The sequence below is a fragment of the Narcine bancroftii genome, chromosome 4, assembly GCF_036971445.1.
Source record: "Narcine bancroftii isolate sNarBan1 chromosome 4, sNarBan1.hap1, whole genome shotgun sequence".
NCBI lineage: Eukaryota > Metazoa > Chordata > Chondrichthyes > Torpediniformes > Narcinidae > Narcine > Narcine bancroftii.
The window spans coordinates 288019626-288307983 of NC_091472.1; the positions used below are offsets into that span (position 1 = coordinate 288019626).

General features: G+C 40.3%; 1 protein-coding gene across 7 annotated transcripts; it reads right to left on the reverse strand.

Annotated features, from left to right (window-relative positions):
* Nucleotides 1-85863: 85863 nt before the first annotated feature.
* xirp2b (xin actin binding repeat containing 2b) lies at nt 85864-216717 on the reverse strand. 7 transcript variants are annotated; one of them, XM_069935320.1, is made up of 10 exons: nt 216037-216712; nt 172279-172396; nt 141056-141192; nt 134087-134215; nt 118613-118723; nt 118099-118162; nt 110286-110401; nt 100079-109628; nt 86355-86488; nt 85864-85951 (listed from the first exon to the last, which is right to left on the reverse strand). In XM_069935320.1, exons 1-9 carry the CDS (start codon nt 216247-216249, stop codon nt 86394-86396), a joined length of 10533 nt encoding a protein of 3510 aa, XP_069791421.1. In that variant the 5' UTR covers nt 216250-216712; the 3' UTR covers nt 85864-85951; nt 86355-86393. The 7 variants fall into 7 exon arrangements, with proteins under 7 accessions (XP_069791421.1, XP_069791426.1, XP_069791424.1 ...); XM_069935325.1 differs by lacking the exon at nt 216037-216712 and adding an exon at nt 213762-214155; XM_069935323.1 differs by lacking the exon at nt 216037-216712 and adding an exon at nt 173058-173168.
* Between the last annotated feature and the right edge of the window lie 71641 nt (nt 216718-288358).

Consider the following 288358-nt stretch of genomic DNA (forward strand, 5'->3'; position numbering starts at 1 on the left):
AAGAAATTGTTTTTTTTATTATAGTGGAAAAATGTCTTCAAGGATATTTTTAACATATTTTGCTGAAAATGTTAAACTTTATGTTTGCAATCTACTGATAACTTTTGAAGTAGCTTTCCCAGCTAATTCTTCAGGATAGAGTGCTGTCCATTTGCAATGCCTAAAAACTCATGCAACACTGTTCTCTGAAGGAAATTACTGGGAATCCTTATGATTCAACACAGGAGATTATCTTTTCAGTATATTCTCTCACCCACAGGAAATGTTTTAGCATCACAAAGCAAGTTATTCATCAGCATGACATTTTAAACATTTGGCAATGGTTCCTGGTAAGAGTTTATACTGATAGCATGGAATGATTGTAAACAATGACAATATTTGAAGTGAATATTTCATTTTTAATGATTCTTGTTATATGGTGTTAGTTGAAAATCTGCTCGTTATTGTTCAGTCCTGAGGTGATGATTAGGAGTCAACCATCTTGATATGGCTTGGATATCTTTACATTCCTAACCAACCAAGTATAACATATTTTCTTCCCAAAAAAAGCATCTATGGAACAATACTTGAGAATATAGTGATTTTTATTATATATTCATCTGCAAGCTCTTTCTAAAGGTGCAGGCTTAAATTGTGGGAGATTAGAGTGTAGATCACAAACAAACAAACACTTCACAAAACAGATCTCATTTAAAATGCAAGAGCCTTGCTGAAAGTGAGACATTGAGGCACCGAGAGCCTTTGAAAAGACAATAAAATCTAATTTGGAAATGCTTTGCTGAGGAACTTCAAAAGCAGGTGTAAATGGATTATTGTTTTGAAAGCAACAAATGAACAGGCTCAGAGATTGGGTCCGGTGCTGCAATCCGTCTGGTTGCAGTTTGCTGTTCTAAGAAGGTCATGTGGTTTTGCAAGCAGAGAGAGGAAAAAAAAGACCAAACAGGCTTTCTCTGAGAGAGAGAGAGAGAGAGAGAGAGAGAGAGAGAGAGAGAGAGAGAGAGAGAGAGAGAGAGAGAGCAAGAGAGAGAGAGGGAGAGAGAGAGAGAGTGTGTGTGTGTGTGTGAGAGTGAGAGAGTTCTGCAGTAGCTTTTGGAAGCTGGCAGCTTGTTGAAACCCCATTTTGAAGATGGGTTGTGAGTTCTGAGTTCAGCCTGTTGAAAACGCTTGTGATCCATACACCTGAAATAAGGGAAACAACAGGAACTTGGTGGTGACCTGGAAGAAGAGGTTACCATTTGGAAAACTCTGATGTTCAATGAGCAAAAAATCTCTCTCTGAAACTGACAAGAACCTTCCTGAGTGATAACCTTTCAAGCACCAAAGCCTGATGAACTTTATAAATGTTAAATTCTGTGCACAGTATAAGAATTGCCTGCAACCAGTGAACTTGGAGGAATAAGAAGTGAGATTGGATTGTGAATCAAATAACTTTTCTGAACTTACACACACATTACATACACGTGCACTTAGAATTAGAAGTGGGTTAAGTTAGGTTAATAGTAATAAGTTGAAGTTTGATCCTGTTTTTATGTTTAAAGAAAATTAAAAGTAACTTTTGTATAAGTAATCATTTGTCTTGGTGAATTTTTATTGCTGCTGGGTTTTGGAGTCTTCTGGGCCCTTAACACTTTCCAAAGGATATGTGAAAAGAACTTGGTTTGCAGGAAAATGTGGAAAGAGTGGGATTGAAAAGTTGGGTCTGCAATGAGTTGGAATGGGCTCTATTGGGCCAAATTATTTACACTTTATAATATGAGGATCTCATTATTCAATAATATGGAGTTGCCCTTCCAGGCCAAAGGATTGTTTGGCTAGCCATCATTTTTAAAGCAATCATAATATATTTTTTTCAAATTGCACAACACTAATGATAAATAATTTTGAAAGGCATCCACATTAAGGTACATGGCAAGAGTTGGGTATATTTTCATGTTTCACATCCACATAGGAGATGTTTCATCTCAACAAATCTAAGCTTCAGTATTCTTTGGCTGTCCAATCATACACATTGTCCCTTCACTCTCCACTGGTTGAACTTGAGAATGCATACAGTATTCTGGAGCACCATTACTCTTCTGGGCCCAGCAAACTACAATGACCTGCAGAGATATATTTGTAACCTGAAATGGCATAATTGGACATTGGACATTGTTGCTAAAATGGATCAATTACTCCCTTCATTATTATTAACAGAGAGTACATTGAAATTCAATAGAAAATCTGTTGTTAATTTTCACAAATAAATATCCTGTCGCAGCAGCAGGTGGTTGCTATTTTGCTTTTATCTTCATACTTTTGTACTGAGAAGAGTGTGAAGTAGAGGAAAGATTTGCAAGCTGCCCAACTGTCTGTCAGATGAACACACATAATCAATTTTACATTGGATAAAAATGTCTGGGTTACTAGAGTAATATTTTAATGGTCCCTATAATGCAGGTAATGGGTAAAGGGACACCAACATTCTGCTGATGGTCAAAATAAAATTCAGAATCAGAGCTGAAGTCTTCACTTGGCAGGATTAACAGATTCATTTCCAACACAAAATCAAACTAAGGTGCAAGCCAGAACATCAGACCCCCCCCCAAAGCACTTACTTTCATATGTTGAAAACAAATATAAAAATGCCCACAATTAATTCATTAAAATAAAAAATGCAAAACTAATAGAAAGGTCAGAAAACTAATGGAATAGGTTGGTGATAATAGAGGCACCTAGAGCCAAATAAGACTACACTTTTATTTAAATTTAATTATTTGGTCACAATTAAGATTTGTTCAAAATTATTTTTCAGGTAAAAAGCAAATTATTCCATGGGTAGAAACTTTTCTTCTACTGTTGGCTCTGACGGTGATTAATACGTTGAGGCGAGAGGAGATACATTCTCACACTTTAAGCCAAAGAACTCGTTTAATTTACAGAAGGGTGACAAGGGTGAAGGAAGTGGATCCAGTTGGCATCAGTATTCTGAGCAGCTTGAAGCCTGTAGAGAACAGATGCATGCTTGGCTTTGTGTTGGAAACGTTCAGATTTGCCAGGCTCTGATTTCCATCTAAAATACATACCGTAAGATATCTCGTATTTCCGAAAAAGACTGAAAATGTAGATACACTTCAAAACCGGTTTTCCTTTTGGGCTTGTAATAGATGGCAACTTTTTTCCCCCCACAGGGTATTTAAAAAAAAGGCACCTGCCAGCACTGGTAGCATTAATCATATTGTCAGTGTACACTTTAATGAAATATGTGCTATAACGTAGTCAGAGCGTGAAAAGGTCTTTAAACTGACACAGCAAATAAAACCACAATGGACATGAATTTCTTGCCAACTGGAGGATTTCTGAAGAGTAACACTTTTTTGATCACAAGAAGAGCATCTCAGCTTCAAGTCGAAGTAGTTGCTTGTGGATTGAGTAAACACGAATGCAGCTATAACCAGCTCAAATATTCGAAGATGTGAGCAACAATTCTACTATCAATGAAAGCTACATGGTGCAACAGCCAAGAAAGTTTGAATGATTGCACTTCCCACCCAACAAAAAAGTTGGATGAGTCTGGTTTTCTAGCATTTGATGGCAAGGGTAAATGGAACATCAGGTACATGCATATGTCTGGAAATAATGCAACTTTTATTGAGAGCAACATGTACCAACTTCAATGAAAAAAAAAACAAATGCAATTTAAAAACATCAAAGACTTTTGCAAAATGTACAAGATTTATTTAATGCTCTCTGTGTTCTTCATGTGTCGGAACGCAGAGGACAGAGAACATGTACAGTCACATCAGACTAGGTACAAGGTGTGCTCAGACCACTGTTCCCTCTAAGCTGTGCGCAGATGTGCGTGCACTCACAATTTACAACCAGTGCCCAAAGGAAATTAATAGGCACACAAAAGGTTAGTTACCTAAAATAATTTAGTTATTGATTATAGTTATTGAAAATAATCTTTTAGCTAACTGTTACTTTGTAGAATGCAATCATACTAGTAGTATGTTGAAACATGTCAAAAGTTTTATTTGCCATGAGAGATAGGCTGTGCCAAAATGATCTTGAAACAATTTCAAGTTTATATTTGCACAAGCATTCAGTGTGCACATACTTGTGTCACAAGAAAACAAATTTGCACAACATAAGATATTTGCACATACTGACTACTAAAATTTTAAGGGAACATTGCTGGAGACTACAGCAAAGCTCTGATAATCTGGTGTCTAATGGTTTAGAGATCATGATGGTTTGGCATCGCCTCACACATCAGACCAAAACGTGAATGGTAGGTCCAGAGGCTTGGTAGGGTGTGCAGCCACCTGAAATAAGTCCTGAGTGCAGCCAGAGCCAGGATCAGGACTGGTGGCCAGATGTGCAGCTGGAGCCAGGGTTGGGGTTCCCAATCATAGGGGTCTGGGTGTGCTTGTGACTGGAAACAGGATCTACAATGCTTGTACATTCTATCTCACCTCAATGAGCTCAATTTAAAATGTATCGCATTACTGTGTTAACATGTTAAAAAAATGTAATTTAAGAGCCCGAGGAACAGAGCAAAAATAGGCCATTCAGCTCAGAAAATCCATGCTCACATGTTTGCCCATCTATACTAATCACTTTTGCTCATTTTCATGGTTTGGTATTGACAGGAATAACATCTAATAAAGCTTGCACAATTCCTGCTACAATCTTTGCATCGAGATTTTGAATTTTTTAAAATCAGTCCCCTTTAAGCAATGCAAGGTATATCCTATACCTGGCACAAGCCAGAGCATTGGTTATGTATCTTTATCTTTGCTAATATAAAAGTACACTGTTTGACCTGCTGAGTTTTTACTTCAACCACAGTGTCTGGAGACTTTTGTTTTTCAATTCACTGCTTTGGGTCTCCTAAGTATTCTACAGTCCTTCTCTGCTGGCCTGCACCAATCATTTTCCTAACCTATCCACATATCAACCACAACACTCCACTACACTGGATCTTGTACCCTAGCATAACTAAATCAGTCCCAGACCTGATCCTGTAGCTCGCAGATCTCTAATCCTCACCTCAGTTTCTCCAAACTTCAATCTCACACCCCAATCCTCTCATACATCTGGCTTTCTCACTTGAGATGCCCTGAACCCATTAGCAATGTTAATTGGCTTCCTTTTGGACTCTTTATAAGCAGAAAGTCTAAAGGAAAATCCTTCTGTCTTATTCTGCCGAATTTTCCAACGAATCATCACTCTGCAGCAAAAAACCGATAAAATACACTCAAAAACATTCCTAACACTGGACATTAATTCCTTCCCATTATTTATTACCAAAAAATTGTGTCAGCCTCTGTAGCCGTGGAGCAGAGCTTATGACTCACAGTAAAAGCATCAATTATACATTCAACAAAGTCAGTTTACTCATTAAATCATCTATTTAAAGAACGGAGAAACAAACCAGCAATTCCCTCCAGTGAAAGCAAGGTCACTTCTCGAAGTAAAATGCAAATGCACAGAATGGTTAAATACATATTATATGCATTCAATAAATTTCAGTCACATACAGCAGTGTGAGGACCAGCCTGACAAGTAATTGCGATCATCACCACTCTAAATGGCTAAGGCAGTCACTGAATGCAAGACTATTTTTCCAATTCAAATGGAACTGCTGGAGCATTATTACATGCTCAACAAGAGAGCATGAAGTGAATCAAACCCTTCAATTCTCCTCTCCCCATCCCCAACCCAAGTACATTTTTTTTAGGAAGGTCGGCCCATTTGTGTCATTCACTGTTCAATATGGTTAAAACCAAGGACCAAACATTACTATCAGGCTCCTCCTTATCCGCTCTCCTTTCCCCATAGAAATGTCAGAATAAGAAATCAAACACAAGAACAAGAATCATACAGATCAAATGATCCCCAGAATTTTTCAATATGTCCCAGATGAATATCTCATCATTACCCCAATGTATTCCAAATCTTTCTGCAGTCACGCTGCATCTAATATCCAACAATCCTCCTGCAGGAGTGAACTTAATCTTTGGTACTAATTTGAACAGTTTAACCTAGGGTGACTATATTCCAGAACCAAAACCTTTGCACTCAAGTTGCAGTTGGCATACGTTTGGAGCCTAAGCTTGAAATCATGCTTCAACTTTTGCATAGGAAAAGAGTTGCCATGAGCATTGCCTGGTGTCCCTAACAATAGTAGAAAGAGAAGCAAAAGAGAGTCTTTCAGAGTAAATACATGACTGTGGTTTCACCTCCAGCACTCCCACAAATGTGGCATTTAAAAATAAACTTCCAAATTCACTGGCAGAGAAAGTATTTGTTTCCTCTCCATGTCAAAAGTACAGAACTCTCATTTGATCACAGTTGACCAGAATGGGCAGACCACATTGTTTCCACATCCAACATCCGATTCCTGAAGCAGATACTTTATTCCAAACGCTAGAGTCATTCAAGCAGACAAAGAAAAATATTCAAGGATATGCTCAAAGCCTCCTTAAAGAACTGCCACATTTCCATGGATTCCCGAGAATCCCTGGATCACGATCATTGAAAGTGGAGAAACAGCATTTGGAATGATATTGGGAACCTAGAGTTGAGGTGAACACCAAGGACTCATGCAAGTGTTACTCTTTTATCTACCTCCAAACCAAACTTTGGAAGAATCTTCAATTTTCATATCAGCTACTTCAGATCAACAGTAGAAGCAAGTCATCCTTCATCTTGAGGATTGGGCAAAAATGAATGCACATCCCTATGATCTTGTTTGTTCAACATTAGATTACCTGAGGAAAGATGTTTATAATAACCACCATGCAACTACTGTTTACTCAAATTATCAGGAAGGTCACCTACCTCTGAAACCACAAGCTGGATTTTCTTCATTGCAGTCCTTGGGAACGGTTTCGAGAACTGCGGGGGAGGTAAAAGTGGCAGTTGCTCAGTACATCAGGTCTGCAGCAAATGTCAGCAAATCTAGTCTGAAGTCTCTAGTCTCTAGTCTGTTAGTGGGACCTGGAAATAGAAGTTGGTGTACTTTCATATCAGATAATTTACATTATTCAGCTTCTGTACCATTAGTTTCAAATCAGAATTTCAAGCGAATTAATCATAATTAGTCATTAATATGTCACAGTATACAGTCTTATTCAACAAATGTGTTTCAAACATGGAAGTTTACAATGAACTTTTCTGTAAGCAAGAGGAATAAATGTATTAAACAGAGATCCTCTCAAAGTGCTAATATCACAAAATTCAATTTTTATTCAGTAATATACAATTTATTTTAAAAAATGCCTGTGCAGGCAACCTACTTAAAAGAATGATGCACAACCACTGATTTCTTCATAATTGGAAAAAGGAATTGTATGTATGGGTATTAAACAGCATTAACTAGCTTTTTTTCTTCTTCTTTGGCTTGGCTTCGCGGACGAAGATTTATGGAGGGGGTAAATGTCCACGTCAGCTGCAGGCTCGTTTGTGGCTGACAAGTCCGATGCGGGACAGGCAGACACGGTTGCAGCGGTTGCAGGGGAAAATTGGTGGGTTGGGGTTGGGTGTTGGGTTTTTCCTCCTTTGTCTTTTGTCAGTGAGGTGGGCTCTGTGGTCTTCTTCAAAGGAGGTTGCTGCCCGCCGAAATGTGAGGCACCAAGATGCACGGTTTGAGGCGAGTTCAGCCCACTGGCGGTGGTCAATGTGGCAGGCACCAAGAGATTTCTTTAGGCAGTCCATGTACCTCTTCTTTGGTGCACCTCTGACACGATGGCCAGTGGAGAGCTCGCCATATAACACGATCTTGGGAAGGCGATGGTCCTCCATTCTGGAGACGTGACCCACCCAGCGCAGTTGGATCTTCAACACCGTGGATTCGATGCTGTCGGCCTCTGCCATCTCGAGTACTTCGACGTTAGGGATGAAGTCGCTCCAATGAATGTTGAGGATGGAGCGGAGACAACGCTGGTGGAAGCGTTCTAGGAGCCGTAGGTGATGCCGGTAGATGACCCATGATTCGGAGCCAAACAGGAGTGTGGGTATGACAACGGCTCTGTATACGCTTATCTTTGTGAGGTTTTTCAGTTGGTTGTTTTTCCAGACTCTTTTGTGTAGTCTTCCAAAGGCACTATTTGCCTTGGCGAGTCTGTTGTCTATCTCGTTGTCGATCCTTGCATCTGATGAAATGGTGCAGCCGAGATAGGTAAACTGGTTGACCGTTTTGAGTTTTGTGTGCCCGATGGAGATGTGGGGGGGCTGGTAGTCATGGTGGGGAGCTGGCTGATGGAGGACCTCAGTTTTCTTCAGGCTGACTTCCAGGCCAAACATTTTGGCAGTTTCCGCAAAGCAGGACGTCAAGCGCTGAAGAGCTGGCTCTGAATGGGCAACTAAAGCGGCATCGTCTGCAAAGAGTAGTTCACGGACAAGTTGCTCTTGTGTCTTGGTGTGAGCTTGCAGGCGCCTCAGATTGAAGAGACTGCCCCTGAAGAACTACATCATCCAACGGGTAAACATCAAGACCAGTCAGGTTTAATACTGAATGATGTGCATGTTAATGGAAGACCTGCAGACAAATCAATCTGTATTCCTCCTAGATTTTTAATTTAGATATGCAGCACAGTAACAAGCCCTTTTGGCCCAAGAATTCGTGCCACCCAATTACACCCAAATGACTTACAACCCCAATACATTTTGAACAGTGGGAGGAAACCAGAGCACGCAAAGGAAACCCACGCATACACGGGGAAAATGTACTAATTCCTTACATACAGACAGCACGGGTTTCGAACCCTGGACTCAATCGCTAGCGCTGTAACAGCGGTGCGCTAACCGCTAGTTTTCTTGAGCAATGTCTGAATAGTGAAAGGCTATCTCTAAAAGGAATGAACTCAAATCTGTGCACCACCAGCTTGATCAATCATCAATAAAAGGATAAAATTTTGGGGTATTTAGCAGGTCAGTCAGCATAAGTAACAAGAGAAACAGAGTTAACATGTTAATGTTGCTTCTTTCGATCTGGAAAAGCAAGAAAAGAAAGGTGTTTTAAACTGTCGCAGGCAGGAGGGGGGATGCTGGAGAGAACAAATGGGACATCCATGATAGGGTAGAGACCAAGTTTGTCCAGATTATACAATTCATTTCAGTGGCATTTTAGAGAGGAACAAAATATTGCAATTGTGAGATACAGAGATATGATGTTTACAGGAAATGAAAAGTGACACACCTCTTGTCTCTGGATCATGTTTGATAATCAGCATCACCGCTTCTCTCCCCCCCAGGTGAAGCTGCCTCACATTCACTCACACTTGAGTTATGATTTGTTGGTCTCCATTTTTTTGGTGCCTGCATCTTCCCTTTCTCTGGTGGAGTGTCTTAGCACTGGGTCTCCTGGTCCACTTGTGAGGGAGGAGAGGCAGGCTGCTTCTCCAACTCTACGGTGGAGGGGGATGCACTTTTTTTTGAATATTTTATTTAAAATGTAAGCAACCATGATTACACCAATAATAGATATGTCCTTAAATTTAAACATGGTTTATATATATATATATAAACAAAACCCTAACCCTTACAATAATACATCCATCTCCTCCCATCTCTACCCCACATATCCCAACTAACCCCTAATAAGAAAAAAGAAAAAGAAGAGAAAACCAAAACAAAAATTAATACATTGTGGAATGAGGAAACCCCACTACATCCAGATCAAAATCTTCAAATTTTCCAAATCTTCTAAAAATATAATATTTATCCCTCAAATTATACCATCATCTTTTTCAATGGAATACAGGACCTTAAGTCTGAATGCCATCTCTGTAAACTAAATTCTATCTGATCTTTCCACAAACTTGCCATACATTTCCTCGCCACTGCTAATGCCAGTCTCAGAAAAGCTGTTTGAAATATATCCAATTTATATACCAAACAAAGTCCATTTATGTCACCAATTAAGAAAATGTCTGAGTCTAAAGAAATTTTTATTTTTAAAATATTCTATAAACAAACCTAAATCTGAGACCAAAAAGGTTTACCAAAAATGTACCTTTCTGACCATTACTGAAAACACAGATCAGAAAAAAAAATCAAATTATATCTTTTTAAATGCACCAGAGTTAAATATAATTGATGCATAAAATTATGTTATAAGTCTATACCGGAAATTTATATTTTTTGTCGCACTATCATTACAAATAGTCTTCCAATCATCTTTATCCAAATCAACTCCCAAGTCCTTCTCCCATTTGAGTCTTGATTTATGCAAATCAATTTTAGACATTTTCTGTTGCAATAATTTATACATTTCAGAAATAAATCCTTTCTTCCCTCCATTATAAACCATCATTTCAAATTTTGACTCCTTTGGAAGAACAAAATTTTTCCCAAAGGAATCATACAACATCGATTTAATTTGATAATAAAAAAATGTCTGAATTGGTATTTTATATCTTTCTTTCATTCTTTCAAATGAAAGAAATTGGCCTAATTCATAGCAATCATTTACCATTTTGATCCCTTTCTGATCCCAAATCTTAAAGTGGTAATTATTAATCATTAAAGGAAAAGGTTTACACTGATACAAAGGTGTATATCAATATATTTTACTTTGAGTACCAATTTCTTTATTTATCATTAAATAAATGAAACCATCCCAAATAAGCATCAAATGAGATAAAAATTGGAGACTTACAACAACTTAACAATTCAACATTCCATTTATAAACAAATTCATCCCTTTTATCCTCACTAATTCTGTTTAATTCTATATCCGCCAAAGTCAAAGGACTTTCAAGGTCAAACATTGTATTAATAAATTTTAACTGAACTGCCTTATATTAATTTTAAAAGTTTGGAAGTTGTAATCCCCCTAATTCATATTTCCATGTTAAATTATGAATAGAAACTCTTGCCAATTTGCCCTTCCATAAAAAATTCTTAATGACTATATTCAAATCTTTTAAAAAATTTATTTGGGAATATTACAAGGAATAGTTTGAAAAAAATACTGAAGTCTAGGAAATATATTCATTTTTATACAATTCACTCTACAAACTAAAGTTATTGGTAAGTCTTTCCATTTAATTAAATCCTCTTTAATTACAGAAAATAAGGGCAAATAATTTAAAGCATATAAATTATTTAAATATCTACCTATTTTAATGCCTAAATATTTAATTTGATCAGTCCATTTAAAACATTCTACTCCTTTACAAACAGAATAATCGGCTTCAGACAATGGTATAAGTTCACTTTTATTCCAATTCACTTTAATAATTCTCCATATTGTATTAACTTTTCATGTAAATCTTTCAACAACTCTTGTGGTTCCATTAAATAAATGAACACATCACATGCAAACAAACTAATCTTAAATTCAACCAATCCTGTTTTAATACCTTTTATATCCCTTTCTTGTCTTATTAATTGTGCTAAAGGTTCAATCACCAATGCAAATAATGCTGGTGACAGAGGGCAACCCTGTCTAGAAGATCTCTCTAAATTAAAAGATTCAGTTAAAAGCCCATTTGTCATAACTCTAGATTTTGGTTGTTTATATACTGCCTTAATCCAACTTATAAACATTGATCCAAACTGAAACTTTTCCAACACTTTAAATAAAGAAAAAAAACATCATTCCACCCAAACAAATGCCTTTTCAGCATCTAATGATAAGACCATTGGGAAGTTGGATTTCTCCTGTGAAATATTAATTAAACTAATTAATTTAATTACATTATCAGCAGAATATCTACTCTTAATAAAAACCCACTTGATCAATGTGAATCAACTTTGGTAAAAATTGTGCTAACCTATTAGCCAAAATCTTAGTCAAATGCTTATAATCAACATTTGATAATGAAATTGGCCTACAAGACCCAAGATTCAAAGGATCCTTATTTTTTTTAAGAATTATTGTGATTCTGGTAAAGTTTGTGTATCTCTAGTTTGCTTTAAAACTTCAATAAACAATGGAGGCAATAATTTTTGAAATTTCTCATAAAATTCCACAGTAAAACCATCCTCTCCTAGAGATTTATCATTTAGCAATGAATTAAGAACTAACATAATCTCTTAGAATCTATTGGCTTCTCCAATTGTTCCCTAATCTAATCATTCAATATAGGTAAATGTACCTTGCTGCACTTCTGAATTATATATTTTTTTAAAAATACAATTCCTTAAACTACTCATTAATATCTTGGGGTTTATAAGAATTTTTTTCCAACTGCCTTTATTGTTCTAGATACTTGCTCCAATTTCCATTGCCATGCCAAAACTTTATGTGCCTTTTCCCCAAACTCATATTTTTGTTTAGATCTTTGCAATAAATGTTATCTCTATAAGTTTGTAATGTATTATATTTCAATTTCTTAGAATCTAATTGTACTTTTTTCTCTTTATCAAATGGATTCCTCTGTAATTCTTTTCCCAAAACATTTATATCTTTCTCTAACATATCAACCTCAACTAAATATTGCTTTTTGTTTAACTGTAAAACTAATAATATGACTTCTTAAATATGCTTTTAAAGCATCCTATAATACAAATTTATTATTCACCGAATTTCTATTTATATCTAAAAACTGTTCATTAATATATTTACAAAATTATTCATTTTTTAATAATAAAGAATTAAACTTTCAACAGGATTAGAAACCATTTTTTTCTGTTACTGTTTATGTCAATAATACAAGTGAATGATCCGACAAAATTCTAGACTTATATTCCTTAAATTGTATTCAGTCAATACTACATTATCCAATAACTGTGTCAATAATTTAAAAAATCAATTTACATTCCTTCATCAAAAATAATCGTTTTTTTTAGCCATTTATTCACTAAAGGATCCAAACAACAATTAAAATCTCCCCTATCATAATTTGATCATGAGAATATGATAAATTAAGTAAAAAATCCTGAAAAAACTTCTCATCATCCACATTTGGTGCATAAATATTCACCAAAGTCCAAGATTCAGAAAAATGTTACAATTTACTAACAAATTTCTCCCTATTGACTCATATAGTGATTTCAAAATAAATGGCAAAATCTTATGGACTAAAATTGCCACTCCTCCAGCTTTAGAATTAAAAGAAGAATAGAAAACTTGACCCACCCAGTCTCTTTTTTAACTTTTGATGTTCAATTTCAGTTAAATGAGTTTCTTGCGAAAGTGCAATATCAACTTTTAATTTCTTAATACAAGTTAACACTCTCTTATGTTTAATCTGGTTATTGAGCCCATTCACATTAAATGTAGCAAATTTTAAATTAGCCATCTAATTTCATAAAGACACCAGTCGGTGCAGCAGGGTCTCCATCCATATACAATTATAAAATTATCCAAATCTCCTCAAAAGAATAAAAGAAGAAGAAAAAAAAATCAAAAACATACCCAAAACAATATATTTAAAAACCCTCCCTCCCCCCTCCCCCACTTCAGTACTGAAGTACTAATCCCCTTTACAACATGGGTAGCGGCCTAAGCCACAAAGTGATCGATGGTGTCAGTTGAGCTACAATGAGATGTTGCATTTTTCCCCGAACAGAAATAACAAGAATATTATAAACAAAAAGTTCAGGTATGATCAGCTTCTTCCAAGTCTCTGTTCACTCGTCCGTATCAATCAAGATCTCTTCAGAATCACAAGATTCCTTTTTTTTGCATATCTTCCAATTGATCTTTCTGTGTTTTCTTCTTTTTCTCCTTCTGAACACCATTACCATTCTTCTGAACAACTCCATTTGGTTTTTGCCCTTGAGAGGACAAAGACCAACCTTTTGTAAGAATTAGCAAAAATCAAAGCATCACCACCATCTTTAAAAAACTGAAATTCATATTCCCCATAAAAAAACTTTTAAAACAGCAAGGAATCTAAAAAAAAATTTGTACCCCTTCTGCCATAGGACTGTTTTCATCGAATTAAATTACTTATGTCTTTTAATAATATGTTGGCTAAGATCTGCATTAAAAAAAACTCTTCTGTTCTGAACCATCAATGGGCCTCCATGTTGCAATGCGTTTTGAACTACCAATCTTAAAATCAGTTCCCTATCCTGATAACGTAGACACCTGATCAAAACAGATTGAGCTAGTTGAGCAGGCAGTGGATTCCTTCTGAGTGCTCTATGGGGTCTATCCAATTCCAATCCATTCGGAAACAAATCTGAACCTAAGACACCAGGTATCCATTTTTGAAAGAATTTTACTGGTTCAGAGCCTTCAAAATCTTCTGGCAAACCCACTATCTTCACATTATTCCTCTGGCTCTGATTCTCCAATGAGTCAATTTTCTTCAGTAAATCACTTTTCTCTATCCTCCATCCAGGAAAAGAATCCTCAAAAGTATTCAACTTTTGTTGACACTGATCAATATCACAAACACAATCCTCCATCTTATCTTCCATCTTCATAACCTTCTCTTGTACTTTGTCCACAACCTTTGCATATTTTGCAACATCAGCTTTAACAGTTGCAATGTCATCCATCACATTTGAAAGTTTATTATTAACAGATGTAAAACCCAAAGAAACCTGCTGATACATTGTTTGGAATTGTTGCTCAAAATAGTCTTTACATTTAGGTAAATGCCTACACTGAACTGCACTAGGTTTTTCTTTTTCTTCTTGTTCATTAAATTGCAAATTTTTTTTCTGAAATTGGCTCTTCAAGTTCTTCCATTGCTCCTGCTCCCAGTTCTTCTGCTTCCACTACCATAACTTTTTACTCCCCTGCCCCCCTCCCCCCCACCTGCCCTCAGGTCTTAGACCGATCCTTTACCAATCCAGACTCGCTGGACAGGTGAGCACCACCACCCCTCCCTCCCGGAAGAAAAATACTAGGAATAGTGTGCATGCACGAAGACTCTTCAGCTTCTGTGAAAGAACTTCGCTTCACCGCCATCTTGCCTGGGATTCCGTGGGACAGGCACCTGCGTTATCCTTGGAGTAGCCATGTGTCATCACTGGAAGCCAGGAGGACTATTACCTGAGTGCCTGGATCCAGCTCTAAGGTAGGCCTTACCTCTTCCAAGCTCAACGATTGCTTTAAAATCTGTTTTTTTCATTGTTTGAGCCCTAGTTTTTTTTTTCCATAGTTAATTCAGGTTGTTCCAATAATAATGTTAAAATTCATATATTTAAAAGGGCCCTTAAAAATGGGTTTTTCACAAATCCGTTAGGAGAGATGACTACCCACATCTATCTCCTACGCCATCACGCCACACCCCCGGGGGATGCATTTTCCCCCTGAAATAGATCTCCTGAGGCCCTAAATGGGGGTGGTGAGAATGAGCTCCATGGCTCACAGGGCACCTGAGGCAACGGACCCTCTATTCCAGCAGGTGCCAGATCCCTGATGGAGACGGTGTCCTCTTTGCCATCCGGGTACTATACGTACGTGGGATTGGCATTGAGCAGTTTCGTCTTTTCCACCAGGGGGAGTTGGTCTTGCTTCTCCTCATATGCTTCCTGAAAAGGACTGGACCAGGAGTGATCAACCAGGTTGGAAGTGTAGTTCCTGATGCTGACCTTCTTTCAAAATTGAATTGGAACTCATGAGTAGCATTGATCGCAGTACATAGTAGCGACCGGATGGAATGGAGTGCCATAGGGAGGACATCCTGCTAGTGGGTCTGGAAGGCCTTTTGATTTCAGGGCCAGTTTGACAGCGTTTCAGACAGTGGTGTTCTTCTTTACAACCTGTCCATTCCCCTGGGGGTTGTAGCTCATAGTCCTGTTGGATGCGATGCCCCTCGCCAATAGGTATTAACATAGCTCGACACTCAAAGGATGAGCCCCGGTCACTGTGAATATAGTTGGGATGCCCGAACAGGGCAAAAATGGAATCTAGGCCCTTTATGACTGATGAAGTTGATGTGTCTGGACACAGAATGGCGAAAGGGAAACGGGAATACTCGTCAATGATAGAGAGGAAGAAACTGTTCCCATTCGTGGAGGGGAGAGGTCCCTTAAAATCGACACTGAGCTGTCGAAGAGCCTGGATGACTTGAGCAGGTGCACCTTTACGGGGCGGTAGAAGTGCGGCTTGAACTCCGCACAGACATGGTAATTTCCCTCATGTCTTTCATGGAGTAGGGCAGATTGCGTGCCTTGACAAAATGAGTCATGCGGGCAACCTATGGAATGCAGAGCTCATTAAGCAGAGACTGCAGTTGGCCAGTGGGTGCAGAGGCACAACTTCCTCTAGATAAGGCTTCTGGAGGGTCATTAAGGGCTCCTGGCCAACAGGCAATGTGATCCCTGATTTTTCCCCTCTTGACATTATTAAACATGAATGCGACCGAGAGCTGGTCAGTGAGAAGCGTAAATTTCCTTCCAGCCAGGTCGTGTCTCCAGTATTTGAGCCTTCTTTTCCATTGGTGGGTTCCAGAGCTCATGGCCTTGTAAGGTCCACAAAAAAATGCAACCAGCCTGCCTGCCTGATTGATGGTAACGGCAAGGGCTACACCTGAAGTGTCGCTTTCCACTTGGAAAGGTACATTCTCATCCATCGCATGCATGGCGGTGTTCGCAATGCGATTTTGGAGGTAGTTAAAAGCCATTTGGGCTTCAGCCGAGAGAGGGAAAGTAGTGTCTTTCAAGAGATGACGAACCTTGTCAGCATATTGAAGGATCCACTGGGTGTAATATGAGAAAAATCCCAGGCATCTTCTCAAATCCTTTGTGGTCCTGGGAATGGGGAGCTCTAACAGGGGGAACATCCTTTTGGGGTTGGGACCAATGATGCCATTCTCCACTACGTAGCCCAGGATAGCCAGATGTTTAGTCCTGAACATGCACTTGTTTGAGTTATAAGTGAGGTTCAGGACTTTTGCCATGTGGAGAAAGCTATGGAGGTTGGCGTCATGGTCTTCCAAGGTATGGCCACAGATGGAGACATTATCGAGAGAGGGGAATGTAGCCTTTAACCCATACTCGTCCACCACGAGTATTAGCCTCAAATGCCATATATGGACGGTCGTCAGAATGGATTGACAGCTGGAGATAAGCAGCTTTCAGGTCAATGATCAAATAGACCCAATACTGCGCAATATCATTCACCATGTCCAAAATTCGAGGGAAGCGGCATGTGTCCAGGAGTGTGTACTGATTAATAGTTTGGCTATAGTCAGTTACTAGCCTGGATTTGTTTTCCCCTTTTACCACTACCACTTGCGCTCTCCACGGCTGGTGCTAGGTTCGATTATACCGTCATTGAGCAGATGTTGTGTCTCAGATTTTATGAAATCTCTGCTTGCTGCATTGTACCTCCTGCTCTTGGTAGCAATAGATTTACAGTCTGGGGACAGATTCAGGAAGAGAGGTGGGAGGTCAATATTCAGTGTGGAGAGGCTACATCTGGGTTCTGATTTTAGAGGCCCTGCATTCTGAACCATTACAGGGGGGAGGGGACCAGAATACTCCAACTTCACGCTTTTAAGGTGACACAGGAAGTCCAGACCCAACAACACTGAAGCACACAATTCATCAAATATACACAGGCAAAATTTACAGAACTCCCCCCTTCAAATGACAAATGTACTATGCAATGTTTTTGAATACGTGTAAAATGCGAATGGGACGCAAGGAATATGCGATAATTAGAAGGATACATCTTTAGGTTGTACTCTTGCACAGTCTGTGAGTCTGAAGCTTTCAGTAGAGCCTGTGTCGATTAGGCATTTAGTGGAATATCCGTTTACCTTTACAATCATTATGGAGTTGCTGAGCTGGTGAGGTCTGCCTGATCTAGAACCAATGAGGCTAGGACCCTGGATATTCTATACTCCTCACTCAAGTGGCCCCCATCATCCTGGGTTGCCCGTGGGTAAGATGGCGTCAACCTCATGGCATGGCAAGATGGCCGCCCTCCTTCCCCTTCTGATGATGATGACACTGAGTTTGAATATGAGTCATGGCAATATGGCCGCTGAGCCTTTTCATGCTGTTTCCTAACTGCCACACTCCATCGGTGTATAGCAGAGCAAGTGGATTCGGGTGAATTCAGGACAGATGGCTTGGGGTTGGAGTTGGATCTGGGATCAGTGCAGGCTGCAGACTTCCCCTTGCGCAGCAAGCCCTCACTCAATGTCCTTTCTTGCCACAACTAGTACACACTGAGTCTTTAGCCAGGCAATGCGATCGGGGATACTGGCTCTTGCCACAGAAAAAGGACTCACTGGTGCAGGAGCACTTACTAACACGGGAAGCATCGACTGTTAGGGCTGGGGTTGTGGGGGCAGCCGGTCCTTGGAAGGGGTCACTTTGGTCAGCAAGCTCACCAGCTTCGAGCTTGTCGTTCTCGAGCTTGGCCTGTTCCAATGATTCGGCCAGTTCAACGTGGCTCGCCAGGTCCTTCTTACCTGACTCGAGCAATCGCTGCGTCATGTACCTCGAGCAGACCCTCGCGACTAGTGACCTGGATCTGTTCTTCACGAACGCAGTCCGTAGCTGCTTCATACCTGCACTTCTTGACAAGTGTCCACAGATCCACCAGGTAGTCATCAATGATCTCTCCTGGCCGTTGATGGTGTAGAGTGAGTCGGTGCCTCGCCAGGACCTTGTTTTGCGACTTTAGGTACCTAACCTTCAATGCCTCAATGGCAGCATCATATGTAGTGCAGTCCCTGATGACTACATACCCTTTCGTTCCTACCCTTGACATGAGCACAAACTTCCTGAGTCCATCGGTGTGGAAGATGTCTCTTGTCACGTTCAGGTAGGCTTGGAAGCAGTCTAGCCAGCATGTGAACTCCTCAGCCACGTCGGGATACAGGGTCTATCAGCAGCGTACCAGGCTTTAGTAGCACTTCCATCATTTAGGGAATAAGCTAATAAAATTGTAGCATGAGAATAAAAGCTCTCATGAATAGAGGGAGAACAAACACTTTTATTAGCTTATAATTGAGGGTAAGGTCTTACAGTCGTCTTCAGAAGGGTTCTGGGTTGAGGCAAGAAACCAGAGAGGTAATCACCCCAAATAAGCAGGGTTTTATGTAAGCAGATGGGAGTGGAGCTGGGACAATAGACAATAGGAGCTGGAGTAGGCCCTTCGGCCCGTCAAGCCAGCACCGCCATTTTACAGATCATGGCTGATCACTACCATCAGTACCCCTTTCCTGCCTTATCCCCATAACCCTTAACTCCTTTGCCCACTAGAGTCTTATCTAACTCTCTTTTGAACATACCAGCACCAGTGAATCCCAGTTCATTGCATCCATTTAGTCAGTTCAAGAACATGCACCTGAACTTTGGCAAAAGGTTCCAACAAAATGGAGCATGATAAGGGCAGCATGGTTGGTGTACCGTTTAGCATGCCTATACAGTGCCAGCACTCAGGATTGGGGCTCTAACCCCATGATGACGGTAAGGGGTTTGTACCTTTGTCTGCGTGGGTTTTTATTGGGGCTACAGTTTCCTCCCACCGTTTGAAACGTACAGGAGGTGTAGGTTAATTGCGTGTAAATTGAGCGGCACAGACTCGTGAGCCGAAATGACCTGTCACTGTGTTGTACGTCTAAATTTAAGATTTTAGCACGGCCGTTGACAGATCCATTATTAGAACCTCGTTGGAAAATTTGATCCAAATTAGCTTAGTAATATGAAGCAAAGAACAATGCTGGAGGGTTTTTTTTAATGACTGGAAGGCTATTTCATGTGATGGATTGTCAGAATTGACAGTGGGACCATTACTGTTTATTAATGTATTTAACAGCTTGGTTATGAAGTGGGAAGTGTAATTAGCAAGTTTGTACATAACACAATAATTGATGATCAGCATTGAAAGTCAGGAGTATAGACATTGGCTGCAATATTGACTTGTCTTTAAGGTGCGCAGAGTAATGACAGTTAGAATTTAATCCTAGTTCTTCCAAAGTGATGAATTTTGGAGGATATTCTCAATGATCGACCTTGTCGCACAAATCCAAGGATCCCTGAAGGCAAGTAATTAAAATGGCCAAGGTTGCTTGCAGGATATTGGTCTTCATTAATCAGTCAATACAAGACCAGAGTGGGAATAATTAGAGATAGTCAGCAAGGTCTCCAAGGTTTGAACAAGGAGTCAGTGAAGGAGGAGTTGGAGTTTGGCGGGATTCACAGGAGGAGGTGGGAAGAGCGTGTGATGGAGTTAATTGGTCAAGGGCCAATAAAAAGAGGGTAAGGTAAAGAAGTGGCCAGTGAGCGTGTGGCACAGTGAAGGAGTGAGGCTTTGGCAAGCAGAGGTTGAGGAGAGCAACTACTGTCACCAAGGTAAGGGGAAAAGGTAAATTTAGTGAAGGGTATTATTCTACAAGCTAATGAAATCAGCTAGGGCTGTGGGTTGTTCCAGCTGTGGGATGTGGGAGATCTGGGACGGTATTCTTGTCCCAGACAATCACACCTGCAGGAAGTGGATTCAGCTCCGGCTCCTTACTGACCGAGTTCGGCAATTGGAACTGGAACTGGGTGAACTGCGGGTTATTTGGGATGCCGAGGCAGTCATAGAGAGGAATTACAGAGAGGTAGTCACCCCAAATAGGCAGGATACAGATACATGGGTGACTGTCAGGGGAAGTAAAAAGATGGGACCAGTAATGCAGAGTACCCCTGTAGAGATTCACCTGACAACATATATGCTGTTTTGGATACTGCTGGAGGGGACAATCTACCAGGGATGAGTCGAGGTGGTCAAGTCTCTGGCACAGAGATTGACTCTTCGGCTCAGAAGGGAAGCCCTGAGAAGAGGAGAGCATTAGTAATAGGGGACTCGTTGGTTAGGAGGGCAGACAGGAAGTTTGCTGGAATGCATAGAGACTCCCAGATGGTATGTTATCTCCCAGGTGCCAGGTTCAGGGATGTCTCAAATCTTCTCATCAGCATTCTGGAAGGGGAAGGAGAGCAGCTGGATGTTGTGGTCCACGTGGGGACCAATGGCATAGATAGAGGTAGAGAAGAGGTCCTCAAGAGGGAATATCAGGAGTTTGGTAGAAAGTTAAAAGACAAGACTTCGAGGGTGGTAATCTCTGGATTGGTGCCTGTGCCAAGCGCTAGACAGGTAACAAATAGGAGCTTATGGCAGATGAGTGCGTGGCTAAAGAGTTGGTGCAGGGGGCAGGGCTTCAGATTCCTAGATCATTGGGATCGCTTCTGGGGAAGGTCAGACCTCTATAAAAAGGATGGGCTGCACCTGAACTGGAAAGGGACCAATATCCTGGCAGGAGGGTTTGCTAGAGCTGTTGGGGAGGGTTTAAACTAGTTGGGTGGGGGGGGGGGATCAAAATGAGAGCAAAGAGAATAGGATAGCAGTGAGACAGGGAGTTACAACAGAGGTAGAAAGTGGTGGTCAATAACGACATAAAAGAAAGGCAGGTGACCTGACAAGAAAAAGAGCAGTTCAACAGGAATACAGCACGAACGGCATCGAAAACAGGCTTAAGGGCACTGCACTTAAATGCACATGCATTAAAAACAAAGTAGATGAGCTGGTTGCTCAGATTCAACTAAAAAGGTATGACATTGTGGCCATTACTGAAACATGGCTGAATGAGACGTGCGATTGGAAGTTCAAATCCGAGGATACACAGTCTATAGGAAAGACAGACAGGAGGGTAGGGGTGGAGGGGTAGCACTGATGTTCAGTAATGACATTAAATCAATAGAAAAAGGGACAGGGTCTAAAGTGGTAGAATCAGAAATAGCAAGGGTAAAAAGATCATATTAGCAGTTATATACAGGCCCCCAAACAGCAGCAGGGAAGTGGACTATGAGATACAGACAGAAATACAAAGGGCATATCACAGAGATAATATCAAAATAATTATGGGAGATTTTAACATGGCAGGAGATTGGGAAGGACAGGAAATTACTGGATCACAGGAGAATGAATTTGCAGAAAACTTAAGAGATGGATTTTTTTGAACCGCCCAGCAGGGGATCCACAGTTCTCGACTGGGTCATGTGCAACGAGCCTGAGGTCGTTAGGGAGTTAAAGGTCTTAGAATCCCTAGGAAGCAGTGACCATTATGTGGTCGAATTCTATTTCAAATTTGAAAAGGCAAAAATGTTATTGGATGTATCAATTTTTCAGTGGAATAAAGAAATTTATGGTGGTTTAAGAAAGGAATTGGCTCAAATCGTTTAGAAAAGCAAACTAGTCAGAGGAAAAGATCAGGATTGGAAGATATTTTTGCAAATAACAAAAGGCATGAAGGATAGCTATATTCCAAGGAAAAGGAAATTAGTCAAAGGAAAGATGGTACCAATGTGACTAACAAAAGAAGTGAAGGCCAAGATAAAAGCAAAGGGGAGGGCATACAAAGAAGCTAAAACTAATGGGATTCCTTTGGAAATCTACAGAAGGAAATAAAGCACGTCATAAGGAAAGAAGAGTTATGAAAGGTTGGCAAACAATATTAAAAAATACTAAGAGTTTTTATAAATATATAAAGAATAAAAGAGAGACACGTGTTGACAAAGGACCGATAAAAAAAGATGCTGGGGAAATTATAATGGGTTATAAAGAAATGGCAGAAGAATTAAATCAAATTTTACATCAGTATTCACTGTCTAAGACATTAATAATATCCCTGACAGACAGAGGCTTCAGGGAGTAGGGTTGGATACAGTAAAGATTATTGGAGAAATTGTGCTAGGTAAATTGAATAGATTAAAGATAGATAAATCTCCCGGACTGGACGAGGAACACCCATGGGTTTTGAAAGAGGTAGCTTTGGAGATTGTGAATCCACTTGTGACAATCCTCCAGAAATTGATAGTCTCTGGAATGGTTCCAGGGGATTAGAAGGTTGCAAATGTGGTTCCATTGTACAAGAAAGGTGGGAAACAGAATAAAGGAAACTATGGACCTATAAGTCTGACATTGGTGGGTTGGAAGGTATTAGTATTAACCCTTAAGGATGATGTTATGAAATACCTGGAAATGCATGACAGGATAGGTCCTAGTCAGCATGGTTTTTTAAAGTGTAAATCCTGCCTGATCAACCTATTAGAGCTTTTTGAAATCTCATGTAGGATAGATAAGGGGGAGGCTGTGGGTGTTATATATTTGGATTTTCAAAAGGCTTTCAATAAAGTTCTGCACGTTAGACTGGATATAAAATTGGCTGATGGGCAGAAAGCAAAGGGTTGAAATTAAGAAATCCCATTCAGGATGGATGCCTGTAACAAGTGGTGTTCCGCAGGGGTCGGTCTTGGGCCCACTGCTGTTTATAATTTATATTAATGATTTGGATTGTGGAATGAATGGTTTTGTGACCAAATTCCTGGATGACACTAAGATAGGTCCTTGTACCTTTTCTTTGGTGCACCTCTGTCACGGTGGCCAGTGGTGAGCTCGCCATATAATACGATCTTGGGAAGGCGATGGTCCTCCATTCTGGAGACATGACCCATCCAGCGCAGCTGGATCTTCATAAGCGTGGACTCGATGCTGCCACATTGACCACCGCCAGTGGGCTGATAACGCCTCAAACCGTGCATCTTGGCGCCTCACAGTTTGGCGGGCAGCAACCTCCTTTGAAGAAGACCGCAGAGCCCACCTCACTGACAAAAGGCAAAGGAGGAAAAACCCAACACCCAACCCCAACCAACCAATTTTCCCTTGCAACCGCTGCAATCGTGTCTGCCTGTCCCGCATCGGACTTGTCAGCCACAAACGAGCCTGCAGCTGACGTGGACTTTTTACCCCCTCCATAAATCTTCGTCCGCGAAGCCAAGCCAAAGAGACTAAGATAGGTGGCAGAGCAGGAAGTGTTGAAGAAACCATAAAATTGCAGAGGGATATTAGACAGATTGGGAGACTGGGCAAAAATGTGGCAGATGAAGTACAATGTTGAGAAGTGTTTGGTTCTACATGTTGGCAGTGGAAATAAAACAGGCAGAGGACTATCTGGATGGAGAAAAAATTCAATCCTCAGAGGTGCAAAGAGATCTAGGCATCCTCGTGCAAGGAAATCTGAAAGTTAACGGCCAGGGTGGGATTCGTAGTGAAGAAGGCAAACGCTATGCTAGCATTTATTTCCAGAGGTATAGATGAGACTCTATGGGGAAATGGTGAGACCCCATTTGGAGTATTGCATGAAGTTTCGAACCCCCATCTTAGAAAGGGTGAATCGAGGACAAGGGATCATAGTCTTGAAAAATAGAAGTTATCCAATTAAAACAGAGAGGAGGAAGAACTTCTTTAGTCAGAGGCTCATGGATCTGTGGAACTCACTGTCGCACAAAGCAGTGGAGACCAGATCATTGGGAGTATTTAAACAGGAAATGGATTAAGTATTTTATTAGTAAGAGTATCAAGGGATATGGGGAAATTGGAACTAAGTGTGAGCATAGTTTAGCTTACCGTAGAGTAATAAGCAGGGTTTTATGTAAGCAGATGGGAGCGGAGCTGGGAGGCCAGCACCAGTGAATCCCAGTTCATTGCATCCATTTAGTCAGTTCAAAAACAGACACCTGAACTTTGGCAAAAGGTTCCAACAAAATGGAGCATGATAAGGGCAGCATGGTTGGTGTACCAGTTAGCATGCCTTTACAGTGCCAGCACTCAGGATTGGGGCTCTAATCCCATGCTGACGGTAAGGGGTTTGTACCCTTGGGCCTTGTGGCCTACTTCTGTTCCTTTATCTTGTGATCTTGTGATGATGAGTTCATCTGCAGATGACATCAACATCAGTGATGGTGTTAGAAGGATATCTGAGAAGATCGAGATCAGTTGCAAAGCTGGGCCAGGAAGAACCAAATGAAATTTAACTCTGACAACTGTAACGTGTTACAGTTGGGAGTGTTTGTGAACAGAAAGACCCTGAAAGTGGCAGCTCAGACAGTCAGGGTGGTGCAGGTGTTTGGCATGCTTGCCTTCATTGGGCGCAGTGTTAAGTATGAAAGTTGGACCTCATGATTCAGCTGTGCAAGGTGTTGCTGAGACCACATGTGGCGTCCTGTGTGTCATTCTTGCCACTCAACTATAGTTAGGGTATCAATAAGCATAATTTTTTTAAAAAATTTAAACATACAGCAAGATAACAGGTCATTTCAGCCCACAAGTTCATGCTACCCAATTTACATCCAATTAACCTACACCCCCAGTATGTTTCAAACAGTGGGAGGAAACTGGAGCCCCAGGGGAAAACCCATGCAGGCACAGGGAGAACGTACAAACTCCTTACAGACAGCACGAGATTTGAACCCCGGTCCCAATTGCTGGTGCTGTAAACACACTGCGCGAACTGCTATACCAAGAATGGGTGTAAAGGAGACCCACCAGGATGTTGGTAAAACTAGAGAGCTTAACTTATAGGGAGAGGTTAGAGGCACTGGGACTTTACTTCTTTGACCAGAGGAGGTTTATAAAATCATGAGGGGCAAAGAAAACATAAATGCTCAGTCTTTTTCCTGGGGTAAACAATTCTAGAGCAAGAGGGCATAGGTCTAAAGTGGTAAAGGAGAGATTTAAGAGGAAGGCATGGTGCAACATTTTCACTCAGAGAGTAGTCTGCATCTGGAACAAACTGCCAGAGGAAATCACAGAAGCAGGTATGATTTTGATGTTCAAGACATTTGGAGAGATACATGGATAGAAAGGGCTAAGAAGGATGTGGACCAAGTGGAGGTAAATGGAACAAGGCCAGAGCACCACCTTGGTCAGCATGAACAAATTCTGTACAACTCTAAGACTGCCTATGGTTCAACTTTGAGAAACATTGGTTAAAATATAGATGGATACTATGTGGTTTTATAGTCACCGCACACTAGGAAAGACAAGATTGCTTGGAGAAGCTGTAGAGAAGGTTCATCAAGATGCTGCTAAGGAGCCATCATTTTATTTCAGTGGAGACAATGAAGAAGTGAGTCCAATTTCCAAGGAGCAGGCAATCTAATGTTGGATTAGAAAATGATGAGGGGCATAAATAGTATTACGAGCTCCTGTTTCATTGAGCATGAGTATTACTTTAAGGGCTAGTACAGGTTACAACCATTCGCAGCTTTGGAGAAACTGGGTGGCGAATTCGCTATTGGGTGTTTTTTCAGGGACACAGGTGGTAAGAGAGTCATATGTGTGGAACACTGAAGGAAACAGCACTTTATTGACCAGTGGCCATCTCATCGAACACGAAACGGGAATGACTCTGTGTAGTGATGGACAATTTGGCTGATTCTCCCTATCAGGGGAATTATTGAATTTCTACCATGCTCAAAGGAAAGGTCACTTTGATTGACCCATACCTGGGTTTTGTAAGCATCATGGAAGTCATGTTTCTCTCACAAAAGGATATTTTCTCTGGAAGAAACTCAACAAAGATTTCAGAGTTTTCGGCAGTCCGGTCAGTCAATCACTCCCATCTTCTTTATGATGACTTCTGCGCATCAGTTTAAAAGTCTGCATTTCAACAATGGATTTTTAAGACTGAACTTTGGAATGATTTTCCAGAATTGTGCACAAGCTGTAATGGTTTGGGTATCATGCACACACACACACACACACACACACACACACACAGACACACACACACACACACACACACACACACACACACATACACACACACATATAGTTGGGCTTGATTTGACTAATGTGCTATATTATTAGTAGTTATTAATAAATATAGTGTTTTAAGTCTCTTCAATCTGAGGCGCCTGCAAGCTCACACCAAGACACAAGAGCAACTTGTCCGTGAACTACTCTTTGCAGACGATGCCGCTTTAGTTGCCCATTCAGAGCCAGCTCTTCAGCGCTTGACGTCCTGCTTTGCGGAAACTGCCAAAATGTTTGGCCTGGAAGTCAGCCTGAAGAAAACTGAGGTCCTCCATCAGCCAGCTCCCCACCATGACTACCAGCCCCCCCCCACATCTCCATCGGGCACACAAAACTCAAAACGGTCAACCAGTTTACCTATCTCGGCTGCACCATTTCATCAGATGCAAGGATCGACAATGAGATAGACAACAGACTCGCCAAGGCAAATAGCGCCTTTGGAAGACTACACAAAAGAGTCTGGAAAAACAACCAACTGAAAAACCTCACAAAGGTAAGTGTATACAGAGCTGTTGTCATACCCACACTCCTGTTCGGCTCCGAATCATGGGTCCTCTACCGGCACCACCTACGGCTCCTAGAACACTTCCACCAGCGTTGTCTCCGCTCCATCCTCAACATCCATTGGAGCGCTTTCATCCCTAACGTCGAAGTACTCGAGATGGCAGAGGTCGACAGCATCGAGTCCACGCTGCTGAAGATCCAGCTGCGCTGGATGGGTCATGTCTCCAGAATGGAGGACCATCGCCTTCCCAAGATCGTGTTATATGGCGAGCTCTCCACTGGCCACCGTGACAGAGATGCACCAAAGAAAAGGTACAAGGACTGCCTAAAGAAATCTCTTGGTGCCTGCCACATTGACCACCGCCAGTGGGCTGATAACGCCTCAAACCGTGCATCTTGGCGCCTCACAGTTCGGCGGGCAGCAACCTCCTTTGAAGAAGACCGCAGAGCCCATCTCACTGACAAAAGGCAAAGGAGGAAAAACCCAACACCCAACCCCAACCCACCAATTTTCCCCTGCAACCGCTGCAACCGTGTCTGCCTGTCCCGCATCGGACTTGTCAGCCACAAACGAGCCTGCAGCTGACGTGGACTTTTTACCCCCTCCATAAATCTTCGTCCGCGAAGCCAAGCCAAAGAAGTGTTTTAAGAGAAAAATAATAACTCTGCCTTGGTGAATTTCCATTGCTGCTGGTCTGGCAGTAGAAAATATTTCCCCAGGACATTGCTATCCAAAACTGTCGACCATAGGTTTAGAATAAAAGGTTAACAATTGGTGGAACAATTTTATCAAATTGTAGTTTGAATCTAATGTATGCTTTGTTAAGAGCCCAGAGGACCCCAAAACCCAGTAGCAATAGATATTCACCAAGACAAATGGTCACTTAAACAAAAGTTGCTTTTAATTATCTTTAAACATGAAAATAGAATCAAACTTTATCTTATCACTATTGACTTAACCCCATTCTAATTCTAAGCGCACATGTATGTAATGGGTGTGTAAGTTCAGAAAAGTTCTTTGGATCACAGTCCAATCTCACTTCTCATTCCTCCAAGTTCACTGGTTGCAAGCAATTCTTATATTGGGCACAGAATGTAACATTTATAAGGATGACCAGGCTTTGGTGCTTGAAAGGTAAATGGTTACCACTCAGGAAGGTTCTTGATGGTTTTCCGAGAGAAATTTGTTGTTCCAGGACATCGACAACTGATTTAATTCCATCAGCCACTTCAGTATCTTGCTGATGAAACTTGCCCCTTTCAGGGTTCTCCAGATGCTAACCTCTTTCTTTCAGGTCATCACAGGGTTCCTTTTTGGTTTCTCTTATTCCAAGTGAAATATTAGACAGCCAGTCCACTCCTCTTGCATGAAGCACAAGGTCTTTGACTAGGCTGTTTTCCAAATGGGGCTTTCCACAAGCTTGCCAGCTTGTCCTGTTCCAGTCCCAGTTGCTCTTGCTGGCTGTAACACTGTAGAAGTGATCTCTGTCTGTCTCTCTCTCTGTCTCTCTCTGTCTCACACACACACACACACACACACACACACACACAAAATCTGTTTGACTCTCTCTGCTTGAAAAACCACATGACCCTCTGACAACAGCTCCAGACAGAAGCAGCTCCAACAAGATCTTTCATCTGTTGCCTTTTTGTAAACAACAATCCATTAGTGAAGTCTCTTGGGCACTCTCCATAGCTCTTGCAAATGCTGCGGAACTGATATGTATAGTATTAGCAGAGCTCCAGTATTTAAAATAAGATCTGTTTTAAAGTGTTTGTATGTAACCTACTATAACAAACCTTTCCCAATTTATGTCCCAAAAACATATCTATATACTCTGTCACAGCTTCCTTAAGTGGTGAAGACAGATACAATCATAATATTATTTTTAAAAAAACATATGGATGAATAATTGAACTGCCAGCACATAGGAGGCCCTGGACAAAGTGCAGGTTAGTGGCATTTGTATAGATACATGACAGTCACATCGACATGGAGAGCCATGTTTCGAAGCTCTGTGACACAAGATGTTGTTAAAAGGAATAAAGTGCTCTGGTGTGAGAAGTTAAAGTCACTTTAGTTGGGAAAGACAGTTAGAGGGACTTCTCAATGAAATGTTAACCAGAGAGAAATACTAAGCAGAGAGAAGTTGATGAGCTACATAGCAGAGAAGTTAAAGGGATTTGTTCAAGAATTTCCACACAAAATGATGTTTGCTGACATTAAGAAAATCTTCAAGGATATCATAATTATTAGAGTCCATGACTCATGAGGTACTTGGAACCTTGACATATTCTAACAATTGAATGTGGGAATTAGTGGTAACTGGCTTTGCCATCAATGGGGGAATGGAGCCAGTGCAAAGAGGTTCAGCATCAGCCCATGATTAGCCTTACTGTGGATCATAATTACAAGATAAAGAGCGTGCAAGGTGAGATCAGAGGATGCATGCAATAGATAAGGCAGTATATTCCAATGCAGGCATAGCCCTTCAAAGTAGCTATGACGTGCCTTGGAGATAGCACAAGAGCCTGCAGCTGACGTGGACTTTTTACCCCCTCCATAAATCTTCATCCGCGAAGCCAAGCCAAAGAAGAGAAGAAGACAGTGAAGCCTGAATGGAAATGAGAAAACTCAACAGAAAGATGAGAAAATCTGAAAGAAGTCAAAACAACTTATGAAAAGAAATCTGAAAGCAGGCAAAACCAATCTAAAATCAAGGTGGACTGAACGGAGACTGGGCTATAAAGAGTTCTGTCAACTCAGGATCACAAGGAGTGGAAACTATAAAGCCACGGTTTAAAATAAAGTGATTCAAAAGCTGATGCACGCAAAAGACTGAATATGAGAAAACAAAGAAGGTTGGTATGTTCTTTCATGTTACCTGCCACATACAATTCTGACCTGTTTCGCTTTGGATGAGAGCATTTAATATAGAAAATAGACACCGAGTGAAATTAAGACCAGTTTCATTCCGGAGTTGGGCAATGGAAATCATGTACACACAGCAACCAATGAGTCGAGAGTCGTCTCCATGCGCGGGTACTCCAACATAACAGGACTGTAGATGTCTGCTGGATACAGACACTAGAATGCACAGCTAAAATCTGGATCAAAGTCTCATTTGGAGTTTTGAAAGATTTTTTTTTAAAAAAAGGTTGCTAACACCATTAACAATTTGTCTTAACATAATCCATGACACATTTCCAGATTTTAAAAATAAATTAGGGAACCAGGAGCTGCTAACTTCAGGTTCTGTCTTGCACAGGTGGTATTGATCTCCAGTGTTCATTACAGAGAAGTATAATTAGAAACACATCAATATGAAAATATTTAAGAATTTAATTTTCAAACATAGTTACACAAGGGACTACAGATGCTGAAATCCAGAGCAAAACAACAAACTGCTGGAAGAATTCAATGGGTCAGACACTATCTGTCGAGGACAATGGACGGGTGATGCTTTAAGCTGAGACCCATCATCTGGACATGTAGTTTGAGAAAAGCCAGAGGTATCCATGCATTGCTTCACCTTTGGAAATTTTGCATAAACTGTGCACATGTGAATTAAACCATAATTTAATCAAATGAAGATGGTGTTCGCTGTTGCTGAAGCAGTCAGAAGTCAAAGGTTGCAGGCACACAGGAAGTGGCGAATCAGAGCAGGGTACCAGAGAAGAACACCCCACCCCAAGGAGAAGCTTTGAAGAGTCGGAGCGCGTACAGCTTAAAGGTGACTACTGCAGCAAGTTTCAGCTTGGGCTCAGTAGCACAAGCCTTCTTGTCTGGCAGCAGGCTGTTGGTCTCTGGAACCAGACATCAGATTCAGGACTCACAAAGGTGCGATGGTGAACAGACTGCCTGAAAGGCCCCAAGTGCCAGCGGCTTCCCACTGCTTTGGGGATGTGAACCAGGCGTCGAGGTGGTGTGATTCGGACACCTCAAGTTCGGGATCACCACTGAATAACAGGCCGCGCACTATGGAGGTTGGAGGGGTGCCGGAGGTGGCAACATCGGAGGAGGCTCAGTCCATGGCCCTTTGCCATTTCTTTATTGTTTTAAGCAATGGTTACTGGATTCGTTGGTGACTCTTTACCTTTGCAGAGCAAACAAAGGAACCTTTGTGGATTTTATGGTCAGGATAATAAAATGAAGCTTGAATTAAAACTAGTCAGCTCATTCAGAAGTACACCATTTAAATGTTATTTTGAACTTTCATTTCAAGTGCGACTTCACAATTAAATTTAAATGCTATTTTTGTGTGTTTATCTGCATATTCATCTTGATTCATCTTTGTAATTTCTCTGGTAAACAAAGAGAAGTTAGAATCAAAAGCTGAACAAACAAAGAATAAGTGTGTAAGTAGGCTTGGGATCAACACCCTGCCCTCGCAACAGAGCTGCAAAAAAAAAGTGCCATGAATACCTGGTTTTTATTTTACCTGCACTCGTGGGGGGGGCGGTGTGTAGAGATAATTTCCAGATTAAACTCAGACATGCACAAATTTAAATGGTCATTTTCGAGGTAATTTTTAAAAATCCTTTATCTCGGTACCATTCCCTTTGAATTCCATGTCCCTCGAGTCCCTTTAAAAAATGTCTTGTATATGCCAAGCAACTGAGCCTACATCACAAATTGATTGGAGAATTCCATAGATCTATTACCCAGTTTAGTGCACATGATACGGTGGCGCTGCGAAAAGAAAGGAACACGTCTGTACCAAGCTGAGTTAACCAGTAACTGTTTATTCAAACAGCAATACTGCAAAACCCCCACCCGGGAGTGATGTCAGCGCACAGTCTCAGCAGCGGCCCTCGCTCCCGCTTTCCGCTCTTTAAACCTGGCACTTCTCCTCAATGAGGAGGCAGTCTCTGCACCGTAGTATGTAGGCTGTGTGCTGTGGCATTTCGGCCACTTGTGTAGGGGGCCGGACTAGACCATTACACAATGCATCTTTAAATCTTAGGCATAAGGGCAGCATGGTAGAGCACCAGTGACCTGGGTTTGAATCTGGTGCTGTCTGTAAGGAGTTTGTACAGTCTCCCTGTGTTTGCATGTGTTTTCCCTGAGTGCTCTTGTTTCCTCCCACCATCCAAAACATACAGGGTTGGAGGTTAATTTGGATCTAATTGGGCAGCACAAGTTTAAATAGGTGGAATTAGCTGGTATTGTGATGAAAATTTTAAAAAGGTTTTAGAAATACCCTAAACAAGATGTGATACCAGTTTTTGACCTGAAAGTATCAACTCTTTTTCCTTCCTCAGATGATGCCTGACTCACTGAGTTCCTCTAGCAGGTCATTTTCACTCAAGATTCAAACATCTGCTGACTCCTCTCTCCCTAAGTACAATCTTTCCCTCCATTAATTTGCAAACCAAGATTTCCAGGAATACTTCCTGAGATTGGAGCAGGCCTTGTACCTGCAGTAAGTGTCTGCCCGATCAAACTATAGAAAAGACACGTGTAGCATGTTGGCCTCTTCCAATCCTGCACTTGGCTGTTCTGACACACACTTGTTATTTGCATTTTTTCCTCTCTTGGGGAATAGATTTTGTCCCCATCATTCCAATCACAAGAGTAAATTATATTCTGTCACTTATATTCTGTCACTTGTATTATTGCCTCCTTCATTTTAGACAAACTCAAACATTAGGCACTTCTACACAGCCACTGGACAGCAGAAAATTTAGCTCCGGTGGCCGTGTAAAAATGTCAGGACGGAATGTTTTATGCAAATTCCATCCCGTAATTTTTCCACTCATACCCCTACACATTTTTACACAGTGGTTGCAGTGTAAATTGATTGCAGCCACTCCAAAACAAACAGACCTAATGAATACAACGTTTCTCCTCCGACAAACTTCGCAACTCAGGAAGGCTGTGTAATAGTGCCCTTGTGTAGTCGACCACATCAGGACACACCATAGGTAAGTGTGCTATTTTTTTTCTGAATAATTCCAGGTTTCTGTTTAAAAATACCCATTGGTTATAGGTGCAAGGCTGCAACAGATTGTCAAGATGGACAGTAGAGTAGTTCACAACAGGGAGTTGGCAGGAGATTATAGTTGAGGCAGTCCTTGTACCTCTTCTTTGGTGCAAAGAGGTACAAGGACTGCTTAAAGAAATCTCTTGATGCCTGCCACATTGGCCACCACCAGTGGGCTGATATCGCCTCCAACCGTGCATCTTGGCGCCTCACAGTTCGGCGGGCAGCAACCTCCTTTGAAGAAGACTGCAGAGCCCACCTCACTGACAAAAGACAAAGGAGGAAAAACCCAACCCCAACCCCAACCAACCAATTTTCGCTTGCAACCACTGCAACCGTCAGTCACCAACGAGCCTGCAGCAGACATGGACATACCCCTCCATAAATCTTCGTCTGCGAAGCCAAGCCAAAGAAAAGAAATAGTTGAGGCCATGATGAGATCAGCCACTGTGATAATTAATTGCAAAATAGCCTTAAGACATCATATGGTCAACTCCAGCTTCTGTTTGACAAAGACTATAAAAAGTTAATGACAACAAGAAAACATTCTTCTATAGTTTTAGTCAAAAAGAAAATGTTCAGAAACATTCATCTTTGGATCAAACTGTACTCAAAATTAGCTCCTGAATTTGAAGCAATGAGGTAAGAATGCACACAGAACAGCAGTAGCATTATTGAATCTGGACAAAATAATTTAGCAATTGAAACAAGTATATTGCTGCCAAATTTGGACTATTTGTACAGACCATTTTTGCTTCAACTTTGCTCGTGAAACTAACCCGATATTGGTCTTAGTAAACAAACAAAAATGTACCGATTTGGTATAGAACAATGATTCCCAACCTTCTTTGGGCTGCCGTCCCTTGGATCCCAGGCTACATCCCTAGTGCCCCCATCCATCACTCATACAATGAACACACACCTGTTTCTTGGTATTAGATCTACTGCAAATTTAAAACAACTAATCTAATACTATAAATAAGCCTATGCAATTCACAAATAAAACATATAATAAATCAATTTATTTAGCAATATGGAAGGTTTAATTTACATCTCACCTGTAACTACACTGTCTTCACAGTTTTCACATTATATCGCCTACATTTCTTTTTTTGTTTGCTACGCTGCGGCCATATTTTATTCTGCAACAAAAACCTGTCCCAGGCATCGGCGGTCATTCGCTGTCCTGGGGGTAGGGATCAGTCACAGTCACGGGGGGTGGGGGAGGGTCCCATCCCAGCCTGTCACCATTCTGGGCAGTTACCCTCACCCCCTCCTCACTGATGGATAGCACACCATATAACTAACCATATAACTGTTTACGGCGTGGAAACAGGCCATGTCGGCCCTTCAAGTCCACGCCGGTTCACTTGAACAATGCAATAGATTCACTTCTTCCACGATTAGCACTGCGGGCTGAATTTGCCAGAAAGTTTCGGACAGCCCCCTTTTTCCTCACTGCTCCCTTGGATCTTTCCACTGCTCATTTTGAGAATGACTGGTCTGTGAGAATGAAGAATACAGGCTCTATTATCCTATAAAGGGAGTAGGTGCTCTTTTAGCATTAATTGCCACATGATCACAAACTTTCAGAACCTAGGCATACAAAATGAAATATGATGGAAACATGTAATGTGTACAATTTTGCATCCACTTTACCTATGTCAAAATTGGCTGACTTGAAACAAGAACAGAGGCTGAGAAACTTACTGATGCAAATAGGCACAAGGGAAAACCTTAACTGGACTTACTGACAAAATTATTTATTGACACAAATAATTGTTTACTCTGTTCTATATCCAGGAACTGGGTTTGAGTTAAAATAAGAATGCAAAATGTCTTTATATTGGTTGCACGCGTCCTGTATGAAAAGAAATGGGTTGATCTCGAGCTGTTGCCCAGAGGCTCACTTATATTCACTTCATTGACTAAAACTTGCAAATTCCTTCTGATCAAAGACCATGCAGTGAAAATGTTGCAGAACAATGGATTTATTCACAATCTAAAAAAAACTTCACTTTGCAGTGAGAGGTCAAGAAATTAGAACATGGCCGTAGGTGCAACATTAACATCACATGGACCTTGACGAAGGGGAAACGCTACCCAAACAGAAATATAGACACTGGAAATTTGAAATACAAACAGGAAAGCTGGAGATATACCTTAGGTTATGCTATATCTGCAGAGTGAGAAACACAAGAACTTTATTAGCAATGTGTAACTGCTTTACACCAGGACCGTACCATTAAACTCTCTTTTTTCAGATGCACAAAATATTACTTGGTCAGATTCAAAAGAATCCAGTGGGATTTTATTTATAATGAATACATGTCATTTGCAATAACTAGCTTAGATCCCGGGTCATCATCGAATTTCGAAGCCGGTCTGCATGCAGGAGGAACCTAAGTGCCTAAACTAAACACAATTTTTCTGACTTGCAGCAATAATCTTTCTGGTCAATCTCTTCCAATGTCTTTCCTTGCATTCTTCTTGAATGCATTCAAGCAGATCCACAACATCAACAAGAAATTCACACCCACCTACAAAATCTAAAATGAATGAAAACATTTACACAACTACTGATGACCAGATTAAGCCAAAGATCTTTGGAAAAATACTGAAACTTTTAAATTCTATATTATCGGCACGGTTACCTCAATGCTATAACAGTGCCAGCAACCTGGGTTTGAATCCAGCCCTGCCCGTAAGGAGTTTGTATGTTCTCCCCACGTCTGCATGGGTTTCCTGCAGGTGCTCCACTGTCCGCCCACCATTCAAAATGTACGGGGGTTAACAATTATTTGGGGTATTTGGGTGGCATGGGATTGTGGGCCAGAAGGGCCTGCTGCTGTGCTGTATGTCTAAATTTTTAAAACTAAATATAAAAATTTAAAAGTATGCATGCCTACAGTCTTATTAGGAGAAAAAAAAACAGAAGAATTGAGGTGTGGAAAAAGAGTGGGAGGTGGAAATTACAGGAAAAGAAACTGAACTGAATCTTGCCGATTACAACAGGGTGACAGTGAACGGAAGGAAAAGAAGAATCAATACTCTGAATCATCTTATAGCTTTTCAGAATGAATAAATTACTTTTTTTGGAGTTATTTTGTACACAGCATATCCCCAGTTGAAAAGCAATAAATGACCAAAAATCTGTGGTGCAAATTAATGGAGGAATATTTATCCCCTGCTTTTTCAAAATAACACTATTTTTAATATCATCTCAAAGCAGTAGATAGACCTTAGTTTGATATCTAATCTGAAGAATAATGTCCCTGATGATACAAAGTTCTGTCAATCCTGGAATAAAGTTTCTGTCTGAATTACATACCAATTTGTAGTACAAAACAAATCTCTCAAAACATGTCATTGCTTATGAGGATCCTTGTTACTCTGCCCTGCGATCAGGACGCCACCTGCACACTGTTGCAATATTCATCTGAGTCCTCTTACATTCAAGTTCCTGGAGGTAAACAATAAACATTGAGTGAGACGTCATCATCTCTTTTCTCTTTCCCTTTTACTGCAGGAGCACCTCGGACCGCAAGACTCCGCAGAGGATAGTGAAGCCAGTGGAAAAGATAATTGGAGGCTCTCTTCCTACCACGAAGGACTCGATTGCAGTTACTGCAGCACTTGGGCCCTGACAACCAGATTGGGTAACAGTTTTATCCCCACAAGCCATCAGGCTCCTTAATTCCCGGATCATATGTAGATAATGTACCATGGACTTTTACTGTATTCATCTCAATGTGTTTCACTTTTATTCTAACTTATAATTATGTAAATTTGCTCTGTAATCCTGGAGAAATGCATTCTCGTCTTTACTGTGCGAGCATGGTATGAACGATAAATAAAAATGACTTGACTTGATATGGAGGCAGTACTGAATATGCAGTGTTATAAAATACTATTCAAGTCCAAAGATAGAGATTCTGCATGTCTATGTTTGATTAATACAACTGCAGACGATAGCTCTAATGTAAATCACCCTGCGAGTTAGATGCATTGAGATTTGTGTGTTAGAAACAACGGCAATGACGACAATCAATCAGATTGTTCATATGGGCATTCTAGGAACGAGAAAGATCTAACATTTTTTTCAGTCTAGTGAAATAGAAGATCCCATTAGAGATAAATTTTGTATCACTTGTGACATTTCTTGGCAGAGAAACTGGCAATATTGTCCTTGGGACCCTCACAGTTGGAAGTTTGAGTTCATAAAAGTTCCACGGATAGTCTTATCACTGGAAGAGGTAGTGTAATGTAGTGAAGGAGACACTAGAAACATACACTAAAAATATCACCAGATTCTTATAGATGACCCATCTAGTCTATGTCAAACTATTTGTCTATCTAGTCCCATCAGTTTGCACCCAGTCTGTAGCCCTCCATACACCCATGTACCTACCAAATTTCTCTTAGATGCTGAAATCGAACCTGCTTCCACCACTTTCAACTTTCACCACCCTTTGAGTGAAGAAGTTCCCCATAATGTTCCCCTTAAACATTTCACCATTCATCCATGTCTGCTAGTTATTGGGTCACCCAACCTCACTGGTAAATGCCTGCTTGCATTTAACCTATCAAAAGTCCTCTTAATTTTGTAGACCTCTATCAAATCTCCCCTCATTCTTCGATACTCCAGGGAATAAAGCCCTCACTTATTCAACCTTTCCCTGTAACTCAGCTTCTCAAGTCCCGAGACCATGCTTGTACATTTTCACTGCATTCTTTGAATCTTACTGATATCTTTCCTGTAGGTAGTTGACCAAAACTGTACACAGTACTTCAAATTTGGCCTCACCACTCTTGTACAACTTCAATATATCATCCCAACTCATGTACTCAATACTATGATTTCTGAAGGCCAATATGCCAAAAGCTCTTTACGACCACTTCCAAAAAAATTATATTCCTGTATTCCCAGATCCCTCTATTGCACTGCCTTCTGCAGTGCCTGATCCTTTACGGCAGCGTGCCTCTTCACCTCCTACCCTTCAAAGCCAGAGACCTGACCTCTGACACCTTTTCCTGGTAGGCCATCCCCCTCAACAGTATCCAAAAGAACCACAAGGGTACCCTACACTGACTGCCTATTCTCTTTCCCTGTACTGACTGTAACCCAGCCAGTCACCTCCTAGGGACAGCCGCCACCCCATATCTCCTGTCTATTACCCCCTCTGCCTTTCAAATGATCAGGAGTTCATCCAGTTCCCTGATGCAGCTTGTAAGGATCGGCAGTTCTTGCAAGTAAAGTCATCAGGGACAGTGGTGACTTCCTTGATTTGCTAAATCCTATGTGGAATGGCCTGAACTGTCTTTCCCACGGCTTACTCTGTGAAATGAGAAAAAAAGTCAAACCTGACCTCACCTGCTCTGCCCCTTTAAACTGAAGCATTTTCTTTTACAGGGCCATTATCACTGCCTGCAATTCCTCTCAAGCCTTTATGTCCTTCACTTACTCACAACCAATGATTTTCAACTGCCCCCCTAAACTCACATTCCACCTTAAGTAATCCCTAAGCCATAAGTCTTCTGTGATTGGTAAGGGATTGCTTAAGGTGGTATATGAGTGGGAAGGGAAGGTTGAGGGTCACTGCTCTCGACCCAATTGTTACTGAAATATTTTGCTTGAGAAAAATTGTTATTGGCCCATTTGCTTTGGAGTTATGAAACAGTGCACATAATGAGTCAATTAGGTACGATTAAAACAGTGGTTTTCAAACCTTTTTTCCCCCACTCACATACCACCTTAAGCAATCCCTTACTAATTACAGAGCACTTATGGCACAGGGATTCCTTAAGGTAGAATGCGAGTTTAGAGGGGAAGTTTAAAAACCACTGCTCTAGACCTTCCTACTCCACTTAAGCTTCCCTTCATTTTATAATTAAAGTTAATTAGCAAATTATAAATGCCTTTCACCAGCACTTTTTAAAAGTTTCCCTCCACATCTCATTCTTGCCCAGCACTCACATTTTTAAAGAGTTCCCCTCTTGCTCGCTCTTCTCTAGGAGGACAGATTACATGGGGCTCAGGGTGAACGAGACAACTGAATACACTACTGGCTTGATGGTGGGGAATATCATTATTCATTTTAGAGGCTTATGACCAGAGGTGTGCTACAGCAATCAGTGCTGGCTTCAGTGTTGCTTGCCATCTATATTAACAAGTTGGATGACAATTTGTCAGATAACAGCAAAAATCAGTTGTTTTGTGGACAATGAAGAGAGTTTTCCAAAATTACAGTGGGGTTGAGATGATTTGGGAAAGTGGGCCAAGAAAGAGCAGATGGAATTTAACTCTGACAAGTGAGAGGTATTGCACTTTGGTGTGTTAAACCAGTGCAAGACCTCCATAGTGAATAATGTAGCCCACCAGAGCATTGTAGTACAAGAGTCTGAGGGGTATAAGCACATAGTCCCATGAGAGTACGACAGAAGTAGATAGTATTGAAAAAGGCATTTGACATGCTTACCTTCAACAGTCAGGGCACTGGGTACAGGAGCAGGGATGTCATATTACAACCCTCCAGGACATTGGTGAGACCACTTTTGGAGTATTCTGTGCAGTTTGTTCACCCAACATTACAGACGAGACGACCTATGGAACGGTGACCATGGCGGCAGACCAGTGAGGGGATCTGCGGCTGAAGAACACACAGGTGGTAGGCTGTTGGTGACTCGAGGTGAGGAACCCCTGCAGGCTGCAGGCGTCAGTGGTCAAAGAACTCACACCAGGCTTGAATGCAACTGAGCCCTGGTCTGTGAGGAACGCAGATCTTCTACCAGCCAGGTAGTGTCTCCATTGCCTTTCGGCTTCTACAATGCTTGAGCCTCCTTTTCCACTGGTGGGTTCCGGAGCTCGTGGCCTTGAAATGTCCATGAAAAAAGTGCAACTGGCCTGCCCACCTGGTTGAGAGTAGCAGCCAGGACTATGTCCGAAGCGTTGCTTTCCACTTGGAAAGGTACATTCTCGTCCACCGCGTGCATTGAGGCAGTTAAAAGTCATTTGGGCTTCAGCCAAGAGGGGGGAAATAGTGGCTTTTAAGAGAGGGTGAACATTATCAGCGTATTGAGGGATCCACTGGGCCTAATATGAGAAAAACCCCAGGCATCTTCTCGAAGCCTTTAGAGTCCTGGAGATGGGGAACTACAACAGGGGGAACATCCTATTGGGATCTGGGCCAATGATATCATTCTCCACCACACAGCCAAGGATAGCCAGATGTTTAGTCCTGAACACGCACTTGTCAGAGTTATAAGTGTGGATCAGGGCTTTCACCGCATGAAGAAAACTCTGGAGGTTGGCGTCATGGCCTTCCAAGGTGTGACCACAGATGGTGACATTATCGAGATAGGGGAAGGTAACTTTCAACCCATACTCATCCACCATTCTATCTATTTGCCTCTAGAAGATATAAACCCCTTTAGTAATAATGAAAGGGACCCTCTGGAATTGATAGAGATGACCAATAGCCTCAAATGCCATATATGGATGGTCCTTGGAATGGATTGGCAAGTTGGTGATAGGCAGCTTTCAGGTCGATGGTCGAATAGACCTGTTACTGCACAATATCATTCACCATGTCTGAAATTCGAGCAAGGGGTATGTGTGGCAAGACACCACTAGCCTACTACAGGTGGCGATCTCTGTACCTGCAGGAAGATCACTGGAGGACAGACCACATCTGGCTGGCTGTCAATCAGCCAACCTGAATAGACCTAACTCCACCCAGCTGGCTGTCAATCAACCACCTGGGATATAATCCTGAGCCAGCTCCTCTCGAACCAGTCACTCGAGATCCACCAGTACAGCTACCACTGTAGCAGAGCCTTTTAACTGAATAAAGCCTGTTGTACAGTCTTTCTCAAGTTTTGTGACTGCTGACAGCTGCAGCAGCGCATCACAGTATGTGTCCAGGCGTGTGTACCAATTAATAGTTTGGCTATAGGACTTGTCAGCCACAAACGAGCCTGCAGCTGACGTGGACTTTTTACCCCCTCCATAAATCTTCGTCCGCGAAGCCAAGCCAAAGAAGATAGTTAATTACTAGCCTGAATTGTTTTCCCCTTTTACCACTACCACTTGCGCTCTCTACAGGTTGGTGCTAGATTCGATGATACCATGAATGAGCAGACATTTTGTCTCAGACTTTATAAAAACTCAGTTTGCTGTACTGTACCTCCTGCTCTTAGTAGCAATGGGTTTGCAGTCTGAGGACGGACTCGGGAAGGGGTGGGGGGTGGCGTCGATATTCAGTGTGGAGAGGCTGCATGTGGGTTCTAATTTTAGAGGCCCTCCATTCCGAACTATTACAAGGGGGAGGGGACCAGAATACTCCAAGGTCATCCTTTTAAGGTGACATAGGAAGTCCAGACCTAACAGCACTGGACACACAATTCATTAAGAATATACAAGAGACATTTACAGAACTCTCTCCCACCCCACTTCAAACCACAGATGTACTATACAATGTTGTTGAATATGTGTAGAATGTGAATAAGATGCGAGGAATATGCGATAATTGGAAGGATACATCCTTAGGTTGTATTTTTGCACAGTCCGTGAGTCTATGAAACTTTCAGTAGAGCCCTTATTGATTAGGCATTTAGTGGAATGTCCTTTTACCTTCAAAGTCACTATAGAGTTGCTGAGTAGGTGAGGTCTGTCCTGATCTAGGACCATTGATGCTAGTCCTGAACACGCACTTGTCAGAGTTATAAGTGTGGATCAGGGCTTTCGCCGCATGAAGAAAACTCTGGAGGTTGGCGTCATGGCCTTCCAAGGTGTGACCACAGATGGTAACATTATCGAGATAGGGGAAGGTAACCTTCAACCCATACTCATCCACCATTCTATCTATTTGCCTCTAGAAGATATAAACCCCTTTAGTAATAATGAAAGGGTCCCTCTGGAATTGATAGAGATGACCAATAGCCTCAAATGCCATTTATGGATGGTCCTTGGAATGGATTGGCAAGTTGGTGATAGGCAGCTTTCAGGTCGATGGTCGAATAGACCTGATACTGCACAATATCATTCACCATGTCTGAAATTCGAGCGAGGGGTATGTGTGGCAATACACCACTAGCCTCGCACTGACCCTTTTCACACCATTTCCTCACTGCCACCATCTGTCAGCATGTAGCAAAGCAAGTGGGTTCGGGTGAATTCAGGGCAGATAGCTTGGGGCTGGAATCATATCTGGGAGCAGTGTAGGCTGCAGACTTCCCCAGGGTTCCCCTCATGCGACAAACCCTCGCCCAATGCCCTTTCATGCCACAGCTGGAACACACAGTCTTTTGCCAGGCAATACGATCAGGGATACTGGATCTTGCCGCAGGCAAAGCACTCCATAGCACGGGAATCGTCTGCTGTTAGGGCAGGGGTAGCAGGAGCCACCTGTCCTTGGAAGAGGTCATCTAGGTGAGCGAGCTCACTAACTTCAAGGTTGTCATTCTCGAGCTTGGCCTGTTCCAGCAATGTGGCCAGTTCGATGTGTCAAGCAAGGTCCTTCCTTCCTGACTCGAGCAGTCACTGCCTCATGTACCTCGAGCTGACCCTCGTGACTAGAGGGTTCTGGATCTGCTCTTCCTCACAAACGTGGCCTGTAGCCACCTTGTACCTGCACTTCTTAGCAAGCGTCCACAGATCCAACAGGTAGTCATCAATGGCCTCTCTTGGCCACTGATGATGAGGAGCGAGTCGGTGCCTCACCAGGACCTCATTTTGCCACTTCAGGTACCTAGCCTTCAACGTCTCGATGGCAGCATCGTACATAGTGCAGTCCCTGGTGACTGCATACCCTTTCGTTCCTACCTTCGTAACGAATGCAGACATTCTGAGTTCATTGGTGTGGAAGTCGTCTCTGTTCGCGTTCAAGTAGGACTGGAAGCAGTCTAGCGAGTAATGTGAACTCCTCAGCCACGTCGGGGGGGGGGACAGAGAGTCTATCAGTAGCATCCCTGGCTTGAGTAGTTCTTACATCATTAGGAAATAAGCTAATAAAATTGTAGCATGAATAAAAGCTCTCACAGCTGGAGGGAGAACAAATGCTTTTGTTATTTTATAACTATGAGTAGGGTCTCACAGTAGTCTGGGTTTAGGTGGGAAACCAAGGTTATATGTGAGCAGATGGGGCGGAGCCAGGAGGCAGGGCCAGCCATTAGCACAACATACTACCAGTGAATCCCAGTTCACTGCAGACATTATTTATTAATGACTATTAACAATATAGAGTGAAAGTTTAATCCTTTTGAATTGCATCTTCTGTTGTTGCTGGTTTGAGACCTAACACCTGTTTAATCTTTCCCTGTAACTCAACACCTGAAGGCCTGACAAAATCCTAGTCAATCTTCTCTGCATTCTTTTAATCTTATTGATATCCTTCCTGTAAGTAGGGGCCCAGAGCTGCATACAATATTCCAAATTTAACCTCTCCAATATCTTAAACAACTTCAACATAACATCCCATCTCCCATACTCAATACTTTGATTTATAAAGGCTAAGATGCTAAAGGCTTTCTTTAACCATATAACCGTTTACAGCACGGAAACAGGCCATGTCGGCCCTTCAAGTCCGTACTGGTTCACTTGAACAACTCCACTAGCTCCTCCGCAAACTCCTGAGGAAGTAGAGGCTTTCTTCATGATGACATTGGTGCGTTGCCTGGCATTAATCACAACCCTGTCCACATGCAACGTCACCTTCAGGGAATAATGTCAAGTCACCTTCATTTATTGTTCATACTATGCTCATATGGTAAAGACAAGACCACATTTCTCCAGGACCACGGAGCCTATTTACGTAACTCTAAGTTAGAACAGGTCAAACACATTGAAATATTAAAATATTATGAATATAGTAAATGTCTATGGTACATTATCAACAAATATTCTGGGAATTCAGTAGTCTGATGGTTTGGCGGGAAAAACTGTTGCCCAATCTGGACTTGAGGGCCCAAGTGCCATGGTACCTCCTACCAGATGGCAGAAGGGAGAACAGTTTACATGCAGGGTGTGTGGAGTCCTTCATGATGTTTATTGCCTTTCGCCTGCATTGAATGTTGTAGATGTCCTTCATGGTAGGAAGAGAGCCCCCAATGATCTTTTCTCCTGACTTTACTTTGCTCTGCAGGGTCTTACAGTCCGAGGTGGAACAGCTTCCAAACCAGTTGGTGATGCATTTGCACAGGATGCTCTCAATAAATCCTCAGTAGAATGGAGTAATGGAAGATGGTGATAATGTATCTGTATTCCCAGTTCTCTGTGCTCCTCCGCACTCCTCGGTGCCCTATCATTTACTGTCTATGTCCTACCTTGGTTTGCCCTTCCAAAATGCATCACCTCCCACTTGTCTGCCATTTTTTGGCCCTTTCTCAAAGTTGGTCCAGATCTCTCTGCAAGCTTTGAACTCCTTGCTGTGCACACTTCCTATCTTTGTGTCATCAGCAAACTTGCTGATCCAATTTACAACATTATTATCCAGCTCAGTGATATAGACAACAAACAACAATGGTCCCAACATAGATTCCTGAAGCACACCACTAGTCACTGACCTCCAGTCTGAGAAGCAACCATCCACCACCACTCTGTTTTCTCCCACACAAACAATTACAAATCAAGTTTACAACCTTTTCATGGATACCTAGTGTCATAACCTTTTGAACTAACCTCCCATGTGGCACCTTCCCATGTGGCACTTTACTGAAGTCCATGTAGACAACATCCACAGCCTTTCTATCTTCTTGGTTACTTCCTTGAAAAACTCTATAAGGTTCATTAAACACGACCTACCACGCACAAAGCCATGCTGACTGCCTCAATCATCCCATGACTGTCCAAATATCTATATATCCTGTCTCTCAGAACTCCTTCCAATAATTTACCCACTATTAACATCTGGCTCACTGGCTTATGATGACCTGGTTTATTTTTGGAGCCTTTTTTAAACAATAGGACAACATGAGATACATTCCAATCCTCTGGCACCTCACACATGGCCAAGGACATTTTTAATACATCACCCAGGGCCCCTGCAATTTCTACACTAGTCTCCCTCAAGGTCTGAGTGATATCCAGCCCGGGTGATTTATCTAATTTTATTCGCTGAAAGGCAGCAAACACCTCTTCCTCCTTAATCTCCATATGTTCCATAACCCTTCTGTTTGTTTCCTTTCCTTATCCACTATATTTAGGAAGTTAAAATCTCCTTCCATCAGTGTTCTGCTTCTTACATCAGTCTGCTATCTCTCTACAGATTTGCTCTGAAAGGATTAAAAAGCACACGAAAAATCATCCTATCACAAAAACATGTTGATTGAAAGCAGTGATGTTTCACCAAAGCAAACTATTGTGACCAGAAACAATTTTATTCACATGATTATAGTGGCATTTGGAAATTTACTCCATTAGAAAATTGAAAGCATTAACAATTTGATTGAAGGTTTTTAAAAAAATCAGAAAATGTGCAGTCTCTTCATACATATTTTTCTCATTCCATTTGTTTCTATCTTGATAAGCTGTCTACAATACTCCTCAGATCTATGCACCTTCTTGCAATTTTGCAGGTTTATACCAGCATGAAAATACACTTTCTAACTCCCTCCCATGCAGGGACAGAATATCTTTTATTCAACAACAAAGAGCTTTCAAACACTGAAACAGCTTGGCAAGATGAAAAACTTCCTTTCAAGATTTACTTTGGTCGTGTAGCTTCTAGTACATCATTATTTCACAACTGGAATAAATTGTTTAAAGACTTGCTTCTGTAATGACAAGGACCTCAGGTTAAGGCAGAGATCTATGACCAATGTGACTCTTCAGGTTATGACAGCTGTAAGTGCTTCAGTTTTCCCTTTTACATTCAGTTGTTTGATTGGCTAATTATTGAAGATATAAATATGACCAAACCATCATCATTCACTACTGGATGTGGCCGTTTCTGTATTTTATCTGGTCACTTGTCTGCTGAGATCATCAGGCTTGGTCTGCTACTATACACATGCATGAAGGTACAGCAGTTTTGCGTTCATGGACTGTTGACATCTCCTTATTATTTTCATTCTTCGAATGATTAGCAAGGGATAAAGTTTTGTCTTTGAAATGTTGATAATCTTCCTGTTCAAAATAGGGTATATAATAAAAGAGAGAAAGGTAAACAAACTACGCAATACTGAAAGAAAATAAATATTCAGAAATAAATAATGTGCAAAGTAAGAGAACTTAAATGAGTCTCTAAGTGTGTTGTTTAAGAGTACAATGGTGGAAAGGTAACAATTATTCCTCAATCTGGTGGTACAAGTCTTGTGGCACCTATACCTCTTTCTTTCTTTTTTATTTTTTATTTTTTATTTTTCACACCATAAATCACATTAGCCATGATATAGACTTTTTCTTTTTCACACATATACAGTGACTTTTCCCCCCCCCCCTCCTCCCAAGCCACCCCCCCACCCCCCCCCTCCTCCCAAGCCACCCCCCCACCCCCCCCCATCCATTTTAGGTATACAATCTAGGTGGAAGGAGAAGGAAAGAAAAGAATGGACTCAGTAGAATTTCTGGTGTATTTTTGTTGAATGACAACATTGTCTGACTGGTTTAATGCAACCTATACCTCTTTCTTGATGGCAGCAGCGAGAACAGAACACGTCCTGGGTGGTGTGGATCCACGATGATTGTTGCTGCTCTCCAAGGCAACATTCCATGTAGATTTCCTTGATGGTGGGGAGAGTTTTCCCTGTGATGCACTGTGCTGTGCCCACTACCTTTTTCAGGGCTTTCCACTCAGAGATATTAGTGCCCTCATACATGGCTGTGATGCACCCAATCAGCATCCTTTCCACTATACACCTGTAGAAGTTTGTCAAGCTATTGAAATAGTTTCTGAACCAAGTCCAAAACACTCACTTTCTGACCAAAAGGAGAAAGCTAACTACTGAGTCATAGGTGGCACAAGACTGCATTGTAAAATACCACAGACGAGCTGGACCAATTAATATCCGTACAAGGCAGTCAAAGTTTCAGGCCTGAGTTCTTCAATGAATTTCTCCAGCACTTGTATGTATTGCCCTCAATCCCAGCATCTGCAGGTTGTCTTGTTTAACAACATTGTAAAATGATACAATGACCACATTTCTAAAGTGTTTAATTTGTGGTCCTGAAAAGGTATGTCTTTTCTCATCCTTTATTTTCCCTGGTGCTGCTGTCAAGGAGACTGACAAATGCGTCTCCTTCTGCAGAAGCATCCAAAAAGGAAAATGCAAGCAATCAATTCATAAAAGCAATTTCACTTGTGGAAATGAAGAACCACTGTTCAGCAAAATGTTCTGCTTAAAATGCTTTCTATTCGTTTTCTCAAGTACATTATACAAAATGTGCTAAATGGAATTTACACAATTATAATGTGCAAACAAAGGGCAATATTTGCAGATCTATTACTTTCTAAATGGAATAATTCACAACATATTAGCATTCACATCTCCACTATTTCATGGCACCGATTCTCACTGCATCTGGTTGATTGTATCTGCCTGACAGAGAGGAGGTTCACAGGCTCATCTAATGGTGCAAGAACAACCAGGGTTGCAACAGTGAAAAGTCAAAGGTGATGATTGTAGACTTCAGGAGGATGAAGGTTAACTCCTCTCCACTAAACATCAATGGGGACAGTGGAGAGCACAAAGATTCTTGATGTATATATAAATGATGACCTACAGCACCTTCTCATTGTGGTCAGTAAGGAGATGGAGGATGGCAGGGCTACCAGCTGCCATCTTGACATCATTTTCTAGCAGCATGATGAGATTGCATTGTTAGTACTGAAAAGCATCAGACCAGAAGTCAATCCACAGGATCATTAAAATGCCCAAGATCTACCTTTTCTCTATTGATGGCTTTCATTGGGAGTGGTGCTAAAATAAGGCTCAAAGAATTATTGAGCTTCTCTATCATCCATCACCCAGATTCTCTGATCTACTACCATCAAGAAAGAGATACAGGAACATGAAAATGCCAGGGCTGTCAGGCTGGGAAACACTTCTTCTACAGGCTGAGAGATTGATGAACTGTATCCTGTAACCTTCGGTGTTTTATAAATTAAACTAAGTAAACTATTCCAGAATATTTAAATCTATTTTTATGTATATATATGATTACCATGTGTTGTGTGAGAAATGTATGTATGAGCATGCACTGTGTATCACCCGGTTGTTCATGTACAGTCAGATGACCATAAGCCCCTAAGTGCACAAGTAGCACAATCAAATATTCTATATTTTAATCAGAAATGAACATGGATAATGCAAACTATAAATAAGAAATGTGCAGCTTGGAATCCAATTCTGAAGCTTTTAGAAAACACCCATTTTAATTAAACAATGACAAGATTGTCATTTAATCACGAACCAGCATTCAAAACGTCTCATAGGGAATTGGTCAGTTTCCACAAACCAATCTGATATCTGCTCAAGACAGTTACAATGACTGAAAGGTTTTGATAAATTGGAAAAACTTCCACTGCAATTTAATTGATTTACATCATGGTAAAGAAGAGGGTGTGGGCACACCGCCATTCGGGGCCCCAAACATTCCTTCCAAGTGAAGCAACACTACTTGTGTATCTGCTGGAGTCACCTACTGCATCTAGTGCTCCTGTTGTGGCCTTCTCTACATCACAGAGACTGGATACAGAGTGGGAGATTGCTTCACTAAGCACCTTTGCTCTGTCCATATCAGTGACAGGGACCTTCCAGTAGCTAACCTTTTCAATTCTGTGCCCATATATCTGCCCATGGATTTATGCACAGCCAAACAAAAACCACCGTAAATAGGAGCAGCAACCCTTAATATTCCATCTGGGCACTCTCTAATCAGATGATATTAACATAACGTCCATTTTCTGCTGAACCACTGCCCATTCTACGTCTCTTCCCTATCCCTCTGTCTCCTTTCCTCCAGCTCTCCTCCCCCTTCACAGAGCCATCCACCCCCCCCCCCCCATCACCCACACTTTGTTTGCTTATGTGCTCTCCCTCCCTTATGCACCTACCACCTCCTGCCTGGGATCCTGTGCTCCTCGCCCCACCATTTTATTCAGGCCCCCGCCTATATTTTCCTAATATCTTATTGAAGGGCTCAAGCCTGAAACACTGGTCATGTAGCTTTGCTCTATAAAGTACACTGTTTGATCCGCTGAGTTTCTCCAGCATTGTGTTTTTACTTCAATCACTGCATCCGAAAACATCAATGTTTTTCTCCCTTTTAAAGAGGAAAGACAAGAAATGTTGCCTGAGTAAATGCAAACCCTTAGAGGAAAAAAGACTTTTGTTCAAACATTTCTACGACTGATTCCACCTGCATTGAATTCGCCCATCGTTATTGAATGAAGAGCTACCGGGACCAATGGCTGAAGAGGGCGCACAAAATCAGTGAACCGGTGCGGACTTGAAAGGCCAACATGGCCTGTTTCCGCTCCGTAAATGGTTATATGGTTATGGTTAACATTTCTGCCTATGGACGCTGCCTGACCTGTTCAGTTCTTCCAGCAGCTTATTGCTTGCTCAAGATTCCAGCACCTGTAGTCTTTGTGTTTTACTGCAAAATGGAGTTCCATTTACTTTCATAGGACACAGAGAAGAAAATTCCTAAAATACTCATTGGGCTTGAATGGAAGTCTTGAATAATTTTGCAGATGTTCATTATTAGTTCTGTGATTTGAGAGTTCTTACACAATGGCTCTTCGTGTATGAAGGCATAGAGGCATTAAGGATACAAGGCAATGCCGATGTACCAGTTGAAGTCATTTGCATATACAAATAGGTATCCACTATGGATTTCAGTCAATGAAGAATCACAGTGGATTTACAAAAAAGAAATTGGTAAAATATCTATCGTACTTTGGATCGCGCCCGGAATCTTTCAGAGCCTACAGAGGATGTGTACATGGAGGTGAGGGGGGGCGGGGTTGGAGGGTTATTGGCAGAGAGTGGGAGGTTTGAGCTAGTGGAATTGTTCTATTGAACCGGTGCGGACTTGAAAGGCTGACATGGCCTGATTCCGCTCCGTGAATGGTTATATGGTTATCTTCTTTGGCTTGGCTTCGCCGACGAAGATTTATGGAGGGGTAATGGTTATATGATTGGGTAAAAGTACCATAAAATCCCCAGTATCGAGAATTCAAACAACCTGCAACCAAACAAACTGGCAAAACAAAAGGGAATAAATACATTTGGAAAATTATAATTAAGAATAAATAACAATTTAAACAAAATTGTAGAAGTTAATGTCCTCCAAAGCAACACACAACCTCTTGGTGAAGATATGAACAAAAATTCAGCCCCGGTCATTCCCCACCCACAACATAAAGTTTCAATAAAATGGCTTGTATGAAATGGTGACACCCGGGATGAAGAGCCGGCCGATGCTGCTCACTGGTGGGGCAACTCTCCCAAAGTGTCTCTCTGTCTATGCTAGTAAGAGTCTTTATTAGCATTGAGTATATTAGTCAGGCTTTATCTGTAAACTTGGGTGGGGATTTTGGGGTGGGGGTGTTAATTATACAGCACTGGCAACTAGGGTTTGAATTTCAATTTTGTTAAGTTACGGAAATTACCTCATAAAAGTTAACATTACGTAATTAAGGTCTAATTTTTCAAATTATTTTATATTTTGCACTGTCTTTTGGCTTTTAAGCTGTATATATTAATGCATGTGCATTAGTTACACAGTGCAAGAGTGCGTCTCAGTCAACCGGAAAATTGGCACATCCAGCATCGACAATCCCCAAAGGTGCCGGAAACCAGGGATTTTGTTACGGGATCATGCATGAGGTCATAAAAGGAGTTACATTTGTACTGAGGGTTCAGTTAGATGCCATCTAGATCAGAGTAAAGAGCGCTTGCTGTTACTCTCGTGTGACGCAATTCTTTAAGAGAAATACACGACAAAATTGGCAACAAGGATATAAATTGTTTTAAAATCTACACACCGGACGACGGAATCTCAGATTTATTGTCCAAGTACATACATGACATCACATACCATCCTGAGATTCTTTTATCCTGCAGGCCAGGCAGAATTACCACTAAATGGTGGTATAAAAAATAAACTGTACACAGTGTAAACATATAAACAAATAAAAGAACTGTAACAGATAATGAATGTAAACAAATTGAATGTGCAATAGAGAAAACAAAAGAAAAATCAATAAAGTGCACAATTAAGATTCTTTAAATGAGTCCCTGATTGAGTTTGTTATTGAGGAGTCTAAGGGTAGAGGGGTACCAGCTGTTCCTGAACCTAGTAGTGAGTCTTGTGGTACCTATACCTCTTTTTTGATGGCAGCAGTGAGAACAGTGCATATGCTGAGTGGTGTGGGTCTTTAATGATTGCTGCTGTCCTCTGATGTCAGCATTCCCTGTAGATGAACTCAATAGGAGGTTTTGCCTGTGATGTCCTAGACTGTGTCCACTACTCTTTGGAGGGCTTTCTGCTCAGGGGTATCAGTGTTCCCATACCAGACTCTGATGCAGATGGTCCACACTTATGTAGAAATTTTGTAGGGCTTTGGTGTTATACCTGACCATCGCAAACTCCTGAGGAAGTAGACGGGCTGATGTGCTTTCTTCATGATGCCATTGCTGTGTTGGGTCCAGGAAAGATTCTCTGAGATAGTGACTCCCAAGAACCTAAATTTGCTCACCCTCTCCATCTCTGTTCCCCCAATGTTGCTTTCCTGAAGTCAACAATTAGTTCCTTAATTTTGGTGACATTGAGTGCGAGGTTGTTGTTGGTGCACCATTCACCCAAGTTTTCAATCTCCATCCTGTAGGCTGACTCATCCACTTTTTTTATACAACCCACCACCAGAGCATCATCGGCAAATTTGAGGACGGTGTTATTGTTGTACTGAGCTACGAAATCGACAGGATTTTGAGTAAAGAGGACGTTGGAGGTGAGATTTAGGAGGGGAAAATGACATTGAACTGCAGAGGGATAAAAGCATGTGTTGATCAGTAGTGAAAAAAGGAAGAAACTCGGGAAGAAGATGAGAAGAGTGAGAATAAACAGCACTGGCATATCAGATTTACTTTATTGCTAAATACTAAGTAGAGAAAATGGCAGAAGGACACTTTGGAGAATATAGATAAACTGAAGACTGGAATGATTATGTAGATAGTTTCAATATGTACTGCATTGCCTATAACGCGAGGGGTACTGAAACCTGCAATAAAAAAAGCAGGCGCTATTTTTAAGTGAGGTGGGGAGCAGAACATACTGTCTGATAAAGACTCTATTAGCTCTGGTAAAACCTAATACCAAGTCTTATAAAGAGATATGTGACCTTGTTGGAGATCATCTGTCCTCAAAACCAATATGAATCACTGAAAGATGCACGTTCTAAACCAGAAAGCAAAAGGCTGGCCAAGTTAGCCAATATTTGGCCAAATTGTGCAAGTTGTGCAAGACATGTAGTTTTGGTAACTTATTGGACGAGGCTTTGAGAGACAGATTGGTGATCGATTTGGCAGACCACCATGCCCAACAAAGATTGTGGAGTTCAAAAAATTTGGACATGAAGTCCTCCTATGAGATAGCATTGAATCTCGAAATGGCCGATCGTAACACTGATATTATACAGGGGGAAGCACATGGTGAAGAGAATGGACAGACAAGAATGCTTCCGCTGTGGAAGAAATAACCACAGCCCTGATAACTGTTTTACTAAGTGTTATTTATGTGACATTTTGGGACACAACAAGACAAAGTGTCCAAGACCATATAACCATATACGGAGCGGAAACAGGCCATGTCGGCCTTTCGAGTCCGCACCGGTTCACTAGAACAACTCCACTAGTTCAAACCTCCCGCTCTCCACCAATAACCCTCCAACCCCCTAATCTCCACGTACAGATCCAACCTTTTCTTAAATGACAGAATGGACCCTGCCGCAAATATCTCATTTGGAAGATCATTCCATTCTGCCACCCCTCACTGAGTGAAAAAGCCACCTCAAATATTTCTCCTAAAGTGTTGCCCCCTTACCCTTAACTCATGGCCTCTTGTTTCAGCCTCCCCTTGCCTCAGGGGAAAGAGTCTATTTATGTCTAGTCTATCTATTCCTTTCATAATTTTAAATACCAAAAGAAAAGAGAGAGAGTCAGAGAAGGAAGAAACACCAGAAATTAAAGTATTTTAAAAAATCTTGCAAAGTTAATAACCTCATGGAAAATGATGAAAGTTCTAGCAGTGAGCTAGAGTACCAAAGTGACTGAGGATGACAGGGCATTGGCATTAATGTACATCCATAGTGTATTTGATCGCAGGTCAGAAATTCCTGTTCATATTAAAATCAACAATGAACCCATCCATACAGAACTCGACACAGGCGCTGCTGTGTCATTCATACCAAAAGAAAAACTACTGCCCGAACTTAAAATGAAACAGTCTGACATTGTGTTAAAGGTAGTTTCAGGAGAAAAAGTGCTAGGCAAATGTAAAGTGGACAAAGGGTATAAGGGACAGACAAAGAAAGGATTACCTCTCTACGCTGTAGAAACAAAAGGACCCACCTTGTTTGGAAGGGATTGGTTGGTGCACATCCAACTTGATTGGAAGACAATTGGTGCAATTGAAGTATGTACAAACTGATGATTTTTTTAAAAACTCAAAGGTGCAACAGGTGCATCAGAAGTTCCAGACAGTGCTTGGGAAGAACCTATGGAAAATTCAGGGAGTCCAAATCAAATTGCAAGTGAAACTGGAAGCCAAACCTAAGTTCTTTAAGCCAAGGGCAGTATCTTTTGCTATCAAAAAGGGGAATTGAGACTGAATTCAACAGAACTGAAAGTGAAGGAATAATCGAGAAATTTCAGTACAGTGACTGGGCAGCTCCTATTGTACTGGTCAGAAAATTTGTGAATTAACCAAGCCTTGCAAGTCTCCCAACATTCAATTCCGAGACCGGAGGAATTATTTCAAGCTCTGAATGGTGGGAAAAATTTCACAAAATTAGACTTATCGCAAGCACATCAACAAGTTGAACTGGATCCTGAATCGAGGAAATATGATTCACTTATACCAGGATACCGTATGGAATATCATCGGCTCCAGCGATGTTTCAAGCTGTTATGGACAAACAATTGCAAGGACTAAATGATGGATGTTATCTAAATGACACAGAGCATCTAACAAACATGGAAAAGGTCCTAGCTAGGTTAGAACAAGCTATGTCTAACTGTATCAAGACAAGTGTGTATTTATGGTAGCCTCAGTAACGTATTTGGGATTTATGATTGACCGTGAAGGAGTCAAGATGGATATAGCTGGCACTGAAGCCGCTTGCAGTGCATCTTGCTCATCAAAGCGAGACGAGTTGCAATTGTTCTGAGGTTTGGTTAACCATGATCAAAAGCACATCCCCAACACACCAACTCTTTGCAACCTGCTCAACCAATTATTGAACAAATACCAGAAATGGTGTTAGAATGCTGAAATCAACAAAGCCTTTAAATGCTTAAAGAAACTGCTGACACCAAGGGATAATGTTTTCGTTCATTATGACCCAGACAAGGAAGTGAGCCCGGCTATTGATGATTCACCTGCTGCTTTATGTAGCACAAGTAAGCACAAAAGATTTTTTATTGAGGGGGGGGGAAAGCGTTATGGGAATGCTCATGTGCGCGTGGCATCATAAAAGGAGTTACATTTGCATTGCGAGTTCAATTAGACGCCATCTTGATCAGAATAAAGAGCGCTTACTGTTTTTCTCATGTGAGGTGATTCTTTAAGAGAAATACTTGACAGATTTTACTGTATATCTTGTTGGTATATCAAAATGTACAGTACCAGAGTTACAAGTCCAACTAATTCTTCTTCTTCCTACACAGTGAAAACCTATGATGTAAAATATTATAGAAACACAGCCAAACAAGCAATGGTCTAATAAATCAAGACACCCAAAGGAAGAAAGTGAGAAATTCACAAATAATAGATGCAAGGTCCATTGTTATAGAAAATGGTACATGCACACAAACACAATGGTTGAAAGACAATTACATTATTGTTTACTGTAACAACAACTTCTAAAAATAACTAAAAGTGGAAACATAAAAAAAACATTTTTTCCATCAACAAGTGGAATTTGTTCAGCTTGGAGGTGGGATGGGCAAGCGGTTGAATGGGTTGAGGTGAGCCTACATGATAGCAGAAAAGAATGCAAACATGACATTTCCTGGAGGGCTTTCATGTAATTGCTTGATTGCCTGCCTACCAATCGTAACATTTTCTCACCTGCTGGTCATCTGCAGGGCAGAATATACCCGGGGTACCTATACAACAGTGGAAAGTACTTCCAGGCCATTTAAAAATGTACACTCAACTTTGTGCTGATAGGAGGATAGGGTGCCAAAGATGATAGAAATAGTAAAGTTAAAATATAAAGCCAATGTTTAATGATATGGATTGGCAGAATGTCATTACCTATTTTTAAGCACATAGGGAAGTGGCATTCCAAAATTGTTAAATTTTAAATTATGTTTTTTTGGAAAATTAAAAAGGAACTTGAGATTATTACTCTTTCTTATTAAAATCCTTTTATTGCTTAGAAAGAGAATGAGTTAAAAGTTGCTGAGCCAGTGCTAAATTCCAGTGTACATCATTCAGACATCTCTCCACAATATTAAAATCGTTGAAAAAGATTGCTTTATTAATAATGCAAGAACAAATTAGAAAGGAACCATGTGAAGGACAGAGTTTTCAAAAAGATATGAATGGGGTAAATAAGTGGACTTATAAATGGCAGATGTGTGATAGTCGCACTCCTGTCAAGGTACAAAAAGTACAGCCAAGCCACACAGTACAATTCAAACAGACTTTATTCTAATAACGCTAGTGGGAATGAGCAGTCTGTAGTGTTGGGTAGACAAGGTCACCTCATTAAGACTGTTTGGTCTCATTCAAAGAACACAGTCACAGGGTACAATATTTAAGAAAATACAATTAGCATCCAACCAGAAGTTTTTTAAAAAGTACTTATATACAAATAACTAAGTGCAAATAAAAAATAAGCTCAGCAAGCAAACAATTATAAAAGTACTGGCAGTGCAATGTGAGTGCTCTACTACTCAGCACCGTGATTTAAGGTCACGTCCTTGGGGTGGGGGGGGAGTGGGGGAGGGTGGTGGAACTTCTTTTGAGTTTGATTTAAACCAATATTAATCTAAATACTATTACTGTATTAAAAGGCAATGATGTCCTCAGAGGATTTATTATCATAGTACTTACACTGCAGCATTTAGTGACTCATTACAAAAAATATTACGTGTCCAAAATGGGACTGAAAAAGGTCTGTGCCATTTCATTCACACTGCATCTGATTTTACATTTCAAAACCTGACCTTCAATAATTTCAGAGTAATTTGCCACATTTGTTAAACAGAAATAGGAAACACAATTAATATACATGGTCAAGGCTGGATTTTGGCTTCCTGGGCATGTTGGGAGTGGTGGGGAATGTGAATGCACATGCCGAAAGCACTGGACCAAAAATATGGAGTAGAACGTTGTTTAAATGGCTTTAAACACAGCCACATGATTAAATCAGGACATTCCCAGGCTTCCTGAACAAAAGGATGAGAAGGGAGGAGTCACGTGATGGAGTAGTGGCCGGTAGGAGAATACCAGTCCTCTCCAGAAAAGCAGAAATAAAGAGAAGAAAATGCAAAGCTCAAGAAACACAAAACACAACAAATAAAAGATAAAGGTGTGGAGAAAAGAAAGACAATGGCACCCAAGAAGGAAAAACCAAAAACAACGGGAAAAAAAGAAGGAAAGACGCCGGAAGAGAAAGGAGAAGGCCTTACCTGCATGAAGAGGCAGGGACCTGCCGTGGACAGAGGAGCCCACTCCCCGACGTTAGTGGAGACCCTGCAAGGTCGCAACCTCCCAACCGAGGGACTGCAAAAATGGCTCACTGAGCCAAACAGAAATGCGCACACCAAGGAAAAGGAAAACACTGATGGGAGGGGGGCCCAGCTGTGGAGTGAACTTACACAGCATGGCCAGCTGAGAGATGCCCGACAGCAGGGCTCTCAGCTGGAAGAAGAGGAAAGCAATGGGAAAGGGAGTGATAAGAAAGAAAACCAGCAACAGGAAGCCCAACAGATAACTAGCCCAGAAGAAGAGGACCAAGAACAAGAACCTATGCAAAAAAACACCCAACAAACTGAGACAAGCAGCTCAACAAGAAAGTCAGAAGAGACACAGATACAAGGAAGAGAAGTAGAAGACACAAACCCAAGAGCAGACACAGAAGAAGAAGAAGACCAAGTTCTGCACAGAGGAATAGAAGGTGAAATAGATGGACAGTATATAGATTTTAAAAATTTCAAGAACAAATGAAAGCATTAAAAGATTGGTTGACATTAGAATTTAGTGAAATGGAAAGAAAAATGAAAAGTACAGAAGAAAAAGTGAGTAGAATAGAGCTGGTCATGACAGAAAATAGGGAAAAGATTAGAAAATGTGGAAGAATGAGAAATGGCTGTAGAAATGGAAGTGAATGACTTCAGAAGAAAATTGGAAGACAGTGACAAAAAAGTTAAAGAGTCACAAGAGTTGTTAGCTCAGAAGATTGATATCATGGAAAACTATAGTAGGCAAAACAACATAAAGATAGTGGGCCTAAAGGAAGATGAAGAAGACAAATATATGAAAGAATTTATAAAAGAATGGATCCCAAAAGTCCTGGGAATGCCAGAAATACAGGAAGGAATGGAAATAGAAAGGGCACACAGAACACTAGCCCCGAAACCACAGTCACAACAAAAGACAATATCCGTTGTAGTAGAATTTATGAGATATACGTCAAGAGAAAATATATTGGAGAGGGCAAGGAATAAAATTAGAGAAGACAAAAAACCATTGGAATACAAGGGTCAAAAAATATTTTTTTACCCAGACATAAGTTTTGAACACTTAAAGAAGAGGAAGGAGTTTAATGCAGCAAAATCGATCCTATGGAAAAAAGGCTATAAGTTTATGTTAAGATATCCAGCTGTGCTTAAAATAATTATACCAGGGGAGCAAAACAGACTGTTCTCGGATCTGGAGAAAGCACAAGCATTTGCAGAATGTCTGCAGGACAGAAAGAGAGATGAAGAGATGTAACAAGAATGAAGAATGATGACAAACTACATATAAAGATGTAAAAATAATGTGTAAGTAAGAACTAAAGAAGGGTAAGAAAAGGGAAGTAAGGGAGAGGGGGGAAAAGGAGGGGGAGAAAAAGAGAAGAGGGGAAGCTTTGTTTAAATGTGAAGATAAAAGTCTTTTCTGGAATGGGTTGGATGGGAGAGAATAACAGTCACTGCAAAATCAGTTGACGCTTGCGAGCGGGTTCGCAATCCGATTGGAGAGGGGAGATGTAGTTGCCCGGCAAGGGACAAGGGGTGACTCAGAGAGGGGGGGACACTTGGGGTTAAAGGAATTTTAGATGTGGGAGTTGTTGAAGTATTTTATGTTTTAGAAGTGTTGTCATACATTGAGTTCAAAAAGGGAAAACTGAGAGATGAAAATGGGGAAAAGGGGAAAGGTGGTGGTGAGGAAGCGGAAATGAGATGTAAACAGAGTATGAGATGGCCATGTTGAACTATATGACTATAAATATTAATGGAATACATAACCAAATCAAAAGGAAGAGGCTATTAAATTTACTGAAGAAAAAAAAAATAGATATAGCATTCGTGCAGGAAACGCATCTAACTGAAGTCGAACATAATAAATTAAGGAGAGACTGGGTAGGGCACGTAACGGCAGCATCATATAATTCAAAAGCCAGAGATGTAGCTATATTAATCAATAAAAAATGTACCAATCAAAATAGAGGAGGAAATAATAGATCCAGCTGGGAGGTATGTAATGATAAAGTGTCAGATATATTCAGAATTCTGGAATTTGGTCAATATATATGCAACTATTGAAGAGGATCAAAAGTTTATGCAAGATATTTTTTTTGAAGATTGTAGATATGCAGGAGAATATATTGATAGGAGGGGATTTTAACCTTAATTTGGACCCAAAGGTGGATAAAACTGGACAAAAGACTAGCAAAAAGAACAAAGTAGCCAAATTTATGGTTAAATCAATGCAGAAAATGCAACTTTTGGATATATGGAGGAGGCAACACTCAAAGGAGAAAGAATATTCATATTATTTGAGTAGAAATAAAACATATTCAAGGATTGACATGCTCCTGTTGTCAGCCCATATCCAAGGGAGAGTTAGGAAAACTGAATATAAAGCTAGATTGTGATTGAATCATTCACCCCTGTTATTAGCAATAGAACTTGGCTTGATTTGATATTGTATAAATAAGTCTGACAATGTATGCATAAGAAGGTCACTTAAAGTAATGATATAAACAATTTGATTGAGTTTTTAGAAAAGGTGACACGAGCCAGTTAATCTCAATTCCAAGGTCAACAGTTTAACATCACTTCACAAAAATCATGTTGGGTCCAATTTATTCTTAAGAACTTTCCCTAAAAAAACTTTTGAAGTTGTGTCCAATAGATGGAGATGAAACTCCATGTTACTTAAAAGACAGAAATTTAGAGAATTTATTGAACGCCAAATTAAAATGTACTTTGAAATAAATATGGAATCAGTGAAAGACAAATTTATATTATGGGATGCAATTATTAGAGGGTAGATAATAAATTATGTAACTAAGATGAAAAAGGACTACTATCGTGAAATAGAACAGTTGGAAATAGTAAGTACAGAAAAAGAACTAGCAACAAGGGAAGATACAACAAAAAGAGAATTGGCGAACAAAAAAATAAAATATGAAACACTACAAACGTATAAGGTGGAGAAGAACATAATGAAAATAAAGTCTTACGAGCTCGGAGAAAAAACGCACAAAATACTAGCCTGGCAACTTAAAACAGAACAAGCTAAAAGAACTGTACTGGCATCAAGGAAAAAGGACAAACGAATTACATATAACCCAACAGAGATTAATGAAAACTTTAAGGAATTTTATGAACAATTATACCGAACTGAGAACAAAGGGAAAGAAGACAAAATAGATGAGTTTTTAGCTAAAATTGAACTACCGAAATTGCAAAAAGAGAAGCAAAATAAATTGATAAACCATTTGAAATCGAGGAAATACAGGATATATTAAAAAAGCTACCGAACAATAAAACACCTGGAGAGGATGGACTCCCAATGGAATTCTATAAAACATTTAAAGAGTTAATAATTCCTCCTCTCCTGGAAGTAATGAACCAGATAGAAGAAACACAAAACTTGCCAGATACATGTAAGACAGCAATATTTACACTAATACCAAAGATGGGGTAAAATCCACCAACACCAGCATCATATAGACCAATATCTCTACTTAATTCAGATTATAAGATAATAATAGCAAAACTATTAGCAAACAGATTGGCCAACTGTGTACCAAAAATAGTAAAACAAGATCAAACTGGATTTATTAAGAAAAGACGAACAACGGACAATATCTGTAAGTTCATTAACTTAATCCATGCAGTACAAGGAAATAAGATACCAACAGTGGCTGTTGCTTAGACACAGAGAAAGCCTTTGACAGGGTAGAATGGAATAACCATCAATTGGCACAATAATCACTAATTATTCTCCCCACCATTGAGAAGATGAAACTCTGCCATCGGAGAGCAGAAGGATCCACATCACCCAGAACACGCTCTGTTCTCGGTGCTGCCACCAGGAAAGAGGTGTAGATGCCACAAGTCCCGTACCACCAGATTCAGGAAGAGTTGCCACCCCCTCCACCATCAGACTCCTAAAACAACAACACTCAATGAGAGACTCATTTAAGGACTCTTACTTCGCACATTTATTACTGAATATTTATTATTTTCCTGCATTGCAGTCGGTTGTTTACATTTCTTCCTTCATTTACTTTTCTCTCTTTTGCATGCATACCTTTTATTCTACCGTTTTTTTTTTGCCCTACCGATGAGTAGAATTTTGCCTAGGATAAAGAATCTCGGAGTTGTATGCAATCTCATGTATGTAAAGACAATAAGTCTGAACACTGAACTTTAAAAAAAAGTCACTGGAAGCAGAACATTTTAATGTCATGAGGATGCAAGCAAAGACCCTTTCACTTTCTTTGCAGCATTACCGTAAACTAGCGGCAAGCTGTATAGGACAGCCCAGAAACTATGGATTTGATCCTAACACCACTACATCCTGAAGTGGAAGGACTCTTTTCTTTCTTTGGCTTGGCTTCGCGGACGAAGATTTATGGAGGGGTAAATGTCCACGTCAGCTGCAGGCTCATTTGTGGCTGACAAGTCCGATGCGGGACAGGCAGACACGGTTGCAGCGGTTGCAGGGGAAAATTGGTTGGTTGGGGTTGGGTGTTGGGTTTTTCCTCCTTTGTCTTTTGTCAGTGAGGTGGGCTCTGCGGTCTTCTTCAAAGGAGGTTGCTGCCCGCCGAACTGTGAGGTGCCAAGATGCACGGTTTGAGGCGATATCAGCCCACTGGCGGCAGTCAATGTGGCAGGCACCAAGAGATTTCTTTAGGCAGTCCTTGTACCTCTTCTTTGGTGCACCTCTGACACGGTGGCCAGTGGAGAGCTCGCCATATAACACGATCTTGGGAAGGCGAAGGTCCTCCATTCTGGAGACGTGACCCATCCAGCGCAGCTGGATCTTCAGCAGCGTGGACTCGATGCTGTCGACCTCTGCCATCTCGAGTACTTCGACGTTAGGGATGAAAGCGCTCCAATGGATGTTGAGGATGGAGCGGAGACAACGCTGGTGGAAGCGTTCTAGGAGCCGTAGGTGATGCCGGTAGAGGACCCATGATTCGGAGCCGAACAGGAGTGTGGGTATGACAACGGCTCTGTATACGCTTATCTTTGTGAGGTTTTTCAGTTGGTTGTTTTTCCAGACTCTTTTGTGTAGTCTTCCAAAGGCGCTATTTGCCTTGGCGAGTCTGTTGTCTATCTCGTTGTCGATCCTTGCATCTGATGAAATGGTGCAGCCGAGATAGGTAAACTGGTTGACCGTTTTGAGTTTTGTGTGCCCGATGGAGATGTGGGGGGGCTGGTAGTCATGGTGGGGAGCTGGCTGATGGAGGACCTCAGTTTTCTTCAGGCTGACTTCCAGGCCAAACTAAGACATTGAAATTACAAGACTCAGGAGAGCAAATAAATAAAATGGAATATTATGTAGATTTTCATCTTTATGCCTGGTAACAAAAGTTTCATCATCAAGATTGCATCCTAGTAACAATTTGAACTATTTTCTTCCATTCAATATGGGAGGGGGAAAGAATTGGCAAGTTACATAATTACCTTGGTGCCTGGTCCACCCAATTATCAACTCCATGCTACACCCATTGCAGAAAACCATCAAATACCAGCTTAAGCACATTTTCAGCTTAAGCAGAAAACCATCAAATACCAGCTTAAGCACATATAATTTTGGACCATGCGAGATAAACTGAGTTAGTTACCTAGAATTGCAGGCATTAAATGTATTACACATTTACACTCTTAACACCATTATTCACAGGAAGATCACCAAGCCAAATTTACTGCATAACTTCATTTTACCCTGCTGATCTGAACCAAATTAGTCCATATCCCATTTACCAAGAACTGCATAAATAAGTGAAATAAAACAAAATAGTTTCAAACAGTCAACCCAGAGCAATTAAACTATTCAAACTATTCTTACACAGATCCCTGCTTCCGATGGAATGCAAAGCAATCTTAAAATTCTTTTCTACATTGTCATGCTCTCCAAATTCAGGTGACCTTCCCTAAAGTAAATCTGCCATTCAACCTGTGACTGTTTCTAACATTAAAGGATATTCTCTTGCGTATTACCTCACAAATTTTGACGACTTCTCCGACCATGAGCAAAACCATACTTGGTTCATTAATACACCAGTGAATGCCAAAGACCATATTAGGATGGTCAAGCCTTCAGGATTTTGTGAATATAATAATCAAGGAGAAATGAAAATTTACCATATTCTATTGTCTCCTAAGTTTCTTCTTGCAATTTTAGTCAAACACCCCTTTCCCATCTGCTTAAGGCAGGCCACTATCGGCACAAAGAAGTAGCTGTTTACTTTGAACTGCCTTGACAGGTAATCAGAATTTGGTAGGTTGATCATGCAAGACTGTAAACTTTATCGAGATCTTTGAATAAGTTGAAGGAGAAGTTGAGTGCAGTAAGAAAAATATGAGAGGGAATGAGTAGATTAAAGCATCACAGTTGAGAGATTATAGATAGGATTCAGTGGGAAGCAAGAACAAGTTTCAGGGGTATCACTGAAAAATGCAAGATGGAATTAATATATTGGAGATCCTTGCACTGTGTTTCATTTCAAAGATCCATACCTCTTGACTTTATTTTTTTTTTGCACAAGACACAAGAAAAATGAGCACAACAGCTAAAGAAACAGTAAAGTTTCCTTCCGCTCTGTCTGAATATTGTCTTTTTCAAAAATCCAGCAGAATTCTGTCCTTTCATTCTGTCTCCTATAAACATAATTCGAGTTGACAGATCTATTTCTCTAAGCTCTTGTACTTTAAGCTCCTTAGACACAAGTTTCCGTCTTCTCTTGAAAGGGCGTCTCACAAACACACTTTCCAGGCAAAGCAATGATTCACTTGTACTTTCAATTTGACGTACCGACATTCAGTCCTCTCAATAGGTCTTCCTTCAAATTTAAAAAGCAGAACATAGATTAAGGCACCTCTTTGTTTAAAAACAACCTCAAGTCCATAAGGGTGATGCTGTCTGACTTCGCGCAGAGAATTGCATGGGCTGATCTTTTTCCTGGAAAAGGTTTTGAAGTTTCTAGGGTCAGTATAAGTGGATAAGTCTCCTAGTCCTGATAGGATTTTCCCCAGGACATTAAGGGAGGTCAGGGAGCAAATAGTGGAGGATCACTGGAGGAGGGGGTGGTGCCATGGGATTGGAGGGTCGCTAATGTAGTTCTGTTGTTTAAAAAGGCACAAGGTGTCGGCCAACTAATTATAGGCCTGTAAGCTTGACTTCGGTGGAAGGGAAAGTTATGGAGGGTATTCTTAGAGATGGTGTGTATAAATATCTGGATAAGCAGGGATTGATCAGGAGCACCCAGCGTGGGTTTGTGAAGGGGAAGTCATGTTTGACAAACCTTGTTGAGTTTTTCAAAGAAGTGACAAGGAAGGTGGATGAAGGTAGGGCAGTTGATGTCGTCTATCTGGATTTTAGCAAAGCTTTTATTAAGGTTCCACATGAAAGTAAGGAAGGTTCAGTCACTAGGGATTAATAGAGAAATAGTAAGATGGGTTCAAAGGAGGCTGGAGGAGAGACAGCAGAGGGTCATGGTGAACAACTGTCTGTCAGGATGGAAGCCTGTGACGAGCAGCGTGCCTCAAGGATCAGTGCTAGGTCCCCTGCTGTTCATAAGTTATGTGATGGGGTGGTTAACTGGGTAAGTAAATAAACAGATGATACAAAAATAGGGGGAGTGGTAGATAGTGAGGAAGGTTTTCAGGGATTACAGAGGGATTTGCTTTGTCTGGAAAATTGGGATGAAAGATGGCAAATGTGGAGAAGTGTGAGGTGCTTCATTTTGGAAAAAATAATCAAAATAGGACATATGTAGAAAAGGGGAGGACATTGGGGAATGCACAAGAACAAAGCGATCTTGGAGTTATGTGCAGTGTTCCTTGAAGGTGGATTCCCATGTTGACAGGGTGGTTAAGGCATTTGGTATGCTAGCCTTCATAAATCATAGCATAGAGTATGGGAGCTGGGAAGTGATGCTGCGACTGTTTAAGGTGTTGGTGAGGCAAGGTTTAGAGTACTGTGTTCAGTTCTGGTCTCCAAATTATAGGAAGGATATAGATAAGGTGGAGAGGGTGCAGAAAAGATTTACAAGGATGTTGCCTGGCTTAAAATGCCTAGAGTGCAGAGAAAGATTGAAGAGGTTAGGACTTTATTCCTTGGAACGTAGACGGTTGAGAGGAGATTTGATAGAGGTGTTTAAAATTATGAAGGGAATAGATAGACTAGATGCAAGTCAACTCTTTCCCCTGAGAGCAGGGGAGGTTGAAACAAGAGGACACAAGTTGAGGGTAAGGGAGCAAAATTTTAGGAGAAATATTAGAGGATGCTTCTTCACTCAGAGAGTGGTGGCTGAATGGAATAATCTTCCAGAGGAAATAGTTGAGGCAGAGTCAATTCTTTCATTTAAGAGGAGGCTGGACACGTACATGGGTAGGAGGGGGTTGGAGGGTGATGGACGGAGAATAGGCAGGGGAATCGAGCTGAGTTGTTTGAGTGAACCGGCGTGGACTTGAAGGGCCGAGATGGCCTGTTTCCATGCCATAAACCCTTATATGTTAATTCTCCTCCACTATTCCAATCTGATATTCTGCCTTCGGCCTTGTACAGCTCCAAAAACCAATGCAAGTTTGAGGAGCTGCGCCTCCTACTCTAGCTTGGAATGTTACAAGCCCAAGGACTAAACACTAAAATCAGCTACTTCAGACAAACATCCCTGTGATAGTACAGATCTATCACCAATGTATATAGTTTATATAGTTACAGTATCTAGACTGTGCTTACAGCGATTGGCTGAGAGCTAAGCCACTGTCTGGGCCTTAAAGGGTTGTGTCCCTAGCCAGGTCGGATCATTCCGGACTGGTCAGCCACCTGTGAAGAGCTCCTGTCTTTTGCTAATAAAAGGCTTGGTTTGGATCAACAAGTCTTTGGTTCTTTCGACGAGCTCTACATTCCCTTTCCAATTTGTAACCGAATTAGGTGGTTTCGTTGCAAGGTCATCATCGTAAAAAAAAAATAACTCCTGTTTATTACTCTCTATTGATGCTGCTTGATCTGGTGGGTTTACCCACAATTCTCCTTTATTCAACTGCAATGTTTTATTGCATGTCACCCAGCATTGTTTTCATCTGCCTCTCATTCATGTTCTTCTGTTTGCATCTCCTCCAGACACATCCTTTCAATTAACATGCCCATCCTCCCTCAGCTGGCACCACTATTCTTGCTCAGTCTCTACCATGAAGAGAAACATACCAATTTTCCACGCCCGAAAACACCACCCTCCTCCTACACACACCCCACCCTTCTCTGCAATTTAAGATACATTTGTTTTCTAATTGTGCCTGGTTGAGATGATGAATCTTTGGCCTGAAATATCAACTCTGCTTCTCTTCTCCACATATACTGCCTGCTCAGCTGCATAGTTCCAGTGTTTCGTTTTTAATCTTGTGCCGTCTAGTAACACTTTTTCTTTAAACATCATTATAATCCATGGGTACTCAAATTTCAGAGCTCAGTGGGCCAAAGTGAGATCAGAGCAGAAGAGCCACGGTCCAAACTTGTGACCAGAATTTATTTACACACGATATACTAGCACATAGAAGTCACTCAGAATGCACAGTGATGCCAATTTCAAGCTTACATTTATTATGTGACTGATACATGTACAGTTGAAACTATTTAGCTTTCAGGTGAGGCTCACAGATCAACATTTTTAAAGCAATTGTTGAAATGAGCATCAGTCTATGCCTTTGCAAACCATGTCAATAACTTGCTGTTAAACAAGTGAACAAAATACTAAAATGTATTCACATGTCAACACCAAAGATGCAGAGATAGTTCATATTCAACACAAAAACTGAAAATGCTGGAAGCCCTCAACAGGTTAAGCAGAAACAGCGTCAACGTTTAAAGTCAAGGGCCCTTCATAATTTCTGAAATTCTGATTCTGTTTCATTCCCCATGGGTGCTGCTTGACCTGCTGAGGGCATCCAATCTTTTCTGTTTTCGTGTTTGATTTCCAGAAGCTGCAGTCTTTTTTCTTTTAGCCTTACATTTTATAATTAGTTCGTTAAATGCATTCCATAATTTCATATCTGAGAGCGGCACGGTTAGTGCAGCAGTTAACGCAAGGCTAATACAGTGCCAGCGACCCTGGGTTCAACTCCGTCACTCTCTGCAAGAGTTTGTACATTCTCCCCTTCTCTGCGTGAGTGACCTCCGGGTGCTCCGGTTTCCTCCCACCTTCAAGGTGGCATGGTTAACATAGCAGTTAATGCAATGCTGTTACAGTGCCAGCAAACAGGACCAGGGTTCAAATCCCATGCTGTCTGAAAGGAATTGGTATGTCTTCCATGTCTGCGTCTGTTTCCTCCGGGATCGTTTGGTGTGATTGGGTGGCATGGGCTCATGGGATGAAATGCTCTGTTACTGTGCTGCATGTCTAAATTTAAAAAAAAAGTAATTTAAAAATGAACAGGGTTAATTTGGGTGTAATTGGGCAGCGCGGGTTTAAGTGGCTGGAATCAGCATCTACTGCACTGTAAATAAAATTTTTAAAAATAATTTTAATTTAAAATCTCCATGTGAATCTATAACATTGCACGCACTATTCAGTTCTTCAAATCAAAGTTTAAATAATTTAAGTAAAATTGGTTGTGTAATGGAATATCTGCCCAAGAAATCATAAACAAATGCCCCCTTTTAGGTGACAGCCAGTTTCCTTTGTCTCGTCACAAGTTTGATAGCTCTATACATTTAATTAGATGAAATTCCTAGTTTAAACAACAGCACAGTATTCAGATGTAACTGTAAATTGAGATTAATCGGAGTAATGATTAAACTAGGTTTTGGCATACAATTCAATTTTATATTAACTCCTGACTGTTAGATTTGTGTATTTATCTTCTAAGCCTTCTAGCTTTCTTTTAATTTCATCATTAAATCAATCATCAATTTCCTTGTTAATTTTTTTTCTTCTAATATCCTGTTCGTTTAGTTATTTGCCTAACTCATTCTGAAATACATGAGCGGTCTCCCCGACTTCCACAGACCTTCTTGGCTTTGCAATGCGGTTCTGAATCCTACTTCCATCTGTTTGGCAGAAACAGTCGTGAACACTGAACATTAATTCCTCGTACACCCCATGTAGCTTTCTTTTAATTTCAGTGTAATATTACTGACAAGTACAAATTGTTTTAAACTCTTTTGCTAGTTGCTTATTCTCCTTTAAGGTTTCCCTGAGTGTCCTCATCTTTTATCTTAATTGCATTCCAATGACTTTGTGTGAAATGATCTAAAATATATTGTAAAATCCATCCACTTGGGAATTCACACCCTTGCAGACTGAATCTTTCCCATTTGAACCACATTGGTAACTAAATTGTTACCACAGATAATCTTTAATATATGTAATAAAAAACATTCCCCAAGTATTAATATATAATAGGTGCATAGATTCCCATGTGTGATTCATCATCTTTAATTTTATTCACATCTATGGCATTATGTTGGCTTGTTTTTAATCTGTTAGTACCTTTAACTGGGCAGACAGATGATTATCAGCCTCATAAATTTCCTCCTTTGAGATTTAATGCCATAATGTCTTATATTACAACTTAGACCACCATATTAATTCATTTAATTCAGCATGGTTAACTGTTTGCCAGTCATGGAACATTCAAAATTCTAGATATAGTCCTTAGACAAAGATGTAGATTAATGTCACGCTGCTTTGAAGCTATAAATTCTCACAATTAAAAAAAAACCTGCTGAGGTTATATATTAAGCAATTGGAATTTAAGATCAAGATGTACTTTTTCTACATAACATGTGGTCATAATCTGGAACTTTTCACTCTAAATGGCTCGATGCAGGACAACTGATGCTTTCACGACGAAATTGTATTTTAACTGTGAGAAGGAGCAAAGATGCCGAAGATGACACACTAGGCTCCAGGAGCTGAACACTATAACTTACTCATAATTAAACATGCTTTGCAGCAGATAGGTGAATCCACAGGACCATAAAAGTCCCTCTCTTTTCCCACCCCTCCCCCCCCCCCCAAATGAGACAAAGGGGAAGAGGGCTACTCTGTGAATTCAGTGCTGGAAAAATTCAGGGATAGGGAAAGAGAGAGACAGGGCTAGAGGAAAGGAGGGGAAGTAGAGAGACAAAGATGTTGGGGGTTAACGGAAACTGGAGAAGGTGATGTTGATACCATCTGGTTGGTGGTGATCCAGATGGAATATGAGGGGTTGTTCCTCCAATTTGTGGGTGGCCTCACTCTCAAATTCCCCGAGAGGTACAAAAAGTTATTCTGAACTAGTCCTAATACTTTGAGAAGAGTGTGGTGATCCTAGGGTGGATTCGGATATGGTTTACTTGAATGATTATGGAGGAAGATTTTAGCTGTTTTGTTAGACTGGAGATGCAAGGTTATTTTCCTTAGAGTAAAATCATTTGATAGGAGAGTTGATAGAAATATATTGATCTTATTATGTTTTAGTTGGATAAATTAACAGATAGTTCCAAAACCCAAGGACTTGGGCTGAAAAACAATGGGTAAATGACACTGGTCAGGAATGCAAGGGAATACTCTCAAATTTGTCTGGATGCTTGTGCTTCCAACACTGCTCTATTAAGACAAAGTAGCTTGCTTGAATGTGCCACATCCACCACTCTAAATATTCATTTCATTCACTGTCAGTGCACGGTGACTACTGTGTGTATCATTTCACCCCCACCCCCCAAAAAAATGCTGCAGTTACAATATTTGCAAACACTCTTCTGACAGCAAAAGACAAACTAGTGGAAAAAAACATTCTGGACTGAACAGCACCTGTCGAAGGAAAAGTGCATAGATTCCCATGTGTGATTCATCATCTTTAATTTTATTCACATCTATGGCATTATGTTGGCTTGTTTTTAATCTGTTAGTACGAGGCATCTACATGCGAGATGAGACATGGGCTATCTCTTTGCCTCCACAGATGCTGTTTGACCCACTCAGTTCCTCCACCAGTTTGTCTTTTATTCCACATTAAAGAATCCCCATATTTCTGACAACGTTTCCTAAACCACTAATGGGGAGATAAAAAGTAGCAAAGGACATTGGTACACTACCATTAAGTTTCCCTCAGTGCGCACCATGGTGACTTAGAGATACATCACTGCTCCTGTTTCATCACTACATCTAAACACTGGTACTTGCTATCCAACAAACAAAATGTTGGAGAAACTGAGCAAAGCAGGCAATAGACAATCAACATTTCAGGCCAGAACTCTTTATCAGGATTGGGAAAAAAAACAAAAGCTAGAATTGTTTCATTATCTGCAGTTCTTGTTGTTTGACTCTCTGTCCAACCATATCTCTGAATACAAACTACAACCCTTAAACTACAGATGTGCTACAGCAGTTCAAGGCACTTTGCCACCACCATCTTTTTGAGGGTATTCACAGCGAGGCTTTAATATGAACATAATTGTGATGGTTTTAAAATAGTTATGGAAAAGGAAAGGACTGACTAATACTTTAGGTCTCAAATTGGACCAAGGTTAACTTTGATGGTATTATACAGGAATTCACAGAGGTTGATTGGGAGAAGCAGTTTACAGGTAAAGGACACCTGACAAGTGGGGGGACTTTTAAAAGGATAGGCAGAGTTCTGGGACAGTTTGTTACAGTAGGATGAAGGGCAAGTTTGGCAAGATTAGAGAACCTTGGTTGACGAGTCTCTGGTTGGGAAAGATTTAAAAGGGGCCTGAGGGGCATATGGAGTGAGGTTCCAGAGGAAGTGGTAGAAGCTGGGATAAGTACAACATTTAAAAGACACTGAGATTGGTAGAATGATAAGAAAGGTTCAGTTATATGGGCCAAATGAGACTCACTCAGGGAGACTACTTGGTAAGCATGGATAAGTTGGGCCAATAGACCCACTTCCAAGCTGACTATTTCTACATCTTGTATGACATAGAAACATAGAAGATAGGAGCAGGAGTAGGTCATTCAACCCTTCGAGCCTGCTCCGCCATTCAACGAGATCATGGCGGATCTTAAAGTTCAGTACCCCGTCACCACCTTCTCTCTGTAACCTTTAATACCCTTATACTGAAGAAATAGATCTAATTCCCTCTTAAATAGATTTAATGAACCTGCCTCTACTGCCCTCTGTGGCAATGAATTCCACAGATTCACCACCCTCTGGATCAAGAAATTCCTCCTCATCTCGGTCCTAAATGGTTTGCCATTTATCCTCAAACCATGGCCTCGGGTTCTGGATTTTCCCATCATTGGAAACATCCCATCTGCATCCACTCTGTCCAGTCCTGCCAGAATTTTATATGTCTCTATGAGATCCCCTCTCAATCTTCTAAACTCCAGCGAGTACAATCCCAATTTGCACAATCTTTCCTCATAAGTTATTCCTGCCATTCCAGGTATCAGCCTGGTGAATCGCCTCTGCACTCCCTCCATTGCAAGAACATCCTTCCTTAGATAAGGTGACCAAAACTGCACACAATACTCCAGGTGGGGTCTCACCAAGGCCCTGTACAGCTGCAGTAAGGTATCCTTGTTCCTATACTCAAACCCTCTTGATATGAAGGCCAACATACCATTTGCCTTTTTAACCGCCTGCTGTACCTGCATGCTCGCCTTCAGAGACTGATGTACTGGGCCTAAGAATGTGGAACAAGCTAACAGAGGAAATAGTAGAGGTGAGTACAATTATGGCATTTGAGAGTCATCTCAAAAGTTGTATGGATAGGAAAGGTTTTGAGGGATACGAGGCAAAGGCAGGTTAATGGAACTGGCTCAGGTAGTCCACCTGGCCGGCCCAGACGAGTTGAACCAAAGGCCTGCTTCCATGCTGTACAACCATCTCTAGAAATGTTGCCTTGTTAATGGTTCCAACTTCCTGTAAATTTCCAAAAGCATCCAGTAAATTTGGACTTACATCTGGGGTCATTTTTTTGGTAAATTTAAAATTTATGGAAAAAAAAACTTGGTAAACGACAATAATTGCATTAATGTTGTGCACAATCCTAATGCCAGTAGCTCCATACAGGCTTTAAATGGCCTGTTAAAGAAGCCGATGGAGTTTTTAAATTAAAAACCTGAAACCGTAAGGTCTATCCTCAGGATGACTGTCCCCATGCTCAGCAGTGGCCATGAAGGGTTGCAGACTCCAGGGGAACAGCGGGCCGGTGCAGGATACCAGAAATGGGAAGAACACACCCCATTGAGAAGAAGAGGAAACAACCCTACAGGACGGTGACCAAAGAAGCAGACGAGTGAGACACTCAGCAGCTGAAGGACCCTATAGGACAGTGAAGGGGGCAGAAGACCAGTGAGGGGCTCAGTGACTTGCGGTCAAGGAACTCACGCAGGCTGCGGGCTGCTGACAACTGGAGGTCGAAGGACACACACAGGCTGTGGGCTGCTGGAGAATGAGTCATGAGAGCCCGGTATCAGTTTTGGAACCAGGATTTGTGAGGGTGCTGAGGGCAAGAAGGCCTCCCAAATGGCCATGGGTGCAGAAGGCTTCATGATTGTGTCAGATCTTTGGATCTAGAGCTCGGGTTGTCAAAGGATCGAACAGCAGTCTGTGTGGTTGCAGAGGCTGCATGAACACTGGAGGTGAAACCACGGACACAGTGCCTCCAAAGGCACTCTTTTGCTACTCCCTCTCTCTCTCTTATTGTAAGGGGCACAGGGCAGGCAAAAGGAAATTTCATGTAATATATTTTCTGCATTATGACATGACAATAAAGGAATCCTGATCAAGATATATTCTTTCCACCAAATAGTGAAAGATCTGATCTGCAACAGGAAATCATTGCATTCATTTAAAGAGGAAAAGAACAAAAGAGGAGGGATGTGATGTTGAAGCTTTATAAGACTCACTTGGATTATTAAGCTGTTTTGGACTCTTCATTTAAGAAAAGGTTTTGGACTCTTCATTTAAGAAAAGGTACATTGGAAAGGGTTAAGAGGAAGTTCACAAGGATGACTGCAGGAACGAAAGGGTTAAGGGTTATCACGAGTAATGTTTTGGAATTTAGGAGAATTTGGGGGGAAATCTCATCAAAGCATTTTGAATGTTAAAAGGCATGGGCACAGTAGATGAAGAAAGGTTGTTTCGAGGGTGGGAGAGGGTAGGACAGCAATTCTCAATGGGGGTCCTAGGGTCCACAAGACATTTTACCTCACGTGACAATTGAATAAAAAAAATTATATAGTGGGTAGGAGAGAAATAAAAGAAACCTGAAACGTCACCGCTTCTCCTGGAATGGAGCCCATAAACTTTGAGCAGAGTCCTAGTTGGGGGGCCATAGCCAAAGAAAGAAAGGTTGAGTATGGCTGGCCGAGGTCAAGAAGGCACAACTTCAGGCTGAGAACAGAGAAATTTGTTTAGCCAGAGAGTGGGAAATCTGTCGAATGTGTTGCCACAGGCCAAGACATTGGGTGAATTAAAGGCAGAGATTGAGGGGTTCTTCATTATCCAGGGGTGCAAGGTTATGGGGAGAAGACAGGGGCATTCTGTGTTTTCTGCTGGACTCATTGCTGCTCTCTGTCTTGGAGTCTTCAAACAGTTCCCGAGACTTCTTCCATCCGAGTTTCAAGCCTTGCATCCAAAGGGCACATGAATCCAATCTTAATTTCCTTTTGCCAGCAGAAGACGGCAACTTCTCACAGGGGAAGAATCTCCCGAGCCTTCCGTCAAACAGACGTGCGGGCAAGGGGGGGGGGGGGGGGGGGGGTCCCGCATCGAACTGTTTCTCCCGAGAGCTGACAATGTATGGAAACTTTCTCGTGGACACTTGATTCGCCGCCGCTTGCTGCAGGAGACACCTCTTCACTCTTCTGCCGCCCGATGGTTGCTCCTTCCAGCCCGTGTCCTCTTCCACGGTGCGGGAATGGGAACGCGGGGGGCGTCGTCATCTCTCAGCATCGGCAGCTTCGCGGGGCGCGTCGTGGAGGAAGGGTGAAGCGACCGGCGGCGGAAGGCATGCAACTCGCCCGCGGGACCAGGCGACGGGACGCCCGCCGCGACAATTCCACGCCGCCTCGGCTCCTTCAAGCGGGAGGCGGCGACAACCTTGCGCGAGTGACTTTCCGCGCTTCGATCAGTCACTGAATTGGTGCAATAAAAGGGAGAGGGATCTAACCCCACGAACTTTAAACTGACATTGCAGAAATGTTGCATCGAGACGCTTGAAGGAGCTAAAGGGTAAATGACTGTCGCGAGTCGCTTCCTTAGATAGTTCTAATGAGATTAAATACCAGCTAAAACATACCGCATCGTTGACAGCGCCGTCCGCATTTTGTAAACAGGGAGACAAAGCAGCCGACGGGTGACAAGCGACCGAAACGCCTTCCATACGAGGTAAAGGATTGCAGTGTCAGATGCTTTTTTTTTACATCCCACGCAGCAAACAAAATGTCTGCACGATGAGAATGCAATTCAAGGTCCGGATTTACCTGCTGTCTTGTCGCAGCGCCCACCCCCCACCAAAGAAAAAGCTTCCACAGGCTGGCCCGCCTGCTTTCCCGCCCGCCCCGAGCCCAGCTGCCAGCGCGCGAGGTGGGGGGGGGGGCGGCAAATGACCGCTGCCAACCCCGCGAACAGAGCCCCGGCTCCTTCAAAGCGCATGCCCTGGCGAGCCGGAGAAAAGTGAACGGCCGGCCCGTGCCTTGGGTGGCCGAGCCAAGAAGCCGCTGCCGTGATCGTCTCGCGACGCGCGTGCACTTGGCTGCGAGAGATTGAACCCGCCCCAAATTCGCGTTCTGGAAAGACTCGGCGGGTCGGGCAGCATCGGCGGCGAACGACGTTGGGAGGCTCTTCCAGTCCAAACCACACGGTTGCATTGTGTTGATCGATTTATTGGTCCCCAGGTTGTGGCCACCTCGTTTTTAAGGGAAGGGAGGTGCCAGTTGTTTAGTTTCTCCCTCTAACCTGACTGAGGGATTTCATTGCCTTAAACATCATGCCTCTCCTCCTCCAGAAGGAGATAATTCACCTTGTCTTGAATATTCCCTTTGTTGATCTAGCAGAAGAATAAGGTGCCATTGATCCAGCTTGTCAAGTGGCACAATTGAGCTGCATCTCCCACACGAGAAGGCGTTGAGGGCAAGGAAGGGGGGCACCTGAATGACCTCCTGATCGTGTTGGAGGTTTGGATCCGGAGCTCCGGTCGCCGGTGAACCGAACGGGACTCTTTGCGGCTGCGCAGGCTGAGGGAGAGCTGGAGGCAAATCCATGGACATTCCGTGTCTCCGAAGGAACTCTCTTTTGCTTCTCTTACCGTCAGGGGGCACTGGGTGACACGAATGGCGAGGCAGAGGGCAATTACCTGCTCTGTGCTATTTCATGACAACAAAGAATATGAGAGGGGGGTGGCTGTTGGGTGGCCACTGAGTGCAGAAATAGGCTGCTCGACCCAACTTTTCCATGCCAAACAAGTTGCCCAACTGAGCTTGTTCCATTTGCTGCACGTGTGGCTTGTGTCCCGCGAATTGTATCCCATCCTAATACATTTTAAATATCTTAATTGTACCCACCTCCACCACTTCCTCTGGCAGCTCATTCCACATACTAACTACTCTCTATGTTGAAAAACCTGCCTCTCAGATCTCTTTAAATCTTTCCCTTCACTTTAAAAATATGCCCTCTGGTTTTTTGACTCTCCTCCTCTGGGAGAAAGTCTATGACAATTCACCTTGTCAGTGCTCATAATGAATTTGGGTGAAAACACAATGCTGGAGAAACTCAGCAGGTCGAAAATATATAAGCGACGTTTCGGGTATGGCAGAATGTTGGCAGGCATCTGAACAAAAGTGTGGGGCGGTCACAGAGGCAGGAAGTCATAGGTGGAGAAGGGAGGGAGGGCACAGCAACGATCAAGGGGGAGGGATGGCTGGGAGGAGAACTGGAAAGGGGAATGGAAGAGGGGAGAAGAGAGCAGATCAGCAGAAACCAGAAAAGTCGATGTTAGTGCCATCTGGCTGGAGAATGCCCAGACGGAAAGTCAAGTGTTATTTCCCCAATTTGCGGCTGGTCTTGGTGGGATAGTACATAAGGCTATGGTCAGGCATGTGAGAATAGGAGTGTGACACTGAACTGAAATGATTGGCTACTGGGAGGTCTCTGACACTGGTGCAGATGGAGTAAAGGTGATCCGTGAAACGATCTCCCAATCTGCACCAAGACTCTCAGATGTAGAGAAGGCTACAAAGGGAGTACCAGATGCAGTAAATCAGTCGCGCAGATACACATCAGAAGTGTTGCTTCACTTGAAAGGCGAGTTTGGGTCCCTGGACTGTGGTGAGGGAGGAGATGTGGGTGCAAGTGTGGCATCTCCTCTGGAAGGTGCCGAGGGGTAATTGCTGGGGAGGGATGAGTGCATGAGGGAGTCACAAAGGGACCAATCCCTACTGAAGGCAAAGATATGTCTGGTAGTGGGATCCTGTTGTAAGTGCCGGAAATTCCAAAGGATAATGTGTTGAATGCAGATGCTGGTGGGGTGGTAGGTGAGGATGAGGGGGAATTCTATGCTTGTTGTGTCTGTGTGGGGGATGGAAGTATAAAGGGATTGGACATCCACAGTGAAGATGAGGCAATCCAGTTCAGGGAAAGTGAAGTGATTGAAGAGATGGAGGGCATGTGCAGTATCGTGGATGTAGATGGGGAGGGATTGGACCAGGAGAGAAAAGGTAAGATGAAGCAAGTTCTGTGGGACAAAATCAGGCAGAAACAATGTGTCTATCTCAATGGTTGGCTTTGTGTATTTTGGGTATAAGGTAGAAATGAACAGTGCAGGGATGGGAGACAGTGAGGTTGGCAGCCATGGAAGGGAGGTGACCAGACGTGATGAGGTTGGAGATGGTGTTGGTGACAGTGGCGTGATGTGCCATGGTGGGATCCTGTGGGAGGGGTAGACTGGAGAATGTGTCTGAGAGCTGTCATCTGGTCTCAGCAAGGTAGAGGTCAGTGTGCCACACAACAACAGCACCACCCTTATCTGCGGGTTTGATGGTGAGGTTGGGATTGTTGCAGAGAGTGGAGTAAGATTAGAATATGAGAGGGGGGTGGTGATATTGAGACAGTTGATGAGATCATCTGTTTATATGCTTGTAAAAGGTCATCCCTCACCCTCCTATGATCCAGGAAAAATATGTAGTCCTCTTCTATCCACCTGTCATAATTCAAACCCTCCAGTAACATCCCTATGAACCTTTGCCATTTTAATGACATTGTTCATTTAGCAAGCTGACCAAATTGCCCACAGTATTCTATACATGTCCTTACCAATATCTAGTGCAGCTTAATAGATGTTATTAATCTGATTTTCTTCATTAAGTGTTTCTATTGAAACAATTCTTTCTTTATACTATAGTACTAGAATCCTCGACAACAGCTCAAGAAATATATTGATTCTTTTTGTGGGCATACAAAATAAAACGGAAGGGAAAAGGTGACCATATATCATTCAAAGTTTCCAGTCCATTTGTGAATCATTTAGATTTGTACACACATTTCCACTAAAGGCAGGAAGCACCCAGGCTAAACACTCTAACATATTAAAGTAACGGAGGAAGGATATCATTTTATCCTATTATTTGGTGACATTTGCAAGTGCAGGATTTTGTATAGCATCATATAATGAGCATCAAGGAAAGGACTGATGAGATGGAGTTCTTTTTCTCTGCAAAAGAAGTAATCCTATTATGATCTTATTTTCATTTTGATGTAGTTCAAAAGGTGGATGGAGACTTGAATACAAGAAACTAAGTATAGTCTCTCTCTCTCTCACTTTCTCAGTCTCTTTCTCCTTCTCTCTTCCTTCCCCGCTCTTTCTCTCCCTGCCCATCTCTGTACTGATAGGGGTCAAAGGCCCATTACCACTTTGTTGAATGACGATCCCAATGTGTCATGTTTTCAATGATATGGGTGTATAGATTACATATTGGGAAGAAGAACAACCAGCATTCCAAAAAAACATTGATCATGAGCATTTTAAAATTGCAGATGCTTGAAATCTGAAATTCAGCAGAAAATGCTGGAAACACACAGCAGTTCAAGCAACATCTGCAGAAAGAGAATCTGTTAATATTTCTGATCTATAGCCCTTTATTGCAATTGGGAAACAGAAAAGGTTGTTTTTCAATAGCAGAGAACGTGAGGGAAGGATAGCTAGACAAAAGGAAATATCTCTATTAGGCTGAAGCCAAATTAATTAATGGTGTTGTGGTGGTACACCACCGGCCTACTGCAGGGGGAAACCTCTGTACCTGCAGGAGTGTAAGGGGACAGGACAACACCTGGCCGGCTGTCAGTCAGTCGGCCTGAAGGGATCAAGCCCCACCCGGTCGGGTGTCAATCACCCTCCGGGATATTAACCCTGCGCCGGCCTCCTGAAGCTCACTCAGAGTTACTGCAGCTACAGCCAGCCTGGCTCTGTGGAAGTCTTTGTGGATTAAAGCCTGTTGTACAGTCTTTACCTTGCGTGTGTCTGATTCTGGCTAACAGCGCACCACAGGTGTGGAAGGTTAAAGTAGCAGTTTTAAATGCGTTATGTTTTTTTTTTAATTTGTGCAATGTCAAGTCTATGCAAGTAGAAAAGATAAAACAGACAAAAATGAAAGGTAGAAATGGCCCATTCTATTTCAGATTGTTTTATCTAAAGCAGGGGTGTCAAACTCAAATTCACGGAGGGCCAAAATTAAAAACTTGGACCAAGTCGAGGGCCGAACTAAATATTTATTGAAAATTTTCAACAACATCTGCATGTTTTCTCTTCTTTCAACATATTAATGTTAAACTTTAGGATATAACTTTAAGAGGATAATGTTACAGGTCAGGAGTAGGTAGCTCAAGTTCACCCTTTGCTTGACCTGAGGGAAATATATTTGGTCCCTGTGGAGATGTAGTCAGCATTCACAGGCTGTGTCCATTTTGGCCTGCATCAGGACTCAGCATTTCCTGCTCACTCCTCAGGCTCTAGGCCTCTATTCACCCTCGACCCACCATCCCTCTACCTGACCAGTCCTTTACCCAACCTCTACTCACCCCTCACTCCACTCGCTCTGCCTCTACCCACCCCATCCTATACACGCCCCTCTACTGCCTCTCCCCTCAACCTGTTCCTCCCTCTACCCGTCTCTCACCCTCTAATTACCCCTCCCCTACTCACCCTGCCCCTCTCCTTTTACCCCTCCCCTTTTACCCCTCCCCTTTTACCTCTTCCCTATCCACCCCTTCTTCTACTCATCCCTCCCTCTAACTGCCCCTCGTACCACCATAACTTCCCCTGCCCATTACTCCTCACCTACACCCTTACCCACCCACTCAGGCCCAGCGCGCTGCCGATCAGCCTTTGCAGACAGCCACCATCTCTCTCTTCACGTGCAGGGCCGAACCAGCCGTCCCTGGGGTTCGCGTGGGTGCAAGCGCTGAGGCCGTGGCAACCGGGAGAAGTGCGCTCGCGCTGTGGAAGGGCCGTCCGGTGCCAGTCGCGCGGGGCTCACGCTGCCTGGGGGCCGTGCGCAGCCTGCCATGCCCGTCGCGCCGACAGGAAATCACAGGCGCTCGCCCATCCGCCGCACCGCTCGACAGGTGGGAGAAGTGACTGGTTGTGCGGGGAGCCTTCCAACTGGCTTGCCGGCTGATGACATCGACAGACTTCTCGTGTTACAATTTCTCGTGTTACAATGGGGAAGGATGTGCAATGAAGGGGGAGGATGGTGGGGGTGACATTACCAAAAAACAGCATCGGCTCTCACTGCAGGGCGGGCCACCTCTAATACATTTTTGAAATGATCTTGCAGGCCAAATATAATTATATCGTGGGCCAAATTTGGCCCGCAGGCCAGAGTTTGACATGTGTGATCTAAAGCTTTAGAAATTGCTTTAATCTGGAAAGCTGCAATGAGCTCAGAGTTGGTATTTTGTTCCAAAAGTTTGCATTGGCCTCATTGTAACAATGGAGGAGAACACGTACATGAATAAAATGTGGTAGCCAACTGGAAGCTCATGATTACTTGAGATGATTGAACATATACTCCACAAAGCAACCACCCAGTCTGTGTTTAGTTTCTCAAATTTAGAGGTGACCACACTGTGAACACCGACTGCATTAAATTTGAGGAAGCGCTGCATCTAGAAAGATCCAGATGTTTGGATCCCTTGATAGTGGAAAGAAAGAAGTAAAAGAGAGGTGAAATTGATTGAGTGACATAATGGCAGAACTGGTAGAGACACTGCCTCAGAGTGCCAATGGCCAGGGTTCAATCCTGACCTCCGGTACTGTCTGTGTGGTGCATGAACCTGGAGAATTTAAGAATAATAATGATGAAATCTAAATCCTAAAAAAAAAGACTATTATTAACACATTACCATTCCAGTGAGATTATATACCTATTATCTCTTTATAACTGGCAATACACCAGGGCACAATGACAATATAACTATTAATTTTATTTCACTGATACAAATTTTTTTTTATTGTTTTCCTGTCAGTACTGCACAACTTAGATAGTTGGCTAATGGTTTGTGCAGAGAAACCCAAATATCAATAACTTATAAATGCTTATTAAGCCATGAACACCAAAAGTGAACCTTTTTTAACATCAAATGTGTGAATTGTAAAACTATGTTTAAGATCTGATAATTAAATTCAGAAAGTCTAAACATTTATTGTAATGGAGGTTAGATATACACTCATTATTCCTACAATAACAAGAACGTCAGAAGGAATGTGAACTTCACAGTAACAGAAAATAAATGTTGCAATTTATGAGATCAATTGTAGATAGGTGCTATTTATTTTTAAACTCTTGCTGAGAATCAACATCTGATGTCATAAAGTTTGTCAAGAGTGACATACTGTTCACATCTTGTGTTTCTCAAATTTCATAACAAAGTCAAGATTTGTTCAAAGGTCCATGATGAACAATGACTCATTAAAAGTGATTTTTTTTTCCAAGTTTGAGAACTGTTCTGAGGAAGGGTTCGAGACCTGAAATATGGACCATTTCTCTTCCACCGATATAACCTGATCTGATGAGTGTTTCCTGTTTTAAGTGAACATTTGGGCCGCTTCTGTCCTGGATATCTTCAAGTGTGTTCTGACAAGGGTTTCCCAAGCAGAGCATGGATGGAGATTATTCCCAATGACCATGGCAGTAAACCCTTCACTTCGAATGGTGGTTTCTCAGTGATTTCCAGCATTTGGTTGGGAAGAAAGCAAGAAGTAGTTACAAGGGCTTGCTCATTTAAATACTGTACATGGATCTTTCCTCCAACCATTCTTTGATGGACCAACTGCTTATTTTGACTCGTTCCAGCTTTAATTCCTTTCTATTGGAATTTCAACACACTCTATGAGGATGGCATGCCCAAATACCAAAAATATTCCTGAAAAGCCCAATGTTGTTGAGCTTGGGAGGCTAAATATAAAACTAAAACCTGAAGAGAGGAAAACCATGGAGTTTTTAGTCCAATTAGGCAACTGAGGAATCAAGAGTAAAGTGATTGGAATCCAGAGAGAAGACTGGCATACCTTGGTCTTAATAAGGAACTTTGTTTAAAAAAAAAATGCTCATATTTCTAACAGGACAAAGCTAAATCAGATCAAAATTAAGTAAATGAGAAGTACATCAAAAAGAAAGAATGGATCTAAAGAAAGTCCTTGTTATTTCAGTCTAAAGAGCAGAAGGACTACTCAATTGTGTTCCTTAATGTTTTCCAGTCGGAGGCCGTGGCATTGGCTTTCCAGCTGGTCATACCAAGACTACCCGTAATTGGAGGAACACCACTTGATTTTTTGACTGGGCACTCTCCAGCTGGATGGCATTAACATGGACTTTTTCATTTTCTGCTAACCTGCTCTCCCCTTACGCTTACTTCCCTTCCCACTCTCTTCTTTCCCTCAGCTCTCTTCCTCCTTCCCTCTCTATTCACCCAGCCATCCCTCCTCCCCTTGTTTACTTCTGTGCCCTCCCTCCCTTCTCCACATATTACCTCTTGCCTTTGCTATCATGTTCCTCCCCTTACCTTTTTATTCAGACACCTGCTGACATTTTTTTATGCCTTGATGAAGAGGTCAAGCCCGAAACTTCTGTTATGTATTTTTATCTTTGCTATATAAAGTACACTGGCCTTTATATAGCAAAGTTCTGTTCTATGTTTCCAGATGCTGTTCTTCTGACCGTTTATTATTTAGGATATGTGTGCTACTAGCAAGGTCACCTTGCATTAGCCATCTATATCTGCATTTGATGAGGGAATGGTGAATTACCTCCTTGAACCACTGCAGTCTTTCTGTTGAGCATCTGCGTGCAGGGAATTGCAGGATGTAAAGGCAACAAAGGGATATTTCCATTTCAAGATTGTGTGCAATTTGGAGGGTTGCTGTGGCCACTTGTGCCCTCTTATGCCTTGTGCTTCTTGGAAGGTTAAGTTGCTGGTTTGCAGATAGCCTAATATAGTAGCTTCAGTGTACAATTGCTGGGGGGATTAATGTGAGAGTGTTTAATGAGGAACTTATCAATTGACTCAGATGGTATTCCATTTCTTGAGAGTAGATAGACCTGCACTCAACCAGGCAAGTACTTTTTTTTCCATTTCACTCCTGACTTGTGCCTTGTAGGTGAAGGAAATATGTTGGGGTATTTTCTGGAGGTGAGTCATTCACCATAGAATATCTCGCCTCTGACCTGCCCTTGCAGACACAGTATTTTTGTTGTTGGACCAGATGATGTTTCAAGTTCAAGGTTATTGTCACATGCAACAAGGTTCAGTGAGAAAGTTTGTTTTGAAACCAGACCACCTAGTCAGCCCATTCATAGTACAGCTGTTTAGGGGAAAAAAAGCATATATACAGAGAGGGGTTAGTTAGAACAGAGCAAAGGGAACATTATTTCACTTGTGTGAGGTTCATTCAGGAGGCTGAAAACAGCCGGCAAGATCCAAAACTGATAGTAGGTGATCTCACAATTCTCTCACAACTTTGCTACTTCAGTTTCAGTGAAGATTGCCATAGATACAATGGATTTTCTTCCTTTCAAAGTTCTGAAAGCTTCACTGGCTCATTGCAGATAATGTCTAGAAATTGCAAAGTGCCTGAAAATGCCTGTTAAAATGAGGCTCCACCAGCTTTGCCTGAGGTCCAAGGCAATAATATTGTATTGTACACAAGGCATAAGGTGTTGTGTGCATTATAATAGCCCCGGCATAAGAAAACATACACCCTACATTCCTCTGCCAATGTACAAACTGGGAAATAGAGAGGAAATTAAGCTTAGGAGCAGACCCAGAAGGCGATAATTTAGAACAATGTAGAAGTTGTTCACATGGAACAGAGGGGAGAGGATTGGGAAAAGAGAGCCCAATGTGGGTAAAGTAGAAGAAGGTTAGGAGAGGAGAGAGAAAATCAAAAGATGAGATCAGCAGGAGGGGTACAAGACATCTGGTGAAAGGATGGTTAGAACAGTTTAGAGAGGAAAGCAAGGGGAAAGGAGATGAATGGGCAAGGAGGGTACACACCATCCTCTGTCCATGTATGTGCCAGGAACCTCCACGTGTACAGGTGCACGTGATCTGCCTCTAATTTTCTGAAGAGCCCTTCTATTACACAAAGGCGCAAAGCATCCACTCGCACAGAACAATAACCTTTTTTACAAAATAATTGTATCGTGCTGCACTCAAGACTTGGTGTAATGTGGCGGAATTTCTAGACGTGAACTCTTAGATGCCGCTTCTTTTCAACATTCAGCTACAGTATTTTGTTTTGTCGCCGGCTGACCTGGAAACCTGTGGTAAGGCAGTGTTATGTGTATTTGGCCGTTATTTCTATGGCTGGTACCCAACACTAGTTTTTTTTTTAAACTGCCAGCCAGGAAATTTTATCTAAAAATTTTTACATTGAAGTAAATCTTGGGCTATTTCAAATAGCAATGGAAACGGAGGATGTGTTATGAATATAGCCTTTATTGTGCATAAAAAAACCCCACAAAAGCAATGGTTACAATTTACTAAAGAACTAAAAATGTGTACAAGAAATGAGCAACCTATAAATTTCAGAATGAAAGTTTATGATCTAGACCAGATAAATGATTTGTGGGGTCTGTGCATTGAACATTATAGATGTATCTGTTGGTATTAAAAAGAAATTAATAAAATTGAAGTAATTGTGAGCAACAGCTCCACCAATAAAATTACCATAATGTTGTAAAAGTAGAAGATTCCTGCAAAGCACACCAGGTGCTTTATCAACATTTATAGTGGTTTATGCAGCAGGAGAGAGAAGCCCATCAACAAATCTTAAAGTCAGCATATAAAATTTAGCATTATCCCATTGGTGTATTACAATGTAACATGATGTGCTACTCCATGAATTTGTATACTGAAAATTATGATAAAGCAAATTCTTTCTTCTTTTCTTTGGCTTGGCTTCGCGGACGAAGATTTATGGAGGGGTAATGTCCACGTCAGCTGCAGGCTCGTTTGTGGCTGACAAGTCCAATGCGGGACAGGCAGACACGGTGGCAAATTACTATGAAGGATTTGCCTATATTTAAAATTGTTATGACTGAGAGAAACAAGCAAAATCAAAGTTGATGACTCAAGTAAAAATATCTTCAAAATTTATCAATTGTGCTCTTGAAAGCCTTCAATTTCTTTTCATTCCTCATCATAGCATCTGTTTCTCTTGATTTGCTCTTCAACTGATAGAGGCCCTCTGTTTGTAAGGCTAGTACTGGATTGTTGATCTGCTTTGTGTGCTGAATGAAGGATACTGTGAGGCAGGTTATTACTCTCTGATACATCTGGTTCAATTTCAGTATTCAAAACGTTGTTAATAGACCCCATCGCTGTAGTTTCTGTCAGATTGGAGTCAAGGAAATGGTCCTCTCCTGAACCATGATCAGCAGATGAGAAATGACATTTGGCATTATTTGGCTTATTCTGTATTCCATGAACAATTTCGTCAGAGAAATTTGTACTTCTCTCTTCAGTTAGTTTTACTGGAGTTAAGAAGCTTTCACCGAATGAGTCATTGCATAAATTGGCAGTATTAGCATCTTGTTCGGAACCAGTCATTAAATGATTCGCATCAAAGTCTGAAAAAGACATATCAAACGGTCTGACCGGATCTTGTGAGGTGTTCCCATCTAATTCTTCAGTGAAGAGTTTGTTATGTGTTTGTGTCGTATCCTTTACCAGATGTCGATCTGGGAGGAAATTGACAGAAGAATCTTCAATTGTGTCATCAATTTGCAAAAAATCAACTTGTTTCAAGTCACCATTATTATTGTTATTGGAATTAAAACCCTCAAGATTATTTTCACTTTCCTTCCCACTGACAGCTATTGTCTCTTCAGCTTCAAGCAGTTTCCCTTCATGGTCTTTAACATCCTCACCCCCAACTTCATAAAGCGCATCTCTTGTTCCATTTACACATACTTCACATTCTTCATCATTGTCCAATTCCACTTCCACATTCTCTTTACCGTTCACTTCACTGTGTGCCTCATTAGCTTCCTTCCCAGGGTTTTCAGAGTTAGATTGATCATCCTGCAAGACACTTTCTGCTGGTTCCATGGTTTGGTTTTGTGGTTGCAGAGTGTTGATAGAAGGTTTCTCGCATGTACTTACTGCAGAATTCAAAGTATGTTGACTGGAACCTTCTGGAGGCCACTTTGGTTTTGTCACCTTTACTTCCTCTTCAATATTGAACATTTTCTTACTTGCATCGGTGGAAGGAGGCCAGCTGATATTTAATTTATTTCTTTCGGCGGCTGATTTTATCTGATCAGGGAAACTTCTTATTTCTTCCTCCATGTTTCTGCTCAGCTGTTCATTATTTCCTTCAACTTTGCTGCTAATGGTTTTCAGATTTCTTTGCTTCTCCATTGTGGTTGAATCACTGATTGTTTTATTGCCTGAATTTTTATTAGCAGAAAAGTTGCTTTGACTGTTACTTATCCGGCCTCCTTTGTAAGGTGTGTGTCCAAAACCTTCATCATAGTTTCCTTTGGATTTGAAAAGCTGCTTAAAATGAGGTTTGCAGTACATCAGTCCATGGAGAGATGCATAATTTCCAAGACTGGTGTGAGAAAAGAAAACAGTTTAACAATTTTATTTGCAATTTTACGGTTCCATCATTCCCTCATCTGATCACATGCGCGATACAAGACTTGTGTATTTGCTTCATGCACGAGGTTCAAGATTCAAGAATTGTGCTTCTTTACATTTACTCAAGTTTCAGTTGATTAATGCAAACTAAGCCTTTTATTTATGAAAATGAAAGAAGTTATCGGACTATTTTCATGCATTTTGGCCTTTTAAACAATAAATTGTTAAATATTAATCTGATTCTATCAACAAATATTATACAATGTATATTTTGAATGATCTAATGAAGAAATTTTATGTTTAACTTGTGCAAGTCAAAAATATGAATCAATAAATGTTTAAAAAATTCTGGAAACTCTCGATAAGAATCCTACCTTAATTTATTGTTACAGTGATGGCAGCGGAAACAGGACTTATGAAAGATTTGCTTGTCTGCAGTCAGACATTCCATGGGATATACTATCTTGCGGCAAACTGTGCAGGTCTCCTTGGCAAGAACCTGTATTTTCTAAGGCAAAAATAATGTTAGAATACTGCTTACTTTTAGTTTTAATACTGTATTAAATTTTAGGCAGATTAGGTTAGAACCCCAATAAAATCAAATTCATAACATATTTTTCCAGTGAAAAGATGAAAATAGTGAAATATGGATTTTCCTTAATTGTCTGAAATACTTGATATTAAGTGATATTAATAGTGAAATACTTGATATTAAATATTATCATTATATTAAAATTATATCAAATTGCATTGGCACAGAATATGAACTTGAACATTAACATGCTTACCAATGTGAAATTATCTGTTACTTTGAAATCACTGAGTAACTTCTCTGAGTTTTAAATAAAATGTATACTTTCAGTATCGAGACAATTAAATCTGAACAGAATTTGTTGTTTAGCATCTCTGTATCAAAGCATAATCATGACTGAGAATTGTAGCATTGCAATTAAAAGTAAGACTTGTGAATATAAAAGTTTGTTTCTAAGCCCACGTGCAGAGAATAAAGAAGTGTTGAGCTCTTGAAGTGGATTTTGGCCGTCGTCATAAGACATCATATCTGCTAGCCATGAGGACTTGTGTAAGCCTCTTAAACCTGTCACTCCTTGGTGCAAATCCTCAAACTGAATGTGCAAACTAGGTTCCTTGTGCAAACACACAACATTTGGAGGAGTAACAAGCCAAGCCGTAATTTAAACCACGGAAATCTAAATATGCTTCTGCATGCATCGAGGTAGGGTGCAGCTCAGTTGAATTTCACTGCGGATGTGACAGTGGAAGCTTTGGAATGTTGGTACTGGTATTTTCCCATCATCCATTCATTTGTTCTAGTTCTGAATAGATAGTCAGACTTTTGGATTTTGTAAATGCCATCAACAAAACAAATTTCCATAGTAAATGAATTTAAAGCAGAAAAAGGTTATATCTAGTGCTAAAGATGTCAGCTATTTTAAATCTAGCATCGAGGGATATCCAAAGCACTTTAAAGCCAATTAAGTAATTTGAAAGTGTATTGGGATAAGATGTGACAGCCAATACATGTTGAATGTTGGAATCCTTATGCATGGACGGAAAATATTTAACCCATTGACTCCACATTGGCTCTTTATAGATGAATCTATTTAGTACAATTCTTTTTCTTTCCTCATATTCCTGTAAACCTACAAATTATTTCCCCTCAAATCCTTGCAGTTTTCTTTCAAGCAAACCAGGATTGATTTTGTTTCCCCACCTCTAAGGCGGAAGCGTTCTTTGAGATCATTACCATTTCTCCCCATGCCTCTCATATGGTTTTTTCCGAGCAAGGTGATGCACACCTCATGTGAAGCTTTGCATAATGCAAGATCAGAATGGGATTTCAAGCATATATTTGATTTTCCATCTAACACATTTTCAAAGTTATCACTGATACCTCCACTGAGTAAAATAAATTTCTTCTAATTTGTTCTCATTTTGGGCTGTTAATTTTATATTAATGCCCCTGGCACTAATAATTCAGTTGAATAACTTTCCCAGTATTTTGTTGCTCATTTTTATCAATATTTTATTATATCCTCTCTTAACTATGTATAAAATGACCTTGCTCTTTTCTTTCAGGTCTAACTCATTGCATTCTCATTCACTTTTATTGGTCATTTTTTGTCTTTTTTATAACATCTCCCCAATAGGGAAAGCAACAACCTTCGACTGCAGCATTGAGTTAACAACAATATTTTGTTGTCATTCAAAATAAGGTATTAATGTCCAATGTTTAACATCTGCGGCCCTATTGTTTGTCAGAATAAGTAAGCGGACTACACATGTATGCCAATAAAGAGACTACTCAAATACTGCTATCTTTAATGAAACAAGCCTCCACACATAAAATATGTCAAACGTACAGACACGACCAATTTTGTAGCATGTGGGCAGGGACATCATTATCTGATGAGCTACACAATAAATGAACACTGGCACTTTAAAATTTGAATTGATGAAACCATTGGAAGATAATTAAGTCTAGAAGATGGCCTTGACAAAGTCTTACTACAAAGTCTGGTGACTTAGATATTTAGCATCCAGTAGAACAACTATCTCACATCAACCATGCCAAGACCATCTCACATTGAAGCAACTAAGAAATTTTCGTATGTTCAAATCCATACTTTGCAAACACAACGCATCAGAAGCTTTCAACATAAGACCATATACTTTTAGACATATAGTTGGGCTGATGCACGAATCTTAATTCCCATGCTGATCTCCGGGTTTCCTTTTGTACTTTTCCTCTCTTAAACTGGATGAAATGTGGAAGGTTTCAGCCTAGCCCATTTTAACAGTTTGACTGCAGAACTATGGAACATTAAAGTATCCTTTCTAATCTGCCTAATTCCACCAGTGAAGATCATCTGAGCCTTTGAGGGAAAAACGCGACCAAGAGTGAAAATCCAACTAAGCGAACTACCCCTAAAACAAAGGAAGGTTCTTGTTCTACTGTATGCAAAATATCCTTGCTTCAGCACTTGGTAGCAGAGTCAAGGACAAGGGCACAACATCACGATTGAGGGGCTCCCATTTAAAACAGAGATGCAGAGGAATTTCACTAGCCAGGGAATGGTGAAACTCTGGAATTTGCTGACCCGGGTGGCTGTGGAGCCCAAGTCACTGGATGTATTTAAAGCAGAGATTGATAATTATCTGAATAGTCAGAATATTAAAGGTCACAGGGAGAAGGCAGAGGAGTGGGGCTGAGTGGGAGAATAGATCAGCTCATGATAGAATGGCACAGCGAACTCAATGTGCCAATTGGCCTACCTCTGGTCCTATATCTTATGGACTTTGCAGGAAGATCCCTCAGAGCAATCTCCCAGACACAAATATCTTCAACAGTTTCATCAGTAGGATTCCCCATCATGTTTTAAAATGCCCATGTTCATAAATGATCATAGAATTCAATTCTACCCAAGCTTCTCAGATAATGAAGTCCTTGCTCACATCCTACAAATTGAGACCAGAAATCAGGCCAGCAAAAGCAAGTTAAAATTTGTGCCACACGAACACTGTTCAAGAAGAACTACTTTACGTGGGTTTAACACTTAACTGACTTTATTTTTCTTGAGTTGCTTCAACCGACTTCTAGCCACAACACCTGCGATTCCCATCATATACCACTTCTGGTTTCACCCCAACTGCATGCTGGGAAATGTAGTTCTTATTTACACATATAATAACACATCTTTCCCCTTTACGAAACACAAACACAATACTAACAGAAGTATCTAAACTCCATTGCCTATCTCTTTTCACTCCACAGGTTTCAATCAGTCTCTGAGGTGGTTTAATAGTCCTTTTTGGTCTGCTATATGTTTCCGCCAGTGAAATGCCTGCTGCTTGGTCTATAGATAAGGCATATTCTGCATGAAGTTGTGGTCTGGCTTATGTCTTAGTTCATTCTTGGCCAGGACATCACCTCTCAAGCTCTATGTTTACATTTTTCCTCACCAAGATGTCCTTCGTGTATCTTCTGGAGCATTTCCTTGCGTAGCAACATTGGAATCACAAACCTGTTCCTTTTGAAGACGATACATTTCACAACCGACCATCCATCTCTGCATGCTCAGTAATCCCGAATACCCATTGGACAGTCATTCTTAGCTGCTGGCCATCCTTTCTCTATTGCATCTTTGAGCTCTTCCATTGTTTCATCTGTCTCTGTTGCTTTCCTGACCTGCTCTGTTGTATCCTGGGATACTGGAAGTGAGGTGATAATCATGTCAACAGAGGCCTGTATCTCTGCATCAACCTCTTGGTTGCTCTTTTCTTTCTTGTCAACTGGTTGAGACAGTGCATCAGCTGCAAATGTGTATTTTCCTGGTTTGTAGATCATTTTCACATTGTATTACTGCATCCTTATCAACATGCACTGTACCCTCATGAGACAGTCATTCAGTGCTTTAGACATAATTGAGATCAGTGGTTTATGGTCTGTCTCCACTACAAGAACTTGTCCATAAAAGTATTGATGGAACCTTTCGCATGCATAAGTGCTGGCAAGAAGCTCTTTCTCTATCTGTGCATAGTTGGCATCTGCACTTGTTAAAGCCCTTGATACATAGGCCACAGGTAGTACTACTCCAAGGCCATGTTGGGATGCATCAGCCAAAATACTGGTGCGTCTATTCACATCATAAAATTTTAGTACAGACTCTTCTGTTAGGACTTTTTTGAGGACTTGGAAGCACTCCTTTTTCTCATGCGACCAGATCCACTCATTTTTCTGCTCAAGGAGGGATCTAAATGGTGCTGATACAGTCGACAGACGATGGATGAAGGTAACCAGCTAAGTCACCATCTCCAAGAAATGTCTTACCTCCTCTTTGTTTTTCGGCCTCGCAAATTCTCAATGGCTGATGTCTTTCTTGGATCAGGCTTCACTCCCTGTTCAGAAATGACATCTCCTATGAAGGTCAGTGTCTTTATGCCAAACTCATATTTATCTTGATTTAATTTCAAATTGACATTCCCTGTCATGTCAAGCACTAGCCTGAGTCGTGCATCACGTTCATCCTTGGTGGACCCCCATACAATGATGTCATTCATCGTGGTCTCAACTCCAGGTATACTTTCAAAGATCGTGTGGATGGTTTTATGGTAGACTTCTGATGTGGACAAGATCCCATATGGCAGCCAGAGAAACCGGTATCTCTCTTGTGGAGTATTGAAAGTGCATAGTCTCGAACTTGCCTCATCAAACTTCATCTGCCAAAACCCCGATGATGTGTCGAGCTCGCTAAACCACTTAGCACCTGAAAACTGGGACATGATTTCCTTTCATGTCACCAATTTAAAATGCTCCCTCTTGATGGCTTTATTGAGGTCCCTTGTGTCTAGACATGTACACAATGCTCCATTTTTCTTTTGCATGATAACCCAATCTGTAGATTCTTCAATTTTCTGGATGACTTTAATCCATTCCATATATGCTGGTCTCTAAGTGGAAATGGAACTTTCCTGAATGCATGGACAACAGGAGCCACTGTCTCATTTATGTGGATCTTGTGTATACCTGGTAAATATCCAAGCCCCTCAAAGACATCTGCGTACTCTACCATGAGTGTTGTATGCTTATCTTCGGACTGTGAAGCCACTATGAGAACTCTTTTCACTAGTTTGAGCTCTTCACATGAACTCAGACCTAATATTGGCTGTAACCTCCTTTCGACAATCAGTAGCTGCGTTGCCTGTCACTTTTAATTTCACAGAGTAAATCTTGCTCTTCACGTTAAGGGTCCATAGGTAACAGGTTCACCTGGGCTCCTGAGTCAATCTTAAATGGAATTACTGTCTCAGTCACAGTCACTGAAATGATCCATTCTGTTTTGTCAGTGAATCCACGAAAAATTCCTCCACTTCTTTGTCCACTGTGTATACCTTTCTCTTGCTATCCCCTGCTTTGCAACACTTTGCAAAATTTATATTTTTATAGCAGGACTTTCCATAGGCAGGACGCATCTCAACTCAAGAAACTCAAGAAAAATAATGTCAGTCTACCTCCACACCTGCTGCATTACCTCTTTGTTGTTGCTTTGGGAAATTCCTCATGCTCTCTTACCTGTTTTCATTGCATGCACTGCTGTGTCTATCCTGTGCAGCTTTTTAACTGTTGTGTCCATCTTGTGCAGCTCCTTAGCTCGTGTGGTCTCTGCTGACCTAAAAATATTCACAGCCTTTTCAAGTGTCAAATCTTTTTCACACAACAGTCTTTCTCTAAGTCCATTATCTGGAATTCCGCAAACTATTCTGTCTTTAATGAGTGAATTTTTCAAATCTCCAAATTCACAGGACTTAGTGTGTGAAGCTTAGCTAAGTATTGGTCAAAGCTTATACCTTGTTTCTGGTCACAGGAGAAGGACTTGAATTTCTCAAACATGACCTTTTTACTTGGAACAAAATACTCCTCAAATTTTGTCATCAGAGTGTTCAATGTGAAAGCTATCTCATCGATTTGAAAACTGTTATGGATGTCCAAGGCATCTTCGCCCATCTCGTGCAGAAACATAGACACTTTCCGTTTTCCATCAGTCTCTCCCATTCCGTCAGCTTCTAAATAAATGTTGAGTCGTTGTTTGAAGCTACAGTAGATTGACGGTAAACTGTATCGGTGTGGGACACCATATTATGCTTGTTTCTCAAGAAGAACGACTTTACATGGGTTTAACACTTGATCGACTTTATTTTCCTTGAGCTGGTTCAACTGACTTCCAGCAACAACGCCTGTGACTCCCATCATATAGCTCTTCCGATTTCGGCTCAACCGCACGTATTGCATGCTGACCCTAACCCTAACCCTAACCCTAACCCTAAAATTTTTTTACGAAGTGGATAGATTTTCCTTTATTAAAAAACATACAGCGTGCCCATCGAAGAAAGAGGCAAATCCAGCAGCAAGAACAGATGAGCAACCTTCTATTTGTTCACCCTGCAATGAAGTTCTTATTTACAAGCATAATAACACAAATGCAAGGAATATTCTCAACAATATGAAAACAAGAAGCATCTCCTCTAATGTCCAGTAGGTTTCCATTCTTTAAATGCCTCCACCTCTAATTATTCTCAAATTTACTATTCATCAAAAATGTAATGATAGGAATCACACCCATACTGTGTAATGATGAGAAAAGATCAAAAACCCTCATATTATGTGACACTTCCTAACTCGCAAAACCTTTGCCATCAGAAACAGGACAGAGACTAGAAATGCCCATTCTGGATGAATGCTGCGACCACAACATTCACAATATTCAATAAATCCAAAACAGTTGTTTTATTGGAAGGCCAGGAAACATTATGCAGTTTCGATCACTCTACCAATGAGAAAACCATAGTTGCTTTGTGCAGTAGTTCAACAATGTTTCTCTGAAACCTAATTTCAAACTTGTGACCCATTTTCTAGAAGGTGCATGGAAATGTATCATCCCTGAGTTGCTCTCCAAGTCACAGACTTGATCATCACCTTCTTAAAGGTAATTACACGGGATAATGAAAATTTTGCTTCTTAATGACTTCTGGGTGTATTTTATAAATTTTGGGCCGCTGATCATGAAAATCGCCTTAAAGTTTTCCTATCACATATTGTTTTTTAGATGTGACCTATTTTTGTGATTTCCTGCCATATTATAAGACCGCAGAGCCCACCTTACTGTCAAAAGACAAAGAAGGAAAAACCCAACACCCAACCCCAACCAACCAATTTTCCCTTGCAACCGCTGCAACCGTGTCTGCCTGTCCCGCATCGGACTTGTCAGGCACAAACGAGCCTGCAGCTGACGTGGACATTACCCCTTCATAAATCTTCGTCCGCGAAGCCAAGCCAAAGAAAGATAAGCCTACTTCAAGCAGTCAAAACCATGAAGTGCAAACATGTCATTGAAAATTCATTTTCTCCATTTGCTCTTGGACATCTTCCCTGCTGATCTTGGTGCCGTTAGTGACGGACATGGTGTGAAGTTTCACCAGGACATTGTGACCATGGAAAAGTGGAATCAGGGCAACTGGAATCCATCAATACTGGACGACTATTGTTGGACACTGACACAAGGAGCATCAGGTACTTGAGTACAAACATAAATCACCAGCAAAGCATTTTTAGGTCAGTCGAATGAACGTGTCAGCGTCATTATGTGATTAAATATATTAAATTTAATAAAAATTGACTTAATGTTTCTCCCACTTCTCATGTGATACAGAAAATCTGGAATTATCTTTGTGTTCAGCTTGAAGTTATCTCTCATAATTCCCTTTTTTTTTCAGGAAGTAAACCTTTTGAAAAAAAAATTGTTGACCGGTGTCCTAGATGTACATGAAATTCTAATGTTGGTAACGATGCTCCATTGGGCAGTAAATAAATAAAATTTGAAGAAACATTGTTCATTAATCTCAGCCAGCCGTTGTGGCTTTCATTTCTAATACGATTGACTTATATCATTTACCTGTCTTTGTTTCTTGCACTTTATGTTGTTAACTAATATAGAATACAGCATTCTTAATCTTGTCAAGGTCCATGCATTTACATAACATTTTGGGGATGGATCACAGATTCCCACATGGAAAAAGAGGCTCTCCCTAATTTCAGACGTAGTGCTAATATATTAAGATTATCTTGATAGAGGGAGGGTATAGTTTTAGGTTTGGGATGGGGGGTTGGGTTTTTTTTTGGTAGATTTTTTAGTTTTTTTCTGTGACCATAATTAAAATTTGAAATATTGTTATATTTCAATTTCTGTTATCATGGTTGTTCCTTTTCTTTCATCAATAAAATATTCCAAAAAAAAGGATTATGTTATCCTATTCTGGATTTTCTACCAGTGTGTTTTTTTTTTACCTATGCAGATCACTTTAAATTTTAAACACCCTAAGCTTTCTAAATTCAGGTCAACACAAGCTATATATTCATATGAATATATTCTGATGAATATTATACTGGTATCCAAAAATATCCTGAGGTGTATGTAGTATTCAACATGACCAGATAACCAAGATTTGTGGATTTCTGCCAAAACTCAGATGTACAATATTTTCTGAGGAAAAAAAAAGATTGCTTCCCAATTTGATCTTCTGTTGGGTTTGTAAACTGTTTTGTCAAAAAAAAAATGTAATATCAGTTTTGGATAGAAAGAAGTTGCCTTTTGCTGTGCTGAACACGTTTGTATTAAATATTTAATGTTCCCAGCAAAAATTTGTGACATGAGGCAAACATCCTGCGAATGAAATAGTGTGGCATTTTCAATGCATTAAAATGGGACCTGTCTAGGGCTGCATGCAGAGCTTGTCGATACCAACTTCTGATAAGTATGATAATTCATGCAGTAAACTTTTCAAACACAAATGTGACAAAAATGTCTGACATGAAATTGAGGAGTGGATGCATTGTATTTTGTCCTGAGGATGTACCATGCAATTATCTGGCTGACTGAGTCCTGAACGTTGCATAGCCCCCCTTATCAATGTAAAATGTGGTGAATCAAGGGCCCAGTGATGCAGTATGGATCCCAGAGATGAAGGGAGTACCACCGAATCATCTTTACAATATTCTAACCATTGGACTCTGAGGTTGGGAATTGCCAAGTGCACAACATTGACAAAAATGCTGCTAATTCTTTAATTGTCATACTATTTCCAACTTTGCATGATGTGCTGCTAATTTTTATGGTCCTTAGAAGCTTTAGCAAATGTGCCACACCGTCCATTACATCATAGATGGTCAGTGCAGCTGTATTATCTGCAGAAGTGCTGAGGAAAATTTCTGAATGTGCATTATTTCACCATTGTAATCTATTCTGGGTCAATGTGTGTTACATGGAAATGGTGTCAATTTCTAGGCTGGCCTATCTGTGATTTTAAATGATACTCAGCCAGGAGGTACAGTGTACTCTGACTAGAATCCCAAAATTACAAATGAACATTTTGGCAAACTAATAGCTAATATCACTTAACGTGGAAAGAATGATGTTACATAACCTGAATGTAACAATGCATAAGGGAATACAATCTAAATAGGAAGCACTAAGGAGAAAATGATGAGCATACAAATTTAATTCTGCCAGTATAAATATCATTAAAAGGCAATCCTTGGTAGCTGAGAATGATCAACAAAAGATAATGGAAAGGTAGGGTTCAGCAAAAGAGAATTAGAGTATATCCAGAGGGGCAATAAGCACCTCATTACTGGGAGCGCTTAAAGGATTAGTGGAAATAACCGAAGCTCCCAACAATCCATACACTCACTTCATCCTGCACCCCTCATGGGGCAGAGTCCACCGATCCCACCTCTAAACTCAAAAAAGGCAAGGTAAAGGATATACTTGCTCTTATTAAAGGATACATGGAGTCATTTAAAGAATGGCAAACACAGGAATTTAAGGATTTAAGAAAAAGAATAAACAACACAGAAGAGAAAATAAATAAAATGGAGATGACCTTAACAGAAATGGGAAAGAAAATGGACAAGATGGAAGAGCGGGCAGTAGCAGCAGAAATGGAGGTAGAAGACTTAAAAAAGAAATTGGAGAAATCTAATAAAAAAACTAAAGAGACACAAGAACTACTAGCTCAAAAAATAGATACAATGGAAAACCATAACAGAAGAAATAACATAAAGATAGTGGGCCTTAAGGAAGATGAAGAAGGCAAGAATATGAGGGAGTTTATAAAAGAGTGGATCCCTAAGACCCTAGGATGTCCAGAACTACAGCAAGAAATGGAAATAGAAAGGGCACATAGAGTATTGGCCTCTAAACCACAACCACAACAAAAACCAAGATCTATTGTAGTAAAATTCCTAAGATATACTACAAGAGAAAAGGTACTGGAGAAGACAATGGAAAAAGTAAGAGAGGGCAACAAACCACTGGAGTATAAAGGGCAAAAAATCTTCATTTATCCAGATATAAGTTTTGAACTCCTAAAGAAGAGAAAAGAGTTCAATACAGCAAAGGCGATTTTAAGGAAGAAAGGGTATAAATTTATACTAAAGCATCCAGCGGTATTGAAAATATTTATTCCAGGACAACAAAACAGACTATTCTCGGATCCAGAAGAAGCACGAAAATTTGCAGAACAATTACAAAAATAGACTGAGGGAGGAAGACGGGTAATGAGAGTTAAAATGATCACAATTGATATGTATGCGGGTAAAGAGGTATAAGAGTGAATAGAGACAATGAGCATACATGAATGTATCTGTACTTAGAGGAAAATATAGATAGTATAGACAAGAATTAATAAGGGAAGGTAATGGAATAGAGAGAATAAGGAGGGAATTAAAAGAGTGACCTTTGTGACATATGAAAAGTGAAATCTTTTCTGGGGGAGGCGGGGTGGGGGGAAATAGCGGTCACTGCAAAATCAGTTGACGCTTGCGAGTGGATTCGCAAATCCAAATGGAGAGGGGAGATGTGGTTGTCCGACAAGGGATAAAGGACAACTCAGGAGGTGAAGGGGAGATTGGGGATAAATAAGATAGAAATAGGAGAATAAGGAAAATGTTGGATGTTGTAGGAATGTTGTCTTATAAAGAGTTGAAAATAAGAAAACAGAAATGGAAAAGGAGGAAAGGTAATGATGGAAAAATGGAAAGAGAAGATAAACAAAATATAAAAGGGCTACGCTGAACTATATGTCTTTAAATATTAATGGAATACATAACCAAATTAAAAGGAAGAAACTACTAAATTTAAATGAATAAATGTATTCCATTAGAAAAAATAACATATAGGTTAAGAAATAATATTGAAATATTCGAACAAGTATAGGAGCCTTACATTAAATACAATAGCGAAAACCTACCGGGGACAAACATTACCTAAGTTGATGGAAGGAGAAGGAAAGAAAAGAATGGACTCAGTAGAATTTCTGGTGTAACTTTGTTGAATGACAACATTGTCTGACTGGCTTAATGCAACCTAGATTGTATACCTAAAATGGATGAGAGGGGGGGGTGGGGGGGTGGCTTGGGAGGAGTGGGGGGGGGGGAGAAAAAGTCACTGTATATGTGTGAAAAAGAAATAGTGTATATCATGGCTAATGTGATTTATGGTGTGAAAAATAAAAAATTTTAAAAAAAAAAAATCACCTCTAAACTCACAAAACTGCATTCTCGATGTTAAAAAGAAGCAAGGATTGGTTGCCGCTGACAGTCTCGATGAAACATTAAGGGGAGGTAAAGGATCTATCAGGTTTCTTTCAAAATGCAAAATTTGGGCCAGTTTTATTAGTTGGATTGCTCGAAGGTACCTCATCCTTTCTTTGGTTCACTGTACTTGAGGCTGGAGATGCCACTGTATTCCATCCACATACATAGAACATTACAGCTCAGTACAGGCCCTACCAGAATATAGTAAACCCTTTGTACGTTATAACCCTCGATTTTTCTTTCATCCATGTGCCTGTCTAAGAGCCTCTTAAATTTCCCTAATGTTTTGGCCTCCACCACCACACTTGGCAAGGCATTCAAGCCATACACAACTGTGTAAAAAAAAAATTACTCCTGATGTCTCCCCTGAACTTCCCTCCCTTAACTTTGTACTTGTATCCTCTGGTGTTTGCTATTCCTGCCCTGGGAAACAGATGCTGGCTGTCCACCCTATCTATGCCTCTCATAATCTTGTAGCCCTCTATCAAGTCTCTTCTCATCCTTCTACACTCCAAAGAGAAAAGTCCCAGCTCTTCTAACTTTGCCTCATAAGACTTGTTTCCCAATCTGGGCAACATCCTGGTAACTCTCCATAGCTTCCACATCCTTCCTATAATGAGCTGACCAGAACTGAACACAATATTCTAAGTGTGGTCTTACCAGAGATTTGTAGTTACCACGTGGCCTCTTGACTCTGAAGGTGTGAAATATTAGACCACAGCCGCCAAAGACACAACCAATGGAGGTGGGTGCAGCAAAGAAGGCAAGTGAGCAGTTGTCTGACCTATTCTCAGTCAAAAGCTGGAGGGTGTCCTTCAGCCATCGACTGCAGAGAGGTGATTCATTTCAGCTGCTGATTTCCAACATACAGACACAGATTTCCAGAGCAAAACTTTATCCTGATGTCCTGCTTGAATTAGGCGATATTGTATTTGCAACTATGCTTTACATATTTGCTTTATATCAAGTGAGTCATGAAAAACAGGTATCACAGAATCTTGGAAGTTCCCTCACTTATCCAGTTTCCTCTTCAATCATTGATCATAAAGGAAATGGATGAACTACAAATTCTAACAATAGTGATATCCTCTTTAGAAGTGTTTGATGTTAATCCTGGATATCAGAAATGGAAAATTTTCATTCTAGGCATTAAGATCCCTCAAAGCTAAGGAGAGATTTTTTTAAATCCTTGAAATGTACACTCAATATTTGAGCTGGTTTAGCTAAAATCAAACCCAACAAAATATTCTTGCAAATAACTGCACAAATATGCTCCTAATGACCACAATGTGAACGTTATTTCAAAGGGACTCTTCGTTTATTCAGGAAGAAACAGTGAGGATACTTCTGCAATGGTTAAGGGGCATGCTTTTAAGATTCTCTTTCTTATCATCTGAGTCTGTATGGCCTCCTTGCTTTCTGCCATTCTGGTTTCCTCCAAGAATTATGTGTTATACCACTCTTCTAGCACTGACCTTCTTTCTGATCATAATCAATAGCTACACTCTCAGCTACTTTACATCCCTGTAACTGTTCCCCTTTAACCTCCATGCTGCTTTCAAAAATTGTCCTGAAATATCTTCTCCAATTATACTTCAGGTCCTCATTATTTTCTTCCTTGTTCAGCCTGAACTTATTTTACACTACGCTGAAAGCATTTGTTCTGAGATGGTTACATAAATGTAAGTTCACTGAAATTGCCACTCAGATATCTAACCTGTTGCATTCTTACCTAAATGTCAATACCAAGAAAATGTTATTTGTTTTAGTTCAGAGTTAATATCTATGTTCTCATTAAAAATGTGATGAGTGTAAAACAGCACAGCAAATAATTGATTTTAATTCTATTAAAACTGTAATCTATATTATTTTGCTGAATTAGTTTTGTTGCTTTTTAAATCTTAACTCCACACTGTTCATGCAGATTACCAGTCACAGCCACATGTTCCTGAAGTACATCTTCTCGCCACACGGTTTCATTGGTGTCTGAGATGTAACCAAGACTCCTGAATACACGTTCACTTTCCTGCCAAGTCTTTTGAAAATTCTTCAGCAGTTCTTCTGGTGTTTCACCCTTCGATATATCTAATAACTGTCCAGAAATGACATCGTCATAGGTTGGTGGTGCATGCCTGGAATCAACTCCGGAAAAGCCTTTGGAGTGTTGAATGTTGCTTCGAGACCCAATTGCTTTAGTTTCAAAGTTATCCACACGTGTAAACTGCTTATTAATTACTTCAGGATATGACATAGATTGCGTTGACTTCTTAATTTCATCTCTGGCTTTATGAGACTGTTGAGACTTTTTCACAGGTTTACTGTCCCACAAAGAATGTTCATGTTTTATAGGAATAGATGTTTCTCCAGAACTTCCAAATACAGGCTTAACAGATTTTATATCAAATTTTGGGATTTCGTCCAACTCATTCATTTTTATAAAAGAGTCGTCTTTACTCTCACTTCCAAATTTATCAGTGAGTGTGACCTGCTCCTTTTGAAAATAATTTGTTTGATCTGACATTTCAAATTTATGAACAAGTTCTGAAAGGTCCACTTGCGGTATCTGAGCTGGCAGCTTGCTAACAGCAAATTCAGACTCCTCTGTGTCAGAGCCTAAACGTTCTGGAATGTCTATGGGATCCTTACGTACATATACTTTGTTTTCTTCTGATCTTCTAGCTTCTTCAAACATTTCTGTTATGTCCTTAACTGTTACAGACGTTACAGGAGATTCAGATTTTGATAACATATCTGAAACTGAAATTGGTGTGTCAATCTTGAGCTGACGTCGAAGAGTTGCTGGTGATGGAATAATTTCTGACCTCTTTTCTGCCATCTGAACATATATAGGCTGTGCAGATTGCAAAATTCCCTGTGACAGTTTTGCAGTGGTGTCTTTCAATTTGACAAGCTGATCATGACGTCTGCCCCTTGTCGGAGAGGATGAGGCTGAAGACGTGTGGATTCTGGATGTTGGCATTTCTATATTGAGCATTGGTAATGGTGGTGCATATAAAGCTTCTAATTGGACTGGGGATGGCGTACCATATGCTTTCTGAGAAAGTGGAGGAGAAGGAACAGTTCTAAGAGGTGATTCAGTGCGCCTAGCTGTTGACTCAATTGTGATAAAAGAAGGAGATGGTGATGCCATTCTCTTTGCTGGAGATTGGGCTCTCTGCTCTGCTAGTCTGCTTTCATTCACTTGTTCCCTTTTAATTTCGCATGCTTGGTCCTCTACATCGTCTTTCCCCTGCTTATCTAATTTGCAGGAGCCAATACTTATCTTGGATATTTTCTGTGAAGGCGAAGTAGAACGCAACATTTCAGTTTCCAGTTTTAAGCCAGAAATAGATATCAATGCTTTCTGTATTGATTCATCAAAATATGAAAGCTTAAGTAATGCTTTTTTCTTAAGCTGTGTTAGTTCTTTTTTCATATTTTGCAGATTATTTCCTTTGGAAGCTTTGATCAAGAGTTCATGACCATCAGTTAGCCAATTTGGAATTTTTTCCAAAAAGACTTTCATAGCATTTGAATCTATATTGGTATTCTCTCTCTCAAATTGAATCAACCTGATTAAAATATTTTGCAGTTCCTCACGCTTTTTATAACTATCACTAATTTCTACATAATCTTTTGAAGCTCCATTGTCAAATTCATTTTCACGCACAGCCATTTCTCTGCCTTCTTGGTTTTCCTGTCCTCGATCCTCAACGTGAACAGGGACTAGCCCGTGCTTACCACCTGTATTTATTGCGTAAGAACCTTGCTTCCCCGTTGTCTCTAAGGTTCTGCATTTAACGTCCGCTTGGTTTTCACCAATAGCCCTTTGCTTCAAATCAAGATCTATCGGCATGCCCAATGGGATTTGATTAACTGCATCACCTCTCTGTTGATCTTGTTCCCTTTGGATTTTTGGAATTGCCTTTCCCTGAGTCTTAACATGATGGACTTTTTCATGTGTCGCTTTTTTATATATGGTCTCATTGAGTTTCTTTTGTCGGATTTTCTCTTTGAAATTTTCTCTGCAGGACTGCTGACTATGCTGTAGCTCGCTCTTACTTTTCACATGTTCTCGCACCCTATTTCCTGCAAATGTTTGTGAAATTGTCATGCTTTCAATATTACAATCTCTATCTTCAGTCGCTGAATGACTAGACTCATTCTGAGCATTGTCTTGGCACTGCTCTTGCTTAACGACATCCACAAAGCCTTTCTGCTTTTGTTGAAACTGATGTTTAGCAGCAACTTTCTCTTGACTTTCCTTTTCTTCGGCTTTCGAAATACATTGTTCCATTTTGTATGACAATGTATTTTCCTTCTTTCCCTGCATTTTTTGAACACCTTTGGGGGTTGGAATAGTTTTAACTGTACATTTTGGCACTGCAATTGACCGAGGTTTTAGATGATCCGATTGTATTTGTGTCTTTTTGTGCTCCTTGTTCTGTTTAACATGTTCCCAACCAATATCTTTGGCTGAAGCTTTAAAAGCATTAAACATTGCTTCCTTATGAACCATTAAATCTGCAGAATTGTGTAAGATGTGATGCAGCTCCTCTGATGCAGATACCACTGAAGACTGGGAGGAAGAAGTAGATGTCACTGTTGATACTGGATGAACGGCATGTTCCACAGTGTTGGGACGACCTGGTTTTAGATGAACAGAATATCCCTCAAGAGAGGAACTTCCTGGTTTTAAATGAATGGGATATCCCTCTTCAGAGGAACTTCTTGGTTTAGGACGAATAGGATATCCCTCAATAGAGGGACCTCCTGGTTTTCGATAGATAGGATGTCCCTCAGCAGTGCGTCCTCCAAGTTTTGGATAAGGGGGATGTCCCTCAGCAGTGGCTCCCCCTAGTTTGAGAGGACCAGGTCTCACACCAGTAGGCATACTTACTGTTTCCATTACCTGAACACCAGGGGAATTTGGTTGACGATCAACAGCTAATGCCTCATTTGACAAAAGTGAAGACTTCACTGCAAGACTATTTTCAGATGCTCCTCCTGCAGAGAGCTTTGATTCTTCTGTTACCATCTTTCCTGCATTTACAGGCCAAGCCATTTTAGCAGCTTTATTTTTTTCCATTTCTTCTCTCTCTTTTCTGTACTTTTCTTCAGCTATCATTAAATGAGTTTTAAATCTCCGAGCAAAAGGTTTAGATTGTGGCTTTCCATGTTCTGCTGTAGGTGAAAGATCTGGTGGCACAAAAACTCTTTTTATAGTGGAAGGAGAGTTTTCCTCCTTTGGCTGATATGGTTTTTGTGCAGACTTTACCACTGTTTGCGGGAACGGAGATTGTACAGTCCGTGGACTGGAAGAATCCAGAACAATGGTTTCTTGTGTGGATTCTTGGCTCTGCTGTTCAGCATCCAGCTTTGATGATAGATAGTCCTCTGTTATAATTGCACCTGATTTTGAAATGGCTGGTGCTTTCTTCTTGAATTGCTCTTGTGATCTGACATATGCAAGATGTGGCATTTTCAACGTGGACACTGACTTTGAGGCCTTGTTTATGAGCTTTCTTCTTTGGAAGGGGGATTGTGGATAAGAAGGCAGCGGTGATAGTATATTGAATTCGGATGATGGAGGAAGATTTCCTGGAACAAAGTTTTCCTCGACAACAGTAACAGCAGGATGAGCAGGGAGAGGAGGCGGAGGAGGAAGAGGAGAAGAAGGAAGTTCTGTTTCATACATTTCTGGTTTTAGATGGACTACTGGTGGTGGTGGTGGTGGGAGAGGAAACATTTGACCATCATCTTCTATCGGAGGAGGAGGTGGAGGGGGAGGAAGAGAGGGTTCAGCACAATAGAATGGAGTTGAAGACTCACCCTCTGGAAATGTTCTTTTTCTCTTTTTGACCTGACTTAATCCTTCCTTTCTACCTTTTCCACTTTTAGTATCTATGTCATTCGTAGCCATACTTGACTTTTCTAATGAAGTTGTGTCAGATTTGATTGTTGGCACAGATCCTTTATTTACTTGCTGTCTAAGGTTGTCAGTTTTATGCAATTTTTGGACATTTTTAACTTTTACATCATTTTCTGTGAGAGGCTGAGATGCTGCCGATGTCTGAATTTTTTGACTGGACGCCTGGGCAATTTGCTGAATTACGTTGGTGCTTTGATTGGTCTGGGAGCTCATCACTTGTCCAGTAACAGCATTAGATCTTGCACAAATTTCAGTCTTTGATTTTTCAATTACTTTGGAAATTCTTGGTGACTGGAAGGAGCTCTGACCACCTGTTGAAACTGAAGCTAACTGCTGAGGTGTTTGCCTTTCGACTGAACCAAATAACTCTTTATTATCAACTGTGGATTTGATTCTGACCACTTGTACATTTTGAGCACCAATGTGCTGTGAAGTATTCGTGGTTCTATGAACATCTGAGATTGTCTTGCTGTCTTTCTTAACAACTTCATATTGATGTTGCTTATCAGATGGTGAAACAGTTTGAATTCTCTTTGTTGCATAACTTTGGACTGAATTATCCACTCTCTTTTTAATATTCTCAGTATTCCCAGGTTGTTTCACAATCTGTTTTCCCTGTATCCCTCTGTTAATTTGCTTTGTCATATTCATCTTATTGATATCTTGAGCTGCTAAATGTGACTTTATGCAAGCCTGCAGATCTTCTTGATGCTTGATACCATTTGATTCATATTTCTGTTTCTGGCCTTCAATGGTATTGTGACTGACGGCAGCTGAACTGGCATGAAGCCGAACCTGTTGCTGTGGTGTATCAGGTAGTTTTGAGCTTGAAACTTTAACATTTCCTTTAGTGCTCTCCTGGTGTGGGACTCGATTTTTCTCAGAAGCTGCTTCCCATGCATTTGTCATTGTGTTATGAAAGTTCCCTTCCAACATAATTCCTTTTTCAATGTGCTTCACTTTGCTTTCAGTCTCTTCCAAACATTTTGAAGCATTTTGGAAGTCATTGGATGCAACATCTTCCTCATTCTCTTTACTAATTAATGACTTTTCTATTGAATCTGTTGTGCCTTTCATCTCCCCTGGAATAAGTTCAAACTGTTTAATATACTTTTTCTGACCTTTTGCGTCTTCAAGAGATTTGAGAGTTGCAGATAAATTACCTCGTACAACTGGTTCCTTTTCAACAAGTATTGGTTGATTTATGGCCTGCTTGAGTGAATCCAAGGTTGCCTTTAAATTTCCAGGTATAATTTCTTCTTTCTCTACATTGGCTGATATATTTTGTCTTTCTGCCATGAAAGACAGCATTGCATTTTGGATATCGCCAGGTAAAATTTCAGATTCTGCAACTGTACGTTCAATTTGTGTTGGCTGCACATTAAGCATGTGTTTGGCAGCCTCGACATCACCAGGAATTATTTCCTTTGGCTCCTGATGAACTCCAGCAGTTTCATCAGTCTGTTGCTGAAGAAGTTTTAGATAGTCTAAGGCCCCTGATTCAATACATGTTGTGTAAAACTGAACATTTCCCTTTTCGGTGTCATTTATTTTAACTTTATGTGAAAATCCACTGCTCTGAGATGTGGTGGTAAGCTTATCAATTGCCCCTTGTACATCCCCTTTTATGACTTCATCTTGTTGAACCTTGGTAAGATCTGTTCTGTTGAGAAGAGAATAAATTGTCATTCTAATGTCCCCCTTTTCACTCTCTTGAATTAGAATTCCCTTTTTTGCAGAGGAGTCGTGATTTAAAAGATTGTTGATTACTTGCTGAATATTACAACCAATTATTTCCTCTTTACTTACATTAACTTCTGTTCTCTTCAAAAGCTGTGCTGTTGTCAAATGGATGCTGCCCTTTTCATCATGGTCAACAGTGATTCCTTTCTTCAGAGGCTCTTTCTTGGATAGTAATTGCATCATGATGTTTTGCAGATCTCCTCTGACGATCTGTTCTTTTTGTATCTCTGGGGACATTTGATTCAAAAGTTGATATTTAGCCATTTTGACATTGCCAACCTCATTGGCTTCAATGAGGATTCCTTGGGATTGAAGAATTTTGCAATCATACAGTGACTTCAGGGTTTCCTCAATACTTTTCCCCATTATTTCTGGCCTTTCTACTGGACTTTCATTGAATTGGTGCAAAGGTGTCGTTTCAAAAAGCCAAGTTGTGGTTTTAACATCTACTTGTGGAATATCTTCTCGAAATATTTTGGTAGTTGTTTCATTTATTTCCTGTATGCTTTCCAATGGCTGCTTTTCAAAAAGCCAAATGGCCCGATTTACGTCTCCTTTTATTACATCTTCTCGTCCAACTGTCTCAATTTTCTTAAATTCTGAATCTTCACCTTTTAGCTCATCAATGGTGTGAGTTTCAAAAAGCCAGGTGGCTGTCCTAACGTTATCACATTGAATTTCACTGACACTCACTGTTCTAACATACTTTTGATGAGCTTCGGATTCAAACAGCTGGGTGCTTGATCTCACATCACCACCTTGCACATCACATATTGTTTTAGGGATTACTTTCTCGTGATCTGTGATCTTATCCAGTGCCTGTGTTTCAAATCTCCAACGTGCAGAAGTAACATCTCCTTTTTCAATATCCTCCTGAGTCACAGCTTTAATGACATAGACTTCATCATTTTCATTAATTAAGTCAAGCGGCTTAGTTTCAAACAACCACCTGGTTCCTCGCACATCCCCGCTGATCACTTCCTCTTTCCGAACAGTTGTAACTTCATGATAACCTCCTTCCTTATCTTTGATAGCATATAGCGGCTGAGATTCAAACAACATAGTGTAGTTTTTGACATCTCCCTTTTCTATTTCATCCATACTAACTTTTCTAAAGTCTGTCGTCTCTGACGATTCTTCTTTAATCTGATCCAGTGAAAAGGTCTCAAAAATGAAACGTCCTTTACCAACGTCCCCACCCTGAACATCCATGATTGTGTGGAGATTTTCTTTACCTTCAGATTTTTCTCTTATTGTATCTATGGGATGATTTTCAAAAAGCCAAGTACAGTTAATGACATTACCCTTCTGAATACCTTCTGCTGTTGTGGATCTAATTTTCTTTAAAGTCTCTCCTGAACTGGAGTTGATCAAATCAAGGGACTCATTTTCAAAGATCCATTTCTTACGAGATACATCCCCTGAATGAATATCTATTTCAGTTATTTGTTTGAACTCTTCCTTCTTTTCCGCTTGTATATTTCCCAGCGGTTCAGTCTCAAACAGAAACCTGGCTAATTGAACATCACTTCCCCGTACCTCTTCCTGTTGAATGGTTTGCATTGTGACAATTGACTCTGAATGATCTTTTATTGCATCTAAAGGTTGTGTTTCAAATAACCATGTATATGTTTTTACATCGCCTTTCTCAATCTCATTCACTTCATTTTTAACATCTACTTTTTCATAGAGAGCATCCATTGGCTGTGTCTCGAACAGCCACCGGCAGGTTTGTACATCGCCTTTAATGACATCAAGCTCTTTAGTAACAATTTCTTCACCTTCTACATTGCTTAAGTATTTGATTGCATCAAGTGGTTGTGTTTCAAAGAGCCATTTAGCTGTTTTTACATCACCAGATTGAACTTCTTCCTTAGATATCCCCTTGATAATTTGAAACTTTTGAATACTTTCATCAAATTGATCAATAGGAGTCGTTTCAAACATCCATCTGCATGTTCGAACAGCGCCCCTCACAATTTCTTCTCTCCTCACTGTTTTAACTTCATGATAGTATCCAGCATTATCTTGCATAGCGAACAGAGGGGTTGTTTCAAAAAAAGTTCTGTTGGACTGCACAGCACCATGGGTTACTCCATCCACATGAATCTTTTTAGATTCATCAACATGGCTTAAATTCATTGTTTCAAACACCTGCCTATAATTGGTTACATCGCCTTTTTGAATTTCCTCAAGGTGAATTGATTTTATACCCTTCTCTTTCTCTTCCCCAATCATTTCAAGAGGTTGGGTCTCAAAAATCCAGGTATGATGTCTTACATTCCCTCTCTCTTCTTCAGAAGCAATTGTACTTTTAAGCTTCCCTACATCTGAGGTGTCCATGAGAACAGTCTCAAACAAATGCTTTGCTGAACGTACATTACCTCCAATTATTTCTTCTGTTTCTATAGGTCTTGCATTATCATTATCTTTTAGTGAATCAAATGGCTGGGTTTCAAACATCCAGCATTGTTTGCTAACATCAGCACCCAGAATTTCTTCTTTACATTTGATAGAAGAATCTGTTTCTATCTGTTCTTTGATGCTGTCCAAAGGATGCATTTCAAAGAGCCATTTAGCCCTGTTCACTCCTCCTTGATTAACTTCCTCTCTGGAGATCCCACATACAACCTTTATATTTGAAGCATCCTTATTAATCATGTCCAAAGGTTTTGTTTCAAACTGCCATCGAGCAGTCTTTACATCTCCTCTCTCAATTTCCTCTCTTTTGACAGTTTTGATTTCCAGCACATGTCCAGACTGGTCCCTAATAACATAGAGGGGCTGAGTTTCAAATAACTTTGATGTTTTCTTCACATTTCCTTTGATTTCTTCCATTTCAGATTTTAACTGCAGGAAGTTTGTTTCATCCACTGAATCCAAGTGCCCAAGTGTATCGAGGGACTGGGTTTCAAATAAATACCTTGTGGTTTTGACATCACCAGCTGTAATATCTTTAGTGGCAGATATTTCTGTGGTCTGGTCACTTTCTTGGTACATCTTATTCATGGAATCCAATGGCTGTGTTTCAAACAACCACGTGGCTGTGCGGACATCTCCTCTCGCTAATTCAGGAATCTTGCCAGTGGTTTCCATGGAATCAGCAAGACTTATACTAAGTGTGTCCATGGGTTGTGTCTCAAACATCCATGTTGTGTACCTCACATCACCTCCTGGTATCATTTCTTGCTGTGAAATGCATTTTCCATTGCTTTCATCAGGAGATTCATCCTTGATAGAATCTAATGGTTGAGTCTCGAACATCCAGCGCATGGACTGAACCTCTCCTTTTAGGATCTCATCCCATTCTAAGTACTCCCTTTCTGGGCTCGCACACTTCTGAGGGCTGAGACCAGTGTGTTCAAAAACATATCGAGCCTGCTGCACATCTCCCACTGCCTGGTTACCTTCAGTTTCATTTGTCACAATCTCACTGATCTCTTGAATGAATTCCTTTTCCAGGTTCCTTCTCATCTCTGGATTAAGATGTTTATATAAACGTTTCAGCTCATACAGATTTCTTTGCTTTGTATATAGGTCCTTTGGAATTACTTCTTTTCTTGAAAGAGGAGATTGTTCAGGAGATTGTGACAAACTGAATTCAGGTGGTGTATTCAATAAATCTGGTGGAGGAGGGGGGAACTCTTCCATACCTCCATGGTGACTGGAGCTGAATGAAAATGGAGCATCTGCACTGTCAATCTCTCTTAATGATGCAATTTCAGTAATCTTGCCCACTGCTGTAGAAATGTTGGCAGCGGAAACAATATGAGGCCACTCCATCTCTTGGAAGTTATGTTCTGCCTTGATGGAAAAGTCAATAAGCATGTTGAACTATACAGAGTATTCTGTTGCTTTTCTTCAACATGCTGTTTAGAAATCTGCCTCAAACAAATCTCCATGCAAATCAATGCAAAAAAATCACTTATCATCAATCCATTTCACCAAATATTCTATTTCAGTTTCACAAAGAAATTTTGAACAAAAAAGGACTTTTTGCAATAAATGTGTTATTTCTTCAAACTTTTTCTCTGCTGTGGATTTTAATATGAGGGTGCCTTATTTCCTGGCATTTGAAATGAATGAGGACAGGATTTCTTACCTTGGTGTTTCCTTCCAAATATCTTTAAATTCTCCTCAACCGTTTCTTTGCATACCTAATTGCATGACTTAATGGAACAAAAAATACTTTATGTTGGGGAAAATAATGAAGGGACAGTGTTCGATGTTTACAAGATGACAGGAAGTGGACAAAAAGATGAGGTGCAGCAGAGAAAAGAAATGTTAAAGAATTAGGAAAGCAAGCACGACAATGTTTGAAGAAAGTACTCCTTCTCACAGGTGAAATCACTGCAATTAAAGTGTACAATTATTTTGTATTAATATTTGTTATCAGTAGGCAATCAGTATCGATAGTAATTTTGTCAACATGCTTACGTTCAAGTGCACGTTAAATTGTACCTTAATCTGTTTGGTGGTGTTCGTCGCCATTTGGGTGGGTTGGGCTGATTTTTCAAACTGCTGCTTCAACACCTGAGTGGAGATCTTAGGCATCTCATCTTCAGTCATACCGTCCACTGTTCAAATATAAATAAAAAGCATTCTTGCAATAGGAGAATGTAAATTGTAAACCTTCCCAAATTCAAAGGATGAAGAGGTGACTTGACAATTTGGGAGGCCTAGCTAGGGAGGACAGCCAGCACCTTTTACCCTGGGGTGGCGTTAACAAATACTAGAGGGTATCTGCTTAAGGTGGGTGGAGGAAAGTTTAGGAGAGATATCAGAGGTGAGTTTTTTTTTACTGCAAGAGTGGTGGGTACCCTGAATGCATTGCCAGCGATAATGTTGGAAGCTGGTACAATAGGGACACTTAAAAGACTCTTAGAGAGGCACATGGATTCAAGAAAAATAGTGGGTGAATAGTGTGAGGTAGGGAAAAATTAGATTGTAGTGGAGTAGGTTTACATAGGTCGGCGCATCAGGGGCCAAAGGACCTTTAGTCTGCTGTAATTATGGGTAGAGTAATACAGTGCCAGTGACCTGGGTTTGAATCTGGCACTGTCTGTAAGGAGTTTGTACGTTCTCCCCTGTCTGCATGGGTTTTCCCTGGGTGTCTTTTAAAAGGTTGGACCAGGTGCTGGTCAGTGGGACTAGGAGGGTGGGGATTTGTTCCAGCATGGACTAGTAGGGCCAAACTGGCCTGTTCTGTGCTCTATATGGTATATGGTTATGGTTATGCTCTATATGGTATATGGTTATGGTTCTGGTTTCCTCCCATCCTTCAAGGTCAATTTGGGTGTAATTGGGTTGCACACGTTTAAATGGCTAGAATCGTCTTCTGCCAGTCTGTAAATAAAATGAAGAAAATTTAAACTTTTATGTGTCCAATTGTCACCTATACTTTACAACAACAACCCTTCCAAAACATTTTTGTTTCTCATTACCCCTTACAAGCTAACCAGCCAGATACCATGCTTAAATGGTGTTAGAAAAAGAATTACCTTTAAAGAAATTGCTCGAGACAAAAATTGAGAACAAAGAACATTTATTATACAACAATGCAAAGTTGGGTGCTTCCCCTTACCCTGGGAATACACACATACACTGGGGCTCACCCAACTTTTATACAGTTTATCTCAGTATAGGAATAACCCCCCCCCTTACATTCTTCTGCCTCCTGCTGGAGAGGTTTGGCATTAGGCAATCCTGCCTGCCTACATGCTGTTTCTGTGCACTTGGAGGACCAGGGGGTATCCTGTCGGTGTCTTCTCATGTCATTATCCTCATTGTCCTTATTCACAACCTTGCCCTTGTCCCCATTCACACCTCTCAGAGCTACAGTCTCTTCATATGCAGAGTTCGCTAATCCTGTCTAGGGTTTACTAGTTTAATATACATAACTTGATAAATCTGTATAAGGCTTACTAATTATATATGTTCTTCTTTGGCTTGGCTTCGTGGACGAAGATTTATGGAGGGGGTAAATGTCCACGTCAGCTGCAGGCTCGTTTGTGGCTGACAAGTCCGATGCGGGACAGGCAGACACGGTTGCAGCGGTTGCAGGGGAAAATTGGTTGGTTGGGGTTGGGTGTTGGGTTTTTCCTCCTTTGCCTTTTTTCAGTGAGGTGGGCTCTGCGGTCTTCTTCAAAGGAGGTTGCTGCCCGCCAAACTGTGAGGCGCCAAGATGCACGGTTTGAGGCGATATCAGCCCACTGGCGGTGGTCAATGTGGCAGGCACCAAGAGATTTCTTTAGGCAGTCCTTGTACCTTTTCTTTGGTGCACCTCTGTCACGGTGGCCAGTGGAGAGCTCGCCATATAACACGATCTTGGGAAGGCGATGGTCCTCCATTCTGGAGACGTGACCCACCCAGCGCAGCTGGATCTTCAGCAGCGTGGACTCGATGCTGTCGACCTCTGCCATCTCGAGGCTAATACTGTCTAAGGTTTTCTAATTATTTATGCAAGCCTTGCTAATTCTATCTGGGGCTTGGAGACCCTTATCTCGTTCAGACTAACTCTACTTCTATCATCAATTGTCTGTCCTTACCTCCTTCATTCAGTGAACTTGCTGATTCTGTCTGAAGGGCTAGGAGATTCTTATCTTACTCAGACAGTGTCAGCTTCCTGCCTTCTAATATCCATGTCTCATGTTGTTTGTACTGGCTTCATTCATTTACTTATGTATCAATTTTATTTTCTTCATGTTCATATTGCAATATCAGTTTTTCTCATCTCTCACAATGGAAAATGGGAATTCAATTCAATTTAAAAACATTTTACCAAAAAGCAGCCAGAATCCCAATTTCTTGATGATGTCTCTGCTTAAGTCAATATTGTCAAACTTCTGATATTTTGACGTTATTAACAAGTCTTTCTGCCACTTACCTGCAGACATCAGTCTTAATTGAAAATAAACTTTAACAAAGAAAATTTTGCCCCACTCCCTAAATCCCATGACTCATTTACTTCCTGGCATTCCACAAGAATACACTCCAGGATTTTTATTTTAAGATCAGAGACACAGATTAAAAGTTTAAACGTTTGAAGCTTTTATCATGGGATGTTCTTGATATATCAATTTCCTACAGGCTGTCGGCCTTTATGTAAATGTGAACACCTATAGCAGGATCACATTTGATTGTGTTGGTTGCATTAAGTCAAATATTGTGTCCAGGATTAAAATAGGAAATATGACTTTGATGAGCTACACAAAAGCTAATAGATACTTCCAAATCCTATGTTGCAAATTAAATCTCATAATTTAAGAAATAAGGCAGAGAGAGAGAGAGAGGGGGGGGGGGGGTGGGGGGGGAGAGAGAGAGAGAGAGAGAGAAAACAATGAACTCCAGACCAGTCAGCTTGACATCAGTAGAAGAGGAACTGTTATAACCTATTGTTAAGGTAGTGGCCACAGAGTGAGACAGAAGAGATGGAGGAACTCGGCAGGTCATGCTGCATCTATGGAAAGCAATAGGTAGTCGGCGTTTCGGGCCTCAGCCCTTCATCAGGAATGCCAAGATGTGAGCATTTGCCCAGGAGAAGCTGAGTGGATGGGGGTAGGGGGGAGGAGAACATGCATGCAGATAAAAGGCATAGATACAAGTGGGAGGCAGAAGGAGCTGAGAAGTGATCGGGAAAATAAACTCTCTGTTCGTCACCCACCCAGCACTCCGCTCTTTCCCTTCTTTTCTTTGCTCAGACAGCATCTTACTTTGCCCTCTTCCCCATTACCTCGGCACCTTTCTCTTCCTCCCCCTTCCCCCTATATCTGCTGATCCTATCACCTGCAAGCCTCTGCTTCTCTCCTTCCTTTTCCCTCCCAACCCCCCCTCCCCTGCCCCCAGGCGAATGTTAAAATCTTGGCATTCCTGATGGGGCTCAGGCTCGAAATGTCGACTGCCTATTGCTTTTCATGGATGCATATAAGAACCTGAGTTCTTCCAGCACTTCTATATATTATTCTAGTTCTCCAGTATCTGCACACTCGTTGTTTACTTTGAAAATTGAGGTATGATTGAGTATCATCAACTTAGATGTGCAGCAAATAAATTGGGTTACACACATTTGAGAGATTTTTGAGGAATTAACTTGAAGCGCACTTTTTAAAAGGTTGGAAATTGAAGGTGTTCAGAGGGACCTGGGTACACTTATGACTAACAATTAACATGTGGGTATAGAAAGCCATTAGAAATTCAAACAATGTATTGGTCTTCATTGTAAAAGGATCAGGGTATGTTCAGATGTTTTACTGAAATTAACTAAGGCACTACTGAGACCACACATGCAATGATGCAAACAGGTCTGTGCTCCCTACCCAAGGAAGGGTGTCCTTGTGATGGATGCACTCCCTAGCTTGAGGCAATTGCTCTTTGAGCAAAGATTAAACAGAATGAACCTCTCTGGTGTTTAGAAGTCTGGGAAAAAAGAGATTGAGAAGAATTTGAGAAAGCAAATCTTCACTCCCAGATGAACTCAATGCCTACTATGCCCGATTTGACCACCAGAACAAGGAAGAACCACTGCGCACCCCCTTGTCCCCTGATGATCCCCTTCTGTCAGTATCCAAAGATGACGTGCAGGTGGCCTTCAGGTGAGTGAATCCAAGGAAAGCATCCAGTCTGGATGAAGTATCTAGCGGAGTACTGAAAACCTGTGCTGACCAACTGGCCAATATATTCACAGATATTTTCAAAATCTCAATCTAACATGGTGTGGTACTCACTTGTTTCCAACAGGCTTCAATCATACCTGTGCCCAATCGCAACCTGCCTAAATGACTATCATCCAGTGACACTCACATCCACAGTGACTGGTATTGAAGTATTTCAGTTCCTGTTTGAGCAGCGACATGAATCCGTTCAAATTTGCCTACCACAGTAAAGGGTCTATGACAAATGCCATCTCACTGGCTCAACACAAAACCCTGGAACACCTGAACAGCAAAGACCAATACATCAGGATGCTCTTTATTGACTACAGTTCAGCATTTAATACCATCATCCCCTCAAGACTGATCAGGAAACTTCAAGACCTGGACTTCAATAACCAACTGAGTAATTGGATCCTAGATTTCCTCACCTCCAGACCACAATCAGTGTGGATTGTCAAGAACATCTCCTCCACACATTTCATCAACACTGGAGAACCTCAGGGCTGCGCACTTAGCCCCCTGTTCTATTTTCTTTACACCTACGACTGTGCGTTTGGTTTGACAATGATAACATTGACAAATTTGCTGATTATACCACAGTAAAGGGCTGTACAAAAAGGGGCGATGAGTCAGGAGGGAGATTAAAAACTTGGCTGAATGATGTACTAACAAAAAACTCACACTCAATGTCACTAAACCACGGTTTTGAGAATGCTGTTTCATCAGTTGTATGTGTACAATCAGATTACAATAAACTTGACTCTGACAAAACCACGGAACTGATTGTAGACTTTAGGAAGGGAAATCAGATGTGTACAATCCAGTGATCATTGGGGGGATCAGTGGTGGAGAGGGTGAGCAAATTTAAAATCCTGGGAATCCCTATCTTGGAGGGGCCTAAATTACTAACGTCATCATGAAGAAAGCATGTCAGCACCTCTACTTCCTCAGGAGTTTACGGACGTTTGGTATAATATCAGAAACCTTGGGAAACTTCTGCAGATGTGTAGTGGAAAGTGTTCTGACTGGCTGCATCACAGCCTGGTATGGGAACACAATACCTCTCAGCAGAAAGCTCTGGAAAAATTAGCGGTCACAGCCCAGTACATGACAGGCAAGACTTTCACCACCATCGAGAAAATCTACATGGAATCCTGTGTCAGAGAGCAGCAGCAATTATCAAGGATCCACATACATGATATGCTCTGTTCTTACTGCCACCATCAGAAATCAGGTATGGGTGCCAAACACTCATACCATTAAGTTCAGGAACAATTGCTACCCCTCCACCATCAGATTCATAAACAACAGACCTAATCAGGGATTCATTTAAAGATTCTTACTTTTGCACATTATTTATGACTGAATACTTACCATATATATTCATGTAAAAGTCGATCATGTGTAATAGTTGACCCCCCTTTTTTGGTCCAATCTGAGCTCCTGACACCCCTGAACACGGACTTACCTCCCAGTCCTGGCCGTCCGAGCTTCCACTGCCTTACTTACAATGAGTACTTACTGTGATGTACCATAGTACTTGTCCTATGTAAACGTCCACTCCCCATATTTGACCCAAAATTTGGTCCAAAAAACTTGACTGTTACACATGTATACGCAGTATTTCTTTCTGTGCAGTTTGTTTACATTGCATTATTTGTTAATGTTTTCTCCCTTTTGTATAAATAACTTTCTTCTTGAGTACTGTTACCAATAAGTAAAAATTCAGCCTGGCCCATAGGTAAAAGAATCTCATGGTGGGATTTGATAGAAGTATTTAAGATTATGAAAGGGATAGACAGAGTGGATGTGGATAGACTATTTCCATTAAGAGGAGGAATGATTAAAACAAGAGGACATGAGTTAAGAATTAAGGGGCAGAGGTTTAGAGGTAACATGAGGGGGAACTTCTTTACTCAGAGAGTGGTAGCCGTGTGGAATGAGCTTCCGGGAGAAATAGTGGCGGCGGAGTCAATTGTATTATTTACGAAAAGGTTGGACAGGTATATGGATGAGAAGAAGATGGAGGGTTATGGGCATTGTGCAGGGAGGTGGGACTAGAAAGGGGTGTTTGGTTCGGTGCGGACTAGAAGGGCCTAATGGCCTGTTTCCGTGCTGTAATTGTTACGTTATGTTATATCTGATGTCACGTATGCACTTGGACAATAAATTTGAACCTTGATCTCTTTGAAGCATACAAAATTTGTATGGGGTTTGCAGGGATGTTGTTCACCAAGTTGAGATGTTTTGGACCAATAGTCATGGTCACAAAGTAAGGTGTTAACCTTTCAGGACTGAGATGGGAAGAAATTCCTTCAAGCAGATAGCAATAAACTTTTGAACTTCTTTAATCAAGGTGAATATGCAGGTACTGGATATATTCCAGACACAGATTGATAGATATTTGCATATTAAGGTACATGAGGTTGGTATAGAAAAGTGGTGCTGAGCTGAAAAGTCAGCCATAAATAAGTCAGGGTCGAACTAATAAGCCAAAGGGACAAAATCGTCTGCTTCTGACTGATTTCTTACTTTGACCCAACGATATACTTTCAAGTAAATCAAGGGAAGAAATTAGAAACTTTTCTCAAAATCCTTCATTTTTGCTAAAAAAAATAATCAATAGGAATAAACAAGATACTTTTACCTTGAGTACCTCTTTTCAAATCCAAATTTATTTTATTCAAAATTCAAACTATTCATGAACTCTGTAGGCCAATCCAAGACTCGCAGATTAAATGTCTACCAGTAGTTAGTCCCATAAGAAGTCACAGAGTAAAAATACAAAATAACAACTAGTTATAGAGTCATAGCATTCCACAACATAGAAACAGGCCCTTTGGGCCCAACCTGTTCATGCTGACCAAACTACTGCCATTTGTATGTGTTCAACCCATATCCCACAAAATATTTCCTATACCAATTGTTTTCTCATGCATAATTTAGGTGACAGAAAGTTGTTACATAGGATGTCTTGTCCTATTTAATTTTGGGATTGAGGCATGTTAGGCTTGAATAAAGATAATTTTACCATGTTGACAGAAAAATAAAAATACTTGATAAAATTGAGTGCTTGAAATGCAAGATGCTGAAGCCCCTACCAAAGATGCAGGATGAATTTCAAAAACTTGAGCTGAGTTGCAAACAAGACAGATAAAACTGTAAAAATGGCATTGTTGCCTTGATAAATTGTGGCCATCTAGTAACACAGTAAGCACATTTATTTCTAGGGTAAAAGCAGTTATGGCTGTAGCTGGTCTCAGTATTACCCAATTCACAGGAAACTCAACAAATGCCCATCAAGATGATGGCCAAGATTAGGTATGGAGTAAGATCGATGGGCAGAAAATACATCACCGCACGACATCAGAATTTCATATCCCTAAACTTGGCCTCAATATCCCGTGACTCCTCCATTGTCACACTCTCTTACATCCCAAGAACAGAAGTTTGAAGGTTCGATACATATTCTGTCATCTTGAGAGTTGGAGATATTGATAATTAGGATCTTCAACTACTGTTGAGCAACATCCAAGCTGTGGCAATTGCTTGTCAATGCATGGCATAAATAAGTCAGTCATGTCCCTTGCACAAATATCACAATTATATAGGTATGCACTTACCATTGATGTAATTTTCAAAATCCACCGCACTTGATTGCAGAGTATTCTGCTCAATAACAGACACCTGCAGAAACACTTGAGTTTTACTGGTATTCATTATATTTAAAATGAAGCCAAATTCAACAAAAATCCAGCTATGATTTCCAAGTATTTCAAACTGCTACTAGTTAAAGTCAGTCCACCACTTTGGAGCAAAATTAATTTGTGCAAAGTGAAATAATTTTCTGATTTGATAGCTGTCCAAACTAAACATTTAATCAAACCCAGGTTGTATCACCAATATTTTAACATGCCGAGTTTCTTTTGAGATATTTTGTAAAAGGGGTTTGATTGAGAGGCTTCCACACAATTTACACGATGTAAGATTTAAAAATTATTTGAGAAGTACCAATTGTCTCTCTTTTCTTATATTTCAATCTACGTACATATATAAAAAACATGAAATGTTAAATAAAACCTTAACAATGAAGAAGACAACATAAATTGAAAAACACTTTTATACTGGAATAATTACCGTTTCCATTTGATAAGATAAATGTTGTTCATTGGTTTGCACTGTGTCATCTCTTTGCTTTGCTTTCTTGCTGCTGCTGTTCATCACAATTTCATTTGTATTCGTCACATCCTGAAAAGCACAGAGTAACAGGAACATAAAAACTCTTCGCAGACGACAAGTTTGACAACCTCACTGGCAGCTTTTGTTCATGAAATGACCCCAAAAAGAATTACAGTAAAATCCCCATTATCCCGATTCAAGCCACTGGCAGACTCAAGCAACCAGCAAGACAAAATTGTGGAAAATAAATAGGTTAAAAAATACAAACATTTAACATTGGCGCCCCTTTGTGGTAAGTTCGCCAATCACACAACACACAATCTCAAGAAACTGGAAAATTCACTTAACCAGCATCTACCAATCCCCATAGATGCCAGATACCGGGGCTTTGACTGTATTCAACGTTGTGATCAGTGATAACGACCAAGGACAAAAAAAAACAAATTGAAGTAACTTATTTCAAAAGTACAGAGTACCATTCAACAGCCTTTCCAAAATAACAAAGGTGTTAAGAGTTTTTCAAACTCCTCTTCCTTTCAACTTCATCTTTGAGATCCTGTAGCTGTAGAGATTACTAAATCTAGAAAGTAGGTGAAAAATGGATTCACAAGGAACACTGGTATTTCGAGGAAAATAATGCACCTTTCCTCTTTAATGTAACCATCTTCTATTCATGAATTAAATTGTTTTCAATTATTTCCTAAATATGTCTCAACAAAGTCTCGTATAATACAAATATATTTAAATGTTCAGAATAATTTAATTGCAACTGTGTCAGATGTGGTCCCTTTTTTTTTACCTTTGGGTTCACATGAAACTGAAACAATAGCAGATCCACAAATAAAAATATTCTTCTCTTGATTTTAATTAAAAAATCAAGTTCGCAATGCTTTCACGGTGAAATACAGTTTCGGGGGATCTTCTGACACCATTTTATTTTTGAAATATGGTAGTTTACCTCCTCACAAAATGTTGTTCTATTTTAAAGCCTGTAGTACTTGCTGAAAGAAAATATGCTTGTGCTCAGCTATCAACCTCTCTCCACATCCTGCAATACACTAACAGCAATGGAGTGCAATGGAGGTTGGCTGCTGTCAATCTGGCAGGGTTACTTCACTTGAAGCATGGTCAATCTATGAGGTTAGCAAGATTACTGCACCTGACGCGCATTCCCTGTGTACATTGTAGTGCAGAGATCAACAAGGTAATTATGTTATTTCATAAGCACTTTTATTTTCCTTCCTGCTAAATATTCAAATCGTCAAAATATTGCAAAAAGCACTCAGCCAAAATTGATTGGGCATTGTGTATTCTGTCATTTGCTGACTACGACAGACTACAAATTTTAAAAATTACTAAATTTGACTTGATGCTATTGTGTTATCTGAACTATTACTTTCTGGCTCATTCAGTTCCAAGGCACCCAAGCACTTGGAAGGGTCTCTAGTTTTTTTTTTCCCTATCTGGCTGTGGGTTACAGCCCTCTGTCTAAAGATTCCAGCCCTCTGGCTAATGATTCCAGACTTCTAGATGTTGCTTCCAACCCTCTAGTTGTTGCTTCCAGCCCTCCAACCTCCACTTCTAGAGCCTCCAAAGATAGCAAGGTCAAAGGGACCAAGGAGATTTCTCAACTATCATGTCTTGTGTTTTATCAGTCATCAAATAATTAGTCATAAAGCTACGCCTTGATTTGACAACACCAGCTCGCTGTACTGAATGCTCACTGGTACCCAGTCACTATTTTCCCCCACCCACCACCCAACAACCATCCATTTCACACAATATTTTCCGAAGTTGAAACTGTAAAGCCACTCTATAAAACATACAGGGTTGGTAGGTTAATTAGGATTAATTGGGAGGCATGTGTTTCATGGGCCAGAAGGGCCCTCTGCTATGATGTATTGTCAAAAAAAATGTCCTTTGATGCATTCTTTACCTTCAAGTGGGAAGATTCTTTTGCAGTTGTGCAGCAGTCATTGACTGAACATTCTTTCCCTTTCCTTACCTCACCGTTTTGATCAAGTATCAGAAGGTTTAAGCACATAATTTAAATTTTATTAATTTATTCATAAAGGAAGAAAGTATGCCATTGGTCTAATATAATGAGGTATGATATTCATACATATATTTGTATGTAAATTATAATTGCAAAATATAAAAGTACTATACATAGCAAGATACTTAGGCAATTATAAACTCAATTCATAAAATGGTGGAAAAGACTTCATGAAACATTCTGTTTGCCGCACTCTTAGATACAATTGTTTCTTGTGGATTACCAAGATGCAGTGAATACAAGTGATAATAATGTCCAACTGGAGAATCCTGATCTCCAGTCAGACTCAAAGATGTGAGCCTGCCACTCCTAACCCCATTGTAATGTGACCTTGGAAGAAAAATCATTTCATACATACAAAAACAGGGAGCTCAACATTCTTATATTCGAAGAATGGACAGATGGGTTAATATACTCACATTATTGTCTTTTCCAGATGTTTTCTTTTATAGTTTGCCAATCAAGGAGACTAAATTAATGTACTGTATTCCACAGTGTAACAATTTGAATATATTAACATTTCAAATGTTATTTTTTGAGAAGTTCCTGAAAGTAATACCAATTGCTATTCTTTCTGGTTGGTTGAAATGCAAACAGCATGCAAATTCTTACTGGAATTTCAAAGAGCATTTAATTTGTCCGCCTTGGGGTAATTTAGGCCTGCGCCTAATTAGATTCATTAGAGCAGATCCCAAGAAAACATTTAAACTCAATATTTAATAATCATCCTACTTTAATGTTAAGCATGAAGACAAAGTTTTCAAGTAAAAGGACACAAGTCACGTAAAAGTTAAAGGTAATATTTTGATCAAACTTAATTTAGTCAAAATAGTTGCTCTTTTTTTAAAAATTGATAATAAAACAATCTACATTCTCCCTGCTAAATTGCTGTAGAGTCAAATTGGACACGTGAGTTTTCACTTTACACTGAAGTGCTTTCAAGTGCATATTCACATCGACGCATCATAAAAAAGAAAATGACACAGGAAATTAAATTCTTAATTTATGATTATAAAATGTACTTGGAATGACTTTAGGGTTAGAATTGCCCAACAGCATCTTTGGGCATTCGGAGTTCCAGTACAAAAGACGAGAAAGATTATGCAGGGTATCTCAGGGAGCCTGAGAATTTGGAATCAGTGTTTGGAATGTGTCCTCCGGGAACTCCTTTTAGGAAGTGAGGTGGTGGAGTTTTCACCCTTCCACCCGTGACTTGCTATCAAGTTTTCAGAGCTAGATGCTAGATGACAGCAACCATTCGAATTGAAATGTTCTGCCTTGGCTATTTCACCTGGATAATCGGAACCAGAGATGTGTAGCAACATTTCCACCACAATCACACTCATCCCAGCACTCTTCAGGAATGTGTACTCAATCTGCAACCATACTCCCCCTACAACCTTGCGTGTACAGCCAAATACCATTTCAGAACCATAGATGTAAGCCAGATATTAAATAATAATAAGACAGAACAGAGATTGAAGGCTAAGGCATGCTGTAAAGATTAAAACCTCTCTCTCTCTCTCTCTCTCTCAACATCAATAAGGCAAAGGAGATGATTGGTGACTTCATAAGAGATGGCAGAACCACACTCCTGTCCACCTCAATGATGCTGAAGTAGAAAGGGGAGGTTGCTTCAAGTTCTGAGGAGTAAATGTTTCCAGTGACCTGACCTGGACCATGCACGTTGATGTGACAGTCAAGAAAGCACACCTCACTTAGTTCTTCAGATTTGTGTTTTAGGTGTGGTCAGGAAATAGGTACTTTTTTTCATTAGACTTGGACTTGTTTTAAGGTTAAAAATTTTTGGTTACAAATTAAATTGTTTTTAGAGCAGGTATTAAAAGTGAATTTACCATTTGATCCATTATTTTTTTTTATTAGTTTCAGGATATTAAAGCCTTTGGCCATGTGCTTTGTATTTGCTTGTGGTCATTTGAGTGAGCTACAATTAAACGTCCTGAAACCTCCAGCATACAACGACATGTTTCTGGCCTGGATCCAAGGCTGGAAATGAGGGAGGAGACTTGGGCTCTCAGCCTTTATTGGGAAACTACGGGGAGGAGTTACCAGATTGGAGGTGGGCCAGTCAAAGCAGTCCAGTGAGGTCCCCCACCGACATTACCATGTTCCACCACATTTCTCCCCATTTCTGGGTCCCTGCACCTGTCCTTTACTCTCTGGAGTCTGCAAACACTCATGGCCACTACTGGGCATAGATGCCGCCATCTTGAGCACAAACCCATGGTTACAGGATATTATTTTTTTAAAACACTGTCAACTCCTCTGACAGGCTGTTTAATGCCTGTTCCAAGGTGTTAGGTCCGGGCAGTTGAACCCTTCAGAGCAGTGATTTGTCTCCGCTCTCCTGGGTTCACACCTGTGGCATCACTGCTGATACAGCAACTCCGGCAGCTCTGCCACTTTTGGATATTAGTCCAATGGCTCATTTAAGTTCAAGAGACACACCACAGACAGTAATGCTGGCTTGTGAAGCCAAATACAATTTGCTTGAGGAACTCAAACGATCAAGCATCATCAGTGGAAGAGAAGTAATGGAAAATGGTTTAAATTGAAACTCTTCATCAGGATGGCGGAATGTTAGTATAGAAGCAGAGTAAAGATGGAAGGGAGCCCCACACTTTAGTCCAAAAGGCCGAGGTGAAAAAAAATGACGGATAAAGGCAGTAGATTGGCAGATACCAGACAACGGGAAAGAGAGAGGGAAGAAAGGGAAGTGGGGCAGATGGAAGATGTTAGACAGGGTGGAATGGGTGATTAGGAGGTTGCCAGAGCAGGAATCTGATGTGTAGAGAAGGTGAGAATGATGGGACATAGAGAAATCAGATGGATCCCAAGTGGGGAGGGGATAAGAGCAGAAGAATACAGTGGGGAGATGGGGGTGGGGAAAATGGAACTAAAGAAGAGGTGGTATGAGAAAGGAGTGTTCAGAGCTGGGCAGGGGTAGGTGCAAAGAGGACAAAGAGGGGAGGTTAAGAGTAAAGAGGAACAGAAGAGGAGGAAGAGGCTCATTACCTAAATTAGAAAATTCTATGTTCATACCATTGAGGTGTAGACTGTCCAGAATATGAGGTGTTGTTCCTCTCAATCCTGGACCTTACTCTGGCAGTGAAGAAGGTCCAGGACTGACAGGACAGTGCAAGAATGGGAAGGTAAGTTAAATGGAATGCAACCAGAAAGTTAGGATGGCTATTACAGATAGAACATAGATGCTCTGCAAAATGGTTCCCTAGAGTGTGTTTGGTCTTAGCGATGTACAGGAGCCTACATCAGGAATGAAGTAGATGAGGGTAGTGGAAGTACACGTGAATCTTTGTCTCATGTGTAGGGCTGTTCGGGACCCTGAATGGTGATGAGGAAGGATGGATAAAAGCAAGTGTTAGTTGCAGGAAAAAAGTACCAGGAGAGGTGGGTTGGGAAGGATGTGCGGACAAGGGAATAGCAAAGAGAGTGGGAGCTTTGAAAGTATAAAGGGGTGATGACGGGTGTATGCGTCTGGTGGTGGGTTCAAGTTGCAGCTGACAGAAATGTCGGAGGATGATGCAATGAGGCTGGTGGGTGCAAGGTGAAGCAGAGGAATCCTATCCCTGTCCTGTTGGGAGGGTGGGACAGTGGTAACAGCAGAACTTGGGAGAGATGAAGGAATTTCATCTTAAGTATCTTGTGCTCACCAGTCCTTATGGTTACCATTTCTACAGAGCACATCAGGAACAACTTGGATATTTATTCAATGCGCGTGTTATATACATTTGACTTTGATTATATCCTATATGATTACATGACAAGTAAATTCAATTGGTTGCTTGAGCTACATATACCTCACTGTACAATAGGGCATTTAGACTTACTTCATGTAGGAAGAGATACCCGCCCTGATCCTCCACCTTTCTGTGGATGAGCGAGTTGGCTAAAATTCGACCATCATGTGTGTGACCAGGCCAACCCACATACACATCTGTGAAGGTGGAACAACAAAAGCGCAGTGTATTGTTGACATATGAAACACATTAATTGTTAAATTCAAATAATTGTAACTCGGGCCATGATCTGGTCTAATGTCCTCAACAGCTTTGATGAGTCATTTTTGAATGTCTCGGAATGCTTTAGACTTTGAATTGGAACTCGTCGAACCAGAAATGAGGCGCAAGGCAATAAACTGGCAACAGCCTCTGGAACCTCAGCTCAGACTCGCCACCCCATGTGAATGTAGATCCATTAGTTGTATTGTGTGTGGTGGCGACCCAAGTTACTGGAACGTTGAAGAGGACACTTTTTAAATGTTTTGTTCATCTGCTGACTGGTGCATGTCTTCAGGAGACAAACGACGGATTTGCAGAATGGGGAGATCCAATGTGTGCTGGTGCCATCGATGGCACATGTTTTCCCATCATTGCCCCCCATGACGATGCAGCAGCCTACTAAATCGGAAAGGGTGCCCCTCCATTGTTCTTCAAGCTGTTGTTGTAAGGATCATGGCACGAGTTACAATTATGTGTCTTTAACAATTAATGTCAATCAATACATTGCACTTTTGTTGTCCACCTTCACAGATGTGTACGTGGGTTGGCCTGGTCGCACGCATGATGTTTGAATTTTAGCCATCTCACTCATCCACAGAAAGGCGGGTATCTCTTCCCATGTGAAGTAAGTCTAAATGCCCCATTGTACAGTGATGTATGTGTAGCTCAACAATCAAGTAAACAATCAATCATGTTTACTTGTCACATATAATCATATAGGATACAATAAAATGAAATATATATATTTATAAACTGAAGGAATGGCTGACTGAGGGTCAGGTTCAATCCTTGTACTGTGGTTAGAAAACAGAGGTTGCATAAGGTACAGGTGCTCCCCGACTTAACATCTACTTGACTTGCGTCCACTTGCACATACGACTGAATATTTTTTTAAATAAGAAAAAATATAAAATTTACGTGGTTTATATTCTATTTGACAAACTATAACAGGAAAACAGGGCATGTAAGAGCCAAAATATGCGTAATTACCTTGTTAATCAGCATTCCGGGGTCCATAGGCTGGGCGTGGCCATCTTGATTCCTGCTATAGTTTGTCAAATTGATAATCAATTATTCTCTCTGACTAAATCATGTGAGTATCAAGGAATAGTAATTTCCGATCATGCCCCAGTCATTTTGTCTTTGAATTTGTATGATAATTCCCTTATTAAAAAACAATGGCGATTTAATACAACTCTTTTTTGCTGACAGAGAATTTTTAGATTTTATGGAGCAACAAATGCAGGTTTTTTTTGCTACTAATTCCTCCCCAATGATGTCCAATTTGATTGTTTGGGATACAATGAAAGCATATTTAAGAGGGCAAATTATTTTGTTCATGGCCAATATCAAAAAAAGACTAATAAGGAAAGGGTAGATTTAAATAATCAGATTAAGTAAATTGATTTACAATTCGCTCAAAATAAAAATCCTGAATTATATAAGAGAAGAGTAGAATTTAAAACTAAATTTGATCTTCTTTCTGCTTATCCAATTGAACAGCAATTGTTAAGAAGTAGAAGTCTTTTATATAGCTATGGGGAAATATCTAACAAGTTACTACTGGACAATTGAAAAGGAATTTCTGCTGAAAATAAAATTGCATGAGTCATGGTAATATCACAACAGATTATTACAAACTAAACAAGACATTTATTCTAAACTTTATACTTCTGAATTTAAGAATGATTATGTTCCAATGTCAGAATTTCTGGATCAGATGAATTTACCGGTACTTTCTCAAGAGAGTCATGCAAGTATAGAGAAACCTATTTCGCAGGAAGATATAGCTGTGACTCTTTACAGTCAGGTAAATCACCAGGACCAGATGGATTTCCTGCAGAATTTTATAAATCCTTCTCCAAACAGCATGTAGCCCATTTAAATCTGGTATTGGCTATCTCATTTAAAGAAGAAAAGCTACCTTTATCATTTATTGAGGCTTGTCTCTCTTATTCTAAAAAAAGGGAAAGAACCAATAGGGTGTACTTCTTATAGATCTATATTGTTACTTAACATTCATATGAAGATTCTATCAAAGGTTTTAGCACATAGATTAGAAAGAAAACACCACTTACTATAAACTCAGGATAAACTGGTTTTATTTAAAAAATCATTTTTTATCATAATCATCAATTATTGAACATTCTATATCTACCTTCCACTCCTTCAATAGAATGTGTTCTTTCATTAGATGCTGAAAAAGTGTTTGACCGGGTGGAATAGGAGTATCATTTTGCTGCACAAGGTAAATTTAATTTTGGCTCAGATTTTATTAAATGGATTAAATTATTGTATTTATGCCCAATGCTTCAGCCCACTCTAAATTACAGCAATCGGATATAATTAATAGGATATATTTAATCTCAACAGGGAACTTGACAGGGTTGCCCGTTAAGTCCTTTGCTTTTTGATATAGAATTGGAACTATTAACTGTTGCTCTCCGACACTGTCGAGAATTTAATGGTTCAATTAGAAGAGGAATTGAGCATAAAGTATCACTCTATGTGGATGATTTACTATATTTGCTTCAAATCCTGAAATTTCTACACCAAAAATATTAATTTTGTTTGTTAGATTCAGTCAGTTTTCGAGTTACAAATTAAATTTACACAAGAGTGAACTTTTATCCTTAAAAGGTGATTTTGCAGGTTATTCTAATTTTCCATTTAAGGTATTGAAAGAACACTTTCAATATTTAGGAACTGCAATTACAAAAAGTTATTTAAAAAACTTATTGAAAGAGAATTTCTGGGTATTACTCAATAAGATTAAACTATCATTATTAGGTTGGTCACCTTTATTACAATGATGAGACATATTAATTTGATTAGAATGAATATTTTACCTAAATTTTTCTGTCTTTCAAACGTTACCAATTTTTATCCCCAAATCCTTTTTCATTTACCATTTCTACTTATATATGGCAGACGAAAAAAGAAACACGTACAATAAAGCCCGTCTTCAAAAGACCACATTAAATGAAGGATTATCACTTCCAGATTTTAGATTTTATAATTTTTAATTATTACAATTGGGTAAGTCAGTGAATCACCCCTCTAGGGTAGAAAAAATCTTCTATGTTGGCAATTTTAGTATCTTTTTTACCATTTTCCTTTTAACACATAATCCATTAATAAGAAATAGGCTGAGAATTTGGGCTCAATTTAGGAAATACTTCAGAATTAATAGTTTTTCACTGACTAGTCCAATTATAGATAACCATCTTTTAAAAATGTCTTTGTTGAACTTAGGTTTTAAGGAATGGATTAGAATAGATATTCAATGTTTTAATTATCTCATTATTTGAGATAATTTTGCCTCCTTTTGATCAATTATCAGCTAAATTTAGTCTTTCCAATAGACACTTTTTTTTAGATATTTACAAATTAGACATTCTATTCAGTCTAAGCTTTCGGATTTTCCACAAATTTCCAACAATAATATTCTTGATCTGTTTTTAATTTATGATTTTATTTTCATGGGGGATTAACATGATATATTTATAATAATTTATTGGAGTTAAATTCAGATCCCATATCAGGGATTAAGAGAGATTGGGAATGATTTGAATTTAACATTCTCAGATGAAGATGGGTTCTCTACTCTCATCTTGATTAATGATTCCTCATTCTGTGCAAGGCATTGCTCATTACAATTCTAGGTGATTCACAGAACTCATATATCCAAACTTAAATTATGTCATTTTTGTGCAGATATTGATCCACTATGTGAGAAATATAAAACTGTTGAAGCTTCTCTGATCCATATGTTTTGGGAGTACCCAAATTGAGAGAAATTCTGGAAAGGCATTTTCAAAACTTTATCAATGATTCTTAAAATTAATATGGAACCTTGCCCATTAATGGCTTTGTTTGGTTTTTCTTGTGATTCATTACCTCATGAAAAAAGTTTTAGCTTTTACTAGATTAATAGCCAGATGAGCAATTTTATCAAAATGGAAAGATGACTCATCCCCTACTTATACGCAGTGGTTACATGATGTAATGTCCTATTTAGGTTTAGAGAAAATTAGATATAATATTAAAGATAGAAAGTTTCAATTTATAAAATTGTTGGTCCCATTCATGGAATATTTTTTTTAATTGGAAGATTTAACAATTCTTTTAATTAACAATTGTTTGTTCTGGCCGTTCATTGCCTGTTCTCTGGGGGGTTGCCAGTGGTTCCACATTATTGATTTTTCTTTAGTTTTTAAGCTTTTTTTTCTTTTTTTTTCCTTTATTTTACACATTATTCCAATAAATGGATTTAACATGGTCACATTATTTCAATTAAAGTTTGAGATATTATAAGCAATTATTGATGTCGTTTTATCTTCTTTTTCTCATTAGTTTTTTTATGTGTTCTTACTTGTATATAAATGAATTATAATGTAATTGTCAATTCTACATTTATGCTTATATGTTAAACTCAATAAAATATTTTAAAAAGAAAAGAAAGACAGAAGTCATTGTGTTTCCAAGGTACAGAATAAAAATTAAAAAGCAAGTGAAACCTACAGTCCATGTTCTGAAAACAGTTAAACCTCAAGAAATGAGGAAAAACAAATGATGATTGCATGAAATGATTAGGATGATCCAGGACAAACTGCAGAAAACATTTCTACGACTGATTTCACCTACATTGAATTCGCCCATCATTATTGAATGAAGATCTACCGGGACCAATGCCTGAAGAGGACGCACAAAATCAGTGAACCGGTGCGGACTCAAAAGGCCGACATGGCCTGTTACCGCTCCGTAAATGGTTATATGGTTATATGAAATGATACTACCTACCTTGGTCGTATCAGACATGGGATGAAAATGACCCCCCCCCCCATTCCACCTTAGTTGTGTTTATACGGGTAGATGAAGCATTTAAAAGGCAGTTATTTCCTGTCTCTTAACGGCTGCATAAAAGGAGCTAATGAATGTTCCAAATGAGTTCAGGATTGCTGAGTTTCATTCAGTCAGGGCATGAAAACTTAACCATGCTGGGGTTGACCACTAGGTGGCATGAATGATTAGTTTTGGGATGGCCTTAGAATATTCCCTTTAATGCAGGAGCTGCACCCTTCATTTTCTTCCTTCAGGCATTGCATGGATTGTGACGTTTCCATGAATTGAAATAGAAAACATCAAACAGATTTGAATTACCTGGTATGCACTGAACCGGAACACCAAAATAATTTAAAATTATTCCAGCCTAGAGACACAGGAAATTGCAAATGCCAGAAAAAATGAACTACTGGAAGAACTCAATCCTGATTCAGGATCTTGACATGAAACATTGACCATTCTATTGCCTCCACAGATGCTACTTGATTTGCTGAGTTACTCCAGCAATTTATTTGTTGCAATTATTCAAACTGATAGAATCAATGGAAAAATGGGCAGACATGATAAATAATTTCTGGTATGAATACGAATTTAGGTGTCAAAATAAAACTTTGCACAGAGTCTTTTTTTTTTATATGTCACAATTAGAGTTCAGGTTGGAGAATACCTCAAAATGTTGCATAGATACAGACATTTGTCCACTAACACTAGTTTCATTCAAACAAGAATCCAATCAGACCCATTCTTCCTCATGGTCCTGCAATGTATTGTTCAAGTAAAATCATTTTGTCCCCATCATACTCTTTCACTTCTGACTTTATTTTCAAAAGAATTGTTTCATGACCTTATATGGACATAGTCTTTATTCAGTTAAATCTGGACAAGAGCAAGAAGAGATAGGAGTAATCTTATAGATCAGTGTCTACAAACCACTGTCTTGTTTTCCACTTGGTTTTAGCAATGCTAATCAGTCTGATTCATACATAGGTCAAACAAGAATTTCCAGCTAGAAAAAAAGATCTCACAGCAAGACATAACACAGCAAAGAGACATTAATGAGAACAGTAATGCTTAAATTTACGCCACCTACAACATTATCATCCTCCACAATTTCCATCTACAATGTCATTCCACCACCAGACACACCTTCCCCTCCCTGCCTTCCAGAGGGACATCTCCTTCTGTGACTCCTACATCCATTCGTCCCTTCCCATTAGTACCCCACTTGGTACCTAACCCTGTGACAGCATGGAATGCTACACTTCCATCCACATCTCCTCCCTCACCACCATTCACGTGCCCAAATAGTTCTTTTAACTCAGTGGTTCTCAACCTTTTTCTTTCCACTCACATACCACTTTAAGTAATCCCTATGCCATAGGAGCTTTGTGATTAGTAAGAGATTGCTTAAGGTGGTATGTGAGTGGGAAGGGAAGGTTAAGAATCACTGCTCTAGACCTAATTGTTACAGAAATATTTTGCTTCAGAAAAATTCTCATTGGCCCATTTCCGTTGGAGTTATGAAACCGTGCACATAATAAGTCAATTAGATACGATTAAAACAGCGGTTTTCAGACTTTTTCTTTCCACCCACATACCACCTTACTAATGTTGAAAATTCATGGATACTGCCAATGGAATGCTGCTCTGTCTTTTTGCCCTCAGATATTTCCATTTAATATGTTTCATCTTATCCAGTTGCTTAGGCCTTCACACCTTAAATGATTGCTTCCACAACATTCAAAACATTAGGCCTTTTTACACAGCCAATGAAGAGAAATGTTCTGCTCCGGTGGTTGTGTGCAAAAATATCGAGACGGAATTTATTATTACAAATTCCATCCTGTAATTTTTCCACTGGAAACCCTATACATTTTTACGCAGCGGCTGAAATGTAAAATGACCGCAGCCACTCCATAAGAAACAGGCCTAATGTATACAACATCACCCCTCTGACAAACTCCGCAGCACAGGAAGGCCATGTAAAAATGCCCTAAAAGTGCCTCCGTGTAGATGACCGCACTGGGACACACTGGAGGTAAGTATGCTAATTTTTTTTCGAACAATTCATTCGTTTCTGTGTAAAAATGCCAAGTAAGCAGTATGCACAGCAGAAAAACTAATGCAAACATAGAACGGATTGGAGGATCTTATGAAAAAAAATTACATGTATGAGAAATTGTATAAATTCTGTTTGTAGATAAGAGGGTTGATTAAATATGGAGAAAAGGAAGTGATGATGAATTGAAAACATATTGTAAGTCAGTGTATGCTAGGAGCTGATAAGTGAAAACCAAATAAAGTAATAATGGGAAGATGGAGCCAGGTGGTGAGGCTGGGGGCTGTGGGAGGGGGGGGGAGGAGCAAGTAGAATCAAGGCTGGGAAGTGATAAAGAACCAGATAAATGAGGGATAAGAGGCAAATGGCACCAGATAGAGGGTGGAATAAGGAGGGATGCTGGTGGAGAAAACTTCCAGGTAGATTGGAGTGTGTTGTGTGTGGTGGAAACATGGCCTCCCTGCCTGTCTGAAATGTGTGTATTGCGGGTGGTCACGTGTTCTCCCCATCTGAAACTTATTTGGAAATCACATCACCTGTCAATCAAGGTTGGACTCTGGCCACCCATTAGTGCACACCTTGCCATTGGCTAATTTAAATTACCTAGGGAAATTATTGTCTAGAAGCACGGATTAGCACTGTATATAACTCCAACACACAGTATATGCTTTCTCTCTGCCTCGTGGTCCAAGCTCCAGGTATTGGTCCATGTCAGGTCACTACTGTAGACATCGCTGGAAGTGTAGCGGGTAAGTAGTGCACTACATTGAAGCTGAGCCATTAGTACAGCGATAGATCAGTACTCGCAGAGAGCTGCAATCCCATTGGCCAGGGAACTGGGTGTGCATGTAAGTATCCCAGTTTGTAGTGTGCGAGTGGGTCAAGTATATGTTCATCAATGTCGGAATCCAACTAAAGTCTGAGACGAATGTTTAAATCATCAATTACATGAAATATTGAACGAGTACTGTTTAACGTTCTCCCGTTTGTTTCTCATGTGTTAATAAAAGTTATTTGTGATTGTAACACTTGTGGCCAGACTCGTCTCTCTGTGAACCCACCGAACCTGATACTCTTCCCGACATGACAGAGTAGAGATAGAAGGGAGGGGTGAAATAGGGAAGGTGGTTGGTGGAGAAGACCCCCCAGGTGGATTGGAGTGTAGATAATGGGCAAATGGAAATAGGAAATGTTGAGAAAGATAGAGATGAAGGAGTTGGTCATATGAATGAGGAAAATATTCAGCTCAAGGAAACATCAGGGTTGCTAGCACCCGAAGACTTTTATTTATCTCAGTATACTCATATTTCTCTGAGAAGGGACAATTTTTCATTGGACATCAGCCTTCTTCAAACTTCTTGAAAATATTCAGTCTAATATTTCATTTTCTTTAACCCATTCCCAATTTCTTCTGATTATTAGCACATTCTCAGTGTTGTTCCTTTGGGAACCTCTGTAGGAATGAACCAATAAGCAGCTGAAGGTTCGTTGTTTTGTCGTCAAATTGTGCTGGACTCTTGTGACAATGCTCCTTTAAATAAAAGCAAAAAATGTACATAAAATGCAAAATTTTTATGCACGAAAGCAAAATTATTGTACATTTCCAGTAATACTAAAAAAAAACTTGGTATTTTCCAGAAAAGGAAGCAATGATATTTCAAACAATGTTGACTTGATGATGGGCCTGGGGAGTTGGAGGAAGAAAGTATTTAATTTATGAACCAAGATTCATAATCTCACACATTCAAAAGCTTTGTTGCCAATGAAGTACCTCTAAAGTTTAATCACATGCTGCGTGCAGGAAGTTCCTCTCTCATACGTGCATGCTAATTTAATAAATGGAAGAACGTTTGTGGTAGTAACTTGTTGTTAGAGGAATGTTGCCTGTAGAACTGACCAAACTGAAATAGTGTCACAGGACCACTTACATTCACTTGGTCAGTACACATTATTGTAGTTTTAATGTTCTACATGAAAGATGGAATCTGGGGTAAAACATCAAAGTCTGCAGACGTAGTGATTGAAGTAAAAACACAATGCAGGAGAAATTCAGCAGGTAAAACAGTGTACTTTATATAGCAAAGATAGACACATCACCAAGTTTTCGGTCTTGAGCCCTTCATCAAGGTATGAGCAAAATGTAGGCAGGCATTTGAATAAAAAAATGATGAAATTCAACTCCAACAATAAGCCCTTCTCAGCACTAAATTGAAGTGCTAGCCTAGATTATGATCAGCATTTGTTTGGTGCAGAGTTTACAAAGGGTTACAAAGGAAGAAAACATCTAAAATCTGATCCAAAATATATGGTTTTCAGGATTGAAATCTAAAATTGCCCTGAAAATTTTATAATTAAAACCCAAGAGCAATTTTAACTGTTGTCAGCTGCAGCTAGTGTAAATTGCACTAGGATTCACATCTGCAGCCAATTACCTGCACAGATCGTTGCTGGTATTGGTGGTGAGCGGCAGAACTGTGTGAGGAGGTTATCCCTTGTGATTCAAATTGTTTCTTCACACTTGCTAGACCTCCGGGCAGGGCTCGAGCTTCTTCTTCTGGACCCTGACAGAATGGTGGCAAAGAAAGGTTACTTTGTTGTAAATCCCTTGTAAACTAAAATACATTCGCAGCTCTCAGCTTTTTTGTGAGGGCTGTCTGCTGGAACAAGATCTTGGACGAACACAATTAGTTTGCAGCAAAAAAAAACAGTTGGAAGCATGCAACACCGAAACAGGCCCTAGTCGGCGATGAATATTATTCAACCTGGTCCCATCGACATGCAGCCAGACTGTCCCTCCCATCCACGTACCTATCCAATCTTTTAAATGTCAAATTCAAAACTATAACCATCACTTCAGCTCGCAGCTTGATCTACTCTCACCACCCTCTGATTGAAGAGGTTCCCACTAAAGTTCCCTTCAAACATTTCACCTTTCACCCTTAACCCATGTTCTCTAGTTTTTGTCTCAGGCAACACAGTGGAAAAAGTCAGCTTGTATTTATTCTATCTATTACCCTCATCATTTTCTGTTCATCTATCAAATCTCCCCTCGTTCTCTGATGCTCCAGGGGCTAAAGTCCTAACCTAGCCAACTTTTCCCTGTCTCTCACCTCCTCAAGTCCCAGCAATATCCTTGTACATTTTCTCTACACTCTTTAACCTTATGATATATTTCCTGTATGTGAGAGATCAAAACTGCATCTTGTACTCCATTACTTCAATCTTGGCCTCACCAATTTCTTGTACAGCTTCAACACACTCTGATTTATTAATGGTGTTGTGCCAAAGGCACTCTTTATGACCCTATCTACCTCTGAACCACCTTCAAGGAACTACTTATCTGGCTTCCAGTTCTACTTCTCTCTGTTCTACTGCACTCCTCAGTGCCCCACCATTTACTGTGCAAATCCTACCCTGGTTTGACCTCTCAAAATGGAACACCTCACACTTGTCCACATTAAGTTCCATTTGCCATTTTGAATCTTGAGAACTTTTTGTTGGAGACTACAATGCTGGCATAAGGTACAAAAAATTTGCATGACAAGTTAAAGCAGGAGCCTATTTTCCCTTCTGTTAATGCAGGTAATAGGTTTCCAAACATAGTTTTAGTTAGTTTTACTTTAGAGACACAGATTGATTACAGGCCCTTCCACCAAGAACACCAAGTAGGTGACCAATTCACCTACTAACCCTCTACATCTTTGGAACATGGGAGGAAACTGGTGCACCCAGAGAAAACCCACACAGACACAAGGAGTATGTACAAACTCGTTAGCAACAGTGCCGGATTTGAACCCAGGTTGCTGGGACAATAATAGTATCTTGATAACCACTGTATTAACTGTGCTGCTCCTCTCTATCCTTTTACTTTAGTTTCTGCATTTTTGAAATTTCATCCTACTTTACGTGCCTTAAAATTTGTTTAATCTGGAAGTATGGGTGTTTAACCTTCTCAAAGATCAGTTGTAAAAGAGCAATTCTAATCCCACCCTCCTGTAGCCCTGCAGGTCAGAATCAAAATTTATTGTCATGAACGAGTTATGAAATTCGGTGTTTTGCAGCGGCATCATGGTGTAAACATTCATATTATAACCATCCTCACAACTTTATATATTAAAAAAATGTGCATGAAAGCAGGGTCTTTAGTTCATTGATTATCCAGGAATCTGATGGCTGCAGAGAAGAAGCTGTCCTTGTGCCATTGAGGCTCCTGTACCTCTTTCCTGATGGTAGTAGAGTGAAGTAGGCATGGCCTGGGTGTTGGGGACCTTTGAGGATAGAGGCTGCTTTTTAAGACACCACCTCATGTAGATGTCCTCAATGAAGTGAAGTCTGGTGCCTGATGTGTTGCAGGCTGAGTTAACAAACCTCTGGAGTTTATATTTGACCTGTACACATTCAGGTACTTTTAAATATGGCAAGGATTTCTGCCTTGACTGCACTAATTATGGTCAGAAGTCCATTCTGTCCCTTAAAGCCCATTCTGTCCCTTAAAGCTTCTCCACAATAAGATACACTGGATTTGCATGGTCAAAGAGACAAATGAACAAAACTTGAAGAAGGACAAGCCTACTTGTCCCCTCATGCCTAATTCCTCATTCAATGAGATTATGATTGAACTTCAGTGCTAGTTCATTGAACTAATTCCATACACTTTAACTCCCTATGTAAGTAGGAAGGCAAATGATGCATAAGCCTTTAACAAGAGGATATCCATGTGATGTTTGAGACAGCTTGCTCCATATTATCCAGAGACCTATTAATCTATTAATCTCAACCTTGAATATATTTAATGATTGTGCATCCACAGATCTCTTGGATAAAGAATTCCAAAGATTCATTACTATTTTAGGACTCTGACCCTTGGTTCGAAACGTCCTAACCAGGGGAAATATCAATTGCATAGCTACTTTGTTAAAACGTTTAAGGTTATGCATTAATGAGATCACCTCTCATTCTTTTGAACTCGAGAATAGAAGACCAGACTGTATTTAATCAGTCCTCTTGCAAAAAAGCTCAAAAGTCACTGTGTTATTATGTAAATAAGAACTACATTTCCAAGCAGGCAATGCCCGCGGTTGGCAGAAACTGGAAGCGACATATGACAGGGGTTGTCATTGGAACTTGGTTGAAGCAGCTCAAGGAAAATAAAGTCGGTGAAGTGTTAAAACCCATGTAAAGTCATTCTTCTTGAAAGAACAAGCATAGCATGGTGTCAGAAGTGTCTGAGTAAGTAAGAGAAGACAAAAATTTGTATGCATGGATAAGTCAAGTTTACCGGCAACCTAGCCAATAACTGGAAAAGCTTCAAACAGCGATTCAACATTTATTTAGAAGCTGGTGGAATGGGAGAGACTGATGAAAAATGGAAAGTGTCTATGTTTCTGTACATGATGGGTGAAGATGCCTTGGACATCTATAACAGTTTTTAAATTGATGAGGCAGCTTTCACATTGAACACTCTGATGACAAAATTGAAAACATCACATTTGAGAGATTCAAGTTTTTCTCCTGTGACCAGAAACAAGACATGAGCTTTAACCAACACTTAGCTGAGCTTCACACACTGAGTAAGTCCCGTGAATTTGGAGATTTGAAATATACACTCATTAAAGACAGAATAGTTTGTGGAACCCCAGATTATGGACTTAGAGAAAGACTGTTACGTGAAAAAGATTTGACACTGGAAAAGGCAACTGGTGGAAAGAGACTGACCACAGAATGTGGACACATTTGTTATGCAGACATAGTATCCTGTTTATGTTTTTGTTTCTTTAAAGGGGATAGATGTGTTCTTATGTGTATAAATAAGAACTACATTTCCCAGCATGCAGTGTGTGCAGTTGAGAGGAAGCCAGAAGTGACATATGATGGGGGTTGTTGTTGGAGGTCAGTTGAAGCAGCTGAAGGAAAATAAAGTAAGTTAAGTGTTAAATCCATGTAAGATTAAGCATAACAGTCAAAAGAATCAGTCCAATATATTTTTGCTATATTCCCTGTATATAAATTCTTGAGTGGGGAGACAGATAGTATTTGCTCACTGAGGCCCTGTATACTTAGAGCAAGATATCACCACTTCGGACTCACATTTGCCAAAGGCCAACATACCATTTGCTTTCCTAGTTGTTACCCAAACCTTTGACAATTGTTTTTCGCCCACAGATGCTGCTGGATCTGCTAACTTTCGTCAGCAAGTTATCTTCTGCTAATTTTTAATGATTTGCATGCAAGGAATTCCAGGTTATACTGAGCGTAGCACTGTTCAATGTCTTACAATTCAAAAAATAAGATCATAAGACAAGAACAGATAGGAGTGAAATAAGCTATTCAACTCATCGAGTCTGCCCCACTACTCAACAATGAATTTATCCATGTTCTCCCTCAGCCCCACTGCCCAGCCTTCTCCCCATAACTTTGATGCCCTGGCTAATCAAGAACCTATAAATTTCTCCCTTACATACACCCAATGACTTGGACTCCAAAACCACCTGTGGCAACAAATTCCACAGATTCACCACCCTCTGGCAGAAGAAATTCCTCTGCATTTCTGTTCTAAGTGGACAAACTTCTATCTTGACCTCTTGACCTAGACCTTGACCATTGGAAAAAACCTTTCCACTTCTACTCTGCCCATGCCTTTCAACATTAAAAATGTTTCAATGAAATCTCCCCAAATTCTCTGAAGTTCCAACGAGTACAGCCCAAGAGCTGACAAACATTCCTCATGTGATAACCCTATCATTCCCAGAATCATCCTTATGAACCTCCTTTGAACCCTCTCTAAAGTTAGCACATGCTTTCTTAAAAGAGGAGCCCATAACTGCTCACAATATTCCAAGTGAGTTCTCACATATGCCTTATGAAGCCTGAATATCACATTCCTGCTCTTACATTCTTTTTCCTCTAGAAGGCATTGTATTTGCCTTTTACATTGCTAACTCAATCTACAAGTTTAACTTCAGGGTATCCTGCATGTGGACTTCAGGTCCCTTTGCATCTGGGAATTTTCAATTTTCTCCCCATTTAGAAAATAGTCTGCTTCTACTTCTACTTCTACCAAAGTGCATGACCGTCCACTTTCCGACATTGTATTTCATTTGCTACTTCTCTGCCCAGTCTCCTAATCTGTCTAAGTCCTTCTGCATCCTCCCTGTTTCTTCAACACTACCTGCTCCTCCACCTACCTTCGTATCATCTGCAAACTTGGCCACAAAGCCATTTATTCTATATCTAAATAATTAATATCCAACATAAAAAGAAATGGTCCCAACTCTGACCCCTATGGAACATTACTAGCAACTGGCATCCAACCAGAATATGATCCCGGTAACTCGACCCTGCTTTCTGCCAATCAGCTAATGCTCTACAAATGCTGGTATGTTTTCTGTTATACCACAGGTTCTTATCTTTTCAAGTAGCTTTGTGCGGCACCTTGTCAAAGACCTTCTGAAAATCAGAATACACAACATCCACTGCATCTCCCATGTCCACTTGCTTGTCACCTCTTCAAAGAGTTCCAATTGGTTTGTCAAGCAAGATTTTCCCTTCAAGAAACCATGCTGGCTTTGACCTATCACCATGTGTTTCCGAGTACTCCATAATTTCATCCTTGACAATCGACTCCAACATCTTCCCAACCACTGTCGTCAGGCTAAACAGTCTATAATTTCCTTTCTGCTGCCTCCCTCCCTTCTTGAATAGTGGGGTGATATCTGTAATTTTCCAGTCCTCTGGGACCATGCCAGAATCTGTTCATTCCTGAAAGATGATCACCAATGCCTCCAATAATCTCTACCACTACTTCTTTCAGAACCCAAGGTTTCTGCAAAGGTGAACCAACTCACATTTTTACAACATAAAAACGTTATAAAAATGTTACTTTCTATCTGCCGTTCCCTTGCTCATCCCCTTGCTTGCCAATAATCCCATGAATATCTCCTTACTCTTCAAACAATAGCATATCTTAGTATCATCCACAAACTTGGAGATATTATTTGATCCTCTCATCCCAAGATTGCTGGACCTCATCCCAGATTGCAGCAACCACTCAATCGCAAAGTAGCCTGCTTTCTCCTGCACTTAGTGGGCTGTCTGTTAACTAATCCTCAATTCACACCTGTATGTTATCCCCAATACTGCTCTGTGTTATCTTGTTTAATGATCTCTGGTATAGCTTCTTTTCGAGGGCCTTTTGAAAGTCCAAATATATCGCATTAACTGGTTAAGCCTTATCTATTTTGCTGGTAACAAACTCAAAAAATTCAATTGAATTTGCCAAGCATGATTTCTCTTTTATAAAGTGGTTCTTGGTTTCTTTCTATCTTCCAACCAACGACTGACCTGCGTACAAGTTGGCTACTGATCCACTATCACTAATTTCACTTGCCGAGCCACCAATAGTTTCACCCTAATTGTTCAGGTGAAACTGGTGTGGCCAAGCAGAGATCTGAAGTATTAATCACAGAATTTGTTGTTAAGATTAAATACAAAAAAAAAGAGCAATATCTGCCAATATATTCAAAAGTCCTCTTGTAAATGGAAAATGGCATTCCCCTATCCTATGGGTTATATTCTGAACAATTATTTTTGGCAGAACTCTATCATTAATAGAAAAGGTTCAGATGAACTGCCCACAGCGAAAATAACCTGTGAAATCCCTTTGAGGATTATTTCCAACTCGTATTGAAAATGATACTGTTATTCTGATTATAGCAAAAGTCTAAGGGTTTACAATATATTATAGTTTAAAATATTCTCCCAAAATAATGAAAATGCTTACAACTGTTCTTAAATTTATCAATTGGGTAAAGACAAAGCAGCTGATGCAACTGCCTTAAAGCACCGGTGATCCAGGTTCAGTTTAAACCTCTGGCATTTCTCGTGCAGTTCCCTCAGTCTACCCACATTTGTGTGGATTTCCTTGAGGCATCTGCTTTCCTTTTACTTCCCAACAATAGATAGTAGGTTAATGGGCCCAAGCGTGAGTGTGTGGGTATTCAAAGAGAATCAGAAGATCTGATGGACATGAGAGAGATCAGGTCACAGAGAATGGGGGATAGATCGTTTGGAGGGCTTGCATAGACTCACCTTCCATGCCATATGAGAAATATAAAACAAAAAGATGCATCAAACTAAGACTAAGGATATGCTTGCATTTCCTTTAGTTATAAGTTTCAAACAAGGCATTCAATCAAGTTCTCCTCTTCAAGTCAGCAATAAGGTTGCAGTTGCCCCTCGACTTCAAAAACTGGATTTCGGTCATCAGTTCTTCTGCTCAATTTGTCTACTACCAACGGATGCATACATCTATCTTGGAACAATACATAAATGCTCTGCATATAAAGTCATGATCATTTTCATTTTAAAAAAAAAGTAGAACGACCAGTAAGGGTGATACTTACAACGACTGAAGGGCAACTGCTCTCCTTCTTGGAAACAGCTGCTTGATACATCGCTAATCTCTCCTTAAGTGAAACAGTCTCCTGAATATCGAGATGTACACTGTCAGACTGGCTGGGTTCATCAGATGTGACAGCAACTGGAAATGTGAACACAAGTGGATTTCAAGACTTTTATAATTGATGCTGATTAGGTTACCAGAGCAAGGCATTTCATTGTTCCAATGTCAACATTGAATACCCTGAAACACAACCTCCCAACCCCTCATTATATGGGGAGACAAAGGCAAATGAAGATGTGGGGGATCTCTTTTGTTTTATTAAGTCAAGTTCTTTGAAGTTGTCTTTGTAGCTAACCTCCTAATAGATGTCAATATTTACAGGGAAATATTTTTCAAGAAATATGAATTTGCATGCAGTGGAATCTTTCAAGCAACCAACTGACACTGGAAAGGAATGTTGAGTTAATTTAATGTGCTAACTTGCAGAAAATGTGGGATGGATTAAAATAAACATTATTTTCAAGCAATTTAAACAAACTTTCAACTATTCTGTCAGTATGGAATTATTTGATTTTCAAAGCTTTTGCATCTCTTGTCAGATTTAAACCTCCCATGCAGAGTAAATTTTATAAAAAAAGATTTAACCATATTTGTCTATATTTCTCAGACCTAGACATGCTCAAAATTTTAAAAAAAGATGGTGGAATGTTGTTAGGAGTGAACAGATGTAGACAAAGTGCATACAATTCTCGATACATTTCAACATTTCTTTCCACAAAAACAAAGCAAATTATTGCATTATCCAGAGAGTAGCTTTTTTCATCTATTTTCCTAAAATTATTCTTGAAATCCTCCTACTGCCTGATTGTTAGATTGCACAATTGCTTAAAAAAAAACCAAGTTTTGCAGTGTCCACAATAAAGTCAATTTCAATATTAGTGAAGAATATATTCGTTATAATATAACAAGAAAATTGTCTGTGTTTATCCCACATCTGTTCACTCCCAATAAAATTCGACTGTACGATCTTTTAAAAAAAATTTGTGAATACCCCTGTACTCATGTCTGAGAACCACAGACAGCCATTGAAGTTGGAAATCTTGTCTTAAGCATTTAATGTTTAAACTCATTTTAGAGCAATAGCTCATCTTTAGGTGGATAGATTTTTAATTGGCTGAACATTTATAATTGGATATGTTGTTGTCTAGCATTTGCAGGCTTGAATGAACATGATAAGTTTAAGGACTGTCTGGAAACGCTCAAAAATTCTTCCTTTTAGGCAACTGCTTTATTAGAAACACAACTGAATAATTTCTGTTGTTGTATCATATTTTCCTAGCTTGTATTCTTGATAAGCATGTTTGTAAACATCCAATGGAATGATATCATCCACTAAAAAATACAAGTGGCTGGAGGTGCTTGGAAATTTGACCCAATGTTGGATTTAATGCAAAATGTGTGTAAAGCTCATAGAACTGGGAGTGATTTCGCTTACAGAATGGTTTCCTCCCACTGTTCAAAAACATACCTGGGGTGAAGGTTAATTGGGAGTAAATTAGAGGTAAAATTGGGCAGCACAGACTTGATGTCCAAAATGACCCGTTACTGTGCTGCATGTCTAAATAATAATAAAAATAAAATAAATATGATAGACCATAGAACATTTTTCTGTCTAGTTCCACTGACCTACATCTGGACAATATCCCTCCATACCCCTCCCATCCATGTACCTGTCCAAACTTCTTCTTAAGTATTAAAATTGAGCCTGCATTTACCAATTCAGCTGGCATTTACCAATTCAGCATGTACCCACCCCTCTCCATATAAAGAAGTTCCCCCTAATATTCCCTTTTAACTTTTCCCTTTTCAACTTTAACCCATGAGAAATATTTTGTATCTCTTTTAAACTCACTGGAAAAAATCCTGCTTGCTTTTAGTTTATCTATACCCATCATAATGACATATACTTCTATGAAATCTCCCCTCATTCTTCTACGCTTCAGGGAATAAAGGCTACCGTGTTTAACCTTTCCCTGTAACTCAGCTCTTCAAGTCCAAGCAACATGCTTCCATTCTTCTTTTATTTAGGTGACTAAAACTGCAGTCAGTACTCCAGATATGAACTCATCAATGTTGTATACAACTTCACCATAACATCCCATCACCAATACTCAACACTTTGATTTACAAAGGCTAATTTGCCAAAAGCTCTCTTTTCAACCCCATCTACCTACAACATCACTTTGAGGCAATTATGAATCTGTATTCCTAGATCCCTCTATTGTGCCACTCTCTTCAATGCCCTACAGTTTATTGACCATGTCCTACTTTGGTTTCTCCTTCCAAAGGGAAATACTTCATATTGTTCTGCATTAAATTCCAAGGGCCATTTGTAAACTATTTTTCCAGCTGATCCAATATGTCCTGCAGGCTTTGAAAAACTTTCTCACTATCCACTACACCTCCAAAATCTGTGTCATCTGCAAATTGCTGATCCAATTTGCCACATTATCATCCATAGATGACGAACAACAATGGACCCGGCACTGATCCTGGAAGCACAGCTGTCATCATGGGTCTTCAGTCTGAGAACCAATCAACAACTACCGCTCTCTGGTTTCTCCCATAAAGCCAATATCTAATGCAATTTACTATGGTACTGTGCAAACACTATGGTAATCACTAAGTGTCTGAACCTTCCTGACCTACATCTCATGCGGGACATTGTCAAAGACCTTACTTAAGTCCACACAAACAACATCCACAGTCTTTCCTTCATCAACTTTCTTGGTAACCTCTTCAAAAAGCTAGGAGATTGATTAAACATGACCTGCCATGCACAAAGCCATCTTGACTCTCTCTAATCAGTCCCCATCTATCCAAATCCATGTACCTGTATATTCAATCTCTTAGAACCCCTTCCAAAAACTTAATTACTACTGACATCAGGCTTACTGGCCTATCATTTCCCAGATTATTCTTAGAGCTGTTTTTTTAAAAATAGAACAACATGAGCTACCCTCCAATCTTTTGGCAGCTCATCCAGGGCTATGGACATGTTAAATATATCTGCCAGGACATCTGTAATTTCTACACTACCTCCCCAAGGTCTGAGAAAATATCTTGTCAGGTCCTGGGTATTTATCCACTCTCATTTTCCTTAAGACAGTAAGTACCTCCTCTTTTTTAATCTGTATAACTTCCATAACCTCACTCCTTGTTTGCCTCACTTCCATAGACTGTGTGCCATTTTGCTAAATACAGATGTCACAAATTCATTTAAGATCTTCCCTATCTCTTTTGGCTCCTTACATAGCCGACCACTCTGATCTTCAAGAGGGTCAATTTTATCCCTTACTATCCTCTTGTACTTAATATACCTGTAGAAGCCCTTAGGATTTTCCATCACCTTGTCTGCCAAAGCAACCTCATGAATCTTTTAATTCTCTTAACTTCTTTCTTAAATCTTTTGCATTTCTCCTCAAGAACCTCATTTGCTCTGTGTTGCCTATACCTGGCACACTCTTCATTTTAACCAGATGGCCATTATCCCTCAAAGACTCAGGTTTCCTCTGCCTGTGAACTCTGCCTTTAATCCTGACAAGAACATATAAACTCCATAATCTCAAAATTTCACCTTTGAAGGACTTCTACTTACCATGCATATCTTTGCCAAAAAACAACCTGTTTCAATCCATACATTCTAGATCCTTTCTCATTTCCTCAAAATTGGCCTTTTTCCAATTTAGAATCCCAACCCGAGGACCAGACCTACCCTTCTCCGTAATTAACTTGAAACTAATGGCATTCAGATTCAGAATCAGAACACTGGACTTACAGAGTCCCCTTGCATGTACTTCTAACACATTTTCTGGCTTGTTCCTAAAAGGAGATCTAGAATTGCACCTTTGTCTAGTTGGTGCCTCGAAATATTGATTTAGAAACCTTTCCTGAACATATCTGACAAACTCTAAGCCATCCAACATTTTAACGTATGGGAGTCCCAGTCAATATGTGGAAAGTTAAAATCTTCTCCTGCAGTTGTCTGCTAGCTATCTATAGATTTGCTCCTCCAATTCTTGCTGACTATTGGATGGTCTATAATAAAACCCCATTTGTGTGGATATACCTTCCCCATTCCTCATCTTCACTTATATAGCCTCTGTAGACAAACTGTCAAATTAGTCCTGTCTGGGCACAGCTGTGACATTTTCCCGGAGGAGCAATTCCAATCTCTCCTTCTTTCATCCCTTCCTCCCCGCTCTTTCACACCTGAAACAACAGCACCACAAAAATTGAGCTGTCAGTACTGCCTCTCCTGCAATGAAATTCCACTTATGGCCACAATGCCGTAATTCCACATGCCAATCCACACTCTAAGCTCATCTACCTTTCCCACAATACACCTTCCATTGAAATAGATATATCAGAACATTTTTCCCACCTTGCACAACCCTTTAATTTATGTCTTTTTCTATCCCCACAACATTATTTGCTCTGGCATTCCGGTTCCCATCCCTCTGCATATTTAGTTGAAACAATTAACCTTTGAAACATGGGAGGACGCCAGAACACCCAGAGGAAATTCATGCACTCACAGGGAAACATATAAACTCCTTACAGAGACCCTTTCTTCAGGAGTGCCGAAAACCAAATAATCAGACATCTAGTAAATGAACGATACATTCCCCCTCCTCCCCCAAATAATAAGTAGCTAGTGCAGTGGTTCTCAACCTTTATCTTTCCACTTACGGTGCTCTGTGATGAGTAAGGGATTGCTTAAGGTGGGATGTGAGTGAGAAGGGAAGCGTGAGAATCACTGCTCTGGACCCAATTGTTACTGAAATATTTTGCTTGAGAAAAATTGTCATTGGCCCATTTGCTTTGGAGTTATGAAACCATGCACATAATGAGTCAATGAGGTACGATTAAAACAGTGATTTTCAACCTTTTGCTTTCCACCCACATCCCACCTTAAGCAATCCCTCACTAATCATAGAGCACCTATGGCACAGGAAATACTTAAAGTGGTATGGGAGTGGAAAGAAAAAGGTTGAGAACCATTGAGCTAGTGGATAATTCATAAAATGAAAACAAAGGAATTGGTCATTAAAACTTAATATTTATATGCAATTTATTTTATTTCAAACTAACTTAGAATCTCAGATCCGAATAAAAATGAAATACAGATATGGAGATATCAAATACAAGTTTTGTAGAATGCATGGTTCCAACAGTATTGTTCCAGGATGATTTTAACATTGTGCCTGTAAAAGTTTGTGTTGAGACCATGAAAGGAGGGCTCACATAATACTTAATCAAGATAATTTTATGATTCACTCGAACACAATAACAAAGGTACAGAATTTTTTACATTAACATTTAGGTTTTTTTTGTGTTGCTAAAAAAGATTTATAAATTATGTGCATTCAAGATGCATAGTAGAAGCATGTGCACTGGAACAAATACTATCTGATCACTGTATGTTCCATTTTTAAACTTTTAACCAAGCTTTTGAGTTTCTCTGATCTCATGACCAGCACGCAATTGCAAACCTATCATGTTAATAGTATTACATCTGATACATGCAAGGCAATCTCTTAAAATAAACATTAATTTTTGTTACCGATTTAAAAAGTCAAGGCCACATGTTTGAATAAATGTTCAGATGGTTAAAAAACATACAAGCAGATGTACCCATGGGAATTTTAAATTTATTGGGAGAAATGCAAGTCTTCGAGAATAAGTTTTCCTCTCTAATTATCAAGAACACATACTTGTCCTATATTTCAATAAAAATATCACAAGCAATAAATCAATATCCAATGACAAGCTGGCAATGGAGTCAAGAGTTTACGCCACATGAGAAGTTGAAGTGATCACGGCTTCTAGTACAGAAATAAATTGTTTTATAACATAATCTACAAACCCAGTGAAACGCACAGCTTAAAAAAGTTTGTCATGCCGTTCTTTTCACATTAGTCAACATCTTTTTAAATCCCACATAAATTGAAAGATGCAGAACATTCATGCTCAACAGCAGCTTAATTTCTTGGCAGCTCTTACAATGCACAACTGACATAGCCGCTCCATTTGCAGTTGAAGTATCAAGTGGATAATAGCCAATTATGTCTCTGTACTTATACAAATTACTTTTTAAAAAAAGTTATTTACATTCTCTTAGAAGCTGTTTGATAATATGATTGCGATTTTGCTGTCAAAGATCCTTGATTACAAACATATCCTCAAGGGAACATATTCAGAATAGACCCAGTCCATTACGTTAGTCAAGCATTCATTAGTTTTGTACATTGAAACCACTGATTCATTAGCTTAAGACATTGAAACCAATAATTGTGGTGTGTACAAGAATGATATTTTTTTTATTCTTGAAGTCTCACATCATCTGGCGTTAATTATATAATTAATCTACAGAAATAATTCAACATTTAAGTAGTAAACTTGTGATAGTCATCACTTTTTTTGTCTTCCTGACATTATAAATGCTTGATATTGGATGGGATCAAGAATGTGAGCTATATCAAAACTTCTAGTGGATGACACACTTCAACTAAATAATTCATCTCAAAAAGAAAGGAAACAATACCTCTTGGGTTAAAGATTACAAGAGGCCTATAGACAGTGCACCAGCACACTGCAGGTCACCAAATTACTGGTGTGGTCAGTAGTTAGGATAATTGCACTATGAAGTTTGTGGCAAAATCTTCTTATGTTAAAATCACTCTCTTGATTTCTAAGTGGCAGACAATGTGAGCATCCATCTCTTTCTTCATCAATACTCTGATGCCAAAGTAACATCCTAGACTCATTCTCCTGACAGATATCTAAGTAGGTGGTATGGCAGAGCTAGTAGAGATACTGTCTTGCAGTGCCAGAGACTTTTGGTGCTGTCCGTGCAGAGTTTGTCCCGATTGCCATGATCCCATATGTTTCCCCTGCACCCCACAGACAGGTGCCTTGACAGGAAATTGGTGATGATAAATGTCCTCTTGTGTGTAGATGAATAATAATTTGTGTGGCAAGTTGATTAGAAGGTACAGAGAATTTTTTTTTTAATGGAATTAGTGTGAAGATTGATGACCAGTCAGCAGACAGAAGAGCGTATTTCTGTGCTGTATTTCCTTCTGAGTCCAATTGCAACCTTTAATGTAGAGGTAACAAGACGTTGATGAAGAAAACACAAATCCACTCAAATTAACACTTAGAACCGGCATTCAGCCACTGGTACTGCACTTTGTATAAAGGATGATAACAGGACAAGAATTGAAGCGGTGAGACACCAGGCACAATAAATGATACAAATGTGCTGTAGGAATACAACAGGTCACGTAGCATCCATAGGAAGTGAAAGGTAACCAATGTTTCGGGTCTGAGCTCTTCAATAGGAATAAGGAGAAACATGTAGACCACTAAATAAAAAGGTGGGGGGAGCAGGGAAGAAAGGGCAGGAGAAGGAACACAGGCTGACAGTTAAGAGGTGGATACAGGTGGGAAGGTAGCAGAGAAAGAAGTGATGTGATAGGGGAAAGAAAAGTAGGCACCAGGCACAACTGGACAGAGCTAATGCAGACGCATGAGTGGCTTACTGGAGGGTGAGGTGGTGCAGGAGTTCTACTGCCAAAGAGCTCATAAGAAATTTGATGAGGTGCTTTTTAAAAAAAAAACTAATGTGTACATATAATGAAATGTTTAGAGCTTTAGAGCTCAAGAAAGCTCAAGTCCAACGTCAGGTGCAGGCTTTATTTAACCAATCAATACAGTGCCTTGTGCAGATTTTGAGACCCACCTTTACCAGTACAAAAGTGTTAAATAACTCGATTAGCTCACCTTTTCACAAGTGCTGTTCCTCCACCATCAGGCTGCTAAATAACAAACTCAATCAGAGACTCATTTGAGGATACTTACTTTGCACATTCTATATTATTAAATATTTTTTTCTGTATTGCACTGTCCGCTTGATTGTACTTCTTTCGTTGTCTACATTTGTTTCTTTTGTATACATATGTATCTTTTCTTCACTAGTTTTTTTGCACTACCAATAAGTAGAAATTCTGCCTGGTCTTCAGGAATAAGTATCTAAGGGTTGTACTTGATGACATGTTTGTACTCTGACAATAAATCTGAACTTTGAAGTGTGCTACAGTGGGTCATAACTGAGGTCTTAGCTTCCAATGCAGCATAACTGAAACATCTAAGCTTAACCTCCTGCCCTGAGATGTTGCCGTTCTACTAGTCAAAATCCAACTGCTTCCATGACATTGTGCAAAGAGATGTTCAGGCAGATAAGATTCACTGTCTGAGAACGTCAACAGCTCCAGAGAGGACAGACCTGTTGCTATTGCATCCCTGCCATTCAGCCAAAGCCATCAACTCACCCCATTCGCTCACCTCCTCACAAAGTTACTGTCTTGCTGCAGATTATATAGTCTAAATCTGGGACTTTCAGCCTCGAAACTGCTTGAAACCTCTTCCAGGAATCTGAAACACAATTACCTTGTGCAATCCAAATGGCCGTCACTGGAATAGCACCAGGGCAGGCAAGATCATAAGAGGGGCAAGCACCAAAATGTCAAACGATGATTTGAGTGGCACACTGGAGCAACTTGAAAAGTTGTTTCCTCATATTTCCAATAACTACAGTTAAATCTGGTGGTGTCTGTGTAGAGTTGACCGGTAATCCCGTGAAGAAATCACGCCAGCGCCTCTACTTGCTCAGGAGTTTGTGAAGATTTGGCATTACATGATAAACCTTGGCAAATGTCTACAGATGTGTAGTGGAAAGTGTGCTGACTAGCTGCATCACGCCCTGGTATAGGGGATACTAATATCTCTAAGTGGAAACCCCTGCAAAAGGTAGTGGACGCAGCCTAGTAAATCACAGGCAAAGCTCTTCCCACCATTCAAGGAAATTTACATGGATCACTGCTGTTGAAGAGCAGCGGTAGTCATCAAGGATCCACACCACCCAGGACATGCTCTGTTCATCAGCAAAGACGTATAAGTGCCACAAGACTCACACCACCAGGTCCCAGACCTCCACCATCAGATTTTTAAACAACAAACTTAATCAGAGACTCATTTAAGGATCTTGCTTTGCAAATTATTTATTATTAAATATTTATTTTCTCTATTTCCCAGTCAGTTTATTTACATTTTCTTCTTTGTTTATGTATACTTTCTTGAACACAGGCTTTTTTTTGCCTGGTAGAAATTCTGCCTGGCTCGCAGGGAAAAAGAATCTCAGGGTTTTATGTGATGTCATGTATGTCCTCTAACACTAAATCTGAACTTTGAACTTTAAACATTCCTGCTGGGTGCTCATGTTTCTTCCCATATTCCAAAGATATTTGGGTTGGTAGTTTAATTGGTCACTGTATATTGCCTCTAGGGTGCAGATGACTGTTGAAATCTTGGGGCAGAGGAGAGGGGAGTTGGCAGACTGGTGGGGACAGTAGGTTACAAGGAAGAGTAGTGAGAATCGAATTGTTAATCAATGGCTGCAATTGCCTTCTACTATATTGATAAAAGAATATAGTAAATATGGTTCATTCCATTATTATATGAAAAATGACAATTTTTCAATTATAAATTTAGCTTGAATATTTATTTTGTGTCTGCTTCTATTTTGTAATGTGGTCAGATGGTCAGTAGGCAAGCTGTGAGACAGTTAGTGAGGTACATTGCATTGAGGCTGTATTCATGATACCACAAGCAGATAGGTGTGTCTTGGGCAGGAAAGATTTGCGAGGTTGGTATCTACCTTCCTATTCCTTCTCTTTGACATAATGATTGCAGTGAGGACTGTCTGTTCACAACAGCCACTTTGTGCCACAGGACCCCGAACTTTCCTACGGTGAATACTTTCAGGCTTCTCCATGGCAATCAAATGGGTAAAGCAGTGGTTTGTTCTCATGCACGGACTCCTGACCAAGAGCAACTGATCGTCAATAAGCTTTCAAGTCAAGACAATAGCCATTTACCATTTACACAATTTATTGCTTATATAGATATACAATCCTTTATCCGGACATCTAAAATCCGGAAAGTTCCAAAAACCTGCATTTCTTTTCCTGGTGCTGGTACAGCGGAAGGGGAGAGAGAGAGAGAGAGAGAGAGAGAGAGAGAGAGAGAGAGAGAGAGAGAGAGAGAGAGAGAGAGCCGTGCGATAGGTTGGGGGGGGGGAAGAGATGGCAACATGACTTGGGTGCGTGAGGAGGGAGAGAGACAGCAGCGCGACTCCGGTGGGTGGGGGGAGAGAGGCGGCAGCACGATTCGGGTGGGTGGGGGGAGAGAGATGACAGCGTGACTCGGATGGGCGGGAGGGGGAGGAGAGAGAGACAGCAGCGTGACAGATTGGGGGTGGATACGGCAGCACAATTCGGGTGGGCTTAAATCTGGGGCAGCAGGCTTTTGTTCTGAAATCCAGGAAAATCTGAAATTCAGAACACACTGTCTCCCAAGGGTTCTGAATAAAGGATTGTGTACATGTACCATTTACACGATGCACTGTGAAACAAGACTCCTTAGACAGCACCATCGAAACCGACAAACTCTATCAGCCAAAAGGATAAGAGCAGCAAAACCATGGAAACACATGAGAAAATGCCCTCCAAGCCACACACCATACTGACTTGGAAATAAACTGCTGTTTGTTCCCCATCACTGGGTCAAAACCCTGGAACTCATTTCTTAACACTTTTGTGGATGTATCCACACCTCCAGGTTGAACAAGGCAGCTCACCACCACTTTCTCAAAGGGCATTTTGGGAGGGGCAATTAAATGATGGTCCAGCCTGAGAAATCCACATCCCTTGAATGAACAAATAAGACATCCTTTATGTGCATATTTCCTCATTTGAAAGCACAATTCATTTAAAGAACATTTAAAGAAATCAATAATTTGCTGTACTATATTTGGAAAGGACTGCTTGGGAATAAGAAGGGGAGGTCTTCCTGCTGCTGACTGCATATTCAGCTGGGTAAGATTAAAAGAAAGAACTGGCTAGTGCATTGAGATCCTAAGGTTAAATCAAGTTTATCGATCTTCACAAGTTTACTCATCTGCCTTCTCTGTACGCCCTTGCTTTCTCCAAAAAAAAGTACTCTGCTGTGATTTGTTCCACAGGTTCATGTTATTTGGAGCTCAAAGCAACTTGCAATGTCTAAACTAAAGGTGCTGTGGAACACAAATTCTTGCCCATTGTGTTCTGATTAATTGCATGTGTAAAACATTAAAATATTCTCTACTCTTCAAACCACTCTGTTGTGGAGTGGTGTGCAGCAGAAGAAAACTATTAATAGAGTTCTTACCAAATGTAGCAAAAATTGACAAAAATAATCATCACAAGTAATTTATAAATGACTACATTTTTAAAATTGTTACTTGAATACGCAATTTGCCGTACTCAGAATTTGAATCATTTAGATTAAAAACTGTGACGTTACCATTTCTACGGCTATATAAATGACCACGCCCAGGATTAACAATCCAAGTGTTATGGAATAACTGATCATTTGTTCCCAAGTTTTGGCCATGTATTTTCAATTTACAGCAGTTGGAAACTAAAACACAATTGAAAAAAAAAGGATAAACACAGCAACATTCTCAAAAAGACATAAAACCCCTCATTTTTGTCCACTAAACTCCTCCTCTAAACAGAGAAAGAAAAGTTCAGACACTAATTATCTATGCATCTATTTTAGATGTATAAACAGTGTAAGTCAGGGTGTTTATACATACCTTTTTAATTCAACAGAGCTTTTATTGGTAAGATGCGTTTGCCAACAGGTTACTCCTCTTTAATCCTGTACCAGCAGTGTTTCTAACTTGCGTTCACACAAAAAACAAAATATCCCTCTTACTGAAATAATTTACTGGAGACCAGCTCCAGTTAAATCTGCCTCTTCCTCCCCTCAGATTTAATGGTGGCAGCTGATTTTATTTTAGCAGCTTGCAAGGATGGATCTAGTTATTTTTGGGTGTTGAGACCTATAGATGCTTACATCAAGTGAACTGCTTGTAATGGCAATCTATTTTTCAAGACTACCTCATGCTGCCCTCTAAATGCCTTTGGCACCTGTTAAACCAATCAAATGGGCTAAGATGTAAAACTATTATATAAAACAAGATGAACACCTGCTTTAACTTTAGTATTCTTACTAGAAAGTGGAGTAATGCAGCACAACTTCATACAAAGAGAATGAATGATCTATAGGAAAGTTTTCTCCAAACCTTTCAATGTGGTTGACTCTTAATTGGTGTCTGAAATTGGTTAGCACGCCTCTGAGTAGTATCACAAGCACAGTGAATAAGAAAAATAATTAAACTGGGCAGACCTCAGCGAGGCACCAAATCTGCTGTGGCAAAAATCACTCCAATTCCAGATGACCTTGGAAAGCCTTTGCCACAAATATCTTGGGACTAGTTTCTAAATTGGGAGAACTGTTCCACAAAGAAGTCAAGCCTCAGTCTGGCATACTCATCCTAATAGAATAATATCTTGTAGGCAATATGCCAGACTTCTCCAATGAAATTCCAGGATACATCATGTCCCACTGGGAGGGCAAGTCTATTAAAAGTAGAGGCAGTGGTCAGCAGACAGAAGGAAATAGGCCTAGCTATCCTTAGCATTGACTCTAGACCTTATGAACAATCGTAAAAATGGGTTGTTCATGGGAAAGGAAACTTCCACTTAATGACCGCTTATGTCCTCCCTCGGCTAATGAATAAGTGCTCCTCTATCTTGAACATCACTTGGAAGATGCACTGAAAGTAGCACGGCACACAATGTACTCTCAGTAATAGATTACAATATCCATCACCATGTGTGACATGTTAGCACTCACTTCGATCAAACTGGCTGCTTGGTTAAAAAAAAAACATGGCTGTCAGATTGGAGCTGGGGTGGTGAGTGAGTGAATCAACACAAGGGATTCATAACAATGGCAGAAGTGCTTGCTGTATAGTTTGTGCCTCAAATTGTATCAGGGTATTCATTAAAATGCTTTAAATTTAGACATACACTATGGTAACAGGCCCTTCCAGCTCAATTATACCAATTAACCTAGAGACTCTGTAAGTTTTTAAAGGGTGAGAGAAAACCGAAGCACCCGGAGGAGGCCCACGCAGTCGTAGGGAGAACGTGCAAACTCCTTACAGACAGCACTCAATTTGAACACAGGTCACAGGCACTGTAATGGCATTGAACTAAATACCGCCCTAATGGGAATGAAGGACCTCAATGTCTTCTTTGGACCTCTTGCAAAGACTCCCTATTCTCCTTGGTAGAGTTCACTCCCCTCTGAGAGGTATTATTTCAAAATGGTGTGTGAGATGCCCACAATTAAAATTTAAGTAAATAATATGAATGGTGCAGATTACATGATGAAATTCCAGCATAAATTTAACTTTTTGGTGTGGAACACTTGAACAGGGAAGTTCAGATGCCTCTGCGCAACTATCTTTAAGATACATTACAATATTTACACTGATACTGAAAGCCAAATAAAACATTTCAACCAGGTTACATCTGCTTTTGGCAGCATACTATTTACGACCTTGAGCTCCATAGAAATATTAAGCTGAAACAGTCTGAAGTATTGACAAGTTAAAAACTTTTAACAATTAACTAAGGCTGGTGTGGAATATTTCATAAAACAGTGTCATCCTTATGTCTCATGATTCCATTTTAATGAAAAGGACTAAAAGTACAAGCATCCTGTGACTGACATTACAAACTGCACGGCAGCCATTCCGAAATGGATGACATAATTTCCCAGTTAGAACCATATCCCATTACAGATTTGTGGAATGACCATTAAATCCTAATCTATGAGAGAGAAAACTAAAAATCCCTGTAGTCGTCACCTTTATATCCATCAATGCAAGAATGTATCTTAAACTCAAGTTTATGCCATCACACCCAAAAGACACACAGTCAGATTTATAAATGTGCCCCTGAATAAACATCCTGATTCTTACCTGAATTTATAGTATCAGCTATGTAGTTTACAGTTCCCATTGGGGGAAAAAAAAATCAAAATATGCTTACAATGCTGAGTGTTTGATTTAAGTTCTTAGGTCAGCTAATTGGTGTAGATTTTCTTTAAAAAAATTTGTTTTCATACAGGAGAAAATTCCTGTGATTGAAACAAATGGCAGCGCTCTGATGAGTTAATTTCTCCACAAAAAAACCGGACATGTGAGGCTCCTCTTCCTCTCAACTCCCTTCCTGCTTACGTTGCGAGCATATACATTACAGGCAGACACAAACACACATGGCATGAGCCTTTGGGATAAAAGATCATTAACTCCAGTTTCAAACATAATGCAGAAATAAGCGTAGATGGCTCATGTGGCAGAATCTAATATGGCAGAAAATGTCTTGTCACTGAAAGAAAAGGAATTTGAGCAGAATATTAATCACCACATAGTACACCAGACGGTAGTATAAATCTGAGACATGCAGGGATTAGTAAAGCGATTCTGACATTACTACCAATGATGAGAAATTGAAAAAGCTGAATGTTGTATTTATGATAGCATATGCTGTGAGTTTTTAAATGTTGATAATGACCATTGCACAAGATGAAAGTTCAAACAGTTGCTACCAATCACTTTAAACTAGAGATTAAATTACACCCATGAAGTCAGTTTCTGGCATTTATTTAATATATGTAGAACTTAAAATTCATTTAGGGGTTGAATTAGATTCTAAACAGGCACATTCGCGAGTGAAACCAGCCCATTTTTCCAAACTACAGGGACTGATGATAAAATTACTGAAATTTTACGGAGAAAACATTTCTTAGATATTATTGAGAAAAAAAGATCTGTGGACAGTAAATCGAAGCCATGCTTGTACTTGCATTCCAAGGAGGTAGTAAAATCAAATATTTTGAGCAGTGTGACCAGAAAAAATCTTAATTTGGGATGCTCTTAAAGAAAATATTGACCCTCTAGGAAACCTCTTGAAAAAATCTCCAAAGGAATGTCCTATCTGTGTAAAAGTTAACTTTCTTAAAAATGTGCATTCAGTACCATATAAAACCTGCCATTTCAGATATACCCCCCCTGCCACATACCCTTCCTGTTAATGCATGCACAAAATGGAAAAATATTACCTGTAAATGTATTTGCATAGTGAAGTTCAGTTGTGTTGAAATTGAAAATCATTTATTCTCTGGGGTGAATCAGGACAACACAATTTTCAGGTAATTTCACATAACTCCAGAATTCTACCAAGCACATCAGTTGCCCTTTCACTTCTGACCAGGGAAAGACATCATTCTCTTGTAATGCTCCCCTTTGTGCATTGCAGGAGATGTTAGAGCACATTTTCATAAAACCATAGAACACTACAGCACAGAAACAGGGCATTCAGCTCATCTACTCTGTGCCGAACTAATAATCTGCCTAGTTCCATTGAACCATACTGAACCAAATTTTACTTAAATGTCAATATTGAGCCCAGATTTGTCACTTCAACTGACAACTTGTTCAGCACTCTCACTACTCTCTGAATGAAGAACTTCCCCTTAATCTTCAACTTTAACCCATGACCTCTAGTTCTTGACTCACCTAAGCTCAGTGGAAAATACCTATTTGTACCCCTCATAATTTTGACATGAGTGTCTGTAGGTGGGCACTCCTGTAACAGCATGGTTTTCCCAGAGTAATGCTGGATTGGGCTGCCTGTCATGGAAGTGAATTACTTTCATCCTTTGGCACAGCCTATCCCTTCCATATGTGAAATACTCATTATCATCCCTAATCTCCAACCAACTCTGACCCTATGATCATCATTGTTCCAGCCTCAATCCAACTCTTGTTCACCTGATCTTTTCCCCATCCATTTTGTTGGAAAGGTAAAGATTCCATTATTGTTTCGTAATACTGCATTTAGAATGCAACGTACATAAAATACTTTAACTTTTGTCTACCATAAGGCAGATAGAGAGTCGCCACTTTGTCCAGAGCTCTGGATCCCAATCCACCCTACTACCTGCCCAACTACCTGTCTGTTCCTACCACCACCACAACTTTCCAAATACCTCAGGTATTTGAAGTGCATGAGATTTGGCATTCAGTGGTGGGACAAAAGACAAAAAAAAAGTCTTTGCCAATAAATCTATCAAGCACACCCATAAATGTATTTCTTGACAATGTAAATGCATTAAAAAGACTGAAATCCATAGATTTTATCTATGGATCCTTCAGATTTTATAAACCTACAATTTGGACAAAAGGATCACACTTTCCATTTCCATGTAATCCGATCAGAACATCAATTAAAAAGGGAATACGTTTTTGTCTTGGTATTTGTTTCACAAAGAAAGTTTCAATGGGCTTAATCACATGAAATGACTGACAAAACTTTTTTTAACATAATATGCAGTAATGAAGAATGTTAAACCCCACCACGTCAAAAATAAAGAACTCTGACTACATTGTTGGTGACAATGAGAACTTGACAGACAGCTATCCTCTGCAGTGTTCATCTGGAACATCTCACAACACATTGATTCTTCAAAACGTTTACTGTTATCTCACCAAACATCATTATTAGTTCAGTGGCAGGTTTGATAAGACTATAAAAATGTACAAGTCAAACATCTCAGTATGTGGAGCATCCTACCCATGAACTTAGCCCAGACTATTGTTTCCTTTCTCAGTAAACTAACATTGTCAATACATTGGCCAGCTCAATCACACCAAACTGCGAACACCTTAGGTGTCCAATACAAGTAATAAATTGATTTATGCTGTAATACTGAAGTATACATCCTATTGGGTACTTGAAAGCCATTAACAGAGGTGACTAATGCAGGGTTAGAGTTCTCAGTTTTCCAAAGAACTGAAATGAGATTGTCATCATCAGTGGATCTAAGAAGAAATGCTATTTGGAGAAACCCACTGTAGGAAAACCAGTAGATATAAAGATGGAAGATGTCTGGCAATGTGTGTGTGGATCTGAGGACATTGGTTTGTGCATAAAATGTATATCTAGCTTTGTTAAAGTAGAACTTCTGTAATAACTATTGTAAAAAAAAGGAACCATTTCACATAAAATTCCCAATTTTGCACACAATCGAAATGTAACCTAATCTCCACAAACAAGCATATGAAGAACTAAATTACCCATTTACATATCACCATTCGCCTGGTATGGAGTCATATCTTCTTGTTAATAATTGTGTTTTTGAGCTGTTTAATGATGTATGTAATATTAAATATATTTCCTTGCAATGCCTTTTTTTGTACAAAAGATGGCAATAGGAGAATGGGGGTAGTTCAGATTCACAATTCAAAGAGAATTGTCAGAAAGATGAAGCCTTAGAAATTGTTTCAAATTACTGCCTTCTCCATACTGGATGGAATAGATTTGGGCACCAATGAGGAAATATGATCAGTCATGTTAGACTGGTTTTACAGCGAAAGAATTAAACAGTTACTAGAGGCATAATATTCTACATCCAAAAGAGAAACAAGATAGTCTGTCCCCTGAGATGGAGGCAGAGAGGTCAAGAGAAGGAGGTATCAGAAACAATCGAGGGAATTTAAGGACAGTGTGGAAGTTGGCGGTGAATTTAATAAAATTGTCAGCTTCTGGTCAGGTCAGGTCAATTAGAATTGGAACAGGGACTGCTTCACATGCCCAACACAAAAAGGCAGGCTGAGCTAGGGGCCTACAGTGATGGGGACTGGATGGCTCTGCATTCAAGAAAGAAAGCCCTTCCGATGGGGAATGGACGGGTAAAGGGATTGCACATCCATGGTGAAGGTTAGGTGGTTGGGGACAAAAGATCAGAATTCTTCATGGAGGAAGAAAGCGTGAGTGGGGACCCAGATGTATGTAGGAAGGGACTGGATGAGGATGGAGGGCCAAGATAGTGTTGAGGTCTGAGGAGATGTTCAGATGGGCAGAAACAATGGGTTTGCCAAGGCAGATGGATTTGTGGATTTTGTGTAGGAGATGGAAGCGGGCGGTGTGGGGTTGGGGAACTATCAGGTTGGAGATGGTGAGGGGATACCCAGAAGTAATGAGATTTTTAATAACTTGGAAGATAATATCCTGATGATGGTTGGTGGGGTCCTGGTCAACGAACAAATATGAAAAGGTGTAAACAGCAGGCATTTGGCCCTAGCAATGTAGAGATTAGTACACCAGACCTCAACCACACCTCCCTTTGATGATGAAGTTGGGGTTGGTGGGGAGAGAAGCAGCATGTTCAGAGGGACTAAGGTAAGAATGCTTGAGTGGGGAAAAGTCCAGGTGGCTAATGTCCTGTCGGCAAGTGGGGATGAAAAGATCAGAACCAAGAAACTTACTGGAGGGCGGTGTCTAAGGGGAGGAGGACTGTTGGAGATAATCAATAGAGGGGCGTTGAGTTCCTTGTCAAAGAAATTGGCATGGAGGAGGAGGCGATGGAAGAAGCATTCAGTATCATAAAATCATAGGTAAGTTTCCTACTCTGGAATCTTAGAACCATAGAAATGTAGAACAATGCAGCACAAATCTGGCCTTTTGGCCCTTCTAGTCTGTGCCAAACTATCATTCTGACCTGTATATGGACCATATCCCTTCATGCGCCTCCCATCCATTCACCTGTCCATTTCTTAAATGGCAAAATTGAGTCTGCCTTTACCTAATTCATCTGGCACCTCGTTCCACACTCCCACCACTCTCTGTGTGAAGTTCCCTTTAAACATTTCTTCTTTTACCCTAAACCCAAGCCCTCTACCTAACTTGCCTAACCTCAGTGGAAAAAACCTGCTTGCATTTACTTTATCCAAACTCATCATCTCTTTGTGTGCATGTGTTTATGTGTGTGCGAGAGAGAAAGAGAGAGACAGAGTGTGTGTGTGTGTGTGTGTGTGTGTGTGTGTGTGTGTGTGTGTGTGTGTGTGTGTGTGTGTGTGTGTGTGTGTGTGTGTGTGGGCATGTGATTGGTCTGATCTTCAATCAGCATTGCTACTAAACCAGACCTCACTCTATCAAGACTATTTCATAGCCAGTGTAAAATGAGCACACCAGAGTAAACAAATTCACACATCCATCTTTTACTTGGTTTCTCCACTGAGTGTGACTACCAAAGAAGGGAAGAATTCTAGAATACTTTACGAATACTCGCTTTACGCAAATTCGCTTTTACAAAGAAACCTGTGTTCCCTTTTATGAAAGGATTTTTGCTTTCACACAAAAGTGGCCTGTGGGACTGTCATAGGGAGGCCAGCGGGGCTGTCAAAACTTGCTGCCTTCCCAATTCTGGTAAGTGAAACTACACTGTACATACATATTTTCTACTTTATTTAGGCTGTGTATTTATCCTATCATTCCGGCTTTTTCCATATGGAGTGTTATTTTAGGTTTTATGTGCTATTTGGGATGATTTGATGTAGTTTTTTTTGGGTCTGTGAATTTTCCCGTAGAAATCAATGGTAATCGCTTCTTTTGACCTAGGAAAAGTTCCGTAGGAGCACTCTAGTTTCGTAAAGCAAGGTATACCTGTATACCTGTATATAGTCTCTTTATTAGCTATGCTGCATCACTAAGTTCTCCTGAATTTTAGTTACCCAAATAGGAATACCACTTGGTATGGTACAGATGGCGGTGACTCAAGAAACAAATCACAAAGAGACAAAGAAAATAATTGTTTGTTCAAAACCAGATGCTGGGTCAACTGAGCTTTAAGATTGGTTTGATAAACTGATCGTTTGTGTTCTGCACTGAGTTACCATTACAGCCCAGAAAACAGGCCATTTGGCCCTTCTAGGCCATGCCAAAATATTATTCATTGATCTGCACCCTGTCCACGGGTCTATCCAATTTATTTTTGAAACTTAAGAGTGAGCCCGCATTTACCATGTCAGATGGTGGCTCAATCCACACTTCCCACCACTCTCAGAGTGAAGAAGATCCCCCTAATATCCCCCCTAAATTTTCACCCTGAAGCTACGTCCTTTATCTTGCCTAATCTAAGTGAAAAGAACCCACTCGCATTTACTCTGTCTGTACCCCTCATAATTTTGTAAACCTCGATCAAATCTTCCCTCATTCTTCTATGCTCCAAGGAATAAAGTCCTTACCTGTGTAATCTTTCTCTGTAACTCAACTTCTGAAGACCCAGCAACATTCTAGTAAATCTTCTCTGCACTCTTTCAATCTTACTGATATCCTTCCTGCAGTTAGGTGACCAGATCTGCACACAATGCTCCAAATTTGGCCTCACCAATGTCTTATACAACCTTACCGTAGCTTCCCAACTCCAAAACCCATTCCTTTGATTTATGAAGGCTAAGACACCAAAAACTTTCTTTACAATCTTGTCTACCTGTGAGGCTACTTTTAGGGAATCACGTACTATATCTGTATTCCCAGATTCCTTTGTTCCTCTACACTCCTCAGTGCCCTACCATTTACTGTGTATGTTCTACCTTCGTTTGTCCTTGCAAAATGCAAGGAATGCAGAATTCCACCTTCCACTTTCTGGCCCATTTTTCCAGTTGGTCCAGATCCCTCTCCAAGCTTTGAAAGTCTTCCTTGCTGTCCACAACATCTCCAATCTTAGTGTCATCAGCAAACTTGCTGATCCAATTTACCACATGATCATCCAGATCATTGATATAAACAACAAACAACAATGGTCTCAGCACTGATCCCTGAGGCACATCACTAACCACAGGCCTGAAGGCTGAGAAGCAATCATTCACTACCACTCTCTGACTTCTCCCATACAGCCAATTTCGAATCCAATTTACAACCTCTCCATGGATATCCAGTGTCTGGATCTTCTGAACTAACCTCCCATATGGGACCTTTTTAGAGGCCTTTCTAAAGTCAGGCAGCTAACATCCACAGCCTTTCCTTCATCTACTTTCTTGGTAACCTCGAAAAACTCTTTAAGGTTCGTTAAACACGACCTACCATGCACAAAGCCTTACTGACTGTCCAAATACCCTGTATATCAGATCACTCAGAAAACTTCCCAATAATTTACCTACTACTGACATCAGGCTCATCAGCTTGTAATTTCCTGGTTTTACTTTTGGACCCTTTTTTAAACAACGGAACAACATGAACTCCCCTCCAATCCTCTGGCACCTCACCCATGGCTAAGGACATTTTACATATTTCTGCCAGGGCCCCTGCAATTTCTACACTAGTCACCAGGGAATATCCTATCAGGCCTGGGGAATTTATCTACCTTTATTCACTGTAAGACAGCAAGCACCTCCTCCTCTTTAATCTCTATATGTTCTATGACACTACTGGTTGTTTTCCTTCCTTCCTTATTAACTATACCAGTTTCCTGTGTAAATACTGATGCAAAAAGTCTGTTTAAGATCTCCCCCATCTCATGAGACTCCACACATAGACAACCACTCAGATCTTCTGGGGGACCAATTTTGTCCCTTGCTATCCTTTTATTCTTAATATACTTGTAGAAACTCTTCAGGTCTCGCATTATCTGCCAAAGCAAACTCTTGTCTTTCTTTTGCCTTTCTGATTTCCTTCTTAAGTACTTTCTTCCATTTTCTATACTCTTCTAGTACCCCTCATATGAACCTTGTTACTTATACCTGTTATATACCTCTCTCTTCTTCTTAACTAGATCGCTAATATCCCTTGAAAACCAAGGTTCCCTATGCATGTTAACTTTGCCTTTAACCATGACAGGAACATGCAAACCCTGCACTCTCAAAATTTTATTACTGTGTGACTTTATAGTCAGCACGAAAATTGTTAACTTCCTGCAGCTAAAATGATTCAGAAGATACACCAACTATAACAGTAAAAATTTGAATGACCACAAGGGTGGCACAGTTAGCGCAACGCTATTACAGCGCCAGTGACCCATGTTCGAATCCAGTCGGTGCTTTCTGTAAGGTGTTTTTATGTTCTCCCTGTGTCTGCATGGGTTTCCTCTGGCTGTTCCCATTTCTTCCAACTGTTCAAAACCTATGGAGGTTGCAGGTTAATTGGGGTATTTGGTCAGCACAGACTCGTGGGCAGTGCCGGATTTAGGCATAAGCTAAGCAAGCTACAGCTTAGGGCCTCACAATCCACAGGGGGCTCAAAAAACTTCAGAATTTTTGGGGGGGGCTTTTAAAATTTTATGTTACTTACAGTATGTGCATATGGATATATAATTTTTGCTTGCACAAAAAAAACCAAGAAATCTATTTAGGGCTTAGCATTTATTTTATATTGTTCTGGTTTGTATTTTCCAAATTTTGTATTTAATTTCAGGCCATCAGTAATTTGGAGACTTTTCAACTCACATGCATCAATCATTGTGACCTATATAATTTAGGCATTTATGTTTAGCTTTCAATCTATGTGTTGGGGTTAGAGTTATTATTCATTTGTTTACAGGTTCACACCCAAGATCCAATATGGACCAGGGAAAGAAAGGGCCAAAACAGGAGTATAACATGAAATTTAGTATAAATATTTTGGCAAATAAAGCAAATAACAAAATAGCTTTGAATTAAGATATAATTGATTGTAAATTAAGTGTCCAATTACTGATAGCCTCATTGCTATTCATATTTGTTTCAATTATACAGTATGTTTTAGGTTTTGAAAATTACATTGAAACAGCCCACGCAGAGTCCTCTGGGGGTACACCGGCTGTCATCCCAGGTGACCTGGGATGGCAGAAAGATGGGGAAGTCTGTCAGGAACACCTGCCAATCCCAGGCCTGTGCTCCAATGGCGTAAGGCCCTGATGTCAGCGTCTGGGGCCCATATAAACATGACAGCCAGTGCAATAAAGCAGTCACGACTTCAAGGCTTTGGTGTGCACGTCGTTCTTCCCCGTGCCCATGTAGCACGATCGCTACATTGATGACCCCGACAGTTCCAACCGGCAGTTGGACTTGAAGATGACAGACCATGCAGTCTCTCTCAGGCTCCCAATGCTTTGGGTGTCGCAGCCACACGTGTGGTTTGAGCAGGCTGAAGCTCAATTCCAGCTTTGGCACATTGCTGCCAGCCGGTCTCCACTCCTCCCCCGTGACGTATTGCAGACTACCCAAGTCAGTGGACAATGGCCCAATCGCCGGTTCTGGTGGGGGGGGAGGATTGTGTAGCGCACTATGCACAGAGACGTGGACCGCCCCACAAAATGACCGACGAGCACAGTGACTGCAAGGACCTGGGGATGGCTCTGGTCTTCCCGCACATTGAGAAGACGGGAAGCTATGGCGGAAACGCCAGCCAATCCCAGGCCGTGGCTCTGATGACGCGGGGCCAACGCCTGAGGCCCATATAAATGCAATGGCCAGTGGAATAAATCGGTCTCGACCAAAGCTTTTGTGTGCGTGCTGTTCTTCTCCATGACCACATATAGCATGATTGCTACAATGTAATATATTAAATTGGAAAAAACGTTATTCTTCCTGGTTTGATGTGCAATAACTAATGTGTGTGTGTGTATATATATATATATATATATATATATATATATATAATCGTACACATATCTGATATCATTTTTATGATTTTGCAATCGTTCATTATTACTTATTTAGTTAGTATTTTGCATATATATTAATGTATGTTAAAATAATTTTTAAAATGACATTTAAGTATTGTTTCCAGGCTATACTATATTATAATCTATAATAGAGATCATGCCAACCAAATTATAATTATGTAATCAGTAAATGCATTAATTTGAAAATAATTTTAATTTTCACTTTAAATGCCTTGCTATTAAATAATTAAAAGGCATATATGTTTTCAGGTTTTGTGAGACATTCTGGCATAATTTTTTGACAAGGGGCCACCAAAGTTTATATAGTTTAGGGGCTCACCAAGTCTAAATCCGGCACTGTTCGTGGGCTGGTAGGGCCTGTTACGGTGCCATATGTCTAAATAATTTTAAAAATTAAATTTAAATGCAGGACAGAAAGCATCAAACGATGCTTTCAATGGACAGGTCGGTGCTTGTGATTGACTTGGCAAGGTTTGCAACTGGCAATGTGTCCTGTGTTGTGAAAGATTTTCAGCTGGATTACGCTCATACTAACCAACAAACTCACCCTTATTTCTAATGATTGTCAACTACCTTAAGGCCTTTGTGCTACAGGGACAGGACCACAAGTGGTGACCAAACTAAAGCTCCATTCAACATCATGCTGATATCTATAAGCATCTCACAATACATTTAAAAACAGACGATGATTTAAATCACATAAGAAAATAAACAATTTTAAATTTAAAACACATTAATCTATTGTTCAATCATTAAAACCAAACAAAATGCAGAATAATAAAGAAAATAAAGACTGAGCAAGCTCATATTGTTGGTAATCCACTTGAAATGAATGAGACATGCTACATATGCCAGATATGGCTGGCATCCAGCTTAGAAACCAGACACAAAGCTTATCCAGCTCTTCAGCTCAGTAGCTTTGGAACACCGGTGGAATCAGTGTTAAACCACAGAATTTTCACCAGTGCTCTTGGGAGGGAGATCCAGGATTCAAATCCAGTGATGATAAATTTCCAAGTTGAGAGAGTAGTAGCATTTACATGCTTGCCTGTACTAGTGTTAACATACTCCTGGAACCCTTGATAGCAGAAGTATTTTGGAAGTGTTGTTAGAGGAGTCTAATCAGTGCAGTGTATTTTGTAGATGCTGTACATGCATGAATTAACACTTGGAGTGATAGGTGAGATGCCAGTCAAACAACAGCATTGTCCTGGATGGTGTTGTGCTTCTTGGGAGCTGACATTGTGCTCAATCCAGGTGTCATGCTCCTGCATCATGCCTTGTCAATGGCAGAAATTATTTAGGGTGTTAGCAATGAACATCCCAGGACAGCTGGGTGGCCTGCCCTTATAGTCACGGATGTGACATGCCCTCTTGAGTTTTTTGTTAAATTGTAATTCCCTGAATATTAAAGCAGAGGCCTTTGGCTTTGATAATGCCATTAAATGTCAGCCATAGATGATTGGATTCTGGCACTTTTGCGACATGAATATGACTTGATATCTATCAGGCAAGGGCTGACACTTGGCCACATGTTGTGAACGCAAGTATGGATTGCTTCATTTGCTAAGGAGCTTTAAGTGAACATGGTGCAATCATCGGCCAACAACATCATTCCTCATCTTATCATGGGAAGTCATTCATGAAACTGTTAAAGTCAAGTCTAGTCAAGTCACCTTTATTTGTCGTTCATACCATTACTGCTAATGGAGTGCACAGTAATGACGAGATGGCGTTTCTCCAGGACCATGGAGCAGATTTACATAATAAGAGTTAAATATTAAGACTAATAAATAAAAATCCATGATATACTAGTACACATATATTCTCATAATAAAGGACCCTGATGGCTTGGGGGATAAAAAAAAAACTGTTGCACAATCTGTGTGGGTCAGAATGCTACGATACCTCCTTCTAGATGGCAGAAGGGAGAAAAGTTTACAAGAGGGGTGTGAAAAGTCCTTCATAATGTTACTTTCCTTCCACATGCATCGTGTGTTGTAAACATCCATCATGGTAGAAAGAGAGACCCCAATAATCTTCTCCACTGACTCCACTATCCTCTGCAGCACCTTACGGTCTGAGATGGTACAGTTTCCAAACGAGGCAATGATGCAATTAATCAGATTTCTCTCGATACATCCCCTGTAAAATGTAGTGAGGATGGAGGGTGGGAAATGAACTTTCCTCAGCCTTCGTAGGAAGTAGAGGCGCTGCTGGGCTTTCTTGGCTATGGAGCTAGTGCTGAGGGTCCAGGTGAGATTCTCCGTCAAGTGCATACCAAGAAACTTGGTACTCTTGACAACCTCAATGATAGAGCCATCAATGGTCAACAGAGAGTGGACCCCCAGGCCCTCCTGAAATCGACAATCATCTCTTTTGTTTTATTAGCGTTCAGATGCAAGTTGTTGGCTCTGCACCAGTCTGTTAGCGAGTGCTCCTCATCTCTGTATGCTGACTCGTCATTCTTGCTGATAAGGCCCACAACAATTGTATTGGGCTGAATGGCCTGCAATGTTCTACGTTATCTATTTCCACCCAGACATGAAGAGACCAGAAGCTGCTAAATCTCTCCTATCTGATATGCTTCCAATGTATGAACAGCAGATCCCACCCGAAGGAAATAATGCCAGCATTGTACAGAATAAAAAGAGGTCCATTGTCCCAAATAGTTCATGGCAACAAAGCTGCTACCAATAAAATATCACGGACAGACAATGCTCAGACATCCTGTGTGTGAGGTCATCGCTGTCCATTGGAAGCATTGTCTTCACTGGAGTCATGAGTCAGAAGAGTGAACAGCAATGGATTAAGCACAGCCCTGGGGGGCCCTTGTGCTTAGTGAATGCCTGAGTTCTCCCCAACAGGAAGTCGAGAATCTAATGGCAGAGGGAGGTGTTTAGGCCCAGCAGGCTCAACTTCCCTATCAGATACTGAAGTATGATTGTATTGAATGGTGAACTGAAATCAATAAACAGCATTTGAACATACAAGTCCTTGTTTTCCTGGTGGGTGAGGGCAAGATGGAGGGTGGTGACGATGGCATCATCTGTAGAGCAGTTGGATCTATATATGAACTGCAGGGGGTCCAGTGACGGGGGCAGCAGGAGCTTGATGTGCCCCACGATGAGCCTCTCAAAGCACTTCATGACGGTAGATGTAAGTGCGACAGGGCGGTAATCATTGAGGCAGGACACAGACGACTTCTTCGGCACAAGGACAATGGTGGTGGCTTTGAAGCACATTGGAACCAAGGCACTACTTAGGGAGATGTTAAAGATATCAGTGAGTCATCTGCCAGCTGAGACCCACATCCCCTGAGAACCCTGCAGGGTATGTTATCCAATCCAGCTGCTTTCTACGTGTTGATCTCACATTGGCTATTGTAAGACACAGCACCTGATTATTTGGAGGAGAGATTCTGCACATCATTTTTCGCTTCAAAAAGCACATAAAGACAGATGGACCTGACACTGGTCTGAAGGACACCTACAGAGGTGTCCTGGGAGGGGTATAATGGAACTCCATAAATTCATTGGCACAATCCAATTTGCAGATAAAAATTGTTGCTAGTACAGCATTTACCAATTTTGTGGCAGAAGTAATGTCAATCATAAATTCTATTCTGAAAGGGTTTCATGCACCTATTTTTCTGGTATCTAACTTGCCTAAATCATATCAATTACAGCATCAATGCATTTCTCACAGGAATTTGCACCGATTAGTCATAATTATGACTGTGGTGTTCACTCACATAAGAATCGTTTTTTAAATCAACTGGGCATTCAGATTAAACAGTATTTAAGGGGTCAGGGAGATTTGCAGAAATAGGTGTAGAACTGCACCACTGTCTATAAAGGATGGACTGCCCCAGACTGGGATCCTAGTGATTTCAATGGCTGTCTACATTCCTTAAATAGCCAGAAAAGCTTGAAGAAATCTTACAAAAAAAAAGTTATTCTGTGTTCATTTGATGGGAATCGAACAAAAGGTAAATGAAGGAGATGTAGCAGAAGAGGTGACACCAAGAACTTCCTTAGCCCACGTTTCGCATGGAGGCCCTGCTAATTATCCTTCCTCCAGTAGCAATTTCTATGCAGCTTGCCTTTTCACTAAGTAGTCGTCAAACCACATCTCTAACACTTGCAATCATCAAGTATAAAATTGCATGGGTGCTTGCCTACTCTCAAAGTCGAAGACTGGGTTATCCTCACTCTTGGAAACCTTACCTCAGGTTGGCTCTGCTGTAAAATGCCACATGTTGCATTCTGCTCTACACTGTCCACTGCTGTGTCGCCAAAGTCAAAATAAGCTCCACTATCAAAGTCAATATGACTTTTACATTTGTACCCAGAAGTGGTGCATACGTTTCGCCAAATTCCTCACATTTCCCTAGCAATCCATGCACAAAGAGGCTGGTTTCTGTGTTCACTGTGGGAAACTTTCACCGCCCATGTTAGAACAAATCTATTCCTTGCTAATACTCTGTGGTAGATGAATGCACTATTGGAAGGTGGTTTGGGATGGACTATTTCAGTTATCTGGTGAGGCAGAGCAGCAATATGTCCAGCCTTTCATGACCACTTCATGAGGCCAGAGACGCCAAGTCAGGCACTGCACTTGTGCAGTAGGTGCAACCTGTGTGTTTCTCGTTCCTAAAACGATTTAACATTACGCGAAGAAGCCTCTCGCACAGTTGAAACTGGCACTCCTATATCTCTTGATAAGAAAATAAGGGGGCTTGCTAATGCTGTTGCAATGTTAGAAAAATGGTGCAGATGAATATCTAGGGCATTACCTCTTGGAGTAGAATAATATTTACCAGGATGGTGCCTGGATTAGAGGCTTTGAGCTATAGGAAGAGGATGGACAAATTTGGGTTATTCTTCTTGCAGTATTAGAGATTGAAGGGAGACCTGATAGAAGTTAATGAAATTATGAGAATAATAGATAATATAGAAAATCAGAATATTTTTACCAGGGCAATAGGTCACATAACAGAGGACATGCATTTAAGGTGAAACGAGAAAAGTTTAAAGGAGATGCGTAGGCAAGTCTTAACACAGAGGTTGATGCCTATAACGGGCTACCCAGTTGAATGATAGTGGCATTTAACAGGCTTTGTAACAGACAGAGATAAGAGTGATGTGTATCATGGGTTACCAGCAGAGGTTTTGTTTAATTTGGTATCATGTTCAGCATGGACAACATGGGCTGAAGGGTCTGTTGCAATACTGTACTGTTCTATATTCTATGACTCTCTTGATCTGCACGTGTGTCACATTCTTCTAACTTGGAAAGATAATCACCATTCTTTCATTATCTCTTGTCCAAAACCATGGAATTTGCGACATGATATCAGTGTGGAGCACAGTCACGATATGAGCAAGAATACTCAAAGAAATGACTCAGCAGTATCTTCCCAAGGGTAGTTCGGAATGACCAGTAAATGGAGGTCTTGCCTGTCGTACCTACATGCCCCTGTAAATAAATAACCATTATTTTTAAGGTTTTGTTGGGGGCATTGATTACTTGTGAATAATTGTCAGCTAACACTGGAGTAAAGATATGAAAGAGGAGGATAGCCTAGTTAATCAAAATTGATAATTAGAACGTGTTTTCCTTCTCCCTGTGGAGATTAAATATTTACAGTCCAGATTGGTACAATGCTATCTAGGAAGCAGCATGCCAAGGTTGTATGATAAACACTAATGGAAATATGTACTTCATATTTAATTCTCCTGAGCAAATGTCATTCAGATATGCTGATTAAATGAATAAATTATAAATTAAGTAATAACCTTCAGAAGTAACAAGCAAATGCCACACATTTCACAATACTTAACATCTGGTGATTGCCCAAACTAATAGAAAGTTAAGGAACACCCGACCTTTCTTTCTTTGAGTTAAAACAACTCCTCCATGCAACAAAAAAAAATCCTCCCTGATTTACCATTCCCCAATACAAAGCAATGCAAAATTGAGGAACTTTTTAACAGGGGAAAAGGGCTTTGGTTTACATTTCACCATGAGTCGAGCTTCACATATGGAGTTGTCAATCAGTGTACGACCCAATTTGGGTAAAATGCATGCTGCATCAGATTCCTACTTCCTGGTGGGTCACCAAATAATTATTTCCTTCTGGCCCAGCGTCATGTTTTGAATTATTTCTCCACTGCCTGACCACACCACATCTCTAAATCAAAATTCAGACTGTTGTCACTTATTTTCCAATAAACTGCCTTACTGATGCTTTTCAATGCGTTTTGTCATGCCTCAGTTTATCCTGTTTCATGAGATGTTTTTGTAACGTCCTTACATTGCAATTGCTCAGTGTACTTAGCTGAACCATCCAAGTACAAGAACAACTGAAGACAAAGAATCTCTGACATCAAAAACTATAATGGGAATGCAAACATCTGAAGTAAACAGTTACATCAGGATATGTGACTGAGTAGACAAATAATTGCTGGAGAACTCAGCAGGTCAGGCTACATCCATAGGTGGAAATGGTCAGTCAATTTTTTGGGTTTTATCAAGACTGAAGTAAAATAGGTAAAATTACAGATGTGAAAGGGGATAGAAACTGGGGTGGGGCCCAGAGGTGATAGAGTTTAGCAGGGAATGTCAGGGTGTGGCTATCCTAACAGAAAAGATTGCTTCCAGAGTTGTGACTGTATTAAAATGAGCATAATGACATATCAAATGAAAATTAGGCTTGTGAATACAATTGGGAAAAGATCTTCTATCCTCTTAACTCGCAAGAATGTTTTCTTCACGATTATTCCACAATCACAAAAAATGCGAGCCAAGTAAGTGCCTTTGGTGTCCTCGGGTGGATTACACTTTCCTTTTTTTTTAATTAAGTGAAATCTTGTCTATTTGTGTCATTTAAAATTGTTCCAAAAGCAGCTTGTCTCTCAGCTTTGATCTTTACCCAATGTAACATTATATTTGAGAACCTGGTTTATACAACAATTCAGATAGGCATCCCAAATATTAACATATCATTGTCTAGGCTCTGTGGGTACAATGTTTTCAAATCAATTGTCCTTGAAACATATCTCACTAGCTGAGAAGACCTGTTAATGACAGCTTCACATTGATACTTTGTGCATGATTGATGACCAGCTCCAAGTGCATCTCCTCTTCCACCTTCACTGCAGTGGAAAATAATCTATTGTGTACAGATGCTTCACATTTCCAGGCTGCATTGTTTTACAGTGATCTCTCAGTCATCTGACATTTTATTCCATTTCCTCAGCCTTTCTATGCTACCAACCTACCCTACTTACACTAGTGACTTACAGAGATGGGCAAAGGAGAAAGAGAAAACAATTTAAACCAAAAGTCTCCACTGATCTCCAGAAACTGAAGCTACAGAATGAGGCCCTCTCCACAGTTCACTAAAAATACAAGGGGAAAGTCTGCAATCTTATCTTCCCAAGCTGGAGGCTAAATGGAGAGATAGGAGCAGTTGGAGCAATGGATGAGATAGCAATTTATTCTTTGGATAAGAGTGAAGTAAATGTTATCCTTCTTAAGACAAAGTGGTCAAAATAAAGAACTACAGTAAATTAAACAGAATAAAACCTTTTTCAACAGTTAAAGCAAAGCTGAAAAACATGCAGTTCCAAATGAATCTGACACTGTCGACAAATTTGCCACGACAAAGCCCTTTAAGGCACCCACTCTTACCGTTGCTTGTTTCCTTGCCATCCATTGTTTTCTTGAGGTCTCCACTAACTCTACACTCTGAAAGATTTCCAAGCTGCTGCTTTGATGGTAGGAAGGGTGAACTTCCACTTCTCAATTCCTGGTATAAAAAAAAGATGAAAGAAACAAAATAAAGTGTTAGGGGCTGTTTGGAAACACTGTGGTTTTCCTCTTGCACTTTGTGTCGAGCTCAGTCCTTTATCAGTCGAACTGATCATACAGTTGCTCTCAGTAAAGCAAGCACACAAAAGGCACAAAGCATACCACATTAGATTCAGCGTAAGCATATTCTACAGGCAAATTCCTCACTCTACACTTCCCTGCTGATCAGTTACAGGTTTGTATAAAACAGGGAGAATGACATCACTAAATACACAATCAGTATTAAGCGTCATGTATAATGCGAAATCTATATGATTTATTCAATTGTTAATGTAGCTTCATTCATTTAAACTGAACATCTCAGTCCTTCAAAAGGACTTCTGAAGAATATATTCTTGCCAGTTAACTGCTCAAAAAAATCCACATTCTTTAAAAGCTTGTACTTTGCAATCAAACACATTTGTATTGTACAGTTGAACCTGAACTTAATCTGCATGAAAAGCTTTCAGTGAGGTGAATCAACTCTTTTAAATATTGTTCTTGTGAAAAGTACATATTACTAGATTTTGTAACATAACTTAGAAAATTTTAAACATTTAAGTGTGAAATACAACTGAATTAAATTATTTCCTCACAAATATATTTTTGAGAATTATTACCTCTGTATTCATTTCACTAAGATACCTTGAATTACAGAAAAATAAACATGAAACAATAAAAAAAGATTTGTAACCATATAAGAAGATGCCTTACAAATATGAAAACTAAAATATGATACCAGAAGCATGAAATGACAGTTTCATCAGAACTTGAGGAAGTAAAGAAAGACATATATTTACAGTGCATTTCACAATTGCCTGTTGTCTCAACATTTTTACAGCCAGTTAATGCACAGTCCTTTACGGAAGGGAACAGAATAGCCGATAGATGCAGAGCAGCATCCCACAAACACCAATGTGTTGGCAATCAGATTAGATTCTGCCATCAGAGGCCTGTTTGCCATTTAATAAAGTGATACATGCAAGGATATTAAACAGAATGACAGTGCATGGAGAATTATTTGACAGAGGAAAGCCATCAGAATATATGAGCAGATAAAGAATTGCTTGAGAAACTCAACTGGTCAGAAAGCATCCCTGGGTCAAGTTAGTCAACGTTTCAGGTCCGGACCCATTATCATATAATTTTTTGTCTGCTTAAGACAGCAGCATCTGTATTTCTCTCATGGAAATATAAGGTTATCTTCAAGTGAGATGGCTGTGTACTGATCACAGCATGAGTTTGAAAATATGCACCTCCAGATTCAAGGACAGCTTCTTTCCTGCTGTTATCAGACTCCTGAATAACCTCTCATTGGTAAAAGATGATGCCTTGCACTATTTAATTGTACTTTTCTCTTTAACATTATATAGCCTGCTTAATGTACCTCTCTCCCCTGCACCTTTGTTTCTATTCTTTCATTACCTGCTGTACTGTGTATTGATTGCCTGGATACCATGCAAACACTTTTTTTTCCTACTCTATTGCTCACATGACAATAAACAATTCAGTTGAATTTTAAATCCATTGGCAGGATAAAGAAACCAACATCTGCATTTTCTACCACCTCCAGCACAGGGCCTTTAATTATACTCCGATAGCTCTGACGGACAAGCTACATCACCAGCAAACACAAAACCACACTACCAACATTCTACCACCTCCAGCACAGGGCCTTTAATTATACTCCGATAGCTCTGACGGACAAGCTACATCACCAGCAAACACAAAACCACACTACCACAATAGGCAATGTACACCAAGCTTCATCATAATCAGAGATCACTGGAAAGCAAAGTAAATTGCTTCAAGAATTTTCTCAAAGCCTTCTTTAAAAGTGTTACGTCCCCAGCAATATGAGAATCTTGAATGTCTTCCCTGAATTATGCGAAGTCCAGAGAAATTTGGTGGAAAGAGTTCAGCACCTCACTCCAGTTGCTTCCTGTCCCTGCCCCACAATGGTGGAGTTTCTGAGACCCCATTGGCTTTGGGAGGTGTAGGGAGAAGAGTGCAAAAAGTGGTCACAATAATTTACACCACTCAGTGAGTTTTCAGCTGTGGAAGGTTAAAAGATGGCAGAGCACTCCGAGGCACTATTATGAACTGCCTGATTTGACTGGACAACAGTTTTTTTCAAAAGGTTTGCTACCTGAAAAAAAAATGGGGTTTATGATAGACAACTTCAAGATGAACAGAAAGATAATTTCAAATTTGCTTTAGGAAATCAGAGAAACATTAAATTAACTTTTATTGAATTAGCATATTTAATCTTATAATGACACACAGCGTTTGTTCAAATGACCTAAAAATGTTTTACTGCTGACTTTCATTTGTACTCTTGCGTCAGTGTCCAACAATAGTTGGCCAGCATTGATGGATTCCAGTTGCCCTGATACCGCTTTTCCATGGTCGCAATGTCCTGATGAAACCTTTCACCATGTTTGTCACTGACTGCACCAAAGATCAGCGGGGAAGATGTCTGTGTGAATGCAGAAAATGAACTTTCAATGACATGTTTGCATTTCATGGTTTTGTCTGTTTGAAGCCTGTTGTCAATCAGCCGGATGGTTCACAAAAATAGGTTATATCTAAAAAATGGCTTGTGATAGGAAATCTTTCAAGTGATTTTCATGATTGCCAGCCCAAAATCCATAAAATATCCCCTAAAATGTTCAGGAAGCAAAATTTTCATTGTTCGGTGTATACATTGGACATTTTACAAACATTGATTCTGGCTCATTGCCTCTTGAAAGAGCAGTATAAAAGATCGTGGAGTAGAGCAATAAAATGTCTGCAAGAGAGTCTATTTTTGTCAAGATAATCCACAATATTTCCAATTACAGTCTTCAGCTTTGTCCATTCATGCTCTGTAAAACTTGTCAACTTCAGGGAGCTAAATCAGGCATCCAGGTGTGGTGCGCTGTCGGTCAGAAGCAACCACACGAAAGCAAAAGAGGCAGCGGTGACATTGTAACTTCAAAGGGCCAGCTCAGGCTTATATCCTGGAGGGTGATTGACACCTGACTGGGTGGGGCTTGGTCCATTCAGGTCGGCTGATTGACAGCTGTCAGGTGTTGTCCCATGCTCATCTGCAGGTACAGAGGTTTCTCCCTGCAGTGGGCCCGTGGTGTACCACCACACCAGAAACTGCTCCTTTGTTGGTGCATTGTTGCAGTCTCTGAAGAAGCAAACAGCTCCGAATCAGTCATTTGATTTAAACTTCACTATTACATATAAATTGCAAAATCCATATTAAGACTTGTTGAATGAAGGGAGATTTCTTTGAAGCAGCATCCTACGTAATAATGTAAAAATATAAAATGCTGGAGAAACTCAGCTGGTCAAACAGTGTCCTTTATGTCGCAAAGGTAAAAATACATAACCAACGTTTCGGGCTTGAGCCCTTCATCGAGGGCTGTCACATAATAAATAGCACAGAGAGGTGAATCATGTGTCTTCAAGTGCCATCCTGCAATTACTCAATGTATTAAGAAAATTACGGGTTGTTCTTTGCTTACAAAGTCTGATTGCTCCTCCAAAGGACCATCAACATAGTACCTCAACATCCTGATTGGCAATCTCTAAATATTTTATTAATTTTTTTTTAGATATACAGTACAGTAACAAGCCAGCAGCTTGTGCTGCCAATTACACCCAATTAACCGACAACCCTTGGTACGTTTCAAAGGGTGGGAGGAAACTGGAGCCCCTGGAGGAAACCCACGCAGACACGAGGAGAACATTCAAACTCCTAACAGACAGTGCAGGTTTTGAACCTCAGTCCTGATTAATGGTGCTGTTACGCTAGCCATGCCTAGCAGATGGGCTGAAATGATTTAGTATATTTAATCTTAATCCCACCACCAGACACAATCCAATGCATTATCTGCTGGAAGTTCCAGCACATACTATGGGATCCCACCACCAGACACACTAACCCTTCCTTCTATTTAGTATGTTTAATATTAAATCAAACATTGTTGTTCATCTTTCATAGTCAAAGGTGACTGTGACTTCAAAATCAAATGGGAGATTGGTGGCTGTAGGTCCAGAAGTGACTGGTGAGGCCAATCCGGGCTCTGAAGGCTCGCCCACATGTGGGACACAAGTGGATGGGTGCTGTCATGGCAGTGGATGCTGCTCGGGTACAGTACGCTTTCATTGCACCTCGGTGATGCCCCTGACTTCAGCTACATGGGGTCCTATGGTGATCTTGTTGCGCCAAGCTGAACGGTTGAGGGCAAGCATCTCCCACGTGTTGATGTCAACACCCAGGCCTTTGAGGGATGAGTTGAGGCAGTCTTTGTAATGATTCTTCTGCCCCCCCCCCCCACCCCGACTGAGTGCTTGACCTGACACTGTTCTCTGTATAGCAGCTGCTTAGGCAATCAGCTGTCTGGCATTCTGACCACATGTCCAGCCCACCTGGCTTGAGCTTTCAGCAGGAGGCCAGCACGTTCCAGGATTTCTGTGTCGGGGACTTTGTCCTACCACCTGATGTAGAGGCATCTGTGGACACAGCTCAGGTGAAAGTGGTTGAGTAGTTTGGCATGCCTGCTGTAGACAATCCAGGTCTCACTGGCGTAAAGGAGGATGGTAAGGACCACTGCACAGTAGACCTTCAGTTTGGTGGTAACCCAACTGACTCTGCTCCCAGACATTCTCATGGAGTCTCCCAAAAGCGGTGCTGGCTTTGGCAATCCTGTTGTTGACCTCAGCATCTATATTCACTGTGCGAGAGAATATGTTGCCCAGATAGGTGAAGTTGTCGACTGCCTGGAGGTTCTGGCCCTTCACCATGATGCGCGGCTCCTGGTATGGCTTTCCTGGGGCAGGCTGGTACATAACTTCGGTCCTTTTGGTGCTGATAGTGAGACCAAAGTTGTTGCAGGCATGTGAGAAGCAATCCATTTCACGTTGCATCTTCTGCTCTGTGGTGGCATTGAGTGCGCAGTCATCAGCAAATAAGAATTCTCTGATGACCGTCTCTTGCACCTTAGTAACTGCCTGCAGGAACTTGAGGTTGAACAACCTGCCATCAATCCTGTACCTGACGTGGATCCCTTCTTCGAAGTTACGGAAGGCATCTGTCAGCATGGCAGAGAATACCATACTGAACAGAGACGGGGCAAGAACGCTGCCTTGTTTGATGCCATTTGTCACTGGGAAGGCCTCCGAATCATCGCTGTCATCCAGAACTTTCACCGCCATACTGTCATGGAACTGCCGGACGATTGTGATGAACTTCCTGGGGCTGCCAAGCAAGTTCAAACATACAATCTCAACAAAAGTTGACTTTATGAAAAGGACAATGTAACCACCTCAAAACATCATTCAACCTGTTTTAGAATGTTTTCATTGTGTTGTTCTTTATATTTAATTTTGTCCTGTACTTAATGGTTACTGTTAAATACAAATGTAAATGTCATTTTGGCTGGTGGACATTATTGTATTGAATAGTACCAAGGCTTTTAAAGGAAGAAATTCTGCAAAGCAATACAAAAGATAAATATTGTGTTATCATTGCATGTGCTTATCAACTATCGTATTTAATCAATCAATTACTGGAACTTGTTTTTGTACTTTAGAACCCAAGGACGAAGCAAAAAAAAATCCAATGCATTATCTTTTCTCACTGGGGTCTGATTTTTGATGGTATAGCACTGCATTTGGAAATTCTCTCATCCTCCCACCATAACTGAGCTGAAGCAAGTACATAGCAACACTGGAATGTAAATGAAACCTAGAACAATCACCTTGGATTTCCTACCTCCCCCACCCCCCCCCCCCCCCCCAGAACAGTTGAGGGGTAGGTTTCTTGCTGGCAGCTGAAGGACCTACATTAAACAGTTTGATATGGAAAAAAACAATTTGAAGAAAAGAACATGATTTGAACGTCAAACAGAAAGTGCAAAAGAAAAGGGTTAGATTATTATCAAGTATGATGGACTTCTGTTAAATGGAGAGACAAATGAAGTCAAAGACCTTCTCCATAAAAAGTCAGTAGTTTTAGAATTTTTCAAAATCAGAGAGAGAGAGAGAGAGAGAGAGAGAGCCCAAAGACCTGGAGCTCAAAAGAGCCCCAACACAAAATTTTGACTCACTGTTTCTACTCTTGGATGCCGTGTAACCTGCGGGGTTCCTTCAACAGTTCATTGTTTGCCTAATGAAAGAGTAGTTAAGCAAGTTTTATAGGATGTCGTTGTGATCTGGGAGGTAATCACTGATAGGGTGCTGGAAGTAGATTCTACAGATGTCAAAAATAAAACAGGAATACATGGTTACAAAAGATAAATTACTGCTCTGGAGAGGAATGGGACACAAAGACAGGCATCTGGATGAAAAACCTATGGAGTAGGTTTCCACAGGTCAGCACGACATCATGGATACCTTTGTAGAGGGGTAGAACCTTTGTGCATGCACTTCTCTGCTTTATTGTCAAATAATAGATGTTTTGGCTTGAAGTTACTTAAATTTTGCCCTTTTAGTTATGCCTGGAAAATTAAATAAAAGCCCAATTCAACACTGAGTAAATAAAGTATTTACTAGTTTGCTAATTATGTAATTGATTTTCTCACCATCTTATTTTATAAGATACTAATTTTGATTCAAATATTATTCCTTATCAAGGTATGAGTTTGAGTGTTTATTGTCAGATACAGAGCACAATGTATGGAAGCACCAGATTCTTACTTACTGCAACCACTAGGGTGGATTTAGATACAACTCCAATAGTATCAAGTAAATTACCACAATATATTTTAAATTTCAATTTAGACCTACAGCACAGTAACAAGCCATTTCAGTCCATGAGTCCATGCCGCCCAATTTACACCCAATTAACCTACACCCCATTATGTTTCGAACGGTGGGAGGAAACCGGAGCCCCAAGGGAAAACCCACACAGACATGGGGAGAACGTACAAACTCCTGTCAAACATTGCGGGATTCGAACCCCAGCCCCATTCGCTGGTGCTGTAAAGGTGTGGCGCTAACCACTACACCAGCCAGGCCACCTTATTAATATTAATTGGGTATTGTTGCTTTCGAAAATAATACAAGGTCATTGCAGTTCTTCATATTAGCAGATTATTTAGACTATGGTCATGATCTGGAACACTCCCTTTAAGGAAGGAAACTGTCCTTCAAAGGGGAATTGGATAGGCACTTAATCTGCGGTAAAACTCAAAAATCTGCAGACCCGTGGTTGAAGTAAAAACACACAGCTGGAGAAACTCAGCAGGTCAAGCAGTGTCCTTTATATAGCAAAGGGAAAAATACATAACCAAAATGTTGGTTATGCTATTTTTTACCTCTGCTATGTAAAGGACACTGCTTGGCCTGCCAAGTTTCTCCACCTGTGTGTTTTTACTTAATCTGCAGGGCTAGAGGGAAATGAAATGGAAGTGACTGGATTGCTGTTCCAGGAGCTGCCATGGACTTAGTGGACCAAGTGTAGTTCCAAACTTTTGCTGAATCCTGAAACCAAAAGAGTATTAGAAATGCACAGTAGATCAGCCTGTGTTCCTGAAGAAAGAAAAAAATGGCTCATATGAGATTTTAATTAATTTTATTTATTTAGAGATACAGCAGGGTTATAGGCTCTTCTGGCCCACACGCCCATGCTGCCCAATTACACTCATATGATCAATCAACCTATTAATCTTGAACATCTTTTGAGCATGGGAGGATTCTAGAGCACCTGGGGGAAACCCACGTGGACCCACACAGACAGTGGCGGATTCAAATCCGGGTCACCAACCACTACGCTAACCTCACTGCCCATTGTGGATGGTTTTACTGGCACTTTTGTTATGAAACAGGAAAATCAAGTTATCCGAATTTGATGAATTTGAATCTGAGTTCTGGGGTGGCAGGCTTGAATCGATCAGAAATATTTGTTTTTGTCCTATCCATTCAGTCAACCTCTGACCTCCCCAAATTTCTAAAACTCAGGAGCTTTCTCATTCACCTTTGGCCTGAAAGATCAACTTTACTTCTCTTCTCATTGGCACTGAGTGCTATCAACATTTCATTTCAAATTTCCAGCATATGGCAGTGTTTTGGTTTCACTCTATGATCATTGGTTTCCCCAAATTACATTTTGGAACCGTACCTACATTTGTCAGTGGGAATTGGAAATAATGATTAAAATTAATCAAGAGTTTATAACTGGGAGTTACAGGACATGTGAAATGTTTTGACGGCACACTACTAGCCCATCTAATTGAGACGACAAAGTGAATTATATTTGTCACTTTACGTCACTGTAGCAATCTCTGCCCTTTTTAGTTGCTGGGTTTATTCAATGTAAAATGTTGCTTTATTTTTATTGTATTACAAGAACAGCATCAAATCCACGCTGTTGAAGATCCAACTGCGCTGGGTAGGTCACGTCTCCAGAATGGAGGACCATCGCCTTCCCAAGATCGTGTTCTATGGTGAGCTCTCCACTGGCCATCGTGTCAGAGGTGCACCAAAGAAGAGGTACAAGGACTGCCTAAAGAAATCTCTTGGTGGCTGCCACATTGACCACCGCCAATGGGCTGATATCGCCTCAAACCGTGCATCTTGGCGCCTCACAGTTCGGCAGGCAGCAACCTCCTTTGAAGAAGACCGCAGAGCCCACCTCACTGACAAAAGACAAAGGAGGAAAAACCCAACACCCAACCCCAACCAACCAATTTTCCCCTGCAACCGCTGCAACCGTGTCAGCCTGTCCCGCATCGGACTTGTCAGCCACAAATGAGCCTGCAGCTGACGTGGACATTTACCCCTCCATAAAGCTTCGTCCGCGAAGCCAAGCCAAGAAGAAGACAAGAACAATACTTATGAAAAGCACACTTCTATAACAAGGCCCTACTCAAGCATTTTTGCCGAGTCCAGCTGTAGACATATTTGTTGTCTCTATTCTTCTCTCTGCCTGATTCACCACGCTAATTTCTTTACAATAATTGTTAAGTTCATCCAGTACCCAGTCCTGCCTGATAACCCTCTAACAGTACTGTGCTTCCCAGGGGACCCATCCCTCATTTGAAAATCAATGCACTAAGCATCTCGAGTCAACCTCTTTATAGTTAAGAGTGCTCTCTTTTCTCTTTCATTTAAATAAGGTTCCTTGTTTCCTTGTTTGATTTGCATAACAGTGCACATGTACTATGTCAGGATTCTGAATTGGTAACTTATTAAATCAGAGGTTCCTAAATCCTTCCTCATTGCTTTCTTTATGCCAGATCTGTCAACTACTCACGTTTCCCTACCAGGAGACATTTTATACATTAGTCCCTCAAGGGACAAATGTTATTAGTTCATTTGAATCATCCTTAAAGCTGTCCCTTACTTACTGTCACTAGGCACTATTATGGCGTAACTCCGCCTTGAAGGCAGCTCATTGAAAAGAAAAAAATGGAGAAGGCCTATAAGGCAGATCCAGTGTGGCTTTCTTTCTGAGCAGCGTCTGGAGCCGTCTTCTGGAGCTGAGGAAGGTGGGGCGAGTGGTGCAGTAGTGCCGCCCGTCTCTGTGATGTCATCCATAAAAGCCGAGAAAGAAAAATGGCCAACACCCTAAATGGTGACCGAAGAGCAGGTAAGAGTGGTGGTGGAGATCTGTCCAAGCAGTCTTAGGACTCAGGCAGATCTCCTACTCAATGTGATTAGCTATATTACAGATTACGGGATTTAAAAAATCCCACTCCCGGATCGTGGGCTGACGATGTCATCGGGACGCCATCAGCCCGCCCAACGCAGCTGCTTTCACTGGCATTGCCTTCAGGGAGGAGGTGGAAAGAGTTGCACCACCTCTGACCCTACCCCGCACCCCAGGCGGATCTGAGTTTGCCTCCTGAGTCCGCCCTTGGAGCTTTCAACAAGTTAAGTCAGAGAATATCCGTCTTATTTGCTTTTTTTTTTAACTCTAAAAGGACCTAATGAAAGCTGTGTGCCATTTTATCTTTTCACTTCCAAACTTAACTTAAACTCTGCACTGACATATTTTATCATCTTGTCGTTTTCCCAATTTATAAGCAATATTACATTTGTCCAATCACAGGGAATTGTGTTTGAAAGAACAAACCATAAGAATTGCCCTGATAACTAATGTTAATACATTTTAAAATTTGAATTATGAAACATAAACAAAGAAATGAAACACCATAGTTCTCCACAAAGGAGGACATAGGATGTAACTAATGTAATAATGTGTAACATTAACACTTGTGGCTTTAAGGTGCACTTTCCTTTACCCAACTTAAACAATGGCTAAATGATGCAAAAGGATATTATCTACAGAACAGTTTCCGATTTTCTGTTCGTAGTTACATAAATGGTTCATCTACAATCTGTTTCACACCAATAGGAAGAGAACTAAGGCAAGGAGTATACATGCAGTTTGTTCTTCAGTATAAAAGTTGTTCTATTAGAGAAACCAAAAACTAGAGATGCCAGAATTTTGAGTGAGGCAGTATCCAGGGAAAGAAATGGTAAAATGTTTTGGGTTGGGATTCTTTATCAGGTTTTTAACATGACCATATTTTCTCCACACCATGACAACCAGCCCCCCCACATCTCCATCGGGCACACAAAACTCAAAACGGTCAACCAGTTTACCTATCTCGGCTGCACCATTTCATCAGATGCAAGGATCGACAATGAGATAGACAACAGACTCGCCAAGGCAAATAGCGCCTTTGGAAGACTACACAAAAGAGTCTGGAAAAACAACCAACTGAAAAACCTCACAAAGATAAGCGTATACAGAGCCGTTGTCATACCCACACTCCTGTTCGGCTCCGAATCATGGGTCCTCTACCGGCACCACCTACGGCTCCTAGAACGCTTCCACCAGCGTTGTCTCCGCTCCATCCTCAACATCCATTGGAGCGCTCACACCCCTAACGTCGAGGTACTCGAGATGGCAGAGGTCGACAGCATCGAGTCCACGCTGCTGAAGATCCAGCTGCGCTGGATGGGTCACGTCTCCAGAATGGAGGACCATCGCCTTCCCAAGATCGTATTATATGGCGAGCTCTCCACTGGCCACCGTGACAGAGGTGCACCAAAGAAAAGGTACAAGGACTGCCTAAAGAAATCTCTTGGTGCCTGCCACATTGACCACCGCCAGTGGGCTGATAACGCCTCAAACCGTGCATCTTGGCGCCTCACAGTTTGGCGGGCAGCAGCCTCCTTTGAAGAAGACCGCAGAGCCCACCTCACTGACAAAAGGCAAAGGAGGAAAAACCCAACACCCAACCCCAACCAACCAATTTTCCCTTGCAACCGCTGCAATCGTGTCTGCCTGTCCCGCATCGGACTGGTCAGCCACAAACGAGCCTGCAGCTGACGTGGACTTTTTACCCCCTCCATAAATCTTCGTCCGCGAAGCCAAGCCAAAGAGAAAGAGATTTTCTCCACAGATGCCATCTGACCTGCTGAGTCCCTCCAGTTTCTCTTTGTTCACTTTCTTTTTCTTTATTTTTGAGAAGGAATCATTCTGAATAACATGCCTCTCCGATAAGAAGCTATGTTGTATTTCCACGTGTTCACAGCTTTAACATTTATTTGTTTATTTCCTCGCTTTTGAACTGCTCTCACTAATTGACCAATTGGCAATTTCACAGTCATTGGAATCACCCTGCCCTCTCTCTATCAGAGATATTCTCTTTGCCCTATCAATCTTTTATAAAGTTCTCCGGCACCTAAAATTAATTTGCTCTTGCACTTTCCCACTTCTGACAAGTGGTTGGAGACTTGAAACCTTGACTCGGGGTTTCTCTTTCCACGGATGGTCCTTTAACCACCGAATGTTTCCAGTATTTTCTGCTTTTCACAGCAACAATCTTTCCTCGAAACTGGTAAAAGATAAAGGTTAAAAAAAAAGTTTGAAGTTTCAGAGAAAGGATTATCTGTGTGGAATATAGGAAGTTTTGCCGACTTGGGCGGAGCCCAGAAGGGAGATTCTGTGTTTAAATACAGTAGGGCTGAGGAAAAGGGGGCAATCGTTGGTGGTTGAGGCTGGGATCTGATTCAAATATAATCTCACAGATTGTAGCTTCACTCAATTAGCTCCTCAGCCAAGTACATAAACAGTTCAAAAGTTCAAATTTATTGTCAAAGCACATAGACGACATCACATACCACCCTGAGATTCGTTTTCCTGCGGAGAAGGCAATCATTCTTCTTATCGGTAGTGTATGCACATCACTGAAAAGCAAGTCCTCCTGTTCTGAGCAAGATCATCGGAGTGGTAGTCAGCCCAACTTATTCGGGCAGACCAAACTGGTCTAATTTGCCTGCATTCAGCTCATATTCTTTGAAAAATGTTATCTAAATGCTTTTTTTGAACATTATAATTATCTCCAAATCTACCACTTCCTCTGGAGGTTTATTCCATATACCCACCTACCTCTAGGTGAAGAAGGTGCTCTTCAGATCTCTTGAGACATTTTCTCCACTCTTCTCAAACCTATACCCTCTAGTTTTAAATTCCTCTCCCCTTGGGGGGAAAAAACAGACTACTTTCCTTATCTATGCACTGCATAATTTTATTATGGTTGGTGGCGGTGTGCAGCAAACGAAAGAAAAAAAAAACCACAGAGGCTGTGAGTGAGTTGAACCAACCCAACTCGCTTTACTGGAATACTTCGAGAGCTGATCAGCACCAGTCCCATGATCCTTTTCAGCCTCTTCCACCAGGACCATTTTGACATCAGCCCCATGCGAGCCTGTACCACTGTGACCCAGTTCACTTGCAGATCAGTGCAACCTGCTACATGACCCCCACCCCAGAACAGTTACTGGTTGATCAAGGTCAAGGTGTGCCGGTTTGAGTGTTACTGCTGTGGTCAGTGTGTTGTGCAGTGAATGAAAGAAAAAACTACACAGAAGCTGCAAATGAGTTGAATCAACTAACTGACTTTACTGGAACTCTCTTGAGAGTTTATCAGCATGACTCCCATGATCCTTTGCAGCCCCCCCCCCCCCCCCCCACCGCCCTCCACCAGGACCATTGTGACGTTAGCCCAGTGTGAGCCTACACCACCGTGACCTGGTTCACTTGCAGATCAGTGCAGCCCGCTATAACCTCCATAAATTCCTTTCTCCTAGGCCTCATAAAGTTCTTATTAATCTTTAAGCAGCCTTTCCAGATTAATGATATCTTTCCTCTCACTGAATGACCAGAACTGCCCATCATACACCAAGGCAGTCTCACCAATACCTTGTAAAGTTGTAACAAGAAGTCCTTACTCCTACGCCCAGTGCCCTCATTGAAGAAAGCATGTGTGCCAAATGTCCTGTTCACCTGTGTATGTGGTAAAGAGTGATGAACATCAAAAACACATAGATTTCAGATTTATTGTCAGTGTACATATATGACATCACATACAACCCTGAGATTCTTTTTCCTGAGGGCGAGGCAGAATTACCACTTAATGGTAGTGCAAAAAAAATTATACACGTAAATAAAGGAATGTAAACAAACTGTGCAAGGCAGAGAGAGTTTAAAAAAAAACCATTTAAAACTGAGTAATTAAAATGGTTTACATCGCTTTTACAGTGCCACTGACCCGGGTTCGAATCCAACACTATCTGCATGCCATTTGTTCATCCTCCCCATGTCAGCATGTGTTTCCCTCTGGTGCTCTGGTTTCCTCCCACCATCCAAAACGTATGACGGTCGCAGGTTAATTGGTGGTATTTGGGTGGAACGGGCTCCTGCGCCAGAAGGGCTTGTTACCGTGCTGTATGTCTAAATTTATTATTAAAAAAATTAAAAACTGAGCAGAAGAGCAAGGATACCTGTGCATTCAGGAAATGCAAAATGCAAAATACAGGGTTGATTATCTGGAATGATTCAATATTGAATCCTGGGTGCTACATTGTGCAGGAGGTGCTGTTTTGTCGACTTCTTTGAAACATTGTCAAGAGACCAAGGAGCAAGAGGTCAGAGTGAAAATGGAATAGGGAATGAAAGCAATGGTAGCTGGAGCTGAAGGACATGTTTGCAGACTGAATGGAGGTGTTCTGCAAGGCAGTGGTCCAATTTGCATTTGGTTTACCAATGCAAAGGAGGCCACATTGTGAGAAATGAATGTAGTAAATCATTGCTTCAGCTGGAGATAATGCATGAAGGCCTGAACACTCAGGAGTAGAGACAAATTTATAGATATTGGATGTCCAATGGAAGCATGGGGTAATGGTAATGTGTATCTTTTACCCAAGTCATTCCCAAGTAACTTACACGACTCAGGCATGAGAAGGCAAGATGAAATGGCTGCATCATTATTTCAGTTATAGACTCTCTCTTTTCTGCCCAAAAGAAAGATTCAAGTTTCTAATGGTGATCCACTTCAGTTCCAAGCATTCATGAGAAACTTTGAATGAAGTATTGAAAGTAAGAGTCAAAATGCCGAGGATTATCTATTTTATTTGAAACAGTTCATGAGTGAACAACCACAAGGACTTGTAAAGAGTTGCCATCATGTGGCCCTGAATGAACGATTCAAAAGGGCTAAGCTTTTACTAAAGAGGCATTTTGGCAATAAGAATAAGATTGCTACAGCTTGTGTACAGAAGGCTCTTTCTTGGTCTTCAATAAAATCAGATGACACAAAGGCTTTACAAGCTTATGCCCTCTTTCTAAGAAGATGTTGCAATGTCATGGCAGAGATCAGCCATCTACAAGAGCTTGACATGTCCACTAATATGCTAATAATTTTAAATAAATTACCCTACTGTGGAACTATGGAGAAGTTCAGTTGTTGAATACCAGAAAAGTTGTGATAAAACAACTACTTTTATGGATTTTGTGGAGTTCATTGAAAGGCAAGTGGATATTGTCACAGATCCATTGCTTAGAAATATCAAAGACACTCAAAGAATGAGTAAAGGAGTTGAGAGGTCTAAATCATACCTTCAACCAAAATTGAAAAAAAAAAGTTCAGTTCCCAGGTCCCCGGCAGTTGTGGATAAAGAAATTAAGGTAAAGGAAACTTTGCCTGCTGTGAAGAAATGTTTGTTCTCTAATTGAAAAACATGATTTGGAAAAGTGTGCACCATTGGAAAAGAAGATACATAGTGAGAAAATCGTTTCACTGAAGGAAAATTGAGTCTGTTTTGGCCGTCTCTGTAAAGGACACATCAGCAAAATCTGCACAAAGTGACTCAAAGTGCTAGATATCTTCCAGGAAAAGAAGAATACAGAAAAGGAACAAACTGCAAGAAAGGAAGTAGATGAAAACAGTGCTGACGTCTTGGTACAGACAAATAGTCTTAATGGGGCTGATGAGAACAACTGGAAACTTTAGATAGTACCTGTGCAGGTCAAGGCCAAAAAAGGAAATGCAACAATGAATACTTATGAATTTCTTGACCCAGGAAGCACTGCATCATTTTGTACTGTGGGGCTAATGAATAAGCTTAATCTTCAAGGAAGAATGTCAAAAATTCAATTGAGAACTGTAGGTCAAGTTAAACACATTGAAACCAATTTTATTTTGGGCCTAGATATCACTGGACTGGCTCGTAATGATTTTTGTATACTCTCAGAAAACTATGCCTGTGCATAAAGGAAACATCCCACATCAAAACAATATTAAACCCGTGGACGCTTTTGAAAAATATTTTACACAAAATCAATTCTGAAATTGTTGCTGATTGGTTCAGATGTTCCAAAAGCTCTCGAACCACTAGATATAATAAGGAGCTTGGGAGATGGACCTTGTGCTGTCAAAACTATGCTTGGTTGGATGATTAATGGACCATTAGGAAGATGAAAAGAGGTTCAAAACCAGTCAGCTCTAAGTGTCAACAAGATATCAGTTATTAAGCTTGATAGGCTGTGGGAGTAGCAGTTCAAGAATGGCTTTCCTGAGTGCCTTGGGGACAACCAAGAATCTTGGTGGGAAGACCAGCAGTTCTTGGAGTCGGTGAAAAAAACTGCATTGGATTACCTTTAAAAAGTGAAACATATATGCCTGATTTTAGAAGCATTGTTGAACAACGTACGAATTTAAAGAGATTCAAGAAAGATTCTTCCTTTCATTAAGACTACATGATATTTATAGGTTTGCCAGAGAAAGAGATTTGCAGATGAATTTTCAAGTGTGAAAAAAGGAATAAATATTAAAATGGAGGCCCCAGGTGGTTCAGGTGGCAATTTCATGTTAAATTATATTAAAAACAATTTATTTTCCTTTGAGTTCCTTTGAAGGAAAGTAGTATACTCCCATTTCACATGCAGATGTGAAGGAAATCAGCTCTTAAAAGTCTGGGAATATTAGCATGAACCATCTACAATAAGGCAATAACATTGCTGGGTCTAGGGTTACAGATATGCCAGAATGCGTATTTCCTTCCCTGAAGAATATGAGATGCAACCAGAATACTAATTTGTTGTTATTTGCCTTTTTATTTCAGCTTGAGCTTTTGAAGTTCCATTTTTCCTTCCAAAGTTCGGTGCTACTTCCAATATATCATTTCTTTGGCTTGGCTTCGCGGACGAAGATTTATGGAGGGGGTAAAAAAGTCCACGTCAGCTGCAGGCTCGTTTGTGGCTGACCAGTCCGATGCGGGACAGGCAGACACGATTGCAGCGGTTGCAAGGGAAAATTGGTTGGTTGGGGTTGGGTGTTGGGTTTTTCCTCCTTTGCCTTTTTTCAGTGAGGTGGGCTCTGCGGTCTTCTTCAAAGGAGGCTGCTGCCCGCCAAACTGTGAGGCGCCAAGATGCACGGTTTGAGGCGTTATCAGCCCACTGGCGGTGGTCAATGTGGCAGGCACCAAGAGATTTCTTTAGGCAGTCCTTGTACCTTTTCTTTGGTGCACCTCTGTCACGGTGGCCAGTGGAGAGCTCGCCATATAATACGATCTTGGGAAGGCGATGGTCCTCCATTCTGGAGACGTGACCCATCCAGCGCAGCTGGATCTTCAGCAGCGTGGACTCGATGCTGTCGACCTCTGCCATCTCGAGTACCTCGACGTTAGGGGTGTGAGCGCTCCAATGGATGTTGAGGATGGAGCGGAGACAACGCTGGTGGAAGCGTTCTAGGAGCCGTAGGTGGTGCCGGTAGAGGACCCATGATTCGGAGCCGAACAGGAGTGTGGGTATGACAACGGCTCTGTATACGCTTATCTTTGTGAGGTTTTTCAGTTGGTTGTTTTTCCAGACTCTTTTGTGTAGTCTTCCAAAGGCGCTATTTGCCTTGGCGAGTCTGTTGTCTATCTCATTGTCGATCCTTGCATCTGATGAAATGGTGCAGCCGAGATAGGTAAACTGGTTGACCGTTTTGAGTTTTGTGTGCCCGATGGAGATGTGGGGGGGCTGGTAGTCATGGTGGGGAGCTGGCTGATGGAGGACCTCAGTTTTCTTCAGGCTGACTTCCAGGCCAAACATTTTGGCAGTTATGAATAGGAAAAAATGCTTCAAATGAACTCCGTTGTTGTCGGAGAAATCAAGCCAGAGATTTATTGATTTGTACAACTGCTGTAAAATTGTGCATTGCTTTTTTTAGATATATGACCACATCTTCTATCACACTGAGAATAAAAATCACAAAGCTGATTAGTTGTACATTAATGAATACCTTGAAAATATAATTGAAGTTTGCCAATAGGCTATAAAAAGACTAGAGTTACGGAACTATGAGCTTTTATTTATGATAAACTTGAAGGTCATTCTGTGCTGTGACCCAGGCTTTCTGGGGAGGGGTTAGGGTGCTGGAGCCTTTATACACCATTCGCCAAGTAAATTTCCATGTTACGGAGGGCGATCTCCAATGACTTAACAAGGTCAATCACCCTTTTTAAGATTAACTTACACTGCTCAAATGGCGCACATAGTCCGACCTGATACCTGCAACATAGGTATCCTGGATCGTGTCCTCCATGTTCTCCTGTTTTAGTAAAATGGGATTATCACTGTAAGGGATAGTTTAGACAGGAGGGACTGAATGGTCACAATTAACATTCAACATTTCACACAAACACCATCATAACACAAGTCACAACCCAGTGCCAATTCAATACCTTGGAAGAACTGAGAGAACTTGTCTCAGAATTCGATACATTTGCAAAGATGTTGTGATTTTGCAAGGGAGAACTATGCTGACTGCAGGAGAGGAATCAGCTCTTTGAAAGTAGCTCTTGTGGCCAGCCAATTTTGTGGAATTCAGAGCAAAGCATGCTCTGTAAATGACTGGGCCTTTTTGAGGGATTGACCTATGCCAGGAGGATCTTTTTGGGAAGCAAAGTGCTTCATTTTGATTGTGACTAACAATGGAGGTCACTTGGAGAGACTGCTACATTTTAAGTGTGACTAGCAGTGAAGATAATTGGAGAGACCGGTAGCAGGGTCTTGGAAGCTTCGTGGAGGCCACCCGTTAGAGTCTTGCCTACAAAAGGACCAGGAGTGTTATGACCACAGTTTGTGTGGTTGGACATTTCTTCAAACACAACGCAAGAAGAATTTGTGAGTCTGTTGCAGACACATCTCCCATCGGTTCAAGTTTAATGCTGGGGCATCAAATTTCAAAGGCCTACGTTTCAACACTGAATTTAAAAGTCTGAACTTTGAAGTAACTTTCAAAATTTCTGCGGGACTGCAATGGTTTGGGTATATCACACACACACACACACACACACACACACATACACACATGAACACCTGTGCACAGTTGGGGACAGATTTAGCATTAAGGATAGTTTAAAAGTTAAGACTATAGTTTAAGAGTCAGAAATAAAATTAGTGCTTTAAAATTAAACACTGTTAATACATATCTTGAGTACAGTTCACACTACAGAAGTAAAAATTGTATGTAGTCTGCAAGAAAAAAAAATCTCAGGGTTGTATGTGGTGTCACATATATACTCTGACAATAACATTTGAACTTGAACTTGAGCCGTTGTGAGGGTTTTGTGGGAAGGATCGCAGTCTCCAGTCCTTCCACTGCGGGCAAATTTAGAGCAGCCATTCTCAACCTTTTTTTGGCTATGGCTCCTTGGAGGTTTATGGGCCCCTCCCCTGTGAACTAGTCAGTTAGTTGTTTTCTTCTGTTCTCTCCTACAAGCTACACAAAAACATTTTAAAAATTACGATTTCAGTCCTTAGCTCCCTTTAAGTGTGCTGTGGCTCCCAGGCAAACTGTACAGAACATAAAATACTATAGCACAGTACAGACCCTATGGCTCACGATGTTGTGCCTACCTATATATATCTACAAAAAACCTAAATTCTCCCTTCCTCATCACCCTCTATTTTTTCTTCATCCAGATGCCTGTCTAAGAGTCCCTTAAATCCCTCTATTGTTCCAGACTTCACCACAATGTCTGATGAGGCATTGCAGGCACCCACAACTTTGTGTGTAAATAACTTACCCCTGATGTCTCCCCTAAACTTTCCTCCCTTCACTTTGATCAGATGTCCTCTGGTGTTTGCTACTCCTGCCCTAGGAAGAAGGTGCTGGCTGTCTGTATGGCCCCCATTGAGAATGGCTGATTTAGAGTAATCAATTAACCTCTGAACATGTCTTTCTTTTGGGATGGGGGTGGAAAGTGAAGGAAACCCACTGGCACCTGTACTATCATATCACCCTTTATACTCAAATGTTTTAATAAAAGATACTGAAGGATCTATAACCAAATCAAATAAGCAAGAAAATAAATACAAACTTCAAGCAAAAGATAGTTCATGGAGAAAATTGTCTGATTATTTCAAAATGCAGGCACAAAATTATAACCTTACTGATAGATTTCATGGATTTACTGAATGGTGAAAATATGTATACTTAAAACTGTCATGCAGCTGTAACATACGACCATAAGGCCACAGGAGCAGAAATAGGCTATTCAGTCCACTGAGTCTGCCCTGCCATTTAATCATGAGTTAATCCATTTAACCACTCAGCTCCACTGCCTTGGTCTTCTCCCCACCCCCCCCCCCCCCCCTAAACTTTGATGCCCTTGTTAATTAATAATCTATCAATCTATACCTTAAATACACCCAATCATCCACAACTATCTGTGGCAAGAAATTCAACATTCTACGTAGATACCCTTCAATCCTGAATCCTGAAGTTGTGCCATCTTGTCATAGACTCTCCCACCATGAGAAATGAACTTTTTATATCTACTCTGTACATGCCTTTCAACATTCGATATGTTTCAATGAGATCCACCCTCTTTCCCTTAAATTCCAATGAGTACAAAAGAAGAGCTGTCAAATGTTCCTCCCTTTCATTCTGGGAATCATCTTAGTTAACCTCCTTTGAACCCTCTCTAGCATTAGCACATTCTTTCTTAAGTAAAGAGCCCCAATGCTCACAATCTCACTAGTGCCTTATAGTGCCAACAAAATGAATGCCGCATTGCATTTGTTTTCCTCATCACAAATTCAACATGAAAGTTTACCTTCAGGGTATCCTGCACGAGGACTCCCAAGTTCTTTTGTATGTGGGAATCTTGTATTTTCTCCCCATTTGAAAAGAGTCTGACCATTTCTTTTTTCCAACAAAGTGCATGACCATACACTTTCCAATATTGTATTTCAGTTGACACTTCTCTGCCCATTTTCCTAATCTGTCTAAGTCCTTCTGGAGCCTCCCTGTTTCCTCAACACTTACCTGCTTCTCCACCTAACTTCATATTATCTGCAAACTTGGCCACAAAGCCATTCATTCCATAACCTAAATCATTGATATGCAAGGTAAAAAGAAGCGGCCCCAACATTGACCCCTGTGGAACACCATTAGCAACTGGCAGCCAACCAGAACATGATCCCTGTATTCCAACTCTCTGCTTCCTGCCAATCGGTCAATGCTCTGCCCATGCTAATATGTTTCCTGTTATACCACGGGCTCTTATCTTGTTAAGTAACCTCATGTGCAGCACCTTTTCTGAAAATCCAGATAGGCAGCATCCACATATCAACTTTGCTGGAAATATCAAATTATAGCACAAGTCAACTTGAAAACTCAGACATGCCTGCAGGTCTCATATTTGACCATGTCTATTCTGTGCTCTGAGAGATTTTGGTAACAATATGATAAAGACAAGCAAACTCAATTTCAAGAGAGAAAACTAGGGAACATAGTCAGAACCGTCAACATTTAGCCACCACAAACACTAATGAAGTGATGAGAAAGGAAGGTAAGAATTGCGCAGTGTATTGTTAACACTTAGTCACTGCTCAGAATGCTTCACTTAAAATAGGTGTGAAAGATTTTATCTGTATTACAGGTAATAACAGTCCAGATCTCAATTGACTATTTATTAAAGTAATGCCTATGTGTATACAATATTCTTAACACTTTATCTACACCTGGCAAAACTATATCTGGGTAGTTAAACAGTAAAAATCCAAATGTGCATTCCATTTACTCTACTGGAAACTAATTGCATTTATTTAATATTGTTTAGAATGTTATATTATATTTCACACATTAAACAAAAATCACACACAATAATTTTCCTATTTTGCAGTGTGTTTGTAAAAGTGTGTGTTTGTGTGTGTGTGTGTGTGTGTGTGTGCGTGTGTGTGTGTGTGCGCGCGCGCATGTGTGCGTGCGTGCGTGCGTGCGTGCGTGTGTGTGTGTGTGTGTATTTGCTTCAGAGAGCTCTGTTTCTTGGAGAGACGACTTTGGATCTGGTACTTTGCTTTCTGAAGTCTGTATTGGATCCAACCCACATGCAACTTCATGATCAAGTGTTTCAACATGTGTTCCGCTGCTAGCAGAGATAGTCTGATCTGTACAAACACCAGATTTTTCCACCAATTTTAATCAAATATTTCTTGGCTCCACAAACCTCTACCCTTCATTCTTACTTTCTATTTTGTGAGTTTGATTTTCCAGGGGGCTGAGGATATAAATTTACTTGTTTTGCTTGAAATTGTATTCCTGCTCATGAGTGCCACGGTGATATTTTTGACTGACCTGCTGCCATTCAGCTCTGGAAGCGACATTCAAGCATTTTTTTCAATCTCATAGTAAGAAATTTTAATAGGAGTATTGTGCAGAGTTGTTCCGCACTTCAACAAGAAATTGGCTAAGCAATGATACCTGATGTACACCACTGTAAAATCAATTTCTGGGGCTTCTTTATCCTGACTGACCTCAGCTGCTTCATTTGAGGGCCTGAAGAAATCTATATTTGTCAACATTCTGTTCAATAAAGTCTGTGACTGGAGCAGATTGAAGGCGGGGAAGAGAGGGTCGGCCACTGTTTAACAAGCTCTTCAGATAAGAAAGGACTTGTAGGCATAGACCTCAACTCCTCTCTAATACATTCTGTGGTGCTACATGTACTTGGAAAGTTTAATTCTATCTCTTCGAGTGATTCTCCCTCAGATTACAGGAAATTGTTCTTTCCTGCTTCACCAAGGTCAGCGTGTTGTCTCTGAAACAGGTCATACCATAAATACAAAGGATTTTTTAATGACCTTTTCTTTCAGTTTTTGGGAATTCTTCATGTTTTTTTTATACAGCCGCTGGGTTCCAGGAAATTATTCCTAATTTCCCAGAACGCAGACTGTGTTAAAAGATTGGAACAGGAATATGGATTCATTCCTGATCCACTATTTTACCTCCTCGACCTCTAGTAAATTTCCCAGAATGCCTGCAGTCTAAAGTTAACTGCAGGCATTTTGTGAACAACGGGCTAATGAATGGCAAGTCCCACCTCTTCAACTACTGCACTCCTGGTATGCTGTCTAAACTCGCAGAAGGAAATGGAGATTTAGAGTTTTGGTCATTTGTGTGTGAACAACCGATGCCAAGACCTCAAACTTTCTTCAGAACATACAAATACTATCTAAAAAAAAGTTGATTCAGTGAAGAAAATTTCTTCTAATTCTTTTCATGTTGAATATTTTGTGCATTCAGTCTGGAAGTCAGTCAAAATCTTTTTATTTCGCGTAGTTAATGTTCTCACTCCATGACGATTGTTGTTCAGTTCACACCGGATTTGTGATGTCAATAGAACTATTTCAATTCTTTGTCTGTACAGTGGTTAAATTCCATCTATGCATCCAATGTCTGACTCAACATTTGAGTCTTAATAGATGGTGTTGCTTGTGGTCTTAGAATCAGTCACTGAAAAGTACTTGCTGACAACATCCGATGTGTAGATCCACTTCCACTTCCACTTCCAATGTCAAAAAATCCCTTGCTATTGTCACACCAGAGTATCCCTAGTGGTCACAAGGTCAGAGAATTATACAGCAAGGAAACAGACATCACTGAGGCCATGATGATCATAAAATTTGCATTTACTCTAATCCTGCAGTGATCTCAATTTTTATTTTGATGTGATATTCTGCTTGAAACTCCATCATCATAGGGAATTAGAAGGATTGTCATCTTTGTGTCCTTGATTCTTCCATATCTGCCTGTTGGATAAAAAGATCTGCTCAGTAAGAGGAATAGAATGTCTCGATTGCAAACGCAATTCCAACAGGTTCCTTCCAATTTGTGCATGATTGCAGTTACTCCTTCTTGACTCTTGTATATCACATAATTGCACATAACTAAGGGTTGACACCAAAACGAGTGTGAGAGGAGGGCATTACGGTAATTGGCTGGGGCACAGTCTGACAGTCATAGACTCAGTCAGCAGTGGGGGGGGTGGGGTGGGGGGACTGGCGGTGGCCTACCTGCAAAGCGGACCTCCTCCATCCCTCTGACATAGCAGCCGAGAGCACAGCTTTTATTGCGTGGAGAGTGACTAGGGTGTGTCAAGTTGGACATCAGTGACACTTGACACACACTAGTGATGCAGGAGTATGAGCATAGCAGGTCCCAAGGAGGGGCTGTGCCCGCAAATTACCCCCTTGGCACTGACCGTGATGTGACATAATAAATCCCAAGGCAACATCAACTTGTCCTAAAGAAAATTTCACTTGCAAAGCTTTTTATGTATTCATTATAAGCAGTTTGTGGCTTCTTGCTTCTCATTTTACTGTGACGAAATGCTTTGAGAGGCTGGTCATGGCCAGAATTAACACATACCTAAGAAAAGAACTGGACCCACTGCATTTCACCTATCATCACAATCGCTTCACAGTGGATGCAATATCCACTCAGCACTTGATCACCTCGAAAACAGCAACTCTTACGGCTGCTCTTCATCGACTACAGCTCAGCGTTCAATACCATTATTTCCTCAGTGCTGGTCAAGAAGCTACAAACTCTGGGCCTCTGCACCCCACTCTACAACTGAACCCTTGACTTTCTCATCGGAAGACCACAGTCAGTAGGAATTGGAAGCAAAGGCGGACCCCAAGGATGCGTGCTAGCCCACTGCTCTACTCATTATACAGCTACAAGTGTGTGGCCTGGAACAGTTCCAATGCTATCTACAAGTTTGCCGATGACACCACAGTTGTTGGCAGAATCACAAAATGCAACGAGGAAGCGAACAGGAGGGAGATAGATCAGCTCTTTGAGCGGTGTCACATCAACAACCTTGCACTCAACATTAGCAAAACCAAGGAGATGATTGTGGACTTCAGGAAGGAGTCGGGGAACTCGACCCAGTCTTCATCGAGAGCTCAGTAGTGGAGAGGGGTCAAGAACTTCAAATTGCTGGGTATCAACATCTTTGAGGATCTGTTCTGGAGCCTCCATGTTGATGCAATCACGAAGAAGGCTCACTAGCAGCTATACCTTTAGAGGTGCGTGAAGGGATTCAGTATATCACCAAAGGCTCTCAAAATCTTCTGCAGGTATACCGTGGAGAGCATTCTGGCTGGTTGCATCACTGTCTGGTATGGAGGCGCCAAATGTCAGGATAAGAAAAACTCCAAATGGTTGGTAACTTGGCCTGCGACATCACAGGCAACAGAATTCACTCCATCGAGGACATCTACATGAGGTGGTGTCTTAAAAAAAGCATCCTTTATACTCAAAGACCCCCATCACCCAGACCATGCCTACTTTACTCTGCTACCATTGGGAAGGAGGGACAGGAGCCTAAAGACGAGCACTCAGTGGCACAAGGACAGCTTCTTCCCTGCCGCCATCAGATTCATGGATGATCAGTGAACCAAAAAACACTGCCTTACTTTTCATGCACTACAATTTTTTATATATATATCAATATTGTAATCTGCATCCTATTTCCTTTTGTAACCTACGACACTCTTCACACCATCCACAACTCTTCCAACCTTCATATCATCCTCAAACATGTTGACCCATCCTTCCACTTCTTCATCTAGGTTATCTACAAAAATCACAAAGAGTAGGGTCCCAGAACAGATCCCTGCAGAACTTCACTCGTGAATGACCTCCAGGCAGAATACTACCCTCTGGGTGCTACCTGCAAGCTAATTCTCAATCCATGTAGCCACGGTTCCATGGATCCTATGCCTCATGACTTTCTGAACGAGCATCTCATGAAGGACCTTGCCAAATTCTTTACTAAAATTTATGTACAAAGGTGGGTCCTTCTGGTCTTCACTGATTGATGGAGATGAAATCATTATTGAAGTGCACATATTATTTACCTATTAGTTCAGCACCAAAAGATGCTGGAAAAATTAGGTCTTGGAATTTAATAATAAGCAAGATCTTGAAAGTGCAATGATAAGAAACAATGATTGCCAAACAACCTCTCTGAGGCTGAAAAACTAATTTCACAAGTGTGAAGTCTCATTTCCTCAGAAATAAAACTGGTATAGATTTTTTTTAAATTTGACTTTTATCTCTTTCCTTTCCCCAGTGCTATGTCCCATCTTTGTTTTGCATTTTCTATTGAAATTTTAACATCCTGTTTGGAGATCAATGGAGTAGAAATTTATACACACAGTGCTGCTTCTCTTTCTCAGCACATCACGGATGAAAATCCACTATTTCCAGGATGGAGCACAATTACGACGAATTATTTGCAGACGCGCTACTCAAATCTTCACCAGGTCACTTCCAGTTGCAAATTGTGCTTCTATCATTAATGTGATTTCTCATCTCATTTCCTGGGCAATGCTCCTCCTGAGTGTTGCCTGGGAAATATATATTATTCGAGCATGTGCTTATCATCACATACTCTCAGAACAGCTGATCCAACCATTGATTCAACCCCCCCACCCCCTACCCCCGCTCACCCTACTACTGTACAAATTGACCAGCCATTCCTATCCCTCACACATTGCAACATCCTCTCTCTCCATTATCCTGACCTTAAACTTAAATTGAGGAAGTGTGAAAGCCTTGAACAAGCCTATCTGGATTTCTTTCAACTGTTAGTTTATAATGTATGATATGAAATATGACTTGATCTTTATATGTGATTATGATCGATACGAGAGTTTATTGCCATCTACATAAGTACAATGTTTGGATGTATCTGACTTGCTGCAGCCGCACAAGTACATAAGATACACCAACAGTTTAAATTAAACTACCACAATGGCCAAGAAACAAAAAAAAAGGATGATAATAAATAGAAAGGGATAGATAGATAAATAAATATTTCCTTATATCCCTAAAGTATAAAAATGAGGAATTTTTAGTCTGGAGAAAAACATTGCTGCTCATTGCCTTGTTCACAGAATTGTGGGCACGTCGTGAAGTTAATTGTTTTTCTGAAACAACAGAGGTCATGCTCACTGATGTATGTTTTATAATATTTATTTGTACATTTCAGCATACATTAATTCTCATGAAAACTATTTTTATTCATTAGAACTGCAGCTGTTAATAGATAACAGGGAGGCTCACATTGCCATCAATCATAATAAAAACATGTCTCAAATTTAATTTCAGATTGTTTCTTTCATATTTTCAAGAAAAAACTTAAAAGTAACATTTGAATTTTTTCTCTGCACTGAGAATGCTCAGTGTCTTAACCACTACGCTACATTGTCCCACGTCTTCACTAAAATCATCGCTGTTTCATGCTGTAAATTAATGCTCCCATTAGAGTGATGTAGTTATTTATAAATATGTTGACAATGTTAAAATTATTCTTGAATGTTTATTTTAAAAAATACCTTCATCAACAGATTTGAAAAAAAAACTATCAAAATATCTAGTGCAATACATGAAAGGTGGTGACTCAGCAGGTCATGCAGGAAGTCAGACACTAACATTTTTAAGATGCACAGTTAGCAAATAGAAACATATTTTTAAAATAATTGTTAAAGTACTCATAAATAAAACAATTACATAAACATTTCCTAAAAAGTATAATCGCTCTATGATTCTATGAATATTTCTGCCATCGTATTATTATGTAACGACTTACATCTGGAACCTGGAGCAAAAAAAAACACAATCTGTGGGATGAATTCAGCAGGTCGTAAAAGAATCAGAAGAGAATAGTTGACATTTCAGATCAGAACATGACTGGGAGTGGAGAGGGAAATAGCCAACATGAATGCATTTTCAAATCCATCTTTCATCCTCTCTCTTGCACCCTTTGTCCTTCAGTTCCCCAATCTTTCCCATAAAATTGTACTTCCTTATTTCAAACAAGGGGAAATTAACTGACACAGAAGAGGAAATGAGCCCCAGAGCAAATCAGCAATTAAATGGTAGGGCCAGTTTGAGGAGCTCATTGGCCTGCTTACGCAAAAGAGAATTAAACAATTCATGCAACAAAAATGGAATTTTTGATACACCCATTGCTACAAATTTCACAGTAGTCTATACTACAAGAGGCTTAGCATGTGGTCAGCCACTTTGAGGAAATAAATTATTTTAATTGACTGCACTACCAAAGCATAACGTCAGAGGAAGGAGGACATTGATGGATCGTAAACATGAAGACTCGTCCCTGTCAGTACTAAATGCTGCTGTTAATACTTGCAACTTCCCTCCAGTATGTGCTAGTGCCGTCAACTATTTTGGTGCTTTGGAAAAGTTGGGAAAATCCAGGTCTCCCAACTTGTTGACACTGGTAGTGGTTTTCCCAGAGTTTCTGCTGACAGAGGAAGTATAGCTTGCACCTTCAGCTAAGAGTCATGTGAATGAAGAAGAGGCTGTGAGTGAAGGAAATTGTTAACATGCGTGTGATAGTACAGAATACTATCACCAATGTATATTTGTATATATTTGCATATAGCTGTTGTGATTGGCTGAGAGCCGTAGCCACGCCTACTAGCAGGTCATAAAGGGCTGTTCCTAACCAGACCTAGGTCAGTCTGGACTGGTCGACCTTGGTGTAATACGCTCCAGTCTTTTGCTGATTAAAGCCTTGATTTGAGTTAACAAGTCTCTGAGTCATTCGACACACTGCAATGCAACTGTGCTTTCCATCCACTAAGATGGCATGGAAACCAAGCATAGTGAACCTGCTTTATAGCCTGTCAGCCAATGAGAGTGAGTATTCATAATTTCAGACCAAAGTTACAAAGGACCAAATAGGACAATGTTTAGTTAACTTTAAACATAATACAGAGTGCTAAATAAAGATTATACATGGACATATAATTAGAAGCTGAAATAGCATAAATAATCTCTTAAAATGGACAATAAAAAAATTGCACACTTAAATTTCAAAATTTTAAGTCATTATTAATATGGCAGTAAAAACTCACTTATCATTGTGTAATACATTTGAGAGCATATGATTTTCAGGATATTTTATAGCACTAAACATTTCCATGGATTGGTCTAACAATTTTCCTTTATTAGTGGTGTAACGTTTCCAAGCTCTGCAGTCCACAGTGCTGTGCTGGAAGCAATTTTGTGATTGTTGCACCAAACCATGTGCAGAAATCCCCAAGTTTTTTTCTGTATTGACATCACATTTCTGTGCAGTAGAGATGGACATGTATAGTTTCACTGTCATTATTACTGTATAGTCAGGACCTGCATTTTTCTTGTTTCCAATGTGATTAAAATGTATCCAAGTTTAAAAAAAAACAATTGAGACCAGATGCTCATTTCAGATGAATGAAAAGGCATTTGTGTTAATTTCAAGTCATTTAATCCCTCAAAGAGTTGTGATCAACCACATGCTAAGCCTCTTATAGGATAAGCTACATGACAAAGCCAACAAAAAGGCAGGCATAGCTAGGGCCCATGCAGGTACCCATGGCTACTCCTTTGATTTAGAGAAAGTGAGGTGAGTCAGTTGTTAAGGGTGAGAACAAGTTCTGCCAGGCAGAGAAGGGTGGTGATGGAGAGGGTCTGGTTCACCCTCTCGTCAAGAAAGAAACAAAGGGCAATTAATAAGGGAAGGTAATGAAATAGAGAGAATAAGGAGGGAATTAAAAGAGTGACCTTTGTGAACTATGAAAAGTGAAATCTTTTCTGGGGGGGCTGGGTGGGGGGAAATAGCGGTCACTGCAAAATCAGTTGACGCTTGCGAGTGGATTCGCAAATCCAAATGGAGAGGGGAGATGTGGTTGTCCGACAAGGGATAAAGAACAACTCAGGAGGGGAAGGGGAGATTGGGGATAAAGAAGATAGAAATAGGAGAATAAGGAAAATGTTGGATGTTGTAGGAATGTTGTCTTATAAAGAGTTGAAAATAAGAAAACAGAAATGGAAAAGGAGGAAAGGTAATGATGGAAAAACGGAAAGAGAAGATAAACAAAATATAAAATGGCTACGCTGAACTATATGACTTTAAATATTAATGGAATACATAACCAAATTAAAAGGAAGAAACTACTAAATTTACTGAAAAAGGAAAAAATTGATATAGCATTTGTCCAAGAAACACACTTAACTGAATTGGAGCACAAGAAATTAAAGAGAGATTGGATAGGACATGTAACAGCAGCATCGTATAATTCAAAAGCAAGAGGAGTGGATATATTAATTAGCAAAAATGTGCCATTTAAAATAGAAGAGGAAATAATAGATCCAGCAGGGAGATATGTTATGATAAAATGTCAGATATATTCGGAGCTTTGGAATCTACTTAATATATCTTCACCTAACGAAGATCAAAAGTTTATGCAAGATATCTTTTTGAAGGTAGCTAATACGCAAGGGAACATACTAATAGGAGGGGATTTCAATCTGAATTTGGATCCAAATATGGATAAAACGGGGAAAAAAATTAACAGGAAGAACAAAGTAACCAAATTTATAATTAAATCAATGCAAGAAATGAAACTTTTAGATATATGGAGGAAACAAAACCCAAAAGAAAAGAAATACTCATACTACTCGACTAGACATAAAACATACTCAAGAATAGACCTATTTTTGTTATCAGCTAGTATGCAGGATAGAGTAAGAAAAACAGAATATAAAGCGAGAATGCTATCAGACCATTCACCCTTAATACTGACAGTAAAGCTAGAGGACATCCCTCCAAGAATGTATAGATGGAGATTAAACCCCATGCTACTTAAAAGACCGGATTTTAGAGAATTTATTGAAAAACAATTAAAAATGTATTTTGAAGTAAATACGGAATCAGTGGAAGATAAGTTTATACTATGGGACGCAATGAAAGCATTCATTAGAGGGCAAATAATAAGTTATGTAACCAAGATGAAGAAGGACTATAATCAGGAAACAGAGCAGTTGGAAAGGGAAATAGTAAACATAGAAAAAAAATTAGCAATGAAGGAAGATACAACTAAAAGAAGAGAATTGGCGGATAAAAAAATAAAATATGAAACATTACAAACATATAAGGTAGAGAAGAATATAATGAAGACAAAACAGAAATATTATGAACTAGGTGAAAAAACACACAAAATCCTAGCATGGCAGCTTAAGACAGAGCAAACTAAGAAAATGGTATTGGCAACAAGGAAAAAAGACAAACAAATTACATATAATCCAAAAGAAATTAAGGAAAACTTTAGAGAATTCTATGAACAATTATACCGAACTGAAAACGAAGGGAAAGAAGGGAAAATAGATGAATTTTTGACTAAAATTGAACTACCAAAATTACAAATAGAGGAACAAAATAAATTAACAGAACCATTTGGAACAGTAGAAATACAAGAGATAATAAAAAAATTACCAAATAATAAGACACCAGGAGAGGATGGATTTCCAATAGAATTCTACAAAACATTTAAAGACTTATTAATACCGCCCCTCCTGGATGTAATCAACCAGATTGATGAGACACAAAACTTACCAGATTCATGTAAAACAGCAATAATTACAGTAATACTAAAACAAGGGAAAGATCCACTCTCACCAGCATCATATAGACCAATATCTTTGCTAAACACAGATTATAAGATAATAGCTAAACTATTAGCAAACAGATTAGCAGAACAGGTACCGAAAATGGTAAATTTAGACCAAACTGGATTTATCAAAAAAAGACGCACAACAGACAATATTTGTAAATTTATTAACTTAATTCATGCAGTAGAAGGAAATAAAGCACCTACAGTAGCAGTTGCTTTAGACGCAGAGAAGGCCTTCGACAGAGTAGAATGGAATTATTTGTTCAAAGTATTGCAAAAATTCAGTTTACCGGAGAAGTATATTAATTGGATTAAAGCATTATATAAGGGACCGTTAGCGAAAGTACCAGTAAATGGACATGTATCAAAGCAATTTAACTTAAGCAGGTCAACGCGGCAGGGATGCCCACTATCACCGTTATTGTTTGCGCTAGCTATAGAACCACTAGCAGAATTGATAAGAATAGATAATAATATAAAAGGAATAAAAATAAAAGACAGGGAATATAAAATCAGTCTATTTGCGGATGATGTTATAGTGTACTTAACAGAACCAGAACTAACAATAAAAGAATTATATAAGAAATTGAAGGAATATGGAGAAGTGTCGGGTTACAAGATAAACGTAAATAAAAGTGAAGCAATGCCTATGAATAATGCAGATTTCTCAAAATTTAAGAAGGAATCTCCATTCAGATGGCAAATGCAGGCAATAAGATACCTAGGTGTACAAATAAACAAAAATCTAGGCCAATTATATAAACTCAATTACAATCCACTAATGAAAAAATTACAGGACGATTTAGAGCATTGGAAAGATCTACCACTAACACTGATAGGAAGGATAAACTGTATTAAAATGAACATTTTTCCAAGGATACTATACTTATTTCAGGCATTGCCAATACAACTGACAGAAAAATTCTTCAAAGAGTTAAAGAAAGTAATAAGGAAATTTTTATGGAGAGGGGGGAAACCGAGGATAGCACTAGATAAATTAACAGAATGGTATAAACAAGGAGGCTTACAATTGCCAAACTTCAAAAATTATTATAGAGCCGCACAATTAAGATACCTATCAGATTTTTATCAAACAAGGGAAAAACCAGACTGGACGAGATTAGAATTAGATAAAATAGGGGAAAAGATACCTGAACACATATTATATAAATGGGACGAAAAATTGGTACAACATAGAACATCTCCAGTACTACATCATCTCCTCAATATTTGGAAGAAGATTCATGTAGAAAGAAATAAAACAAATTATCAATTACCAAAACTAATATTGACGCAAAACAAGTTACTCCCTTTTACAATAGACAACCTTTCCTTTAGAAAATGGGAAAAAAAAGGGATTAAAAGAATAGAAAATTGTTTTTCAGGAAGTAGATTCTTATCCTTTGAACAAACGAGAGATAAGTACAATATAACTGGAGATACAGCGCTGGCATATTACCAACTGAGATCCTACTTGAAAGATAAATTAGGAAGCAATTTGAGTTTACCAGAGGGAAGTAACCTTGAATATGTGATTACAAATACAATGTTAATCAAAAGATTTATAACAAATATGTATATTAAACTGCAAGAAAAGGAGAATGAGGAAACAAATGGTAAAACTAAACAAAAATGGGAACAAGATTTAAATATAAAGATAAAAAAGGAAACATGGGAGAAATTATGTGCTGGAACGATGAGAAATACAATAAATACGAGGCTGCGTATGATACAATATAATTGGTTACACAGACTATACATTACACCGCAAAAGTTAAATAAATGGGACCCAACAGTATCTGATAGATGTTTTCGATGTAAAAAAGAAATGGGAACAACAATTCATGCAATCTGGACATGTGAGAGAGTAGAAAAATTTTGGGATGATCTCAATCAGATATTAAATAAAATAACAGAAAACAATATACCAAAGAATCCAGAGATCTTCCTCCTAAGTAACATAAAAAACAAAGAATTTGGAATTGATTTGGAGGATGCACAAAAAAGATTTGTTAAGATAGCCCTAGCCGTAGCAAAAAAATGTATTATGTCAACCTGGAAATTGGAAGATAATTTGAAAATACAACAATGGTATATAGAAATGAATAAATGTATTCCATTAGAAAAAATAACATATAGTTTAAGAAATAATATTGAAATATTTGAACAAGTATGGGAGCCTTACATTAAATACAATAGCGAAAACCTACCGGGAACAAACATTACCTAAGTTGATGGAAGGAGAAGGAAAGAAAAGAATGGACTCAGCAGAATTTCTGGTGTATTTTTGTTGAATGACAACATTGTCTGACTGGCTTAATGCAACCTAGACTGTATACCTAAAATGGATGAGAGGGGGGAGGGGTGGGGGGGTGGCTTGGGAGGAGGGAGGGGGGGGAGAAAAAGTCACTGTATATGTGTGAAAAAGTGTATATCATGGCTAATGTGATTTATGGTGTGAAAAATAAAAAATTTAAAAAAAAAGAAAGAAACAAAGGGCTTTGAGACCAAAGTCAGCCCTCACCCGCATCTTCTCCATTTCCCGCTCATGTGCCCTGGGCCCCTCTGTTCCCAGGTGTAAAAAAAAGTATTCCCTTGTCCTCACCTCCACGTCTAATACCATGACCAGACACATCCCCTCTCCACCTTCCATAGGGGCACTCCCTCCATGACACCCTCATCCACCCATTAATCGCCCCTTGGCATTTTCCCCTGCGGCTGCAGGAAATACCACACTCATGCCTACACCTCCTCCCTCACCGCTATTTGGAGTCCCAAACAGTCCTGCCAAATGAAGCAACACTTTACTTGTGAATCCGTGGGAGTCCATTATTGCACCTGGTGCTTCCATTGTTGCCTTCTCTATATCGGAGAGACTGGATGCAGACTGGGAGATTACTTTGTTGAGCATCTTCACTCTGTCTGCATCAGTGACAGGGATCTCCCAGAGGCCAACCATTTCAATTCTGCGCCCCACTCCTCCACTGATATCTCTCTCCATGGCTTCATGTACTGCCAAACAAGACCAACCGGAAATTAGAGGAGTAGCTTATAATTTTCCATCTGGGCACTCTTCAACCAGTTGGCATTAACATCAACTTCTCCTTTTTCTGCTAGCCTATTCCCTTTTCTCCCTCTCTTCCTCATTTCTCTGTCTTCTTTCCTCCAGCTCGCCACCCTTTCTCTCTCCATTTTCAGAACCATAACCCCTCCCCTTAATTTGCTATTGTGCTATCCCTTCCTTATTTGCCTATTACTTCCTGGTTCCTACCTATGGGACTGTGCTCCTCCCTCTGTCCTTCCCCTCCAGACATTTTGTTCAGGCGTCTACCTGCATTTTGCTCATTCCTTGCTCAAGCACAAAAAGTTGGTTATATAATCTTTATCTTTGCTATATAAAGTTCACTGTTTGACCTGCCAAGTTTCTCCAGCATTGTGTTTTTACATAAGACAATGGAAGCAGGAGAGGGTCAAAGAGCCCCTCAAACTGATCCTACCATCCATCTGCTCTCCAGCTCATCTCTTCATCTGTGTCAGTTAATGCTGCCTTCTAAAAGAAGTATAATTTTATGGGATAGATTGGGCAACTGAAGGACGAAAGGAAGATTCCATAATGGATTGCACTATTCATCCAGGTATCTAGAATGGAATAATACTTAAGTAGAAATCTATAATGGAGGAATGATTAATGTCTTGCTCCAGTATTGAAAAATAAACTTAATGTTGGAGGCAGTAAATGGTAATAGATGGGAGCACAAATCAGAATACCAGGTAGGCATAATCATGGGATATCAAGTATATTATCACAGGAGAAAGAAGTCAGGGCAGAAACAAAAGAAGTAGTGTAAGGCAAAAAAAAAAATCGAAGGAAAATGGCCACACTACAAAAAAAGGGGAAAAATTATTAAAAAGAGTAAAAAGGCCCAACTCATTTCTTTTTAATGCATGAATCATTTGGTGAATTAACAGAACAAGGGGTGATGAATGGGTATGATATGACAGCCATTAGAGAGCAATTTGTTGCAAAGGAATCACAGTTCAGAAGGTTACATTCAGGGTGATGAAACTTTCGGAAGGATAGTCATGATGGAAAGCCTGCTGGGCTAGCACTGTTATTAGGAGATAAAAACAATTAGGTGCAGGAGATATTGAGTCCATTTGGGGTGGAGGTTAATAACAAAGGAAGGGAAATAAGAAATTGGCAGGAATAGTGTTTGGACCCCAAAACAACAATTGCATTGTAAGAAAAAAATATAGATTAAACAAGTGCAATGATTATAGGGGACATTAAAGATCTGCGCTGACTAACTTACCAAGGTATTCATGGATATCTTCAATATCTCACTCCGGCAGGGCGTGGTACTCACCTGTTTGTACGGGTGCCCAAGAAGAGTGTAGTAACCTGCCTTAACTCTCAACCAGTAGCATTTTGATCAACAGTGAGTGATGAAGTGTTTCGAAAGCTCCTGTCTGAATAGTGACATGGATCTATTCCAGTTTGTCTATCGCAGTAACAGGTCTACAGCAGATGCCATCTCACTAGTTCTACACAAACTCCTGGAACACCTGGACAGTAAAGATGCATACATCAGGATGCTCTTTATCAACTACAGTTCGGCAGTTAACACCATCATCCCCTCAAAACTGATCAGCGAACTCCAGGACCTGGGCGTTAACATTCCACTATGTAATTGGATCATGGATTTCTTTACCTCCAGACCATAATCAGTGAAGAACTTCTCCACAATCTCCATCAGTACTGGAGCCCCACATTCTGCCTTCTTAGTCCCCTGCTCTACTCACTTTACACCACGACTGTGTGGCTCAGTACGACAATATCTACAAATTTGCTCATGATGCCACAGTAGTTGATTGTACAAAGAAAGGGGATGAGTCAGCACACAGGATGGAGATTGAAACTTGGCTGAATGGTGCAACAACTACCTCACACTCAATGTCATCAAAACTAAGGAGCTGATTGTTGAGTTCAGGAAAGGAAAGCCAGAGGTACACAATCCAGTGATCATTTGGAGATCAGAGGTGGAGAGGGTGAGCAAATTAAGTTCTCTATTTCCTGGCCCCAACACACCAATGGGATTTTGAAGAGAGCACGTCAGCCCCTCTACTTCCTCAGGAGTTTGCGGAGGTTTGGTAATGACACCAGAAACCCTGGAAAATTTCTACAGAGGTGTGCTGCATCACGGCCTGGTCTGAGAATACCGATACCCCCTGAGTGTAAATCCCTCCAAAAGGTAGTGGACGCAGCCCAGGACATCACAGACAAAACCCACTCTTCTACTGAGTACATCTACAGGGAATGCTGCCGTCGGTGTACAGCAGCAATCATTGAAGACCCACACCCTCTGTTCTCACTGCTGCCATCACGGAAGAGGTACAGGTGCCACAAGACTCACACCACCTGGTTCAAGAACAGCTGCTACCCCTCCACCATCAGACTCCTCAACAATCAATTGAAAAGAAAATCAATAAAGTGCACAAGTAAGACTCCTTAAATTTATTTTGATCTTTCTGTATTGCAGTCAACTTGCTTACATTTGTTTTTACATTTGTTTTCTGTTTACAGTTCTTTTATTTGTTTACTTGTTCACACTGTGTACAGTTTATTTTATTTTAGTGGTAATTCTGCCATGCCTGCCGGAAAAAGGAATCTCAGGGTTGTATTTGATGTCATGTATGTACTCAGACAATATATCTGAAATCTGAAATCATGTAGATTGGATGAACAAATTGGAAAGGGTAGCTACAAATCAATAAAGTTACAGAGAATATGAGTTAACAGTTTGTGAAAGTCATGAAGACAACAATAAGTTCAGAATCCACCAAAAGAGCACAAAAATTTTTAGAAAGAGATGGAGATCATAAACCATGAGGGTAAACTAATGAGGATTTTAAAAACATCAACAAAAAAAAATGCTGACCTGTTGTACAATGAGAATTGGAAAATAGTTAAGGAAATCAAGAAAATGACAGAGGAGTTGAGGAAATTCTCTGCACCAGTCTTTAAAGGAGAAAATACTCTGAACAAGTAACCATTAGCTCCTGAAAAGAATATCTCACACTGAAACTCTCCATGATTCTCAAGTTGCACTCCCCAATTAATTTCCCATGAAACTTGTTGTCAGAAGACCAGTAAACTTGAGTAGCAGTGGTCTTGTAACAATGACACCTAACTTACTTATGTTGCTTCAAAATTGTGAATTGTTTTATAATTTTTTTAAAAATCCTTTCTCTATTAATTTTACCTTGATCTCCCATCATCTTCTATTTCTTTCTGTGCTAAATTGATATCTACACCCCTGTTATAATTGATCAAATACAACATAAACAGCAACAATTTTATATTTTTTCTTATAAAAAAAATTCGGTTGAATGGGTGGATGGACGCAAGTCGCATAGATCAGAAGTCATGGAGTACCTGTATAGGCTGGAGAGTGTTTAAGTGGAGGCACAAAAAGTGCAAGCATGTGATCCTGACAACTAAGGAAGGTTAATGGGAAGGTAATAATTATAGAGGGTTTTATGGGAAGTTGCAACCAGATATAGAGGAGATAGGAGACCCTGTGGAAAAAGTGAGTGGATGATAGTAGAATGAAGCACATGGAACTAGTGGACAAAACTAAAGGATGGAGGACTGGGGATATGTTTATGGAAACACTAAGGAACCTGGACTCGTACAGGAAAACACATTAGGATGATTGGGTTTATATTATGGAGATTTAGAAGAAATGAGAGGAGATCTCACTGAAACTGTCAAAGGACAGGACTGCACAGGCGCAGGAAGGATGCTCTCAGTGGTGAGATTTCTCAAGCCAGCAATTACAGCCAGAGAATACAGGGTTGGCCCTTTAAGATTGAGCACAGATGAAATTTCTTCATTTTAACCATGGTGAACTGTGGCATTCTTAACTACCGAAGGCATAAATAGACTCATATTTGAGCTGGCGAGAGTTCTTATGGCTAAAGAAACCAAGGGATATGTTGAGAAAGCTGAGAATCACATTATTATTTACTGCAATTGTGGGGAAAAGGGGAATTGACCATTTTTTTTTAAACAGTAATTTTTTTCCCAGTCATCACTTTACATTGACATCTGAAAGACCAGCACAAATTTGATATGGCCAGATGGAAACAACCAAATTACAAATGCACAAGTAGACTAGGAAAATAATGCTTTTTTTTTGCAGTAGTTGAATGTTATTTGAAATACTCTATATCATCTATTTACACAGAATTAATGATGCAAAATAGTTTTATGACCTTGCAACAGGTGGCAGTAGAAATTCCAGGACAAAAATGCAGCCATTAATTTAAACAGAGCTATTATTTGAGTGTTCGATAGCTTGTACAAAGTCCAAAATGTTTGTTGGAAACTTCTATGAATAGAGATAATATGTACACAAAGTCATGTGGTTTATTTGGAGTTTGTATTACACATATAATGTGACTACTTGCTACCATTTAGGATAAGTGATGGTTTAAACATTGATTATTTCCCAGAGTTCAAATAATATATTCATTTCCAAGGGCATACTCAAAGGAGGAGAAGGAGCTTGAGTACCATACTAAATAGCTGCCGTTTGTGACCTCTATTATTGATTAAATATTCTGATCCAGGTAATTTGAAAGAGAACCATTTTTTTCTCTGTAATAAAATATATTCCATTTCATCAGAACTTTTATGTTAATTCATGAATCCAACTCCTTAAACAGCAAAACAAAAACCTCAAGATGGGTGAAATGGTGGCAGTTAGAACAAGAACAGCAGAATGTTTAGTGACCTCAATTTTGGGTTTTCATTTCAACAGAGCCAAAAATTTATGAATGACTTCAAATGCAAAATAAAGATTGTAAAAATGTAGAGAAATTGCCGGTAAATTATTAGAAGTGAAGAAAACTGGATCCTTTGTGTATTTCAAATGAATGAAGTATACATTCATTCCAAAAATATCCCATATTGAACATCTAAATATTTGTCATGTGATACATCTCTGTAATAGATTAAACTTAAAAAAAAATCCTGTAAAAACATTCACTTATTTCCTTGCAGCACTGAACAAATAAATTCATGTGTTTAAAACTCCAGCCTATAAAATGTCAATCCATATCCTGGTTGTCAGATATCATCTTACATAGCAGAATAGCTAATACATAAATCTTAAGTGAAATTTGCCTTCAGGCATTTAGGGCAGTTACAATGCCTTTTGAATCATTCTAGGTTGCAAAATAGTTTTACAAAGAGGACCATGTTAACCCTATCCACTTAAAGGAACGATGCTAAAAAATCACTCAGTTAACTTGTTGGCCTTGCAGCTGTGACTATTTTTGTTTATTTTTCGGACCAAAGCCAGAAGGTTTTATTTGACACTGTCATGTCTTTGGGATCCAATTATAAATTTAATTTGTCAGCATTGATGGAAGGTGCAGTAGGTTTCATGCGAGTCCAATGCAGTGAGAAACCCAACCTGATCCAACCTGAGCCATAAGTGGCTCAAATAAAAAGTCAATCTAACTTTCTTTATGGGGCCAAGAGAGGAGTGGGAGTTGGCATACTGCGTTGGGTTGTGACACCATCTTCCACCAATTTTTCCACCCAGATTCCATAGGAAGTCAGCTGACTTAAATGATGCCAGACGCTTAAATATTCCCAGCCCTTTTGACGCTGCTCGAAGTTAGTTTTGAACTAAAGCCAAAAGTAAAGTACCGAAAACTAGTCTGAACTTAAAAGTAGGCAAATGTTATCTTATAGTATTAAAATTTCCAGATATTAAACAAATAGATTTTCCTTCTGCATAATTTTCTTCTTCTTACGAAAAGGTTGAATTACATTAAAAATCAGCACGTTAAAACTGTTAACCTTTGCATTGCAAATGCTCTCCATGTATGCTACTGTGGACACTGGATGATTAAATGCAGGAAATGGGTTCTGATTTTTCTCCTGGGAAACTCTTGGCTGAGATGCAAAGGAACTCATACAAATTTATCCATATTTTCCCACAGGGAACAACAACAACACCAAGAGTCAGAACAACAATGACCTCAAAGTAAATTAAAGATCAAGATGTGCCAAGAATACTAACCTTTAAACACTGAGAAATTAGTTACCCTTCATGCTTCTTAAAAAGATTTCAATTTATTTTCCAATGGTTTTACTTTTCACTCATGTCATCTTTCTCACTTGGTTCAATGTGTATAAATATAAACAACAGGCATGCAACATGATTAAAGAACTAAAGTTCAATTCTAGAACTGCAACTTGCGTTCAGACATGCTCGTTAGCAAGTATGCACTTCAGTAGTTCCTTCTGTTTTTTTTTTTAATTTTTTATTTTTCACACCATAAATCACATTAGCCATGATATACACTGTTTCTTTCACACATATACAGTGACTTTTTCTCCCCCCCCCCCCTTTCACAATGACTGACTGTTGCACTTCACTGAATGAAGGAATTCAATCAATTTTTTTCAGATGTTGAGGGAAAACATGTCAAAGATTTTTTTTTAAATTTGCTTTCTTAAATTGCAGTGTGTAAGAATAAACTTCCAAAGCATTTATTCTTATCTCAGCAAATTGTGTGCTAAAAATCCAAAATATTTTCTGCATTTTGAATTAGATTGCCAGTTGTGTTAAACTCATTGGACTACGAAATTTTAACCATAAATTATTTACTCACGTTTATGCCAATATAAACACTTCTGAAATGAATATTTGATGTATACCAGATATCTGTGGTATCAAGTATTGGTGAAATTACTTGTGTTTACTCTTTTCTATCTTTCTTCACAAGACCATAACTTTAGTAAACAAAAAGCAAAAGGATCCTTGTGGACAAAAAAAAAACACAGATGATGGTCGACTGCATTGGTTTGCTTGATTTAAGAATAAATGAGATATGAAACAAGGAAAGTCTTTATCATTTCCTTAATTCTCATTCCTATATAATTCCACTAAAATTCTACTTGCCTACTTCAGCAGGTCTGGAATGAAATCTACAGTGTAAGCTTGATCAGTTGAATCAACAGTAATTATAATACTGCATAGAATTCAAATCTAGAAAGAAAATGAAATGTATTTATCTATCTTCTCTCTGACAGACTTGAATCAGCATATAATTTTCTGGCAGTAGAACCTCCGAATACTTCTCGAGGGTAAATGAATTCTACTCAAATCTACAACTTAATTAGCACATTTTATGGCGTTCTTACCTTAGAATACCTATATTTCCAGAAATGCAGTAACAATCGTAGAGCATTCGAACAGCTTGACTGCACTGTGCTGAATAAACATTCAATTATAATTGCAGGTGGAGAATTGCTCCACTCCTATTCATGACTTTCAAAAGCTCTTCATTCCGCAAACCACTTCTATGAATATTCTTGTTCTTATTCACTTCTTGATCTGGCTCTCTCCCTACCACTGAACATGTTTCCTGTAGCTTCCGTAATTTTTATTGATGTGGTCTTTCCTGACCCTGTGTGAACTGCTTTATTCTTCTCTCTTTTCACTAGTATATTTTGGCTGCAGTCTCTGTAACACCCTGAAATGAGCTGCAGCACCTTGTCAACGATTCTCTCAGAACATCTCCATTAACTCACAGCCTCCATTATCTAAAAGGTTATGCAATAGGGAAGTGGGAGCCCCATCAATGTGCTACACTTTGTTATGCAACTTTCTGTGGGAGCAGTGCAACTTTTTCTTTGTTCCTGTTTTAAAAGCCTTAGACCTTCCTATCAAGTAGTAATGCAGAAGTATCCATCGGAAGCACCAACCGTGTTGCTGCAGTTTAAGAACACAGCTCACTAATAAATGCCTAGAAGCATAATAGAAATGTTGTTACATTCTATACTCATGCTCTGGAAAATCTGATTATACGTGGTTCTTTTTTTTTTCATGATATTTAAAACATTGATCTTGCTTTCTTCATTTCCAACAGATGGAAACAACATCAGCTTTGTGTGTTTCCTCGTGCATTAGATTTCTGCCTTTTCAGTGAAGACAGGATTCTCAGAAATATTTATTACCATGCAAATCAGAGCTTCACTAGTGAATTATACCAAGTTCAAATTTATATTGAAACATCTTCAAAGGGTAATTGAATTTCAAGCACAATATCATCCTCTGGAGTCACCATACTGGTAAATCAGATACATACATTCTAAAAAAAAAATCCTTTTAATGTAAAATTAGCATTATAGAACACATTTGAAGCTTTTTTTACCCCTCCTCCACTGCACACCATCTCCTTCCCACCCCTTCTTGATACTGACATCGTTTCTGCACTTCACACTTTTTTATTGGAGCAGAAATTCAAAGTAGCTTATGCTATTTGTATTCAGCTGGTTGAAGCAGCTAAAACGTATCAAGTAATGGGCGGCATGGTTAGTGTAACAGTTAGCTGTTACAGTGCCAGTGACTCGGGTTTGAACCTAGTGCTGTTTGTAAGGAGTTTTTACGTTCTCTCCATGTTGCTCCAGTTCCTCCCACCCTCTAAAACGTACCAGGTTGTAGATCAATTGGGTGTAATCAGATGGCATAGGCTTGAGAGCCGATAGGGCTTGTTACCGTGCTGTATGTCTAAGTCTTTTTTTATTTAAAAAAATTAAATTTAAATTGATAAGACTGGCTCAATTACTTGATCAGTAAATGTAGGCCTGTTGTTACATGTTTTTTGATGTTTGAATGAAAGGGAACGATCTGGTGCATCTGGAGAGCTCATACGTGCTGTCAACCAAGCATGGCAATTTACTTATGACTCACTTATAACAGATTCGAGCCTTGGTCCCGGTCGCTGGTGCTGTAATAGCATTACACTAACTGCTGTGCTAACCATGCTGCCTTGTTTTGCTGTTCTAAGAAAGTCCTATAGTTACTGAACTTTGAATTTTATTGAAGTACAATGCTCAGTTTCAGATAAGATTTTATCTTTTTTGAACAGCTGAAATCTGAAAGCCATTATCTCATGTTTATGAAGAAAACAATGCCTGTTCTGAAATATCTTACAACCAGATCACTCCAAACTAATAATGACATTTTACAAGTAATAAGACAATATTGAGAAAATAATGTTTATTTTAATAAGTGACCGACCATGGATTAATTCGGTTATAGCAGAATTAACTGGACATCAGTGCTTAAAAACGTCAGATGACAATCTCCTGAATTAGGATATTTTTATTAGATTTACAGGGGCTAATTAGCTTGAAGCAATTTGTATTCATTTATGTTAGTTCTAATGAAGGTTGCAGATCTGAAGTGATAACTCAGACCTGAGTGTTCTTAACATTTTCTGGTTTTATTTCAGATTATTAACATCTGCATCGATTGATTTTCAATTTGTTTTACTGTCTGATTTTTCTATTTCACAAACAGATTCATGATTCCTTTGTTGTCAAGTAATAATTCACAAAATGTAATAAAACACAAACTATTTTGAGTAAAACTTATTTATTTAAGAAAATAATCCAGTAGAAAGAATATTACCTTTCTGCTATTCCTTGGGATGCCTGGCTTCTCAAACAGCATTTTTAAGTCATCCAGTGGGATAGAAAATCTCTCGATCCTTCGAGCAGCTTGTAAATCTTCTTTAACAACATCATCCTGGGTTAATTCAGCTTCTTGTATGGTTATGGGTGATGCTAAATTGTTTTTTTGTGCCTTGATCACCAGCATTCTAGTTTCTAGGCCATTTTCCATTCTTGTAGAAATAATATTTTCAGCAACTAAGGTGCTGTGTCAGAACACAGGAAGTCTTCAATAAAGTCACCAAAGAAATTCCAGCTCGTATTACACTCGCTGATATTCTGGGGATGGAAGCATTGGCTGACTGGTGATTTTAGAATGTTGTCGAAAGACTGATGTAAAAAGCTTTCAAGTACCTATGTAAAAGTCTTATATTGAAAGCAACTTGCTTACAGGAACTTCAAATCAGTAAAAAGAGGCTGAAGTAAAGACTCATATGACTTGCTTCTGAGTATATTCCTTGAGACCGATGCAATTGGATCACAAGACTCCCACCTCTTCTTCAAAAGACTCAGTGAACCCTTCTTTATTGGCATTATGCCAGACCCTCAGTTTTCTGCAAATCAGAACATTTAAAATGTGAAAACATTTGACAGACAATTGAAACATCATTGGGAAAATATGTGTTTATAAAATGTATCTCATTTGTGGTTAAACCACAGTTGCACAAAAATATGTCTGTTTAAATTCCTGGTCATGTGAAATACACATTCTAAAAGACTTCATTCCTTGTTTTGCTTCCAGCACACAGCCAAGCTTCAGCAAACATTGCTGAACTCAGGGCAAAAATTCCCAGCTAACAGGAAACCAGATCAGGAAGAGAGTGAATCCCATCACTTCCTTGTATGGAATAATGCCACGTAACAGCATTGCTTGGAAACCAACTTTATGTTAAGTAAATGCTCGGAAAATGAATGCAGACATAACTTGGCATCAGTCCATTTAAAAATAACACTCAATAAATAAACCACCAGTTGCTTTGCAAATTGACACCTCTTTTCTTCCCAGGTCTGAATTATGTTGCAACTTTTTTTTGATTTTTTAAAAATAAATGCAGAGTTTTAGTCTCTGAGCATTAAGTGACAGAAAAAAGCTAGATCAAGTGTACAGTGAGCCCCTTGCCAATTCAGTTCTATATATGTGACACACATTAGGGTCACGTCTCCAGAATGGAGGACCATCGCCTTCCCAAGATCGTGTTATATGGCGAGCTCTCCACTGGCCACCGTGACAGAGGTGCACCAAAGAAAAGGTACAAGGACTGCCTAAAGAAATCTCTTGGTGCCTGCCACATTGACCACCGCCAGTGGGCTGATAACGCCTCAAACCGTGCATCTTGGCGCCTCACAGTTTGGCGGGCAGCAACCTCCTTTGAAGAAGACCGCAGAGCCCACCTCACTGACAAAAGGCAAAGAAGGAAAAACCCAACACCCAACCCCAACCGACCAATTTTCCCCTGCAGCCGCTGCAACCGCGTCTGCCTGTCCCGCATCGGACTTGTCAGCCACGAACGAGCCTGCAGCTGACGTGGACTTTTTGCCCCCTCCATAAATCTTCGTCCGCGAAGCCAAGCCAAAGAAATCCACTGGTGGTATATAATTCCAACAGAATGAAAATGGGGGAAGTGTATTATCCAAATACAAAATGCTAGCTGAACAAAGAGCTTATTTGGTCCATTGTCAATTACTGAATAATTCTACACAGCTCTTCACCCCATTGCGCCAGCTCAACAAATATCTTCGGGTGGGTAAGGGCCTGCTTATGTTTGTTTTACATTTAAAAAATAACTTTTATAAGGGATTAGCAAAATAGCTGCTTTATTATGTCCTTTAAATATTCAATAATGGTCTTCATTGTCATTTTTCAGAGACAAGACTGCAATATAAATCTTATCTTTTTACTACACTTCATCATAATTAAAAAATCAGTTAGCATGCATGCTACTAAATTATTCCAAACAAAGAAAAATTAAAACATAATCTGCAACGCAGCATTTAATTTGAACATTGTTAAATCCGATGAAGTGAATTAGATCAACTATAACTGTAATGCTGTAATTGTAAAGCTACGGTTAAATCATTCTTGTATGTTCTTACCAATTTTATTGATGTTGTAGCAATATCTGATGAAACAAAAACAGTCTGGTACTTAGAAATGAATAAAAGTAGACATTTATTTCCAAGGACTCATTAAACTAATGAGCATCCAGCATGATGGCCTGACACACATCTGATAACAGATAGCTGAAGGATATAAAATCTCCAATATCCTGCTTAGACCAATGCATTATTTAAGAGACCCTCAAGGGAAAGCAAAGAGCCAATGTCTGCATACTTCAGATTATGTGCTCAATGAGCAGTGCAGCTCTTCAAACCCTAGTTTAAATTTCAAGTCCTTGAAATTAAGGATAAATGGTGGAAAAAATGTATTGCTTAGAAATACAGTATTAGTTAACATAACAGTAACCAAACTCATATTATATCCTATGTGCACTGTGACTTTAAAGAAAATTGCAAAACAAAAAAAGTGGATCAGCGTTTCTTGAGATTTTTTTCATATACTGTATACCAATTCTGGTTCTGAAATCATATCACAGTACCCAATTCAAACTGATCATTCACAGTTCGACCAGATCCAGAAGATTGAAAGGCAATATTGCTTGAAGTATTATTTAACTCCAGGATATTGATACTAGCCAATTGCAATTGGATACTTATTGCCTATGTGGTTTTTTTTTGCTGCTATGGTATTAGTGATCAGTTTTCAGATAAATTTTACACATTTGTATCCATTAAAGAAAACTTTACAGAGATTGGTCTGCAAAATTCTCCAGAGATGAAAATTATATTATACAAGCTTCTTGATGGACTAAATTATTTAACTTAATCTTATTAATGAACTTGATTTCAGAATATGAGCAGATCGGCAGTAACTGATCTTGAGTTAACACAACTCACCTCTATCTCCACTGCAGCAGATGAGAAGGTTAGGACTGATAGGAGCATTCAAAATCACGAGGAAAAACTGCTTCTAGCCACAGAAGGGTTGGAAAGCAGAGCACATAGATGTCAAACAATGGGTAAAATATCAGAGGAGAATATCTTTAAGTTGTGATTTGTGAAGATTAGGAATAAAATAGGAGAGAGCTATTTAATGATAGTATTCAAAAAAAAATGTTGACTAAATATTTCTGTGTCGTGGTGTGAGGAAAGCCAGTGGAACTCTATGGCTTGATAGCTCTTCCAAATATCTCGTGTACGTATAATGAGCTGAATGACTTCCATCTGCGATTATTGCGACCTGATTTAAATTGTGATTATGAAAATGAACTTCAAAGCAGTACAACTGACCTGGGAACATGGCAGATCAAATAATTCTTTCAGTCTCTTGATCAGCCTAACTCACATCGGTAGAGAAGATGAGGCCACTGACCCCCAGGAAACTAATATTTGTGCACCTGTACCATATACAAATTCTTAAAAATGAAGCAATCGTTAATTCTAAGATGCTAAAATAAACCTTTTTCTTTGTATGCTACAAATATGTCAATTTTACTAAAATAGTCATTTTTCTCTCTCCATCTCTCTTCTGGAGTAGCTTAATTTTAAGCTAATGATTGTATGTATTTTCATGATTATTCTGCATCTCTCTTACTTGTTATCCCAAAGGAATAGCTTGAAAAATGAGTGAGCTCGGAAACTAGTATTTAAATTTCTAAACATTTTAAAATGTCCTTAACTTATTATAGATGTTTTTACAAAGTAAAAAATAACACAACAATGAATAGTAAGTTTGCAGACAAAACAAAAATTACTGGAGTCGAGCATAGTGAAGAAGATTTTCGATGCACACAGATCAAATGGTCATCTAGGTGGAACACAGGCAGAAGGATTTTCATCCAGACAAATATGAAGTAATACACTTTGGAAACTCAAATTCTGTTAGAATATGGCAGGGACCATAGGAGCACTGGTGTTCAGACAGACTTGGAAAGCAAGCCCATAACTCCCTGAAAGTTAAGGTAGTGAAGATGACATTTGATATGGTTGCCTTCAGAGGAAGACACATCAATTATAGAGTTAGAACATCATGTTGTATTTGTACAAAACATTGGTTAGACTGAGCCTGGAGTACTGAGTACAGTTCTGCCGGCCACACTACTGAGGAAGGATGTGGTAGCATTAGAGAAAGTTCAGAAAAGATTCACCAGGCTGATGGCTGGAATAGAAAGCGATAGTTTTATAAAGAGAGATTGAAGAGACTGTGTTTATTCTCACTGGGACACAGAAGGATGATATGCACCCTTATAAAGGCTTGTAAAGTGATGAGGTGCATTAATGGGATAAATAGCAAGAGTCTTTTTTCCCAGAAGAGGGAAGCCTGGAATGAGAGAGCACAGGTTTAAAGTGAGAAGAGAATAATTTAAAGGCAATCTGCAGGGTAAGTTTTGTTACATGGATGGTGGTGATTATTTGGAAGGAGGAGGTCATAGAGACAGGTACAATAGATAAAATTAAAATGTTTGAAGGGCATTTGGAAATCAGTCTTTATTGCCACCTTAGCAAGCATTGCCTGAGTAGAATGGACATGGAACATCCAGGTGGACAGACACCTAATGGTATGAGATTCAATGGAAAGGAAGTGCTGCAAGTCTCCCCATCATGTTATCCAGCCATGTTCTACACAGGAAATGAAACCAATAAGGTAATACATGACCTTCCTTCATTCACTCTGTTATCTCTTGATTACACTGCTAACATTTTCCTACCTCCAACATCTTCTGATTGACATTGACTATAGTCAATTGCATCTCAGCCCAATTTTCACATCAGCCCAAACTACATCACTCGACAAGGGTCAGCTGCCAGGATCCTGCGGTGAAAAATTAGAATCCTTTAATCTGAGGAACTGAATAAGATCGTTGATGACTACTGGTACCATCATCATGTTGTCAGTGATAAGTGGCTCCTGGACATCTTCCTTTGCCATGAGAGGGTAAATTTTAGGATTCTTGGAGTCGTTACTGGAAGACCAGGCCAATTGGTGCATAAAGAAATCAACATCTCACTCCAAGCTATAGCAGATTCAGTTTGCAGTGATTGCTTACATTCAGTCTGTAACTGATACAACCCAGGTTGCAGCAATTTTATCCCTTTCTTCAGGTGTAAATTTGCACTACAGAATTACATCCAGGATCCCCAGAATGTGAGGACATGTTTGATGGCACATGGCACTTTCATGAATAGCAAGTATCAATGATGATCAGAGCATAAAGCAGGTATTTGACTGTCTTTAGATTGACACCATCCTCTTTCTACTGTACATGCCAAATCAGAGAATTCTAGGAAGTGAGAATATCCTCTGTAGGCGTGGCTCTGACTCTTTTGAGAAAACACACCTCAACAGGTTCTCCTCAACTTATGATCGGGTTCCATTCTGACCGATTGGTCATATCTCAAAATGGGCGGTGTGGTCTCACCAGGGTCCTGTACAAATGGAGAAGGTCCTGTTTGCTCCTACACTCAATTTCCCTTGTTATTAAGGCCAACATGCCATTAGCTTTCTTCATTCCCTGCTGTACCTGCCTGCTTACTTTCAGAGACTGGTGAATAAGGACACCTAGATCACATTGTACTTTCCCTTTTCCTAACTTTACACCATTCAGACAGTAATCTGTTTTCCTGTTGTTGGTACTGAAGTGGATAACTTCACATTTATCCACATTAAACTGCTTCTGCCATGCATCTGCCCACTCATCCAACCTGTCCAAGTCAACTTGCATTCTCATAACATCCTCTTCACATTTCATACTGCCACCCAGCTTTGTGCCTTCCTTGACCTCATTCCGGATCTATCAGCAAGGAGTGGGTTTTTCCACTTGCTTGCCATCTTCTTACCATGCTTACAGAACAGCAACTGTGCGACAGGCCACTTTCGTGCGCATATATATTTTTTTAAAATTTTCGGTTGTATGTCTTCTTTCTTCTTTGGCTTGGCTTCGCGGACGAAGATTTATGGAGGGGGTAAAAGTCCACGTCAGTTGCAGGCTCGTTTGTGGCTGACCAGTCCGATGCGGGACAGGCAGACACGGTTGCAGCGGCTGCAGGGGAAAATTGGTTGGTTGGGGTTGGGTGTTGGGTTTTTCCTCCTTTGCCTTTTGTCAGTGAGGTGGGCTCTGCGGTCTTCTTCAAAGGAGGTTGCTGCCCGCCAAATTGTGAGGCGCCAAGATGTACGGTTTGAGGCGATATCAGCCCACTGGCGGTGGTCAATGTGGCAGGCACCAAGAGATTTCTTTAGGCAGTCCTTGTACCTTTTCTTTGGTGCATCTCTGTCACGGTGGCCAGTGGAGAGCTCGCCATATAACACGATCTTGGGAAGGCGATGGTCCTCCATTCTGGAGACGTGACCCACCCAGCGCAGCTGGATCTTCAGCAGCGTGGACTCGATGCTGTCGACCTCTGCCATCTCGAGTACTTCGACGTTAGGGATGAAAGCGCTCCAATGGATGTTGAGGATGGAGCGGAGACAACGCTGGTGTAAGCGTTCTACGGTTGTATGTACGGATAGATCTAAGTCACATAGGTCATAGGTCGGAGAGTACCTGAATGTAACTAAATATGTTCCTCCACCAGAGACATCATCAGGAAGATCAGACTTATTTTAACCCTCTGGAGCTATCAGGTGGCAGGCTGGAGCCATGAGCAGCAGTAAGTGAAGGAGTGGGAGATATCCAAAACTTTTATTCCTTGAGCTCTTGGATTGTATGTCAGTGAAACATTCTTAACATTCTTGGTTTCATGGACCATTTACATATTAAGTAAATGTCAAAAATGTCCTTAACAAGACCTTGGCCAAAATTTGTTTTCTAGCAACTGTTATACTGCATAACTCTTAAGACATAAAAGCTGAGGGAGAAATAGTGTTCAAAATCTTATTTTCTTTTCACTCTAAAATTCCTCACTTTGCCAAGTTTGAGCCAAAATATCTCACACCATCAATAGCCACAGGAAACAAATGAGAATTCTATCTGACAATTCAAAGTCGATAGGTTCTGGAAACCTGAAATTTAAAAAAAAATGCTGCCAATGCCCTCCTGCAGGACAACATCAGTGGAGCAAGGAATAGGAGATTATTGACCTTTTAATCAGGACTGATAAAAAAATATGACTCATCTTTTTAAGTTACAGAGAAGGGAAAAGAGTGAAGAGAATAAAGGAAGAGTATTAATAGGAATGATGAGCAAGGGAACAATGAGAGAAGAGGTGGTGGAAATGGCTATGGAGAATATTGGGGATTACTCTGCTACCTTGATTTGTTGATAGAAGAGAGAAATGTTTCAGATTCATTCCAAAAATAGGCTTTAGTCACGATAAATTATTTACAAAAAAGGAAAACCGTTCAGATCAATCTACATTGCTACATTTGTACTCTAAATACACCATTATCACCCCTGTAGTATCTTGTTGTTTCTCCCCCTCTGTTGCTTGAGGTCTTTCCTCGGTCTCAGCCTCTCAATGCTGAGTAATGGGAGGATTCTAGACTGTGGTCATTCCCAACGGCACCCTCGCGTTGGCTGCATCAAGACTCTGCAACCCATAGCAGGTACTCCTGCAACCTGGAATATGCCAGTTAGCGGCAGCCCCTCACCGGCATTTTCATGGGCTGAAATACCAACAGGTTTCAAGCAGACCAAAGTGCATCTTTCATGAGTTGATGGTCTTCCAGCAGTTCTGGATATCTGACTCAATTTACCAGAACCATTTGGGTACTGATGCAAACTGGAGTCCTGAGAACTGTGGTGCACCAAGTCCAAAGGTTTGATGCTGTTCTTTAAACTTGCTTTGCGTTTTAATGGAAGTAAGGGGCCAAAAACACGGGTCAGAGAGGGAGCGGAAATGAAAATTAACATGACAGGCAATTGTTCAAGGTTATCTTTGCAGAATGAATGTGGCCTCAGCCAAAGTCTTGCCGCTGACTTAAAAATGGTGCAGACCAATGGAATCTGACTGGCTAATGTAACAAAGCATTGCGAGGTCCACAGGTGGGCAATGACGCCTAAATTCATCTGCTTTTGGAATCTCCAATGTAGGAAAGATCTCAATGTGAGTGCCAAAGGAAGTCACTAAATTATAAGAAATGTAAGTAAATTGCTGTTTTACCTAGGGTCAATGCAAGGTTGTAATGAAGAGATAAAAGCACCCTTATCAGAGGATCTAATGGGACAAGATTCTTAAACTAGTGAAAACATATTCAATATGTGCCGACATTCATGAATCTAATTCAAAGAAGTTCATCGTGTTCACATGTCCAAAGATAAGCTGGCTTGTATCTTTTCTAATATTAACCCTACTCATGACAGATGTAAATCTGATATTGCTATATTGACACATATGGTTTGGTCTTGGGGTCCATCCTTAGAAATCTATTGGAAATAAAAAAAATTTTAATATCTTTTCAACTGTATTTTAGATAGAGCTTTGACCCAATCAAATAACTACACTTTTTTGGAGTTATTGGACCAGACATAGGGAGTTTTTCTGTACCTGCTCAACGGGTTGTGACCTTCTGTACACTGTTGGCTAGAAGAGCCATCGTATTCAAATGGAAAGACTCTAGACCACCAACAGTAAGAACTTTCAGGTGGCCAAAATACCCCGATGTAAAGCTGCATATTCTACCCCTATGCGGCTGTCGAGAGGCCACCTGAAAGAGCAGGAGGCACCTCCGAGCCGCACTTTCCAACCCTCCTCCGAGCGGGATAATCGCCAGAGCATTGAAGGCACCTGAAAGCGGCAGCTAAGGGGATGACAATCAGCTGGCGAGCGCCTGACAGCCCCCCCCCACACTGCTGCCCCTGCCCCCTGGCGCAGGATGTCAAGGCAGGGGCAGCCAGCGCGGGATGACAGGGCTGGGGCGGCCGGCACGGGATGTTAGGGTTGGGACGGCCGGCGCTGGATGCCCCAGCCCTGATATCCTGAAGGGAGAGGAGCCAGAGTGCACTCCGAGGCGCCTCCCGTGCAGCTGTCCCTTTCAGATGACCAGTGCTGCGCTTTTAGCGCAGTCACCTGATCAAATATTCCACAGGTCTGAATCCGCTTCTGCGGAAAGTGGCTAGTGTTTCAATATTATGTCCTGTTTAAGTTTAGAAAAAAATTAGATGTAGTGTATTTGATTCATCGCTGAAACTTGAAGACACATTGTAACCTTTTATGTCTTATTTTCATTTGATGTAAATGTTTTTAATGTAATTAAATGTACTCACTCTTCCAGATGTTTTTTCATTCCCAATATGAATCAAAAGCTGCAAAATATATGTAACCCTTAGGACAAGATGCACAGATTTTTTTTTGGTTAGTTTTGTTTTCAGTAGAGTGGGTTTGGTGGGTTTATTTTATTATATATACTTTTGATGTCTTTTCTATCTTCATCCAGTGCAGTGGTGGGGGGGGGGGGGGAAACGAGTTTATACAGTTTGAAGTTTTATCTTGATATATATGTATACGTGATATTATGTTTTCAGTTATGTTCCCTTTTCTTCATTGTACAGTATTTATTATAAAAACCAATAAAAAGATTGAAGAAAAAAAGAGATAAAAGCCAGCTGCAGTTATAGAGAAAGGGTTTATGAAAAGGGGTTGGATGTTGGAGTTGAAGAAGTGAAGCAAAACTATGCAGTATTTTTTTTTTCCAGCCTTAGCTGCTGCATTGAACATGATGCAAAAGGTAAGTGTAAATAATTGTTATCCTTTCTTTAATTTTACTTTTTTTTTAGGCATACAGCATGCCAACAGGGCCTTTTGGCCCATGAGCCCATGTCACTCAATTACACCCAATTGACCTACAACCCCATTATGTTTTGAATGGTGGGGAGGGAAACCAGAGCTCCTGGAGGAAATCCACGCAGACATGTGGAGAATGTACAAACTTCTTACAGACAGCATGGGATTCAAACCCCAGTCACTGGCGCTCTAACAATGTTGTGCTAACCGTTACACCAACTATATGGCCGTCTACATTAACCATGCTGCCCTCTACATTAGCTATGCCATGATTTATGTTTTCAATTAGTTTAAACCATTTAATAAAATTAAACTTGGACTTCATTTTTATATTATTTCAATTCGAAGATCCTGCAACAAGAAATATTCATTCCGTTTTCTGTTGTAAAACCTTAAATTAGACATTTTTGGTCCGTTTCTCTCTCCACATGCGCTGCCTGGCCAGCTGAGTGCTTCCAGCCTTCGGTTTTTATTTCAGATGGAAGAACTTCAGGGTGATTTATGGAAAGGTATTTTACCAAGAGATTTTGTGGATCTGGACCACAATACCTGAAGGGGCAGTGAAGGTAGAAAACCGTATAATATCTAAAACCTCAGGATCAGCGCTTGACATGCTGTAACCTGCAAGACGACAGACCATGAGCTTGAAAGTAATAATGGGATCTTTAGCCAGTGTGAACGTGAACTAAATACAGTAGTGGACTGACCTTTTCAGTGCCATTACTTTTTATGAACCACTGATGATAGTAAAGAGAAAACTGAATGATGTCTCTGGGATGTTTTAAGGAGTTTGATCGCACCTAAATACAAAGGCTATATCTCTTTGCAGGAGAGGCCACAAACCTTTGGTCACAAACTGAGTAAATACTGAAGAATTCTCTTTATCCTGGGATGCGGAGATTACTGCCACATAAAATAGCGGAGGCCACTGGCTTGGAAACATTTCAGGAAAAGAGATAAGAATTAATTCTGATGGAGGATCATTGGTTTCAAATGGATGACATGATTAGTGCCAGTGACCGTGGTTTGAATCCGATGCTGTTTGTAAGGAACTTGTACATTCTTCCAGTGTCTACATGGGTTTCCTTTGGGTGTTCCAGTTTGCTTTCACCTTTCAAAGCGTATCAGGTTTATAGGTCAATTGGGTGCAATTGAGTGGCATGGGCTTGAGGCCAAAAGTGCCTGTTACTGTGCTGTATGCCTAAATTTAAATGATATTTAAAATTTGAAGAAATGCGAGCTTATTTTCTCTTTCCACTGTTGTTTCAAGCTGATTAATCATACCGTTGCCTACGAAAAGAAGAGTGAGCAGTCTCAATAACTATGGCCCAGTAGCACACACATCTACTGTGATGAAATGCTTTAAGAGGTTGGTCATGGCCGGAATTAACACATATCTAAGTTAAGGACTGGACCCACTGCCATTCGTCTATCATCATAAATGCTCTACAGCAGATGCAATATAATTGGCTCTCCACTCAGCTTTGGTCACAGCAACTCATACATATAGCTGCTCTTCATCGACTACAACTCAGCCTTCAACACCATTATTCACTCAGTGCTGGTCAATAAGCTCCAAACCCTGGGCCTCTACAAATGAATCCTTGACTTCCTCATTGGAAGGTCACAGTCAGTACAAATTGGAAACCGCATCTCCTCCTCAATGACGATCAACACAGGTTAGCCCATTCTCTACTCACTCCACATCCATGACTGTGTGGCCATGCTCAATTCCAATTCTATCTTCATATTTGCCAAAGGCACCACGGATGTCAACAGAATCACAGAGAGCATTGAGGAAATGTACAGGAGGGAAAAAAAGAACCTTGCACTCAATATTAGCAAAACCAAGGAGATGATTGTGGACTTCAAGAAGAAATTAGGAGGACACAAACCAGCCCTCATCCACAAGTCAGCAGTGGAGAGGGTCAAGAACTTCAAATTCTTGGGCGCAACATCTTTGAGGGTCCGTAATCACAAAGAAGGCTCGCCAACGGCTATATTTTGTGAGGAGTTTAAGGAGATTCGGTATGTCACCAAAGACCTTCGAAATTTCTACAGGTGGACCGTGGAAAGCATTCTGGCTGGTTGCTACAGAGGTGCCAACGCTCAGGACAAGAAAAAAATTCCAGAGGATTGTTAACTCAGGCTGCGCCATCAAGGGCATCAGTCTTTATCCCATAGAGGACATCTACAAGAGGCGGTATCTTAATAAATCAGCCTCTTTTCGCAACGATTTGCACCACCCAGATCATGCCCACCATCGGGAAAAAGGTACAGGACCTGAAGACAAGCAATCAGTGGCACCAGGACAGCTTCTTCCCCTCTGCCATCAGATTCCTGAATGAATAAATGAACCACAGACACTCCTTTATTTTAACTGTTTCTTTTTGTTGCAGTTTTTTATTAATTTGCAAGGAGGTATATATAAATGTTTGCTGTGATGCTGCCACAAGTCAATGAATTTTGTGACATGCTCAAGACAATAAATTCCGAATAGTTCAGATGTGTCTATTTTGTTGAAGCAGAGAAAGTTTATTTTGGGATGTTGGATAGAGAAAGGGAAGAGGGTACATGTAATACTTGATCCTGGTGTGGAATTATTGGGCCAAATAGACAGTTCCTTTGTTTCAAATGAGTTGTGTTTACATTTTCACTTACCTTCAACTACTTCCTGGCCAGTCAATGAAAATCTTGATGGTCAAAGGTAGCATGTACATTGTGATTCGAAATTTTAATTGTGTCTGCTGTGGGTAACTGTATTCAGTGATAGCCTGAAATTATTACAAACCCACAGAATACAAATACTGTACTATATATTATGCCAAAAAGTAATCATTTTCACCCATGAATTGACCTGGAATTAATATGTTGTTATTGTAACTGCATTAATCTCCAGCAATGCTGGTTATATTGTACATAACAATAATTTAAAACATGACATCGTACCTGATCAAAAGACCAAAAGGTTGGAACAATCAACATTGCTTGGAAATTACAGCAATTTTTGAAAGCCTGACTGGAAAATTGTTTCCAGCACAAAATGTTTCAGTCATTTGTTCCATTTGCGCCATGTTCTGATTTTTTTTTCCAATTTTAAACAAAAATGGAAATTCCTTAAAGATGACTCCTTGGGTTGCAGCACTTTTCAGCAAAAAGAGTCATAATCAAAAACTGGAGCCAAATACTGAAATATTTGTTGTTCCATTAGAGAGCTCTTGGGCCAATAAAACACAAATGCACACATCTCAGTTAGCTTTAAAAGAAATAATAATCTCTCAATGCATCCAGCTAATTATTAATTTTATATTTTAGTGCAATGCCTTTACAATGCCAGCGATCAGGACCAGGGTCGAATCCCGTGCTGTCTGTAAGGAGTTTGTACGAATTTCCCCGTGTCTGCATGGGTTTTACCCTGATGCTCTGGTTTCCTCCCACTGTTCAAACTGTACTGGGGGGTGTAAGTTATTTGGGTGTAAATTGGGTGGCATGGATTCGTGTGCCAAAATGGCCTGTTACCGTGTTGTATGTCTGGATTTATATTTGAAATGTTGACACCAACTGCCATGCTGTAGTTAACAAAAGCAGCATTTCTATCACCAAGATCCACATTTTCAAGTGATGTTCAAGAATCCTTCTGGAAGATCTATTCCTACTTTTGACACTGGACACAACCAAATATACTTGCGTGGAGCACTTAAAGTATTTGCAGGTTAGCCATTGAAAATCTTGATGGTCAAAGGCAGCATGTACATTGTGATTTGAGGCTTTAATTGTGATTGTTGTAGGTAACTGTATTCAGTGATAGCCTGAGGTAAACAAGAAGTCTGCAGATGCTGGGAAAACTGGTGCAATACAACAAGGTGTGGAAAGATCTCAGTGGGTCAACCAGAAGGATTTGGGTTCAAAACATTAACTTTCTATTGCTTTCCATGGATGCTCGCTGACCCCTGTGTTCCTTCAACACTTGTTGATAGCCTCCTTGGTAAGGTGAAAGTAGTTGGTAGTTAAGGTAGAAGGAATGTTCCTTCCTTGAAACCCCACTCTTGGTATGATCTACCCTTCATTTGTCCAAGCTCTATTTTTATCGATTTTACTTGCTGCTTCTAATTCTCCAGGCACGTCTGGATTGTAGCTGTTGAATCAGTGATTAAAAGGAACATAAAATAGGAGAACAATTAGGTCATTTGGATCCTATCCCATAACTGATCCAAACTCCATTTAATTTTGCACCCCCATATCCATTGATTCCTTGAATGGTCACAAGATTATCCTTTCCGAACACATTCAATCATTCAGACTTTGCACCTTCTGAAGGCAGAGACATCCACATTTTTGAGTGGAGAAATTTCTTCTGATTTAATTCCTTAATGGCTGATCTCATTATTGGTTCTGTGAGAGCTAGCTATAGAGTGCTCAGCCAGGAGAAACATCCGTTCTGCCTCTATTCTCTGAATCAAGTCATTAATGGATGATCTCATTGTTGGGACCGTGTTGCTTAGTTCTAGACTGCTCAGCCAGGAGAGACCTCATCTCCTCATCTATTCTCTGATTTCAGTCCTTCATGGCTGATTTCATTGTTGAGACTGTCATGGCTAGTTATAGACAGCTTCGGTGGAAGAGACATTCTCTCTACATCAGTTCTCTGAATCCCTCATAAATTTTGCACATTTTATTAAAGCCTCCTCTCTGGAGAAAAGCAATTTGGCCTACTACTAAATGGATCCTCTCATTTAAGAGGCTGTTATCAAGTTAGAACTCAGCCTTCAGACTTAATAGACAATGATGCAAGGCTTGTAATCGGGGGAATAAATGGGCCTGCAGAAATTAAATATCTAAAATAGGCAAAAATGTAACAAATACCAAGCAGAAGCTGGTGTGTAAGCCAATCAGCCCTTCACACTTGCTCCACCATACTTCTAATAAAAGATATGGGAGCAGAGTCAAGAACAAACAGAAATAGACCATCAGGGCCTTCAGGCCAGATTCATGGACAATCAGTGCCTATTTCCTGCACCAATTTCTTGGTTCTCTTAGGATCATTCCAAAATATATTTCCTTTATATTTTATAAGTTTCCGCCTCACAGACCCATCACAAGAGATTTTAAAATTTGAAAAATCTAATTGCCAGCAGCACTGAGCACAGATGGAAAAGCGATTTGGCATGGGTATTTGAAAAATGGACATTTCTAATGTGAAATAAAAGATATCCTGGATCCTGGTGGATGTCATAAGACTGTTATAGTCTGTAAATCTGTTCTCAATGTAATTTTGCTGGAAACATATTTATTTGGCTCACAAAATGCTTTATGAATATGTTATAATAGTTCAACCTGTAGAGGGATACAGACTGTGAATATGATCTAGAACTATGTTTAAGATTTGAGTTTTGGTTAATCATTTTTTTAGTTAACCAAATTTTACAATTACTTCATATTTCAACAGCTTAAATGCTTCCACCATAAAATTATTTCAAAGAGGTTTGTAGAAGTGACTGTTGAGTCAAACAAGGAGATACAGCAAGTGACCAAAGGCATTATTGGAAGCAACTTTCAAAGAGGATCCCAAAGAGAAAAGCATGGAGGGGCAGTGCTCCATTCTAGGGAGAAAAGAGGGATCAATAGGAATGTGGAATGCACAAGAGACAAGAGTCAGGAAAATAGAACGTACAATTTGGGAAAGTCTACAGACGAGAAGAGCAATAAGGTCACATCAGAAGCTATGCATGAAAATTACAATTCTTGAGGCTGTAAAGGTGGGTCATGGAGACCAGTGACCAATTTAAATGGGAAAGAGTGAAGCAATAGTTAGGTGTGACTTGATGCATGACTGGGTCTGGGCAGCAGAGATTTGGGAAAAGGAAGGTGGGAGTGTAGGGAGAAGAGCAATTGAATCTCAGGCCAGTAGAGGCAGAGCTAAGGATTTCGGCAGATTAAGGCGACACGGTTGGTTTAGCGGTTAGCGCACCGCCTTTACAGCGTCAGCATTCAGGACCAGACCTGGGTTCCAGTCCTGCCATGTCTGTAAAGAGTTTGTACATTCTCCTCATTACTGCGTGGGTTTTCTCCGGGGGCTCTGGTTTCCTCCCACCCTTCAAAAATGTACCGGGGGGTGTAGGTTAATGGGGTGTTAATTGGATGGAACAGATTTGTGGGACAAAATGGCCTGTTACTGTGCTGTGTGTCTAAATTTTTTTTTAATTAAATACCTGAAGCCAGAGCGGAGGCTGGTGTTGATGCAAAGGGGTGGTCTTGGTGATGGAGGAGAAAATCTCTGCTGGATATTTAGATTGCATTATTTTAGATGGTCCAGATTATCTTGATGCATGACCAGGTAAGATAAAATGTTAAGGATTTGAAGCTTTATTCTTCCTCAAGTTTAGCAGATGGAAATTGTAGCTAATCCAATATTGACTGATGAACAAAGAACCAAAGGCAGTAAGAATACGAGTAGTGTCTTCCTTCATCCATTTGACTATATTCGACTATCCAAGCAGATGATAGTTGGTTTGTACCTTAACTTGCTTTCTGTTCAACCACTCTTATTCAGAGTTGTGCCAAGGAATTCCTTAACTCAACTTTGTGTTCTTTTCTCATCGTTCCTCTTTTCTTCTTCTTATCACAAACAGAAATAAGTCGATGGACATCTTGTTTTCTGCTTCTAGCAGGTGTGCTAGTAAAGGTAAAGAAAAAGGTAAAAGTTCCATTATTGTCATGCAATACTACATTTAGCATGCAACATACATGAAATTCTTTAACTTTTCTCTACCGTAAGGCAGACAGAGAATCACCATTTTGTCCAGCGCCCCTCACAGAAACCTACAGCACCTGGTCTTCCTAGGTGGTCTCCTCCCCAAGTACTGACCAGTCCTGAGCCTGCTTAGCTTCCAAGATCAGACAATCCCAGGCATATTCAGGCTAGTAGGTGCTGTTTTCCTACAACTCACAGAGCATCATGGGATGCAGGAGGGCAGCAGATTTCTTGTGTGTTGGTATTTAATCATAATGGAAAGCATTGAGCCAGAAATCTTACAGGGTCACTCAATGTGATTGTGTATTACATAAGTGAATTTTATCTAAAACATATGCACAACAAACCATAGAACACTATAGCACAGAAAACAGGTCATTTGGCCCTTCTGGTCAATGCCAAAACAACATTTCGCTTGACCAACTAATCTGCACACATTCCATAACCATCCAGACCTCTCCTTTCCATGTATCTATCCAATTTATTCTTAAAAATTAAGAGTGAGCCTGCATTTACCACATCAGATGGCAGTTTGTTCCAAACTCCTACCGCTGAGTGAAAAAAATTCTCCTAATGTTTAACCTAAACCTTTCCCCTTTCACACTAAAGCCATGTCCTCTTGTATTTATCTCTCCTAATCTAAGTGGAAAAAGCCCACTTGCATTTACTCTGTCTATACCCATCATAATTTTGTAAACCTCGATCAAATCTCTCCTCATTCTTCTACGCTCCAAGGAATAAAGTCCTAACCTGTTTAATCTTTCCCTGTAACTCAACTTCTGAAGAACCGGCAACATCCTAGTAAATCTTCTCTGCACTCTTTCAATTTTACTGATATCCTTCCTGTAGTTAGGTGACCAGATCTGCACACAATGCTCCAAATTTGGCCTCACCAATGTCTTATACAATCTCATCATAATATCCCAACTCCTATGCTCAATATTTTGATTTATGAAGGCCAAGATGCCAAAAGCTTTCTTTAAAACCCTGTCTACCTGTGACACCACTTTCAGGGAATTATGCATCTGTATCTCTTTGTTCCTCCTCAATTCCCTACCATTTACTGTGTATGTCCTACCTTGGTTTGTCCTTCCAAAATGCAACACCTCACACTTGTCTGCATTAAATTCCAATTGCCATTTTTTTTGGCCTTTTTTTTCCAGTTGGTTCAGATCCCCCTGCAAGCTTTGAAAGCCTTCCTCACTGTCCACAACACCTCCAGTCTTAGTGTCATCAGCAAATTTGCTGACCCAATTTACCACATGATCATCCAGATCATGACATAGACAACAAACAGCAGTCCCAGCACCCGATCCCTGAGGCACACAAATAGTCACAGTCCTCCAGGCAGAGAAGCAACCATCCACTAACACTCTCTGGCTTCTCCCATGCAGCCAATTTCAAATCTAATTTACAACCTCTCCATGGATACCTGTATGAAAATTCTGAACTGACATGGTGGGACCATGTCAAAATCCTTGTTAAAATCTAAGTAGTCATCCACAGCCTTTCCTTCTACTTTCTTGGTAACTATGGAAAATATACCTATGTACTATTCATTATGGATGCATTAATCCATTACTATGTACCAATTTACTATGTACTTCAACTACACTGTTTATTGAAAATATTCATGTAATTAAGTAACTGCCACAGAATTATAGTATGTGTAGATTTGCTGACTCCAAAGCCTTCTAACTTTAAAACACAAAGAGGGAAAATATCTTCATCCCCAGGGTTACACAAAACTGCTAACTTTAAAACACAAGTGCAGAGATAAAACATCAAGGTGTGACAAGAGTATTTAGTGGTGGTTTGGGAGGAATTGTTAGAGCAGGGCTGCACACAAATATTTTAAAACACAGAATCTTTGCAGGACTTTTGCAGAATGCTTTTTGCTGAAAGCAACAAAGTAACAACATACAGCTTGCCTGGGAACATGTGATCTTTGAAGGCAACAGGGAAGAGTTTTGCTCTCAGAGAGGGAGGGAGTGAAACAGACAGGAGAGACACAGAAATCAGTTCCAGAGGAACAAGCTGGCAAACTTTAGAAGGCTGCCCGGTCAACAGAGAAGACTGGTGGTGTGAAAGGTGACCTGAAAGAAAGAGGATCATCTGGAGAACCCTGAAGGGAGCAAGTTTCGTCAGCAAGACTGATAGAGAGAGCTCCAGTGGCGCAATCGGTTAGCGCGCGGTACTTATACAGCAAGACTGATAGAGAAGGAATCAATTGCTGATGTCCTGGAAAAGGAATCTCTCTGAAAACCAGCAAGAACCCTCCTGAGTAGTACCATTTGCCTGTTAAGCACCAAAGACTGGTGAATTTTGTTCATGCTAACTTCTGTGCACAGTACAAGAATTGCCTGCAAGCAGTGAGATTGGACGGTGATGCAAAGAACTTTTCTAATCTTAAATATATATTACACACACCTGCACTTAGTATTAGAGGGGGGGGGGGGGGATTGTCTAATCCAATCGATGACTCAAGCACTTTTGAGCCACTATGAACCTTTCCCTTAGTGAATTCATATGACCTTCTGTGTTACTGTTAACTCGATGGCCTTTTTAAAACTGCCTTGTGAAAAATACAGAAATGAAGTAATGAAGACAGCTGCCTTCTATCATCCAGTTTTTCCAGGAATTTGAATCATTTGCCCGTGTTTGATCCTACATGATAGGGAAAGGAATATTTATGCCCATACCAGAACTTTTTACCCCTTGGAAATCCTTACACAGATGCTACTGCAAAAGCTGTTGTTCTAAACGGTCCCTTCACCGTTTATTCAAAAATTGCTTGAATAGAACAGTCTTGTCTGAGAGGGGATGAAGCATAAGTTCAGGGGGACACTCCTACCATTTCATTAAGCAGGAGGTGTGCCAGAAATCAAATTATGTACCACCTTTGCTGGACAATTTCTGTACCAAATGCAATTCTTTTTCTCATACTACTTAATTATATATGCAAAAATGTAGATTGACTAAGGAGGAGGGGCTTAGGAGTGGCACATCACTTATCTAAGAAAGTAGGACCTTTCAAAGGAAGGAATGTATTATCTGCCTACAAAATAATCCCGGTAAAGAAACTGAATGCCTACCATTTGAATGTATATGGATTGATTTTATAGAATTAAGTATGTAACTTTAAGTATTGTCTTGTTATTATTGATTTGCCTGGGTCCTTAAGGAATAAATTGACTAAGTTGTCAGCAGAAACTAGGTTGAATTGGATGGAGGAATTGGGGATTACAGTGGTTCCACTACTCCCATTAACCCCAGGCAGCAGGAATAGTGGAATGTGTAAATGAAAAAAAAAACTAAACTGGCCAAATTGACTGAGGAAACACGGTTAAATGTGGCTAAAAGGTGCTACCCCAATCATTGTTTTAAATGCGGATGACACCACAGGCTAAGTCAGGGCTATATGCTGCAGAGATGGTCCACGGACAGCCATCTTGGGGAGCAAAGCCCACACTGCCCAGTAGGGATGGATTTATTATTGTTTAGGTGATTACATAAGCAAATATTTGAGTAATCTAACTAAGATTTTTTTTGAGAGATGCATTCACAGGTACAACAAACACACCTAAAGGAGGGTGATCCAACAGATCAAAGCGGTGAACATCCTGATGTCAAACATGAGAATTACATTCTGGTAAAGAATTGGATCCGAAGAAATTGGGAACTCACTGTCAAGGACAATTCCAGGTCCCGGTAATCACGACTGCTATAAAGCTTGAAGGACAGCCTCACAAGATACACCAGACTTAAGGAAAAAGGCCCAGCTAAGATATTAAGACTTTTATTATAACAGACTGAAAAAGAGAGGCCCACCTACAATGTGGTAAGTTTATTATTATGCCTTTTGTCACCCTGACATTTGAACTGAATATCAGAGTCTTGACTGAAAAGAGGAATTTGTGTTGACAGCATAATACCTTTTTAAATGTGACCTACTTATAGGCCGATAAGATGAATGTTTATAGCTGTTGAATCTATTCTATAATATTCTAATCAACTCAATGGGAGGTATCCCCTCAAAACCCAGCCCTACCCCATACAGAAAATGATGAAAAGGATTTCGAGACAGAATGGACTACAGACAAGGAGATAAACATGTGAAGGACAGCAGGACATAATATTAAATGGTATCTCCAGTCCTGCAACCGCTGCAACCGTGTCTGCCTGTCCCGCATCGGACTTGTCAGCCACAAACGAGCCTGCAGCTGACATGGACATTACCCCTCCATAAATCTTCGTCCGCGAAGCCAAGCCAAGCCAAATCTCCAGTCATATGGCTATACTAAACCTGGGAGAAAAATGATGTAAGACTCTTAGTGTATGCAATGTAAGGTAAAACATCATGAGATGGGAATGTGTAAGGAGTTACCCTGGGCAGGGCTGTAACAAGATGTGAATGCATCCTTGTACTTACAAGATAAGAGAGACATTGATGGATTGAGAGGCAGGAAGCTAGCAGGGAAAGGATAGCAACAGTTTTAGTCATTGGACAAGTAATGATATGATGATGTTCTAAGCACGTATCCAAGGGTATAAAAAATCATCATTTTGCTGATAACGGCAGAATGCATTCTCCGACTAACATGGTTAGTTGCAAGTGTTACAATCCGGTAATAAAGAACAAAGAACCCTGATTTCGACTCAGTCTGGTGTTTGTCTCACTCATTCATGAACAAAGCAGACCTAACAGCAATGAGACAGTTATTTTGACATAAAGCATATCTGTGTCTTACTACTAATTGGATGGGGTTCTGTTAATTGAAATGTGTGATTCCCTCTGCACATCATGTGCAAGAGCTACACCATATTGGCTAATGAATCGCTTAAGTGGTTGCAAGCAGATAAAGGAAGGTTCATTGAAAGCCATCAACACTTATTTGATCAGATTGATAGTATGCCTAGAGGAGGTTGCCAGGGTACAATACAATCACTTCTAAATTAGCACAGTCAGCATATTTTTAAAATAATAGTTACCCCATGTGTTTTGATGGTCTGGGATGGGAATGTGGGCTAGTAAAATTGAAAGATGATTTGCCTTGTACAGAAGAACACTGCTGGGAACACAACTGAAGGATGAAGGAAGGACACTTCTCATGCACTTGTTTAAGAAAGGAATGTTTGAATCAAATTCGAGGAACTCGGGTGGTTTGTGGGGTTGCTGCTAGGAAAAACAATGAGAAAAATATAAAGTAAGGATAGGAAAAAAATCATCCGCGATTTTGCTAATATATATATAGTGATCCCAGACATTGGTACCAACAAATGTACCGAGACCCCACCGCATGTTATCAGTTAAAGTAAAGAAAGCCTATGTATTACAGGAAACAGCCTCCCTGCCTTGTTTGTCATTGGGGCATTAGGACCTCTAGTTGTCCCCCATGCCCAGAAAATGCTAGAGTCAGAAGACGGATCATCACGGAGGAATGTCAATGTTACCCTAGGATCAGCTCCATATCCCTTGGAAGATCAGCTGGGATGGTGGCTGCTGTGGCTTAACAGCATTAGGCAATGAGACAGTGGCAGGGTAGGAGGCTGCTCATTAAGAATTGGTAGATTTGAGGCTTTTCTCACAACAAACCACATATGTGGTGGATTATCAGTTTGCTACCCAGCAAATAATTATCAGTCTGCTCGATTGTAGGGGTTAAATGCATTACAAAGGTTACAGATGAATCCTTCAATATCTCAATGGTGATGCAATATATCCATAATCAGTTAGACAGTTTTAAGACAGGGACTTAGGGGCGGAATGGATGGCTTGCTTGGCTAACCTGAATAGTTGGAGGGTCATGGGGGGGGGGGCATGAATCTTACATCCAATTGTGATATTAGTTAATTAAAAATTATAAACCAAAAGACAAATCTGAGAAAAGGAATGTAGCATTAAAGTGAATATTAAAATAACTTGGAAGTATCAAAATGAATTAAAACACAAAAATGGAAGCCTGATGTCTAGATTGAGGAGAGGATCCATGAATGATACAGATTGGTACAGCATCAACCGCTGGCTTTGGAATGCAGGCAGTGCAGATAAGAAATACATGCGCGATCCGGGTTCGATTCAAAGGGGGATAATCAGACAATCCCACTGGCAGATACTTGGTGACTGTGCAGTTAGGAGGGAGGGTTGATGTACTGTTATAATTTGCATGACGTGCAAGTCACACAAGAAAAGTGCAGCACAGCTGAGATTAGTCTGTAAGGGCTCCTGGGTCCTTTTTTTCCTGTCTAAAGATATTCAAGGACAGGTTTTTGGCTTAGTGGCCCAGGGAGTGGGAGAGAGAATACTTTGAAATCTGAGCACAAAAAATTATAAATAACTCAGTTTTAGGGATGGCTACTGTAGTTTAATCTGACCTTTTATGTGTGCAGGTCTTTGTCTTCTCTCTCTCTCTCTTTATGTAAGACCATTTAGGTCTCAAAGGATGGAATATATTGAAAATATACCTATGCACTATTCATTATGTATTCATTAATCCATTACTATGTAACAATTTACTATGTACTTCAACTACACTCTTTATGGAAAATATTCATGTAATAAGTAACAGCCATAAGTAACAGTATGTGTAAAATTTGCTGATTCAAAAGCCTGCTAACTTTAAAACACAAAGAGGGAAAATATCTTCATTCCCAAGGTTACACAAAACTGCTAATTTTAAAACACAAGTTCAGAGAGAAAACATCAAGGTTGTGATGGTACAGAATACTATCACCAATGTATATATTTACACATAATAGTTGTGATTGGCTGAGAGCCGTAGCCATGCCTATTGGCAGGTCATAAAGGGCTGCTCCCAACCAGACCCAGGTCAGTCTGGACTGGTCGACCTCGATGTAATACGCTCTAGTCTTTTGCTAATAAAAGCCTTGGTTTGAGTCAACAAGTCTTTGAGTCATTCGACGCGCTACAAAGGTCATACAGGCACCAGGAGAATAAGTATTCAAATAGGATGAGGTCAGGGGAGTAACAGGAGATCAGATATAATGACGAGTGATTTATTCTGAAACAGGACGGTTACAAGAAGCTAAGTGTAGTGCAAGGAGAAGGGATAAGAGTACCTTGACCGAGAATTGAACCCAGGATGAGCTCATTGGTACAAAACATCAATCAAACATTGATAAGTAACTGAAAATCTGTATAAAAAAAGGGCAGAGTCTCATAGCAACAGGCATTTCAGAGTCCAGGGTTTGAAACATCTCAGCTTTTGTTTGCAAATAAAAGCTTAAACTTTTCTGATGAATTCGCCATGATTCCTGACTCATTTTTGGACATCAAAAAACCAAAATATAACCTCCTCCAAAAGCTCTACAAGATTCGTTAAACACAACCTACCACACACAAAGCCATTCCTAATCAGGCCTTGTCTGTCCAAATACTTGTATATCCAATCTCTCAGAACTCCCTCGAATAATTTATCCACTACTGACATCAGGCTCACCGGCCTGTAATTTCCTGGTTTACTTTTGGAGCCTTTTTTTAAACAACAGAACAACATGAGCTTCCCTCCACTCTCTGGCACCTCACCCGTTGCTAAGGACATTTAAAATATTTCTGCCAGTGTCCCTGCAATTGTTACAGAAGTCTCCCTCTTGGCCTAAGGGAATATCATGTCAGGCCCAGAGGATTTATCTACTTTTATTCACTGTAAGGCAGCAAGCTCCTCCTCCTCTCAGCTCTATATGTTCCATGCCACTACTACTTGTTTCCCTTCCTTCCTTATACACCATGCCAGTTTCCTGAGGCAAAAAAAAATAACTATTTAAGTTCTCCCCCATCTCGTGAGGCTCCACACATAGACAACCACTCTGATCTTCTAGGGAACTAATTTTGTCCCTTACTATCCTTTTACTATTAACATACTTGTAGAAACCCTTAGAGTTTACCTTCACATTATCTACCAAAGCAACTTCATGTCTTCTTTTTGCCTTCCTGATTTCCTTCTCCTACTATCACAACTTTCTGTTTCTTACATCGGTCTGCTATCTCTCTATAGATTTGATCCTCCAATTCTTTCTGATGGGCAGTCTATAATACAACCTTATCAGTGTGGCCACACCTTTCCATATGGCCTCTGTAGATGAGTCCTCTGGGCTGTCCTGTCTAAGCATAGCTGTGATATCTTCCCTGATGAGCAATGCCACTGCCCTCCCATCAGGTCTGAAAAAATGAAACCCTAGGAATTTGGGGTTCAAGTCCTGCTCTCCTGCAACCAAATCTCACTAATAGCAATAATGTCGTAATCCCATGTGCCAATCCATGCCCTAAGTGCATCTGCCTTAAATAATACTCCTTGCATTTAAACAAGTACACCTGAGAACATTTCTATCACGTATAAACCTTTGATTTCTGTCTATACAATGCAGTTCTCGCATGACCTTTATCCTTCTCCAACTCACTATCTGCTCTAGCATTTTGGTTCCCATCCCCCTGCCAATCTAGTTTAAACTCTCCAGAGCAGCACTAGCAAACTTTCCCATAAGGATGTAAGTCCCACTCCAGTTGAGATGAAAACTGTCCTGTCGGAACAGGTCCTACCTTCCCTGGAACAGAGCCCAAATGTCCAGAAACATGAAGCCTTCCCTCCTGCACCATCTCTTTAGCTATGTATTTAGCTGCATTATCTTCTTATGTCAAGCCTCACTAGCACATGGCATGTATAGCCCTCGTGAGATTGCAACCCTGGAGGTCCTGTCCTTCAAGCTTGCACTTAGCTCCCTAAACTCTCCTTGCAATACCTTCTCATCCTTCCTATGCATGGATTCCTACGCATCCCTACATGGATCATGACATCTAGCTGTTCACCCTCCCTCCTGAGAATACTGAGAACTCAATCTGAGATATTGCGGACCCTGGCAACAGAGAGGCAACAGACCATTCAGGATTTTTGATCTCACCCACAGAACCTCCTATCTGTCCCCCTAAATCCCCTATCATTACTGCTCCCTTCCCTTCTTCCTTTCTGAGCTGAGGGTCCATTCTTGGAACCAGAGACATTACCATTACAACTTGTCCCTGGTAGGTCATCCCCACCAACAGTATCAAAAACAGTATACATTGTTGATGGGAACGGCTACAGGGGTGCTCTTCTCTCTCTATTCCCATTCCCTCTCCTGAGAGACACTCAGATTCCTGCCTCCTAACTTTTCAGGGTGACTGTCTCACTGAAATTCCTCTCTCCCCCTCTGCCCCTTGAATGATCCGGAGTTCATCCAGCTCCAGTTCCCTAACATGGTTTTTCAGGAGCTGTGGCTGGATGCACCATTTGCAGGTATAGTCGTCAGGGACAAATATGCTGTCCAAAATTTCCAATATCCAACAATCAGAGCAATCCACTACCCTAGCTGACTCCATTATCTACTCCTAATTTCTTTACCTCACTGGAAGCAAGCTCGTCTTCAGTCTCTGCTCGCCAAAGCCTGTCGAGCCAAACCTCAAAGCTCCACTCCTACACCGGGCCACTCACACGCTGGCGGCTCTTCTTCAGCTTCCTCTCCTTTTATTTGTCCCTGCCAATTATCTCAAGTCTCATTCCCACATATAAACACTCTGCTTACCCCTTCAGTTGCCCTCATCGTTCTTTTCAAAACTCACTGACCTAGGCTGGTTCCCTCCACTCACCACTCTCCTGAGTCAATTCACCTCATCATTCCCAAATTCAACCGGCTTTTCTTAGCACACAATGTGCATATTTATTGCAAACCTCAAGCATCTGTCAGTTCATTAAAATACTTACAACACATAGAAACCTTTTGTATAATGTTCTGTTGCGGTCCCTCATGCTGCTTTGGGCCTTAATTGGAGAACTGGGTGTCAGTAAAATCTAATTCTGTGGTTGTAGTCTCTGAGATAATACAATTAATTTGCAGAATCTTTCTGCTGTTTGCCTCACTCTCTCACTCCTTCCTCCACTGCAGACACCTCACAGTTGATGTACTTGGAGACATTCTTATATCTCACCATCTTGCAATGACAGGAAAATATTTTTGCACTAAATGTGTGAGACCTTGCTATCACACACAATCAAACATGACATGACACCAATGTTTCACAGCCAGAGGTGTCTCATGAAGCTGAGTGAGTTCCTTCCACATAAGTACAACACACAAAAGTGCTGGAGAAACTCAGCATGTCAGGCAGCATTGACAGGAAGGAAAGAATAACCAAGGTTTCAAGCCTGAGCCATTCATCAAGGCAGGAGAAAAAAGCAGGTGTGCCTGAATAAAAAGGTGGGAGGAGGAGGGACGAGAGGTACGGGGAAATGCTACTTCCACATGACTATTTTATTGCAGAAAGTTGTTTTAGAATGGCTGCATTTGGCTTATAACAGTTAATAATGTGATTGTTAGCCCCAGCCTAGTTCCAGGCAAGTTTACCACAGGGTGCTGCGAAAACCCTGTGGAGATTGGTGCAACTCCATTCTGCTTTAAGTCCACAATGTCACATTACTTAACAAAGGTGACGAAAGAAGAATTTCTCCCCATCTGTTGGTTTTAAAATTTACCACACATTGCATAATAGAATTCAGCAAGTTTTTAAAGACGGGAGAAAGCAATGTATCAAAATGTCAAGAAGGAAATACTTCCAGTGATTGGCAAGCTTATCAATTATAAAATGTTGCTCACAATAACTAATGGTGTTAATTCATCGTTAGGATCAGGAAATATCTGAATTATTTAAAGGGATTTACATCATTTAAAGTCAAGAGGCCACCAATATTAGAATTTGCTTCTTAATGTTCTTCAAAGTAACCCAAGTTTTATAAAATAGCTGACTGACTTACCCACTCCACATGGAAGCAGAAAAGGTATTTACATTTCAGGAATCTGAGTCTCTTGACATACTGGGTGAATTTCTGCAAATGAATGAGAGCCCCATGAGAGTTTGCAAAAATCTTGAGCAGCTCAAGTTCCTGAGATTTATTTTTATTTCTGAGCCTGGGAATTACAGTAAACTTGGCTTTTAATTTTTATGAGGATGATCTCTGAGATAAGGAAAAAATTGAGAATTTCACGGTTGTGGTGATATGTAATTGCACCACTAGGTCACTAGGGGTCATCCCGGTGACCTTGTCCATAAAGCAGTCCAGAGCTACAGTCTAGCCTTCCAGGTTCGTCTTGCAGAGAGACAAGACCTCTTAGTGTACATATTAGTTTAGTGTGGTTATTGTCAGTACAACTGCAACGTCCCCTCCCCACCCTTTCTGCTTTTCATAGGGACCACTCTCTCCATCACTCCCTGGTCCGTTCTTCCTTCCACATCCATTCTTCCACTCCCTTAATCACCTCTTGCTGCAACTGCGGTAGGAGCAATACTCGTCCGTACAACTCCCCCGTCATATCCACCCATAAACAGACCTTTGATGTGAGGAAGAGTTTCACATGCTCCTTGTTCAACCTATTCTACAGCATTCGCTGTACTCGATGCGGCCTCCTCTACATTGTGAGCTGAGACAGAAATTGGGTGGCTGCTTTGCTGAGCACCTGCTTGGGTTCAAGCTGGAAGCCTCGGTTGCCAGCCCTTTTAATTATTTAATTATTGAACCCTTGACTAGTGCAGTGTGTCCTCCTTACTTTGTAAAACAGAAAGCATTTTGACACATCCACACACATCTCTTTGGATACATAATGACTTTCAGTATGATAATGATAAAGTTTATTGCCATCCATATTGTACAAGTACATCTGCACCAAAAGTCTTAGTTATGCAGCCGGGCAGGTATTTGCCAATAAAAACGACAAAATTAAAGTAATTAAATTCAATTAAGAGACAATAAATGCATAATAAGGCAATAAGTGTTCACTGTAATCCGAGTGCAAATAATGTGGCACCCGAGTGCACAGTCTATGATTAGTTCACAAAGGGAGAATCAAGAGTCTGATAGCTGATGGAGAGAAATTGTTCTTGAACCGAGAGGTGCTGGAGTTCAGGCTTTTCTCCTTTCAGCCTGAAGGTAGCAGTGAGAAGACAGCGGGACCAGGGTGTTGGGAGGTCCTTCATGACATTGGCTACCTTCCTGAGGGAGTACCTCACATGGAGGTTTGCAGTGGATGGGAAGTCAGAGCCTGTGTCTACTAACTTCTGCTGCTTCCTGCATTCCTGGCATTGAATTGCCAAACTAGGCTGCGATGCATCAGCATACACCGATGCTGGAGAATTCAATGGAAGAAGTTCACTTCTTGCAAATTAAATTCACATCCTGAAAATTGAGCTGTGAAAGTGATGACATCATATGGAGAAGGGAAGGAACTAAATCCAAAATGAAAAGTAGGAGATCATCTGCATAAAGAGAAATCTGATGTACAATCCATTTCCTCCATATCCCTGAAATGTCCTTGCACTCACAAAATGCAATTGCTAATTATTCAATTGCCAGATCAAATAATAAAGGACTCAATGGGCAACTTAGACAAGTGCCACGTGGCAGACTGAAAGGCTACTGTTGTAAATCAGTAAGAATTGTGGCAGATGGATGTGAATACAATAATTGAATCCATGTAATGAAATCAGAATCAAAATTAAATTTTTCAAGAATTATAAACAGATATGACCATTCTATTTGATCAAAAGCCTTTTCTGCATCCAAAGAAAGAATACACTCAAGAGTCTTCCCATAGGGCAAATACATAATATTCATTAAGTGATGTATATTAAAATATGAATATTAGTTTTTAATAAACTCTATCTGATCTTCAGAAATAACTGATGGTAGAATGTTTTCCATTCTATTGGGTAAAATTTTAGTCAAAGTTCTAGCATCAACATTCAGTAAAGAAATCAGTCATAGGAGGAACATTCAGTTATGTTTTTACCCTTCTTCACGATTACAGAAATGAAAGCCTCACTAAATTAATCTGGAAGTTTACTCCATTTAAATGAATCTGCAAACACGACACTCAAGTAAGGTGTGAGCAATTGAGAAAATAATTAGAAAAATTTCACAGGAAACCCGTCAGGTCCAGGGGAAGCCCACAAATTCTAAGCCTGCCACCAGAGCAATCCAATTTCTCTGATAATTCTTTATGTAACTGATATGTCCAACAATCCCATCAACTCACCATTTACAGTGGCCAGTTAACCTTCTAACCCTCTCCTCATGAAATGTGGAAGGAAACCAGAACACCCAGATGAAACCCACCCATTCATAGGGAGAATGTGAAAACTCAACACAGACAACACTGGAGCTCAACACTGAATGTAGGTCACTACATTACAATTATTACTACCTGTGTCTCATCTACCGGCTAACCCTTTAATGTACATAGAATGATCCACTATCAGGTAACATTGTCATTGAGTCATAGAGTTCTACAGCACAGAAAAAAAGCTGACACCTCTTCCTTTTTTTTGATTTTGAAAATTTTATTTATCACTTGTATTAATAACAAACAATTATTTAATTATATATAAATAGTACATTACAAAACTATTCAATACAAGATGATACAAAAAAATATTTTTCTTCCCCACCTCCCTCCCCCAAGAAAGAAAGAAAACTCCTAAACTATATATTAACACTATTCATATTTTCCTAACATAATTTTGTATCTTCTAATTATTAAATGAGAGGAGTGGGTGATGTGGATGGACATTTGTTACCAAAATGTCGACAAGGATGATACCAACAGATGTCCAAGATATCTGGTAGAATGCCTCATTGCCAACAAGCATCAAGACCAGATTTGGCTGGTAATGAGGGAAGCAGTCCCAGTCAGATAGCTCCTGTAAATTTGGAAAATTACTCAAAATGAATATTACACTTGAGCTGGCCGTGGTGGGGAGTTGGCAGTCTCCTCCACGTTCCTCTACCTGACATAACGGGTACTCACCATTAACAACTTCAGTTTCAACTCCTCCCATTATCTCGAGAAAGAAATCCCCACTCTTACCCACCAACTTCCCCTCGCACCTGTTTTCACCCATCACCTGCCAGCTCAACCTCCCCCTCCCTTCACCCTTTTATTCTGGCTTCTGCCCTCTTTCTTGCCAGTCCTAATCAAGGGTCAAGCCTTCAAAATGTGGACTGCTTATTGCCATTCTTGGATGCTACCTTGCCCGTTAAGTTTCTCCAGTATTTTGTGTGTTTCTACATTTGCAGGCTGCAGATTTGTTAAGATTATCTGGAAAAGATACAAGGGTCCATACCACGGTTCATTCCCAGAAGCTGTGCAACCAAGGTCTCTGATTTACAGGCTGCCCCCATGGACACATACAGAGATGGACATCAAGTGCTGGTGGAAGATCAGCTCGGCGAAACATGCTCTTTGGTGTGTTAGTAACTTGTTGGCTTTCCTGCACAATGAGATATAGGTGAGGGAATGCTGCAATCTGGCATATTTGTGATTGCAGGAGTATGCACTGAGGGATCCTGTGAAGCTTGGAGCAGCCAATACTTTATGGGGAAGGCCCACAGTCTGGGGTCCATCCCGGACTAGACATCGAATGGTTGTGTCTGATGGGAAAATCCTCAAACAATTGAAGGGTTTTCACCCCCAGGGAGGCACATGTGTAACAACAGTACTGTGCATGAAAGAGAAGGGTGTACAGACACTGAATATATACAGTGAATGACACTGAGAACATAACAGGCCTTTGCACTATTTTTTCCTTTGTATATATTAGTATGAAAAAAGTTTACTTCTCCCTCCCCACAAGCGCTGCTTAACCCACTAAGTTCCTCCAGCAGTTTTTGTTTCCTGCTCCAAATTCTACCTTCTGCAAGGAGCGAAACACGAAAATATGCAGATGCTGCTATTGTAGTAAAATACATAAAAATGCTGGAGGAACTCAGCAGGTCTTGCAGTGTCTATAGGAGGTAAAGGTCTGTAAATGATGTTTCATGCCAGAGCCCTTCTTCAAAGTAAGAAAGGCAAGGGCTCAGGCCCGAAACGTTGGTTATACATCTTTATCTCCTATGGGCACTGGGAGACCTGCTAAGTTCCTCCAGCATTTTTGTGTTTTTTCTACCATCTGCAACCTCTTGTGAGTCTAAGTTTTATTCAAAGGGACACTTACGAATCAGCAGTATAGATTTATCATGCGCTGACAGCACTTTGGCTCCTCTCTGACTGGCTAGTTTTATCCACTGCTATCTTCTCGCAAATCCTTGCAGCAATGCCTTATTTGGGCAGATTGATTGCCATCCAGAAGAAAATGAATACCTTATCTGTGTGTCATGCTACTAGTCTGTATCACTTAGTGACTGGATGATCCTGAATTGGTGAAGATTCAGTTATTGGGTATTAGGGCCCCTGAAATCTGGCACAGACATCTTCTCAAACTGTTTCTTTAAACCAGAAACAAAATTATTTTCTCAAATCATGCCCAAGGTCACTACCAGCAACAATTCACCAAAAAACAAGAGAAGAAGGAAGAGAGGCCATATGTAAATTCCTGGGACCTTTGGCCCGTTCTACAGTGAATTTGCTTGAGCCTACTGTCTTTGCAGATTTCACTATCAAATGTCCTGGGGGAGCCACTCCATGCTATATAGTTTTCTGAGCCAAGAACTATAACAACACTCTATACTAAATATCCTTGCCATATCATTCCTCTCCAAAGCATTGTGTATCTTTGTAATTTTCTGCAGTAGAGGACTGTGGAGCCTCAATCATTGAGAATATTCATGACAAACATCTTTTTTGGATATTAGTGGAATCAAAGGTGCTGAAGTTAATATCAACCATAATCACATTAAATGGTGGAACAAGTGCCAGGGACCAAATGGCCCGGTCGATTGGACTTCTGATGTTCTTCTGACGGTTTGAAACTGATATTTCATAGCAATGCAAAGTGAAGCACATCATCACTGTTCTGTGAACCTTGCAGCTGAAGATACTGTCTTTATGGGGCTTTCACAAAGAGTTCCAGGGTCTCAAATATATAAAAAAATCTTTTGAAGAAATATGTAACCACATTTCCCCTGGTGCTTGCTTTTGCAGATACAGCCGCTATTAGCTGACTCTTCCTTGCAGAGTGAATTATCTGCAATTAGGTAAATATTTAGGAAGCAAAAAATAACGCTGACAGCATGTTATTAGCCTTATATGTTAAGAGACACAACGAAAGACAAGATACATGAGGTCTGCAAGATGTTAATGGAGCTTATCAACAAGAGGAATAGGAAATCTCCCAGATTGGCAATTAAATCAGTGCCTGGGAAACTAAAATATTCCCAGGCCAGGATAATGCCAGAGGCCACAGGACCCTGGTTCTCAAGATGTACATTCTTTCTCTATAAATATCTGAGAGTGTTCCCTGAACGCAGGCTAAGCTTCAAGGTATTGAAATTGCTCATTTCAAAATTAAGTCCCACTACGCTGTATATATTTGAAAAGGAAAATGTATGTATCTTGGTCAATGTGGTTTATGGTGTGAAAAATAAAAAATTTAAAAAAAAATTAAGTCCCACTGATTCAAACATAATGTCATTAAATGTTAATTTAATTCAATATGTTTCCTTTTGATCAAGCTTTGGGAACTTGGTTCATATGATGATCTCTGTGTCATTGTGACTGATGGTAAGTAGATTTTAAAAAAAACATTGAATAGATTTGCCAGGATCGCATATTCATACGCTGCTTTTTTTCTCCTTGAAACAATTAAACTCGACTCTATCCCCCTACCCTGAGGTATGCCAAGTAGCTTGCAAGTTCAGCTTCTGAGTCTGTTGTGAATGAATCCCTGATCCAAGGTTAAATGTTCTTGACTGTAAGATCATGTAACATGAAGCAGGTGTTAATACTATAGGACACCCCTGTGGTGATGCAGACATGAGGCTACAAGGGAACTCTCCACCAGGTATCCCGGTGGTTCTGTTACTGGCATTGTGAAGGTGATTTACAGAAGTAAAGGAAGGAGATAATATCCCTCAATACCTGGCAGCTGACATATAATAGGAAAAGCAGGCAGGCTAAGAATCATGCAAGCTCAGAGATCTGTATCATTGGCTCGAAATATTTTTCTCCATGTTACAGACAATTTAGATGTTCAGGGAGTGACAGGCCTTACGATGGCACAGAACTCCAGGTTTACAAGGAGAGCCACAACTAATTACAGTTTCCTGAGTCAATCACAGCCCAACAATCCCCAGAATGTTGTGTGCCCAATATATCTGGCAATCCTTGTTCCAAGCGAAAGGAGATCATTCATTTTATCTCAAGTAAAGAGCTTCAGTGACAGCCCGAATGCTCCAGAATGCATGTTTTACAGCTGACCAACTAGTGGAACAGTGACAGAAGAGATATAAAAAAAAGGATTGACTATGCACCCCACCCAAAGTTTTCTCGGCCCTTGATTCTCCCAATAATTTATGAGAAGCATGTAAATGACCGCAGAAGTGAATCAAAAGACTGAGGAGCTGCATTGAGTAGCGTGCTGTAGAAACATGGTTCTTTATGAGCTCTCAACCATTCTTCCAAAACAGAAAGCATGATCTGGTTTACACAACTAATACTCTAAATGACACATAATATCACTCCATGCTTGTTTTACCAACCAAGTATTTACATGTACAAAGGAGTATGGTGCACTGACGTGCTGGGTTGAATTTCTTTAACTGGTAATTTTGTAGAGAATGAACATGATTTTGTGATGTAAGGCTAACAATGCCAGGGTGGCACAGTTCATGTAGTGGTTAGCACAACACTATTACAGTAGCAGTGACCGGGGTTCAAATCTGGAGTTTGTACGTTCTCCCCATGTGTGATGCGCTACAGTACAAACAAATAAGCTCAAACTACAAAGGCTGTACTACAGACTTTAATTAGCTTAAAACTGGCACAGTATCTCTTTTCGCTCCATGTGCTCTACTGCCTGCACAAGGGCTAGTGTGAGCCTTTATATGGATTTGGTACTGGCAGGCAGTAGGTGGAGCCTGCCTGCCAGGTAGTGGCGCCAGTGGCGGACTTCTTCTGCGATTGCCTGGGCCTCATTTTTGATGGAGGTGTGCCTGAGCTCTGAACCGTGGAGGGTTTGGGAGAAAAAGGTCACAGGCCTGCCCCCTTGGTTGAGGGTTGCAGCAGCAATGTCAGAAGCAGGCGAAGGCTGCTTGCGCCTCAGCGGGGTGTGGACTGCGTTGTCAGGTTGGCATGGTGGAAGTGACATGTTCGGTGTGGGTGGAAGTCAGTCGGTCCAAGATAACGGCGCCTGAGGGGAGCATATGGTGGCAGCGAGGTTCGACAGCCGAGCCTGAAGCGAAGTCATTGGCGCGGGAGGAAGTGATGCAATGGATGGAGCAATGGCGCTGCCTGATAAATGCATGTGGAAGCGTCCAGAGGGTCGAGGGGGGCTTCTGATGTCGCAGAGTGTTGCAGCGCTCCGGCGGGTTTGGAGAAGCACACTTTGACAAAGTGGCCTTTCTTACCCATCAGAGGAATGAGAGTTCCTTGCAGTGCGGTTCTTTTGGGAGCATCTGTCGGACCCACACTGGGTCCCGCAGTACTTACAGCAGCGGGATCCATCAGCGGTGGTGATCGCTTCTCCAAAGTAGGGCCCCTCAGCAGCGGCAGTTGTCTGCGTCGGTCAGGCTAGGGGAGGTGGCAGGCAACCAAGTTGGCATTCTGGGCCACTCCCATGCACTTGCATTTGGTCCTTACTTTTCTAAACCTTTCCTGTCCAAATGTCTTGATTACTTCTTCACCTTGACGACTTGATCTGCTTGGCCTTGTTTCTGCACGTTCCTTGAAAACCGAGTGCACGGTGATGTTCATGCTTTGAAAGTTACTATTCATGCTTTCTGCGTTTGTAATCACCTGACTCTTGACTGGATTTACGTACCAGAGCCATACCGGCTGCGGTTTGAGATCCCAGTGAAGCTCTCAAGTCAACTAGAAGCAGGCTGGGCGGCCTGAGGCATTTACAAAGGTGACACTTTCTCTGTTCTGGGCTCCATGATCTCATGGTCATACTCAATGATCCATCAGAAGATGTCAGAGACACCTTCATGCGAGGTGGCTGATAGGCTCCCAGTGCTCTCAAGGCTGAGAGAATAAAATGTAAGAAGGGACGAAATCTATTCATCTAATCCTAAAGCTACATATCATTCCCAATTTAAACCTCGCCTTTCACATCTTCCTCCTCAAAGGTGATTGCTAGGTGACTAAAGAGATGCCTTGTGAATGTGGAAAATTGGACCAATGTGGCAGGAAGCCGAAGGTGTAGAGAGGGAAGTGATTTGTCATATTGGAAATGTAGGCACATGCTCATAAAGGGAATTTGGGCAGGGTGAAAAGTGTTCCTACAAATGGAAATCTCGAAAAAGAAAATCTCTCATGTTCCAGTCACAAAAGAAGCTGTCTGATTAATGGTTAGATAGTTTGATTCTCTTGCAACTTCCCAAGAGCCTTGGTCACCTGATGCACATATACTGAACAATCAGTAAGATTAAATGGCTTACCTTTCTCATAGCAGCAGCTATTGTCACCAAATGACAATAACTAATTAAAAATTCATGAATCAATTTCATAAAGGAAAAAAACAATGTTTTGTTCTGCCACATCAGTGAACATTTCAATACAGCTCTTGCAAACCAATTAGCAACATATAACAGTCCATTGTAATTATCAAGTTCAGTTGTTTTTAACCTTTTTTCTCCCACAGACACCTCAAGCATTCCTTCACTTAACATGGACCACGCATAACAACCCAACAAACCCGGGGTGGGGAGGGGTGGGGGGGAGGGGCTGTCAAGTTCGAGCCCCTTCCCTTCCCTTCCCTGATGGATTTTTGTTTTGCTTTGGTGCAAAAAGATCTGTGAATTTTTGTTGTTTTTGCTGTTAAATTTGCAACCTTGTTTTACATTTTGCTGGTTAATTTTATCAGTGATAGCTGCCTTTGCAACATTGCCTCGAACCATCTATAACAAGCCCAGAGACCACGAGTAGTCCATGGACCATAGCGAGAGAATTAATGACCTAATTAATACGAACAGGGTTCAATAACTATTTTGGAAATGTTGATGGTGCTGCGTTAGAAACAATGAAAAGGTAATCTGATAATGAAGGTGGCTCACCAGGAGACCAGTGCTTTCTGATTTCCATCTCTATGACAATCTAAAAAAGATAAACATCTGCAAAAAATATTTTTGAAAAAATTATGTATTTTATTATTTGTTAGTCAAGCAACGTCCACTCCGAAGAATTAACACAACTAAAGTTGTGTAGCGGTAGCTATAAAGGGAAAACGAGAACAGAAACAACAAGCTGGAGTCAGTTTCATTTCCAACTGTTTTAATCCAAAAGCCCATACTGCGCCTTACAAGGCGGCCATCAAGTTCTGCCCCTGCGTCGGCTGTGACGTGATGACGCAGCTGAGAGCGCGTGTGTGGTCCCTCTGGCCACGTGGGAGCCCGATCCCAGCGACGCCATCTTGACGTGGCTGGTCTGCTGCCGCGGCCATCGCACATGGAGCCGGTTTGCCTGCGTCGCCACAGTTGCATGGTTTTATTCACCTGCTTTTGGTGGTATTTTTAAATATTGCACTACATATTTCAGATTTACCAATTAAAAATAAACTTTTAAGAAAAAATTCAGCAATGTATATAACTTGTCAGTATCTTGTTCCTGGCCGCCATTAATTTCCTTCTACAAAGCTTAATTAATTGCTATTGACACATGAGAAAGAAAAAAATAAGTTGAGGCAGATAACAATGCACAAGAAAGATTTTGCTTCTTGAAAACTTTTGGGTGGTTTTTATGGACTTTTGGTTGCTGATCATGAAAATAAAATTTTCCTATCTTGTACTATTTTTTAAATATAACTTTATCTTTTGTGATTTCCTGACTTCAGCCATACAAAACCATAAAGTGCAACATGTCATTGAAAATTCATTTTCTACATTCTCACTTGGACTTCCCTGCTGTTCTTGGCCCAGTCAGTGATGAACATGGTGGCAGGTTTCATCAGGACATTGTGACCATGGAAATCATGGGTATCAGGGCAACTAGAATCCATCAATGCTGGCCAACTATTGTTGGACACTGACACGAGAGGCATCAGATGCTGAGTACAAATGAAAACCAGTGGCAAAACATTTTTTTTAGTTCAGTTGAACTAACGCAATGTGTCAGCATCATGATGCAATTAAACATGCTAAATTCAATAAAAGTTAATTTACTGTTTCTCCAGCTCCCTAGGGGATGCAGCAAATCTGAAATTATCTTTTGTGTTCATCTTGAAGTTGTCGATCATAATCCCCAATTTTTTTTCAGGAAGCAAACCTTTTGAAAAAATTTGTTGTCCAGTGTAAGTCTACAAACACAAGGTGAAGTGCACGTGATAACTTTAAAAGCCCTGGGCACCACAGCAACTGATTAAATTAACAGCTTGAGAATTCAATTAGCACAGCATGAAATTCTGAGTGGATGGGACTGCTGAGGACAGTGAGAACTATAAACCAGGTATTGCACCATATAAGGCAGAAAACAACATTGTAACCAATTGCAGAGTTAAGAGGTTTGACTCAGTCGATGCAATGGATTTATATGAAGAGCTCAATCCTGCACTTACTGCTTATTGCCCCTTTGAAATAAAGGCAAAGCGAAAAAAAAGCAGAAACTAAGTTTGCCAATTATTTTGCTCAACAATTAACTTCATCTTTTACAATTTCCACCACTCCCAACTACTGGTTTCTTGCAAAGTGAGCACTATTCTCCTTGGAACCTTGACATTTGCATTCATGACTAGTTTGTGCTATCACAAAGGAGATCATATCAAATATTCACACATCCACACTTCCAGCCACTGTCAGTGCATTGCAGTCCAGAATAGGATCCTGGATGACTTTAGCCTGCCCACTGGAGGTACTGGCTTTTCTTGAGGAAAATACTGTTACACTGAATGATATGAATTAATATAGCATCAGCTTTGGTTGAGCTTAATGTTCCCTTGTGTCTTCAACTCAGCTCTCTCAACAAGTCCTCAAGGAACAGATTAAAATATGCTACTGGTTCCAGACACAGCATTCAAAATAATCAAACACATTTTAACAGAGTTTTTTTTCAAATTAGTCTCACTGTCCTTTTAGTTGAGTATTATCTTGACAAAAAGTAACAACTTTGAGCTCATTTGTTATGAGTAAGCCCATTCAGTTCATTAAGCCCACACTAGGTCCCAACAAAGCAATCTGCTCAGCCCCATTCCCACTCTCCTTATTTCCTCATACTCCTGCAACATGTTCTCTCCCATATGTCCATCAATTCCCATTTGATTCATTTGGTTATGGGAAAACTTGTGGCAGCCATTGACCTACTAAGACATCTTTGGGAAGTGGAAGGAAAAGTGAACACTCAGAAGAAACACGTAAGTGAGTGGGGTGGGGGGGGGGGGGGGGGGAACGACGACGACAGAACCCGAGAACAGGATCAAACAGAAGTCCCTGGGACTGTGAGGCAACAACATTAACTGCGGCTGGCCACAAGGTTATTTGACATATAAAGTTGAATGCCAGTTTTCCTCACTCATGATGCTCCTTACAAAATAGATATTTTAAACCCTCTCTTCAAATCACAACAAAAATGTGGTTAAAAGTTCTAATATGTTTCTGTGATTTTTTTTTCTTAAATAAATTTGTATTCGCAGGAACAATTTTTTTAGATGATAATGCATTTTTTGATAACTAGGATTTTAGCTACTCTATGCAAGTTGGTGGTGTTCTGGATAGTCTGCAGGGTTGCTAGAGGTTACAGAGGGACACTGATAGGATTCAGATCTGGGCTGAGAAGTGGCAGATGGAGTTTAACCCAGGCAAGTGTGAAGTGGTTCATTTCGGTAGATCAAATTTGAAGGCTGAATACAATGCCAATGAGGGGACTCTGAGCAGTGTGGAATAACTGAGAGATCTTGCAGTCCACCTCCACAGGACGCTCAAAGCTACTGTACAGGTTGATAAGTGTGGTTAAGAGGCATTGTCCTTCATGGGTTTGAGTTCAAGATCCATGAGGTAATCAGATGTTATCTGCCTCAACTGGAATTGGGTTTCTGCTGGGTCAGAGGGAGTACTACAATAAATATAAGAAACAGGGAAAAAAGGAGATATTTGGGTACTATTTTGAATGTAAAAAGAATCTTAAGAAATAAATTAGAAAAGCTAAAAGAAGGTATGAGGTGGCTATAGCAAGCAGGGTGAAAATAAATCCAAAGGGTTTCTACAAAAATGTAAATAGCAAAAGGAAAGTGTGAGATAAAATTGGTCCAATAGAGAATCAGAAAGGACAAGTGTGTGTGGAGCTAAAAGAGATGGGGGAAGGTCTTGAACAATTTCTTTTCCTGACATTGAACTGTGCAGGGTAAAGGAAGCAAAGTGGGTATATATAGAGACTATAGTGTTTAAGATGGCATGGACCACACGGATGGCAGTCTCTTCAATTTGAGGCGCATGCAAGCTCACACCAAGACACAAGAGCAACCTGTCTGTGAACTACTCTTTGTAGACGATGCCGCTTTAGTTGCCCATTCAGAGCCAGCTCTCCAGCGCTTGACGTCCTGTTTTGCGGAAACTGCCAAAATGTTTGGCCTGGAAGTCAGCCTGAAGAAAACTGAGGTCCTCCATCAGCCAGCTCCCCACCATGACTACCAGCACCCCCACATCTCCATCGGGCACACAAAACTCAAAACGGTCAACCAGTTTACCTATCTCGGCTGCACCATTTCATCGGATGCAAGGATCGACAACGAGAGAGACAACAGACTCGCCAAGGCAAATAGCTCCTTTGGAAGACTACACAAAAGAGTCTGGAAAAACAACCAACTGAAAAACCTCACAAAGATTAGCATATACAGAGCTGTTGTCATACCCACACTCCTGTTCGGCTCCAAATCATGGGTCCTTTACCAGCATCACCTACGGCTCCTAGAACGCTTCCACCAGCATTGTCTCCGCTCCATCCTCAACATTCATTGGAGCGACTTCATCACCAACATCGAAGTACTCGAGATGGCAGAGGCCGACAGCATCGAATCCACGCTGCTGAAGATCCAACTGCGCTGGGTAGGTCACATCTCCAGAATGGAGGACCATTGCCTTCCCAAGATCGTGTTATATGCCGAGCTCTCCACTGGCCACTGAGACAGAGGTGCACCAAAGAAGAGGTACAAGGACTGCCTAAAGAAATCTCTTGGTGCCTGCCACATTGACCACCGCCAGTGGGCTGATTTCGCCTCAAACCGTGCATCTTGGCGCCTCACAGTTCGGCGGGCAGCAACCTCCTTGGAAGAAGACCGCAGAGCCCACTTCACTGACAAAAGACAAAGGAGGAAAAACCCAACACCCAACCCCAACCAACCAATTTTCCCTTGAAACCGCTGCAACCGTGTATACCTGTTCCGCATCGGACTTGTCAGCCACAAACGAGCCTGCAGCTGACGTGGACATTACTCCTCCATAAATCTTCGTCCGCGAAGCCAAGCTAAAGAAAGAGTGTTTAAGAAAGAGGTAGTACTGGAGCTTTTGAAACATAGAAAGGTGGATAAGTCTCCAGGTCCTGACAGGATTTTCCCCAGGTCCTTGAGAGAAGTTAGTGAGGAAATAGCGGAAGCCCTGGCAGTGATTTTTCAAATGTCATTAGAGACGGGTGTAATGCCGGAGATTGGTGTGTTGTGCACGTGGTTCCTTTTTTTTAAAATGGTTCGAGGAGCAAGCCTAGCAATTATCGGCCTGTAAGTTTGACATCTGTGGAAGGTAAATTGATGGAAAGCGTTCTTAGAGATAGTACATATAAGTATATAGAGGGACAGGGCCTGATCAGGGATACTCAACACAGATTTGTGCGTAGAAGGTCATGTTTGACCAATCTTGTTGAATTTTTTGAAGAGGTGACTAGGAATGTTGATGAGGTTAGAGCAGTGGATGTTGTCTATATGGACTTCATAAGGCCTTCGATAAGGTTCCACATGGGAGGTTAGTTAGGAAGGCTAAGTCCTTGGGCATTAATTTGGAGATAGTCAAATGGATTCAACAGTGGCTGGAAGGAAGGTGCCAGAGAGTAGTAGTAGATAATTGTTTGTCAGGATGGAGGCCGGTGATAAGTGGTGTACCTCAGGGTTCAGTATTGGGAGTGATGCTGTTTGTCATATATTAATGATCTGAAGGATGGGGTGGTAAATTGGATTAGTAAATATGCAGATGATACTAAAATAGGGGGAATTGTGGATGATGAAGAGGGTTTTCAAAGATTGCAGAGGGATTTAAACTGCTTAGAGGAGTGGGCAGAAAGATGGCAGATGGAGTTTGATGCTGATAAGTGTGAGGTGCTTCATTTTGGAAAGAATAATCAAAGCAAGACATATGTGGTAAATGGGAGGGCATTGAAGAATGCAGTGGAGCAGAAAGATCTTGGAATAATCGTGCATTGTTCCCTGAAGGTAGGAGCGCATGTGGATAGGGTGGTGAAGAAGGCCTTTAGTATGCTTGCCTATATAAATCAGTGCATAGAATCTAAGAGTTGGGAAGTAATGATGAAACTGTACAATGCATTGGTGAGGCCAAATTCAGAGTACTGTGTGAAGTTCTGGTCACTGAGTTATAGGAAGGATATTAACAAGATAGAGAGAGTGCAGAGAAGATTTACAAAAATGTTGCCTGGGTTTCAGCATCTGGAATATAAGGAAAGACTGAGCAAATTAGGTCTTTATTCCTTGGAATGTAGAAGGCTGAGAGGGGATTTGATAAAGGTGTTTAAAATAATGGGAGGGATAGAGTTGATGTGGAAAGGCTTTTCCCTTTGAGAGTAGGAGAGATGGATACAAGAGGTCATGGGTTGAGAGTTGATGGGCAAAGGTTTAGGAGTAACATGAGAGGGAACTTTTTTACTCAGAGAATGGTTACTGTGTGGAATGGGCTTCCGGGAAAGGTGGTGGAGGCAGGGTCAATTTTGTCATTTAAGAAAGAATTGGATAAGTATATGGATGGGAGGGGGATGGAGGGATATGGGCAGAGTGCTGGTAAGTGGGATTAGAGGAGGGTACTTGGATCACTGTGGACTAGAAGGGCCAAATTGGCCTGTTTCCGTGCTGTAATTGTTATATGGTTATTAAGTCCAAGATTTTTTCTTCCTCACTGTCAAATTCACTCTGCTGCTGTTCCTAGGGTTGACACAAAATCCCCAGTCTCTTCCTGAAGCCAACAATTCTCACATTTCAATCTCACAGTTAGCAAAATATTATTACACTGCCAGCGACCTGGGTTTGAATCTAGTGCAGTCTCTAAAGAGTTCGTTCATTCTCCCTTTATCTGTGTGACTTTCCACTGGGTGCTCCAGTTTTCTTTCCACCCTTCAAACACCTACAATTAAACTACAGTTTAATTGGTATACTTGGGCGGCCTGGGCCCATGGGGTGGAAGGACCTGTTACCATGTTGTATCTCTACATTAAATTTAATTAAACAGACCAATTAAACCTCGAAGGTCTTTAGACTGTGGAGGATGTGATCATGATGACCTTTTACCTTCTTTGCCAAAAGCAAATTGTCAGATATGATATTTACCATCAGTTTGGGGTTAAAGAAGAAGCAAGGGCTTAAATCTGAAGGTAACCTTATTAATGAATGACAATGGTATATCTATGTTGAGGTTGGCTGCAGATTTCATTCAGTGGTTGATTTGGCTCATTTATTGCTTTCCTATATTTCAATACTCTTCAGATTTTAGCAAAGTGCAGAATACCCTTGTGTGCATAATGTGGATATTGTTAAATCCCACTGCAAAATCTGACTACAATTAGAGGGACATGTTCTATATACCCATTTTGTATATTTAATTTACATATCCCTCACTCTTAAAGTCTTTAATGATTATTGGGGAGGGGGGGATAGACCTCTGCTGTACCTCCATGTCCCTGTGCACACCTCTGCAGTCAAGAACTATAACACTGCATGGGCCCTGTGGACAGTCCACCCTGAGTAAAGGAGTCCATTTGGCTATTGTGTCCAGGCAACACAAAAGTGGGGGTACAGTAAAACCCCTGGTATCTGGAATTCAAGCAACCGGCAAAAAAGTTAAAGAAAATCAATTTTTAAAATTAAAATAAATGAAAATAAAATAATAGGTAAAAAATACATACATTTAAAATTGTGAAATAAATGTTCTCTGAAGATGAGAGCAAATACTCAGCCAGAAGAGTGCTTTGGTTGTGCTTTGCTCATAGCAGCTATTTGAAAAAAGTTGTGTGAAACAGCAATTACGTCCCCCAGGATGAAGAGCTGGTTGATGGTGCTCATTGTTAGGGTGACTCTCTAAAAGTGTCTCCTTATCCCTGCTTAGTAAGAGTTGTCCCAGTCAGAGGCTTCATCTGTAAACTTGGGTAAGGGGTTTTAATTATCTCTAATGTTATTGGCGCCTCACAGTTCGGTGGGCAGCAACCTCCTTTGAAGAAGACTGCAGAGCCCACCTCACTGACAAAAGACAAAGGAGGAAAAACCCAACACCCAACCCCAACCAACCAATTTTCCCTTGCAACCGCTGCAACCGTGTCTGCCTGTCCCGCATTGGACTTGTCAGCCACAAACGAGCCTGCAGCCGACGTGGACATTACCCCTCCATAAATCTTCGTCCGCGAAGCCAAGCCAAAGAAGAAAGAAGAAAGAATGTTATTGTTCATCTTTCAGGCATCTCTGTGGAGGGGGGAGAAACCTGCAGATGCAGCGCCGGTTAAATGTTTTGAAAGAATGTGACTGAAAATAAAGTAAAATGCTTTAAGGTTTATATATTCATGCAAGTGAGGTTTGTTCAGTGTAAGTACAGTAGAATATTTTTGTCATTTGAATTGTTTATTCTTAATGTATTAGTTAGGGATTGTAAGAGTAAGTTTCAACCAACCAGAAAATGCACATATCCAGTATCTACCAATCTCCATAGGTGCTGGATACCAGGGATTTTATTGTATTTATGTTGCCTCCAATTCTTCAGCTTTTGATCCATAACCTTATAAGAAATGACTCTTCTGTTCTCAGACAGATACTTTTAAAAAATAATTGAAGCCTCGGTCTCTACTGCACTTGTAGACAATGAGTTCCATCCCTTAGTACTCTTCATATTTAACAAATGCTTTCTCAGCTTCTTTGAATATTACCAGTAATTAACTAATGTTTTGACCCTTCTGCCAAAGGAAACAGATCCTTCCTGTTCACCCTGCATGGATCTTTCATAATTATGTAAACAAATAAATCTCTCCACAGATTACTTTGCTCCAAAGGGAATAATATTAACTTAGTCAACCTCCCCTCATACAGTACAGTACAACTCAGATTATCCAAAATGGTCAGGACTGGGCCTATGTCAGATAAACTTTTTTTTCAGAGAACTGGTCATTTTAAAAAAAACCAGCTCAGTAGCAACAGCAAATCCCTTCTAACAGTGTTTAAACAAAAGCAAACAACAAGGAAAGGCTTTTTAAGCATTAATGTTTAATTCTCACCAAAAAGAAATTGCTGGCGCCGCCGATCACCAACACCTCCCCACCGAGGCCCCTGCTCCTGCCCAGACAGCCACTCTCCGTGATGACGCTGGGACAAGGGATTCTTCTGAGTGCTTGCAGCTGGGAGACAGCAGCATGAGAGGGAGAGTTAGAGTCAAAAGTCAATAGGGGAAGAAATGGAAAGAGAGAGGGGAGGGTGTTACCTGAAACGAGGACAATCATTCTAATTTCATGTGAGGTGAATTATTTTTCAACCTGTGAGGTCAGTTCGGCTCTGAAAAAAATTTGGATAAAGAGGATTTCTGATTTGTTTCAGATATCCCCACTTATTGGACACTTAAAAGATGTTTTGGATGAATGAAGATTTCAGAGAAAGTGGGGTAAGTGTGTTGGAGTGTGGGGTGGGGGAGCATGTGTGTCTCCTGTGCTTCTCCAGTCCCCTATTAAGAGCAGGACTTCATAAGGCAGAAGCCACTTGACCACCCAAAACGGGGTTTTAGAGGAGAAGACTTGTATGACAGAAGGTCACTTGCCAACCCTTAAAATAAAGGGCTTTGGAGATGCAGACCTAGTGTTACTGACGAGGAGGTCACTGTGTGAAAATTCTCTTGAAGAAGAAATTAAGGGTGGTCATTGCCACATTAGAAGACTCAGGCAAGTCTCTCGTATTCCCCTGCCAAGGTCATAAGTCTGCAGTGAGTGTTATCTCTGGTGACTTGAGGCTTTGTTTTGGGGCATTTTGGGCCTGGACTGTAATGGTCTGGGTTTTTTCCCCTCCCCACTTACATGTTATGAATATCTTTTGTTAGTATATAGTTGCCATAAAGGCTTGTGTTCAGATGTTAAGTTAATTGAGTAAATTCTATGATTGACAATTGTTAATAAATGTAACCCATCTGTTAATGCCTTTCTCAATTGTTGCTGGTGAACCATAAGAGCTTTCACATCCATACAATGGTAATGTTTTCTTCAGTCCAGGTAATGTTTTCTTCAGTTCAATGCCAGCACACTAGCATTTTACACTCTGACTTGAACTGCATGACATTCATGCATGGAACAAGAGAATATAAAGGTTCTCCGGCTGTAATCATCACAGCTGTATTGGAAGTGTGTAGGAGTTGGAGGGAAGCAGTAGGATTTGTGCAGCTGTGCCTCATTGAAGAGAAGCACGCGTCACCCTATCCATTTTCCAGCTCTTGCCTGCAATTTGCGGGCAAACTGAAAGAGGAACTTTGCAAGTTTTAATCAACATTTCCAGATATCTGGCTTTTCTTATGAAGGCACCAGAGAAGGGTTACATTTCATTTATGTATTAAATGTTATAGGAGGGTATGGATAAAAAGGGTTGGGATAAATCCAAATCTGTATAAGATTAAAATACTTTAGATCTGATAATATCTTTATTGGCCAGTTTGCAACCTCTGAAAGGTTTGGGATTACATAAATTTCAATTTGCTTTTGTATATTTAACATTATTTGTAGAGAAAAAAATGTATTGTTAGTATGTGGAAAGATACAAATATGATTGATATTAATAGATGGCATAATGAGAGGACATACTGTTTAATAATGGAAAAAATTACATATGTTTCGTATGATAACTATAGCTTTTTTGTAAGTAAGTGGTTATATTTAGAATATTTACATTTTGATTTATGTTGATTAGATTTTAATATGTTTGTTTAATTTTTCCTTACTAGCTTTTCTTTATGACTCTCCTTAGGAGACCTGGCTGAAGGGGGGGGGGGGGGGGTTTCTCTTTTTTTGTGTTTTTTTCTATAAAATATAACATTCATGTTTTTGGTTTATTGTTGTATATGTTATTTACTATCTGTATTTTGAATGAATAAATAAAGTTTAAAAAAATAAAAAAATTTCCAGATATCTGAAATGTCGGTGGAAAAAAGTGAAAATTGTGAATCATCAATGAAATGTCATTAATGTAAAACCACATGTAGTTAAAAAACCGTTAAGAATTAAATTTCACATGCCTCTCAAAACAAATAAATTGTTGGCAGAAGGTAGCATGCGATAGCTGAGTAGAATCTAGACAAATTTTAAGATAGATGTCATAATGTGCAACAAAATTATTCTGCCTTTGGAATATGCAATCAATATCTGGTTTGGATGCCGTATGAATGAGTAGATCCTCTACTTTCTAATGAGTTTCTAGACATTTGGTACTGTTATGAGCCCAGAGAACCACAAAACCCAGCAGCAATAGATATTCACCAAGACAAATGGTTACTTAAACAAAAGATGCTTTTAATTATCTTTAAACATGAAAATAGAATCAAACTTTAACTTATCACTATTGACTTATTTAACATAACTTAGCCCCCCCCCCACCTTCTAATTCTAAGTGCATGTGAATGTAATGTGTGTTTAAGTTCAGAAAAGTTCTTTGGTTCACAGACCAATCCCACTTCTAATTTCTCCAAGTTCACTGGTTGCAGGCAATTTTTATATTGTGCACAGCATTTAACATTTATAAAGTTTGCCAGGCTTTGGTGCTTGAAAGGTAAATGGTTTCCACTCAGGAAGGTTCTTATTGGTTTTCAGAGAGAGATTTGTTGTACCTTTACTTCCATCAGCCACTTCAATGTCTTGCTGAAGAAACTTGCCCCATCAGGATTCTCCAAATGATACCCTCTTTCTTTCAGGTCACTACACAGAATTCCTTTTTGTTTCTCTTATTCCAAGTGAAACATTAGACAGCCAATCCTTTCCTCTTGCATGAGCCACAAGGGCTTTGACCAGGCCATCTCCCAGAAGGGCTTTCCACAAGTTTGCCAGCTTGTCCTGTTCCAGTCCCAGCTACTTCTGCTGGCTGTAACACTGTACAAGTGATCTGTGTGCGTCTCTCTCTCTCTCTCTCTCTCTCTCTCTCTCTGAGAGAAAGCCTGTTTGACTCTTTCTGCTTGCCACCCTCCTAGAACAGCTCTAGACAGTAGTATCTCTGACAAGCTCTTTCATCTGTTGCCTTTTGTAAATAACAATCCATTAGTGAAGTCTCTTGAGCACTCTTTAAAGCTCTTGCAAATGCTGTGAGGTCCTGATATGTCTAGCATTAGCAGAGCTCCAGTACTTTAAACAAGATCTATTTTAAAGTGTTTGTATATGACCTAACAACCTTTCCCAATTTATCTCCCAAAATCATTTCTATATACTCTGTCACAGAAACTTTGGTAAACTTATACATATGTGTTGTGGAAAGTGTATTGACCACCTTCATCATGGCCTCATATGGGGGCATCAATACATCTGAGCAGGAAGTCCTGCAAAAGGTAGTGGACAAAGCCCAGTATATCACAGGCAAAACTCTCCCCACCAATGAGAACCTCTGCATGGAACATGCAGCAACAATTATCAAAGACCCACACCACCCAGGACATGCTCTGTTCTCGCTGATGCCTTTGGGAAAGATGTACAGGTGCCATAGTACTCAGACATTCAGGTACAGAAATACCTGCTACCCCTCAATCACCTGACTCCTGAAGAACAGACTCATTCAGAGACTCATTTGAGGACGTACTTTGCTCATTATTTATTCAGAATATTAATATTTCTGTATTTGCACAGTTAGTTTGTTTACACTTCTTTCTTTTGCTTACATTTCTTTCTTTCCTTGAGTATAGTTTACTATTCCCAGTAATTAGAAATTTTGCCTGGTCCTGAGGAAAAACAATCTCTGGGTTGTATGTGATGTGGCAATAAATTTGAACTTTGAAAATGAACTGCATCATGAACTTTCCAACTTCCTAAAGCAATAAAGGGATGTGGTTACTTCTGAATATCCATGATGCACAACAATGACATAAGCAGTAAAGAAAATTAAAATGGAAATCGTCAGTTAGATTTTTTGTTAATGCCTCTATAGCAAAATTAGCATGCAAGAGAGCTCTATACTCCATTAGTGGCAGACAAAACTCTGCTGTGGGTTTCCAAATGAATGGATAGGATTGCTAGGATAAATGTAATTTTGAATTTATGATAAGATGATCTATTTATTTTGGTCAATCATATTTTTTTCAACATTCCATTAAATAGAGGAACGTGAATCACAATAAATTGTGACAAGTTGTGATGAATAAGGTGGACCATCAAAGAAATATTAAATGGCTCCCGATTTCCTCTGTCTAATAAATATCCGCAAGAAATTAATTTGGTTGATTTAATTTTTTTTTTCTTCAGTTCATTGCAAATGTTCTCTGGTTTCCTAATACAAATATTAATGTTGTTTGTTTATTATTATTGCTGCACCACCTACTATTAAGATCAATTTAAAACTATTTCTGTGAAACTGCATCTCAGCCATTCACGTAACATTTATCAAAGGTTACAAAGTGTACACAAACATCCAGTATGAAATACTACATAAAAATTGAATAATTAATATTGCATTGACAGTTTTCACTCTAAGTATTTGTTATATTAATTTAAAATAAAACACAGTGGGATGATTTCCTTTTTGTGTTTAAAATTGACAGCAATGTTCTGGTTATTCTTTAACTTGAAATGTTAACACACCTTATATTTTTGAGAGATGCTGTATGTTTTCTGAGTGTTTACAGCATTTTCCGTTTTTACTTTTTCCATCATGGTACCCCAACTAAATCTTAAAACACTGAAAAGTTTATTGAATGGCATCAGTTTTTTTTTAAACGTAAGAGACGCCGAAAGCTCATTTTTCTTCAGTTTGGTGCTGATCTTTGCTTTAAGCCAAACTTAAATTTTAATTGTAAATTCTAGCATTTTGAAATGAATCATTATTTTGCTCAGTCCTAGACTAATATGACACGATGTTATTTGTAGTGTAATCTGTATTCACATGGAAGATCCAGGCCATTCTTTAGCCTTTAATAGTTTCCATTATCCTGGTGCATGCAATCCCTACTGCACTCAACAATTTCAACCTGAGTGCATGTAAAAGCCATTAAAGAGTTGTCAACCATTTTTTTTTTTAGCACAGAAATAGCCCTTCTAGAGCCTTAGAAAGCACATCAAAATATTGCTTATTTTTACTTTGTAATGTGAATATGAGCTGTTCATTGTCACTATATCCAGAGATAGTTATAGGAGAGAAGAAAGGAGGTAAATATGCATACAGATGGCTTTTTAGATGACCTCTCCCATCAAGAATGAATGTATATATCTCAGCTGTGTTTATTAATGACTCCAGGCTACTTCTATCTATTCCATTTGTATATTTACTCTTTATGAGAAGAACTTAGCAACATCCTTAAACAGAGGTACAGATATCTCTGGTTAATTAAAAGTTCCTTTTATTTATTTCCTTTAGAAGCATACCAGGTTATTCCCTGGACTTTGACCAACCTGGCACCGCGACTCTCAGATTGGGCTTTCACAGTGTTCTTTGTTGTTCTAGAAAATTTGCACCTCGCAGTCAACAAGTTTTTAAATATCACTAATAGAGACCGGAGTGACCCCATATTGGTATTCACTGCGCAGTATGGGGTTAAAATAGACCTCACTGACTCACTTATCAGCAATGCTATACTGGTGCCAAATGTAAATGTAGCAACAAAGATGTAGCATTAAATTTCACGTACAATAACAATAGCCGCAACGTAAGTGGAGTAAGTTTAACGTTCTATAATTCGGAACACCAAAGCTACCTGTGTCTTCCAAAGGTTAGGCCTCAATCACTTCTCAGCATGAGCACTTGAGAAATGCAGGCTCCATACAATCTTTTTGTGGCTAACTAAGGAAGCAAACGATGGTATTAAATTGAACAAAAGAAATCATACAATGTTTTGAAGACTAACAGAAGGCCAGAAGTCTGGGAAATTTTTAGAAATCGGAATGAGTGGCTAAAATATAAACAAAAAATGGGGGAAGACAGACCGTGAGAGTAAATTTGCTGGAAATGTGAAAATGAGTAGCAAGAGCAACAAAAAAAGCAGTGGCTGAGATATCCATTGGACCCTTGGAGGAGGTGTCTGGGGAATGAATAATAGAACATAAGGAAATGGCAGAAATTTTAAGCAAGTATCTTATGGATTTCAAGTTCTTATAGAAGACATTAAAAGCTATAAAATCTTGGAATAAAAGGGAGAAGAATGTCTGAAAGTATATTTTAACAAAGTTAGATGGTAATGCAAAGACAGATGGAATAGTAAATTAGATGAAAATATAAAGTTATGCAGGATAAGTCATTCAGGTCATATCCTGCTCTGCCATTCAATCATATCTGATCATTTACCTCAGCATCAGTGATTCCCTTGATTCCTTTAATATCTAAAAATCTATTGATCTCTGTCTTGAATGTGTTCAAGGATTAAATCTTCACAACCCAGACATGTACTGGGTTGCAAGGATTCACTGCCCTCATGTTGGAAGAAATTTCTACTCCCCTCTGTTCTGGAGGGCTGACCCTTTAGATTGAGACTAAGCCAAAATTTCCTTTGTTTTCCTAATTGTTTGCCTGGACTGCATGTTAACTCAGTGATTTATGGAACCCTTAAAACATGCGTGCTTTTCAAATTCTCATTACCCAAATAAAAAAATCCACCTTCCTATCAAGGTAGCCAACTTCACATTTTTTCTATTGTGGTGCTACCACTATTGTGTTTAAATGTATTTGTGGGCTGGCCCGCCCCTGAACCTGTGACTCCTCCCTCCCAGACATCCCCATAAAGGCTGTTATGCCCAAACCCCTTCCTCAGTACCTGCCTTGGAACCAGGCCAGCAACATGCAAGCTGTGGTGACACTTTAAGGAAGGCCAAATGAAATGCAAAGAGAAAGTCACACTTGTGCAAGATGAAACTTCACCTGGTGTGTTGCATATACTTCTGGTCTTCTCATTTAAGGAAGGATACTCGTGCTTTGGAGCTAGTTCAAACTGACAGCACAGTGGCACTGGAGAATCTACGGCTGTCTCACAGCCCCAGCGATTCAGATTCAAATCTAACATCCGGTGCTATCCGTGCACAATCTTCCTGTGGTTGGAAGTTTCCCTTGCTGCTCTGGTTTCCCCGACATCCCAAAGATGCGCAGGTTGGTAAACTAACCGGCTGCTAATGCAGGTAGCTTGTGAGAGGATCAAAGTAGTGTTGATGAGCAAGTAAGAGAGAATAGATTATAGAGAAACAAGTGATTGCTTTGAGAGGGAGCAAATATTCTTGCACATGCATCCAGCAATACATTAGGCCAACTAAGAGATCCATTCAAACAATCGCTAACAGAAGTTGTTCAGTGTGTACGGAGCAAATGGATCCCATCCTCCGATGCAATGCAACGTATGCACACACATTCACAACCTGAGATCAATGAAAACTATATCCTGAGAAGCTTCCAGAGTCGGTATAAAAACAACCCAAAATCCAGCAATTCTCTAATCCATTGTGAGGCCAACACTTTCATCCATCTTCTCCCCTCTTTTATACAGTTTAGATCCACTAGCAACATACAATGTGGCTGAACTTGCTCATTAACGGGGTGGTGCTGCAGAGAGAAAGAAAGTTTGAAATTGCCAGATTGCGGAAATTTCAAATTTGACTCCCTGATAAACTAGCTGAATATTCAATGGGCTCTCTAAATAAATATTGAATGCGCTAGTTCATTAAAAGTAGCAATATAACAGTGATGGAGATGACTGTTACACTTTTGTATGTGCCACCTGCTTTAAATGCTTTCTAAATATGAAATGCAGTGTTCCATCAGTACGGTATGTTATAATGAAGCTAAGAAATTGAATACATCAGCAATCACAGCACATATCCAGATGTTCCTGCCTTTAAGAACAATATTATATTTTTGGTTCAATAGTAAATTGCAGGTTAAAACGAATGTCAAGAGTAAACTGGAGGAGGAATAGGTTAATGTTGATCTCATGCTCTCAAGGCAGCAACATAATTTATCATTAACATGCATGTTCAGGTATTGTTTGAATGATGGTAATCTAGAAATGACACTGCCACAAAGCATGCAGCATTGGTTGAAACCTAATCAACTAATATCACACCAGTAATCTCATTCTGTTATAATGGGCTGAGTAAAATGGAACGCCTTAGGTTTTAACAAGTATTTATGAAACTCTAACTTTTAATGATTTGTGTAACTTTTACAAACACTTTTATTTCTGTAATAAATTCAAAAGCAAGAAGCCAGATGTATCTGAAGCTGAAATCTAAACTATAGCTCTCCATTCCACAACAACTTTTAGATCCGATTGCTTCCATTATGGATGAGATATCTAAAATTATCAGTTGATATTTAACTTTCACTGTCCTGAGGGCAGGTACCTGTGCCTGGACCAATTTTTAATGGTATAATTTAAGAAAAATGAGAACAAATGGAAGAAATTTCCATGGAAGCCTGCTGATAGATTTTGTTTTTGCCTCCCAGAGAATCAGTGAGTATCCAGATTAGACAAGAAGGACAACTGGATAGAGAATTGCCAGTAATCAAATTGAATCAGTGAACAAATTCAGGTGGTTTTATGATCCACTTTTTTCTTATTTATTGCATTCCCAATGTCTGATCATCTGTACCAATTTGTTATAATGTCAAACCACAATGAGTCTAGATGTTCTCAACAGTGTCTGTTGAATTTTATGCATCATGAACTCACTGACTCCAAGAATAATCAATTAATTTTTTTGAATGCTTAGAAATAATTGATTGAACAGTATAAAGTGCTTTTAATTACCAGATGCTAACAAAGCCACAAGGTAGGTGCTGACATTAGCCCCTTTCACCCTGGCACCTTGTCCGAGTAATTAACGGCCAATATACAGGTTAAGGGTCCAGTATGAACACTCCTTAATTGCCGGGAGTGGACTGCCTAGGTAGGCAGTATCATCCCTGATTAGCCCAGTGTGAAAGGGACATGGACTACTATCCAGGGACAAAGTAGTGATGCGCTGATGACATTTTTGCTTGAGTTCACGAACATGAAGGAAACAAAAGATTAAAAAGGTATAAACTTTATATTCAATTTACTAAATCCTGATCAATGTATTATAAACAAAATTAATCATGCCTAATAATTATAACATAATTAAGCATTATGTACAGCACAGTATAAAACAATTCATAAAGGGCTGTGGGAATGTAGCAGTAGCAATAAAAACACATAGCCACGCAATTTATAAAGACCGTGGAAATGTTGGGGATGAAATACACGCATCGAGCAATGGCATACCTGTCCTCCCAGAATTCCATGCATCAAAGAGCGGGCTGTATTCATGGAGCACTCATAGAGGGGTTTCTCTGCCACACAGAATTCTGGGAGGGCAGGTCCGCCATTGCTCAATGCGTGTACTTCATCCCTGAGTTTCCCACAGTCTTTATAAATTGTGCAACTATGTATTTTATACCTCTTTCCCATGGAATTTTATAAATTTATAAATGTTTATATAGGTCAAAACCACAGGGCTCATACTGTGCTATGTCATAATTAAGCATGATTAATTTTGTTTAAATACAAGATCATAATTAGCGGATGCGTTACTCAGATGTCACCAGTGGAGGGTAGCCCCCTCTCCTCGGCGATGCCTGGTGGTGAGTGTGAAAGGACGCAAAGAACCGGTTAACAGTGGTCCAGTGTGAACAGCTAAACACCTTTAACCGGTTCATTGAACGGCCAATTAACAAGTTAGCCAGTGTGAAAAGGGCTATTGTCTGGTCTGTCGTCACTTCATTGCCCATAACTTTGCAAGGGACACGGTTCACAGCTCATAGGCCCAGTAGAAGTTCATGATATGATTTCTCAAGGCCTATAAACATTTTGCATCACGAGGGGAGAATTTTTTTGTATGATGAGTCATGGAGTAAAACTGGTTCTTTGAGATATTATGCTATAAATGGCTGCTCTGGCTATCAAATGCTTTGTCTGTATTTTTATTGCAGGTGAGTTTTACTTTTCCATTTTGATAATTTCTTGCAGTAATAATATTATGAGATTCTGAGCTGCCTCCTTCTTTAATGAAAGAACTAAGAATTCAGTGCTCCATCACACTCCATGTGACTTCTTGGACTTTCAGAAATGTTAAATGCAGAGGCATGGAGAGAATGTGACCCATTCTGAAAGCCATTCCTACAGCAGTCACCCACCACAAAGGGCTGGAATCTGTGAAGCAACTGCAGTGTGGTACGTTTCATGTATTATTTTAGGTTAACGGATTTGGATTCCAGAGTTAAGAGTGGATTCTTTCACAGCTGCCTTCACTCATTCTGTTTTCATGATGGTTCAGCCCCAGGTACATAGACGATTGTGCATTTCGTGCACTGTGGAAGATTTTCTTTGGTCTGGCATTCAAGTTCAAGCTTATTATCATCTGACTGAACATATATACCCTAACAAAACATGGTTTCTCCAGACCACAGTGCACACACACACACACACACACACACACACACACACACACACACACACACACACACACACACACACACACACACACACACACACACAAAATAACACAGAACATAATTATATACAGCCATGCATCGACTTGCATCCAGCTTATGTTCTGGAAGTGGGGACGCAAATTGATTACCTCAACCTCTATATTGTACATGCACGTCTAAATACCATAGTTAATAAAATCTAAATACTGCATAGTACCTAGAAATTATACATACACAAATAATAGTAATAAGATATATTTTATTTATTAAGCCCTTATGGTGACCTCCAATGTATCTGTGATCGGATATTACTCAATTGGGCGCAATGCACATGAGGATATAATTTTAAATAAATACCTGAATATATAAATATTTTGGCAAGATTTACTTGGTAACAGATCATCAATCTCACATCCTGTGGGAATAAGCTATTTCCCAGCCTTGCCGTTCTGATTTTGTTGCTCTTGTACTTCTTTCTTGATGGGAGGGAATCAAAGATACAGTGAGCTGGATGTAAAGGGTCTTCTATAATCCTTGGAGCTCTGGTTAAACAATACTCCTGGTAAATGGCAATAAATAGAGGAAAGTGGAACCCCAATGACCTTCTTGGTGATTTTGATGATCCATTAAATATACTTCTGGTCCAATGCTTTGCAGCTACCATACCGCACAATGATGCAGCCAGACAGGACACTCAATTCTGCTTCTGTAAAATGTTGTCAAGATGGAGGTTGGTAGCCTTGCCCTCTTCAACCTTCTAAGGAAGTGCAGTCCATCTTGATTAATGAGGAGGTGTTGTGAGTCCACAATAGGTCATCCTGTACATGCACACCATAAGTGCTCTCTACTCTCTCCATGATGAAACCATTGATGTGTAATGGAGAATGATTGACATTTGTCTTCTCAAAATCAACAATCATCTCATTTGAGACTCAGGTTGTTGTTCTCACGCCATTTTACGAGCCTTCCAACCTTTTCTTGGTAAGACGACTCATCAGTGTTGCTAATGGGACCGACTACTGTGGCATCACCTGAAAATTTGGTGATTGTATTAGAACTGAATCCAGCAGTCCAGTCGTGAGACAGCAGCACGAACGGTCGGAGGATGAGCACACAGCCCTGAGGTATGCCAGGACTCAACATGATGGGACTTGAAATTTTGCTACCAACTTGGATTGACTGCGGTCTTTTGGTCAAGAAGTCCAGAATCCAGTTGCTGAGAGTGATTTTGAATCCATCTTTATCCTTCACCTCTCCTCCATTCTGTACTCTCCATTCTGTCTCTCCTCCATTCTGTACTCATCAAGTACTGGGTTTGGTCAGTGGAATTTAAAATTAACAGAGATGCAAAGATTTTTTTTTAAATGGTTCTTCATTAGAACCTGCAAGCTTGTCAAAGAAAATATATAGAAACTATATATTTTACTTATATAATTTGTACATTCTATTAAACGCCAAACAGGTTTCAAAGCTATCATTAGGGATGTGATTATAACCTATACATCACCAACCTATTAAAAGAAATCTCCCCATGAAATGCCATTGACCTGATATAGCAAGAGTCTCTTAACACAATGCCGACCAGCAGGAATCGGTTGCATTTAGAAGATGACATTACTAGTAGTAGAATTATAACTAATACATGTAAATATCAGTTCCAATGTCTTCTTACACTTATCATTCTTCTTACATTTTTGTTTAATGAAGGGACAAAATAGTTTTCTTATTAAAGGAGTTTGAATCCTGGAAATTTTGTTTCAAAAAAACTAATTTTGTCAGGAAAAAAAAATGAAAATATTTATTTTCTTCAACTTTTTAATGAATCTGATGTTACGATGGGCCATTAGATTAACTGCTTCAAATTTGATCTGTGGTCAAGGACAGGAGGGCGTGACTGATGGTGAAGAAGATGGGGGGGGGAATCCAAAAGGTTGTGGTGGAGGAACCTCATCCCTTGAGCTTGTTCAACAGGTCAGAGATACTTACTCCCTCTGCAGGTGAGAGTGGGGCTGCAGGAGGGATGAGTGACCCAACCATAGTAGGGTGGATTAGGGAGCCATTCAAGAGGTGGGGGGGGGAGAAGAGAAATTTAATGGCAAAATGGGATAGCATAGTAAAGGAATAGACAATATTCTTGATTGTGATAGGGTTGATAAGGTAAGGAAGTTAAAGATGTGTGAGAAATGGGTTTGAATTTGTGGGACATTGGTGCCAGTACTGGGGAAGGAGGGAACAGTTCTGATGAGAAGGGATCCAGCTAAACCTGAACCACATAACTAGGGCTTTAAATGGAGGGGTGTTCATTCAACAGTTTGGAAAAAGTGGGGATCAAGTTGAAGGGAAAGAGAGTGAAGAAGTTATTAAAGTCTCCAGAACAAAAGATAGGACAATAAGTTTATAAAAAAGATGACAATTTAAACTCAGGCAACATGGAGACGAATGTAAGAAGGGTGGTGAACATGGGACTGAAGATATTGTATTTAAATGCATGCAGTGTATAAAACAGATCCAACTCCAACAGAGTCATGAAGTCGGCAGATGACTAGTTACATTACTTGCCATCATTATGTCAACCTTCTTTAGGAGCTCTATCAACAGCGTCCTAGCCGGCTGCATCCTAGTGTGATACAGTTGCTGCAGAGAAATAGAGGGGAGAAAAATTCACAGGACCATAAGAGTGGTAGAGAGGATCACTGGAGTCTCCCTCACCCCCATTGACATGATCTACCAGGATTGTTGTCTGAAAAGGGTGCAAATAATCATTGAGGACCACTTCCACGCTACGCACAACATCTTTCAGCTGCTCCTGCTGGGGCAGAGATAGAGGAGTATCAGAGCCAGCACCTCCAGGCTGAGGAACAACTTCTTTCCACGGGCAGTGAGAATACTGAACGACCAACTTCCATTTGCAGAAACAAATTTTATTTATTTTTATAGATATAATACTTGCCCTGCATATGTATTATTTGTCTGTATATGTGTTACGTCTAGTTGTGTGTCTGCATGTTTTATCGGGTTGGACTTTACAATCAGATGACAATAAACTTGACTTGAGATGACAATGGCAGTAGTTGGCCTTATAAGCAGTAACGATGAATTGCAATACAAAAAGATGGAAAATCTCATGTTACAGTGCGAGAATAACAAGCTAAGTCTCAATCTGGACAAGATAAAGAAGATGATTGTGGATTTCAGGAGGATTAGGGACGACCACCCTCTACTAAACATCAATAACTCTGTAGTGGAGAGAGAAGAGAGCATCAAGTTTTTAGGGAGTCAATTTTAATTGTGACCTATCCTGGACACGCATCTCCTCACTTGTCAAGAAGGTGCAATGGTGACTTCACTTTCTGAGTACACTGAGGCAGGCAAGGCTACCGACCACTATCCTGTCAACTTTCTACAGGTGCTCTATCGAGTGCATTCTAGCTGGCTGCATCACTGTGGTACGGTTACTGTAGAGCATTGGATTCAAGATCAATCCACAGGACATAAAAGCAGCAGAGAGGATCACTTCCTCTCATCCTCACATCTACTGGGATCGTTGTCTGAAGAAGGCTCGCAAACTCACTAAAGACTCCGACCACCCTGCACACATCATCTTTCAGCTACTCCCATCGGGAAAGAGATACAGGAGTATCAGAGCCAGAACCACCTGGCTGAGAAACAGCTTCTCCCCATGGGCAGTGAGACTGATGACCTGCTCATACTAACCCTTCGAGAATCCACTATTTATTTAAAAATATTTATTTACTGTTACATATGTAGTTCATATAAATCATTTGTAATTATGTATGCTATGTCTATATATGTGTTTGCTTGTTTTTACACCAAGAACCGAAGAACGCTGTTCCATCCAGTTGTACTTATAAAACTGTATGAAAATAATAAACTTGAACTTGAAAAGGAAGATGAGCTGAACACACAGTTAGAAATTGGCAGATATCACAATGAGGGCATAATGGAGACATGGCTGAAGGAACATCACAGCTGGGAGTTGAACATCCAAGGATACACATTCTATTGAAAAGATAGGCAAGCGGGCAGAGGGGGTGTGGAGGAGGCTCTGTTAGTTAAAAAATAAAATAAAATCTTTAGTGAGAAGAGACAAAAGATCAGAGGATGTAGAATTCTTGTGCATAGATTTCAGAAAATGCAAGGTGAAAAAGAACCCAGTGGGAGTTAAATACAGGCTTGCAAATAGCAGTCAGCTAGGGTGCAAGTTAAAACAGGAATGAGAGATGGCATGCAATAAAGGCAATGCTAAGGTGGTCATGAGGGACCACAATATGCAGGCAGAGTGGAAAAATCATGTTGGTGCTAGATCCTACGAGAAGGAATTCATGGAATGCCTTTACGGCACAGCTTATGGTTGAGTTCAGTAGGGAAAAGGCAGTTGTTGATTGGATCAGAGAGCTTGTGGTAACAGAACCATGAGGAGACAGTGATCACAATGTGTGATAGGATTCACTCTGCAGTCTGAGAAGGAGAAGCTAAAATTGCATGTGCAAGATTTACAGTTGAGTGAAGGTACCTGCAGAGGCATGAGAGAGGAACTGGAAGCGGGCTCCAGCAAGGAAGACAGTACTATACAGTTACAATGGCAAGTGTTTCTGGCAATAACTTGAAAGATGCAGGATCATTTTATCCCAAACAAGAATCAGCTTTCTAAAGAGATGGTGAGGCAACCGTGGCTGACAAGGGAAGTCAAAGACAGCATAAAAGCAAAAGAGAGGACATATACTATTGCAAAAAAATTAGTGGCAAGCTGAAGGATTGAGTAGCAATAAAGGGAGAAAAAATGGCATTTGAGAGTAAGCTGGTCAATAACAAAGGAGACTCTCATATTTATGAAACAATATTTATTTGTATATAAGAATATTTGTCCTGAATACATATTGTTGGTATGTGTATTATGTCTGGTATTAAGTCTGCATGTTTTGCACTGAGGACCAGAGAACACTGTTTCATCAGGTTGTATATTTACAATCGAACAATAATGAACTTCGCTTGACTTGAACAGCTATTTTGCATCAGTCTTCACTGTGGAAGATAACAGCGACATGCCAGAAATTCGAGAGAGTCAGGGCGCAGGAGTGAGTGTGGTCGCTAATAAGGTGCTCAAGTGCTGAAGTCACCTACAGACTACATCCCAGTGTCTGAAAGAGATAGCTGAAAAGATTGTGAACAAATTAGTTGTGATCTTTTAGAAATTACTAGAGTCAAGAATGGTTCCAGAGGACTGAAAAATTGCAATTGTCATTCCACTCTAAGAGAGAGAAGCAAAAGACAGGAGACAATAGGCCAGTTGGCCTAACTTTAGTAGTTGGCAAGATTCTGGAGTCTTTAAAGATACTTTAGAGAACAAAATAGGCTGAAGTCAGCATGGTTTCCTTCAGGTGAGGTCTTGCCTGACAAACATGTTGGAATTCAATGAGGAAGTAATGAGCAGGACAGACAAAGTTGGTAGATCTTGTTAATTTGGATTTTCAGTAGGCTTTTGAAATTGTGATGCACACGAGGCTGCTAAATAAGACAGAAGCCCATGGAACTACTGGAAAGGTACTAACATGGATAGAAGATTGGCTGACTAGAAGAAGGCAAAGAGAAGGAATAAAGTGGGGCCTTTTCTGCCTGGCTGTGAATGACTAGTGGTATTCCGCAGAGTCACTGTTGGGTCTGATTCTTTTTACATTGTATATAAATGATAACAAAACTGAGGGTTTTGTGGCCAAGTTTACAGATTATATGAAGATAGATAGAGGGACAGGTAATGTTGAGGAAGAAGAGAGTCTGCAGGAGGACTTGGATAGGTTGGGAGAATGGGCAAAGAAGTGGCAGATGGAATGTAGAGATGGGTACTGTCTGGTCATGAATTTTGAGAGAAGGAATAAAGAAATTGACTATTTTCTAAACATGGAGAGAATTCAGAAAATGGAGGTTCAAAGGGACTTGGGAGTCCACGTGCAAGATTTCCGAACAGTTAACTTGAAGGTTGATTCAGTATTAAGGACAGTATTAAGGAAGGAACATGCAATGGCAGCATTCATCTTAAGATAACTAGAACATAAGATCAAAAGGCACAGTAGCAGAAATAAGCTATTCAGCCCTTCGAGTCTGTTCCGCCATTCAATCATGAGCTGATCCATTGTCCCACTCAGCCCTACTGCCCAGCCATTTCCTCATAACCTTTGATGCTCATAACTTAGATAATCAAGAACTGTTAAATAAACCAAATACAGCCTTCAGAATTGTCTGTGGTAATTTACCACCCTACAGTTAAAGAAATTACTCCACATCTCTATTTTAATCCTTCAATCCTGAGGTTGTGACCACTTGTCCTGGACTCACCACCATGGGAAACAACCTTTCTACATCTACTCTGTCAATGCCTTTCAACATTCAAAATGTTTAAATAAGATTTCCCCCCCCCCCCCCCCCATTCTCCTATATTCCAACATGTACAGGTTAAGACTGTCAAACACTCTTTATATGATCATGCCCTGCCAAACCAGGGCCACCCATGACTTGGAGGAGCAACACTTAATATTCCACCTGGACACTTCCAACCAAATGGCATTAACATTGAATTCTCTGGTTTCAACTAGACCACTCCCTATTCTTCCTCTCCTCCCTATCCCCCTGCCGCCTTTCCACCAGCTCTCCACCCCTTCTCTACCCATTCACAGAGCTATTCCACCCCTTGTTTTCTCATGCACTCCCTCCCTTATCCACCTATTACTTTTTGCTTGTGGGCTTGTACTCCTCCCCTCTGCCCCTCCCTCCCACCATTTTATTCAGGCGCCTGCCCACATTTTGCTCATACCTCAAGCCTGAAACATTGATTATGTATCTTTATTGTTGCTAGATGAAAAAGACTGTTTGACCTGCTGAGTTTCTCCAAGATTATGTTTTCACTGCAATCACTACGTCTGCAGACTTTCTTGTTTTGCTCCTCATATGATACCCTTTTCATTCTCAGAATCATCCTCTGAACTCTTTCCAATGTCAGCACATCCTTTCTGAAATGAGGAACCCAAAATTGCTCACAATACTCCAGGGGTTTATAAAGGCAAAAATTTAATGGTGAGGTTTTACAAGATATTGATCAGACCACATTTGGAATATTGTGAACAGTTTTGGGACCCGAAGGGGGCCCTGGCACTGGAGAGGGTCCAGAGGAGATGTTTGAGAATGATTCCAGAGATGAGAAAGTTAATATACCAGCATGGTTCTGGGCCTGTACTCATGTTAGAAGGATGAGGGGTGATCTCATCAAAGCATTTTGAATATTGAAAGGCAGATGAAGAAGTTGTTTCCAGTGGTGGGAGAGTCCAGGATCAGAGGCCATGGTATCAGACTAAAGGATGTCCCTTTAGAACAGAGATGAGAAATTGCTTCAGTCAGAGGGTGATATGGATTTGTTGCCACTAACGGCTGTGGAGGCCAAGTGATTAGATATAATTAAAGCCAAGGGTTGCTAAGTTCTTGATTAGAAAAGATGTCAAAGGTTATGGGAAGAAAGCAGGGGAATGGGGTTAAAAGATAAAATACGTTTGAAATGATTTGAATGGTGGAGAATACTCGATGGGCTGTTGGTCTAATTCTGCTCCGCAGTCTTATGGGTCAATTTTTTTTTACAACCTACATTAATGCCCAAGGTATTGAGACTAAGTGTTTTGTGGTCAATGAATTATTGACAATGTAAAAGTAGTGGAAAAGATGTTATGAAGATGAACAAAGACTGCTAATTAATATGGTTAGATCAAGCAAGGAGGCAAAAAATTATCAGATGGAGTTTAATGTGGAGAAATATTAAGTTAGCCACACTGAAGAGAAAAAGCTGAAAAGCAGAATTTTTAAAAATATCCCCTGCAAATGGAAACTCAGGAGGACAGGGCAGTGAAGGAAGCACCTGGCATGCTTGGGTGAGATATTGAGTACAAATGTACGATCTGGTGATGTGTCTGTATAAGCTCTTGGTTCGACCATGCTTGGAGTACTGTGTGCAGTTCTGGGTTCGCAGGTCTTAGAAGGATCTCAAGTTAGAAGGGATGCAGAGAAGATCCACCAGAATGTTGTCCGGGTTTGAGTTATGGGAGAGGCTGGTCGTTATTTCCTGAAGCATAGGAGAGAGCTGAAAGAGGCATACAAGGTCATAAGGGGAATAGATAAACTGAATGTTCACAATCCTTCTCCTCCCCCCCAAAGTAAATAATTTTAAACTACAGGACACAGGTTTAAGGTGAGAGAGGAGAGATCTAAGACAGACTAGTCCTCATCTAGAACAAGCTGCCAGAGGAAACTGCAGAAGCGGGTAGAATTCTGACGCTAAAGAGACATTTTGACAGATTCTGGATAGGAAGAGTTCAGAAGGATGTGGATAAAATGCAGGTGAATAGGACTAACTTAGAATGCCTACCTGGGCAGCTGGGATAAAGTGGGCCTCAGGGTCCGTTTTGTGAAATAGAAAGAGCAGGATATGCTCCTGTGTGGAATGAGCCACAGAAATTTGATGTGCAGGTAATTAGAAAGGCGAATGGAATGCTGTAGAGGTACAGAATGGAAACATACCCTTCTGCGCTGACCATCAACCACCTATTTACACCAATCCTCTTTTTTTCCCCTCTCTCTCTTTCAAATATCTATTATATACTTTTTTGTACTTGCCTTCTCAAATATAGTGAAGATGTACCAGCTTCCATCTACAATTCCTGGGAATGAATCCACTGTCTTGATTTAAACTCTGCTTGACCAACATGAATGGTGAGGGAATTGGATTATGACAGTAAAGATGTCCAGGAGGTGAAGCACACCTGTAAGACTCATCAAAGAGAAAATGAGAGCAGGTCATGTAATGTTTTAAGTTCGAATTGAGCAAAATTCTGAAGAGCACATTGTCTAGGATGGGATCAAGGCCTTCTCGGAGGCCTTACTTTTATGCATTCTGCCATGATAAAGAACAAGAACAAACAAAAAAAAATCAGGTAAGTACTGTGCCTTCAGCTTGGAGTTGTTTATTCAAAATGAAATGAGACTTGAGAATTTAAATAGCTTAGTTCTCTTTCATACTGGCGCAAGGGACCTCTCACATTCTGCTATTTTCAGTTAAAATACTAAGAAATTATGAGAAATTAACTAACAGAAAAATATCATGAAACGTCATGAAAAATGCTTACCGGCCGTAACCGTGTAGATCAGCCATTCTCAGCGGGGTCCTCCGCACCCCACCCCACCTCCCCCATCTTCCCAGCCGGGGCCATGCACATTAAAAGTCTTGTTTTCCTTTCACCTGACATAACATTTTTTTTAATGCAGTTGATAGGGGAGAAGTATGGAAGAAACCAAAACTTGACTACTTCACAGGGATGGGAGCTCCAACCTCTAACCAGAGTCCACAAGGGGCATAGTAGAGAAAAGATAAAGATTGGCAGATGGAGATAGTTCAAAAATGGTATGGGAGCGCCCTCTTGTGGATGGATAGCTTCATCACTCTGCAGAGAATGCTTCTTTTAAAGGGACTTCTTCTTATCATCTTTTTTATTTACCATATTCCTGAAAATTATTCCAAAAGTAAGTCACTTCATTACATGAAGATAAAATATTACAATTTTGGATAGTTTTGATCAATGACACTGCTACAGTTTTGGAGGGGCTTTATACCTTTAGTGTGGAGCAGGGAAGAATGAGATCACTCCCTACATTACTAAGCTAAATCTTACTTTTTTTTATTCACTGCATCTGGTGTCCAATTCAACAAAATCATTCTGTGGTCAATAACAAACCAATTTTTCAAAGTGGCCTGAAAAAGATATGCTGGTTCCTTTGGAAATACAATGGTCTTAGTGCCAGAGTTTGGTATACAATTAGTGAGGATTTGATCCAATAGAGCCATAGAGTCACACAGCACAGAAACAGGACATTCTGCCCACCATACCTATGCTAACCATCCTTATTCCCCGGCATTTGTTCCATAGCCTACTTGGCCATCCAAGTATTCGTCCAGGTTCATTTTAAAGAGTACCTGGCTCCACCATCTTCTCGGACAGATCACATCCTCACTTTGGCTAAAATATCTCCTCAGATCCTCTCCAGTGCCAATTTTTTAGGTGCCGGAGCTCACCAAAAACGGCGACAAGGAGGTTCCGGAGTGGCCTTGTGAAGTGCTGGAACTGCACCCCGATTCCTCTCTAAATCTTGTTTCCAGGAATTTCTGCCATGAGAAACATTTCTAATCCTTTTCCCATGTCTTATTCCCTTAAATAATTTTGAACACTTCGATCAAGTCTCTCCCAGCCCTTCTGCTCCAGGAGCCTATCTAGTTTCTCAGGACAGAAATGGTCCATCCCAGAGAGCAGCCTGGTGAACCCCCTCCTCTCACCCTCTCCTGCGTAATCATATCCTTCCCACTGCAGTGCTGATCCATGTTGGCTGCTGTTAGGTCTGCTTTGTTCATGAATGAGTGAGACAAACACCAGGCTGAGTCGAAATCAGGGTTCTTTGTTCTTTATTACCGGATTGTAACACTTGCGACTAACCATGTTAGTCGGAGAATGCATTCTGCCGTTATCAGCAAAATGGTGATTTTTTATACCCTTGGATATGTGCTTAGAACATCATCATATCATTACTTGTCCAATGACTAAAACTGTTGCTATCCTTTCCCTGCTAGCTTCCTGCCTCTCAATCCATCAATGTCACTCTTATCTTGTAAGTACAAGGATGCATTCACATCTTGTTACAGCCCTGTACATTCCCATCTCATGATGTTTTACCTAACAGGAGTACAAGGACACCTCCCCTTCTTGTTACAGCCCTGTACGGGGTAACTCCTTACACATTCCCATCTCATGATGTTTTACCTTACACTGCTGAATGAGTTCTGGTATTATTGCCTGTCTCTCTCTGCCTTGGACCCCAGCACACATTTGTTGCTTAAAAATTAGCATAGAATGATCTCATTTACAGATCTTGTCACCTTGGAAACAAGTCCATACATGCATTCTTAACAGCTGTTAGTGGCATTTAAAGCAGCCTATTTATAATGCCAATCATAGAGCAACGTTGCTCAAAATGTAAAAACACAGAAATTCTGGAGGAACTCAGCAGATCTTGCAGTTCTGCTTTGAAGAAAGGCTCCGGCCCGAAATGCCGTTTATTCAGGTATTTTTTTAATCTCCTATGGACGTCTGCAATCACACTGTCTCCAGACTTTAGTGTTTCTCTCCATTGCTCATAAATTCTCCACCTCAATGCGCACGGTCTCTTAAGCTCTCAGAAACAGTGTTATCTAGCACTTGGTAAAGTGGTTCATAATCAAATTTTTTTTGTCTATTTGCTGATGTAAATATGTTTGCTTTCGTGAGGTTTTCTCCACTAACATTTAGATAGCCTACAAGGTGTGGGTGGTTTTAATTCCAAACACGTGGTGAAACAAGTTGTTTCCAGACATAAGTTTGATATTATGGATGGCTAGAAGATGGAGAAGACATGGAGAGTGGGATCTGCTGCTCGAGGAGGGAAGAGACTCTGTATGTCTATTCATGGTCTTCTGCGGACAATAGTCAATGACACATCAACATCTGCCTCCTGAAGAGTGTTTCTGATCTGTCGGTCATAGGTTTGGGGATTTTTCTTAATTATGATGAGAATTTTTCTGTCATCCGCAGTGGAGGTCTTCCTTGGAATACCAGTCCCTTTGCGATTACTGAGCTCATCAGTTTGCTCTTTTTTCAAACTGTTGAGGCTGTTAATCCTATGGTTTGGGCGATCTCTCTTCCTGTTTTATTCTTGTTTCGCAGCCTCCATATAACCATTTACGGAGTGGAAACAGGCCATGTTGGCCTTTCGAGTCCGCACCGGTTCACTGATTTACTGAATCCATTCCAGATTCCACTTTCACTTTTTGAGATCCACCTCCTTTAACTGCAAGCTCCTCCTCCTGGATGAATTCCAATAAGGTATGTTCATCTTCTTCCTCAGTCATTGTAGGTCCTTTGGCTGAACGGCTGCGGGTCTGGACTCCCAACGCCGGCACCCCGACCTCTTCGGGTCGCTAGCGTTCGTGCTCCCCCACAGCCCATACTTTATCCAGCAATTCTCGGACCCGGGATGCCCATAATGGTTTATTTGATAGACTTTAGCACAACTGGTCCTCATGTTGAAAAACAGTAACTACAGACTTCAAAGGTGATCAAAAGTTTAGAAGCCAGCCTACATCTGCACCAATGAAGCAATTAAATATACCCAAGTACTCACAACCACCTGTGAAGCCAAATGTTCTAAACAGTATGGTGCCCTGAAATGAGGGGACGATGTATAAAAAGTGCTGTAATTTCTACATGGTCAAACCAATGTGTGTACAAATAACCTTGAATAAAATCTGGAATGTGCACTTTAATTACATGTGAAATATTTGATTGCAAATTTACAACAATGGAGCACAGGGCCAAAGAAAGGGAAAAAAAACTGTCTTTGCTCCAAACATTATTGGGAGCACTGTATAAGCTTTAAATTGTGCACTAAAATAAAATGGCATAGTTTAAACTTTTGGCAAAGTTCCATCAGCTTTTGAATTTGCACATCTGGATTTCTTCTTGCTTCTTGAAAATGAGGGAAGGCATAGTGATAGCTTTAAACATTTTTTAATACATTTATAATCTGAGGCGCCTGCAAGCTCACACCAAGACACAAGAGCAACTTGTCCGTGAACTACTCTTTGCAGACGATGCCACTTTAGTTGCCCATTCAGAGCCAGCTCTTCAGCGCTTGACGTCCTGTTTTGCGGAAACTGCCAAAATGTTTGGCCTGGAAGTCAGCCTGAAGAAAACTGAGGTCCTCCATCAGCCAGCTCCCCACCATGACTACCAGCACCCCCACATCTCCATCGGGCACACAAAACTCAAAACGGTCAACCAGTTTACCTATCTCGGCTGCACCATTTCATCGGATGCAAGGATCGACAACGAGAGAGACAACAGACTCGCCAAGGCAAATAGCGCCTTTGGAAGACTACACAAAAGAGTCTGGAAAAACAACCAACTGAAAAACCTCACAAAGATTAGCGTATAGAGAGCCGTTGTCATACCCACCCTCCTGTTCAGCTCCGAATCATGGGTCCTCTACTGGCATCACCTACGGCTCCTAGAACGCTTCCACCAGCATTGTCTCCGCTCCATCCTCAACATTCATTGGAGTGACTTCATCCCTAACATCGAAGTACTCGAGATGGCAGAGGCCGACAGCATCGAATCCACACTGCTGAAGATCCAACTGCGCTGGGTAGGTCACGTCTCCAGAATGGAGGACCATCGCCTTCACAAGATCGTGTTATATGGCGAGCTCTCCACTGGCCACTGTAACAGAGGTGCACCAAAGAAGAGGTACAAGGACTGCCTAAAGAAATCTCTTGGTGCCTGCCACATTGACCACCGCCAGTGGGCTGATCTCGCCTCAAACTGTGCATCTTGGCGCCTCACAGTTCGGCGGGCAGCAACTTCCTTTGAAGAAGAACGCAGAGCTCACCTCACTGACAAAAGACAAAGGAGGAAAAACCCAACACCCAACCCCAACCAACCAATTTTCCCTTGCAACCGCTGCAACCGTGTCTGCCTGTCCCGCATCGGACTTGTCAGCCACAAACGAGCCTGCAGCTGACGTGGACATTACCCCTCCTTAAATCTTCGTCCGTGAAGCCAAACCAAAGAAGAAATCATTTATATATGTATTTATAATCAAGGAGTTTGTATGTTCTTCCTGTGACCTGCATGGGTTTTCCCAGGGTGTTCTGGTTTCCACTTACCCTTCAAAAATGTATGGGGTTAGTAGGTTAATTGGGTGGAAAGGGTTTCAATGGCCCAAATTGGCTTCTACCATGTTGAAATTATTATTTTTAAATTGGACAACATGGTTAGCATAGTTAGTTAGCACGACACCAAAGATCTGGGTTAAAATATGTCTGTAAGATATTTGTATGGTCTCCCCGAGTCTGCGTGGGTTTCCTCCAGATGTTCTGATTTTCTCCCACCCTTTAAAATGTATGGAGGTCGTGGGTTAATTGGAGTATTTTGGAAGGCATGGGCTCGTGGGCCAAAGGGCCTGTTATCATGTTGCATGTCTAAATTTATTTTAAAGAAAAATCTAAATGCTAGAAAATGGTAAAAAAGCATTTATCTATATTCAGGGCACAAAAGTGCTGGAGAAACTCAGCAGGTCACATGGTGCCCATAGGAAGTAAAAAGTAACCAGTGTTTCGGGCCCGAGTCATTAACTTAGGTCATTTATTTATTTTATGCTTTTCTGTTGTCTCTCAATTATCTGAGTCCTCTGCAGCAGTATGTTTGCATGACCTTATCCTTCAGTGAGCTGCTACCTGATTATTCTGTCTCCTCATCTTGGTTGTTGCATTCCATCACCTGCACCTCTAACCACAGTGCAGGGTTTGGAGCAGGTGGCATTGAGTGTCAAGTTGAGTCATGGTGCCTCATCAAATTTTAGTCTTTGACCAAAAAAAATTTCAGTTCTTGAATGTCTGATATTGAAGAATGTTAAGAAGTAAAAGCAAGGGAAGATTATTTGGCCCTGCTCCATCATTCAATAAGATCACGGCCAACCTCATCTCCACTTCACTGCATTAACCTCATACTGCTTGGTTCTATTAATATTTAAAAATACGCTCTCACTTTTCACTGTCACCAGCACCTGACCTGACACAGGCCTCTTGAGTTGAAGACTGATTTACCACGCTTGAAAGTTAAATTGCTTTCTGCGTTGCATCCATGTTCATGGAGCAACATGTACCCAGGATGAATCTTATTCTTGAGAAGCTCCCCACTTGAGTTCCTCCAGACATTATCTGAAAACGTAATGCCAATTTTCCTGCTTGATCAGTCATTGCTCAAATTTAACTTTTTGAAGCCATCTCTCATGAAAAGGCTGCAGGGTGTAAGTTGTGCTAGGTGGTCTTGCATATGTCTGATGCACAATATAGTCCCAGCTGATAGGCTGCCATTACTGAAAAGACCAGCATTCGTGAATGTATCTGTACCACAAAGAATGGTGGAGTTAAAGTTATACAGAGATCTACATGGACAGTTTCTTATTTGACTAATTTTACCACTTGTGTATGGTTGAAGCAAGGTACAGTATTTTTCTTCTCATAAGATGCAGGTGTCGCTGACATTCCTGCATTTATCCATGAGAAGATGCAGATAAGCCACTTCCTTGAATTGGCCACTGCCTATGAAAATTCCCCTGCAAGGTGATCAGATAAGAAAGCACAGCTAATCAATTGAGGTACATCCAAATCAAAATAATGTGTGATGCGAAGAGGAACCAATAAGGCCTGGCATTCTTGCTGTTTTTGTCCATCTAAGTGAAAACGGATTTGAAAGTTGCTGTTGGAAAATGCATTAACAAAATGTTTTCTGGAGTCGGCACTCTGCAGCTACAGCACACTGAAGATGGAGGGATGGAATGTTCGACGGGACGCGGCTGAGGAAGTAGATGCCAATCAGGCAAGTTATTCTGGCCTGGATGGTGTCACGGACTTTGGAGGATGGAGCTGGATTATCAAAGCAAATAGAGACTATTTCATCACATTCCTGTCTTGTCCTAAAATGGAATGCTGGAAAGAATCACAAGACAAGATCCTGACCATAGAATTCAGTCACAAAACTACTTCTGTAGCCACAGTATTCAGTTTGGTTGTAGGTCAACGGTAATCCCCAGAACGCTTGATAGCGTTGGCTTTGACTTTTAATGCCATTGAATGTCAAAAGGATGCGTTTCGAGTCATTGCCTGGCCCTTGGCAAGCACGGATGTTACTTGATACATAATGGCCAGTGCATGCATGCTTCGTTTTCTTTCAGAAATTGCAATTCATATGCAAGATTGTGCAATCAGTAACAATCTTCTGACCGTTATGATGGATGGAATATCAGTGATGATATTGGCAGTTCTTTAGCATTACCTTTGGACTGACGGGATTGGTCTCCTGCAAAAATAACCATCTTTCTTTGGTTGAGGTATTCAGTGGAAAGTTTCCTTTCAATTTCAATCAACTTAGTTTTATCCAAATTCCTTGATGCCACTTTAAGTGCAGTCTCAACATCAAGTATCAATACTCTCACCACTACTGGAGTAAAACTTTTAATCCCATTGGGATAACATTTGTCAGGTAATAACACTGAAATCTCAACTGAACACCGGGAATTATTGGTGATTAAATGCTGCTTGCTTTATGAGGATTGCAGATTATTGATATTCGATTGCTGGGGCAGTAGTTAACTTGGTTTGATTGTACTGCATTCTACAGACTTAAGATTGCTACCAATTTTCCAGTTGTTCTAAAATATGCTTGGCTCGATGCCGCTAGCTCTGAAATACAAGCCTTCAATACTACAGCCATTTCACTGTTAGGTCTGTTCGACTTTATTGTTTTTTGAGAACATGTAAAGCAGTAGCTCCAAAATTTTTCGGGCTGCCACCCCCTTAAATCCCAGGCCACATCCCTAGCGCCAGCCCCCCCACCACCACCAACACACACACACACACACACACACACACACACACACACACACACACACACACACACACACACACACACACACACACACACACACACACTTTCTTGGTATTAGGTCTACTGCAAATTTATAACAACAATTAATCTAACACTATAAACAAGCATATGTATTTCACAAATAAAACATATAGTAAACCTATTTATTTAGCAATATGAAAGGGTAAATTTACATCTCACCTGTAACTACATTGTCTTCACAGTTTTCACACTATATTGCCTACATTCCTTTTTTGTTTGCTGTGCTGCGGCCATATTTTATTCTGCAACAAAACCTGTTCAGGGCAGTCACCATCCTGGGCAGACAGTCTCTGTCTAGAGTGGTCCTGTCTCAGCCAATCACCCGGCCATCACCCCCACCTCC

What these genes read in the sequence shown, in the direction of transcription:
- xirp2b (XM_069935320.1), bottom strand. Translation starts at nt 216,249, where the DNA reads ATGGAAAATGGCCTAGAAACTAGAATGCTGGTGATCAAGGCACAAAAA. An exon ending in ACACCACCAAACAGATTAAG is followed by an intron (nt 109,629 to 110,285) that starts GTACAATTTAAC and finishes TTTTCCATCAAG; the next exon opens with GCAGAACATAACTTCCAAGA. An exon ending in GGAACATGTGGCTGTGACTG is followed by an intron (nt 86,489 to 100,078) that starts GTAATCTGCATG and finishes TTTTTGCCTTAG; the next exon opens with AAAATACAGGTTCTTGCCAA.